This window comes from Maniola hyperantus, chromosome 21 (assembly GCF_902806685.2).
Source record: "Maniola hyperantus chromosome 21, iAphHyp1.2, whole genome shotgun sequence".
NCBI lineage: Eukaryota > Metazoa > Arthropoda > Insecta > Lepidoptera > Nymphalidae > Maniola > Maniola hyperantus.
Genome location: NC_048556.1, coordinates 2,027,457 through 2,315,814, shown reverse-complemented (window position 1 = coordinate 2,315,814; position 288,358 = coordinate 2,027,457). Strand labels below are relative to the sequence as shown.

The window sequence follows — 288,358 nt, the reverse complement described above, 5'->3', positions numbered from 1 at the left end:
CTACCATACGACTAACGACTTATACAGATAAACTAGCTTATGCTCGCGACTTCGTCCGCGTGGACTGCATAAATTTCATACCCCTAATTCACCCCCTTAGGGGTTGAATTTTCAAAAATCCTTTCTTAGCGGATGCCTACGTCGTAATAGCTATCTGCATGCCAAATTTCAGCCCGATCCGTCCAGTAGTTTGAGCTGTGCGTTAATAGATCAGTCAGTCAGTCAGTCGGTCAGTCAGTCAGTCAGTCACCTTTTCCTTTTATATATTAAGATTAAGATAAATGCTATTATTATCTATCTATATCCATTGACATAGGTACGTAACTGAATAAAATTATAGTTCTAGATATTAATTATAACGTATTAATTAATAACTGGTTTTTAAATATATAAAACTAGCTTATGCTCGCGACTACGTCCACGTGGGCTACACAAATTTCAAACCCCTATTTCACCCCCTTAGGGGTTGAATTTTCAAAAATCATTTCTTAGCGGATGCCTACGTCATAATAGCTATCTGCATGCCAAATTTCAGCCCGATCCGTCTTATTTTTACGAAAAATAACAACAATAAGTCAATAACAATGGGTTTAATAAAAAAACTGCCATACCCCTTCCAGGTTAGCCCGCTATCATCTTAGACTGCATCTTCACTTACCACCAGGTGAGATTGCAGTCAAGGGCTAACTTGTACCTGAATAAAAAATAAAAAAAACATTATAGTACCTAGGTACAAGTACAACGTAAACATAATAGTTATGTTTAGTTTCCTTTAAACTACATTATTTATGATTCATAACAGCTTTGTCTTTGGTTTTGGAGCAATTAGCATATATTATTGCGCCATTAGCTGAATGAGTTCACAATGAGATAATAGGTGAAGGTGTGGCCGTAAATTATGGACGTAACTTACCTTTATGGTATTAAAATATGTACCTAAGTGTGTTAGTTTTTTAGTTAAACTAAGTGGCTGAAAATAGCTTATTCATCATCATCATTATCAACCCATCGTCGGCCTACTACTGATCACGGCTCTCTTCTCAGACATTTATTTGTAGGGAGTCAAGAAGGCGCCCCGCGAAAATGCCAAGAGCAAGTACCGAACGGGCGCTCTCCCGCGATTCGGCCCATTTTTATTTTTATTTTATTTTATTTATTTTATATCAGTGCCACTTACACTAACTAGATGATTAATAATAAATTTAAATACAAATAAAGGTACAAGAAAAAAGACATAAAATACAAAACGATAAAAGATCAAAGAATTTTGAATATGTACGCTGAGAACATTGAATGACATATTCATGCAATGCTCTCAGCGTACTTCAGTAACTCCCGAACCAGTATTATAGACCCATATAACCGAGAGGTTGGTGGGGCCATGGGAGGTGGAGGGTTGTCCCAGTGGTCTCTTCTCAGATGCGCCGTATTACATGACCTCACAGATCCTCATCGGACACGGCTGTTTCCGGGCGCGCCTGCATGAGATGACGCTGTGCGAGAGCCCGGCGTGCGAGTGCGGCTTTGTGAGGACTTGCGGTTGCGAGGAGATGGGATCGTACGCGGGGAAGCAGGGCCGGTCGGGACACGGACCTCGTCTCATCGGCGGGGAACTACAACCGGCTACGGGAATTCACGCACCATTGGTATAAGAGGCGAAGCAGCTCGGAGCGTACAGGTGCCAGGCTGACACCACGGAGGAGTAGCAGCGGATATCTCAGCTGTGCTAGTGACGTTAGCCCCTAAGGGGGGAGAGTGAGCATAATGGACAAGGAAAAGACAAAATAATTTGTAGAGAGTCAAGAAAACGCCAAGAGCAAGTACCGAACGGGCGCCCTCCCGCGATTCAGGCCATATGACCGAGAGGTTAGTGGGACCATGGGAGGGTTGTTCCAGGGTCTCTTCTCAGAATTATATGGGCCATAGTCCGCTACGTTGACCCAGTGCGGGAACTGCCCAAGTTATTATGGAGAACTCTAAGACATGCAGGTTTCCACACGATGTTTTCCTTCACCGTTAAAGCTAAAGTTAAATGTCACCAGACAGGTAGGTATAGTTTAAACGAAATGGATTATTGCATATTGATCCAGATTCCTTTAAACCATCCTATCAATACCACTTAGGTGATTCAAAGCTAATTTCCAGGTACATGTCAACAAACTCCCATGGAACAAAGAATGGTGGTCGCTTATCGGAATATTTCTACATGTTCTACATAATTTGTATATATACCTACGTACATTAACGAGCTGGCGTCGCCATAAAGTAATAACGGACCAATACAAAGAAGTTTTTAATAAAATTTGACGGCCCGCACTCCTTATCTATGAATAGGGGCTGGCCCAAGTTCAAAAGCTCTTTTTTAAATGATACATTTTAAAAAAGCTCTTTTTGAAATGATGTATTTGACTGTGATTGATCTCACCTGATGCGGGGTGATTCGCAAAAGTCGGCTCCACACGTTGGCCCCAACACTGTTCGCCCAACGTGTTGATCGGGAAATTAGCATTGGCCCCAACACTCGTGCCTTTGGCTCTGACGGGACAGAACTGTATTAATAGCCAATATGTGGACGCCTCACGAAAATAATCGACCAACGTTGGTACGAGGGCTGGCACCATCGTCTGGAGCCGGCCTAACTCAGTGATGTACATTGAATGATAGTCACCAGGCTCATTTCATATTTATTTTTAATCCATTGTAGGTTGTCTACGAAAAAATATTTTAATATCACTTAGTGAAGCAGAGGTAGGGTCCGCAAGTACGCAACTTCGTTTGCATTTTGTTTTTTTTTTCCTTATTGTTGAGTGCCAATTAGCTACTCAATTATATTACGATCTAGCCTAATGTATGACTAATAAGTAATTTTATTTTAACCTAAACTTATAAATTATCTTATATACTAAGAAATTGTCCACTGACGCATCTTAGTCTTTCTTGATTTGAGATATGACACTTTGTTCACGTGTTCTTTCAGCACTTACACTATGTACACTATCACTAATCACTATACACTAACTCAAAAGGTTTGGTCCTTTTTAGTCTTCTCACTGTCTCCGTTACGTCAAGCAGCTTCGTTTGCATGGATTGAGGTTTTGAAAAATTTGAAAATATTGAATATTTGACATTTTGGGAAATATCAAATATCAATATTTTACATAGATTCTCTCCTTGTAACTACTCTGTAACATCGGCAACGCCGTACGAACCACCCACGTGTCTCGGCTCGGTCTTGCTCTTGAGTCTCGTGTATTTGGATTCACAGTGTAATGTCAGTACAGAACTAACATAACTTTTGGTATGAGATAAATTAAGTACCTAATACAAAATTTTGAAAAGTAGTAGAAAACAAAAGTTATTCGATCTAATGATAACAGTAATTACGTACCGAGAGCTTTCTGATATATTTTTTTTTACCCTGTATAATGACGTAATTTCTACACTAGCCTAAATCTACGCTACCGCTCTTGCTATAAGCCACACCACAGAGTTTTATCATCAGCAAACAGTTGGTATATTTCAAATCATTTGTGAACACTTCACGTCTTTCGTCATCCTACAGATAAGCTCGATCTTTTGTTTATAACAGCATGCACCTACTAGTTCAGCTCGAATTTCAAAAGCTTGTAGGTATCGTTGACTATTATTATCGGGGTTCCGTACCGTAGGGTGCCAAGGGGTCTTCGCTGTCCGTCCGTCCATCTGTTTGTCTGTCTGTCCGTCAGCGAGTTGTACTATCTCATGAACCGTATAGAGATTTAAAATTTTCACAGAATGTGTATTTCTGTTGCCGCTATAACAATCCATACTCTTCCATACTTAATATTATAAATGCGAAAGTGTGTCTTTCTGTCTGTCTGTCTGCTAGCCTCTCAGGGCCCAACCCTTCAACCGATTTTGACGAAATTTGGTACGGATATAGCTTGGATCCCGGGGAAGGGCATACCGCATAGGCTACTTTTTGTCCGCGAAAATCAAAGAGTTTTAAGAAAATCAAAGGGATTTTTAAAAGCCGAAATCCACGCGGACGAAGTCGTGGGCATCATCATCTAGTAAATAATAAAAATTTCAAAATTACCGCCATCAGTACCCTTATTATAAATGCGAAAGTGTGTTTGTTGGTTTGTTTGGTTTGTTGGGTTTTTGGATTGTCCTTCAATCACGGTGCAACGGATTGACGTGATTTTTTGCATGGGTATAGATAAAGACCTGCAGAGTGTCATAGGCTACTTTTAATCCCGGAAAGTCAAAGAGTTCCCACGAGATTTAAAAAAAACCTAATTTCACGCGGACAAAGTCGCGGGCATCATCTAGTGTAAATAAAACAAAGGTTAGAAGGCGGAAGACGCCCCGCACATCCGCGTGTCACCCACGTTATCCCGCACCGCACCCGCACCCCGATTGCTATCTCGACCTATCGCGTACTTATACGTGCATAATATTGTACGATGGTACGGAACCCTTCGTGTGCGAGTCTGACTCTAACTTGACCGGCTTTTACTCTGTGGTATCGGTCAACATACTTCGTTATGAGAAGCTCCATTTTGTGGAGGCGAATGGTGTAGGGTATTTAATTTACTTTGTTATTAGTATGTGATTACTGATGAACTATCTCTAATCTATGCCATTTACTTTGTGTAGAGTGTTCAAAGGTTTACGAAATACCTATTTCGCAGATAGACAACGATTGCTTTATTTTCTAATCTTAAATATATAAAAGGACTAGCTTATGCTCGCGACTTCGTCCGCGTGGACTACGTAAATTTCAAACCCGTATTTCACCCCCTTAGGGGTTGAATTTTCCAAAATCCTTTCTTAGCGGACGCCTACGTCATAATAGCTATCTGCATGCCAAATTTCAGCCCGATCCGTCCAGTAGTTTGAGCTGTGCGTTGATAGATCAGTCAGTCAGTCAGTCAACTTTTCCTTTTATATATATAAGAAAAGGTGGCTGACTGACTGATCTATCAATGCACAGCTGAAACTACTGGACGGATCGGGCTGAAATTTGGCATGCAGATAGCTATTATGACGTAGACATTCGCTAAGAAAGGATTTTTGAAAATTCAACCCCCAAGGAGCATTAATATTTAAAAATATAAAATAACAGTTTGAAGTAATTGCATTTTTACATCTACAGTGACAGCTATAAAATAAAAATATAATAATATGTTATATTTTTTTATGTCTATAACTCTTACTTTTTGTTTACAATGTAAAATAATAAACATTTATGATACAGAGTTACGATCTAATCGATCATTACACGCTTCGAAATGACGGTTAGGAAAACGTGACGTTCAGAATATTGCCCTATTTAACTATTTAAAGTGTCAACGCATAATAGTGTTGCCAGTTTATGGATTCGTAAATCAAAACACTCATAAATTTCCGTTTGAGTCCTCTTTTATATGTGGTTGATGGGAACACGTCAGTTTTTTTGGGTTCCGTACCCGTATTTCTATGCCTCTGCAGTCCGTCCGTCTGCTTGTCAGCGGGCTGTACCCACCTATACCATAATATCATGAACCGTAATAGGTAGAGAGTTGAAATTTTCACACTAGTGTAATTATTTCTATTTTTTTAGCTGTAATGAACTAATAATAAAAAATTCTAAATTGCCGCCGCGCAAATTAAAAATAAATAAAACTACGTAGTGGTATATCTTATGGTACGGAACCCTTCGTGTGCGAATCTGACTCGCACTTGGCCGGTTTTTTCATTACAATGTATTTTAATGGTAGGTATTTTTATGGATTTTTTGTTAATGGGCAGATGCCTATGAGTTCTAAAAAATTGTCAAAGAAATCTATTGTTAACATAACTTTACTTTGTATAGTATTTTTGATAGTTGAGAGTACCTACCTATAATATAAAGAACCTGGTAAATTACAGAAAAATCTTAAACGTTGAATCTTGACGTGAACTTTTCAAAATTCATAACATTGGTTGGTATGGTAACAGCGATCACGCACTCATCCGATACGAATCCGTGAAAATACGGATATAAAAAATATCTACGACATTTATGTCATAAGCTACCATACAATACAAAAACCGGCCAAGTGCGAGTCAGGCTCGCGCAATGAGGGTTCTGTACTACAGTCTTATTTTTTCGACATTTAGCACGATAATTCAAAAACTATGAGGCATAAAAATAAATAAAAATCTGTTTTAGAATGTACAGGGGAAGACCTTTCATATGATACCCCACTCGATATAGTCACTCACTTCGAAAGTTGAAAATACTAATTATTAGTTCATGACCACAATTTAATTTTTTTTGTGTGATTTAACCCTAAATTCACGGTTTTCAGATTTTTCCCCAAATGTCAGCTATAAGATCTACCTACCTGAAAAATTTCATGATTCTAGGTCAACGGGAAGTACCCTGTAGGTTTCTTGACAGACAGACAGACAGACAGACAGACAACAAAGTGATCCTATAAGGGTTCCGTTTTTCCTTTTGAGGTACGGAACCCTAAAAAGGCCCGTATTTTCACGGACTCTGATCGGAAGAGTGCGTAACCGCCGTAAAAGTACAGTTTTAGGTTCCTCTCATCTTTTTTGTATACTAAACTAAATTAAAATACCAAAACAAGACAACTATATTGAAAAACAAAAGTTTAATTTAAAACAAAACTAATAATAAACAAAAGGGTGTATTCTGTACAAAATCAAAATGAAATATTATGTTGTAACAAAATTAATTATTTTCTCTTTGTGGATCGAGGTCCCAAATTAGGTGTACACGGGACACGGAAAGTTTTAACCGTTTTCATGAAACCATATAATTTGGCCAATTGTCCGAAATATTTCAAATTAATTGAACGATATTACATGACTGACTGTATGAAGTTAAATTGGTAACGTTTTTGACTGAAACGTGATATTTCGTCGAAACGTGTTATTAGCCTGTTTAAACTTTTTACGGACTTTGGTTAGTATCTATGTGTTTGAACCTTTGAACATGTTTTTTTTTTTTCATTTAAAATTTTCATAAAGTTTTTCAAACGTTGAAAATTTACATTAGTGAAATGGTGTTCCGGTAATTACCTGTACTGTACGATTTCTTTCACATTATTTTTAGGGTTCCGTGCCTCAAAAGAAAAAAGAAACCCTTATACGATCACTTCGTTATCTGTCTGTCCATCTCTCCATCCCTATAGAGTACTTCCCGTTGACCTAGAATCATGAAATTTTGTAGGTAGTTAGGTCTCATAGCACAAGTAAAAATTATATCTGAAAACCGTGACTTTGTGGTTACAACACACAAAAAAATTAAAATGTGTTAATGGGCAAATAATTAGTACTTTTAATTTTCAAAGTAATATGACTATACCAAGTGGGTTAAATAAAAAGCTCTACCTACTTACTACCTACTCTACAACCCAAAAAATTAAATTGAAATCATAAATTCCTATATTGGAATTGCAACGTCCAAACTAATCAACATAGGTATGCTAAAGTTTCTAACGTCCGAATTAAATTTGTACACCGGTCATCGGTACTAATTGAAGTGTCTGAATTCGATATTCTAACGAGCGAGTTTAGAATACCTATTGCTCGAACTTCGGCAGTTTGGGACGAACCAATTAGGAGCTTACATTTTCTTTCCGGCAGGTCATGACCCATTACCGGCTCACTACTGAGCACGGATCTCCTCTCAGAATGAGAAAAGTTAAGGCAATATTCTGTCACGCTGATCCAGTGCGGATTGGCAGACTTCACCTTTGGGAACATTATGTAAAACTCTCAGGCATGCCAGAGTATTTTATGATGTTTACAACAACGTAAAATCACAGCTTAACGAAAACCACCAACGAATGATTATTATAAATTTTAGCTCATTTACACCATATTAACGAGACGCTGACAAACGACAGACGACCAATTTTTTTTTTCAAAAATAATTTACGGTATAAAAACCTTTATCACTTCTTAATAGGGTCTAAATTGGTACTAAATAAAGTATGTCACATGTAAATAAGTATTCCATCTCTATATTTAAATGGTCCTAATTATAATTTGAATCGTTTAGGAGTTAAATATTTTCGGCATCGAATAGAAAAAAAAATGTTTGAACGTTTCAAGACTCATCTTGTGTTTGGTCAACGGAGCGGAAGAATAGAGAATGGTGTAGAGTCGATATAATTTATTGCTTTTAATAATTAAAAAGATCATTATTTAATTTTTCAGCTAGCTATTTTATTATATTTGTCGAATTTCATACGAACATATTTGGCTGTACGAACCCAAGCCTTGACTAATCACGTCGCTCTCACTAGACGCAGAATATGCAAATCTAGAACGCACTAACGGAGTTTTTTGCAATCTGCACTATATATAGAAATTTCATTAACATTGTAAATTGTAAAATTAAAATTAAAAAGAGCAACCGCCGAGTTTCTTGCTGGTTCTTCTCGGTAGGAACGGCATTCCAAACCAGTGGTAAATTAAAACTACCCGACGATTCTAAAGCGCTTGTAAAAAGTCTACTTGAATAAAAACATATTCTATTCTATTCTATTCTATTCTAGACAAACCTGTCGGCCCAGCTGGCGCTACCGGGCAAAGCAACCGCTCGGTGGGAGATCTCCCTTTGATATGTCGAGCATACGTAGAACGTACATCTCTATTACAGATAAAATAAAAAGGTCTTTATTTGTGAAAATTATATTTTTTCTTCCAGAACTTGCATGCCTGAGCGTTCTCCATAATGTTCTCAAACGGGTGTGAAGTCTGCAAATCAGCGTTTGGGCTGCGCGGTGGACTATTCCCTAAACCCTTCTCATTTTGAGAGGAGACCCGTCCTCGGTAGTGATAGGTTAACATGATGACGATTTTTTAGTAATAAAAATACTAGAAAACAAACTCTATAACTTTTATATCCAATCCCTAGTTCCCAACAAGTGCATTCTATTTTTAAAACCAAGCAGACCTCCCCCAGACGGATGACATCATTCAAATAAAAAGTAAAAAGTTCTAAATTTAAAATTCTAACGTCGTCTCCACACCATCCGGCGATGAGATGAGTCACTGTGAACGGTACACAGCACGGGTAGGCACCGTTCGTGAAAAAAATAGTGTGCACGCACCTTATCTCTTGCATCAGATTACATACAGCGGGATGCTAGACTAGCTTACAAGTTATGAGTCATATGTTTTGTTGCTAGGGGCCTTTTCAGAGAGGTTTTCTAATGAAAAATAAACATTCACGTCTCGACTTTTAATTTGAAAATGAGTGTTGATAGCCTTTTGAAAATGTGTATAGTTTTCTTGAACAATAATTATGTGCACATTTTTGAGATTAATTTTTGAGAGCAGAGACAAAAAGATTTTTTTTATTTGCATTGACTTTTGCACATATTCAGGGGTTTTTACTTTTTCCTGCTGGAATACGCAAGCAAGAAATTTGAATGAGTAGCCTTTATAGCTGAGTGGTTGTAGGCTTCAGCCTCCCTATTCGTGGGGTCCAGGGCTCGATCCCGAACATGCACTTGAACTAGTTATGTACGATTTAAACAATTAAATATCACTTGTTTTAACGGCGAAGGAAAATATCATCAGAAAACTTGCATGCCTGAGAGCTCTCCATAATGTTATCAAAAGTATGTATTAGGTAAAGTCTGCCATTTTGAAATTGATCGGCGTGGAGGAGGATATGGACTAAACCCTTCTCATTTTGAGAGGAAACCCGTGCTCAGTAGTGGATCGGTGATGAAGTATCTATAGGTTTTCAATAATACGCATTTTTCTTTTTTTCTTTTAGTATCTAATAGAAGAAATACAAAATTAACAGCTAAGTTTCCTGATTACCAGGCTTATAGACAGATAAAGTCTAAAACAAAGCAGACATTTACGATTCTACACACTGAATAGAATCTTCATCTGGTACATTGTACACCAATTATCTGTAATGTTGTACACATTGTCTAGACACGTCAGTATGTCTGTGTCAACTTGTAGGGAAAACATCGTAAAATCTTACATTGGAAAAACTTGATTTAAAAAGTGTTCGATGCGTGTCAATTTTGCAAAAGTAAGAGTTTTAATTGATTTCAGTTTGTTGGTTAAAAAAATCGGTGAAGTGCGAGTGGGACTCGAGCACGAAGGGTTCCGTACCATCCTACAAGAAATAACATTTTCTATTTTTTTCCCTTGTGCTATAAGACACTGCTACCTGCCAAATTTCATTCTAGGTCAACGGTAAGTACCATATAGGTTTTGATTCCCTTGACTAGTCTTGACAGACACGACAGACAGACAGACAACAAAGTGATCCTTGAAGGGATCTTTTTCTGGAGATACAGAACCCAAAAACGGGTCTTATACTTTCTATTTTACATAGAAGAAAATTATAACAATTTGATAGAAGAAAATTAATATTCATTAATGGGCCAAAATTAAAGCATCCTTTTCATCTTATGTAAGATACATAGGTAGGTAACACAATTTCATCAGCCTGTAGGCATGCGCCTGCATGAATCATCTATCGTTAAACTCTCGCTACAAAGAGCGGAATTAAAAAATATATGAGTGTTGACCGATAGTTCAATATAGAGCGTGGTATTAAATTAAAAATAAGAAAGTTCAATCCATACTTCAATATTATTATATACGAAAGTGTGCCTGTCTGTCTGCTAGCTTTTCCCGGCCCATCTATTTAACCGTTTTTCTCGAAATTTGGTACAGAGATAACTTGCATCCGTGGAAAGAACATGGGCTACTTTTTGTCCAAAACCTAAATCCATGCGGTCAGTCATTGCATCATCTATATCCACGGAGAGAAGTTAGTGATTTGAGATTGGTTGGTGACTCGAAATGGTTAATGCCCACTGAGTTTATGTCTTTGTCATTTGTATGGGATCACTTAACAGAGAGAGCTCTATACTAACTTCTCTGCGTGGATCGAGTAGTTATAATATACTAGAACGAATACATGATAAAACGACACACAGTACGACAAGGCTCTCTTAGCACTTGAATGACATTGACAGGGAGGCGCTGTTGGAGAACAAAGGCGTAGAACAATCAAGGGAACACTTGACGGCAACGTTAGTTCGTATTTTCGCCAAGCGCTAAGATAGCCTTGTCGCACTGTAGCCAAGTCATTTAACCCTACAATTTTCACCATAAATATTGTCAATACCCATACTGTATTGACTCCACTTAAATAGTTTCCGGTTCCTTTGACAGCTCAGTTTCCACCGCAAACATATCATGGCGCTACAAATGGTCCCGACACGTAAATATTTGAACAAGTGTTGCCGACATATGTCCAGCACAATTAGCGCTTAGTAGTTAACGTAATATAGAAAAGTTGGTTGATAGAACTCAAAAATTATTTATTTTATTTCTACCACACATAAAGTGTATACGCCTAATACTATACATATACCTATATATATATATATATATATATATTCTATATATATATATATATATATATAGGTATATATAATATATATCACAAAGACTGGTCGAGGGAATCAAAACCTACAGGGCACTTAGGCAAGTCGCAGGGAGCCGCTAGATTATTATTATTATTATTATTTATTTATTATTTAATTAGAATGGCCATAAAGCCAATTACACTAATTAAACTACGAGTACAAACTAACATAAACATACTTACAAAAATTGTTAAAATTATAAATTTTAAAAAGCAAAATTATAAATTTTCACAAAAGTGCAAGATCTGACCCATGAGGTCAGCCCATTTGTCAGCAAATATGTCACAGCGAGGGGACTCCTTCAGCAGCGCGTTGAGCGCAGCCAAAGTGCGCGGTATGGGTGACCTGGAGCGCGCTACCGTGCGACTAAACGGACTTACGAAAAATTTGGAGCGGTGGCGGAGATAGCTGTAATTAGAGGGTGCATAAACGCAGCATAGATGTAGTAAAATCTCTACACGAGACCGATGTGCAGCAGTTAACGTCTAACAGATAAAAAACCGGCCAAGTGCGAGTCAGATTCGCGCAACGAGGGTTCCGTATTACAGACGTATTTTTTCGACATTTCGCACGATATAATTCAAAAACTATGACGCATAAAAATAAATAAAAATCTGTTTTAGAATATACAGGTGAAGACCTTTCATATGATACCCACTTGATATACCTAGTTATCTCACTTCGAAAGTTGAAAATACTAATTATTAGTAGATGACCAAAAATTAATTTTTTTTTGTGTGATGTAACCACAAATTCAGGGTTTTCAGATTTTTCCCCAAATGTCAGCAATAAGAACTACCTATCTGCCAAATTTCATGATTCTAGGTCAACGGGAGGTACCCTGTAGGTTTCTTGACAGACAGACAGACAGACAACAAAGTGATCCTTATAGGTTCCGTTTTTCCTTTTGAGGTACGGAACACTAAAAAGTGAAATCTTTAAAATAAATTACAATTTTCATTATATAATTTAATAAACTGAAATTAACAATTTCCGATTGCTTATTGCTAATACACCAAGCGAGATAAAATCAAAAAATGTATAAACAAGATATACCTAAATGCTTATATACATACTTTTTTTCTCGCTTGTTGTAAAATACCGTATTTTTACCAAAGATCTTCTGTACATATAAAATTCAAAGTCCTGACTGACTGACATATATATCAACGCACAGCCTAAACCGCTGGTCTTAGAGACATGAAATTTTGAGGGTGTGTTCTTTGTAAAGAGTAGGTATCCACTAAGAAAGAATTTTTCGAAATTCTACCCCTGAGCGGGTTAAATAGGGGATGAAAGTTTGTACGAAAGTACGTCATTTTTCAAGTTATTTGCTTGAAAATTGGTATTTGGGTTTTCGGTCACAAATGAAGAAATACGTGTTCCAGGATTTTTTGGAAATTCAACCCCCACCTCTATTTTCTAAATTCCACCCGAGCGAAGCCGGGGCGGGTCAGCTAGTCACGTATATAAGTGACACCGCCTCTTTTTCTCGATAGTGAATCATCAAACTTACACAATAATAGTAACCATTTATATTTCCATGAGTCATTTGACTAGGTGAGCACTTACTCAATTATCATTTTACAACTTATCGACATGGTAATTGAATTTAAAAAAGTAAATTACATAATGATCATTTGTAAATCAATCACAAGTGATATTAATGATATTATATCACTTTATTCTAATTTGCTGCCATCTTGATAGCTGTGGGATACTTACTATACTTTCAGCGAGCATTAGAGAGAAGAGCAAGAATACGGAGCATGACAGGATTTCCCCAGAAACACTCCTTCGCTAAGCTTCCAGATAAAATATTTTAATACAAAATTGATTGAGAATTAAATTAAATACAGATAGGTATATCTACACTAATCTACACTAATATTATAAAGAGGAAAACTTTGTTTGTTTGTTTGTTTGTTTGTTTGTTTGTTTGTTTGTACTGAATAGGCTCAAAAACTACTGGACCGATTTTAAAAATTCTTTCACCATTCGAAAGCTACATTATCCACGAGTAACATAGGCTATATTTTATTTTGGAAAAAAATAGGGTTCCGTAAGATATTTGGGTTTTTCGGACACAAGGTGTAAAAAATCAACCAGAAAAGTTACTTATTTTGCGTACGCTGCCTAAACTATAAAAGATAGAACCATAAAATGTTCTAATTAATTGTAGATCTTATAAATATCTACAAAAAAGTCCGCGACACACTATACCCATCTATGTCGAGTGAGGCACAGCAACCATTTTTTTATTTAAAAATCTTGAATTTTTTTTGGACTACATTTAAACGCGTTTATTTTACTCATGCTATTAATCCTTATCAAAATAAATGATTTCATCACTAAGAACAGTTTATGGAGATAATATTTGGTCTTTGAATGATTAAATTGGACGTTTGGTTTTGAAGTTATGGCGAAATTAAAATATTACGATTTCTGCTGCACGGCCCGTTGTATTATATAAAGAGGTAATGTCGTTAAGTTTGTTTGTAGGGGGTAATCTTTAGAACTACTGAACCGATTTTAAAAATTCTTTCACCAGTAGAAAGCTACATTATTCCTGAGTGACATAGGCTATACGGGATCTTGGATCTTTAAAAACCTAAATCTACGCGGGCGAAGCCGCGGGGATCAGCTAGTATTTAATACAGTAAGTAAGCGAAATTTTATCATACTCGTAGCAAAAGCTTCGATTTCGTTTAGTTGTTACTTGTTACAACACAACTCCGAAGGCTTTCACGCACAGACATGACTATTGCTTTGAAAAAAATATTAGGCGTTTTCATTCTTACTATGTAGTTTCAGCCGAATACTGAAACATCTCGTAGTAGTTAATATAAATCTATATATAAAAGGAAAAGCTGACTGACTGATCTATTAACGCACAGTTCAAAGTTGTGGGCGGATCGGGCTGAAATTTAGCATGCAGATAGTTATTATGGCGTAGACATCCGCTAAGAAAGTATTTTTGAAAATACAAGCCCTAAGGGGGTGGAATAGGGGGTTGAAATTTGTGTAGTCCATGCGAACGAAGTTGCGGGCATAATATAGAATTATATAAAAGGAAAAGCTGACTGACTGATCTATCAACGCACAGCTCAAACTAGTGGACGGATCGGGCTGAAATTTGGCACGCAGTTAGCTATTAATATGACGTAGACATCCATATAGAAAGGATTTTTTGAAAATTCAATCCCTAAGGGGTAAAATAGGGGTTTGAAATTCGTTAAGTATAATATATCCACGCGGATGAAGTCGCGAGCATAAGCTAATAAATAAATAAATAATTGTTTATTGCAGCCAAAATTTTACAAAAGTACTTACATTTTAGTCAAAAACAGCTACCTATAAGAAACACTTAGTAGGACTAAGAGACTTTTCTTCAATTCACTGCAATTTCACCTAGTGGTAAGTGACGATGCAGTCCAAGAAGGAAGCGGTCCAACCTGGAACAATTATATATTCTGAGCTTTGCCTATGTCATAGTACTATTATATCTTCTGTGCCTATGTGGAGTTTTATATTATCAAAGTCAAAGTCAAAGTCAAATTATTTATTCAGAATAGGTAACATGTTACGCGTACTGATGGTCAAAATTGTTAATTTATTAGATGACTAGCTTATGCCCGCGACTTCGTTCGCGTGGACTACACAAATTTCAAACCCCTATTTCACCCCCTTAGGGGTTGAATTTTAAAAAATCCTTTCTTAGCGGATGCCTACGTTATAATAGCTACCTGCATGCCAAATTTCAGCCCGATCCGTCCAGTAGTTTGAGCTGTGCGTTGATAGATCAGTCAGTCAGTCAGTCAGTCAGTCAGTCAGTCAGTCAGTCACCTTTTCTTTTTATATATTTAGATATATTGGTGATAATCCATTACATACTATTAGAATCAAAACCACTTTGATATACTCAGGCTATTTTGAAGGCTTTTATTCACTGTTTTTTTTTTTATTCAGATACAAGTTAGCCCTTGACTGCAATCTCACCTGGTGGTAAGTGATGATGCAGTCTAAGATGATAGCGGGCTAACCTGGAAGGGGTATGGCGGTTTTTATTAAACCCATACCCCTTTGGTTTCTACACGGCATCGTACCGGAACGCTAAATCGCTCGGCGGCACGGCTTTGCCGGTAGGGTGGTAACTAGCCACGGCCGAAGCCTCCCACCAGACCAGACCAGAAATTTAAAAATTATAAAATTCCAAACCCCTGCCAGGAATCGAACCCGGGACCTCCCACTATTAAGACCACAGCGCTCACCACTGCGCCAGGGAGGTCGTCAAAGGTCGTTCACATAGTAATTCTTATAGTTATATCAGCACAATCCCAAACTACTCTTTCTACGCGCCATTTCAGAGTGACGTTTCGCATAGATTCGCTTCTCCACAGAGCACGCCACAGATAATACAATCACCTAGTTTTTATCCGTACTTAGAATTAAACCTACGAGGGTACCAAAAGCTCCCAACTTTGAGAAGTAGGTATTTTTATTCTTTGCCACATACTGTGTGAACCAACTGTTTTAACAAATGATAATAGCAGGCAGTTTAGTCAGTGTTATCAAACGACCTTGCAATATTTATCATACTGATATCCATAAATACCGGATTGTTTGCATCTATTTGAATGCATTATACCAAGCGTTAGGTACTTAGGCGTTAGGTACTTACTTAGTTATAATTATTGCAATTAACCCTAGAAGCACAAATGTTTAATTTCTTCCTTATAGTCGTATTCCTCATTGCTGAGGGTCGTGACTCCTTCTCATTAATCACATAATGGCAGGTGTTCTCTTGGAAAATAATCCGGTGGGTTCTCAGTAGGACGGATCCTACGTTTCGTATAGTTAGGTATAGTTTTTCATCTATATAATATATAAAAGTAGAAGGTGACTGACTGACTGATCTATCAACGCACAGCTCAAACTACTGGACGGATCGGGCTGAAATTTGGCATACAGATAGCTATAATGACGTAGGCATCCGCTAAGAAACGTTTTTTGAAAATTCAACTCCTAAGGGGGTTAAATAGGGGTTTGAAATTTTGTAGTCCACGCAGACGAAGTCGCGAGCATAAGCTAGTATAATATAAAAGCTAGCTTAATTAGGCTTAGGTAGCAGAAGGTATAGGTACTGTTTGAGGATTTTCTCTACGTGATGAAATAAGAAATGAGGGTATCCGTAGAAAAACCAAAGTAACTGAAATAGCTAATCGGGTTGCGAAGCTGAAGTGACAATGGGCAGGACGCATAGGTTGAAGAAGAACCGCTAGACTTCAGGGTTCCCACTTCCCAGGTGTTCGACCTCGCATCGGAAAACGTATCGGAGCTTCAACTAGGTGGACAGACGACATCAAATCAGTCACAGAAAACTGTAGAACTTGCAAGAGAACTATATCCAGCTGTGGACGTTTATCGGTTGAGGAGACTAAAGTTCGCGACGCCCGCACACGTCACCTGGGCTCGCCCGCACCAGGATAGCGCGGGGGCTGTGCGGATGTACGGGACGTTCCCTCCCCGATTACCATCTCAATCTACGATGTCTTAAAAGACGTACCGTACAAAAGTTTTACAACTTGATGGCCAATGTCATACCACTCTCTATCGACTGATTGGTTAAAGCCCACTTTTTGTCTCTGTCATTTGTAAGGGATTACGTAACAGACAGAGAGCTATACTAACTTCTTTCCGTGGATAGAGTTTAATTATCACAAGACATAACATAGAAACAGATTTTTGAAAAAGTTAATAGCTCTTGAATAGGTAGTTATGCTACCCACAAATATTAGTAGCTTCGGTACACATAGATACTCATCCAAATTAGGATAATCAATACTTATAATAAATCTTTATATATAAAAGGAGAAGGTGACTGACTGACTGACTGACTGGCTGACTGACTGATCTATCAACGCACAGCTTAAACTACTGGACGGATCGGGCTGAAATTTGGCATGCAGATAGCTATTATGACGTAGGCATCCGCTAAGAAAGGATTTTTGAAAATTCAACCCCTAAGGGGGTAAAATAGGGGTATGAAATTTGTGTAGTCCACGCGGACGAAGTCGCGAGCGTAAGCTAGTTTCCTATAAAACTGGTAGATAAATACAACGATATCGATATTAAATGCTAGCACTAGATGATGACGTCCGTTCGAGTAATCATGGTGAAGCTGCGCCGTCAGTGGAATTAGCATCTTAAGGCAAGCACCATCATGGTAATTGCGGCCCTTGAATGATTGCCAATAAATGATACACCGTGAGAAAACCTGCATGCCCGAGAGTTCTCCATAATATTCTCAAAGGGGTGTGAAGTTGCCATCGTGGTGGACTATGGCCAAACCCATCTCGTTCTTAGAGGAGACCCGTGCTTGATAGTAAGCCGGCGATGGGTTGATAATGATGATGATGATGAATTCACTTCAATACTACACACAAACTCGCCGGCTTCAGCCGGTGTACAAAGCTGCCTGACCCTATTAGGATAATTTCCTACAAAACTGGTAGATAAATACAACCATCATCATCATGAACAACTGATATATGTCCACTGCTGGACATAGGTCTCTTGTAGGCACTTCCACACGTCACGATCTTGCGCCGCCTGAATCCAGCGGCTCGGCTGCGACTCGTCTGATGTCGTCCGTCCACCTAGTGGGGAGTCTTTCAACACTGCGCAATCCGGTGCGAGATCGCCATTTCAGCTCCTTGAGTCTCAGAGTCACTCAGCGGGAGATGGAGAGAGCTATGCTCGGAGTTTCTCTACGTGTTTTTTTTTTTTTTTTTTTTTTATTATTATCAAATAAAAATACATACAAATAAAAGCTTAAACTAAAAACACCGAAAAAACCACAGAGGTTTGTCCTCGGTGCCTATCTGCAGCGAAGATACCTATTAACTAATTACTTAAAAGAAATAATCTACAGTAGGTATATAACGCGAAGAATCACGTAAGTATGTAACATATTATTATCGTTTTGGACTAATTTGATTTAAAAAGAACACAAAAATAAAACTTCACACTAATGATAAGCTAACTCTAATAACAAAATAACAAAATAGTCTCAGAAAATGAAGCTACTAAGTAATAGACGTGCGTCGGTCGCGAGTGCGGGTAGTACAGAGAGAGCGACGTTGTCCGTGAGTGAGTTTTTATGCCTTCCACGCTACGTTCCCCTCTTCAAGCTGGCGAGAATGGCGTGATGCGCTGGCCACGCCCCCTTCTTCGTAAACTTCGGCTATTACGGCCTCTCCTGACGGCGACGCGTCCTCGCTAGCATCACCGTCAGCTGGAGCTGGATCTGCAGCAGGTGGCCCAGCGACAGCGTCACCACTCTTGTGTGAATCATCGCTAGTGTCGTCATCTGAAATATCATTGTTTGCATTAGTCACATACTCACTCAAGTTCTCAATGTTACCAAAGGTGTGTTCATGTTGACAATACTTTGAAACAGGGGCAGTGGCCTCGGCATGCCCTGGACATTGCCCTCAGGATATCCGACAAGAAAGTATGACAGAGGCCTCAGCATGTCAAAGTAAGCCTATACAGAGACAGGGACAGAGGCCTCAGCATGTCCTGGACATTGCCCTCAGGATATCCAACATGTAAATATGACAGAGGCCTCAGCATGTCAAGGTAAGACTAAACGGAGACAGGGACAGAGGCCTCAGCATGTCCTGGACATTGCCCTCAGGATATCCAGCATGTAAATATGACAGAGGCCTCAGCATGTCAAGGTAAGACTAAACGGAGACAGGGACAGAGGCCTCAGCATGTCCTGGACATTGCCCTCAGGATATCCAGCATGTAAATATGACAGAGGCCTCAGCATGTCAAGGTAAGACTAAACGGAGACAGGGACAGAGGCCTCAGCATGTCCTGGACATTGCCCTCAGGATATCCAGCATGTAAATATGACAGAGGCCTCAGCATGTCAAGGTAAGACTAAACGGAGACAGGGACAGAGGCCTCAGCATGTCCTGGACATTGCCCTCAGGATATCCAGCATGTAAATATGACAGACCACATCATGTAAATCTACCACCGAGGCAAAATACTACTACCATAAGTGACTTGACATTACTTTGGTCTTGCAATTTCGTAGGTTACTCATTATCGATTACATCGACGAATTAAGCCAGTACAGAATCATCGGTCAAATGATAGTAAATTTTTCTATCCATGAGGGTAGAAAACAAACTTTTCTAATTAAAACTGCATTTATGTTAAACTCAAGACATGCTACTTGACTAAGACTGCATTAAAACTTTGACTAACCGTTCGGTCTCCCTGACCTTAATTAGTCATCAGCATCATCATCACCATCATGATCATCATCATCATAATCATCATCATCATCATCATCATCATCATCATCATCATCAACGTCATCATTATCAAGATGTCTAACTGCAAGCGTTATCACGTATTCATAAAACGATGAATCTACCGACATGTTACACTAGTTACAAACGCACTAATATACTGCATCACTGGCTTGCATATTTTACGAGACATCTTTCCTTTAAGTCCAAGACAAGATGCGTGAAGTAGGTAACCAACTACAACATATTATCGACGTCATAGACACAAACTATGATGGAACATTCTCACCAAACAGCATGAAGAAGGCCTCGCGCTTACGCAAAGCGCCAAAGCCAGCAGCGCTCGGCATGTATGACATCGCGCCGCACTACCAGTGCGGTGTCACGTTCGCGAAGGGCGCCAAAGCTTGAAGCAGCATGCGCGGCTTGGCGCCGCAATACCAGTGAGCCGCCATGCTCACGAGAGGCACCATAGCCCGCAGCGGCGCACGCAGCGCAGTACGACCAGCGCGCCGTCACGCTCGTGGAGAGCGCCGAAGCTCGGAACAGCGTGCGTGACATGGCACAGCAGGACCAGCGAGCTGCTAGGCCTGCCAAGGGCGCAGGAGCTCGAACGGCGCGCGCGGCATCGCGCAGCAGGACCAGTGAGCTGTTAGGCCCGCCAAGGGCGCAGGAGCTCAAGCGGCGCGCACGGCATTGCGCAGCAGGACCAGCGAGCTGTTAGGCCCGGCAAGGGCGCAGGAGCACGAGCGGCGCGCGCGGCATCGCGCAGCAGGATCAGCAAGCTGTTAGGCCCAGCAAGGGCCTAGGATCACGAGCGGCGCACGCGGCATCGCGCAGCAGGACCAGCGAGCTGTTAGGCCCGCCAAGGGCGCAGGAGCTCGAGCGGCGCACGCGGCATCGCGCAGCAGGACCAGTGAGCCGTTAGACCCGCCAAGGGCGCAGGAGCTCAAGCGGCGCGCGCGGCATTGCGCAGGGGCTCGAGCGAGCTGTTAGGCCCGCCAAGGGCGCAGGAGCTCGAGCGGCGCACCTCAGGGCGCGGCGGCGCAGCAACCACCAGCGCGCCGTCTCGTTTGCCAAGAGCGCAGAAAGGCGCGGCAGCGGCGCAGCACGGCGCAGCAACACCAGTGCGCCGTCTCGCTCACCAAGAGCGCAGAAAGGCGCGGCAGCGGCGCGGCACGGCGCAGCAACACCAGCGCACGCTCGTGAAGAGCGCAGGAAGGCGTGGCAGTGTGCACAGCACGGCGCGGCAGTGTGCACAGCACGGCGCCGCAGCACCAGCCAGGCTTCACATCATGGAGAGTCAGCACAAGCGAGCGCCCGCCAAGAGCGCAGGAGCTCGAGCGGCGCTCGCGGCACCGCGCACCAGGACTAGCGAGCTATTCCACCCGCCAAGAGCGCAGGAGCTCGAGCGGCGTGCGCGGCATCGCACACCAGGACTAGCGAGCTGTTGCGCCCACGGAGAGCGCAGGAGCTTAAGCGGCGCGCGCGGCATTGCGCAGTATCGCGCCACAAGAACAGTGAGCCATGTTGCCATGGGCACCGTAGCCCGCAGCAGCGCACGCGGCGCAGCTTTGCGTCGGAGCATTCGAGAAAAAAACATAAATGTGAGCACTATGTTCGAATCATGTTCGAATATAAGTATTTCCCAGTTGGTTTAGTACATCTGTCCTTATTACGACAGGTCTACCTATTCATACAACGATCTAACACCACATGAAGATTGATTTCTAATCTTATGTCGGGAAACTCAATTTGTTATCTCGTGGCAAAAATTATTGTTCAGCAATAACTCCATCTGCCTACATTACGGTTACTCTTTTTACAAAAAGAACACTGAACTGCATCAAATTTTGGTTTCATAACAACTGACTGAGATTTGCGGGTAGTCTGAAAATTACTATTTTCGTCTACTGTACTAGATTTTCGATAAGTTTTAACTTTTTGTACAGTAGGTACACTTTGTGATCATAATTTTCACACATTAAACAGCGTGATTGGAAAGTACTATGACTAAGACTACTTTTTATAGTCTTAAACTGCGAATTTAAATTGCGGGTATCTTAGTGAGATACTTCATGACTCGTGGATGGTTTAGCGTGTTTTACATAGATGTGTTCATAACCTCAATATCAACCTTTCGTGGGCACAACGGAATAAATTCCGTTTTAAAATTGATCTAAAGTCTTATCAGTGAAGTATGATTAGTCGATCATAACAAAGCCTTTTATACGTTGGGTTGGGTTGGGTTACGAACATGATCAACCTTTTTACACCATGCATCAATGTCATTAAAAACAAGATCAAAAATAAAGACATGGTTGGATCTCACCTGGTTATCCACTAATTGCACTCACTACTTTGTCCGTCATTACCGACACCGAACAATCTGCGTTGGAAGCCTCGGAGCTCACGCGGTATAGCGAGGTCTCCCTAGACCTGCGGTGTAGCAGCGCTGCGGCGTCTGAGCTTGCTCAGACAGCGTTGTTGGCGTCTGGGCTCGCCGATGCTGAGAAAGCGGCAGCCTAGGAACAGTTCGCCACGGCGGGTCCGCCGGCGTTGGGAAGTCGGAGATTGTACGACACCGACTAGCACGTCTATGTTCATTATGCAATTTACGTGAATTACTTTTATACTTAGATCGATTACCAGATTTAGACGACGGTATTATTAATTCACAAAAAACGTAGGGTAGGCATAAATTTTTTACACTGATAAAACTTTTTTGACAAAAATTGGGACAAAAATATTTAAACTGGATACGTCCACGTGGCCAAAACATGCTTAGCCATTAAAGCCAAACACCAGCAGAACACGCAGGCGTATCAATCTGACAAGAATAGTACTTCCTTATTTAATTCAAGTTTTCGTTTACTACAACGCGATTGTGCAGACATTTAAATACAACACTAACACAAAATACACTAGAAGCACAACTTCTACGCAACTTTGAATAAAATTAAGTTGAAGCTCTTTATTTTGATTTTATTCTAATCTCGGTCAGATGAACCAGAAGCGGGTAGGCAATTAAGTTCTATCCCACTTATGATATTATCGTTTTGGACTAATTTGATTTAAAAAGAACACAAAAATAAAACTTCACACTAATGATAAGCTAACTCTAATAACAAAATAACAAAATAGTCTCAGAAAATGAAGCTACTAAGTAATAGACGTGCGTCGGTCGCGAGTGCGGGTAGTACAGAGAGAGCGACGTTGTCCGTGAGTGAGTTTTTATGCCTTCCACGCTACGTTCCCCTCTTCAAGCTGGCGAGAATGGCGTGATGCGCTGGCCACGCCCCCTTCTTCGTAAACTTCGGCTATTAATATTATAATCGTGAGTAGGTTTATTAAATTTAAGGTTTATTAGGTGAATAGGATTAGCACTAATATAAATAATTATAATATAATCTACTATACTATAATGTGATCAAATCAGAAATGAGGAGATCCGTAAGAGAATTAGAGTAACCGACAAAGCTTAATGGGTTGTGAAGCTGAAGTGGCAATAGGCAGAGCACATAGTTTGTAAAACCGATAGACGTTGGGGTCCCAAGGTGCTAGAATAACGACCTCGCACCGGGAGACATAGTGGTGGAAGACCCCCCACTAGGTGGACGGATCAGACGAGTCGCAGGGAGCCGCTGGATTCAGGCGGCAAGACTGTGGCGTGTGGAAGTCCCTACAAGAGACCTATGTCCAGCAGTGGGCGTCTATCGGTTGTTGATGATGATGATGATGATGATGATTATTATTATGAAAAACTGTCAAGAAAACAAGTGGTCTTAAGATGCTGGAATACAACCATATCGATATTCAATGAGCACTAGATTATGACGAAGCTGTTCTATCAGTGAGACCTAGCATCTAAAGACAAGCACACCCACGGTAATTGCGGCCCTTGAATGATTGCCAGTAAATGATACACCGTGATTATGAATCCTAGTTACATCTAATTCTATATTTCCTCCTTATAACGGATAACCGCTCTCGATATTATTGCCTTGCGAAATAGGTATGAAAACCACTTACAAATTACAATCCATCTTCGTTCTTCTGTAAATATATAAAAGGAAAAGGTTTACTGACTGTCTAGTATCTGATCTATCAACGCACAGCTCAAACTACTGGACGGATCGGACTGAAATTTCGCATGCAGATAACTATTATGACGTAGGCATCCGCTAAGAAAGGATTTTTTTATTTATTTTTTATTCAGATACAAGTTAGCCCTTGACTGCAATCTCACCTGGTGGTAAGTGATGATGCAGTCATAGATGATAGCGGGCTAACCTGGAAGGAGTATGGCAGTTTTTATTAAACCCATACCCCTTTGGTTTCTACACGGCATCGTACCGGAACACTAAATCGCTTGGCGGCACGGCTTCGCCGGTAGGGTGGTAACTAGTTACGGCCGAAGCCTCCCACCAGACCAGACCAGAAATTTAGAAATTATAAAATTCCAAACCCCTGCCAGGAATCGAACCCGGGACCTCCCACTATTAAGACCACAGCGCTCACCACTGCGCCAGGGAGGTCGTCAATTCGTCGTTCGAGTTGGTTCGGTCGGGAGGATATTTGAAAATTCAATCCCAACTACAGTAAATAATGTTTTTTGATTTTGGATAAATTTGATATTTTAAGTGCTCTAATAATTTTTCGACTGAAAATAAAATTTACTTACACGTTTCTCAGAAAGAAAGTTTTACAAGTACCTAGGTATGATATATTTTTATACGGAAGAAAAAGGTAAAAGCGTTTGAGCGAGCATCAATTTTTTTTCCAGGAATATACTTATACCTAACAGAACAATATCCATTTGAATAACGTAAGATCCTTTTAAAAGGACCTGATAACGACACTTATTCACGCTCATGGTCCGTAACGTGTAAATTACGAATGTCAAAACCGCACTAATAATTACAATGATTGTATGCAAGAACAAACTTATATTTACAATTGTTATGATCCTTGTGTGTTGTGGAATAGAGGTCATTTTAGAAATTTTAAGTGCAGACTTTGTGTACAAGTGACACGGTTTGTGGACCAAGGGAATGGAGACTGTTAATCGCATATCGCAAATGATGATCTGTTCTCGGAATCCATGTTTTCTCTGCTTGTTTTTGTTTTGTAGGTGTCTTATTCTGAGTAAGGTGGAGTGTTATATTTCTATTGAAAGTATATTTTAATCGAGGAACGAAAATAAGAATTTTTTAAGCACATGTATTGACCTCAATCTTAATTTTTAATTTTTAGATGTAATAAACTTTTTTATACTAAGCATTTTTAAATATGACATTGGGGCCAAATTCTTTTGTACACAATCTCTAAACCAAACTAAATTAACAGGTCTAAATCTAGTGCTAACCTTTTCCGCAAGCAACATTATGAATAAATCTGAATAAATCTGAATCTGAAATCTGAAAGGGATAGCAATTAGCAAAAGATTTAGACGTGTCATTTTATTTTAGTTTAGAGATTGTGTACAGCGGAATTAGCCACATTTCCAAACTAATAAACTAAACTAATAAACTAAACTAGTAAAGCTTTGCTATGAGTAGGTACGACAGTAGTTCATAGAGTAGGGTTCGAAGCTTGAACTTACGACCTTTTGGATTTAAGACAATACCTGACTGATTAGTCATTACGATTTCTAAATTAATTAAAACCTGTCAATAAAACCTATTTGAAAAAAGTTTAAATTGGTCTAAATTTTATGGTAATACTAGCCGATGCCCGCGACTTCGTCCGCGTGGAATTAGGTTTTTTAAAAATCCCGTGGGAACTCTTTGATTTTCCGGGATAAAAAGTAGCCTATGGCCCCGATTCTCTAGTCTCTCTCTAAACTAAATTTAGAGTATCTGCATCCTTTTCTTTTTACTAATGCTAAAAAGGGAACGGAACATGACTTTCACATTTAAAGACTCTAAATTTTAGTGCACAATACAAATTTAAACAGTAGGTTCGCGAGTGCATGCTAAAATCACGGGTTTTACCATCTAAAAATTAAATTTAGAAATGTCAAACTGCTTCTGTCCTTTTCATATTACAATAGTAAGAAGAGGGTGCGAATACTCTAAAATTAGGTTGTGCTTAGAATCGGTGCCTTATGTCACTCTCCGGGTCTTTAGCTATACCCATGCAAAAAATCACGTCAATCCGTTGCACCGTTGCGACGTGATTGAAAGACAAACCAACAAACCAACTAACAAACACACTTTCGCATTTATATAAGGGTATTGATACCTAAGATACAGAGTGGATACCGCGCAAGCGCAACGTGGGACGAGCTCCAGTTCGCTGGAAGCGGATCGCTGGTAGCGGGAAGTGGATGTGGAAGGTGCATGACCGTGTATGGTAGCACGCTCTCGAAAAGGTTAGAGCCCTCGCCCACGGCGACTTTTTGTAGCGATACAGTAGCGATGCTGTCGCGCGTCCGCATCGATACAGTCGCGAAGCGGTCGCTAGCTGTGTGCCCTCGCCCACGGTCTCAGATTCAGTCGCGATGCAAACGCGATATTGTCGCGCTTCTGTGTCGATGCAAACAAGAAAAAATGTTGCACTGATGCTCGGTTCTCTATTCACGCGCCACCCTCCCTCCGTTCTTCCCCCGATGTCATCCGACAAAGTCGCGCGTTTGCATCGATACAGTCGCGATGCAGTAGCACGTTGCAAATGCGACTAACACGCGTTAGTAGTGATGCTGGCGTGCGTTTAGTAAACGCGCGACAGCATCGCTAAATGCTGAGGGCTATAATGATAAGAAGGGAAGAGAGGGAAAAAGAAGAAAAGAGGATGATAGAAATTTAGGAGGTCAGCACGAAGTAATGCTTACGCAGTTCCGTGCTCACCTTGGTAGGCATGGGGAGGTTATTTTAGTCCGTGCGAGTCGGACACACCCTGCCGGCAGGCAGAAGTCCGTAGGGATTTTTTCCTCCCCCGAAGAAAAAAAAAAAAAAAAAAAAGCATCGCTACAAAAAGTCGCCGTGGGCGCTCGCCCTTAAGCCCAGCAGTGGACACAAACAGACTGATTGATTGATAATAATTGATTTGATAAAGCAACATTGCCCAAAATATTGATGACCTTCTCAAATTTGGAAGACACAAGTGATGAATGATGAGAAAGAAAAGTAAAATATACACTGCTACTGTGTATTGTCTTCATTAACAGGTAAAAAGGACGTGACGACATTGAAACATTTCCAATATTACCTACCAGGATTACTAATTTTCTGAGTGGGTAGAGCCAACAAAAGAATAAATTATACCGACCAGCCGATAAAATATATCACTTGCCACAACCGTGAATAAAACTCAGAATAACACCATTATGATTCATTTACTACCGAAATTACATCCAAATTAAAATGTTGACCCACTTTTATGAGGTGACTTTAGAAAGAGAAAGTCATTATTGTTTTGTCTGACTTTATTGTTTCTTTGATTTATATATGCAAATAAATAAATCACTGATGGTTATTTTTATCATCAAAACAAACATGCAACGATAACCTACAGGAAATACATCGAACTTTAGAAAGAGGTTTTGGCTTCGTAGAGCGTTGTCTCTGCCATTCATACCTATGTGACGTTTTGTTGGTCTCAATAACATAGATAACACTCTACGAAACCGCTATCTCTTTCTAAAGATCGATGTATAATATTTCCTGCGGGGCACTGTAGCTTATTTCCATTTGTTAGTTTTAATAGTAATCGATAGGGCACGGTTTTTTGCAAGGCTTGTAGCTGCCTTCAGAACAAATATAAGCTCGAACTTTCTTTGCTAAAGGACAGTCTAGTCTACCACATGGACCGTGAACGTCTCTTTTGTTAACAAACTGTCCATGTTGATACTTCCCTTTAACAGTCTCTCCGTGTATAAACTGATGTTCGCTTCCTCTATAATCCATTCTTTTAGGACAATTCATTCCTCCACAAGGACCTTTCGGAAATCCCATAGCAAGTATAGCTAGCTCGCTCTTAGTAAACGGTGCTACGAATTCTTCATACACTTTATACTCTTCAATAGGTTTGATAGGTTCTTTTATAATATCAGGAGCACCAAAAAAGTAAGCCACAGGTGGTACAGCATCTATTGTAGTACCTTCCCAATGCCTAACCACCTCAATGTCTTTTAATTTTAAGTCATCACACAAATATTTACGTCCGGGCAGTCTCTCCATTTCTGGTAACGACACAAAAAAGCTTACGATTCTATTGCCTAAGCATGATAATCGGATGAAGAATTCAATTTCACCTGACGCTTTCAAATCCTCCTCGCATTGCAAAGGTCTTGTCCATTGAACTGTATTTGTGATCATTTCCGATTTTGATGTAACTCTGTATTCCGCTTGGTCCATATTGACGGGATTTAACTCACCTGACCTTTGCAGACACTCTATGAATGATTTATGCCACTCAACAACACAGAAACCTATACAGTTCATATCCTGATCCCTATTCCAAACTGTGATATAGATAGGAGTTTTGGTCAACATTTCTTCTAGTTTTGAAGGCCTAGATAGGAACATAACTGAATTTCCAACGCCAAAATAGGGAGGTTGTGGTAAGGGTTCGGAAGGCAGTACAATTTTTCGAGGAGGAATACCTCCTTTTTTGCCTTTCTTAGGTTTTGGTGTTTTCCCCTTCTTCCCCTTCTTTCCTGGTGGTGGTGGAGGTTCAGGTGCTACAAAGTTGTCGTGGGCAACGTAAAAATCGAATAATGGTAAACAAAGCATTTGCATTGTACAGGTTTGCATGAACTTCATCTCTTCCTCGGAAGGCGGTGGTGGCTCTTTTCCCTTTTTCCCCTTTTTGCCTTTTTTTGCTTTCGGTGGTTTTTTAGCTTTTTTGCCCTTTTGTGCTGCCTGTGCAGCCGCCAGAGCCTCAGCTTCTTTTCTCCTCTCTTCTGCTTCTAACATGAGCTCATATTCATCTTTCTCTGGCGGTTCTATTTTGAGTACGACCTTTTTTACGAAAACCTCAATCATAAAAATTTGCTCCATGGTTACCTGTAAATAGAATATTTTTTTATGCCAAATTTTGAATAAAATATGCTTTATAGGATATCAAATATCACTTGATTTAACGGTGAAAAAGACATTGTAAGGATACTTGGTAAGGTCCTTGGCAAGTGCGGAATGCGGATTATCTAAAGTATTAACCCTAAACACTCTTCATTCTGAGACAGCGCCCATTCTCAGTAGTGGACCGGCGCTGGGTTGAGATGACGAAGACTCAATAAGTAGTCTTTGTAGTTATTAACCCAAATACTAAGTATGTACTTACAATCAATTAACGAGAATTGCGTTGAGTTATCTATAATTAATATGATATTGATAAATTTCTAATCCAAATCGATCCATTAAAAATGGTAACATATTTGTTCAGGTCTGTTTTGTGATACTGGAGGAACTAAAACTTATTATATAACATTGTTTTAGAGGAAATGGTACTTATTAATTTTTTTGTTATTGAATAATTGTTTTGATTCTTCAAGCCAAACTGAAATATAGGTAGGTACTTACGTCATCCTGAAATTATTACAATGACGTTTTTGTCAGTCATAAATCACAATGACTTAAAATTAAGGTAAGGTTTTACTAAAGTTTGATTTCATCATCATCATGATCAACCGATAGACGTCTAGGTAGTGTTGAATATAGAGTTTCTTGTAGGGACTTCCAAAGGCCACGATCTTGCGCCGCCACCATCCAGTTCCCTGCGACCCTTGTTTGTCCACCTAGTGGGAGGTCTTCCAACGCTGCGCTTTTCAGTGCGAGGTCGCCATTCTAGCACCTTAGGACCCCAACGAACCAAAGGTTTTCCAAACAATGTGTCCTGCCCAATGCCACTTCCGTTTCGCACCCGTTGAGCTAAGTCGGTTACTCTAGTTCTCCTGCGGATCTCCTCATTTCCGATTTGATCACGTAGAGAAACTCCAAGCATAGCTCTCTCCATCGCCCACTGAGTGACTCTGAGCTTACTAAGGACTGCTATAAGTCCCGCAAATTGCTAATGCGCGTGGCCGCCATTTTAGTGACGTCAGCACTAAACTGAAGTTTCGAGCTGATGGTAATGGTATATTTTTACTTAAATACGTCGATGTTAATGATTTTTTCGATGTTTATGAGACAAGATTCCAGCGCAATAGCAATTTGCGGGACGTATATATGGATGTTTATTTCAATTGTAGATAGGTTCTTACAATAAAGACTAAAGTCAATTTGCAAGATCTAAGCAACACTGTACCTAAGTAAAATAAAAGCAAAAGCAAAATTCAAATAAAAAAAAGTTGCATTGACATGCGAAAGGTTTTTATAATGCACAGACCAATCACGTACGGAATCACAATAAGACGAGCGCTAAATAAAATAAAAAGTCCCACTGCGTAGTTGGAACTTGAGTTCAAACTCGGGGTCGAGTTTACGCACGCGGGCAGCGTAGCGGGGCGGCGGGGGGGAGACAAGTCTGTTTGTAATGGACATAGAATTGCTGGATAAGAACTAAAACTTTAGTTAAACAAGGACCTTTCTACCACCGTACCGCAAGACACCGGGCGAGTTTCCACCCCAAATGTCGTCAACATTCCATCTACGCGTACGAAACGCTTTGCTTCACCATTCCTTATACGCATGTAGGGTTGCCAGGCGTCCGGATAAAGCCGGACATAGGTAGGCGTTTTGATTGCGTGTCCGGCCAAAATAAACGGTCTCCGGCTTGTCCGGCTTTAGTTAGGCTTTTTACATTTCGCAAACGAGTGTGACCGAGCGTAGGCGAGTCGACTGTCGGTCGCTCCCGCACGCGGCAGTGCCGCCTGACAACAAGATTTATGACAATAATAAAAAAAGCTTAATTTTACATACAATTTTTTTGTCGTACCTATTAATACTAAGACAAAATCCTCAATAATGTAGGGTGTCCGACTTTCTACCCAAATGTCCGGCCAAACTGGCAGGTCTGTTCGGCTATTAGGTTTGGTGACCTTGCAACCCTATACGCATGGCTAGAGTCTGGAATACTCTTCCGAGATCAGTGTTTCCTGCCAATTATAATCCGGGTATCTTTGAAACAAGAGTGAATAGGCACCTTCTAGGCAAACGCGTCCCATCTTAGGCCACATCATCACTTCCCATCAGGTATGATCGTGGTAAAGCGTGCACCTATAATGAATAAAAAAAGGAGTGATCAATTCAGAAATGAGGAGATCTGTAGGAGAACCAGAGTAATCGACATAGCTCAACGGGTTGCGAAGCTGAAGTGGCAATGGGTAGGGGTGAAAATCCGACAGACTAGATAGTCCCAAGGTGCGAGAATGGCAACCTCGCACTGGAAAGCGTTGGAAGACTTCCTCACGGTGGACAGACGACATCAAAGCAAGCAATATCATCACTCCACAACATCAAAAATTTTGCTGCAATTGTGTATTGTAGAATCTAATCTCCTGCTAGGTGATTCGCTAACTCAGTGTCTAACACAGAATGATAGCTACCGAGGTTGATTGGTTCTACATTACTCCTTCACTGGGTGGTAGTAAAATATTTCTTCGTAGAAAACCTTCAATGGATTAAAAAATGAGCTCTGTGGCTATCGTTCAGTGTTAGACACTGAGTTAGAGAATCACCCCACTGATGAACCTACGGTGTCAGAGTGTTGACGTCTTGAGTCCGTTGAGTATGTTTTAGAAGGTTTGTGTGGTGCTGCGTAGTGATTATTGACCAATCACGGTTACGGAGAAGTCCCACTGCGTAGTTGGAACTTGAGTTCAAACTCGGGGTCGAGTTTACGCACGCGGGTAGCGACGCAGCGCGATGACGTTGGTCCGAAAGCGGTCGACACACCCTTCGGCAATGCCTTCCGTACGGCCTCCAACAGGGAAAAGTGGTGCAATATCGTGAAGAAGGTGATATCTCGAGGGAGCCACGATCCTCAAAATTGAGGGACCGTCGCGAGAAGTATTCAAAATGAAATGTCACATTCAGTAACAACTAAATCCGTAAACGCTGCGCACGAGCACACTTTCCATCTCCCTCGCACGTTGATATTTAAATTTAGAATCGCGTGGTTCGTTATTATACGTTTTGCCGAGTAGTAGATAGGTACTAGGTATACCTAACTAGGTATCTAGTGCTAGTAAGTACTTAGGATATACTCGTATAACGATATTTGTTTAGGCCACTTTGATACGGGTAATGAATAATTCAATAATAATAACAAAATCTAGATTTATTGTTTATTGATCCAGTTTTGTCAAACAGCTGTGATAGCCTAGTGGTTGATACGTCCGCCTCCCATTCGGGAATGTCGGGAGTTCGATCCCGGGCACGCACCTCATAATTTTTGGAATTTTGTGAACTTGCTGTAACGGTGAAGAAAAACAACAACAATCTACATGCCTGAGCTCTTCATAATGTTCTCAAAGGTCTGTGAATTCTGCCAATCTGCACCCAGCCAGCGCGGTGGACTATGGCCAAACCCCTTCTCATTCTGAGAGGAGAGGAGACCCCTGTAGTGAGCTGGCAATGGGTTCATCATGATGAATAAGAAATAATTGACGTGTGATATGCACGCAGCAAGATTCGGTCGCATCGGACGTATCGAAGAAGTATAAATAAAGCAGAAATTGGCGTTAACTAAAATAAGGAACCCAATAGTCTAATTAGGGGATAAAATACTTAGTTTGAATTCATGTATTGTTTTTTATCCAGTGACTATATTATAGGTAGTTACCAGTTACGTACCTTCAATTTTTTTTAATTTTTTTTAAAGAAGAATATTAGCCATGTTAAATGACTAATATTCCCCTTTCCTCTCCAACTAAGCGTCAGGCTTGTGCTAGGAGTAGGTACAACAATAGTGCAACGGGCGGGGTTTGAACCGTTGACCTTTCGGTTTTCAGTCCACTCCTTTACCGGTTGAGCTATTGAGGCTCATAAATTGAGTATCAATACAACGTGCCTATACTGGTCCTATAACTAAACCAAATAATATAAAAAACCATAATATATAACATAATAGAATTGAACCCGAAATCATTACGTCGATCGTAATAAGAAAATGTTAGTCGATCGATGCGCGGGAGTTGTTAGCCAGAACCGGTAGCCGTGCAGCTGCGTTGTAAGGGCGCGTTCATCATTGTATACTAAAAGTTAATAAAAAGTTTCAAATATACCTCAAAAAGTTATAAAACTAATCAACAATGTATTTTAATGTGTATGTATCTTAAATATATAAAAGGAAAAGGTGACTGACTGACTGACTGATCTATCAACGCACAGCTCAAACTACTGGACGGATCGGGCTGAATTTTGGAATGCGGATAGCTATTATGACGTAGGCATCCGCTAAGAAAGGATTTTTGAAACTTCAACCCCTAAGTGGGTGAAATAGGGGTTTCAAATTTGTGTAGTCCACGCGGACAAAGTCGCGAGCATAAGCTAGTTTTTAATATAATTTAATGTAATTTGTATTATTGTATCATTGCATGCCGCAAGGTAGAATTTGGACGTACACTAATAATATCTTTAAGATCTGTAAACTAACCCAAAGAATAATTATTTATTAATAAAAAAATTGAATTGAATTGAACATGTGACGCAGGAAGAAGACGCTGATTTAGATTTAATAAAGATGGCCATAATAATATGTGTATTAATATAATGGCAGAGATACGAACCCAACCTCATGATTTTAAAATGTGTAAAAATACTCTATAATTATTTTAATGAAAAGAAAAAAGATAATTTTACTTAGATAAAATCACTTAGATATTAAAAATTTTGCTGTTAAAAAAAACAAGTTTTTAAAGTGACATTATGTTTGTTTTCTACAAGAATAAGTAGTTAGCCGTTAGAAGCATGATAAGGCAACAAAGTTAAAATTTCAAACTGTAAAGTTTACTAAACAAAACTATTGATCCAAGAAAAGTCGCGCAAAATGGAACTGTGACATGCAATCATTAAAAATGTATAAGCTCAACCACTTAATACGGGTATGACACACTTTGTGGCAGACACTTGGAATATTTATTACGCTGATTCACGACAAATCGAAACTGCGTCCTGAATAATGGGTTTATTAGCACTATTTCATGAAAAAATGCATAAAATATGACGACAGTCTTGGCCAATGAAATTCCTAGAAGTTTTTTCCTTCGGCGGTGTTCCCATTAGATGACCACATGCAGTTATTCAAGGCGGACCAATGAATTCCTGAAAGGCCGGCAACACATTGGTGGTTCCCCCGGTACTGCAAATGTTCATTGGCGGCGCTAATCACTTAACATCAGGTGACCCGCCTGCACCTTTGCTCGCTATTTTAATTTTAAAAATCCAACACAACAAAGGTCAAAACGTCTCAATAATTATTATCCAATGATTGTTGATAAATCGGCCCATATTCTGTTGAATAACCCCATGTTGATATCTAGTGGAAACACCGCCGAAGGGAGTTGGTTCCAGTTTGACAGAAATCTGTCAAAATAGTTTCCTTAGCCTAAAAAGACAAGATAGTTTAAATAATATTAAAATGAACTTTATTTTCTAAGCCTTATGAACGCGCCCTAAGGAAACCATCACAAATGTATAGTTATTACATGCCAGTATACACTTACAGCGCTCCTATAACATGGAATTACACTCCGCTACCGTAAGGTGTGGATTTTAAACTTTTTTTTATCAGATCAATTAAATACGCAAGAGTGTAATAATATTATTGTAAACTTCAAAACTTTACTTTGTACTTACCATGATTTTCTGGGATAGAAAGTAGCCTAGAGCACGTCTAGGGCACGTGGAGATATAGATATTTATTTATAGAACTCATTTACAAAATTTCAATTTTATTTACTCGTAATTTATTTATTTTTATGGGAACAAACAGTTACAATAACATGTGAATAGTTAGTCTAAATATATAAAAGGAAAAGGTGACTGACTGACTGACTGATCTATCAACGCACAACTCAAACTACTGGACGGATCGGGCTGAAATTCGGTATGCAGATAGCTATTATGACGTAGGCATCCGCTAAGAAATAGTTTTTGAAAATTCAACCCCTATGGAGGTAAAATAGGAGTTTGAAATTTGTGTAGTCCACGCTGACGAAGTAGCGGGAATAAGCTAGTTAAAATATAAAGCCGTCTTTGTATTACCTAGGTACCTACCATCTTTAACAATAAAATGCTAAAGCTCTGGCATTTTTAAATAATATAGCCGACTAGCTTATCCCCGCGACTTCGTCCGCGTGGACTACACAAATTCCAAACACCTATTTCCCCCCTTAGGGGTTGAACTTTCAAAAACTCTTTCTTAGCGGATGCCTATGTCGTATTAGCTATCTGTGTGCCAAATTTCAGCCCGATCCATCTAGTGGTTTGACCTGTGTGTTGATAGATCAGTCAGTCAGTCAGCTTTTAAGTATTTAAAATACTTAAATAAAATAGCTATGAGTGCCTATAAAAAGGCTTAAGCTGACTGCAAGCATTTTTCAATAATAAAGCCGAAAATATAGATAATAACCGTATTTTGCAATGTAATAAGATGAATATTTTCAACAATAAAAGCGCAAAATTGTATTGTAATAAGAAAACAAAGTTGCTTTATTTGAGCTTCACTCATGAAAGCTAGTAGGTAATAACAATGGTTCATTGTATTTTTATTTACTCTTTAAAAGTAATATAATATTAAATTACTATTATTAAGATATAGTAAAATTTATTTTTTACTGGATGATGCCAGCAACTTGGTTTGTCCACGTGGTTTTAAGTTTTTTTTTTAATCCCGTGGGAACTCTTTAATTTTCCGAGATAAAAAGTAGCCTATGTCCTTCCCCGGGATGTAAGTTAACTCTGCACCAAATTTCATCAAAATCGGTTGTACTGTTGGGCCGTGAAAAGCTAGCAGATAGACAGACAGACACACTTTCGCATTTATAATATTAGTATGGATTTATTCGTGCATGATTAAAACATGGCATGTAGGTACTAGGAGTACTAGAACTAGACTAAGAAATCGAATTCGGAACTTTTTGCTTCGGGTTCATTTATATTTTATACCACTGTATGTGTACCATAGATCAGTACCATAGATAGGTACCATAGATCAGTACCATAGATAGGTACCATAGATCGAACTAAGCTACCAAGTTACACGTGACTTAAATTGAAATTGATGACCCATCGTTGAAGTATAATAACTTGTTAAAAATAAACTTCTAAAAGAATGAGCGATCGTCTATTAAGTAACTATTAAGTGAAGTTTTAAACAAAATTCTAACTTAAAAATTTTGTTTTTGGGCATATAATTTTGTTACCAAAACCTGTACTTTCGTGTTTACTTTATAAAGGCATCGAATTAGGTATCTAATTTAAAAGTTTTGATTCGTGAAAATTTTATAAATATGGCATTTATTTTTCGAGTTTGGTAATAGGTGTAATGTGAAAACTTAGAGGATGAAAAATGAAAATAGAATTATTTTTTATGGAATTAACTTAATTGAAAAATAAATAAGAATATGTAACCCTAAAATAGATAAGTAGTAAAATAAACTACATAAAATAATAAATACTGTCCCATAATAATATTATTTTTAAGAAAGATTATGAGTTATAATATTTTGTGTAGCGTCAAAAGTTACGTAGGTACTTTTTTTTTAACCTTTAACACTTTAGGATGAACAACAAACATCAATCATCATCATCATCATCATCATCATGACCAACCCATCGCCGGCTCACTACAGAGCACGGGTCTCCTCTCATGGAGAAGGATTTTGGCCATAGTCTACCTCGCCGACCATGTGCGGATTGGTAGGCTTCACACACCTTTGAGAATATTATGGAGAACTCTCAGGCATGCAGGTTTCCTCACGATGTTTTCCTTCACCGTTAAAGCAAGTTATATTTACTTAAAACGCACATAACTCTAAAAAGTTAGAGGTGCGTGCCCGAGATCGTACCCCCGATTTGAAGGCGGACGTCCTAACCACTAGGCTACATAATTATTATATAACCACTAGCTTATGCTCGCGACTTTGTCCGCGTGGACTACACCAAACCCCTATTTCATTCACTTGGAGGTTGAATTTCAAAAATCCTTTCTTAGCGGATGCCTACGTCATAATAGCTATCTGCACGTCGATTTTAAGCCCGATCCGTCCAGTAGTTTGAGCTGCGATAGATCAGTCAGTCAGTTAGTCACCTTTTATATATTTAGATTAATTTGGCAAAATGGAATGGCTTGGTTTGCGGAAAGTAGCATATTTTTTGAGATTCTTTCGCTTTTTTTTACTCTTATGTTGCTAGAAATAGCTTCTGCTCCTGACATAAGCCTCTAAGTCAGGATTACACGCCAAATTTATTGGATATGATTGAAAATACTGTCGCCGCCTACATTTTATGTGTTTTCATGAATCGAATTAATGTGCGCTGATGGCAAATTATGTTTTCTATAAATCTCGGATACGACTTGAGACGTAAGTTTATTGGTAGCAGTTACAATTCCCTAAATTGGATACTGGATTTATTAGATCTATGACTGACTTTTGACTTCTCTTCAGTCTTTTTGGCTTTATGAATGAACTAGCTGATGCCCGCGACTTCGTACGCGTGGATTTTGGTTTTCAAAAATCTCGTGGGAACTCTTTGATTTTCCGGAATAAAAAGTAGCCACTCTCCCTGGTCTTAAACTATAGCTATGCAAAAAATTACGTCGGTGCGTTGCTCGGTTGCGACGTGATTGAAGGACAAACCAACAAACCAACAAACAAACACACTTTCGCATTTATAGGTATTGATATGTATTAGTATTTAGGACGCATATACTAACTGATACGTATTAGTATTTATGACGTATATATATATAAACTGTATTCTGTGATGAGATGTAGTTTTACTTATTGAAATTCTATTACAACTCCATTCAGTATTTGGTATGAAAACAGTTTTGGTCGGGCATAAACTGTATCGTTTGGATAGGACAGCAACACGACCCTTCCGTGAAGTTGGTTAATTGACAAACGAAAGCTTATTGTCCGATAGTTTTGGCGATTTGTATAAACAGAGCGGGCGATTTAAATAAACCCAGGCATTGAGGACTGTTGCGTGGAGAAGTGGAAATGAAATGAAATAGTTTATTTGTATGAATATGGGAAGACAAAGTGTTTACAATACACAGTTAAGCCAGTCAGGAAACCATGACAATATTTTTTAATGTAGGTAAGTATGTAGAACTAAATAGTTTTATTAATTTAATTTTATAAGCTTTATCATAATAATTCTAAGTTAAGTGAATTACTAATACAACAGTGAGATATTTCAACAAAATATTTACATTTTAAAATAGGTATAGCAACTTAATTTTTATTTTAAAAGTACTTGTAAAAGTTTAATTGTACATGTAAAAAAATTTTTTTACTCTACCCTATTAAATTTAGTATTTTTTCGATTAAGTAAGTACCTTAATATCTTTGTAAATACAACAATTAAAAATCAGAAAAAATGTACAGTGGAACCTACTTTGAATAAATAAAATTTGACTTGGAATAATATAAAATAGATGTGAAGTTAACTGTAGTGTATTCAATAAAAATAAAATAGTTATTTTGAAACACTTTTGACCGTGACCTTAATTATATATTATCATATATTAATTATGTATTATAATATATTAATTATATATATACTCAATTATATTACATTATATTATATTATTAAAATAGCATTCTATTTTTCTTATATAATATAAAACTTAGCCCACTTCACTAAAAAAAATTGTACTACATAAACTATGCTGAAACTAGAACAACACAATATTCTAATTAATAAAAGCACTTATGTAAGCGACTATACCATCGCTCCACCGCTTAATCAATAGGAAAAACACTCAGGTCCCTTTTGCATATGCAAACATTATGCCACTTGCATTATCTACCATCTTTCAACATTTAATTAAGATTCAACCTTATCACTAAGGCTTCTAAGTCTATATTTGTCCAGCATGTCTCAAGGGTTGTTCATGGCAGTTCAGATATGTAAATACAGAAGGCATTGTCATAATTACAAAATTACGGAAGCTAGAATTTTCATACAAGTGACGTGTAATAGGACAAAAAAGATTTTTTAACAAAAATTGTGGGTTCTATCTATTCTCAGCTGCATCCACTTTTAAAAAAATCTGCAAACTGATTCTAGTTTATTATTGAAGGAAGTTAGATTCTAAAAATATGGTATATATATATGGTATATAAGCTGGAAGAAATCTCTGTTTAGAGATAAGCATTTCCAATGTAACTTAATTTATTATTACTTTGTAACTACAATTTTGGTACATGAAAAAAAAAATTTTTGATAGGAAATCTCTATTTATTCCTATCATAAGCTCAACCGTTTGCCGGCCCACTACTGAGGATGGTCTCCTTTCAGAGTGAGAAGGGTTTAAAGCTATACCTACTTAGCCCACCACGCTGATTGGCAGAATTCGCACACTTTTGAAAACATTATGCAGAACATCAGATACACAGGCTTCCTCACGATGTTTTTCTTCAACCCTCTCATTCGGAGAAGAGAACCGGTCTCAGTAGTGGACTTGACAATGAGTTTCGATGATGATGATGATGCTTCAGGTTATTCTACGTTTATCATGAAACTTCATGATTCACATCATTTTACGACGTACACTATCTATCGTACGGAGCTAAGTAAGTACGGTGGTTTTCTCGGTTGAAATGCATGGAAAGCCGTACGTACCTATTAGTTAACTATTTGTAATCTTTTTTTTTGTCTTCATGCTTTGTTTTTTTGTTGTGTTTTTTTATTTGTTTTGTTTATGTACGTTTGTCTGGTGTTGTTGTGTTTTGTACTGTGCGCTATGGTCCCAAATAAAAGGTTATTTATTTATTTATTTATTTATTTATTTTCGCCGAATTAGTTTTTAGTTTTTTTTTTCGATTGGTTCCATTGCAGCGACTCTATTGTTTTCTTTAGTCATAATCAAAAAGATGCCTGTTCTGGTTTGCACGGAACTAATTGGTTATGCAAAATTGAAGAACCATCCAAGTCTCCGGCAGAAAGGATGAAGATCAACGCAAACATGGCGGGAAATAATTGGGTTGAGTTTTTGTCAACGACTGTACTTTCGACTAGGTAAAGGTTTTTTTAAGTTTATTTCTAGTTTGAACTACTCTATTCTTGTTTTGCTTGCCATTCTAATCTATAAAATATCTACTTACTTAATTTTGTATTCAAATACAGGACCTACGTATGTTAAAAACTAAAAAGGGTGTGAGGCTTCGGCCGTGGCTAGTTACCACCCAACTGGCAAAGCCGTGCCGTCGTGCCGCCAAGCGATTTAGCGTTCCGGTACGATGCCGTGGAGAAACCAAAGGGGCATGGGTTTATTAAAAACTGCCATACCCCTTCCAGGTTAGCCCGCTTCCATCTTAGACTGCATCATTAGTCATCACTTACCACCAGGTGAGATTGCAGTCAAGGGCTAACTTATATCTAAATAAAATAAAAATAAAAAGTATACTCATCATCATCATCTTAACCCATCGCTGGCTTACTACCGAGTATGATGGGGCTCCTCTCAGAATGATACGAACAAATTTAGGTCATAGTCCACCACGTGCCAAGTGCAAATTGGCAGACTTAACATACATTTGAGAACACTATGTAGAACTCTCAAGAAGGTTTTCCTTCACCGTTAAAACAAATGATATTTAATTAAGTACATACATAAAATTTACATAAATTCGAAAACCTAGATGTGCGTACTCGGGATCGAACCCCAGAGCCTACGAATAGAAGGCTAACCACCAGGCTATCATCACTTTTATCCTTTCTAATAAAAAATAACTTTCTAAAATAAAAGAAAAAAAATGGGTCAAATTTGTCCCAACCGAAAAAAAATCTCAGCAATATTTAAAAACGTCACAATTTACGAGACATCAATTCCGCCCATCGTCGCCGATGTCCGTCATTTCAATTTTTTTCTTCTTTTTTTTCCGTTAAAAACCCATAGAGTTATAAAAATAAATGAGGCTTCGCGAACGTTGGGGCGAACACAATAGTTGGGTCATTATACTCGGTCATTTGGACCGCTAGGGGACGAGGGATAAACAACCTGAGCATTTGAGTGTTGGACTGTAAAAGCTTTGTGATTTATATTTTTTTGGGGTTCCGTACCTCAAAAGGAAAAACGGAACCCTTATAGGATCACTTTGTTGTCTGTCTGTCTGTCTGTCAAGAAACCTACAGGGTACTTCCCCTTGACCTAGAATCATGAAATTTGGCAGGTAGGTAGATCTTATAGCTGACATTTGGGGAAAAATCTGAAAACCGTGAATTTAGGGTTAAATCACACAAAAAAAATTAAATTGTGGTCATGAACTAATAATTCTAAATATATAAAAGGAAAAGGTGACTGACTGACTGACTGACTGACTGACTGACTGACTGACAGACTGACTGACTGACTGACTGATCTATCAACGCACAGCCCAAACTACTGGACGGATCGGGCTGAAATTTAGCATGCAGATAGCTATTATGACGGAGGCATCCGCTAAGAAAGGATTTTTGAAAATTCAACCCCTAAGGGGGTGAAATAGGGGTTTGAAATTAGTGTAGCCCACGCGGATGAAGTCGCGAGCATAAGCTAGTAATTAGTATTTTCAACTTTCGAAGTGAGTGACTATATCAAGTGGGGTATCATAAGAAAGATCTTCACCTGTACATTCTAAAACAGATTTTTATTTATTTTTATGCATCATAGTTTTTTAAATTATAGTGCAAAATGTCGAAAAAATACGACTGTAGTACGGAACCCTCATTGCGCGAGCCTAACTCGCACTTGGCCGGTTTTTTTATCTGTTGCAACTTGCATTATCTATGTCGATAACATTGTGATGTAGCTTTTTAACAAAACATAAGTAGAACTTTATTTGGGGATGATAAACATAATACTTACTCTGGGTATTATGATCTGAGAGGAGATTTCTGTGCTCGTGCTCAGTAGTGAATACCTATTCCCTGCTACGAGGCATTAGGCTATCACCACACTAAAATCAGTACCCTTATTATAAATGCGAAAGTGTGTTTGTTTGTTGGTTTGTCCTTCAATCACGTCGCAACGGATTGACGTGATTTTTTGCATAGGATAAAGACCTGGAGAGTGACGTAGGCTACTTTTTATCCCGGAAAATCCAAGTGTTCCCGCGGGGTTTTTAAAAAACCTTATTCAGGCATCAGCTAGTTAATTAAATAAATAATTGAATTTTTTGATTACTAAAAATATATGTACCTTTATTAGTTTTTGTTTTGAGTTTATTTACTTAAAAATATATAAATGAAGTAGTTTTTTCTTTCTCTTTGCTACATTTATTAGCATAGCCCGTTCAAACAGATAGACAGACAGACATACAAACAGACAAAAATTTTAAAAACGTGTGATTCAATTATGGTACAGTTCAAATAACCATATTATGAGCTTATCATGAGGTAGTTATTTAATTACAGACGGACACTTCAATTTTATTTATTAGTATAGATAATCATGTAATTAAAAAAATAAAAGCCATCTTATTCTACCCACAATGGCTTGACAAACGCTCAAATAAAATATTCAAAAAATTACACCGTGTATCGTTACATTAATTTTAACGATAAAGCCTTAAGCATTTGCACTTTTACAGACAGGGGGGTTCTAAAAAGGCCTATTCGAGTGTGGTCGCCATAAAAATGTACAAAAATTTCTCATTCGACAATAAAGGGAAACAGTAATTGTAATTCTTTCGGTGGAATTGTAATTTTGCGTACAATTTGACGTTAAGATGGCTTTCGGGAAATTATTCGACGCAATATGCCTTTTCAGTGCTAAACTGGATCTGAAATATGGGTTTTTTGCTTTGACTTCTTTCTCGTAAAGGCTTTGTGGTTATTTACGGTTTTTTAGGGTTCCATCGCTCAATAGAAAAAGACGCCCTGTAGGTTAAAGGTATTTGCCTGTACGTTCTAAAACATATTTTCATTTATTTTTATGCATAATAGTTTTTGATTTATCGTGCAAAATATGACGTTCGTACGGAACCGTCAGTGCGCGAGTATGCCCGGGTTTTTTTGAGAAATTCTCTTGGAGATTATAACGAAAATAAGTGTATCGCAGGACTTTTATTAATAATAATTATTATTGGAATAAACTTTTTAGATTAGTAGAAGTTTTAAAATCTTTATGCTCTTTATGCTGATATTTTTGAAGTGAAAATTTCTTTAGGCGCGTTGGACAATTTTGAGATGGGCTAAAACTTCAACATTGCCTCACCGACATGGTCCTCAAAGTGTCAATAGATGTAAAAAGTAAACTAATATTAATGGTGTTAATTTACAAATTATTAAATTATAATTTACTAGCTTATGCTCGCGACTTCGTCCGCGTGGACTACACAAATTTCAAACCCCTATTTCACCCCCTTAGGGGTTGAATTTTCAAAAATCCTTTCTTAGCGGATGCCTACGTCATAATAGCTCTATCTGCATGCCAAATTTCAGCCCGATCCGTCCAGTTTGAGCCGTACGTTGATAGATCAGTCAGTCAGTCATTCAGTCAGTCAGTCAGTCAGTCAGTCAGTCAGTCAGTCAGTCACCTTTTCCTTTTATATATTTATATGATTACTACAACTAATCTGAAAATCCAAAAAAAATCTGTTAGCAATCTCCACTGACTGTCATTTTTTTTTATTAATAACCACGTGGGTTCAAATTGGTCTTTGGTTTTCAGTGTTTGCTTCTTATCTAAGTTTCATAAATTTTATCAAATCAAAGCATGATACCAAAAAATTTGCTTAGCTCACATATTCTGATCTTGTTTATGTAGATTGTACAGTAATGCTATATTTCTTTACATTTTATTTTGGAGACACTCAATTTCTTTCGATAAAAGCTCCTATAATTTTGTTCATGGAAGTTTAAACTATAACAGGTTATTCTACTCAGCTAACAATTTATTACAAGTCCAGTTAATCTTGCACCTTAAAATTAAATTAGATCCAATTAGTTAGAAGCGCCGTGTTCCATACATCTAATGTTAGATTATCATCAAGTAAAAAAAGTAAAATAAAACGACACGAATGTAGCGCGTGTCATGAAATTAATTCATATTGCATCAATTAACAATATAACAACATCAGAACCTGCAGTTAATGAAATAAATGATAAACCCTAAAGTAAAAGGGATAAAGACGATAATACAATAGAAGAATGTTTTATTAAAGGTAAAGTTAAAGTGGTAGATATAAGAAACGGTGTGCGCGTAAAAGCGGTTATTATTGAAAACAATGATCGTGGGAAAATTCTTGGATAACTGTATTAGGGAAAGCAAGAAATAGAATGTATGTATTGTGAATCATATAGTCCGTTGGCAAATACCTATTTAGGTAACGTGCCGCTTTCTTGGTAAAATTAATAAGGCAGAAAAACACAAGGTACCTAGTTTTTCAAATGGTAAAATTGCAAGAAAAACTGCATAAGAGTCCTCCTTAATGTTCTAGAGGTATTTGAAGTCTGATTTGCACTTTACCAGCTTGGTGGACTTATTCCCTAATCACTTCTCACTCTGAGAGGAGACTTGTGCCTACTGTGTTAGCAATGGATTTGATATTTACTCTGAGTTTAAATGCTATCCCCGCTCTATTATAAAAATATATTTGAATATAATACCAATAGATAGTTAAGTACTCAGTTTTCATAGACCACCTATAAACATCCTGTATATAACGTTTCAGAGTAATGAGATAGTAATTGATTTTTTATTATACACTTTACACCCGGAAGTTCTTTCAATTTATCGACACACAATTTCCTTTACAAACTTAGCTTAGGATTATCTGTATCTTCATCAACAGTCTCTCAATATTTTATAACGGAAGTCCAATACTTATGAACTAAGAGCCAGGGCGTGCCAGACCTTCGTCTTCTAAATATATAAAAAGAAAAAGGTGATTGACTCACTGACTGGCTGATCTATCAACGCAAAGCTCAAACTACTGGACGGATCGGGCTGAAATTTGGCATGCAGATAGCTATTATGGCGTAGGCATTCGTTAAGAAAGGATTTTTGGAAATTCAACTCCTAAAGGGGTGAAATAGAGGTTTGAAATTTGTGTAGTCCACGCAGACGAAGTCGCGAGTATAAGCTAGTTATGTTATAAAAGTTGAAAGTTTCTCTGTGTAATGTCCCCAACACAGGGAGAAAAAATCAGCGACTATGAAGTTTGGATCATGGGAGATAATTGGTAATAAAGGTATAAAAAATCTTACGTCAAAGTATGAAGTGTATTTTTTTTTCTTCGGAATAGTATTAGGAATCATGTCATGCATTGCCAGACACTTAGTATGGTGGCAATCCCCTGCCAGAAACCTAAAATATTAACGTTTAAGGGTGTCTGGCGAGGGTTCCCACGACCCTACCAGTTAACTCCCATGATCCAAACTTCATAGTCGCTAATCATTCCTCCCCGTGTTGGAGACAATACGCAGATAAACTTTCAGCTCTTATAAAATAGTGTAGGTCTGTCCCGTGCTGGCTCTCTCCCTATTAACTGTATGTTAGTGACCTATTGTTTTTAATCATTGAACCATGATATTACGAGTATACCACTAATGTTTTTTGTTTTGTTGTCATATAACTGTTCAATATAACCTAATACTTTTTGTAGAGTGAATTTAATTATTAGGAAAAAAAGGTGTACTATAGTCTACGAGGTAGGTAGTCTAGATTCATGAACATAATAATTATTAAGTAGTCTACTTTCGCATGGATGTTAGAATTCCAAAAAAAAAACCGTTATACTGTTTTTGGCTTTATTAAATTTCGCTACTATTATGATTTTAAAAATGAAGACTAACAATGCATGAGGCATTATAAATAATATCTATCCCGGCTGTACTCACGTGTCTAGTCGACGTTAGCCCGACTAGTTACCACCCTCGCAGCGGGCTCTACGGGCGGCGGCGCGCGCGGCCCGCAGTCACAGCCGCGGCGCGTGCGCGAACTGACTCCTTTGAAAAAGGACCCCGGATGGGTTCGAAACTAGTCGGGCTAACGTCGACTAGACACGTGAGTACAGCCGGGATATAATTTATAATGGAAATCACTCACGGTAGTTTAAACGCTAAAATGCATGAGGCATATGAAGCTTAATTCTCGCTTGATGTTTGAAATTTTACAAAAATACCATTTGTTCTAGGTTCTAATTAAATTACGGAAGAGATGATGCAAAAACTGAATGGTTATTGATTAAAATCTCCAGATCTAAATAGCAGCGAGACATGGAAGATCAAAACTTGGGATACGCAGAAATATCTTGAACATCTGCCAACAGAACTAAATGATATCATATTAAATTAAAATGATTGCGAATATATAATAAGATACCTACGCATATTTAATCGCCGTTAACGCAAATGACTGTCTTGAACTTCACGCTTGAATTGACTACACGTTTGAACTTGACCCAGCTACCGATAAAAAATACGTGAATACAACAGCATCTATTGTATCTGATTGTGCACAAACATAATTATGCGTTTTAACATTCTTTACTCCAATAACAATAAGAGCTGTTTTAGCTAGACCAGGTGTAATTGTAATTTGGCAAATTCATGCTTCAGATACATTATGAATTTGTGCACGCGATTCTTAACGAAGTAAAATCGTTAGCTTTTTTAGAATTTAGAACTGATTTCTGGTGTAAAATATTGTTTTTTGATATAACTGTAGAATACTGATTTTGTTGCTTCCCTTACTATGCTCCACTGTTTAAGATAAAAAATATAATTAAGAAAACAAAACAGATTAAAGCTTTAAAAAAAGGAACAATTTTTTTTTTATTCAACATAACTAATTTTAATTATGGACTACATACTTTTGCAAAAAGGTACTGTTAGAACTTATTTCGACAGCCTGCCTGAATATTGGACTCAATTGGTGTAAATTGTGTCAATGCTTAATTGGTGTAAAATGCGTTTATAATAATAATAATAATAGTTTTTTCTTATTATCAGGCATAAAACCCATAAACACATTTAAAAATTACAATAAAATAAAATTTACATTATAAAGCATACTTTAAGATACCTTACGACTAACTGAAATGGTTAAAAAACTCATTTCAGATGTCACAGGTCACAGGTATTACTTTCTGTTCTTATCCTGGTGTACAGATAGCCAATAACTAAAAATAGGGCTGGGCATCCCTTCACAAACGACCTTGAGTTTATTATTATTTTATTTTATTTTATTTCATTTCAACATTATTTTATGATATTGTGTATGTACAGTGTATAACTTGCTGGATTTTTATTTGAAAATAAAGATTATTATTATTATTATTATTAACTACAAGGGCTTCAAAAATCAGTTACATTGTTCTTTGTTCATCGATTATACTACCTACTAGTTCGATGGTTTATAAATCATTAACTCTTATACCATATTAGTATCGAGTAGTTACTCGTAATTATTAATTATACCTGCTTATATTAAATCTGTGATATCATTTTCCTTCATTTCGTGATTCGAATTCAATAATTGTTACACTTAATTAGATTGTCAAGGTTTGGACTGCCTCGGTCTTTGTCTTGTTATTATTCGAGGTTTATTCAATTCTAGGTTTTGTTCATCCCATCGTTCACTTGTATTGCAATAGTGATCAAATTATAGTTATTAGCAGACGGATAGCGAATAGTCTTCTACAGCACAGCTTGTACCTGATAAATTACCAGGTTCTGCTTATTATTCTGAACCCATCTATACCTATTAATACTAGTTGATCAACTCCGACTTCACTCGAGTGGAATTTTGAAAATCGACAAGGAGTTGAATTTTCCAAAATCCTTTCTTAGCGGATGCCTACGTCATAGTAGCTATCTGCATGCCAAATTTCAGTGATCCGTCCAGTGGTTTGAGGAGTGCGCTAAGAAAGGATTTTTGAAAATTCAACCATTAAGGGGCGGTGAAATAGGGAGTTGAAATTTGTGTCGCCCACGCGGACGAAGTTGCGAGCATAAGCTAGTCCTTATACAAAATTGATTTAATTAAAGGAAGTACAAACCTGAAGAAATAAGGCAAGAAGTTTTGTGGTACCAAACTGGAAACAATGATTTAAAAATCAAATCAAATAAGTCTCAACTCAATGGCCAATAAACAAAGCTATCACACAAACAAACATAAACTCAGAAGCCTAGACACCATAGACTATAGAGGATTAACGCCTATGGCTTCTAAATCACCATCGCCATAAACAACCAAAATTAGAATTCCTTTGTTTAAACCGAAATCTACTACATAGTAAATCGAGCGGGCTTTAAAATCAATCACTCGAGTCAAGCGTGAATACTAACATATTAATGCCTGCTTACGACCACATTAAATCTTATGGGAACTCCCATGACATTTGAACTATTCTAAGTTGCGGAATTGAAAATTTCTTTTGGTCTTCTAAGGACGATCGGTATTGTTCAAAAGCTGAACGTTTTGCAAGAGTCCATACTTGTAACAATAGGTGAATTTTCACAGAGATAACATCATTGTTGAAGCTTCAATAACTCAGTGTATCCGTTTGTAGCAGACGTTTCAGGTTTATTTGCATAGCTGTTAGGTAATGTGTCAAGCGCTTGATTTTGAAGATGGTTGATAATGTAGCTTAAGATAAAGATGTATTAACCAGGATAAATATCGCAAATTTTAAGCTCCTAATTTTATTCACTTGTTGATTAAGATCAGGTGGTACCCTATTAATCAAATCTTCTACTGAACTCAAATTTTAAATTGAACTTAATTTATAAATCACATTTCTCAAATGAATTTGATGCACAGAAAAGGATTAAACAAACAACGTGGGCAGACGTGTTCTGGAGTAGAGATCAAGTATCGGCAAGCGCAGTATGATCCACTGAACTGATGACCTCAAGAAGGTGACCGGAAGTGAGTGAATGAGACAGGTGGAGGACCATGTTGGTGATGAACTTTTGGGACGGCCTATGCTGCCAATAAGCTAATGAGGTGAGTGAACGCTGTCTAAAGTATCAGCTCGAATCAGTACCCTTATTCTAAATGTGAAAGTGTGTTGGTTTGTCCTTCAATCACGTCGCAACGGTGCAACGTATTGACGTGATTTTTGCATAGGTATAGATAAAGATCTGGAGAGTGACATAGGCTTCTTTTTATCCCGGAAAATCAATTCAATTCAATATCCCGTTATCACGGGATTTTTAAAAAACCTAATTCCACGCGGACGAAACCGCGGGCATCAGCTAGTCGTTATATAAGACGTAATAAGAAGACACCCTGGAACTCCTCGCCGTTAAAACAAAAACCTCCAAACCAAACACCGGCCATATTGTGAAAGCAGCGTAAAATATAACAGATCCCTGTCACCCTAATGATTCCACCTATTATCCTAAAGTCGGAGTCGAATAATAAACTGGCTTTAACTGCCAATAAAATATTTAATACCGTCACGTTCCTGAAGTAGCCAGATCAATGATACCCTGTGTTTTTTGATACCGCATCTACCATCTTATCTTGACCTACCACCTAACTTTGCTTACTGAACTTGTTTCCAATTTTGGAGACACCACACACTATATCTCTTTCTCTGCTTCATGGAACACTCTTATCCAGCACTTCTTTTTTATTTCCTTTCCTTTTCTTTTTTAACACGCTTGCTCCAGCAATGTGCAAGCCATAGCTTGAGTAGCATTATGGGCAATTTAAGTGGTGACAGTCTTCTGAAAATACTGGGGCTCGATCCGAGATGCACCCTCTAACTTTTTGGAGCTATGTGCATTTTAAGTATTTAAGTATCACTTTTCTTAACGGTGAAGGAAAACATCGCGACTTGCGAGCCTAAGTGTATGAAGTCTGCACATTTTTACTTGGCCAATCTTCTCATTCTTAGGGGAGAGCCAAGCTCAGTAATGGGCCGGCGATTGGTTAAGAAATATTGATGATGGACACATTGTCCCTATGAGTAGCAGCACAACACAGTAGCCTGTAATAGTGGCGGTGAGAAAGCGACAAGTGAATAAGGAAGGCTGAGGACCGGGTGTGATGACTGATGACGCTTAATGGGAAATGCCTATATTTAACAGTGGACATCCACAGCCAAATGTGATGATGATTTTCTGTCATTAGCGCATTGAGACAGATGCGATGGTCAAGCTTAATGCCATTGGGATTTGCTAGTAAATAAATTCGCTAGATAAGTCTTTGGAAAATAATATCTACTGTTTGCATTATCCTGTTGTCACACGAAGATGCAATTAAGCGTGAAATAATTAACTTTAGCTAATTCTATTTCCAATATACCTAACCGGCTCGTTGGAAAGCCTGGAGCACCGCAGAGACGTTAGCTCTCTATGCGTGTTCTATCGCCTGTATAATGGGGAGTGCTCTGAAGAGCATTTTGACCTCATTCCACCCTCTTTTTTCTACAACCGCACCGCGCGACACCGTAAGGAATTTCACCCTCACCATCTGGGTGTCTGGTGCACTTCGACCGTCCGCTGCGCCAGATCCTTCTTTCCACGCACGTGCAAACTGTGGAACCAACTCCCATCGGCGGTGTTCCCACTAGATTATAACATGGGGTTATTCAAGGGGCGGACCAACAAATTCCTAAAAGGCCGGCAACGCATCGGCGGCTCCTCTGGTGCTGCAAATGTTCATGGGCGGCGGTAATCACTTAACATCAGGTGACCCGCCTGCTCACTTGCTCGCTATATCTATTAAAAAAAAATAGATTCCATAAAATTAAAAATTAGCTGATCATAATATCAGCTGTCAAATTAAGTTTCCATTGTGGATGTACGCGCAGATTCTGTCACAGCAGTAATTTCTTGTGTGATATTAGTTTCTATTGTATACCGGAATATATTAAAGTGTGCGCAATATCTAAGCCCCGTGACAGGTCAACGTTCGTGGTGTAAAAACATTGGATGTTTTTATGATACTATTTTAAATATGGCGTCTTAAACGACGGCCCGGCTTTACAATTTATGGAGACCGTAATTCTCGTTGGCTCACGTTAAGACAATGGTTTAATTATCTTGGGTGATAACTGTATTTGCTATAAAATATTTTTAATGCTTATTTTTCGAGGCATCGTATTTTTTTAATAGGTAGTTATTCTTTAATTAGTTTTTTAGGTGACTACTTTTACAAGTAACTAGTGTAGAAATATTTATGGTATTTTGTATGTCCTTAAAAGACAAAGGTCCTAGCTATGTTCTAGGTGAGTACCATTACGACCTAAAATTAGTGTACTTTGGAGGTTAGCTACCTATAATATTTGGAACCCTCGTAACTTTAGTTTTAAGTTTACGTAATGAATTATCACGACTACATCATTGTATTGCAAATTCAGCAATTAGTGACAATCAGAAAGTGTACATAAATACAATAATACCCAATCTGAACAGATTTGAGTTTGAGTTTCAGTACGTAGAGCTCAGGCTGAGATCTATAGAGCGCACTTTGACTTTGCTCAGACTTAAGACACTGTTAGAACGAGACAGCGCTATACCGCTGGCATAAGTCTATCTCGTTTTAACTGAAACGTAAGTCTAAGCAAAGTCAAAGTGCGCTCTATAGATTTCAACCTAAGTAGTTATTACCAACTCTACGTAATTATTGTTATATAAACGCAAGCCTATTTTCAAAACTTAAGGTTCTCTTGAGGTCACTTAGTGGACCAAGTCCTAATTAAAATAAACTATGTACACAATGTAAAAGCCCACTTTCAGAATCCTTAAATACCAATCCTAAAGGTGCACTTACATGGTACCTACTACAATTTTTAAGCAATTGTTGCTCGGTAACACAATATAATGAAACAATCTGGAGCAATTATATCGCATAACATTGCTAAAATTTTCAGGTATTGCAGTAAATTGCTTCATGACGTCATAATTATTGATTAAATTGCCTGGAATTGAGAAATTTCAATTGCCCGTGTAAGCGTACATTTACAAACATTGCGTGACATACAAGATAAGCTGCGTAAATCTTAACTGCTGTTAAAACACATCAAGCTAAAAATACTGAACATACGTCAAGCTATGGCAATAAACAAAGTGTAAAGAACTAGAAATTATTGTCAGATTAAGACCTCTTAATGGTGCTTGGGCTGAATTATTGTGCTTTCTTTGAGGTCGTTTCACGCTGAAAGATAGATTGTAATGAGGAAAGATAAATAAAAAGTAATTACTTGAATTTATATTTATGGTGAAGAGTAAGGATTCTTTTTGGCATCATTGCATTACACATTAGGTCGATTTCGTAAAACATTATTACAGTCTCAATTGTTGTGATTGGCTGAATTTGTGCGATTCTGCGCGGTTGCGGGAGAATGACAGCTACATTGTCACGATCGCAATCACCTCTGATTGGTTGACACTCGTTTATTATTGGCTACAATGCATTGTTGCAACAAGAATCGCACAAATTCAGCCAATCACAACAATTGAGACTGTAATAATGATTGATGCAGGTTTTTTTATTTTTTTTTATTCAGATACAAGTTAGCCCTTGACTGCAATCTCACCTGATGGTAAGTGATGATGCAGTCTAAGATGATAGCGGGCTAACCTGGAAGGGGTATGGCAGTTTTTATTAAACCCATACCCCTTTGGTTTCTACACGGCATCGTACCGGAACGCTAAATCGCTTGGCGGCACGGCTTTGCCGGTAGGGTGGTAACTAGCCGCCACGGCCGAAGCCTCCCACCAGACCAGACCAGAAATTTAGAAATTATAAAATTCCAAACCCCTGCCAGGAATCGAACCCGGGACCTCCCACTAATAAGACCACAGCGCTCACCACTGCGCCAGGGAGGTCGAGGGTCGTCGTTTTAGGCAATAGCGGGCTGATGAATAAAAAAACTTTAATAACCTTACTTAAATAAATAAAAAATAGGGCGGTGTCCTAATGGTACCTGCATGGGAAAATCCTAAATGCTTCCACAACCAAAGCACGGGTCGTTAGATTAACGACGTCATTCTAATTGAATGTCACATGCGATCAAATTATTATTAACCACGTAGGTATCTACTTCAATAGGAAAGGAAAAAAATCCATTTTTATTACAACACGTTTTCGTTCTAGTATCAAAATTCTTAGCATGACACCTCTGAATTACGTACATAACTAGCGACCCGCCCATGCTTTGTATACACAGGTTTCCAATTGATTTTTTTAAATTCATATTTTTTGCTTACTTACAATTTTTTAGATCTCATCATCTTCTACATCATAATCAACCGATAGACGTCCACTGCTGGACATAGGTCTCTTGTAGGGACTTCCACACGCCACGGTCTTGCGCCGCCTGAATCCAGCAGCTCCCTGCGACTCGTCTGATGTCGTCCGTCCACCTAGTGGAGGTCTTCCAACACTGCATCTTCCGGTGCGAGGTTGCCATTCCAGCACCTTGGGACCCCAACGTCTATCGGTTTTACGAACTATGTGCCCTGCCCATTGCCACATCAGCTTCGCAACCCGTTGAGCTATGTCGGTCGTTAATTTGCTTTGAAGAAAAGTTTGAACAGCTGAGACATAATACTATGAACCATAAAAACCAATAAAACCGGTAACTCTACATAACATTTAAAACAATAACGACCGGATATAATTATTAGTTTATCGATAAATAGATTTTAGTTTTCATTGTTGCGGCTGATGACTCATTAGCTAAATGTGAGCTCATATCCTGTAGAGAAAGCTAAGTGAGTTCCACTGTACAATCGATTGTGTTTGTTCATTTTAGTTAATTACAGGTGAATAAAATGGTCTCTTTTGCTGCAATGTATTCCTCATTCTCGAGTGTGCGTAATCCCAGCAGAATAATGTTGAATTTCTTGATTTGAGCTTATTTGAGATTTTTGGTGCGTAAAGTTGAAAATTTTAAATTTGTGTGGCCAACCAATAAGTAGATATTCGTCAAAAACACTTTCTGCCAGGAATACGTCGTCCCAGCTACATATTTTTTTCCAATAGACGTACGAGAAAAAAATTGTTCCATTAATTAGGGTTGTATTGTAGCTCTGTTGCAGCATGATTGAAGGACAAACCAATCATGCCGAGACAATTCATCATCGTACCTAGGTATGCTATTCAGTAAAGTAATAAAGTGACTTGGGTCAACTTGCAAAAAACAACCACTTTATAGTTACCTAATACATATAAACTGTTTATAACAGGGCTTTTACTGAGCCACTAAATCGAAATCGATTTCGTTATTTCGAAACCATATACCGGAAAGTGAAAATTCGAATCAATTTCCGAGATATTATCGTGTGTTATTTTAGCGTATCGTTCTGTCGTTCGGCACGCTAAACTGAGATTAGTGAACGTACAGACAGGCTTTAGGACATAGTAATAATCGAATATGATTTTTCGACACCATCTAAATTGATATTCGGTTTCGACTTGTTTACTTTAAAGGTAATTTAAAAAGATAATCATCGGACAGACTGGTGATTTTGAATATCCAGGAATTCACTACTAGGTAGGTGTAAAGTTACACATTGCAACTGGCTTATGCTCGCGACTTCATCCGCGTGGACTACGCAAATTTCATTTTCCCTATTTCACCTCCTTAGGGGTTGAATTTTCAAAATACCTTTCTTAGCGGATGCGGATGTAGTTTGAACTGTGCGTTGGTAGATCAGTAATTCAGTCAGTCAGTCAGTCACCTTTTCCTTTTATAATATAAAGGAAAAGGTGACTGACGCTGAAATACGTTTTTCCAGATTAATCTTCTTTAATATATTATATTTAAGAAGATTAATCTGGAAAAACGTATTTAAAAAGTTAATTTTCGATTCGTTTCCCGGTTGTGATTTTTATGAATTTCATCATCATCATCAAGTCATGAATCGCCGGCTCACTACTGAGAACGGGTTTACCATCGGAATGAAAAGACTTTTGGTTATAGTCTTCCAGGCTGCGCTGGCCAAGTGCAGATTAGCAGAGTTCAGACACCTTTGAGAACATTATGGAGAACTCTAACGTATGCAGCCCCCCAATTGTGTAAGAATAACCATTTCATGGCTATCGCAATCGTCAAGAATTCTGCCCTTTGATTGGCTGTGAAAAAATGTAAACAGCGAATCAACCAATCAAAGGGCCGAAATTCTTGACGATTGCGATAGTCATGAAATGGTTATTCTTACGCAATTGGGGGGCAGGTTTCCTCACGATTTTTTTCTCCACCGGTATCACAGAAGTGATACCTATCTAATACCTGCGTGCTCGGAATCGAATCCCCGACCTCCGATTTGAAGGCGGAGGTCCTAACCAAGGTTATCACAGCTTTTCTATACCTTCCAACTACGAATGAGAACGAGAGAGATTTTACGAATGAGAATTTCGGCTCCTCTCATAATAAAAATAGACGTGGTTAAAAACATTATGTACCAATTTTAAAAGGCACCTTTGGCTGTTACTTAACACTAGAATGTGACCACCCTAAGGTTGGGTTGGGACCAACAGATTCGTTCCAACTTCCAGCATCACGACCTTTTAATGTTTACACAGCTGCCTCTGGATGGATTAGTTCTTTTTTTTGTTTTTAGGGTCCCGAACCTCAAAAGGAAAAACGGAACCCTTATAGGATCACTTTGTTGTCTGTCTGTCTGTCTGTCAGTCAAGAATGATTCTAGGTCAACGGGAAGTACCCTGTAGGTACTTCCCGTTGACCTAGAATCATGAAATTTGGCAGGTATGTGGGTCTTATAGCTGGCTTTGGCCAAGCGCGAGTCAGACTCGCGCACTGAGGGTTCCGTACTACAATCGTATTTTTTCGACATTTTGCACGATAATTAAAAAACTATGATGCATAAAAATAAATAAAAATCTGTTTTAGAATGTACAGGTGAAGACCTGTCATATGATACCCCACTTGATATAGTTATCTCACTTCGAAAGTTGAAAATACTAATTACTAGTTCATGACCACAATTTAATTTTTTGTGTGATCTAACCCTAAATTCACGGTTTTCAGATTTTTCCCCAAATGTCAGCTATAATATCTACCTACCTGCCAAATTTCATGATTCTAGGTCAACGGGAAGTACCCTGTAGGTTTCTTGACAGACAGACAGACAGACAACAAAGTGATCCTATAAGGGTTCCGTTTTTCCTTTTGAGGCACGGAACTCTAAAAAGAGAGTAAAAGTGGATAGGGATGCACTTATCTCTATGAGAGATCTTTCTCTCTAATATCTAGGTAGGTGTATGGGTTAAAAAATAAGCAGGTCCATAATCTTCTCAAATATGGCTAAAGATACCTACCAACGAAGAATAATAAAAAAAACTAAAGTAGGTATCTACCAATTGAATTCGAACGCAAACTTTTCGTACAAAAGCACTTGCCTAAGCCAAAACACATGTTGAAAATTCAATACAAAGGATTTTTGCAAAAAACCTGCTAGGTAGGTCAGGAAAAAATAGAGCAAACGATCTCTTCATTTAAAATTAGACTTTATTATAATGAAAAAGAGATCAATTTCGAGTGTAGTTTTAAGAGCAGAGGACAGCTACCTGTTGTGCAAAGGGTGGTTTAACAAAACTTTGGGTGAACTTGTTGTAAAAGTTCGTACCTACCAACAAAATAAGTTATTGTTATGTTTTACTCTGCCAATCCGCACTTGGCCAGCGTCATTCAGCGTGGTAGACTATGACCAAAACCCTTCTCATTCTGAGAGGAGACTCGTGCTCTGTAGTGAGCCGGCGTGGCAATTGGTTGATCATGATAGTGATGATGACGATGCAGTAGTATTTTTTTTATTTTTGTGATGTTACCACAAATTCACGGTTTTCAGATTTTTTTCCCTCATGTCTGCAGTAACACCTATCTACTTACCAAATTTCATGATTCTAGGTCAACGGGAATAGTAGGTAGGTTTGTTGACAGACAGACAGACAACAAATTTATCCTATATAAGGGTTCCGTTTTTCCTTTTGAGGTACGGAATCCTAAAAACAGACAGACTCTGTTTTTGTCTGCTACCACATCAACTCATAATTTCAGTTTAATCTGAACCCTAAACAAACTTTATCGCCTAAATACCTAGTGCAGACGTAAACAAACTAGAATCTAGATCGAAGAGACTGTCCAATCAACCTAGATCTAGCCCTATGAGATTCCTTTGTTTCGTCTAGCCTTAACCGGTTTATTTTACGACGAAATTGGTACTTAGTAACACATAAATCCTTTTGAAGGATATTCGAGTTGCAATCGATACAATCGTTCAATTTGTATCGATTTGTTTTGGCACGCTTTTGATGCAGTGCGATTTGAATATCTAGATAGACTAGCTTATGCCCGCGACTTCGTCCGCGTGGACTACATAAATTTCGAACACCTATTTTACACCTTTCATTTTTTTTAAACTCACAGACTTTCATACAAATTTCAAATCCCTATTTTACCCATTTAGGGGTTAATTTTGTAAAATCCTTCCTTAGCGGATGCCTACGTCATAATAGCTATCTGCGTGCCCAATTTTAGCCCGATACGTCCAGTAGTTTAAGCTGTTCGTTGATAGATCAGTCAGTCAGTCAATCTTTGAATGATGACGATGTACTAAGCTTTAAAACTAGGTAATAAGTATAAGTGTTTGTTTTTACATTTTAACCACAAATAAAGGCATTAATTACCCCTCTTGCTATCAGTATACAAAACCACCATGTTAGGAAATCCGTATATGCCACTTCTTAATAACAACAAGTTTATCTATTCTCTAATGGGACTACTCTTATCTGTTAATGGCTTCACAAACTTACTAATATTTTTTACAAAAGTTTTTTTTTTCACAAAACTGATCCTTGGCACATGTCGGTTTTTTGTTGTAAATCTATTGCGTTTTGGTGTTTGGCATAGGGTAAGACGATCTATTACCGACCTATTTTAATTTCTTTGAAAAAGGGGATCAAAAAGCAGAACTTAATGGTCTCTTTTTTAGAAGGATTTTCCGATAACAATCAGAGTCTGCTACTATTTTTAGAATATTCTTTAAAAAAAAAAACTTTTGACTCACTGATTGACTCATCAACACCCTGTCCAAACCCTTTGACTAAGCAAGCTGAAATTTTGTACAGATGTTCTCTTTATTATGTAGACAATAAATAAATGCCAAAATTTCCAAATTCTCATGGGATACAGAATAAAGAGGATTTATATTTTCGCTGATCCAAACCGTCGTTGGCTGCTAGAAATTCATAAAACATGAAGTGATTTCCTAAACGTTCAGTGAGTAAATTTAAAAAAAATATTACCTATGACCTCGATTTCTCAATAAGTGCCGTAACTCGATCATTTACCTTACTCAACTTGCGTCCATGTCTTGTCCAAGTCAGCGCTTTAAAAAAAAGATTGTTTACATTTTTTTCTTACACTCAGCTGTGTAGTATTTTTTCTGAAACGTAAAAGGCAGGAGGAAAGATTTACTATTTGGTTTTTTTATACCCTACCCGGGTGAGGGTGTATACCTATTAGGTACCTAATCTATGTACAGTTTCACCGACTTAGGATTGTTACTGAAGATTATTTTATTTTATTCAATACAAGTTAGCCCTTGACTGCAATCTCACCTGATGTAAGTGATGATGAAGTCTAAGATGAAAGCGGAATAACCTGGAAGGGGTAGGTATGGCAGTTTTTATTAAACCTTTAACCCCCTTGGTTTCTACACGGCATCGCACCTGAACGCTAAATCGCTCGGCGGCAAGGCTTTGCCGGTATAGGGTGGTAACTAGCCACGCGGAAGCCTCCCACCAGACCAGACCAAAGAAAATTTAGAATGTATAAAATTCCTCAATTTCCCTGCCGGAAATCGAACCCGGGACCTCCCACTAATAAGACCACAGCGCTTACCACTGCCACAGAGAGGTTATCAAGATTGACTACCTACCGTAACAACTTGGAATAACTTCTGTTGTACAAATTATAATTAAGGTGTGCGCACAGATGCACTCTCATAGCCCGATGGGATGGTAATACGACACTACAGGAGAAAGATAAGGTGGATTATATCACGTGGATGAAGTCGCGGGCTGAAGCTAGTAATTAATAGTACCATATCACTCACCACTCACTGTGCCAAGGAAGTCATCAAATGGTTAGTTTTCTCTTTCTAGTTCCCACAGTTTTCACTAGCAAGCCCAACCTAGTGTGACTCAATTTTGACGAAAGTGCATAAATAATAATGCATTCGGAATAACAGATGCCGTATGGAACCGGCAATCTTTTTTTTTCGCTTAGGAGGGGAAAATCCTCATGGACATAGTACCGGACTCCTACCGACTAAAAACCCCCTCCTTTCTCTAAGCAATAGGTACATTATGTAAGAAAAACCCTGACACACTCACTGACTGGTTCAACAACGCCCAGCCAAACCCTTGGACCTGGAAAGCTGAAATTTTTCACAGAGGTTCCCATTATAAGGTAGTCAAGGAATAAGGTTTCATTGTCTTCTTTTACCGTAATAAGACCAGATTTTTTTAAATTACCCCGAGAGCAGTGCCGCGGGCGGTTGCAATACGACAAGAAAATCGTCAAATGGTTAGTTTTCTCTCTCTAGTTCCCACAGTTTTCACTAGCAAGCCCAACCTACTGTGACTCAATTTTGACGAAAGTGCATATGCGCTAAATAATTATGCTTTGCAATAACAGGTGCCGTATGGAACCGGCAATCTGCCGTCATAACTAACAGGGAGTGGATTAAGTTTGGATTCACTTGAGTTGATAAACTCCCCCCAATTTTGTTGTACAAAAAAAAACTTTGACACCTAGAGGTGGTTGTACCCCAAAGCGCAGTGGTCTTCTCGGCCATACGGGGTACGGGCCTCCGAAACCAGTATGTAGTAAATTATTTAAACGATTCAAAAACACGTGTACAAAAGCCGCACCCCCGCTATCTTGCACTGGCTTAGCGCGGGGGCTGTGCGGGTGTGAGGGGCGTCTACACCCCGATTGCCATCTCGACCTGTCGCGTACTATAGATACTATTCATTTCTATAATAATTTCATACCTGTTTAACTTTAGTACAATATTTTTGATGCAAGAATCGCCAACGTCCATACCATGTTGAATACACCGGTTCTCGTCCGATCACCGAAGTTAAGCAACATCGGGCGCGGTCAGTACTTGGATGGGTGACCGCCTGGGAACACCGCGTGATGTTGGCTTTTTTATTTTTTTCTTTATTTTTAAGGTATTTTTTTGTGTTTTTTTAGAAAAAATTGTGTTAGCTGCTCTATGGATTTCTGTAGCCGTGCAATGAACTCGCGCTAGTCGCTAATCTTCCTGCAGATTGCAATTTATTAACTCCGTGCTCCGTGGACAGTGTCCGTGCACGCGACCACTCGTCTGTTTTTGGAAAACTGCACCAATTTTTTTGTTTTAAAGCTAATAAAACATATTTTATGCCCAGAAAAAAAACGAAAATACTGATGTTATCTTTAAAAATATAAAAGGAATAGATGACTGACTGACTGACTGACTGATCTGTCAATGCACAGCTCAAACTACTGGACGGATCGGGCTGAAATTTTGCATGCAGACAGCTATTATGATGTAGGCACTCGCTAGGAAAGGATTTTTGAAAATTCAACCCCAAGGGGGTGAAATAGGGGTTTAAAATTGGTGTAGTAGGTAGTGTATCATAAGCTAGTTCTAATTAGTTCTTATGAAAATATATTCATAAGCAAACCTATCAATTTACTCGAATAGTTTTCGACCTATGTAAAAAACAGAAAACAAAAATATTCAGTAGGTATGAATTGATAGCAAATTATTATCCTACCAGCCCTAGGTATATTTACATGAAGTTAATACGTAAACTAATGAAAAACTTGTCCATTTCAGGCCGATATTGGAAAGCTTTCGAATGATTGCCTCCCCCCCCCCCCCCCCCCCCGGGTTTACATATTGTCCGGTCCTCAGCTGGTTTTAATAGTTTTTAATCCTGCTCAACGCATTGTGAAAAAATAAATTTACTTTTTTTTAAATTTATTTTTGAAAAAATGAAAAATTATTTTTTACTCCGAAATTTAACTTTTGGGAGTACTTAATGTGCGTTTTAAGCAATTAATATAATAATATATCTATAATATAAAAATGAATCACGAAATGTGTTGGTCATCGCAAATCTCGAGAACAGCTGAACCGATTTCGCTAATTCTTTTTTATAATATTCCTTGAAGTAGGTACGAGGATGGTTCTTACGGAGAGAAAAATTTAAAAAAATTGATTCGATTGTTAGGCGGTACGAATTTCGCCAGGGTAGCTAGTTAATAATAATAATTTTATTTATTTATTTATTTATTTATTTATTTCACAACTTAAAACTATCCTTACAGGCTAACCTAATGCGATAGCTAAGTAAACTTAAATTATTTATATCTACTTATTACGTATTACATACTTTTTACTATTTACAACTAACTAATAATAATTATATATATAATATTATATATATAAATTATATATAATTAATAATAATTATGACTTGCTTTGAAGGTTGAAGAAAAACATCGTGAGAAAACGAGCATGAGTGACAGTTCTACAAGCTGTGCATTGTTGTGAATCAAAGAATAGAATAGAAATATTTCATTAATAAACTTTTATTTATTTATAAACTGGATTTACTGACCAGTAAGCCATCAGTGCGGTGGTAGGTACCATTCCACCAAATTAAATCTAAATCAATCAACTCCTTGTGTTGTATTTGCATTCGATATTCGTTTTACAATGTAACTGACAGGCTTTAATTTAGTCACCTGATGCCACCTGGTATAGCTGAGTAGCTAAATGCTATGTTTATTGTAAGAATTTGTGCTGACCTTATTGTTGATGTAAGCTTTTTTTAATATTGTAAATTGAATCTTTGAAAAGAACAACCGCCGAATTTCTTCTTCTTCTCCGTAGGAAAGGCATTGCGAACCATTCAATATTAGCTGGCGTATTTCCACTTGAACGTAAACATCAGGGGTAATAAACCAAACACTCATAGAGCCCATTCATTTTTAAAGGAGCCGGTTCGACCTATCTAGTTTGTACCCTTGCCCCTTTGGTTTCTACATGGCATCGTACCGGGACGCTAAATCGCTTGGCAGCACGACTTTGCCGGTAGGGTGGTAACTAGCCACGCGGAAGCCTCCCACCAGACCAGACCAATTAGAACCATTTAGAAATTATAAAATTCCGAATCCCTGCCAGGAATCGAATCCGGGACCTCCCACCAATAAGACCACAGCGCTTACCTGCACTCTCTGCGCCAGGGAGGTCGTCAAAAGAGATGGTTATTAGTACGAATTCTGAAGTTTTGATGAAAAGCGGTACAAGATTGGATAGAGAATGAACACACATATTGTGACTCTCGTGTAGGTTGTTGATAGACGCTACTTGCTGCGGAAAAAAGGTAAGTATACTGGGAAAGATGTGATATTATCAAGCAATAGATTTGTATGGGCTTAAGTAATAGAAGATTTTCTATTACAGATTAGCGCGCTTCCATCTTAACAGTACCATCATCCCTTAAAACCAGGTAATATCGCAGTTCTCATGACTACGATTATATATACCTGGTTACCTTAATAATACGTATTTAAAAAAAAAACGCTGATGAAGGTAATTAAAACGCGTTTAAACTCCGTAATAATATGTAGCTATTAATATGATAATGCCAACCCACTATATGAGCTGCACTCAATCTATTAATCCGACCCCGTCACGCGGAAAATCGGCGATACGACGGATTTATGATTATAAAAGCATTTCGAGTTTACGCACTTATAAATATTGAAATTATTGAGTGCGCTGTAAAAACATGAATTATGGGATTTTATAACTTGAGTGTATCAAGTATTAAGTGAATAAATTATGAAAAGGTATCTACTGAAATCCGTCACTTATAAAATGAAATATTTGATTATTTATTATTTCTCCTATGGGCCTCATAGGAGATCTCAGAGTCACTCAGCGGGCGATGTAGAGAGCTAAGCTTGGAGCCTCCCTACGTGATCAATATAGAAATGAGTAGATCCATAGGAGAACTAGAGTAACCGATAGAGCTTTTTATTATGCAGACGCAATCTCACCTGGTGGTAAGTGGTGATGCAGCCTAAGATGGAAGCGGGCTAACCTGGAAGGGGTATGGCAGTTTTTGTGGCATCGTACCGGAATGCTTAATTGCTTGACGGCACGGCTTTGCCGGTAAGGTGGTAACTAGCCACGGCCAAAGCTTCCCACCAGACCAGACCAGAAATTTTGAAACTATAAAATTCCAAACCTCTGCCAGAAATAGAACCTGGGACCTCTCACTAATAAGACGCTCGCTTACCACTGAGGTCGTCAAAAGCTCAACGGGTTTCGAACCTGAAGTTGCAATGTGCAGGGCACTTAGTTTGAAAAACCGATAGATGTTGGGGTCCCAACGTGCTAGAATGGAGACCTCGCACCCGAGGGTGCAGTATTGAAAGACCCTTCACTAGGCCCAAGAATGCCCGGCTGAATTTGTAGTTCTTCTCAGACCAACATGCATTTTGATTTCTCGTATTGGCTTTAGCTTTAAGTTTACGTAATTAATTAAGTATTACCATTATCTCAATTTTGACATTCAATTGACAATCATAAACTTTGACCAAGTGAAATAAAAAGCTTTGGCTTTGATTGTTTTATTTTTAGTGTTCCGTACCTCAAAAGAAAGCAAGGAACCCTTATAGGATCGCTTTGTCCGTATGTCCGTCGTGTCTGTAGTATCATGAATTTTGGTAGATTACCTATCTACCAAAACTTATAGCACAAGTAAAGGAATAAATTCGAAAACCGTGAGTGAATTTGTGGTTACATCACAAAAAAAATTAAAATGTGTTCACGAAAATTTTCGCGAACACATTTTAATTACATCGCCATCTATATGTGATTTGATTTGGGGATATTAATTTTAATTTATCAAATCACATATAAATGAAGCCTTAATTTTTTGTAATGATGTTGCAAAAGCCATTTTCGCTCGTGATGTTCGCTGAAAACTGATTTAAAAATTCCATTAAAAATATCTTATTTGACGGTGTCAATGTTTATCCGCGCTAATGAATTTATGGCCTCCATTATCATAATACTCACTCGTGTCGAGTTTCACATTACAAACTGCAGACTCCGATGGATGCAAATGACAACGCTCGTCGAATAATTAAAATTTCGTGTTAAAACTATATATGCGATGGAAAAATTGTCACGTCACAGTATTTTTTAACGATAAACTAGCTTATTTTTATTCGACTTCTAAAAAGGAGGTGGTTCTCAATTCGGCACGTTTCTTTTTTTTTATGTATCGATTTTTCGAGGTTTCTGGACCGATTTGCAAAACTTTTTTTAACTAGAAAGAATCCTTTCTGAGCGGATGTCTACTGCGGATCCTGACTGATCGAAGCTGTCAGTCAGTTAGTCAGTTTTTGGTTTTGTATATTTAAATTTTCGTTCTAAAAAAGTTAGTCTTTAAATGTCATGTTCCGTCCCGTTTTAGCATTATTAGAAACAAAAAGATGCAGACAGTAAACACTCTAAATTTAGTTAAGAGAAAGAACACAGAATCGGCTCTAATGTAAGTTTAATGGCAGATGCCAGATAACATTGAAAATCATCGACTTCAATTTTAATTATTTCCATGACAATATGGGGGGACGGCGCGTACGCAGTCCCCACTACCAAAAATTACGCGTCCGAGTTATCCACATTAGGGATAATCGCAGAGGTCAACCCAGCCGCAGTGCAATGGAAGGGCCTCGCTCTGGGGGAACCGCCTTCTTGATCACGGTGTCCCCTACGCCAGGTAAGTATGCTTTCAAAACGTTGCCGTAAGTATTTACAGGTCTGAGAATCATTCGACTACAGCGCGCCGTAGGGTACTAGTAGCGACATCTATTGGAAGCTTTTGTCAACACTAAAAGCTCGAGTCAAATTTTAAAAACAACACTTCACTCAGCTGCAGTGTTCGACTAATTTCATAGGTAAAATTTATTTCACTTGGGTATGAGATTGCATGGTGATCTTTGAGGTTTTCTCGCGATATTTTCCTTCAGCAATAAAGCAAGTAATAGGTAAGTATGTTTTAATTTGCTTGAAATGTACATAACTAGACTAGACTAGACATAACTACTTAACATAGATCACTTTAGTGATGAGGTCGCCCTATGTTTCTTTTAGTGTATCCTGTATTCTTACTCTGTGTAATTTTGTTAACAATAAAGTTGTTAAAATAAAAAATAAATAAAATAACTCTGAAAAGTTAGAGCTGCGTGTCCGGGAAATTCAGTTTCAGTAAAATGTAGTAATGTTGTGATCCTAGTGGTTCAGACGTCCGCCTTCTAATCGGAGGTCAGGTGTTAAATTCCGGGCACGCACCTCGTTATAAGTAATTAAAATATATCACTCGCTTTAACGGAGAAGGAAAACATCGTGAGGTTAACCTGCATGGCTGCAAATTCTTCTTAATGTTCTCAAAGGTGTGTGAAGTCTACCAATCAACCAGGCCAAAACCCTTCTGACTCTGAGAGGAGACCCGTGCTCTGTAGTGAGCCGGCGATGGGTTGACCATGATGATGATGATGAAAGTGTATTAATACTTAACGTGTACTTTAAAAGAGGCCAAGCCGATTCGAGTTAAGTTAAGCTGCCATGACCGCTACCAGCTACCGGTCGATTTCATGCCCGCCGATTGAACTTGATTGCCCTTTGTAAACCTATCAGGGATGGTAAGATATGGGTGTTCTGATTTTTATTCTTTTTGCAGAACTGCTCAAAAAATCGGTCCGGGCCAGTCGGACTCGCAGACGAAAAGTTCCGTAGGTGCCTACCATCGCATAAGAAATGACAATTAATTTTTATTATAATTTTTATGGTAGCCATTCTAACTTTTTTATTATTTGTTGTTATAATATATAGCGGAACGTACATACTTCAGAGATGGTCCCATTTCAATTTGGTAAAGATCTTTTTGGTAAGTTTTTCTGTATGTATATACTATATATAGTTTTTTTTTGTTGTATTAACTTTCACTTTTATTAGTTGTTTAATTAATAAATTTGGCCATATAATTTTACATAAGATCTGATGAATATCTTCGGAGAACGAGAACGGAACTCCTCAATGGGTAAGAGTAAATTGCTCGCGATCAGTATATTAGCTTAGTAAGAAACAGTAGGTTTTCAACCAGGCATGTCATATTTCACTAAAAATTGTGAAAAAAAAATTAAAAAAAACCACCGACTTCAATAACCACAAACACTAAAAAGTAAAAAATAATTTAATTTGTTACCCAATGTATTATATTGTATACAAAAGTTATTGTAGTTCTATAATAATGTTTTTTGGAGTCGGTGCCAATGAGGTGCCAATATGGAGTCACAAAACAATATGAAGAGTAGATAGACGGTTCGTGTGGCTAATTGGCACCAGCTCCACAAAAATATTATTATTATAGAAGTAACTCTTGTATACATAATATTATATTGGGTAATAATATTTTTTTTTTAATTTTGTATATTTCGGAAAATAAAGAGGATTTCATCACAGGATTTCTAAAAATCTACATCCACGTAGACGAAGTCATGGGAATCAGTTAGGTAGTGGATAATAAAACCAAAAACTATAATGCAAGCACTTTTACAGGTTGCATCATAAAAAAAGTTGCGCGAAGGCTTTGCCACTACACTACAGCTAGTGACCGATCAGGTTCGGACTTGCTTTGTTGCCAGGTAAGTGGGTCGATGAGTAATAGGTATAGAACGCGACAGGTCGAGATGGCAATCGGGGAGCGAACGCCCCGCACAACCGCACAGCCCCCGCGCTAACCGGGTGCGGGCGAGCGCGGGTGACGTGCGAGTGTGCGGGGTGTTCCCCCGCCTCATACCCCGATTGCCATCTCGACTTGTCGCGGACTATACGGTCTATCCAACGGTCAATAATGCACCCATGCGTTGGATTAAAACGTAAAAAGTAGACTTTTACTTTTAAAGCTACAGTAACGCTGAATGCACCGATATTTTACTAATAATTAGCCGTGATAGCCTAGTGGTTACGAGGTCCGCTTCGGGAGGTCGGAGGATCGATCCCGGGCACGCACATACTTTTCGGAATTATGTGCGTTTTAAGTAATTAACTCGGTAAAGAAAACATCGTAAGGAAACCTGCATGACTGAGAGTTCTCCATGACGTTGTCAAAGGTGTGTGAAGTCTGCCAATTCGCACTTGGCCAGCATGGTGGACTATGGCCAAACCCTTCTCATATTCGAGGAGACCCGTGCTCTGTAGTGAGCCAGCTATGGGTTGATGATGATGATGATGATGATAAGTACAGTACGCTGCAGAAAGTAATGTACCTACATCGGCTATTAGCGTGACTTCAGCTACCAGTCGCAAAGCCTCAAATTTATAGCGTGCACTAAAATTTAGAGTCTAGTAAAGTTCAAGTTCCGTCTTTTTTTAGCAATACTAAAAGAAAAAGGATGCAAGTACCAACTCTAAAGGAGATGGACAAAAATTGTATGGAGGCGTGCCCCAGAATGTACAGAGATGATATTATATCTACCATTTAATAGTAAAAAAATTCTTTTTTTTTAGAAAAAAAAGTCGCATGTTGTTTTGCAGTCGTGGCATTAAGTTCATGATAGGCATAGTTTAGCCAGGGGCAAATTTTGTCCATCTCGTTTAGTTTAGAGATTGACAAAAGAATCGGCGCCATGGCGTCAATTCTGATGTTTTTCTCTAAACTAAATTTAGAGTAGCCGCTTTTTCTTTTTAATATTGCTAAAAAGGACGTAGAACTGAATTTTTAATTTAAATACTCTAAGTTTTAGTGAGCAAAGTTAAACAATGGGGCCCGATTCTCTTGTACACAATCTCTAAACTAAACTAAATTAACAGGTCTAAATCTAGTGCTATCCTTTTCCACAAGCAACACTATAAAAGGGATAGCAATAGATTTAGACGTGCCATTTTAGTTTAGTTAAGAGATTGTGTACAACGGAATTAGCCACAACAGGCTCCCGACTATCACCTGAAGTTATGAGGTTTGACAGTTCTGAATTAAATTAAGTTGGTCTGTCCTTTTCTTATTACATTGGTATTCTCAGTACCAATGGTAGCCTACTGATTTTGATCGCAACAAAATTTTATTATTATCTGTTCCACATAGACACTCCCGCAGTTTTATATCCCCAAAAATCTTCCATATACCTTTCACCAAATCTCATCTAGGAAATCAAGCCCTAATTATGCGTATATGTGCAAAATTTAACGAAATATCAAAAAAGATACCTGGCATCGACATATTTCATGACTCAGCTACTGCATTAAAAAAAGCTCTTATCATTTTACGGTGGGTTCATCGCCTAAGTAACTTAATTATTAATTGTTTAGTTAAGTAGTTAGTTAAGTTCTTTTTATTTGTCTAGATATTTTGCAAATGCTGTGTACACATTTTATAGATACATTTATCAGCCTGTGTTTGTCTATAAGTGTCGTAGTAGTTGTATTGTATTAAATTAATGTATTGTGTGTGTTCCTAATAAATAAAATAAAATAAAATTTTAGAGTATCCGCATCTTTTTCTTACCAATGATTAAAGAAAAGATCAAAAAGTGTCAAATCTCGTTACTTTAGGTCCCAGCTAACTGCCGTGAGCCTATTGTTTAAATTTGTAGAGAGTACCAAAATTAAGATTTTAGCAATATTTAAAAGAAAAAGTTGCAGATACTCTAAATTAAATTCAGGTTAGAGAAAAACATCGATGTCATTTCTGTTTCCTTTTTTTCTAGGTTGCCTAGAAGAATAATAATTAATTAATCGCCTACTGTTTGTACAGCATAATTTGATAGTTTTGTAAGTAGGTATACCTACTTAATTGTAAACAATAATATTAATTATAATTATAATTAATATTATATAGGTATGAATAATGTAAACAATAAAGTGATTTTTCAGTTTTATTTCAAGTGAAAGCTTCAGAATTTCAATAGAAAAAATATTTTTCACTTTGCAGATATTCTGCAAATTAATAATGATAAAATTTAACCTTAAATAAAATCTTAAGTTTGTTCATTATTTATTTTGAGCACCTAATTAATAAATCGTAATAAGGCGGTAGAGTGAAAGGCTGAAAAACATTCATGAAATCAAGTGTTATTTTCATTCGTTGCGATTTGCGTGACAGTGAAGGTATTTCAATTTCAATAAATGATGATAAATTTCTTGATTTAACGTTATTAAAATTAGAGATTTAATGAGTTTGAAATTTACACTGACTTATTGAAATTTACTGACTTATTTGAATTGAAAATTTACGATTAATTTTAGATAGCAAACAAAAATATTATAGGTAGATCGTATATTTTTTCACTTTACATTCAAACTTTTCAAAACACTTGAATGACACTAACTTTGAAATAAAACGTTTGACACAATTTCGAAATCACGTCTATTTTTATTATGAAAACTTTAACGTCTAAAAGGCAGTTATCAATTTTATTACCCGTATTGAGTCAGTCTAAACAAAGGTTTCCACTCGGCCCTAAACGCCTATAAACCCAAAAACACCTTCGCACAAACCGAACGATGGCAAAACCGCGCCGTAAAACTGTTTATACGCGAACGCTCCAACTACAAACATTACCAAATTACTACGAATAAAACACACGCGTAATCTCCCGCTATCGTATCGTATCCTAAATCGCATTAAAACCAGCTTTACGTGCGAGAACAAAGAGCCGTTAAAACATTACCGGTGTCACGCAAATCGTATAGTCACAGGCACAAGCTCATAGCCGAGTGAACGCTTTTCGTTTAACAACCCCGTGGACTCGAATCCTGCAACCTTACGTCATCTCACCCCATACCGAAACAGCCACCCCATTGGCTAGTTCACTTTGGCGCGCTTTCTCATTGCCAAAATGAAAACCCACACCCTTACCGCCATCCCTCTCGTCAAAGAAGCCGACCCCAACAACAGACCGAGAAAGCACATTTCCACCGATGTTGTCGCCACAATGATGTAACCAGTTTGAAATGAGACGCGTAATTTTGTGACCTGTAAGTGGAAAAGAGTTGGCGATAGCGGTGTCGCAGTTCATTGTAGTGGTAGAGTGCGAAGGGAACGTGCTACCGTGCGTTCAACTATTTATAATCAAATAGGGTGCGCCTGTGTGAGCGTATGGTTACATTATGCACCGCGCACACAAACGCGCTCCGAGGCGAGCGAGGCAATGATGTGCACGAAGTATTATCCCTTATTACACGATCCGCTTCCGCGCCGGCCGCACGTACAATAGTTGTCACCCGACCTCTTTTGTCGAATGCAGAGCGAAGTGTTAGCTTGTTTACATCGAAATGCTGGAACGATGCATAGAGCGTTAGTTAGCGCGATTGTGTCATCGACCGAGCGTCGATTATCTCTAAATTGCGAGTGATTCACGGACAATGTACGCGACTGTGTTTTTGCTGAAACTTTTTGTGAACTTGTGAACTTTACGATCCGTCAAGTGATCTCGTTAGCGAAATTGAACTGTGAAATAATTCTACTCTTCAGACTCAGTGTGCCATTTTCGAGTGTCAAAGTGAACTCTTACGGAGAAAACTTAGAAATAGGCTTTTGAGATTTTTTATTGGACTTGGAAAAATTTTTGGAGAAGAGAAATTTTACGTAGTAAATTTTCTAAATCAAGTACATGTAATATAAAGTACTAATAAAATACTACAGAAGAATTGAAGTAAAACAAAATTGACGGAAACGAAAAAAAATTTTGAACTTCACAAAGATAAAAAAAGTTGCGGGAGACGAAACCCAAACGCGCGCGAGCATTTATGCATACAAAACAAACCGCAATCTGTCCACGCTTCTTCCGTAGAAAAAGGCGTTGTGAGAGACAAAGATGGCTATAGCATTCAACTTGCCGAGCGAAAGAGAGGCAGCAGAGGAGAACTTTTCACGATTGAACCGGCTCCTCGCCGAGTTGTACGAGGTTTTATGCCACATCTTGGTATCACGACAGCCTGGCCAAGAAGCCCAGGACAGCCGCCGAGGTGAGTGCCCTCGAGAGCCTTACATACCACCTTACCACTTAAGATGCAATTCGACCTACATCGTGAATTTGGTGATGGTTGTGGCCATCCTTAAAGTGTCTCTCGCCTCGTCCCTCTTCAATACGGTCAGATAAAAGAAGATTGTTTTAGATAAGTATTGTTAACGGTGATACTGCAAAGCAGATCTGGACTGTTGTTACGTATTTTTAAGTCCATCCCTTTTTTTGTAATCTTATTTTTTTTCTCGAGATGTTGTGTCAAACTGCACTTAAATTGTAAATGGTGGTTTCAATCGAACTAAAAATGAAGGAAATCACTCCTTCATTTTTGATTCGGTTTCGCAAATTCTTAACACTTTTCGCGCTTTTGATGAATTTTGCTTTTCCGAGATTTGAGTGAAGTTCGACAAAACTCCTCTAGTATTGTTTAATAATGGATGATGTGCTAGTATTCGAGTAATTAAGTTATAATAACAATGCATTTATTGGTTAATTTTAATCAATCTTTAAAAATGTGTTCAACATTTTTTATTTTGAAATCAATGTTTAATTCAACAAGGATTTATTGAAATAGAAATTTGGCGATTTCTAAAAAATGTAATTTTATCATTTAAAATAATATTTCTACATGAATAAAATGTAGACATACACTTATCCTATTTAAATAAGTAATTGCAATTTATGTTAAAAAAAATCAAAATTGAAATCACAACGAATATTGACATTGACCATTTAGTTCTGTTAAGTTTTGTATTTAGTTACATTTCCATTTGATCTCTTATTTTGTTTTATCAATTTTAATTAGCTTAATTACAATTAGCTTAATTTATTACATTTTAGTTAGATTTAAAAAAGACAACTAGCATTTAGTTGAAAACTTTTTCTATGGAAAATAGCATCAATGGATCTCAAATTTTATTTTAGTTCCAAAGTTTAGTTTCGATAGTCATACTTAGTTTCTTTATGTGGATAATTAAAATTTCGATTTGACTAGACGCCAAATATTAGCTAAATGTACGAAAAATTTATCCAAAAAATACATTCGTAAATGGCGATAAAATCAGATCGCATTAGGAGTAAAAATTATAATTTTACCAAAATGTAAATATTAAATGAAGTACATTATATTCTAATTTTTGTTACTTGAAATTTGTTCGATAGATCTTGTTCTGTTTCAATAACGAAAAAAAATATGTAAAAAAATGGTTTCATACATTGTATAAAATGATTTTTATGACGTAGATTTAATAACATTTATCTTGTACATATTGCATTTAAATTTTGTGATGTTTCTTGTAAGCGACTTATTATTTACTGCCCATGTAGTTAAGCGCCGTATGTAATCGATTATGCATTAAACTGGATTGTGTTAACTATGCTATGTCCCCAACACTATTGCGGGAAATTTTGAAATAAATTTATTATTTTTAAACACAATGAGCTTTTTCATTGTTTCTCCATTTTTCTTCCTCGTTCCATTTTTTTCGAATACATAGTTTATTCAAAATTCCGCATCACAATTTTTTTTTTTAAATTCATTATAGACAAAAGCTTGACCGCAATCACACCTGATGGAAAGTGATGATGCGGCCTAAGATGGGACGCGTTTACCTAGAAGATGCCTATTCACTCTTGTTTTAAAGATACCCGGGTTGTAGTTAGTAGGAAACACATATCGTGGAAGATATCGTGGACAATAAAAAAAAAACAATAATATGGATGCAATTTTGCTATAAACTCCAAAAAATATGAAACGCCAGTCAACAAGCAGTGGCTTTACCTTGAAAAAAATTCAACTACTAAGAAAAAATACTTTCTAAACAGAAAATTATATTAATAAAATTATCTATAAGCAGCAGAAAAACTGCTCAAGCAAAAAATAATATAAAGAAAGGAAGTGCAATAAGCAAAAGAAGCATTTTTAATAATTACAATAAACTTAAATTTGTTGATCTAACACCTATAAAGAAATATGTAATTAAAATCTAACGTAACTAGTATCTGAAATCTAGAATATGTCATGTTTATACAAATTAATAAAAATATATCGAGTAAAGTTATTTTAGAAGTCTTATTGAGCAAGAAATTAAAATACCTGTTTCCGGGTGCGGTTTCTTAAAATGGGCCAAATGACAACATCTCCGAAATGTAAATGTAGAGAATAAATTCTACCTAAAATGGTGACTAGGTTCGAGAAATTGCAACTATCGGTGATTGAAAACTTACAATAATTTTAAGGTAAGCAAAATTAATATCAAAGAAATTTAAGCTCAAATAATAACACAAAAATAAGAAATAATAAGGTCGTTACGAACACTTTTTTTTAGGTGAAAATTAATATTTTTTACATAGTAAGTAGGTAGGTACAGTTAGGTGCTGGGTAACAATTTTCTCTAGTTCAAATTCAAAATTCAAATCATTTATTCAAAATAGGTAATAAATAACTCTTTTTGATAGTCGGTTGCTGTATGTGTAAGATATAGTGAGAAACACAAAAGACAAAATAAAGATATTCTAGAAATAAGAATTAAAAAGTAACACAAAATAACTTTACTCTTTAATTCTAGAATATAGAATTAAAAAGTAAGACAAGAGAACAGAGCCAAAGCAATAATAAGGTAGGTAGGTATATTTTAACAACACTGCGTTTATTAGTAGCACAAGCCTACGTACAGAAATGGTTGTAACTCATAAACAGTGTCAGGCGTCGGTTCGTCAATCAAGACAAAAATAGCCTCGTGTTTACGTGCACTAATGTCCATAAGGCTGAACTTGTTCAAACACGTTCGGTACAGAACAATAGGACGGAAAAAGAATTGGCTCGGCTCAATATGTTTTACGCGGCGAAACTAGTTATAAATACGATAGAAATCAAGTAAAAAGCGTTATGGACATATTTTTATATAATACTAGATGATGCTCGCGACTTCGTCCGCGTAGATTTTAGTTTTTAAAAATCCCAAGTTCTTTGATTTTCCGGTATAAAAGTAGCCTATGTCCTTTCCCGGGATTCTTACCTTTGTACCAAACCATGAAAAGCTAGCAGACAGACAGACAGACAGACTGACAGACATACTTTCGTATTTATAATATTAGTATGGATACCTGCTAGATAACCACTAAATATTATTAAGTGGATTTATTGTGTGCAATAAACCAACGCATGCAAATAATATAAAATGAAATAATAAGAATTAGTTAACTAGTATAATTTTGGACATCAAACGTTCATTGCTCTTTTAAACAATTGCAAAACTGTAATTATGTCCTTGTTCTATTATATGAGCGGTATTACAAAAGTAAAAAAAAAGTTTACAATAACTTTTTTTTAATAAGGACATAATAAAAGGGATATCTTTAAAAGATTTTTACATTAGGTGTTTAATTCGAAAAGTCTTAAACCGTAGAAGTAACAAATTTTACTTTTTTCTCTGTAATCATTTACTTTCTGAACTAGTGGTAAATTCACTTGACGATTCAAAAGCACTTTGTAAAAGTTCATTTTAATAACAAGCATTTCTAGTTGTTTCGGCAAAGATAAGAAGTAATTAGGTAGGTATACAAATATATTCCACTTATTAAAACGAATATTAACCAGCCAATCGATAAACCGGTTTTCATAAACATCAAGTTTGCACTAATGAGTTAAAGGAGACAATACAAAATAAAACCAAACAGAAAGGTTGGCGTACAAAATTGAACAAGAATAGAGCCTTAGAAAGGGACAAACGACGTAAACTAGTTCAAACTCGAAACGAGATACTAAACTTGCTCTGATTCGTGCAGTCACCAACTATGGATAGTTCGGTCCAAGTTCAATACGAAAGCGATTAGGTACAAAATTCACCCGAAAATGAACAAATAAAATGCCAAAATATGTCTATATATTATGTTTGTTTTCTAGTATGGCATAACATCTGAACAAATCTTGATGAAATTTGCTACTCATTGTTCAGAAAATATACTTAAATCTCACAGGAAAATAATAAATGTGAAAAATAACTGGATTTCACACGGATGAAATGGGTTGGCTAGCAGTAGCTAATTTTAAAATAATAAATAATTAAAGTACAAAGTTACAGACACCTACTTTTGAGTGATGACAATAAATAACTAGTAAGAGAATAAGATTTAGAAAAACAATTTACCTTATAAATTTAAACAAATAGTTAATATCATAAAAATTGTATTTTACGGAATCCGTGATTACACGGATGACTACACAAACGCCCAAAGAATAAAAATCATAGCAATAAACAAATAAGTAGGTATAACAAACTCACAAAAGCATAGTAAAAATTATACAAAACCATAAATTACATCATGTTATTGTGTAAAAGTGGACAATCATATTTTTCTGCCAAAAAGGAAAAAAAAACTTTATTGTACCAAATCTAAATAGCTCACAACTTTAAACTAAACAAGAAAAAAAACTGTTAAATAGGCAGCTTATCGCTAAGGAAAGATTAAGAAAAAATATAAATTATTTTATTGAAAAGTAAAAATCTTCTTACTTATAGCAAATCTTAGCATTGGCAATGGACTCAGAACGAGTCGACATTCGAAAGGAAAATCGATCGCGATCCAGTATCGTGAACGAAGAAATCGAAAACTGCAGTGAATTTCTCTCTACAACATTATTCTATTTATGTAAAATCTAAAGGTCATGTACGATTGTGATACTTTGTAACAAGATCTAAACTCGATGTTCCTAGATAGAAAAAAAAAACATTGCTCACATGTTTTGCTCACTTAATAATTAATTGTTTGAAAAAAAATCGTATTTTACTGTTATTATTATTGTTTATAATATTATAACAGTGGGTAAAATATGAAAGATTTGTGGTAATTTTTTAGCCAACGCGGAAGGAATACCTATTACCTACTCCTTTTTTAAATACCTAAAAATTTTGATATAACGAAATTAATATTATCGAGTAAGTAAAGAAATTAAAATAATCTTATTAGACAAAAATCTTGTAAGATGAATCTTCCACAACATTTTATATTCGTAATGCGATTTCGTCCGCATTTCGTAATAACTAGTTAGGGCTTATTGAAATTATTCTCATCCTAGTTTTGTCCTGATATCTTAAAATAGGATTAATAATATTATTTATCGAAATTGCAATTTAGAATTAATTGAAATTGAAATGCATTTACATCAATTTCAAGTTGAATAAACAGCTAATGCTATATCACAAATTGAGAAATGTTGAACTTCACTCTTTTCCAGAGAATTAAAAGCAAAGTTCATCTTTGGACTGTGTGGTCCTTTCAATTGTTGAAACTCAACAACAAAAATCGATTAACATTTGCCGCTTTCAAACAAAAAGGCAAAGAATTCTCCGCTTTACTGCTTTCTAAATAAGGAATGGTGTACGGATAATGAAAGGTAAGTATAACATTGTAATAAGTTGGAGGTAAGTCACGGTTTAGTACTGACGAAGTCAGCATAGTCCTAGTCATAGAGTTGAAGTTACTAGAGGCAGTGATGTCTTGTAAAATCGCCTCTACCTGGTTGGTGACGTAAAAAGGACTGGGTCGTGTTCAATCAGTAGAAATTATGCACTAGGCTAGGCCTCACGTACGTCAGTTGAATGACGTCTAAGACGTACAACTATAAATTAAATTACTAAAAATATCACACAACATTTATCTCAGATACATACATAGTTTGAACTAGAGTTAAAAAGTCGTATAGAGAGTACATATTATGTACTTCGATTTTTCGGAGACGTATAAAAATCAAAGTACATACATAAACTATAAATCACGCACATATGTACCTACGTAGGTATAATATGCTGTATAGATCTTAAACTAAGTGCAGAAGCAGTAAGAAAGGAAAGTGCCAGGGCTTTTACTCCGATTTTTAACAATAATATCACTATAATAACTTTTTACGGTAATGTAACATTATTTAAAAAAAAAGATAGTTATTTGTATAGTTGAAAATTTCTAATAGTTTCAGGCTTATGAATATAAAGATATACATTAGATGGGGACTCTGATGCCTGATTATTTTAAATTCGATTACAATATTACAAGTTAGCACTTTTACTTTAGTTTAATATTCTTTATTGTACACCAAAAAGAAAAGACACAAAAAGAAACATGTAAAAGAAGAACATACAATCAGCGGCCTTATCGCTGTGAAGCGATCTCTACCAGGCAACTAGGTTGAAGAGGATTTAAGGGCTAGTGAAAACTGGGTTTAAGGTGTACGTAAGTTGTTAGGGAACATAAAGATAATAATTATAATATAAGTAATAATATGTATATTAATAGGCACAGAAATGCCTTAATAATAACATATAGATAAAGATATACACAGGTACATATATAATACATAATATATATACATATATTAATATATAATATAGTGATAGATGAATAATAAATATACAACAATAATATTATGAGTAATATTGATGTTTTAATTGTAGGATAATATATTTAATAATGTGTAATTACATAGAAGGGTTCTTGACTTGACTGTGATCTCGCCTTGTGAGTAGGTAACGACGCAATCTAAGATGGAAGCGGGCTAACATACGCTTGGCAATTGAAATTAAATTCTTATTTCCAAACAGTTTCAACGTGACAATGTAAAAAGCACACCTTTCTGATTTCTCGACCGAATGGTAAACAAGAGATAAAAGTAATTTTAAATTTTCAAATTTCCTCTGTGATTGAACTAAGGATCTTCCACTAATAAGTCACAGCGGAAAGGTGGTCAAATGACGATGCATGAGATTTTCTTCTCTAAGATCGCTAACTCAATGGTTCGATTACAATAATTATTGGAGTGGAAATAGGACGCTTCGTCGGGTCCAAAGATCATAATAATATTTTTTGTCGAAGAATCGATTTTAAAGCACTTTTGAAGTATTGTTAGTCATCGTGTGACATTTGATTCCCTTGGATTCAAAGAAGCGCTTACAGAAAAACAAGAGAAAAACAGCTGTAATTAATCAGTAAACGAGATTGACGACAAATTAGATTTAAGATTCGTTGAGAAGAGATAATTGAGGAGATTTAGTTTTTCTTTTTAATTTTACTTTCTAAAGTCAAACTACTAACTTTAGAATATCAAATGTTTCATTTTAGTTAATACTAGCTTATGCTCGCGAGATCGTCCGCGTGGACTACACAAATTTTAAACCCCTATTTCACCCCCTTACGCCCCCTAATTTGCATTTTCAAAAGTCCCTTTGTCAGCGGATGGTCTACGTCATAACAGCTATCTGCATGCCAAATTTCAGCCCGATCCGTCCAGTAGTTTGAGCTGGATCAGTCAGTCAGTCAGTCAATCAGATCAGCAAGTCACCTTTTCGTTTTATATATTTAGACTTAGGTACATGGAAAAAATATATTTAAAAAAATGTATGTCCAAGAAAACGTAGAAAATGTCTTGTACATGTCAATATTAACCTTTAATAAAAAAATATAATAAGTTGTACTTAATTCATGTAATCTCGAACTTAAAAGCCTTCTGAGTTGGTATTCTGCATTTAAACATTTAACCAACTTCATATCTTATCCCTGTAAATTCAATTATAACCTTTGAACTAGCAATTAAATTTTCCCGCCAATTATAACATGAAAACGCACAAGGATAAACTAACAAGTGTACCCATTGACAAAGTGTTAATTTTGCTCGTAAATAACTACAGATTTCCATACTGGTTAACTTGTACTAACAAATCCAGAATTAACAAAATATTCACACTCACTCTTATGTTCTAATACATAAGGACTAAAATTAAACTAAAATTAGTGATTAGTGCAATTGATTGTTGTTTCTTTATTGCGTGGAAACGAAATGCATTAGGGCTAGGTTAATTATTGTATTCTATTCTTATAATTGCGGTAAATTAAACAGGTATTTTGCTAGTTTATATTCTTTATTCGAATAAAAGGGAACTTGAAAATGCAAGTTTTTAATATTCTCAAGGGCTCTAATTTTTTTGGGGGCTTTTCTTTAAAAAAACCGGCCAAGTGCGAGTCAGGTTCGCGCAACGAGGGTTGCGTACTACAGTCGTATTTTTTCGACATTTTGCACGGTAAATCAAAGACTATTATGCATAAAACTAATTAAAAATCTGTTTTAGGATGTACAAGTAAGGCCCTTTCATATGATAGGTACCCCACTTGGTATAGTAATCTTACTTGAAAATTGAAAATACTAATATTTATTCACGAACACATTTTAATTTTTTTTTCGTGATGTAACCACAAATACATGGTTTTCAGATTTTTTCCCTAACGTCTGCTATAAGACCTACCTGCCTACCTACTTGCATTTCATGATTCTGGGTCAACAGGAAATACCCTGTAGGTGTCTTGACAGACCGACAAACAGACAGACAACAAAGTGATCCTATAAGGGTTCCATTTTTCCTTTTAAGGTACGGAACCTTAAAAATAATGCCAACCCCATCGTTTTTTCTCAAGGGGTGCTGTTGACTTTACTTACATTATGATAACAGATCAGAGTAACAGAGTAACCGACATAACGCAGCGGGTTGCGAAGCTGAAGTAGCAATGGGCAAGGGCACATACTTCGAAAAACCGATAGACATTGAAGTTCCAAAAATTCTAAAATGGTGGCTTCACACTGTAAAGTGCAGCGTTGGACTAGGTGAATAGACGCCATCAATCAAACGAGTCGCAGGGAGCCGCTGGATTCAGGCGACGCAAGACCGTGGCGTGATACCTAGCAGTGGTCGTCTACTGACTATCACGACGACGATGATGATGATGATGATGACCACAGTTATTGACGAATAAAGCAAAGCTAAAATAACTGTTTTCAGACTAACTTTATTCCAACTAGAATTTTTCCCTGGAGTTATTTTAACAGAATTTAAAATGTTTTACTACCTAATAAGAATTTAAAGTTTAATTATTATTTTATTTAGGAACGGGAAATGATTATTATTATCTATAGTTAATATTAGGTAGGTATATATTATTATAAATGCAAAAGTGTGTATGTCTGTATGTCTGCTAGCTTTTCACGGCTCTTCCTTTCAACCGATTTTGACGAAATTTGGTACAGGGAGAGCTGGAGATCTCTTGAAAAGACAAAGACTACTTTTTATCCCCGAAAATCGAAGAGTTCCCACGGGATTTTTAAAAACCTAAATCCACGCGGACGAAGTCGCGGGCATCATCTAGTAAAAAAATAAGCAGGTTGCGGAGACCAGATGGCAATCTTCCCGTTAATAAACAACGCAAAAATGAGTCCAGAATAATAAGTAGATCCGGGTAAATAACGGGATAATCATAAGAGGTAAAACAATAGGTAGGTACTAAAAAACTAATTTAGAACCCCCTTTTTTCGTCTTGAGATTGATATCTGTGCGACCTGTATAAAAAAAGATATAACGATATATTTTAGAAAAACTAAAGTAATTTTAAATTCATTTTTTAAACCTTTAAATAAGTAAATTTATACAGATAGATCAAAAGATAGATACATTATTTATAGCCACACAAAACATTTCATCCTTTTTTTTAAATTTAGGTACAAGTTAGCCCTTGACTGCAATCTCACCTGGTGGTAAGTGATAATGCAGTCTAAGATGGGAGCGGGCTAACCTGGAGGGGGTATGGCAGTTTTTTTTTATTAAACCTACACCCCCAAATTCAACCCCTAAGGGGGTGAAATAAAGGTTTGATGTTTGTGTAGTCCACGCGGACGAAGTATAAAACAAAGAATATATGAAAGAAAGTATATTTCCGAAAAATATTGCCACATAGATAAACTTATATGTACAAAAAAACCCTAAAGATATAGATTCGTGTATAATTGTATAATTCGTAAGCCTAGCCATCCTTTCTCCTTCACCATTCTACTATCGTACCGCAAGGCATCGCCAAGGTCTGCACCCATATGTAGTCGAAATTTCACGGATACGTACGAAGCGATTTGCCTCCTCATTTCTAATCTGAACCGCTAAGCTGGGTACCTTCAAGTCGAGAGTGAATAGGCATCTTCTAGGCAAACGCGCTCCATCATATCATCTTAGATTGCAGCCAAGCGCTAATCTATAAATTAAAAAAAAAAACTCTACCGACCACCGTTATATAAACTTTTTGTTCTAAACTACAAAGGAATAAAGCATCCAAGGTCCACGATCGTAAGCGAGGGGGATAAAAATAAATGCCACAGGTGGTGCTCTAAACAGGTGCTCATATTTTATCCTCTCGTTTAGGGTACTGGGGCAAGTTGGGACAAAAAGTTGCACTTGTTTTGCTTTCGTTAAAGGCGATATGCGTCCCAAAAGCGGTGTTGTCACATTTTGGATGATCAAAGAATCAAGTTTTGGCCACAAAAACTACAAAAATTGTTTATTAATTTTCTAATATGATAAAAATTTAAGATATTCTTTAGTGAATTACGAGAGCCAAAACACGATTGGCACAATTTGGCTCGATACAAAAAAATTGCGTAGTTTCCCCAAAATACGCATTTTTTACACGACCATTAGGAGACAAACCAGTTTTATTCGATTGATATAAAACCTATTTCAATAAAATTTCGTATTTACGTTCAACGTTTAATACACTAAGGGATGACGGTATTATATTTTAATGATAACAGAGCACGTAGAATTTTAAATATAAATATTTAAGCTTGCAACGCGTTCGCCCGCAACGCGTCTAAGGTTGAGATCTATACAGCGCGCTTTGACTTTTTGAGTTAAATCGAGACAGATTTAAGAGTGAGAGATATAGCTCTGTCTCGTTTCAACTCTGTCTTAAGTCTAAGCTAAGTCAGAGTGCGCTCTATCACCCGTAGAGAGCACCCGTGTACAACTTCAATCCCATTTCGCCTTAAAACTCTATTGTTCTGCTTATTTTTAGCCTATTATTAAGCCACGATTAGGATTAGATTACGTAATTAATTTACAACTGACTTGCACTTGGCCAGTTTTTTTAACAACTAGCACGCCTACGAAATTCTACTTTACGTTTTTTCTGACATTCACTTGAACAGGTAATTTTTTTCCTTAATTCGATGACAAAGTGAGCCCTTGCCTGCGATAAGTGATAGTGAAGATAAGTTACAATGAAGCGTGTTGACCAGTTTTTTACCCCATACCCTTAATGGGTTTCGTACCGGAACGCTTAAATCATTTGCGGAGGCTTCACCGGCACAGACTTAGACAAGTCTGGACATGTTCAAAAAACCGGCCAAGTGCGAGTCAGGCTCACGCACCGAGGGTTCCGTACTACAGTAGTTTTTTTCGACATTTTGCACGATAAATCAAAAACTATTATGTATAAAAATAACGAGGCAGAAACAAGTGTACATCGGCTTTTAGAATGACATTTCGGCTTTGTAGAGCGTTGTCTCTGTCACTCATACCTATATGACGTTTTGTTGGTCTCATCGACAGAGACAATATCCATTCTACAAATCCGCTACCTCCTTCTAAAATTCGATGTACAGTGCGACAAGGTTATCTTGGCGCGTGGCGAAAATCAGAACTAACGTTGCCGTCAAGTGTCCCCTTTGTTCTTGTTTGAATATTCTAAGCCTTTGTTCTCCAACAGCACCCCCCTGTCAATGTCATTTAAGTGCCAAGAGAGCCTTGTCGCACTGTACATTATTTTCTGCCACGTACTTTAATAATTACATTTCAGTAGTAAAATAGCCATCAAAATTCAATAAGTCGTGCCTAGTGGGTCGTATAATAGTCGGGAGTGGGTTAAATGTTAAAGTGTCAAGGCCCAGCCGTGTCATGACCTTTCGTATGTCAGTGTGTCAAGACTTGAGTCCCTATCGCTTTATTTTGTTTGGGAATATCCTATATTTCTGAAAACTTAAATTAGGTACATGAAAATTGTAAGCGCTTATATTATTGTGGAAGGATCTGGGTATGGCGGTTTTCATTACACCCATACCCCTTATCAGTTTCTACACTGCATCGTACCTGAGCGCTAAATCGCTTGGCGGCGCGGCTTCGCCTGTAGGGTGGTCACTAACTGCGGCCGTAGCCTCCCACCAGACCAGACCAGAGACAATTTCATCATCATCATGATCAACCCATCGCCGGCTCACTACAGAGAACGGGTCTCCTCTCAGAGTGAGAAGGGTTTTGGCCACAGTCTACCACGCTGGCCATGTGCGGATTCGTGCGACCCCGGACATCTCTAACTTTTCGAAGTTATGTTAGTTTTAAGTAATTAAAAATTCACTTGCTTTGACGGTGAAGGAAAACATCATGAGGAAACCTGCCTCACCTGCATGCCTGAGAGTTCTCCATAATGTTCTCAAAGGTGTGTGAAGGTCTCTTCTCACTTCGAGAGGAGACCCGTGCTCTGTAGTGAGCCGGCGATGGGTTGATCATGATGATGATACCCAAGTAAACAAAGTAAGTATAAGCGTGTCATATTTCACACAACCAAATCCTAAACCAGTATTCAAGTTGAGCACTAACTCCTAGCGAACCTGTGTCTAGGCTTAGTACGAGATTTTATGTCTCACCAACGTTGATAGTATTCTAGTGTCGAAAACCTTACGCATTATAGTAAACTGGATCTTAACAGCCTTGTTTTAAAGCTCAAGTTTGTCTACACATCTACAGCCAGCGCTCCAAGGAAACGTTGCGTAAATTAAAATCAGTGGCATTGAATTTTTGACTTCAATTCAAGGCGCTTTAGGTCGCATTTCACTTTGACTGTATTGTGTTTCGACTCTCGAATTCTAGCAACGTTTGGTGAGACGTAAAATCTTATACTAAGCGTAAAAAACCTGTTTCTAACAAGCCTCGCTAACTATCCTCAGAGCATATTTCGTAATCCCGTTACTTGCTGTCGCACTTTATTATAAGGGCTTAAGGGAATACCTTTGTATCTACCTACTAGATTCTTGGTACATGATGTTTACTTTTGACCGACTTCAAAAAACAAAGGTTTCTATCTTTCATTTTAAGAAAGAAAAAAAAAACTACTGGACGGATCGGACTGAAATTTGGCAAGCTATTATGACGTAGACATCCGCTAAGAAATAATTAGGTATTTGAAAATACAACCCCTAAGGGGATAAAATAGCGCGTGCATAAGCTAGTAGGTTAGAAATTAGAAACTAATTGAGGAGCTGAAGAACAAAACAGTGTAATGACACTTCTTCTTTTTAGGGTTCCGTAACTCAAAAGGAAAAAAGAAACCCCGTCCGTCTGTCGCGTCTATCAAGAAAATACCCATATTAAAATTGGAGGAGAAAACTGATGCGAGAACGGTGTTTCATATCCTAGTGGATTAAATTAGAAACGAGGAGGCAAGTCACTCAGCGGGCGATGGAGAGAGCTATGCTTGGAGTTTCTCTACGTGATCAAATTAGAAATGGGGAGATCCGTAGGAGAATTAGAGTAACCGACATAGCTCAACAGGTTGCGAAGCTGAAGTGGCAATGGGCAGGGCACATAGTTTGTACAACCGATGTACGTTGGGGTCCCAAGGTGCTGGAATGGGGACCTCGCACTGGAAGACGCAGCGTTGGAAGACCCCCCACTAGGTGGACGGACGACATCAGACGAGTCGCAGGGAGCCGCTGGATTCAGGTGGCGCAAGACCGTGGCGTGTGGAAGTCCCTATCTCCAGCAGTGGACGTCTATCGGTTGATGATGATGATGATGATGATGATGATGATGATGATGATGATGATGATGATGATGATGATGTGTTGGATTTTAATGTAAGCCGACGACTATCTGATGAATGCAGACCCGTTGATGTCTAATTAGGAGTATTAATTAAAATAATTATCACCTCGAGACGTTAAAGATAACTATCCGATGAGGTGATAACAGCAGCCTGATGAGTTGCTTGGCGTGATAAATTTGCATCTCTTTTGGCATCAATCACAGATATCTTGAATTCTGAGTTTAGTGTGCCGCGTACACTTACAAGAGGTTCCCTTAGCATTTTTAGGGTCCCTTACCCAAACTTTTCGAGAAATAGGTCAGCCGCCGATTCCAACTCGGTTGGGCAGCATTCAGGAAGCTTCAAGATGTCTTCTTGTCCAAAACTCCTCAGTGCTTGAAGGCCAAAGTCTTCGAACAGTGCGTGTTGCCAGTGATGACATTGGAATCCGAGACATGGTCGCTAACTATGGGCCTCATAAGAAAGTTCAGAGTCACTCAGCGGTCGATGGAGAGAGCTATGCTTGGAGTTTATCTACGTGATCAAATCAAAAATGAGGAGATCCGTAGGAGAACTAGAATCAGCTAGTGAAAAAATAATTTAGTTTATCCAAGACTACCGCAACACATTGCAAGTTAACCAAAATAAACATACCATAAATTAACGATCAGCGTTAAATAAATCGTAAAAATCGCGAATCTGTTTGATTGATTTAGTACCCCACTATATTTTAGAACCATCTGGTAATAAAATATTTTTTATGTAAACAAGTAGATATCTGTTACAAAATTATACCCAATTTTCCAATATTTTGTTTTAGCATGCCAGATCTTAATTATATTATGGGTCATTCTTAGTGACCAATGAAAATCACGGAGAACTATTTTAATATCTTGCACTATAATTTCGTAAACAATAGCTCAATTCCACACATTTATTAAAGCATAACGTTTAGTAGCCATTTCACTAGTTACTCCGGTGTAATACAATTATAATCGTTCATTTTATAACATTAAACAATGATACTACGAAATTGTCCGACGTGGGAAAATCTGATGCGCCTCATTGCCTGAGAAAAGTAATGAAGCATTTTAAAGACTTGAAAAATTACTCCATAATATTCAAGCTTTGTTTTATTGACAATTAAACCAAATTTCATAATGCCAGTGTTCTTGTAAGTGGCCACTACTTAACTGTTATTATCATCACTTAAAATTAAAATAATATTATTGTTTAATGCGCTGTGGTTAGGTACCGAAGTTTCCTTCTCTCTCGCACATTCAAGTTTCTAACATTTTCAATGATTGTGAAAGTATTACCTACTAGTAGAAACTGAAGTGGCAATGGGCAGAGCACGTAGTTCATAAAACCGATAGACGTGGGGGTCCCAAGGTGCTGGAATGGCGACCTCACACCGGAAGATGCAGCGTTTTGGAAGACCCCCATTTGGTGGACGCACGACATCAGACGAGTCGCAGGGAGCCGCTGGATTCGGGTGGCGCAAGACCGTGGCGTGTGGAAGTCCCTATAAGAGACCTATGTCCAGCAGTGGAGGTCTATCGGTTGATGATGATGATTACTAGTAGTTCTTTATGTTTTGACTGATTTGACTAACAAAGAATTGTATCAACTACTGTCTGCAACATCAAAAAGGTAATTTGGAATGTTTAATGCTTTTGTTTACATTTTAAACGCATCTTCATTAAAAAGTTCATCTTTCAGACCATCTCTAAGTGCATCTTTTTCATTTAAAGCGAAAGTCGTGACATGTACGGCGTTATAAAATTTCGATGGGTTTGGATAAAGGAAGGTTAAACCACTCATCAAGTGAGCTTAAGATTTTGGGAGCAATCAAAAACCAGTTCTTTAGAGCAATAAATTCGTGTTATACTCAAAAGTTTTTGTTGTGGATGGATAATTTGGGTGTTGTACCACTTTTTGAGGTCATTTGAGGAGTTCTAAATAAAGTTTTATTATTTTAATACAGCTTTATTTTGTGTGTCCGTTGAACAAATTAAGAGATAACTTTTGTGAAACTTAGTCTAAGCTCAAGGTTATTTACTCTATACATATTACTATTTTATTTTAGGAAAAAATATGAGGTTTACGAAACTATTGTGGAGCGGGCGATACTAATCTAAATATTATATAAAAGGAAAAGGTATCCGCTATGAAAGGATTTTTGAAAATTCAACCCCTAAGGGGGTTAAATATGGGTTTCAAATTAGTGTAGTCCACGCGGATGAAGTCGCGAGCATAAGCTAGTCTATATATAAAAGGAAAAGGTGACTTACTGACTGACTGACTGATTGATCTATCAACGCACAGCTCAAACTACTGGATAAATCGGGCTGAAATTTGGCATGCGGATAGCTATTATGACGTAGGCATCCGCTTAGAAAGGATTTTTGAAAATGCAATCCCCAAGGAGTTGCAATAGGGGCTTGAAATTTGTGTAGTCCATGCGGACGAAGTCGCGAGCATAAGCTAGTAAAATCTAAGTGCGTTTCAAGCAATGAAATATTTCATCATGTTTTAATGGTGAAGGAAAACATGGTAAGGAAACCTGCATACCTGAGAGTTCTCCATAATGTTCTCAAAGTTCCATGGTGTGTGAAGACCGACAATTCGCACTTGGCCAGCGTGGTGGACTATGGCCTAACTCTTCTCATTGTGAGACGAGACCCGTCCTTAGTAGTGAGCCGGTGATTGGTTGTTGATGATGATGTGATGATGCAACATCAAAAAATCATCATTGATGTTCTTTTTACAAGTCAAAAACTATCTTTAAACGAACAGAAAAAACGTCGTACCTAGAACCATACTTAATATTAGAAATGAGCTAAAAAGTCAAAAAACTATATTCACATATCAACGAGAAAAATAATTAATTTGATTTCTAAAAATTATGACCAATATTTCCGAAAAAGCATATGCCTATTATTATTCACGATGCATAATGTTAAAGGCTGAGGACCGGGTGTGGTGGCGCTCTTTAGGGAAGGCCTATGTCCAACAGTGGATGTCCACAGGCTTATGATGATGATGATGATGATGATGATGATGATGATGATGATGATGCATAATATTTCCTAGATGTACCTACCTAATCAAAGAAAGCCACAAACAATTTTTCTAAATTGATTTCTTAGACTTTAAGCTCGTCCCACATTGAGTTCATAGTAAAACCTGTTCCGAGGTATACTTACTAATATTATATTATTATTATTTTCTTAGAAAGAGACAAGCTGGATTATTTTCCTCTCGTCCTTCCAAGAAACGATGAGTGTTTTCTCGGAATCCCTTGTAATTTGTGGTCCATTTGGCATCCTTAATTTTGAGCGCAAATTCATTTAGAAAATTATCTTTTTTACGGTTCATAATAATATAAGTTGAGTGTTATTGAATAATTAATTGTAATTTTGAAACAAACATGACTGTTAACATTTGAAATGCGCCTCTATTCATTTTATTGAGCCATAAAGTTTTTAGAGTCTCTATTACACCTAATACATAGGCATTATTCTTGCCCATTTTCGCAATTGATGTTAAAAAGTGATTTAGTTTTCAAATAAACTTTTGCAATTCGAAAATTACTCCAGGTATTCTAGTGTTTATGTAGTGTGCCCTTTTATTATTACTAATTAAGTTATAATTATTTTGATTTCAGGTAAGAGCACTTTGATATCACCATCTATTTCCACTCAAGATAATCGAAATGGTAAGTAAGATTCTTCTTATATAGTTTCAAAATGATTCAATAGAAGTCTAATAGGATCTCTAGAACATGTTTTATAGCACGTAAGTACATATATGATATTTTTAGTGTTCCGTACCTCAAAAGGAAAAACGGAACCCTTATAGGATCACTTTGTTGTCTGTCTGTCTGCATGTCTGTCTGTCTGTCGGTCTTTCAAGAAACCTACAGGGTACTTCCCGTTGACCCAGAATCATGAAATTTGGTAGGTAGGTAGATCTTATAGCAGACATTCGGGAAAAATCTGAAAACCGTGAATTTGTGATTACATCACACAAAAACAATTAAATTGTGGTCATGAACTAATAATTAGTAATTTCAATTTTCGAAGTAGGATAACTATATCAAGTGGGGTATCATATGAAAGGGCTTTACCTGTGCATTCTTAAACAGATTTTTATTTATTTTTATGCATCATAGTTTTTGAATTATCGTGCAAAATGTCGAAAAAATACGACTGTAGTAGGTACGGAACCCTCGTTGCGCGAGCATGACTCGCACTTGGCAGGTTTTATTTTTAAACAATCAAATATCTACTCCGAAACAGAATCATAAACTCGTTCCATTAAATCAAGTCAACCATAAAGTTCAATCACTTTCCTAATCCTGAATCTATTGTAACCTTATAACAAAAAAATTGACACCGTACAATACAAACTGATATACCGATCAAATAAAACCAAATTATGAACTTGATCTATAACTCAAGGAAGATAGAGATGAAAATTGAATGATAGTAGAGATTGATAAGCAAAAAGTAACGTTGTAAGATATACCGATCCATCAAAGAAAGTTTATTAAACGTCGGATTAACTTTCTTGGTGAGCAAGAGGCGTCATATGACACGAACAACGGACACATGTTACCGGTGTGGATCTTGTGGTCTATTGCGTAACTAATAATGTAATGAACCAGGCCATTTCAATAATAAAAAATTGGTGACCTGAGAATCGAATAATAGTGAAATCAAGCATTTAGTAGTAGGTAGTAACAACTCTATAACAATAGTTTAATTTTAATTAGCAGCCGTTTCCAATTTAATTTCATTATTAACCGATAGACGTCCACTGCTGGACATAGGTCTCTTGTAGGGACTTCCACACGCCACGGTCTTGCACCGCCCGAATCCAGCGGCTCCCTGCGATTAAAAATTAATTTGATGCTTTGGCAAATTCTGATACTGATTATCTCAGTCTCCCCCTTATACTCTGTTGTATGGACTCTTGAAGACTTCAAACACTTTAGAACTATTAACTTAGAACATTTTAGTATTATTAGCCCAAGACTTGACATTACTTCCTATAATCTCCTAGCAAAGGTATTAAAGTTGACTGTAACAATAAATTATAACGACTCACAACAATGTTGTTTAACGACATCAATCTACAAGAAGCGTATCACAAAAGTGCCGATTTATCAGCACTGTAGCTATCAGAACAACCATTACCATGAACTCCTGGGCCATGACCCAGGAGCATTAGCAATTTCATGTACGTGACTAAAAAAGCACTTCAGAAATTTATATTTTGTCATGCCAGGGATCTGACATGGTTGCAAAACGCTTGTAACTTAGAGTATGTTTTTAAAAAGCCATGGCTCTAAGGGTCTGAAATAAAGTCCTAGATAATTCCAAAGTAAAAACCTACGTGGCGGATTGTACGTAACTACATAAGATGAATTCGATATACTTTTGCTAAATGAAGCGTTGCATCCATAAGGTTTTGTGTATCAGAGCAAACGCCTTTTGCTGTTCTTATTTCTATCATCCATTACAATCTTTTTGTTGCTACTGGTTTTAATAAAGCTTTTGAAATTGAACCTTAAGGTATAGTTATAAAATCGATTTTTGTTGAAGGTGAAATTTTAATGGATTTTGTAACTTTGTCAAATGTATTATCAGATATTGTCTGCTGGCACTCTGTGTCGAAGTTTACAAATGATTTATGTTTTCGTTCCGATCCGTTTCAAGTTTTATTGTGTAACTCTTAGTACATTTACTTTGATAAGCTACTTGATACTAGAAGCTATAATCATAGTTATGGGAATAAGCTTTTTACTCGGAGCAAAAAAGTTGTTCAGTGAGTATTAATTCAGCTCAAGTTCAGCCGCCATTTGATTTGTAGCAAACACAGAAAAACTAATTTGAATTTTTTGAAACAATGCTGGCGCTGATTCTGTTGTTTTTCGCTAAACTAAATTTGGAGTATCTGCATCCTCTTCTTTTTAATGTTGCTAAAAAAAGACGGAACATGGATTTTACATTTAAAGACTATAAATTAGTGCACGCTACTTGCAAACGATACGCTCGCGACTGGCAGCTGAAGTCACGAGGTTTGAACACGAAAAATATACAAGCTAAGCTAAGCATTTAATTTTTAGGATATGTGGATATATCAAAATTGTTTAAGATAACATGAAATCGTAATAAAGTACCTACCTAATGAAGAACACCGGAAATAATTCAATCGATAAATTTAGAACAATTCGTTTAAAACCATCCTCACGATTGAAATATTGAATATGTCGTTAAATCACGAAATAAGCTTAAAATCATTAATGTACATGAAATATCAGAATTTCAGTTTAGAAGTGCAGTAAGTTTAGCAAAATAATAATGTCAAACATGATGACCGAACATTGTGGACAGTTTTAAACATAAAATCCATTATCAAAGCTAATGGAGGCACGTTTGCAAATAGTCACGAGGTGATCACGAGCCACAAAGGTTTCAGTGGCGCGGAGGTGGCCAGCGGTGGCCATTATCTCGCTTATGACGGGATGCACCCAATGGACTAAGAGCCCGTGATGGCAAGGCCTTCGTTAATTTATAAAAGCTGAAAGAAGAGATCCGTGTAGAAACCAAAGGGGCAAGGGCTTGATAAAAACTGACATATCCCTTCTAGCCCGCTTCCATCTTAGACTACATCATCACTAACCACCAGGTGGGTTTGCATCTGAATAAATAAAAAATAAGTAAAGTTTCTCTGAGCATTGTGGACACAGGGATCACCCCTTCCAGGTTAGCCCGCTTCCATCTTTAATCATCACTAACCACCAGGTGAGATCTGAATAAATGAAAAATAAAAATGTTTCTCTGAGCATTGTCCCCAATACAGGGGGGAACGATCAGCGACTATGAAATTTGAATCATGGTGGCTATGGCACATATTAACACGTAACAAAGACGCATAAAATCTTTCGTCAAAGTATATAGTTTATTTTTTAATATTTTCTTTAGAAGAGAACTGCTAACTTATGCCCGCGACTTCGTTATATATTCAAAATCATGCATTACCAGACACTTAGGGTGAGATATCTGGTAAGGGATCTTAGACTTAAGACAGAGTTAAAACGAGACAGTGCTATATCACTCACATAATCTGTCTCGTTTTAATTCTATCTTAAGTCTGAGCAAAGTCAAAGTGCGCTCTATAGATTTCAGTCTTAGTATCGTAGCAACTCCCTGCCAGACACCCAAGACATATTAAAGTTTATGGATAAAAAATTAAAGGGATAAAAATAGATTTTATATTTTGACGAAAGATTTTATACGTATTTGTTACCTGTTATCTGCCAAAACCACCATAATCATAGTCGCTGATCATTCCTCCCTGTATTAGGAACGATTTATATAAAAACTTTCAGCTTTTGAAAATAACGAAGGTCTGACTCTCACGGGCTCTTAGTCCATTATCTCGCTTATGACAGGATGCACCCAATGTTTGACTTGTGCTTTTACGCACTAATGTTGCACTATCACGATTTCGTTTGATATGTGGACAAACATAATCATTTTTGTTTGACAAGCAGATAATTATGTGCAGTGCGTTGAGTAGGTACCAGTTTGATTTTATTGAAATGTTAGAGCAATATTTTATAGTCATCATCATCGTCATTATCAACCGATAGACGTCCACTGCTGCACAAAAGTCTCTTCTAGGGAATCCAGCGGCTCTCTGCTACTCCAACGCGCAGACTGCGTCTGTCCACCGTCGTGGACCTGAGGTCGTCATTCTAGCACCTTGGGACCCCAAGGTGCTAGAATGACGTCTATCGTTTTTAGGGTTCCGTACCTCAAAAGGAAAAACGGAACCCTTATAGGATCACTTTGTTCTCTGTCTGTCTGTCTGTCTGTCGGTCTGTCAAGAAACCTACAGGGTACTTCCCGTTGACCTAGAATCATGAAATTTGGCAGATAGGTAGATCTTATAGCTGGCTTTAGGGAAAAAATTTGAAAACTGTGAATTTGTGGTCACATCATACATAAAAAATTAAATTGTGGTCATAAACTAATAAACAGTATTTTCAATTTTAGAACTAAGATAACTATATCAAGTGGGGTATCATATAAAAGGTATTCACCTGTGCATTCTAAAATAGAATTTATTTATTTTTATGCATTACAGTTTTTGAATTATGTTGCAAAATGTCGAAAAAATACGACTGTAGTACGGAACCCTCGTTGCGCGAGCATGACGTATGTATGTCGGCCACTTCGAAGAATAACGGATACGAACCGAATGCGGTATGAGTGCACAAATGCCCTAAAGAGGTAAAATAGAGGTTTGAAATTTGTGTAGTCCACACGTACGAAGTTGTAGGCATTAGCTAGTTCTAATACAAAACCAGAAGCAAGATAGTAAGATAACTATAATAGTGCGCACTAAAAACAGAACAACACCGGGATAAACCATGGCACACCATAATGCGATGCCATTAAGCCCACCATGTTATTATGGCGCTATTACCACTGACATTATGGCGTAATAAGTAACGTTCCATCGTTTGTAAATCATCCATGGTTAAAAAGCTCACTATATCTGAATCTTATCCGAACCATAAAACTATTGACACGTGTACCTATATACTTTTTAAGTAATGGTCATACTGTGATGTCTGTCTTCGATCTTATTATTTTAGTTACCACTTAATATTTAAGTATGATGTTATATTGATAGATATCTGTTCAAGTAAAATATATATAGTTTTTGAGTCGCTCTAGTTATATGCGGCACTGCAATATGATATAATAATATTATTGTGAATAAATTACACAAAAAAAACTTATTTAACTAACATAGTTAGCCTTATCTAATTACTATATAAATCATGACCGCGTGGAATGGTGCCAAGAATACTGGCTGCATTTCCGCGCTGGACAGCCAGGCTGATCCATTGCGCAAAAATGTGCCAGCCCTTCTGTCACCAGATGAGGCTATTAATCGCGGTGAAATGTCTCTGTGTTTTTGAGGTAAACTTAAGCGCACCTTCGTGGGAATGAGTGTAATGTTTTGTTGTAAAATTCTACCGTCAATTTTGGACTTGCCTTTACACAAGTTTAAAAATCTATGAAATCAGCTTTTCTCATTACTAGCTGATGCCCGCGACTTCATCCGCGTGGAATTTGGTTTTTTATTAATCCTATGGAAACTCTTTGATTTTCCGGATAAAAAGTAGCCTATGTGTTATCACGCAAAAACGGCTGAACTGATTTTGATGAGACTTGGTACACAGTTTGCTTACATCCCGGGGTAGGACATGGCCACTTTTTATCCCGGAAAATCAAAGAGTTCCTTCGGGGTTCTTAAAGGCCCATCCGTTTAACCAATTTATATGAAATTTTATATAGATACCTCTATGCGCATGCGTTCTGGAAATTGACATAGGGAACTTTTTATCCCGGAAAAGCAAAGACTTTTATTTTAAAAACCTATATCAAATAAAATAAAGTAAAGTTACTATGAATATAAAAGTTTTTATCTATCCACGAACGATCCCTAATAACACACGCGACGTTGCGCCTGCGCATCGTCATCGTGACATCCCATAATGGCAGCGATGGCACTTGATAGCTGATTGTAGTAGAAATCATTTTTATATCCAGTTAATGGATGACTCTATGGATGACACATTGACCACGGATTTGTAGGATAATTAGCCACTTATAGACATAGTGGATAGTGTTGTTTATTTCTTAATGCACTTGACCTGTTAGGTAATATTTAATCTATATAATCGGGGAACATACATAAAAAATTAAAAAAATAAAAAAAGATTCCGACGAATTGAGAACCTCCTCCTTTTTTTGAAGTCGGTTAAAAATATAATACTACTCTATGCCCACGACTTCGTCCACGTGCTACACAAATCAGACCCCTATTTTACCCCCTTGGGGGTTGAATTTTCAAAAATTCTTTCTTAGCGGATGTCTACGTTATAATAGCTATCTGCATGAAAAATTTCAGCTCGATCCGTCTAGTACTTAAGCTACTAAGTAAAGCTGTCGTAGCCTAGTGGTTAGGACGTCCACCTTCTAATCGGAAGTCGGTAGTTCAATCCCGGGCACGCACCTCTAACGTTTGGGAGTTATGTGCGTTTTAATTAATTAAAAATTAATTAAACATCACTTGCTTTAACGGTGAAGGATAACATCGTGAGAAAACCTGCATGCCTGGGAGTTCTCCATAATAATCTCAAAGGTGTGTGAAGTCTACCAATCCGCACAGAGCCAGTGTGGTAGACTATGTCCAAAGTCCTTCTCACTCCGAGAGGAGACCCGTGCTCTGTAAACCAAGGCTTTTCCTGCGACTTTGTTCGCGTGGATTTACTTGTATAAAGATTCTTGTCTTTGATCAGGTGTTTTGCTTTTACTATTCTACATTATTATAGTACGTAAGTAATAAAATAATGATAATATTATGTTTTATCTAAATTTATAAAAGGAAAAGGTGACTGACTGACTGACTGACTGACTGACTGATCTATCATCGCACAGCTCAAACTACTGGACGGATCAGGCTGAAATTTGGCATGCAGATAGCTATTATGACGTAGGCATCCGCTAAGAAAGGATTTTTGAAAATTCAACCCCTAAGAGTCCACGCAGATTTTTTTTTATTCAAGTTAGCCCTTGACTGCAATCTCACCTGGTGGTAAGTGATGATGCAGTCTAAGATGATAGCGGGCTAACCTGGAAGGGGTAGGTATGGCAGTTTTTAGTAAACCCATACCCCTTTGGTTTCTACACGGCATCGTACCGGAACGCTAAATCGCTTGGCGGCACGGCTTTGCCGGTAGGGTGGTAACTAGCCACGGCCGAAGCCTCCCACCAGACCAGACCAGAAATTTAGAAATTATAAAATTCCAAACCCCTGCCAGGAATCGAACCCGGGACCTCCCACTAATAAGACCACAGCGCTCACCACTGCGCCAGGGACGTCGTCAGGGATGAAGTCGCGAGCATAAGCTAGTTTTAATATAATTACGCAGAACTCTGTTAGTGTATTGAACTTTATGACTGTGCATAGTGAGTTGCTAACTGCGTATACGCATCTATGTTTTTCCATTGCTCGTAATAGCTAGTCCATTCACTGACAACGATATTTTCAATCGTATTTCCTTTGAAATAGGGTGTGTTTTAGTGTGTACTGTTGTTAAGTCGATCACGTCCTACGATTCCCTTTAATGATTAGTAATAATCTCGGCTTAATTCGTCCTAATAGCTGGGTTAAGTGCTAATTCTGTGCAATATTATCACTTTAGCGCAGTTGGAATACTTTGAAAACAACATTGAATATACCTTCGCGGCGACGACGGCCTCTTTAACTCGGCGAATTCCTGTCTGGAAACCAAGAAATCTTGGGCTCGATTCCTAGATAGGTAAAATTCTATCTATTTATCTATACATAATTTTAGAGTAAAGTAAACACAAAATTAAACGTAGATCAGTTAAAGCCTAAAAGGACGTCCAAATAAATCATAAGTCTAAAGTTAGACAGGGGCTAAATCGAGGCATTACCTAGCGCAAGTAAAATGAGCTTAACTCGGATAAACTGCGTCGTAAAGCCAGTGCCTACGTAGTTGTTCCAAGTTGCATTTACACCGTAGCGTATCGTTTACTTGAAAGCTGCTATGCTACTGCTAACCACAGATTTACATGTCATATACAGATGTATTACGCCAAATACGATAAATAAGTTATGCCATGCAAAATGACAGTTATTTTTTGGGCCGATTCAAAGCGCTCGTGCCCCACTGAGTCTAATTCATAATTAAAATTAACACTTTGTGCCAAATAGTCTTCTATTGAGAGGATGTTTACAGATGCCTCATCACTAACGTTTAGTTTCAAGTACGCTCACATGACGCTCACTGCTGCTTTCAGCGTCAAAATGATGAAAATCTAGTTGCTTCACAAACAGTTTGCTAGGCAATACTTATACTTGGCAAATCCAGCGTACGATAAAGCCAAATTTAAATCATAAGTTCAAAGTAATATGTTGTTTGGAGATAAGTCGAAAGCAAAATTAAATTTATTTTGTACCTATTTTTAAAAATATTTACCGTTTCAGATTAAAACTAAAAAACCTCGAAATTTAAGAACCTCGGAATTTAGATTAAAGATCCAAAAAGTAAATGTCCCGTTTGTGATGAACTTTATGCGTGTTTGACACGCACTTACCAGTTTTTTTACCTTAGAAAAAGAAGCGTTACGGCCATAAATTACGATCACTCTATCTAAAAGTAAAAACGCCATGTTACACTTCGGTGTACACGGCGGCCGCTAAATGGGCACATAGTGCACTTCATCTAACGAATAACCCGGCGTTTAAGTTTTGATTTATTAACCTATTGCGTATCTCGGACAACGGTAATTAATGTAGTGTCCGAGCATCGCCAGATTGCACGCGTTTTACGCGCGTTTTTAAAAACGCTCATTTACCACAAGTGTATTTATTATGTTTGACTAACATTTCATGTGTGAATGTGTGTGTGCTTTACATTTCCAAAAATTAAAATCTAATAGTTTCTTTAATAGAAAAATAACAATAGATTTTGCAAATTATAATTCTAACGCATTAGGTAGATGCAAAACTAATAATTGGTATAGTACGCGGCTGAAAGTAATGTACATCGACCTTTAGAAGGAGATAGCTGATTTGTAGAGCGTCGTCCCTGTCGTTGAGACCGACAAAACGTCATATAGGTATGAGTGACAGAGACAACGCTCTACAAAGCTGAAATGTCATTCTAAAGGCCGATACATATTACTTTCGGCCGCGTACGTACATTGTGTTGGTACAAAATGCCTCAAAACAAGAGATGAAAAAGATGAAGACAAACAACTAGCATAGGGCTACAATCCATACTAATATTATAAATGCGAAAGTGTGTCTGTCTGCTAGCTTTTCACGGCCCAACTATATCCCGGGGAAGGCCGGAGGACATAGGCTACTTTTTATCCCGGAAAATTAAAGAGTTCCTACGGGATTTCTAAAAACCTAAATCCACGCAAACGAAGTCGCGGGCATCATCTAGTACTACCTAAATAATTACGTTTCAAAATATTTTAAAGTATAGGTCTTTAAATTAAAGTAAAATTAAAAAAGTACCTACTTATTCGTTCCGGTTCGTTGACGCCTAAAACGCAAAAGATAATTTGGAAAATTTCTGGTAACCTCCCATAATTAACACGGTCTTATCTTACATCACAATACATCATCATCAATATTATGTCAAGGCCAAGAGAATAAAATTTTCTGACTTTTTTTTATACTTAGGTACCTACTTAATTACGTTTTCGTGTTTCTTCACGAAATTCGGCTACGGTAACGATATCAGTACCCTTATTATAAATGCGAAAGTGTGTTTGTTTGTTGGTTTGTCCTTCAATCACGTCGCAACGGTGCAACGGATTGACGTGATTTTTTGCATAGGTATAGATAAAGACCTGGAGAGTGACATAGGCTACCTTTTATCCCAGAAAATCAACGAGTTCCTACGGGATTTTTAAAAACCTAAATTCACGTGAACGAAATCGCGAGCATCAGGTAGTCAGCTAGTGTATAATAAACGCTGTAAATGTTAAAGAACCTTTAGTTACACAGATCATTTTATAAAAACAACTAATATATGGAAATATGCAATACGTGATTTCAAATTGCCTTAATAACAATATAAAGTAAGTAATATAGAAACATATGTAATAAAACCGGCCAAGTGCGAGTCAGGCTCGCGCAATGAGGGTTCCGTACTACAGTCGTATTTGTTCGACATTTTGCACGATAATTAAAAAACTATGATGCATAAAATAAATAAAAATCTGTTTTAGAACGTACAGGTGAAGACCTTTCATGTGTTACCCCACTTGATATAGTCACTCACTTGGAAAGTTGAAAATACTAATTATTAGTTCATGATCACAATTTAATTTTTTTTGTGTGATCTAATTCTAAATTCGCGGTTTTCAGATTTTTCCCCAAATGTCAGCTATAAGATCTACCTACCTGCCAAATTTCATGATTCTAGGTCAACGGGAAGTACCCTGTAGGTTTCTTGACAGACAGACGGACAGACAGACAGACAGACAACAAAGTGATCCTATAAGGGTTCCGTTTTTCCTTTTGAGGTACGGAACCCTAATAACGCGGAAGCTGACAGTAAACCACATTTAAAAGTTAATAGGTACCTACTGATGATAATATGTAGCCATATTTTATTCATACTTAATTCTTGTGTAGATTAATGTATGGCTATGAATCCTATGACCACAAAAATGTTAGCGTGCACTAACGGTATGAGACTTTTGGGGTCGTTGTTGTTATGGGTTGCTTGTTCTTGGGGCTCCTTAGGGGTCCCAACGGGACCCTATTACTAAGCCTCCACTTCCGTCCGTCCGTTCGTCTGTCTGTCTATGTAAAACGAAAAAGTAACTGTACCCGTAGTACAAGATTTTACGTCTCACCAAACCAAACCAAATTCGAGAGTCGAAATACTTCCGCGTTACAGTAAACTGGATCTTAAATGCCTTGTTTTAAAGCTCAAGTTTGTCTACACTTCTACAGCCAGCGCTCCAAGCGGAAACATTGCGAAATTAAAATCAGTGGCATTGAATATTTGACTTCAATTCAAGGCTGTTTAGGTCCATTTTACTGTAACGCGGAAGTATTTCGACTCTCGAATTTGGTTTGGCTTGGTGAGACGTAAAATCTTGTACTACGGGTACTGACTGATCTATCAACGCACAGCTCAAACCACTGGACGGATCGGGCTGAAATTTGGCATGCAGACAGATACTATGACGTAGACATCCGCTAAGAAAGGATTTTTGAAAATTCAACCCCTAAAGGGAGTTCCACGCGGACGAAGTCGCGGGAATAAGCTAGTCTCCAATATGTCTTCTGGGAGTTTATTGTACAAAGTACCACCACAATTTCCTGTAAATGAATTATTAAGTTTACTTAGCCAAAAGTTATACCTACTCCTAAGAAAAGAAAGAAAGAAAGAAAAGACGTTTATTTACATAACTGTGCTACACATCACATCTTAAAACTAAGAGCTGGTTATTCCGGCGCTTCTTCCACCTGAGAACAAGCAAAAGAAGCGCCGGAACAAACTGTCATATTGTGTGGCACAACCCGAAAAAAGGGTCCCAGCTCAGCATTATGCTGTATGCCTTGTTGCACAAGAACATACAGCGCTGATTTTCTGCTGGTACCCTGAACCGGGTGACGCCACGGAATCATAAACTAATGATAACTAAACATAACTAATAAAATACACGGAAACATAAAAAAATCACTAACTAACAACTTTACTTAGTTATTTAGCACCATACATATTTCAATGTCTAATAGTAAAACAAAGACTAAGCACACCTACATAATTATATTATAGGTATATAAATATGAACTAAATATCCCAAAGCTTTTTAAAGTATATTATAGGCAGGTACATGGCAGTTTCATAAACTCTATTTGTTATCATCTTACACAATAAAAAATAATACCCATAATAGAAATTGGAAACCGAAGCGTAATCATCGTAATTGAAACCATTTATTGTTTGGTGCCGCTACTGTTCTTGAATTACCTAAGAAATGATACGCGATAGATACAAAAATATAAAGCTATTTCAATATTAGATTAACTTTCAACGCCCGATCGGGTTACTACGTCTGTCTGTTACCGCATAATATTATGTTCTACGCACGCCGCAAGACCGTTTGTTGGGACAACTCGAAGTTTAGTGATGTAATGCAGTCATATCGATAAAGCATTGTTTCGATAACCAAACTTTGGAACTATGCTGTGTTTAAAAAAAATAAAAACGCGATTGCTCTGCCATATTATTTGTTTCAAAAATATTATAGCCAATGTTATTTAGGAATATGTAAGGATTCTAACGATACCCCATACATCCAAATCTGTTCAGGCATTTAGAAGTTATGGGGTATAAAGAAACTCACGTACGGGGGGTCTGAGGTCACACTTTGGGACCCCAACGTCTATCGGTTTTTGGACCATGTGCCCTGCCCATTGCTTCTTCAGCTTCGCCACTCGCTGAACTATGTCGGTTACTCTGGTTCTCTTACGGATATCCTCATTGCTGATTTAATCACGTAGAGGATTAATCAATGTGGCCCTAGATTTGTTTAACATAGACTCAAACAATATCTTTAATCGCTACATAGGGTCCTTATGAAAGTTATCATATTATTTTTTGTGAGTCATCCTCAAAAGAAGTCGATAGGTACCCTTATTATAAATGCGAAAGTGTGTTTGTTTGTTGGTTTGTTGGTTTGTCCTTCAATCACATCGCAACGGAGCAACGGGTAGACGTGATTTTTTGCATAGGTATAGTTGAAGACCTGGAAAGTGACATAAGCTACTTTTTATCCTGGAAAGTCAAAGAGTTCCCACGGGATTTTTAAAAACCAATTCCTCGCGAACGAAGTCGCGGGCATCAGCTAGTAATCGATAACTTTTCTTCGCCCATCACTTTCGATAAATAATAAGAGACTGGATTTGATCGTCGCACGCGCCAATGCGGTAACACTAGTCGTAATTCAATATTATTGTATTTATTGCCTTACCTACGGGCTAGATCGCGACTAGAGATTCATCTAGAATACCTGATACCTACGATATATAAGTACCTAGTAATTTTAAACTAGATACTGGCATATGTAGCTGCGGATCGTAAGATCATTAAATACCTATACCTAAAGACATTGTCTAAAGAATGTGCTACTTTGATACACAATAGGAAGTACTTCACTCGATCAAATAAAATCTTGAAACAAGCCGAAATAAAAGTCTAAAACGAATTATTTAATACTAAAATTTCTGACTTGGGAAATAATTTTTATATGGAAATATTTGTCTTTAAGTACTACAGAGAACCTGCTAAATTTTGGTTCTCAACAGGACTTCTATAATTTATTAAATTCAAATTTAACGTTTGAAACACAGAATTTGAACGTTGCCAAGCGATTTACTTCAAAGCCGCGCTACCCGCCTCGGTAACTCGCCTTAAGGTATGATTCCGAACCACGCTGCACGCAGCAGCGCTGTCGCGGCACTACTGGTCCCCATACAATCTCTATTAGCTTATAAATAAACTAGCTTATGCTCGCGACTTCGTCCGCGTGGACTACAAAATTTCAAAACCCTATTTCACCCCCTTAGGAGTTGAATTTTCAAAAATCCTTTCTTAGCGGATGCCTACGTCATAATAGCTATCTGCATGCCAAATTTCAGCCCGATCCGTCCAGTAGTTTGAGCTGTGCGTTGATAGATCAGTCAGTCAGTCAGTCAGTCATTCAGTCAGTCAGTCAGTCAGTCAGTCACCTTTTCCTTTTATATATATAGATAGATAAATAAATAAATAAACGTTTATTCGCTGGAATGTGGGTACATGTAGGTGTTACATCAGTTGAGTTGCCTGACACATTCTACCAGATCCTGGTGTGCAAATGGTTAAAGAATATTACAATTACATTAAAATTATTCTAGTTCATTACATTTACGAAATCATAAATTGACATTGAAATCATAAATATGACATTACATTCCGAGCGAGGCAGCAATGTCGCCGCAGCAATGTAGCGGAACATTGCTGCCTAGCTCGGATTAATAAGTTTATATTATGAGGTCCCCATGGACCAGTAGTGCAGCGACAGGACTGTGACAGCTGGTGACAGCACTGTCCCGGCAGCACTGCTGCGTGCAGCGTAATTCGGAATCATACCTTTACTTAAGCGCATTTCTTAACTAAGCGCAATCCAGGGTCTTAAATAGGTACCACTTATGTCAACCCTTCCAATAAATTATTTTATTAAAAATTTTCAATTATTGTATTATGGGAAGGCTTGATAATATTTCCGATGGCAACACTTGAAACACTAATAAATTGCCCTATCTCTGTCCAATGCCCTCGTATAGAATGTCTATGGTGCTATCGGGTACGCCTTTGTTTGGTTTCCTCTGATAACGTGTGTTCAATTTACATTTTGTTTGTATTTAATTTTAAATTTAAGGCCCTGTACTTGCATAAATATCATCCACCTCCCGAAATAAGTTTATCTCCTTTTTAGGGTTCCGTACCTCAAAAGTAAAAACGGAACCCTTATAGAATCATTTTGTTGTCTGTCTGTCTGTCTGTCTGTCAAGAAACCTACAGGGTACTTCCCGTTGATCTAGCATCATGAAATTTGGTAGATAGGTAGATCGTATAGCTGACATTTGAGGAAAAATCTGAAAACCGTAAATTTAGGGTTAGATCACACAAAAAAAATTAAATTGTGGTCATGAACTAATAATTAGTATTTTCAACTTTCGAAGTTAGTGACTATATCAAGTGGGGTATCATAATATGAAAGGTCTTCACTTGTACATTCTAAAACAGATTTTTATTTATTTTTATGCATCATAGTTTTTGAATTATCGTGCAAAATGTCGAAAAAATACGACTGTAGTACGGAACCCTCGTTGTGCGAGCCTGACTCGCACTTGGCCAGTTTTTTATACATGTTGTGACTCAATCTATCTTGATTCATCATGATCAACCCATCGCTGGCTCATTACAAAGCACGGGTCTCCTCTCAGAATGAGAAGGGTTTTGGCCATAGTCTACCACGCTGGACTTCACACGCCTTTCTTGTTCCTGATGTTTTCCTTCGCCGTTAAACCAACTGATAATTACTCACTTAAAACATACCAACATTACTCGGAAAATTAGAGGTGCGGAAAACTGCCCGGGATCGAACCCGGGAAGTTTTTTAACGGCCTTCGATTAAGAGGTGGCCGTTAAAATACTCTGAAAACTTAGTTATATTATAAAGAAAATTTTAATTATGATTCTGAAAATGATAAACAAACTACAGGCGCTGGGCCTTAACGGCACCACAGAATATATAATAGTAGTAACGACGGCACGCAATAAAACGCAATATACTATGCACTTATCAGAGAATACTACGTACCTACTCGGTTGTAAAATTATCTCTTTGAATATTGTATTTATTTTCAATGTTCACGTTTACGCACATTACAGTTATCAATTTTAATATAATGTTGCAATAAGACTTATTATTAACAATAATAGTCTATAATGTACTTATATTATAATACTAGCGACCCGCCCCGGCTTCGCATGGGTGCAATGTAGATACTAATGTGGTGTCATTGCCTCGGAAACTCTGAAATGAGAGGATTTTTTTCCGATCAATTTTTTTTTTTTTTAATTCATTATAGGTATACGCTTGACCACAATCACACCTGATAGGAAGTGATGATGTGGCCTAAGATGTGACGCGTTTACCTAGAAGATGCCTATTCACTTTTGTTTTAAAGATACCCGGGTTTTCGTGTGGCTCTAGGTCTCAGATTGGGAACACCACTGTGCCATCAGCACAGATGTCCGTGTGGAAAAGAGGTTGATAAATTTGGAATCCACGGACTCTCTTGCCAAAGGAGCTCCGGTAGGCTGTTTAGGCATGGCTCTCTTAACGATACAATTAAAAGAGCTCTTGCCACCATAAATATTCCTGCGCTCATTGAGCCGGCAGGGATTAGTCGGGATGATGGCAAGAGACCTGATGGATTGACGCTGGTTCCCTGGGAACGGGGACGGGCGCTAATGTGGGACGCAACTTGCGTTGACACATTGGCCCCGTGTCATATCAGGAAGACAGCATCAAGACCGGGAGCCGCAGCAGAAACAGCTGAAAACGGCAAGCGGCGCAAGTATGCCTCTCTTATAGAGAGTTACATTTTTGTGCCGTTTGCCGTGGAGACCCTGGGGCCATGGAGTCTTAGTGCTAAAAATTTTTTACGAGACATTTCACCGCGATTAATAGCCTCAACTGGTGACAGAAGGGCTGGCTCATTTTTTGCGCAGCGGATCAGCCTGGCTGTCCAGCGCGGAAATGCAGCCAGTATTCTTGGCACCATTCCACGCGGTCATGATTTATATAGTAATTAGATAAGGCTAGCTTTAAGTTTTATTGTATTAAAAAAATAATGTGCTAATAGTAGAGAAATAATTAAAAAAATAATTAAAAAAACCCGGGTTGTAATTGGTAGGAAACACATATCGCGGAAGAGTATTCCAAACGTTTGAGGAATGATACGCAAAACGACATCACAATTCACATTATTCACATTATTTCAATTTCTGTAGGGATCTCTAATTTTTTGAGAATTAAACTATAGCTATAAACTTTCCTCTTGAATTACTCTATCTATTAGTGAAAACCGCATTAAAATCCGTGGCGTAGTTCAAAAGATCTACGCGTTCATACATACATACAGACGTGGGAAGCGACTTTATTTTATACTATGTAGAGATTATGTTCTATAATGTTAGATTACTAAATATCTAGGTATGTCTGCTTATTTCGCACTAGCTGATGCTCGCGACTTCGTCCGCGTGGATTTACGGACTCTTTGATTTTCCGGGATAAAAAGTAGCCTATATGAATCTCCAGGTCATAATCCCCTATCTTGACTATGAATTTCAGTGTTAATTATGTACCTACCTACTCGTTTCGACATTACATTAAAAAGACGGCCAAAACCGTCTATATAGATATACTAGCTTATGCTCGCGACTTCCTCCGCGTGGACCACACAAATTTCAAACCACTATTTAGGGGTTGAATTTTCAAAAGTCCTTTCTTAACGGATGCCTACGTTACAATTATAGCTATCTGCATGTCAAATTTTAGACCGATCCGTCCAGTAGTTTGAGCTGTGTGTTGATATATCAGTCAGTCAGTCAGTTACCATTTTCTTTTATACTTATAAGTATTTAGATGTATTAAAGTAGGTAATTGTGATGAATAATTATAAATTAAATCGCAATTAACTTATTTTGCGAAGTTGAGATTTATTTGTTTTGTTTTCCTGTTCGAGATTACTGAATTACTATAATTATTCACTGTTATATTTCTTTTGTGCCTAGAATATGTATGTTAGGTATGTGCCCGCTATACGCTATCTTTACTACATGAACCGACTAGGTAAAGTGAGCGACAGGTCGAGATGGCAATCGGGGCACAATCGGGGTATGACCCGCACGTAGATATTAAAAATTATGCTCACGACTTCTTCCGCGTGGATTTAGTTTTTTAGAATCCTGTTAGAACTCTTTAATTTTCTGAGACAAAATGTAGTTTAAATGTGCTTCTCCGGGAGCTGCCTCTGTACCAAATTTTTGCCGGTAAAAATTAGAAGACATGATAAAAATCTTTAAATTACTACTCTGCTACTTAATCATTTATCCCATATTATAAATGCGAAAGTGTGTTTGTAATAAACCAACAAGGTTTATTGGTTTGTTGGTCTGTTGGTCTGTTGGTTTGTCCTTCAATCACGTAGCAACGGAGCTACGACAGATCGACGTGATTTTTAGGGTTCCGTAGGTACCTCAAAAGGAAAAACGGAACCCTTATAGGATCACTTTGTTGTCTGTCTGTCTGTCTGTCTGTCTGTCTGTCTGTCAAGAAACCTACAGGGTACTTCCCGTTGACCTAGAATCATGAAATTTGGCAGGTAGGTAGATCTTATAGCTGACATTTGGGGAAAAATCTGAAAACTGTGAATTTAGGGTTAGATCACACAAAAAAAATGAAATTGTGGTTATGAACTAATAATTAGTATTTTCAACTTTCGAAGTGAGTGACTATATCAAATGGGGTATCATATGAAAGGTCTTCACCTGCACATTCTAAAAAAGATTTTTATTTATTTTTATGCATCATAGTTTTTGAATTATCGTGCAAAATGTCGAAAAAATAAGACTGTAGTACGGAACCCTCATTGCGCGAGCCTGACTCGCACTTGGCCGGTTTTTTTTGTATGGTAATAGTTAAAGGTCTGGAGAGTGACATAGGCAACTTTTTATTCCGGAAAAAGAGTTCCCACGGGAATTTTAAAACGCTAAATCCACGCGAACGAAGTCACGGGCATCAGCTCGTAGTAGATGAAGTATCTTGGAGTATCTTGATACTCCAAGTATCATGTAAGATGTCTTGATGGTATGATTCCATACAACCAAAAAGTTGGCAGGTCAAAACGGAAAAATTAAAATCAAATCTTTTAAAAAATAAAAAATAAAATAATAGTTTTGCTTTCCTATATTACTTTTTTGATCTACTTAATTTTAATTTCAGAATTTAAACTCGCCTATTGCTAGACTTATCTATTTGTCAGGAAAAATTATAGCATAACCCAGGCATAGAAAAGTTATCAAGTAAATGCTATGTCAAGTGTATTTGCGATTTAATATTTGCGATACAAACAACACTGTTGATTCTTCTATCAGAACCAACAGTGGGTGGGGTACGGGTGTTTATTTAGGAAATATTCTCATAATGTAAAATCATGGTACCCACAACTAGTGGTTCGTCTCGAACTACAGCTGAGATCTATACCTAGAGCGCACTTTGACTTTTCTCACACTTAAGTTTTTTTTTTTTTTTAAGAATAAGAATAATTTCTTTTGAATTTAGAATTAAGACACAAGAAACGAGTTTCCTACCCTCTGCACTAGGAAAACCCTTGATTGAGTTAAAACGAGACAGATTTATGTTAGAGATGTAGCTCTGTCTCGTTTTAACTCTATCTTAAGTCTAAGCTGAGTCAGAGTGCGCTTTATAGATCTCACCCTAAGACCTAGCGGTACCCAATAATTCCCATAAGATTAAACTTTTCACAGCCTAACAGTTTAACCAATTTTGACGAAATTTGGTACAGAATTAGATTACATCACGAGGAATGACATAGGCTAATTTTTATCCCGGAAAATTGAAGAGTTCGTACGGGATTTTTTAAAAACTGGCAAAAACGAAGACAGGTTAGTACTGATGATTACTTATATGATACCACAAAAAACGCGAAAAAAAACTATTAAAAATCCTATAATTTTGTAAAAGTTTACGATATATTGCAAATAAAACATCTGACTGACGCTAGAGGTTAACAAACGTTGCGTAAGTAGGCCACTCGGAGTCAATGCCGCGTCGTAGGCGGGGCATTGACCCGAGTTTTGCACGCTATACATTGTGGGTTTGAAAAATACTAAATCACTAAAACTGCAAAATGAGGCAAATGGTTATTGGTATTTGATTGTGTTTAGGTAGTAGGTACATATATATATGTATGTATAACGGTAAGTTTTGTTAGCGTTCTGGTAACACCCTGTATAGAAGTATAAAACGACTGCAGTTCACTTTTACGAGTAGATAGATACTACATTTTTACAGTCATCCCTATTGTGGCTAAAATATACAAGTGGCTGTATTTTTATTCGTAAAAAGGATTCCGAATAGAATGATACTCGTATATTGCGCCTCTAAAAACCTGAGTTACGTTGAACTTAGCAGAAATAAACATAATACCAAGCCACCAGGAAACTTAAGAAATGTCTAGCTTCGGGGGAACAGCTACTGTCCTTCGAGATACCACAATTCATGAGCTTACGCGATTTCAAAACTTAGTCTGTGGCCCAGGTGAGAGCGAGTGCGTCCTTTTTTTTAATCAGATACTAGCCCTTGACTGCAATCTCACCTGGTGGTAAGTGATGATGCAATCTAAGATGGATGCGGGCTAACCTGGAAGGTGTATGGCAGTTTTATTAAACCCATACCCCCTTGATTTTTGCACGGCATCGTACTGGAACGCTAAATCGCTTGGTGGCACGGCTTTGCGCTTGGGTGGGAATTAGCTCCGGCCGAAGCCTCCCACCAGACCAAGCCAGAAATTTAGAAATTGTAAAATTCCAAACCCCTGTCGGGAATCGAATCCAGGACCTCCCACTAACTAGACTACAGCGCGTACCACTGCGCCAGGGAGGTCTTCAAGCGGGGCGGGCAACGGGCGCGATGCCATACTCTCCATGCCGCTCATCATCCGCTTTCAAGTAGGACACGTCCACAGGTCTTCCCTTCAATTTCTTGTAAATATTAAAAGTTTGTTCTACACGCTGGCCGCACCCGCTCCCACCTGGGCCGCCCACTACAGTCAGTGTCAATAAAAAAAATATAATTCGTAAAGCATTTCCAAACCTCTGATGTGCCATATAAAGTGACAAATAATCATCATCATGATCAACTAGTCGACCCACAACTCAGCACAGGTGTCAGGTTTTCTCTCAGAATGCGGATTGGCAGAAGTCACACACATTTGCATTTGAATGTACTCAAATGTAATGTGTCATTTGCATTTTGCATATCTCGTGCGAGATGCTCGTTCATATACGCGTGAGTCATTTCTTCGTTGGGTTCTATATTGCTACTGACTGACCCATGCACTGGTTTGAGCAAACACGTCAGAATGAACGCGTACACACCTTTTCAATTTATTGAATTACAAAATGTAGCGTGCTTCCTTCGGCCATCGTTCCGGTACGATACCGTGTAGAAACCAAAGAGGCATGGGGTTAATAAAACTGCCATACCCGCTTTCAGGTTAGCCCGCTTGCATCTTAAACTGCATCATTACTTACCACCAGGTCAGATTGCAGTCAAGGGCTAACTTGTATGAATAAATAAATAAAAAACGTCATACCAAAACGAGCGTAATACGCGCATATAAAACGCTAGTTTGAAACCGCCTTTTAAATCGAATAGCTGTTGTAACCGCTTCTTTCTTGTAACTTACACCACACATTAACTATAGTATTACACTACAATATACCATGGACCATAGTATAATCATATGAACTTTTGCAGGGAAGAGCAGGGGCGAACCTAAACCGGTTTGAATCGCTCTCTTAAAGCACCGATAGACATGCCAACTTGCGACTCCCAACTTGATTGGCAGCAGACTTTTCACTAGGCTATACCACTACTTTTTAATTATTTTTAATTATTTTTTGATTGAAGCACAAACTGATAAACAAAGACACTGTCGCATCACTACCCATAATATTATAAATGTGAAAGTGTGTTTGTTTTTTGGTTTGTCCTCCAATCACGCGCAACGGATCAAAACGGATCGACGTAATTATTTGCATGGGCATAGTTAAAGACCTGATATATGCTACTTTTTATCCCGAAAAATCAAAGAGTTCCCACGGTATTTTTAAAAACCCAAATCCACGCGGCCGAAGTCAAGTCGCGGATAACAAATAGTTAATAATAATATCGGTACTAAAAAAATCACTGATTTAGGTGTTTGAATGAATTATTGTGCACGTCTATAGTTTGGTTGGCTTGTTGGCCCGACTCAACATCCGACTAGGTTGGAAAGTCTCCGCAGCCGACTTGTCAGCACATCTGTTCACCTACTGTGTCTGAAACAAAGTTGCCCGCATAGATAGTTATTGGTCATTTAGTATTCAATGTAGGCAAATTATAGTTTTAAAGATACCATGGAAAAGTTATTGTGTGATTGTTATGGGTTTTTGCTTTTGTATGGGGCTTTTAAGTTTGCCATAAGATAGGGCTGGGTTGAGATATTAATTTTGTCTTTGAAACTTAGCTGTATTTTGCATTGTAAGCACGGGTTTCACATTGATTCTTTACATCCAGTTATCTTTAAAGTACCTACATAACCGTTTTAAATGTAAAGACCATTGGCATACTTGAAATTTCAAATCTTTATTGTTGTGCTTATATTTTTATGTTGTAGGTACGTCGTACGAAGAAAAAACTTTTAGGCGGATTGAGGATATAATTAATATCTACCAATGAATGTTTGGTACTATAATTAATTTGAAATCCAAAAAAAGAAAGATAAACTCAGGCACCTATCTCTCTTTTTAAGCAAATCATCATCAGTAAGTACCTAAATAAAAACCGGCCAAGTGCGAGTCAGGCTCGCGCAATGAGGGTTCCGTACTACAGTCGTATTTTTTCGACATTTTGCAGGATAATTCAAAAACTATGATACATAAAAATAAATAAAAATCTGTTTTAGAATGCACAGGTGAAGTGAATGCACCTTTCATATGATACCCCACTTGATATAGTTATCTTACATTGAAAATTGAAAATACTAATTATTAGTTCATGACCACAATTTAATTTTTTTGTGTGATCTAACCCTAAATTCACGTATTTCAGTTTTTCCCCAAATATCAGCTATAAGATCTACCTACCTGCCAAATTTCATGATTCTAGGTCAACGGGAAGTGCGTTACCTGTACGTTTCTTGACAGACAGACGGACAGACAGATAACAAAGTGCTCCTATAAGAGTTCTTTTTTCCTTTTGAGGTACGGAACCTTAAAAATGATTGTTGTCATAAAAAGGAACAAAGAAATAGGTAATTTAAATGCGTAGTTGCGTTCTTTTGATGATGCCTACGTCTAGAATCTATGAAGCGTCTTTATTACCCCTCCTACAGATTCTATCGCTAGAACCTCGCCATACACCGAGCAACATTCAGTTAATACTTATATCACTCTAGCCTTTAAAACTGTTGTAGCAGAGTTTAAATTAATATGATTCAAGAATTAAATACCTTATGTGCGTCTCCGTACAATCTCGTACGACGGTATTTTATATCTACTTTGTTCCCTAGTTTAAGTAAAATCCAGTTCTTTATCGGTCAAATTACATTTTGCATTTCATTTTCAAGGATCTGCTTTCAAGACCTTTAATGCATTTATCTTGTACATGCAGTAAATTTTTTTGTAGCTTCTACCTACTTACGACTTCATTCGTGTCGATTTAGGTTTTTAAAATCCCGTAGAAACCGTTTGTTATTCATAATCTATATAAATAATATCCATACTAATATTATAAATGCGAAAATTAGTCTCTATCTGTTTGCTTTTCACCTACGGCCTATCTGCTTAACCGAGTTTAGTGAAATTTGGTAACTACTACCTACCGAGATAGCTTGCATCCTAGGGAGGGACATATAGGCTACTTTTATCCCAGAACATCAAACAGTTCCCACGCGAGTCTAAAAAACCTAAATTAACGTGGATGAAGACCCGAGCATCATCTATTTGCTGCAGAAGACGAATCTCGAATATCGAAGACGACGAAAAAGCATTGATTTTCCGGGATAAAAAGCAGCAGTGTCGCTTATTGTCCCGGAAAATGAAAAAATTCCCACGAGTACCTAAATCCACGTGGACACCATCGTCGTGAGCATCATCCATACTGATATTATAAATGCGAAAGTGTGTCTGTCTGTCCGTCTGCTAGCTTTTCACGGTCCAACAGTGCAATCGATCTTGATGAAATTTGGTACTGATTTTGCTTACATTCCAGGGATGGACATCGAAAAGTTAAAGAGTTCCCACGGGATTTTTAAAAGCCTAAAACCACGCATACGAAGTCGCGGGCCTCAGCTAGTCTAGGATGATGAATGATGATAATTGATAAATTGGTAACATAATCCCAATCACAAGAACAAAGACAACCATGTAACTATAATACGCGACTGGTCGAGCTGGCAATCTGGGTAGAGCCGCCCCGCACAACGGCACAGCCCCCGCGCTAACTCGGTGCGGGCGAGCGCGGGTAACGTGCGGGTGTTCAGGGCATCCTCCCGCCTCATACCCCGATTGCCACCTCAACCTGTACTTGTAAACTCCGCAAGCACGTGTGACGTGACACAGCTCGCCACGCCCTCTCTTGTCTCACAATAGGCCATTAAAGGCCAATGGTTCATTCTACTGGTATTGTTTTATCACTATTATTTCGAGCCATTTGTTTAAAGCGATCTGTTCCAAGTATAATACTACACTATTGACTGGTGTTTATATCGCCTTTCTATAATATTTCTCATTTTATAAGGGCTACTTCAGAAAAGGCAGATATAAACCGCGCGGTTTAAGCGTTCGTTGTTTAGGATTCCGTACTGTACCCGAACTCTATTACAGCCTGCGCTGTCCGCTCGTCTGACAGTCGTCTGTCAGTCAGCAGGCTGTATCTTATAACCGTAATAGGTAGAGAGGGACTATTGAAATAGACATTTGAATTATTAATAACTTTGACGTGATGACATATCAATATTTTAAGACGGTGAAACGACGCTGGGTAAATTAATTTTGCACGCCATGCTTGGCAGGATATGTGACTGATTACCTAATTTTTAAGATCCCATGTATATAATATACATGTCTGATACCATATCTGAGCAAAATAAGTAAATGATTATGATTATGATTGCTATTGCCGCTATAGCAATTAACAACAAATGAACAAATAATGAAAAATCGAGATGGTAGGTGCCTAGAGCGACACAGGTTCAAATCCTGCCGGTTCCGCAATTTTTGATAAGTAGGTAAGTATTTAAAAATTGTTTAGAAATATTATTAATTCAAAGGTAAACTCTTCGTAAAGTTTTTAGGTTTATATAGATATTCCACAAGCTGAGCGAAACAATTCGTGCGTTTACAATACAAACGCACGAATCACGTCTGAAGTGGTCCTCAGAAAAACGACAGCAATGATGAATCAGTATTACAGAATTCCATCTAGGAAACATCGATGAGAAATATAGAACCATGTAAAAGTGAGTAATCGAAGGCCCCAAGCTGTTGCAGGAGATATAGAAACCAATCCTTCAATGACTGTATTGATTGCAATCATTTTGCAAAATATATCGAATAGTCAATGATAAATAAGTAGGAGGCAAATAGGTTATTATGAGTTTTGCAATCGTCTACACCGTAGTTAGATTGGGCTTTTCAAACATGTAATTGTTTAAATAAAACAAAGAACCCAGTATCGTACAGTCCGTCTATCTGTGTGTCATAGCCTTTTTTAAAATAAAAGAGTTTTCACCGTGCGACTTTATACGCATTCTCTTGTACACAATCTCTAAACTAAACTAAATTAACAGGTCTAAATCTAGTGCTATCCTTTTCCGCAAGCAACATTATGAAAGGGATAGCAATAGATTTAGGCGTGACATTTTAGTTTAGTTTAGAGATTGTGTACAATGGAATTAGCCACATTGAGGTAGTTTCAGGGTAACGTTCGATAAAATTTTCATAGATGGCGCTAAATAACCCCACCACTTAAGATGAAAAATAATACCTATATCTGTATGATCTATGCTTTAATTTTTTAAATTTAAATCGGATGCGACATTATTAATTACTTCTATTATAGTTCACACATTTTGTGGGGAAGAAACGTAAGGAAAATTGCAGTGCACGCTAGCTCGTACTCTTCATCTATGTCAATGATTGACACGAGCTAAACATTAAAGCATTTTTTTTCTATTTTTGTGTTCACAGAATACATCTACTTACCAAGTTTCAACAGTAGGTATAGCTCTTATAGTTTCGGAAAAAAGTGTCCGTGACATACATCCAGACAGACAGACAGACATGACGAATCTATAAGGGTTCCGTTTTTTGCCATTTGGCTACGGAACCCTAAAAATGATTTTCCGAGTTTTTTTTTAGGGTTCCGTACCTCAAAGAAAAAACGGAACCCTTATAGGATCACTTTGTTGTCTGTCTGTCTGTCTGTCTGTCCGTCTGTCTGTCAAGAAACCTACAGGGTACTTCCCGTTGACCTAGAATCATGAAATTTGGCAGGTAGGTAGATCTTATAGCTGACATTTTGGGAAAAGCGTGAGTTAAGGGTCAGATCACACAAAAAAAATTAAATTGTGGTCATGAACTAATAATTAGTATTTTCAACTTTCGAAGTGAGTGACTATATCAAGTGGGGTATCATATGAAAGGTCTTCACCTGTATATTCTAAAACAGATTTTTATTTATTTTTATGCATCATAGTTTTTGAATTACCGTGCAAAATGTCGAAAAAATACGACTGTAGTACGGAACCCGCGAGCCTGACTCGCACTTGACCGGTTTTTAAAGTATATTAGCCATGTTAAATGACTAATATTCCCCTTTCCTCTCCAACTAGGCGTCAGGCTTGTACTAGGAGTAGGTACCCAAAGGTAACCTACTCCTAGCACAGGTAGGTAGGAGATTTTTTTTTTTTTTTAAAGAATATTAGCCATTTTAAATGACTAATATTCCCTTTTCCTCTCCAACTAAGCGTCAGGCTTGTGCTAGGAGTAGGTACGACAATAGTGCAAAGATTGCACCCAAATGTAGTCGGGGTGTGTTAACTAGTGCTCAATAATGATAATACTTAGTTATAATCGTTAGCGAATGGTTACCCAAGATGCATTAAGGTGACGCAGTACGCCCAAACGAACCTGTTTGCTTTTCACTTGACATTGTATGAGAAAGGTGAGAGGCACGATGATTTTCACCGAAATCAAGGGTTTAGGAAAAGTATTTTTAAGAAAAAACTACTAAGTTTATGTTTGCAAAGTAATTTCTTTAGAATTTTCAAACCCCTAATCTTATTTTTTTACGCCCAAAGTTGTCATAGATTTAGTGTTAAAATAGGAATCTTTTGAGCCTCGTAACTTTAAAATCAATATTTTTTTCAATGTTTCATTTATCAATAAACCTAGATAATGACGAGATTAATCGATATAATACTTAGTTTTGAGCGTTCAGTATCAAGTAATGTAGTAAGTACCCTCCTACGTTTGTATGAAGAAAGCACTGTCCTGAGCCCTCTTAAGATAATTATCATAGATTTTCTATAGGTGCAACTGCTAAACTCAAATTAACTGCAGCTTACTAACCAAAGGCGATAGATTGTATCGATAAATAAATTATTTGTTTATCGAAACGATTTTATTTTATTAATGGCTCTTTTACAGCTAGAATTTATTAGTCTGACGTTATTATGTCAGTTGAGTATTAGCCATTGATATACTAAACATAATAATAAAAAAAACCAGCCAAGTGCGAGTCAGGCTCGCGCAATGAGGGTTCCGTACTACAGTCGTATTTTTTTGACATTTTGCACGATAATTCAAAACTATGATGCATAAAAATAAACAAAAATCTGTTTTAAAATGCACAGGTAAAGAAAGCCCTTTCATATCATACACCACTTGATATAGTTATCTTACTTCGAATATTGAAAATACTAATTATTAATTCATGACCACAATTTAATTTTTTTTGTGTGATCTAACCCTAAATTCACGGTTTTCAGATTTTTCCCCAAATGTCAGCTATAAGATCTACCTACCTGCCAAATTTCATGATTCTAGGTCAACGGGAAGTACCCTGTAGGTTTCTTGACAAACAGATAGACAGACAGACAGACAACAAAGTGATCCTATAAGGGTTCCGTTTTTCCTTTTGAGGTACGGAACCCTAAATATAGTTAAAAAAACGACTTCCAAAACCACTACACGTGTATGTTTGCTGAGGTCGGGCGAGCTTCACGCTTTGATTTCTAGTTGCTTTTATTATGCTCGCCCGACTTCATACATATTGGATTGAGGAGTTGGATCCAGAAATTTTTATGGGACCACCACGGAAACATCCTCTGTTGATAAAAAAAAATTGCAAATCGGTCCGCAAAACCTCGAAGAAATCGGTGTACGTACATAAAAAACGGGCCGAATTGAGAACCACCTCCTTTTTGGAAGTCGTTTAAAAATGGGCTTCCACCCGAATTTATAGATACCAATCAATCCCCATAGAGATTAGCCAACTGCGCGGAAGACATTATAGTGCACAAGTCTATTCGCAAACATAGGTGCAATCTCTATTTCTTCACTCTCATAGTCCGATGGGACGGAAATTCCATACGACCAGGGAGAGATCACGTGTAGCATCGACGGCTTTACGTGCTCTCTGAGGCAAGGGGGTGAAAAACCGCGGTTTTTCACCACTGTTCGAAGGCCTCGTCTTTAAGCACTGAGTTTGTTCGAGAAAACATCTCGAAGCATTCCGAACGCTTCAGAGTTTCAATCTATTTTATTCTTATACCCATATTCGACTATATCTATCTTGGATATCTCTTTTTTTATATCATTGTTTTACTATCAACATCAAAACTGACAAACCCGATTACGATCGCCTTATCTCGATCTTAAATACACACGAAACCAGTAAGTAATCAGTAAAAACCAACATCTTTCGACACAACGTTCAAACATTATAGTTTTAATCCCTCACCCATAAATTATAGGCAAGTCGTTAAATATCAGCTCCGAAGCCATTGCATTGACACAAAGCTGTTCTGAGCTTACCAATTTGCTGACACCTTTAATTATTTTAAATACACCTTTAGGGACATGTAAATAAGTGTCATTTTCATTGTAAACGACTGTAATGTTAAGTTTGTCACGTTTGTCTCTGGCTTGCGCAATGGCAGCACGAGCCGTTTGATGTACTATTTTGTATTTTGCGTCTAGCGTTTTGTTATTGAAATACAGTATACCTACTATTAAGTGAGCTATGGTGGTTGCATTTGCGTGCATTATGTATTCGACCTTGATCTGGCGTTTATTTGTTAGTTTATGGAGTATTTAGTCCGTAACTACTCCGTAGCTTCGAGACTATGTTTAAATTATCTAGAAAAGACATCAAGGCCTGAATGATGGTACGCCTTTGCAATTATATTAAATTAAAAAAAAAAGTAAATTGTTAAGTCACCATCTTAAGTTGCTCCAGCGCTAGTGCAGTACTGCGCGCAGGAAATATTGTACCTCGACCTTTAGAAAGAGATTGTGGCTTCGTAGAGCGTTGTCTCTGACACTCATACCTATGTGACGTTTTGCCGGTCTCCACGACAGAGACAACGCTCTGCGAAAGCGCTATCTGTTTCTAAAGGTCGATGTACAATATTTCCTGCCAGGAATTTTTTATTTGATGGCCTTGCTCGTGACGACAATCAGACTAATAAAAAAAAATGTTGAGGTCTAGCTTTAAGCGAGCTTGCCTAGAAGATGCCTAATTCACTCTAGCCTTGAAGGTGTCTATACGTGGCAGGAAACTTTTTTGTTTTTAATCGAAAGCTTAAATACCAATCATTTTCATCAATATAACTTCAAAAATGACGGACTTTCATACAAACTTCCATCCCCCATTTAACACGCTTGGGGGTGGAATTTCGCAAAATCCTTTCTTAGTGGATACCTACTCTTTACAGAGTACACACCCTCCTAATTTCATGTCTCTAGGACCAGCGGTTTGGGCTGTGCGTTGATATATCAGTCAGTCAGTCAGGACTTCTAATTTTATAAACGAAACTATATTTCATTTTTAATGGTTTATCACTTAACATAATTTCACAATAATGTTGACAGATAGCTTTATTCATATAAATAAAATAATCTAAATATATAAAAGCAAAAGGTGACTGACTGACTGACTGACTGACCTATCAACGCACAGCTCAAACTACTGGACGGATCGGGCTGAAATTTGGCATGCAGGTAGCTATTGTGACGTAGGCATCCGCTAAGAAAGGATTTTTGAAAATTCAACCGCTAAGGGGATGAAATAGGGGTTTGAAATTTGTGTAGTCCACGCGGATGAAATCGCGAGCATAAGCTAGTCACTAAATAGAACTATCGGGAGTCATGGTATACCGCGAGGTCTTAGTTCGGAGGGAACCACTCGTAATCAATTCATTATTCTGAACTGCATGTAAGTATGATAAAATTAGTATCACTTTATGATCTACAAAACGCAATACAAATTTAAATCCCGCGTTCTGAACCAGCCGAAAAAGGCATTGCTATGATTTATGCTCGAATTATGCGATCATTGTAATAAATGCTAAATCTAAGCTAAATCAAATCAGTCCTACGCATGCGCGTTGTGATTATAATTTGCGAAATAGCAACACCTGTTGGCTCTTAGTACTTAGTAGTTATAGCCGTGACCTGCTTCAGAAGTAGATGACAGTTCAAAGTTTTTTTTTAAATAGATATAGCGAGCAAATGAGCAGGCAGGTCACCTGATGTTAAGTGATTACCGCCGCCCATGAACTTTTGCAGCACCAGAGGAACCGCCGATGCGTTGCCGGCCTTTTAGGCCGGTTGGTCCACCCCTTGAATAACCCCATGTTATAATCTAGTGGGAACACCGCCGACGGGAGTTGGTTCCACAGTTTGCACGTGCGTGGGAAGAAAGGATCTGTGGTCTTATTAGTGGGAGATCCCTGGGTCCCGTTGACCTAGAGTCATGAAATTTGGCACGTAGGTAGGTCTTATAGCAGACATTCGGGGAAAAATCTTAAAACCGTGAATCACACAAAAAAAAATTGTGGTCATGAACTAGTAAATTGGTATTTTCAATTTTCGATGTAGTATAACTATATCAAATGGGATATCATTATATGCCTTCACCTTTACATTCTAAAATTTTTATTTATTTTTATGCATCATAGTTTATGAATTATCGTGCATAATGTCGAAAAAATACGACTGTAGTACGGAACGATCGTTGCGCGAGCCTGCCTCGCACTTGGCCGGTTTTTTATTCTGACAGGACACCCATGCCCAATAGTGGATTGGAATTGGGTTGATCATGATGATGATAATATAGAAGGATTTAGACCGTAGTCCACCACGCTACGCAAGTGCAGAGTAGCAGACTTCACACATCTCTGAAAAAATTATCTCTAAGCAGCTGCCTAATAACAGAGCAACACCCACAGTGACAAGTGGGTGGACACAGACAGGTTGCGGTTCGGTGCTCGGTCGATGAATAATAATTTACGAGTAATTACTATCGCTGAATATTAAGTGAGCCCTTGTTTACATTCGTATTAATTTCGACATGCTATATTAATATTTGGTTTAGGTCAAAGAGTTATGAATAAAATAATAGAAGTGCCCTTTGTGAAGGAAAACATCGTAAGGTAAGCATGCCTGAGAGTTCGCATAATGTCCTCAAAAGTATGTGAAGTCTACCAATCCGCATTGGGCCAACGTGGCAGACTATGGCCTAAACCTATCTCATTCTAAGAGGAGACCCGTGCTCAGTAGTGGACCGACAATGGATTGATTATGATGATGATGATGATGACTAAGAAGGCAAAATTTCATTTTTAGGGTTCTGTACCTCAAAAGGAAAAGCGGAACCCTTTTTATCACTTTGTTGTCTGTCTGTCTGCCCGTCTGTCTGTCTGTCTGTCAAGAAAACTACGGGGTACTTCCCGTTGACCTAGCTAGAATCATGTGGCAGGAAGGTAGGTCTTATAGCAGACATGAGGGGAAAAATCTAAAAACCGTGAATTTGTGGTCACATCACAAGAAAAAAATTAAAATATGTTCATGAACAAATATCGGTATTTCAACTTTCAAAGTAAGATACCAAGTGGGGTATCATAAATGAAAGGGCGTTACTATTGCACATTCTAAAACAGATTTTTATTTATTTTTTTGATTTATCGTGCAAATTGACGACCTCCCTGGCGCAGTGGTGAGCTCTGTGGTCTTATTAGTGGGAGGTCCCGGGTTCGATTCCTGGCAGGGGTTTGGAATTTTATAATTTCAAAATTTCTGGTCTGGTCTGGTTGGAGGCTTCGGCCGTGGCTAGTTACCACCCTACCGGCAAAGCCGTGCCGCCAAGCGATTAAGCGTTCCGGTACGATGCCGTATAGAAACCAAAGGGGTAGGGGGTTTAATAAAAACTGCCATACCCCTTCCAGGTTAGCCCGCTATCATCTTAGACTGCATCATCACTTACTATCAGGTGAGATTGCAGTCAAGGGCTAACTTGTATCTGAATAAAAAAAAAATAAAAAAAAATACGATTGTAGTACGGAACCTACAGTGCGCGAGTATGACTCGTACTCGCCTATAAATTGAACATAAACACAGAAATTAAGTTAAGCATATATTACTTCCTTGCTTGCGTAAAAATAATAGTGAACATTGCAGAAAATTATTCGTAAGCCGTTCGTGCTTGACCCAAATGTGGGATTGCACGCAAAAAATGTAGACCAAGTGTTTGATTGCCGTATAGACTTTATTGCTTGATAATAGAGTTTAAATTACAAAGAGGATTTTTCCTTTAGAGTCGCGCAAAGGGTTGGCCAAGTCGTGGGGAAATTTTTCTGGAACAAAAGTTCCGCATAGTATAACAGTACTAGCTGATGCCCGCGACTTCGTCCGCGTGGATTTAGGTTTTTAAAAATCCCGTGGGAACACTTTGGTTTTCCGGGATCAAAAGTAGCCTATGTCCTTCCCCGGGATGCAAGCTATCTCTGTACCAAATTTCATCGCAAAATCGGTTAAACAGGTAGGCCGTGAAAAGCTAGCAGACAGACAGACAGACACACTTTCGCATTTATAATATACGCATTTCGATAATAGCTGGAATGTCTGGTGGGAAACTTCGGCCGTAGCTAGTTACCACCCTACCGGAAAAACCGTACCGCCAAGCGATTTAGCGTTCCGGTACGATGCCGTGTAGAAACCAAAGGGGCATGGGTTTAGTAAAAACTGCCATACCCCTTCCAGGTTAGCCCACTTCCATCTCAGATTGCATTATCACTTAACACCAGGTGAGATTGCAGTCGAGGGCTAACTTGTGTCTGAATGTGTGTACTTTTTTCTATTTCGCTGAAATTTGGAATAGAGATAGTTTACCTATATCCATCATACAAATACGTACTCATTCGATTCGTATTTTGACGGATCCGTTAAATCACGGATGAGTGCACATAAACGCACTTATTTTCAAAAATCCTTCCTAAGCGGATGTAGACTACGTCATGCAGATAGCTATTAGCGATTAGCTATCTGCATGCCAAATTTCAGTCCGATATGTCCAATAGTTTGTGCTGAGCGTTGACAGATCAGTCAGTCAGTTACCTTTTCCTTTTATATGTTTAGATAGAGTAATCGAAATTGGGATGAGTCCGGGATTCGCGAAAGATATGGCCGTCGTACCGCAGTTAGTCCGGTTTTACCCGTTTTCAGTCGAATCTCTGTCGTTACTTCCTATATGGAAACGGCAAGGCAATTATTGCCCCAGGTCTTGGTTTCAGGGCCTTGGATAAGTTTCGTTTGTTGAGGGTTAACCTGCAATGAATTTTCAGCCTTATTTCATTGAATTAAGATTTAAATCAAGAGTTAAGGCATACACGAAACCTGTTCCTTTTGATAGGGAAAATGAGTATTTTCGAATTCGTAGTATCTTTTTGAGTGTATCTTCAATCTTTGCTGTAGGAAAAGGAAAGCTACTTGTTTTTTTTGTGAAAGTACTTTCAGATTCTCTTCGTATTGTTGTATGAGGTTAGTTTTGTGAATCGTCGAAACGAAATCGCTACGAAATCCTAACATAATTGTATGTTATATGTTCTGGCATGTACAGTCAGCAACAAAGCTAGGTTTGCTTCTTCCAGTACAAGCGACTATGGACGGGTGCAAACCTAACCTAGCTTTGTTGCTGACTGCACCTCTCAGCTATAAGTTAGCTCAACTTATTTGGCAGTCATCAGACAACATTATAAAACTGGTTCAGTATACATTACCATTTTAATAGGCACATTATTATAGCCCTAATATAGGCCAGCTAATTCCCACAGCTCGTGACTTAATCAGCGATTCCTGTAATACGTACCCCAGACACGTCTGCGCCTAGGCCGTGTTTTAGGGCTAGGATCTAGGTAGAACATTGAATAGCAATGCGTACCGTTACGCGTCGTGACGTTGCGATCGCGATGTTTAACTGTTCATTTGTTTGTACCTACCTCTTTAAGTACTTGTGGTGTTTACTGATGACTTAACTATTTGATCAGCCAGGGCGCCAACTCAGTGTCTGATACTTGATATACTTAGCCACCGAGCTCATTTGACTTTGGTTGTTTCTACATTGCTGCTTCACTGAGTGATATTAAAATATATTTTTTCATAGAAAACCTTCAATGGGTTAAAAATAAATGGCAAATGAGCTCGGCGGCTGTCGTTGCTAGACACTGGTGTTAGCGATTTTTATTTTTATAGAGGTTTTGAAAGCAAGAAGAAAGAAAGAAAAGACGTTTATTTGCAAAACTGTGCCACACATCACATCTTACAACTAAGAGCTGGTTATTCGGACGCCTCTTCCACCTGAGCATAAGCCCAACGCGCTTCAAGCAAAAGAGGCGCCGGAACAAACTGTCATGTGTGGCACAACCCGAAAAAGGGTCCCAGATCAGCATTATGCTGTATGCCTTGTTTTTAGCAACGCGTGGCTTATTTGCAACCGTGTAGTTATATCACTCGATAATCTAGCTTTTAGGAGGCCAACGTTTTATTTAAAGGAGATCGCCCGTGAACGGGCCCTCTTTTGTGGCGTCGTGTCTAAACTTAAATTAAATTTAACAAAATGTGTTATTTTTTACGATTATATGTTTTATTACGACATTTCTTTCACTCTATTATTGCAAATATCCACAATTACATTAAGAATCATAAACATCCATTTATTTTGAGGAAGTATTAATTAAATATAACCTCAATATCAGCAGCATAAAAAATAAGATTTCTTTATAACCAGGGTGAATAAATGGATATCGTTTGCAGAATATGAAGAGGTAATTATTTGTCTACAAAACTAAATTAAAATCATGGTGACATAACAATTATATTAGGGGGGGCCCAAAGCTCCTAAGAAAATGGGCAATCTCCTTTAAGTGTAGACTAGCGCTTGGCTGCAATCAGACTTGCTGGCGAGTCAAGACGGATGATTCAGCCAAAGATGGAGCGCGCTTGCCAAGAAGATAGATACCTATTCACTTTCGACTTGAAGGTACCCTTGTTATAACTGATACTGGAAGGGTGATGCTCCAAATCTTAGCAGTTCAGATTAGAAATGAGAGGGCAAGTCTGAACGTATCCGTAGGAGGGGAAAACTGATACCGGAAGGGCGTTTCATATCCTAGCAGTTCGAATTAGGAACGAGGAGGCAAATTGCTTCGTACCTACATATCCCTGGAATTTCGACGTGCGGGTACAGACCTTGGCGATGCCTTGCGGTACGACAGTAGAAAGGTGAAGGAGGTACCAGGACAAAAAGTTTTTTGTCACACCCTCCGAAACATATCCTGTAGAATACTGATAGACGGATAAACGTTTCAGCTACTAGACTATGTTTAAGTTCGAATAGTTAGGTAACAAATAAATACGACGACCTCCCTGGCGCAGTGGTGAGCGTTGTGGTCTTAATAGTGGGAGGTCCCGGGTTCGATTCCTGGCAGGGGTTTGGAATTTTATAATTTCTAAATTTCTGTTATGGTCTGGTGGGAGGCTTCGGCCGTGGCTAGTTACCACCCTACCGGCAAAGCCGTGCCGCCAAGCGATTTTGCCTTCCGGTACGATGCCGTGTAGAAACCAAAGGGGTATGGGTTTAATAAAAACTGCCATACCCCTTCCAGGTTAGCCCGCTATCATCTTCGACTGCATCATCACTTACCACCAGGTGAGATTGCAGTCAAGGGCTAACTTGTATCTGTTAGGATCTTAATTTAATTAGCTTCAAAATTGCATTATATTTTATTTTTACATTGGCAACTTTATTTTTAAATAGACTATCAGTTGTCATTCTGGAGTTTTTGACGCTGGTTGGCGTAAAACGGCGGAAACCAATCTGATTCTTAATTGTCACGTTGGCAACTCTAATTTTCAAATACTATTCTGTCATTGGTTGACGCCGGTTGGCGCAGAGCGGTGGGACCAATGAGGTTGGGTTTCTCCCACCCTGACGGTTGGAAGCTTGACGAGAGGGTTCGTTGGTTTTAGGGGACACTCTCGAGAGAGATCCTGTGTTGTTTATAAGTGCAAGCTGTGAGAATAGTGTTGTTAGCACTTATTATAGTAAAACTAAGAGAATGATTAAAGTGATATTTATGATGGCCTCAGCATTGAGCACATACTCTATGCCAGTGATGAAGTTTATCGGGTCTTGTCCATTATATTCAAGTTATGCTTAAAGCACAGTTATTTACCACAGGGCCTTATGAAAACGGTAGTAGCCCCCATCGTAAAAAATAGAACCGGCGATCTGTCTAACCTTACCAACTATAGACCCATATCGTTAGGTACTGTGGTCGGAAAAATCTTGGAAAGGCTCTTACAACCCGAACTGACCAGGAATTTTAATATTGACGATGCTCAGTTTGGTTTTCGTGCCGGACTCTCCACAGATTCGGCTATTTTAAGTCTCAAATATACTGTAAACTATTATGTTAATAGAGATACTTCAGTATATGCATGTTTTCTAGATCTAAGCCGGGCATTTGACCTCGTTAATTACAAAATACTATGGCGTAAACTTGATAGACACGTACCAAAAGAATTAATGAATCTGTGGAGATTTTGGTACGAGAACCAAACTAACTACGTAAAATGGGGCGATGCACTCTCTAGTGAATACAGACTAGAGTGTGGCGTTCGTCAAGGAGGGCTAACGTCTCCGGACCTATTTAACCTTTATATGAATGACCTTATCGGGAGGCTGAGAAGTACCAAAGTCGGTTGCCATATTGGTAACATCTGTGTTAACAATTTGAGCTACGCTGATGACATGGTGCTCCTCAGCCCCTCAATAAATGGACTTAGGAAACTGCTCAATATTTGTGAGCAGTTTGCTACAGAACATGCTCTCAAATATAATGTAGCAAAAACTGAAATGCTCGTCTTCAAAGCGGGCAAGGGTCCGGAGACCGTTCCGCCGGTATATCTGAATGGGTCGTCGGTTCGGGTTGTCAAGAGCTTTAAATATTTGGGCCATATTTTATCAGAAGACATAAAAGATGACAGAGATATGGAGAGGGAGCGCAGGGCTCTTTCGGTACGGGCTAACATGATAGCGCGCAGATTCGCTCGTTGCTCCGATGATGTGAAGGTGACGTTATTTAAAGCTTTTTGTCAATGTTTCTACACATGTCAGCTGTGGACAAAGTTTACCAAGCGCAGCTATAATGCACTTAGGGTACAATATAACAACGCCTTCCGCATCCCAATGAAGCACCCGCGTTTCTGCAGTGCTAAAGCTATGTTTGCTGCTGCAAGAGTCCCTGACTTCTTCGCCATACTCCGAGCAAGGACGGCATCCTTCTGGAAAAGACTGACACACAGTACAAACGCTATCTTGTGTGCTGTTGTAGAGGACCTTAGTAATCCTTTTACAAAGCATTGGTCCAACCTGCATCGGTGCGACAATAACACCTTTACTTAGATTTTTTTTTTTTTAAATTGTTAGCGCCATTTTTTTTTACATTTATATTATATTCTAATCAATTCTAATATTAATTTAATCCGCTTCATACTGTGTATATTGTTATGGGTTGTATTTTCATTGCCTGAAATAAAAAAAATTATTATTATTATTATTATTATTATGAGTAACATGGTAGCATCATTTCCGAGAGCCTTCATCGCAATCCTACGTAGGGTGAAGTTTATATATCTGAATAAAATAAAAAAACACAGTTAAATTACAAACAATTCCAAGACAATATTATCTTGACCACGTGTTCCATGGAACAATAATATAATATTTAAGTGTACTATGATTTTAAAAACGATAATAATTGCAGTCATTACCCAGGGCAGCGGTAAGTGGTACCATCATTATCGGAATTGATAAATAATTGTGCATGTACGAACGAATATTATGGGAGTCACGATACGATGCATACTGAGACGGATTATTGTAATAGGTAAATAATATATTGAGTTAGCGTTCAATATGTGATTTGGATAGCTGTGGTAGCCTAGTGGTTAGGACGTGCGTCTCCCAATCGGAGGTCGGGGGGTTCGATCCCGGGCACGCACCTCTTACTTTTCGGAGTTATGTGCGTTTTTAAGTAATTAAAATATCACTTGCTTTAACGGTGAAGGAAAACATCGTGAGGAAACCTGCATGCCTGAGAGTTCTCCATAATGTTCTCAAAGGTGTGTGAAGTCTGCCAATCCGCACATGGCCAGCGTGGTAGACTATGGCCAAAACCCTTCTCACTCTGAGAGGAGACCCGTGCTCTGTAGTGAGCGGCGATGGGTTGATCATGATGATGATGATGATGTGATTTGGATACTAATTATTTTTATGATTTTAGGCATCACTACGTCCTATACAGGGTGTAACCAAAACTTAGCGTTATTGGGGCCGATTCTCTTGTGCACAATCTCTAAACTAAACTAAATTAACAGGTCTAAATCTAGTGCCATCCTTTTCCGCAAGCAACATTATGAAAGGGATAGCAATAGATTTAGGTGTGACATTTTAGTTTAGTTTAGAGATTGTGTACAATGGAATTAGCCACATTGTTATACTAACTAAACACAATCCAATACCAAGTACCATTTGCCTCATTTTGTAGTTTTAGTGATTTATTATTTTTCAAACCCGCAAAGAATAGCGTGTAAAACTCAGGTCAATGCCCCACCTACGACGTGGCATTGTGGCTAATTCTGTTGTATACAATATTTAAAGTAAACTAAAATGGCACGTCCAAATCTATTGCTATCCCTTTCATAATGCTGCTTGCGGAAAAGGATAGCACTAGGTTTAGATCTGTTAATTTAGTTTAGTTAGAGATTGTGTACAAGAGAATCGGTTCCATTGACTCCGAATGGCCTATCTACGCGACTTTCGTTGACCTCTAGCGTCAGTCAGATGTTTTATTTGCAATATATCGTGAACTTTTACAAAATATAGATTTCTTTATATTTTTTCGCGTTTTTCTTTTGGTGTTATCAATATCAGTAGGTAGTAAATTATCAGTAGTCCTGTCTTCCTTACCTGTCTTCATTTTGCTAGCGTTCTGGTTACAGTGATATCTTGGCGCGTGGCGAAAATTGGAACTAACGTTGCCGTCAAGTGTCCCCTTTGTTCTTGTTTGAATATTCTAAGCCTTTGTTCTCCAACAGCGCCCTCCTGTCAATGTCATTCAAGTGCCAAGAGAGCCTTGTCGCACTGTACATCCTGTATTGAGAGTTGCCTATTCTGCGTTTTCCGATGTACATCGCCGTTTTAGTATATTACAAAACCAACTAAGTTATAATACTAGGTTGGTTTTGCCTACTAAAAGGGACTGATTTATTATACTCTTATTTTATATTATTATTTTATAGACATTATTACTGTTAATGCACTTGTAGCACTTTTTTGTACCGTAGTCTATCGATATCTTGCCCATGACTTATAAGCATGCTTCACAAAACTCCCTTTTCTTTGGTTTTTATCTTTTTAAGTCCCATTGTCCGTTACTTGTTTAAAAAATCGAGAAGCCATGATTAGATAATGATGCCTTTGTCATTAGACATCGGAGGCAAAAAGTGTTAGATGCGGGCGTTAGGGTTGACGATGATGAAACACTTCATATCCAAACTTTCTTACTAACATTGTTACTAATAATGTATCATAAAGTGTGTTTGTTTGTGGGTATGTCCTTCTATCACGCCACAGCGCAGCAACTGGTCAGAGTGGTTAATCTACTTTTTATTTCGGAAAATTAAAGAATTCACAGCAGATTTTCTAAAAACTTAAATCCACACGGACGTGGTTATTGAGTTAATTTGTGAAAAGTAATTTATTTAAAGCGAAGCAGATACCAGCTTATAATATTTTAAGCGTAAGTCAGAAAAGTAGGTTAAATTTAACTAATTTTATAAGTTATTAAAATGTTCCCTCATATAAAGCTTGCACGTGGATATAGATCACAACGCGTAGAGGCTTATCGAGAGATTTAATCTTTATAATACCCTAACTGCAATATTAACTTGATTAGGGCACAATTGCTATTGTAACCACTTAATCAGAATATCGACCTAAACACAAAAGTATTTAATAGTCGATATTCTGATTAAGTGGTTACAATAGCAATTGTGCCCTAATCAAGTTAATATTGCAGTTAGGGTATTATAAAGATTAAATCTCTCGATAAGCCTCTACGCGTTGTGATCTATATCCACGTGCAAGCTTTATATGAGGGAACATTTTAATAACTTATAAAATTAGTTAAATTTAACCTACTTTTCTGACTTACGCTTAAAGTTCAGAAGCGGCATCTAACTTACGTTGCCTTGATTTTGCTTTGCCATCTACACAGTTGTATTTTTGAAAACGCGAGTAATTTAAAGTAACTAAAATTAAAAATATACCCGCAGATATTTTTTTATAAAGTACCCGCAAATTTTTTGTTAATTTTGAACAGTTAGACGCCACCGAGTTTCTTGCTGGTTCTTCTCGCTAGGTAGTGGCAATCCGAACCAGTGGTAGAATCGCTTTAGAATCAAGTAATTTAGTACAGTAGATGATGCAGATTTTGTGTACATCGAATGAGAGGTCAAACGTTTAGATTTATTGTTGTGTGATTAAAGCTGACAGCGGGCAGTTCAAGGAATGTTTTCATGTTTTGATTGCTAATGGGCGAATACCCTCTGTTTTATTTGTTGTGAACATTACGGGGTCACGCAACAAAACAGTTTAGTTGTTGTGAACATGAAGGGGTCACACAACGGGTAGTCGGTTATTTCACGAGACGTGAAGACGATCAGGAAAGGCCGACGCTAACAATATACTAGCGACCTGCCCCGGCTTCGCACGGGTAGCTTTTTACAATTTTCGTAGGGATCTTGGTGAAATACACACTTTTCTTTTACTGTCTAGTATTTATAAAAAAAATACCTACGTACATAAAAAACCAATAAATGACCTGAATTCAAAAATAAATCAATGGAAAAAGGGTTTGACTTAGGTACATTTCCTATTCAAGACCTAAGTATAATTGTTTTCTAGGTAGCTATGTTTAATACCAATAAATATAATTTAATAATAAATAAGGACCGCTGGTAGTGGCAACCCTAATTGGCAGCTACCGTGCGGTTGTAAAGCAAGTCACGATTGAAGATATAGTTGATAGTGAACGTGTAGCTTAAATTATTGCTATGCATCGCCTCCGGCTTGCCTTCGAGGCGGTTTCCTAAGGGCGGCCGCACACGGGCAGTTTGAGCAGTTAAGCGCGTCCCTGACATTTCTTCTTCTTATTCTTCATTCCTGGGTTTATTGTCCGTACTTAGATGTCGTTGTCCGTTATTGAAACCGCTAGTGCAGCTTCCCGCCGGATAACTCCACTCCAGAATCTAAGCGAGCCATCCAGGTCAGGGAGTACTTCAAGGGGTGTTACTGGGGAGCTAATATAACCTTTGCGTTGGGCGAATATTCCGCTGTATTTGCGTTTCGGTGTCTTGTCACTTTCCATGCATGTGCTGCGTAGAGGGCTATCGGTGATACCTAGAAAGAAAAGTGTCTTGTTATCGTACCCTTCCTGTCCTTTCAAGACACATCTGGGAAATGATTTATTTTATTTATTTTTATTTTTCATGTACCGAAATTGTAGTTACATAGTAGTAATAAATTAAGTTACATTGGAAATGCTTATGTTTAAACAGAGATTTCTTCCAGCTTCCCATTCAAGGTTCCATATGATTCCATGAAATTATGCGTGGTAAAGCGCTATGCTTTGGTCGACGCACAACTTACACGTATATGGACTGCTTGAGCAGTCGTTTTCCACCATTGACTCCAGTTGCGATTTCACCATACTGCTGAGCTGACTGTTCAAAGTGGTCGCGACTGTTGAAGCGGTCTCGTCTATGACAATCAAAGCGTATGTACTTCGCTATGCAGTCACAGCTTGAAGCGGTCAGTCATGAGTTATGACTGCTTCGTGTACGGTCACTCTATTTGATTTTAAATTGGATTTGACTATAAATAATTTCGTTGAGCTAAACCACTGAAATATGGATAAGTGTCACTCACTTTATTCAAAGTTTAGTAAGCAATATCAGTAACTGTCAGAATCGATCATAATTCGTATAATTGAGTTAAGAATTTTCTTATATATTGCATAGGTTTTAGGTAGCTTAGATAACACAAACTATCCTTAAAAACTTAACGAACTTTAACCTATTGTCTATAATTACCATTAGCAATAGGTCCAGTCCAGGCCATATTATTGTTACTACCTATTACATCATTATCATTATCATCATCATCATCTCTACCCAATCGCTGGCACACTACTCAGCATGGGTCTCCTCTCAAGAATAATAAATAATACCTAATAATAATAAATAATTTATTTGTTTAGGAAGAATTATATATATATATTTTACAACAAGTTAGTTGTTTCGCATAAGTTTTTCTTGTCCTTGAAGAACATAGTCCATATTTCACAACGCTCGCTAAGTATGGGTTGCCACATTTCATATAAGTATATGTAGTTCTAAGAACATTATGGAGAACAATACCCGTGACAATACTCTCAGTAATAACATATTACAAAAGTAGTACTAGTTGATGCCCGTGATTTCGTCCGCGTGGATTTAAGTCTTTAAAAATCCCGTGAGAACTTTTGATTTCCCGGAATAAAAAGTAGCCAGGTCTTGAAGTATTCCCATGCAAAAAATCACGTCGGTCTGTTGCTTCATATGCGTTGCGACGTGATTGAAGGACAAACCGACAAACCAATAAACCAACAAACAAACACACAAATGGAAAGTGATTTCAAATGATATGAAAAAAAGTTTGGAAAACAGGTAAAAATGGGTAAGTACATCTTCGATTTTTAGTTTTTCAGTAAGATGAACAATTCAACTCGGCTGAAAAGAAGTGATGAATTAAAAATCAACATTAAAAAAATGCTCATATTCGTTGAGACTGAAATAACAATACATGTGTAATGTATAGCTGCGTACAGACAGACAATTATAAAACAAATTCTATTTCAATACACCAGTTATACGTCTCGTGTTACAGATAACATCAACAGAGAACAACCTGGGGTTTCTTCGTCGGGTAATTAGGGACAAATTGAACGTTTACAGCCAACTCTGTTAGGGGTGGGATTTAAGCCATAAACTTTCTTCCACTTTGAATTATTGTTAGAATCTAACAAAAGGTAAAGGTGACTGACACCAACGTAGAGCTCAAACTACTGGACGGACCGGGATAAAAGGAGACCGACCAGCCCCCCAATTGTGTAACAACAAATTCTGCCCTTTGATTGCCTATGAAAAAATGTAAACAGCGAATCAACCAATCAAAGGGCAGAATTTTTTGACGATTACGCGTATTTTACAGTAACCATATAAAATTATTTCGTGCCTTACAGATATGTCCAGAAGGGTCCTTCCCCAAAGACGTTTAAATAAATGGGGACCTTTCACCCTTGTTACGATGCAATAAAGTGCAATTACACACAGAGCTTCTTCCTAAATTTAATAAACGCCTCTCTTCTATTGCATAAACTCTTATCTCTATTTCCTAAGATGTGAGAGCCTTCGATGGGACCTTCTACAACGTATTAGTTTTAGTATACGCAAAACCTAAAAGAACTTTGTTTAGAATCAGTAACAGAATCGATTACAATCATTTTTACAACGTGTTATAGTTTGACCAAAAAATACTTTAAAATCCTGCAAGTTTGAAGACTCTCGTCTCGTTCGCTCTCAGCTTCATGTTTTTGCGATCACAACGACTCAACACAACCGACTTATAACTTCGTAAATTATCATTAAATATTTTTGAAATTTTGTATATAATAATATATTTTTATGTAAAAATATTCGACACGGTCACATGACCAAGTGAGCCCAGATTAGTTAATCAGCAGAAAATTAAATCACAGTCGTCAGCTCTTATAACTTGTACCGAACTAATGTTGCTGTTAAAACAGACGGCCTCTTTGATACGACCCCTGGAATTTGACACCGCTTAGCGAATGCCTGGACTCGTAAAGTGAAATGATAAAACAGACTTTAGGCACGCACGGTAATTATGTGATGAAACGGTATTGGGCATATTTCCAGTAGCGATATATAAAATAACTAGTTTTTTCTCGTGACTTACGCCAAACCCCTATTTTACCCCCTTGGTGGTTGAATTTCCAAAAATCCTTTCTGCTAAGAAAGGACTTTATGCCTACATCAAAATAGCTATCTGCATGCCATATTTCAGCCTGATCCATCCTGTAATTTCTGTTGTGCGTTCATAGATCAGTCACTCAGCCAGTCAGTCAATTAGTCAGTCAGTTAGCTTTTCCTTTTATGTATTTAGACTAGCTTATTCCCGCGACTTTGTCCGCGTGGACTACACAAATGTTTACCCCTTAGGAGTTGAATTTTCAAAATTCCTTTCTTAGCGGATGTCTACGTTATTAAATAGCTAACTGCATGCCATATTTCAGCCCGATCTATCCAGTAGTTTGAGCTGTGCGTTGATAGATCAATCAGTCAGTCAGTCAGTTTTTTCCTTTTATATATTTAGATGAAACACTATTAGGTAAGTAATAAGTATGTAAATCATCTTATACAAGTTGAGTAGATATATTAAACAACCTTAATAACGGGTCGCCATTTTTTGAATTGCTTAATGATTTCTACCTCAAGTCCTATTGTGAGGACAAAAAAAACTTTTTTAGTAAGTAATTTCGAAAATGATAAACAAGTGAACATCAAACGATTACCCCACACGAAGCAGCCGCCTGGCACCTATAGGTATTTATATTTATATGTATACAGGGTGTAACCAGAACGCTAGCAAAAACGAAGACAGGTGATAGTACTGATGATTACTGATATGATACCACAAAAAAACACGAAAAAAAATTCCTATATTTTGTAAAAGTTCACGATATATTGCAAATAAAACATCTGACTGATGCTAGAGGTCAACGAACGTTGCGGAAGTAGGCCATTCGGAGTCAATGCCACGTCGTAGGTGGGGCATTGACCCCAGTTTTGTACGCTACACATTGCGGGTTTGAAAAATACTAAATCACTAAAACTACAAAATGAGGCAAATCACAAATGGTTATTGGTATTGGATTGTGTTTAGATAGTAGGTATAACAATAACGCTAAGTTTTTTCTAGTGTTCTGGTTACACCCTGTATTTGTTATAGTATACCAAACCCCCAAGTTAAGGGTGTGTTTAGACTAGCGCGAGCGAGTCGTGTAAAACGCCATAATTATTTATTTACATTGAGAAATAATGCACGTTTCGGGGGCACGTGTTCGAGTGTCATAAAAATGTTGGAATTTGTGCGCATCTGGTACTGTGGGCGCTAAGCTTTATATAGCTTATATTTATTTTTAGTGTAAATAATTATTGAACTAAGAGCTAACGCGTGCCAGACTTTCGTCTAAGTATTATATATAAAAGGAAAAAGTGACTGACTGACTGATCTATCAACGCACAGGTCAAAATACTCGGGATCGGGTATACGGGTCGGGCTGAAATTTGGCACGCATTCGCTAAGAAAGGATTCTTGAAAATTCAACCCCTAAGGGGGTAAAATAGGGGTTTGAAATTTGTGTAGTCCACGCGGACGAAGTCGCAGGAATATGCTAGTAATAGGTATATAGAAGGAAAAGGTGACTGACTGACTGACTGATCTATCAACGCACAGCTCAAACTACTGGACGGATAGGGCTGCAATATGGCATGCAGATAGCTATTGTGACGTAGACATTCAACCCTTAAGGGGGTAAAATAGGGGTTGAAATTTTTATAGTCCACGCGGACGAAGTCGCGGCAATAAGCTAGTTATTTTATACAAGCTGAAAGTTTATCTGCGTTTTGTCCCTAACACAGGGACATTAGCGACTATGAAGTTTGAATCATGGTGGCTTTGGGAGATAATAGTAATAAAGGTCTACAAAATCTTACGTCAAATTATAAATAAAGTCTAATTGTTTTATATTTTCCGGGTTCCGTATGACCTGCTCACAAGGTGACGATGCAGCCTAAGATGAAGCATTCTTGCCTAGACGATACCTACTCACTTTTGACTTAAAGGACCTTGACGATGCCTTGCGGTACGATAGTAGAAAGGTGAAGGAGGAACGTTTACGTTGAATGATGTTGGGATTGGACTACTAATGCGCGAGATCCTTTACTTTCAACTCGCTACAAAGTAACATAGCCTAAAGGCTCTGGCTGCATTACAAATTGACCAGGAAAACATAACAATAGGGGTATTAGACTCAGCAAATAGCTAAGCCTGGCTACGCAGCTTCATTATAGAAGTCGGTCGCACAGGTGTGCAGTCAATTATTGTCTGTACACAGAGCTGGACATGTCAAGGGCTTAAGTCCTGGTCCACACGAACGCTTTTTAATGCGCGTTAAAAAGCTCCCTACCAAATTCGATTTGAAAATATGAAAAAAGGTGAGGATTGAAAAGATTTTGTTGTATTTCTACTAACTTTTGGAGTAAGTGAATCTTTTCATTTTCAATATCGTTAAAAAAGACGGAAAGCGAATTGAAGTCGGTCGCACAGGTGTGCAGTCAATTACTGGCTGTGCACAGAGCTGGACATGTCAAGGGCTTAAGTTCTGGTCCACACGAACGCTTTTAAAACGCACATTAATAAAATTCGAATAAAAGCCAAATTCGATTCAACGCCAAAGATTGAAAAGATTCTGATATCTTTCGCCTAACTTACTTAAAAAAAAATACGGAAAACTTATATTAAATTAACTATATATAAGTCTAGCACTAGACTGAAGTTTCGAGCTGATGGTAGATTTATATTTCGGCTGACGTCATGAGACATGGTCCCAGCGCAATAGCAATTTGCGGGACTTATACTTGTTAATGCTTTATTAGACTTGAATTCGGCATTACGAATTGATCAGGAAAACATAACAATAGGGGTATTAGACTCAGCAAATAGCTAAGCCTGGCTACGCAGCTTCATTATAGAAGTCGGTCGCACAGGTGTGCAGTCAATTATTGTCTGTACACAGAGCTGGGCACGTCAAGGGCTTAAGTTCTTGTCCACACGAACGCTTTTAAAACGCCCATTAATAAAATTCGAATAAAAGCCAAATTCGATTCAACGCCAAAGATTGAAAAGATTCTGATATATCTTTTGCCTAATTTTTGAAGTAACTGAGAAAAGCGCAGCGTTGGACGACCTCCCACTAGGTGGACAGACGACATCAAACGAGTCGCAGAGAGCCGCTGGATTCAGGCGGCGCGCGCGGCGCAAGACCGTGGTGTGTGGAAGTCGCTATAAGACACCTATATGTCCAGCTGTGGACGTCTATCAGTGGATGATGATGATCTACTATGAACCGAACCCTCCTTTGTAAAATCATAGTGGAAGGTCAAAAAAAAAGTTAGAAAAGTAGCTATTACCTCTCATTTTTAGGGTTCCGTACCCGAACGGTGCTGACGTCAGTCTGTGCGTACGTCTGTCAGTTGGCTGTATCTCGTGTATAACAGGTACCTAGTGGTAGAGATCTGAAATTCTCACAGAATATGGATTTCTATTGCCGCTGTAACAACAAAAGTAATGTACCTACATCGGCCTTTAGAATGACATTTCGGCTTTGTAGAGCGTTGTCTCTGTCACTCATACCTATATGACGCTTTGTCGGTCTCAACGACAGAGACAACGCTCTGCAAATCTGCTATATATCTTTCTAAAGGTCGATGTACACTGTACATTACAATGAAAATTTCAAAATTACCGTCATGAAAATTAAAAAACATTAAAAAGTGATATTTCTTGTACGGTGGTAGCGAACCCTTCCTGTGCGAGTCCGACTCGCACCTGACTGACTTTTGAGTTTGAAATGGAAAAAATAATAAATCTAATGTCGTTAGAGTCACAAATCACAATACTAATCACGGCAAACTCTTTGTTAAATCGTGACATAGATTGAATAACAACGCAATGATAATGGAATGGTTCTCAAAGTTTTATAATTACTTAACTTACAATAAAAAGAGATATTTTAAATATACTAATGTATAACATTATAAATGTGAAAGTGCGGATATTTGGATATTTGTTACTCTTACTAATTTGGAATGGAGATAGATTATACCCTAGATTAACACAAAAGCTACTTTTTATCCCGGAAAATCAAAGAGTTCCCGCGGGATTTTGAAAAAGGTAAATCCAGGCGGACGAAGTCGCGGGCTAGTTGTTCTATAAACATTGAAACTTGAATTTTACGTCGAAAAGTAGTGAATCATTTCTACAACTTCCGAAATACACTATCTAATCAATAGGTATATTAAGTAATATTAGTTTTTAAAGTAACTTATTCAAAATATTTAGTGGTCTTCATTTATAAAATTCTAATTCTAATACCGAAATAATCAACTATGTATTAAGAAACTTTATTGCACTTATATTCCCGAATTTGTATTTTTATTTAAAGTATTCACGTGAACTGTGTGCGTGTGTTTCATTTTTATTTGCATTTGTTAAAGTCAAAGACTCAATTCAAAGTTGGTATATGGTTGGTATGGTACACTTTTTGACTGTCAATTATCATCGTTGAACTTAACAACTAATTGCAGTTAGCATAATATTATTATTTTGTGTACAGTAGTAATAAGATAAAGGATAAGTAGAGTTATTTAAGTAGTAAAACAAGATAAATATTGGTACTGCAAAATAACTATTTGGTGTAAAAACAGTAATATGTATATAAGTATAGTTTACAGTTCAGCAAAGATTCATACAACTTTCTAGATTACATTAATCAAGTAAAATAAATAATGTCAACACTTTGACAAGCACTGATAAGCGCATTGTCCGCTAATCGCCTTATAATTCACTGTAACCTTGGAAATTGTGACGACCGTCGATTGCATTCAAAGCTATTACGTACCTACTGTACAATATAAACTGAATATTGTTAGGATCTTAATTTAATTAGCTTCAAAATTGCATTATATTTTTATTTTTACATTGGCAACTTTATTTTTAAATAGACTATCAGTTGTCATTCTGGAGTTTTGACGCTAGTTGGCGTAAAACGGCGGAAACCAATCAGATTCTTAATTGTCACGTTGGCAATTCTAATTTTCAAATACTATTTTGTCATTGGTTGACGCCGGTTGGCGCAGAGCGGTGGGACCAATGAGGTTGGGTTTCTCCCACCCTGACGGTTGGAAGCTGGACGAGAGGGTTTTTTGGTTTTAGCGGACATTCTCGAGAGAGATCCTGTGTTGTTTATAAGTGCAAGCTGTGAGAATAGTGTTGTTAGCAGTTATTATAGTAAAACTAAGAGAATGATTAAAGTGATTATTTATGAGTAACATGGTAGCATCATTTCCGAGAGCCTTCATCGCAATCCTACGTAGGGTCAAGCTTATAATATACACCGTGTTTAGACACAGTGTGATTGATTTTCAATGTGAGGTATTGTCACACGAGTAGATATCCCTACAGAGAGGAAGCTCCCCAATACCGTTCAAAATTTTATACCTATTCTTATAGGGTTGTCACCAAGTGAAAAATTTAAAGAAAAAAAATACTAATAGGTATGTCCCGCAAATTGCGCGCGGCCGCCAAAGCGGAGTTTTCGAGATATCAGCCAAAAACTTTTCCTCAAGATTGCGATCGAAGCTCCATCTGGATCTGTCAGCATTTTGTGATTTTATGATCAGTAAGTGACCCTTAACCTAAACAATAAATAAAATTGGATCGGAAATTTAATGCGAGGTTAAATGCTCTATTTACTGGACTATATGTCGACAACATGATATGATAATAAACTCTGTTTGACAAGACTCAGATATTTCAGACAAATTGATTCTAGTCCCAACTATTGTTTCGGTATATTAATTGAGCTGTCCGAAACTAAATTTATGCGATCTGATTTAGTACTGAGCAGTTTAGGTATAAGAAACATTGTACTAAATCCTAGAGCTCCTAAAAAGGGGTCCGTAATTTTGATTGTGATTATAATTTACTGGGCAATTATGTTGCAAAGGTCTTAAATTCTATGTATGAATAGGCTATTCATTGTTAACTATTGTGAAATTATCAGATTTGTCTTGATATACTATAAGGAACTTAACGGGTTGCAATGCTGAAGTGGCAATAGGCAGAGCACATAGCCACATAGTTCAGAAAACCGATAGATGTTGGGGGTCCTAAGGTGCTAGAATGGCGACCTCGCACCAGAAGACATAGTGTTGGCAGAGCCCCACTAGGTAGACAGCGGACATCAAACGAGTCGCAGGAAGCCGCTGGATTCAGGCGGCGCAAGTACACGGCATGTGAAAGTCCCTGTGTCCATTAGTGGACGTCTTTTGGTTGACAATGATAATGAATAATGATAGAAACAATCACTTTGTAGTACTACCACAAAACGAGTCATCCCGAACAAAAGTTTTTCGCACATGGCCAGCGTGGTAGACTAGGCCAAACCCTTCTCACTCTGAGAGGAGACCCGTGCTCTGCAGTGAGCCAGCGAATCATTAGTAGATGACGGAGGTAAAAGTTAACTAATTATCATATCAAACTCTAGTTATATTATATCTGCCTATTAGCAGTTAGTATGTCATAAAGGCATATTTATATACAAAGTTAATGACATTCGAGGCCACTGCAATTAAAATAATTATCTCAATAATTATACAGGAGCATTCGCGTAAATAGGTGCTTATGTATGTTATGTAATTTCAAATACATAGTAATTAATAATAGTGCTCTGTCTACGCAACGAGAGAAATCAGATTTCGCTAGAAAAAAACCGGCCAAGTGCGAGTCATGCTCGCTCACTAAGGGTTCCGTACTACAGTCGTATTTTTTCGACACTTTGCACGATAACTCAAAAACTATGATGTATAAAAATAAATAAAAATCTGTTTTAGAATGTACAGGTGAAAACCTCTCATATGATAACCCCACTTGATATAGTTATCTCACTTCGAAAGTTGAAAATACTAATTATTAGTTCATGACCACAATTTAATTTATTTTGTGTGAATTAACCCTAAATTCACGGTTTTCAGATTTTTCCCCAAATGCCAGCCTGCCAAACATGACTCTAGGTCAATGGGAAGTACCTACCCTGTAGGTTTCCTGAAAGACCGATAGACAGACAAACAGACAACAAAGTGATCCTCTAAGGGTACCGTTTCTCCTTTTGAGGTACGGAACCCTAAAAAAGGTAACAACGTACTATAACTATCTAACTCTACTACTCTCTATCTACTAGCCTTTAAAACAAATATGATTTACTATCAAAAACTTTCCCACCGTGTAAAAATAAATCGGCTTAACTAATAATTACACTACCGAAATTAATATACAATCGATAACTCAAGTTCAATCACTATTCACAAATCTGTTCACTATAAAACCAACCATATACACCACTTATAAAGTATAGAATCGTTTGAACCACTTGGATGGTTTAATACAATATGTTGTTACGATCTAATAATAAGATTGGAGGGTCGTCCGTCGTTACGCATTAAGTAGTCAAGACGCTATTTTCTACAATTAGATTTAGAAGTGGTCGATACAATATTAAAGTTCGAGTGCATAGAAATTTCCCATGCTCACTGAAATAGACAGGTACCTAGATTGGTAGGTGTAATGTTTCGTAGGTACTTTTTTAGGGTTTCGTATCTTTTTTTTTTTAATTTATTATAGACAAACACTTGACCTTGTGGTCAAGCGTTGATGATGATGAACATCAGATGGAAAGGTAGGTGGAGCATTGATCCGAGTTTTGCACGCTATACATTGCGGGTTTGAAAAATACTAAATGAATAAAACTACAAATTAAAAATGGTTATTGGTATTGGATTGTGTTTAGGTAGTATAACAGTAGTTCCATTGTACACAATCTCTAAACTAAACTAAAATGTCACGCCTAAATCTATTGCTATCCCTTTCATAATGTTGCTTGCGGAAAAGGATGGCACTAGATTTAGACCTGTTAATTTAGTTTAGTTTAGAGATTGTGTACAAGAGAATCGGCCCCAATGGGGCTAATTCTGAGCACAACCTAATTTTAGAGTATTCGCATGCTCTTCTTACTAATGTAATATGAAAAGGACAGACACAGTTTGACAGTTTTAAATTTAATTTTTAGATGGTAAAACCCGTGATTTTAGCACGCACTCGCGAACCTACTGTTTAAATTTGTATTGTGCACTAAAATTTAGAGTCTTTAAATGTGAAAGTCATGTTCCGTTCCTTTTTTAGCATTAGTAAAAAGAAAAGGATGCAGATACTCTAAATTTAGTTTAGAGAGAGACTAGAGAATCGGGGCCAATAACAGTAAATTTTCGCTAGCGTTCTGATTACTCCCTGTGTCTCTCTCTCCGGTCGTTCCTTTATTGCTGAAGATTGTGGTTTCGTGGATCGTGGAAGATTATCTGTTTCCACCGGCTTCTGCTGGTGGCCATTTTCACAATGTGATAAAATCCACACCTGCTGGACTCCTTTAGCTGGTCGGACCACCTAGTTGGTGAGCGGCCTCTCGTTCTTTTGCCCTCAGTGTTGCCCGTCACTATAAAGGTATGATTCCGAACCACGCTGCACGCAGCAGTGCTGCCGCAACAGTGCTGTCACCAGCTGTCACAGTCCTGTCGCGGCACTACTGGTCCCCATACAATCTCTATAAGCTTATATGACATTACATTCTGAGCTATGCAGCAATGTCGCGACAGCAACCAGCAAAGCCGTGCCGCCAAGCGATTTAGCGTTCCGGTACGATGCCGTGTAGAAACCAAAGGGGTATGGGTTTAATAAAAACTGCCATACCCCTTCCATTTAGCCCGCTATCATCTTAGACTACATCATCACTTACCATCAGGTGAGATTGCAGTCAAGGGCTAACTTGTATCTGAATAAATAAATAAAAAAAAACTGTGACAGCACTGTTGCGGCAGCGCTGCTGCATGCAGCGTGGATCGGAATCATACCTTTAGCTTTTCTAAGCCGTCGTCTCCCTGCCGTATGATGTGGCCAAAATATGAGAGCAATCGTTGGTAACATATTTAAGAGAGTCGAGCAGTGATTCCGAGTTGCGAAAGGATGGACTACGTTTTTACTCCCTGTGTAGGCCACCCACAAAAGGCGTCTCTGATGTACAACCTACACCAAAATTAGTCAACTACTTAGAAGATATTATATTCCTAATGTACTACCACTGACGCACTCTCTGTTCCCTCAAGTAAGTACATAATTTGACAGAACGCCTATCTGATACGACCGGAAAGAGATCAATCGCAAGATCAACAGCTAAAACTAAACAAAGTACCTATATAAATTATGTTAAGTGAATATCGCATGTTGCATGATAAAAAATCCCTTCCAAAGTATAGATTATCACTACGAAAATAAAATAAAAGGCATTATACTTCGTAAGCATTCATATTATTTGACACTGAATCATAAAACTGTCTACTAAAATCCTCTCCGTACCTACATAAAATTGTCGATAAATAAATGTTAGCGCTTAACCACTGTCCATTGCCCATAACTACCTTGGGATAAACAAAGTAAGTCATAAGTTAAGAAATATTGAGCTATTCACCTTAAGCTGTGTACACAATCACGACGTAGACGCGGCGTTCATGAAACTACTAAGTCAGAAATTCATATTCGTAAGCTCTATGCAAAATACGTTTGAAAAACACGATACTTATTTACTTTGAAATTTTTAAAATACATGCAATTTATCTTAAAGAACAGCTGATTATAAACACGTTTTAATTCCAGGGAGTAAAATGTAATCAAAACATGCCATAGTACAGCTTCTACATTTTCTCCACAATTAGGAATTGTTGTAAAAGAAAAGTTTTGAGAAATTCTAACGCAATCACTAAAAGATCTAAAAGTCATAAACCTACGGGGATGAAGTTGCTGAAATCAGAAAATGCGGGTAAATAAAATTGCGACTTTTTTATTGACCTACTTAGAAATTTTAGCAACTAGTCTCTAGGCTAGACTAGGCTTTGGCCCCTTTTTAGATAAATATTTAAGGGGGCTCCCATACAACAAACGTGATTTTTTTGCTAGGTATGGAACCCATCGTGTGTGAGTCCAACTCGCCCTTGGCCAGTTTTTAAGTACAGTATTAAGTCATCAAGAAAAGAGTAAAGCCAGTAGTAAATTTTTATTAAAAATCAAATCCAGCGTCATTTCCCTAGCATCTGCACGTAGCCTAACTGCAATCATTACTTTTTATGTAACGATGGCCATTCAAGTAAATTGACATCAATATGAGCTAAGTTTGCTCCACAGTAGCTCAGAAAAGCCACTGAAGCTCCGATAGACTCCAAACTTCTTTTTAAACACCATTAATTCCTAAAATCGCCTTTTGGTTTGAACGGTTAATGCTTCTGCATGCCGGTTACGAGCGTTTTAGAGGAGCGAGTTGAATTTTTAATGCAATTAATTCTATCCGATGCGGTAATTTTGACTATTAAAACCACGCTGCTATTAGATATATTATTTGGTTCGTATCGGAAGCTTGTGATTATCTAGAGCACAAAATAAAAATGAATCTACGCTTGAAAAATCTTCAATAACAAAATCTGATTTGAAATTTTCCTACGTAAAAATATAACTTGATACATTATAATCTTCTTTTGAATCATATGAACGGTGAATCTAAATAATCAAAATATACAAAAGGAAAAGGTGACTGACTGACTGACTGAACTATCAAGGCACAGCTCAAACCACAAGACGGATCGGGCTGAAATTTGCATGCAGATAGCTATTATTACATAAGCATCCGCTAAGAAAGGATTTTTGAAAATTCAACGCCTAAGGGGGTGATATAGGGGTTTGAAATTTGTGTAGTCGACGCGGACGAAGTTGCGAGCATAAGCTAGTTGACTAAGTAAAAAGAAAAGTCCTGACTCATCAACTGACTTTTGGTTTTAGAAAGCTGAAATTTTACAAACAGGTTTATTTTATAGTGTAGACAAGGAACGGGATTTTTTTTAAATGCTGACAGGAGCAAAGCCGCGGGTGATCTCTAGTAAAACATAAATACTATATGAGCTGATAATACTTTAAAAAAAAATATCATCCAAAATAGCTTTTATAGTTTACTGATAGCTATTACTTGACTATTAGAACCTGATTCGTAGAGAATCTAGTAAAAAAAAATCAAATCGTTAGATTAAATGTGTCCATCATATAGATGTTACTAATATTATAAAATTAAATGTGAAAGTGTGAATGTTTGTTACTCAACATGCAAAAACGGCTGAACGGATTTGGATGAAATTTGGAATGGAGATAGATTATACCTTGGCACCTTATACACATAGATTACTTTTTATCCCGGAAAATCAAAGAGTTCTCGCGGGATTTTGAAAAATGTAAATCCACGCGGACAAAGTCACGGGCATCAGCTAGTCATTAATAATCCAAATTACTAAAACAGATCATTAGCAACTGATTGTTTTTCAAATTAATCCTCACCGCTTGTACCGTCTTAACTCAAATTACCTTTCAACAAATTCCCTTTAAGTATAATTACACCCAAATTTATTGACTGTCTCTGTAGCTTCCCAAAAAACTCAAGTCAAAAAAAGACCTATTAATCCTGACGCGTCGACTTCAGCAGTAGCATTTTGTCTTGTGACTTAGAGCGCTAACACACTGGGACGCCATGGTGACGTGACCGGCCACTTTTTACGTTTTTATTATGCGTTCTGTCGGTGGGTTATGAGCAGATTGGTTGGAGGATAGACTGATTGGCGTGATTGGAGACAATTTCCTCAGCGGCAAAATTCCATGAGTCTCAGCTACATATCCAGTATATTATGCTTTCTCTTTAGTCAACGGATTGCCTCCGGCATTGTCAACTGCACTGCCTGGCGATTTGAATGGTTAGTAAGTATTGTTTTGTGGATGTAACTTCCTTAATTTCTTCCTTTCTTGTATTGACATTTAAGTTCTCATGGATTCCGATATCTGCAAAAACTATGGCACATCGGTTACCGGCTACGTATCCAAACAATTTGTATTAAAATGTATGACAGTTAACTCACTTGGCTACGGTCTGGCGACGTCGGCAATTTGGTGACGCGTAGCCAAGTTGTCACTATTTTGTATACAAGTAAGTTACGTCTCCCTCACTCAGTGACCAACTGATTGGCAGGAAGAACGCCCGCGTGTTTCTGTTCGCTACTATTGTGTTGCTGTGCTACTTATTTGGCTACAGTAGGTCGCCAGAAGTGGCTGTGAATATGTAGCCAGCAACGTTGTATAGAAGCAGGCGTTACTTAGCTGAAGTCCATGATAATACCTTACAATGGACAATTATTGCAATTGTGTATTGCAAAGTCTACATCTTCTGAGGATGCTCCGGTGTCGGGGTGAAACGTGCGTCGCACTTTTTCTGCATATTTAGCAGTGGGAGGGCGGGCGGTGCATAACGCATGCTGCATGGTGCACCGTACAGATTTGGCTATTTCAGCGGATTATAGCAAATAAGCTTTTGGTTCCTTATGTAGCCAGCAACGTCGCCATGGCGTCACCGTGTGCTAAGGCTCTTATTCGACTACCCTAAATTGGGGTTCTTTTTGTCCCCACTTTATTAATATTCATTTAAGTTGAGAAGATTTTTAGTTGAGATTAAGTTGAGCCATTGTACTATTTTTGGGGACACTCGAAAGCCATTCGTCATAGAAACATTTTGTTTTGTCGAGTGTGTTTGAAATATTGTTGTTATTAATTACTGTTGCATAATGGGGTCCGTCTAAATTATTTTGATCACTCGACAGCTTTTCATTTTTTTGATGTTAACAAGCTCTCATATTGTCACAATGGTAATATTTATTTTCTATTCTTGTTCTGCGATGTTTTTGTTTATTTTTATTGCAACTACTTGAGAAAATTGTTTTAACTTTAAACGTACTAATACATATAGGTAACTTTAAACGTAGTTACTAGGTAAAGGTAATAAGTATATCTTTTCAAAATCTTATCTCAGATCCTTAGATTACTCAAGGAATAAAATTTCTTGGTCCTCTGGATAAGGCCGTACGTTTTCTATCAATAGGCAGTTACTTTCATCATCATCATCATCATCCACAGCTGCTGGACATGTATCTCTTTTAGGAACTGCCACATGCCCCGGTCCTGTGCTACCTGAAGCTAGCGGCTCCCTACGAATCTTTGATGTCGTCTGTCCACCTTGTGGGGGATCTTCCATCGTTACGCTTTCCAGTGCGAGGTCACCATTTCCATTTCCATCTATAGGTTTTTCGAACTATGTGCTCTGTTCATTGCCACTTCAGCTTCATAACCTGTTGAGTGATGTCATCAGCTAATCTTCAAAATATATAAGGAAACGGTGACTGACTGACTGACTGACTGAGTGACTGACTGACTGATTGATCTATCAACGCACAGCTCAAAGTACTGGACGGATCGGGCTGAAATTTGGCTTGCAGATAGCTATTATGGCGTAGGCATCGGCTAAGAAAGGATTTTTGAAAATTCAACCATAAGGGGGTGAAATAGGGGTTTGAAATTTGTGTAGTTCACGTGGACGAAGTCGCGAGCATAAGCTAGTGTACTAAAAAAATTAATTAGTTTAGTACATTTTATCAAATAAGGAGGAAAAATAATCTCATAATAATTAACAGTGAATCAATCAATGAACAGAAAAATAATTCTCTTTGCTTTACAAAATATCCAGTAGATTACCAATTAATTAACTTCTTGTATGGATAAATCTATAATTTCTGCAATACACCTGTGGAATTAATTCTAGATATATTGTTGACGAGTTTCCAGTCACGTAGACCTAAGTTCAATAGCATCATTATAAACTACATCTAGGCAAGCTGCAATTAATTATAAATACGCACTTCACAAAACAATTTTATTCTGTGTTGAGCTCAAGGAAACAAATTGAGTTAATTTTTAGGGTTCCGTACCTCAAAAGGAAAAACGGAACCCTTATAGGATCACTTTGTTGTCTGTCTGTCTGTCGGTCTGTCAAGAAACCTACAGGGTACTTCCCGTTGACCTAGAATCATGAAATTTGGCAGGTAGGTAGATCTTATAGTTGACATTTGGGGAAAAATCTGAAAACCGTGAATTTAGGGTTAGATTAGAGGGTTAGAACAAAGTGATCCTATAAGGGTTCCGTTTTTCCTTTTGAGGTACGGAAACCTAAAAACAATCGTAAGTTATTTATTGGACCTGCAAATATTTAAATTTAAATTTGATTTAATCGAATCTAAATCATAATTGTTGTTAACTGTCTTCCGTAAGCGCTCTATGTAAGGCTAGTATGTAAGAATTTGATTTCGTTATATTAATCCACAAATTATAGATAAACCAACTTATTATCTCTCAGAATAAGAAGGGTTTGAGCCGTAGCCCACAACACTGGTCAATGACGGATTTTATTGTAAGTTTCTTCACGATAATAACCAACGAAATGAAATAAACCAACTACTTTAATAAAATTCAAAATTAGAAACCGATTCAGCTACAAGCACGCAAAGAGCTGTCAATACCCAAACTATTTAGGGAAACAGTAGATTCCCCCAAAACGTCAAGAACGAAAAAATGTCCAATGCCAACATGATGCATAGCCAGTTCCTTATACCAAAGTGACAGGGACATTGATTTTCGACATCTTAATTTCAGGTCAAGAGTTCCCCTAAACTAAAAGGCAAGTAAAAGCAGAAAAGTATTTCTGTTTTTGGGAATTTCGAAATTGCTCTTGTCGTGTTACATTGAAATGCGAGGAATTTGTCAGGAGATAAACTGTCAGTGGAGGAAATTTTAATTTGGTCGTAGGTTAATGGATTCCCACTTTGAGTTTACGGTTTTAAATGCTTAAGCTATTTTTGGTATGTTGCTTTTTTATGCATATGGTAAAATTCATTTTTACATACAAAAAACTGGTCAAGGGCGAGTCAGATTCATATATATGTGACGAGTTGGTTCCGTACCATCGTACAAGATGACTCCGCATTTCTAATATTGGTGGCTCTTCTCAGACACATTTGCGAGTAGTTGCGAGAATAGCGTCTGTGACTGTGACACACAACAAGTCACAAGTCACAAGTACATGTCACAAGACGACAACGTAGTATAGTCGTAGTCTGATAGTAATCGTGTCGTAGTCTTATCGTAGTCGTGTCGTTGTCTTGTCATAGTCTTGTGGTAATCGTGTCGTTTTCTTGTAGTTGTCTTGTCGTAGTCTTGTCGTAGTCGTGTCGTAGTCTTGTCGTAGTCGTGTCGTAGTCTTGTCGTAGTCGTGTCGTAGTCTTGTCGTAGTCGTGTCGTAGTCTTGTCATAGTCGTGCCGTTGTCTTGTCGTAGTCGTCTCGTAGTCTGGTCGTAATCATGCCGTGGTCTTGTCGTAGTCGTGTCGTTGTCTTATCGTTGTCTTGGCGTAGTCGTGTCGTAGTCTTGCCATTGTCTAGTCTTAGTCTTGTCGTTGTCTATTGCAGTCCTTCTCTCACGCTCGAATTGTAGCGACCTTAATATGCGCAATAGGTCTTTCAAGTTTTAGCTGCATCGCATAAACACAACCGAATAGAGGTCATTGACAAAAGGTCATTAACCGCGTTTTATCTTGTCACAGTAACCTTTCCCGTTCGCAACTACCCTACCTACTGTTCGCTCGATTGCTAATATTTAATTAGCGAGGCAAAAACTGTACTTATCAGCTAATATCTGTATAGTTAATACTTTAGTAGCTACTTGTCAAGCGTATTTATTACATGAGTAAAACTTACGAAATAAACTTGTGAATTGAGGAAAATAACGGCTAATCTCTTTGATCATATTGTTTACTATCTATGCTAGCGACTTCGTCCACATGGATTGGAATTACAAACCCCAATTTTACCTCCTTAGTGGTTGAATTTTCACAAATCATTTCTTAGCGTATGTTTGCGTCATATAACTGCCTCATCCGTTTAGTAATTTAAGCTGTGTGATCATAGCTCTGTCAGTCAGTCACCTAGTTTAGCTAGCTAACTTAAATTATTATCAGCGTCATTATCGTCAATCGACAGACGCTTACTGTTGGATATAGGCTTCTTTTGTCCGTATATCATCACTGGCAAAAGGTATAAGTACTCTTAACTCTATGGTAATATACGTTTAAATTTTGAATGCAGTCACGAGCCAAAGCGAAACACTTAAAACGGCTACTTTCTTACACATCGCAGACAGCCTGGTGCCTGTAACCAGACCCTTTGTTTGGTACAAAAGCACGCACAGACGGACAAAGCTTTGTCCTCAAGGACTAAACTTGGCCTTTGCAAATATTGTATTGGGTACCGGCGTGAAATATGCGTCCTTTCTTTTGTAATGCTAAATTGATGTATGAGACTTTTGTTGCTCGCTTTTTCATGGGGTAGCTCGAAAAAAATCGCGGACCTTACTTTTTTTTTTCAAACAGATGTAGGTAATGTAAAAAATTTCTCTGCCAAAAACCGGACTGGGTGCAAAATTATAAAAAACCGGCCAAGTGCGAGTCAGACTCGCGCACTGAGGGTTCCGTAGTACAATCGTATTTTATCGACATTTTGCACGATAAATCAAAAACTACTTACTAAATTTCGTTCAAACCAATTTTCGGTGGAAGTTTGCACGGTAATGCATATCACATATTTTTTTTAGTTTTATCATTCTCTTATTTTAGAAGTTACAGGGGGGAACGACGACACACATTTTACCACTTTGGAAGTGTCTCTCGCGCAAACTATTCAGTTTAGAAAAAAAACGTATTTGAAACCTCAATATCATTTTTGAAGACCTATCCATAGATACCCCACTCGTATGGGTTTAATAAAAAAAAGATTTTTGAGTTTCAGTTTTAAGTATGGGGAACCACAAATTTTATTGTTTTTTTTCTATTTTTGTGTAAAAATCTTAATGCGGTTCACAGAATACATCTACTTACCAAATTTTAACAGTATAGCTCTTATAGTTTCGGAAAAAACTGGCTGTGACATACATCCAGACAGACAGACAGACAGACATGACGAATCTATAAGGGTTCCGTTTTTTGCCATTCGGCTACGGAACCCTAATCGTAGCATCGTAGGTGGCATTGAAATCTATACATTGTTTATTTGTTGGTTTATTGGTTTGTTCTGTAATCACGTGTAACGAAGCAACGGATCGACGCGACGTGATCTTTTGCACGGATATTATAGTAAAAACCCGGAGAGTGGTAAAGACTGCTTTTTATCCCGCAAAATCAAAGAGTTCAGACAATGTAGAGTGTACACTGCACTGTACAAACACGTTATTATATTTTATAAGTATATTGATTGTATCTAAATTAATTATACTTCAACAAGACCTTTAACTAATACGCAGTTGCATATTGAAGGTACCAAATTATGAGATAAATTGAAAAACAAAAAGTTTAATGACGAATAATGCATTATTGATGATATTTTTTTTATAGAAATGTAAACAAAACGTTGACATTCAACTCGGAGACTTGAAGACCTTGATTACTATAGTCCTACTGATGATTTGACTCCACAACGTCATACGCAACCGAGTTAGTAATGTTAAACTTGACCTTATTTTCTGAGTACTAAAGTTCATTATACTTCAACGTGCATAAAACAGTAAATACTATACATAGTAATGGAATTACAAAAGTCCTACGCATGATAGTTTATCTTAGCACCAGTATTTCCACAGGTCTTTTAACTGAAATATGACTTTATGGACTTTAACACAAAGATCAGTTTCCAATGTAAGGTGTAGGAGTTATAAGACCTTATGGATTAGTAAAGCCCGGTACACATGTGGTGCTTGCGCGTATCAAAACGTGTTTTTGCTGAAAATGGAAACTGGAAAATAGCTTAGCTCAATGTCCTTGGCATTACTTGATACAAGTTATATGCATCGAGAAATTAATATACGTTTGTGAGTACACCTTGTGCTTTGTCTTTGTTATTGTCTGTTTTTAGGGTTCCGTACCTCAAAAGGAAAATGGAAACCTTATAGGATCACTTTGTTGTCTGTCGGTCAAGAAACCTATAGGGTACTTCTCGTTGACCTAGAATCATGAAATTTGGCAGGAAGGTAGGTCTTATAGCAGACATGTGGGGTAAAATCTGAAAACCGCGACATCACAAGAAAAAAAATTAAAATGGTTCATGAACAAATATTACTATTTTCAACTCTCAAAAATTACTATACCAAGTGGGGTATCATTTGAAAGGGACATGTGCATTCTAATACAGATTCTAATTTATTTTTAGGCATAATAGTTTTTGATTTATCGTCAAAATATGATTGCAGTACGGAACCCTTAGTGCGCGAGTCTGACTCGCACTTAGCCGGTCATTTTTTTCTTGCTTTAATTTACTAACTAACATTTTGACATTTGTTTTAGTGACCACTTTTAGTTTCATTAGAACATAATCGTTCACGTCATCTATTTCTTCTGCTTGTTTTTATACTTGTATTGTTTTGTCTTTTCTGTAAGTACTATGTACTTAGTCGAAAAATGATTTAGTCTTACGCTCTTCAATAATTATTCATATTGATAACAAAATGCTTAAGTTTTAGTTTTGAGTTTCTACTACTCGTATTGAAAGGATTGATAAGGTGTGCGTTTAAACGATTTCATGCTAAATCAAAAGATTTCACAATATTGCGTCACTAAAAAAACTTAAGAAGATACCTTTTTTAAGAATATCTCTATGTGACATGATATTTATTTTATTTTTATTGTTTACTTATATCTACTATCAGTAGGTACCTTTATTATAAATGCGAAAGTGTGTTTGTTTGTTGGTTTGTTGGTTTGTCCTTCAATCACGTCGCAACGGTGCAACGGATTAACGTGATTTTTTGCATGGATATAGATAAAGACGAGAGTGACATAGGCTACTTTTTATTGCGAAAAATCAAAGAGTTCCCACGGGATTTTTAATAAACCTAATTCAAAGGTTAATAAACCTAGTACAAAGATAAAAGTTATCATTAAGACTAAGGGCTAGACCTATGTTTGCACAACTGCAACCTATAATACCTAGAATTACTCACAGCACGGCCTTTACATGTAACATTTACATTATATTATTACACTCCGTAACCAATATCATCATGTACACAATCACCTTTAATATCATACATATATACTCATACATACACATAGATACCGATTCTGATGTTGTTCTCTAAACCTAAATTTAGAGCATCTGCATCTTTTTCTTTTAAGCATTGCTAGAAAAGGATGGAAAATTATATTTAAATTAAAGACTTTTTTTAGTGCTGCTCTATTGTAAACAATAGGCTCACGACTGGCACCTAAAGTCACGATATTTGACAGTTCTAAATTAAATTCAGTTTGTCTATCCTTTTCTTAACTGACGAAGACGAAAGTCTTTACCCAATGTGTTCTTCCCGTCCTCACGTATGGTGCTGAAACGTGGACACTAACAAACGGCCTTGTTCACAAATTCAAAGTCGCTAAGCGAGCTATAGAGAGGGCTATGTTAGGAGTATCCCTGAGAGAAAAGATCCGAAATGAGGAGATCCGCAGGAGAAAGGTCACTGATATAGCCCAAACTATTAGCAAGCTGAAGTGGCAGTGGGCAGGTCATGCCTGTCATAGAGGCGATGGCCGTTGGAGCCGGAAAGTCCTTGAGTGGAGACCGCGTATAAACAAGCGTAGTGTGGGACGCCCTCCAGCACGATGGACCGACGATATAAAGAGGCTGGATGAGGAAGGCTGTAGGGAAGGCCTATGTCCAACAGTGGACGTCCACAGGCTAATGATGATGATGATGATGATCCTTTTCTTAAAAGGCATAGTCAAGGCAGAAAAGGCATACCTACTCTAAAATTTAGTTGCGATCACAGTCAATACCAGTATCACCTTTAACTTAATATACAGAGCTTTGTGCAATACACGAACACATGGTATCAGGATTCATTCCCTGTAATTGCTAACTAACATTTGATATTGCTAGTACATTCGATGGCTCCATTTACGGACCCATCGAATTGACTGACCCGAGTTGAATCGTAATGTTGATACTAAAATTAACGGGACCTCCGACGGACTGCGCAGGCGATGGACTCGGCCTAAGTCATGAGAGAATGACAATTAAGGGTAAGATTTAAAGAGCGCAACTGCCATTTATTTTATTCTGATTCTTCTTTTATTTTAGTGCCTTTAATTATATTATAATTGCTATTTTAATTTTCTCTATTAAATTATTGACGACATCATTACATTACACACATTCATACTAAATCAAAATACAATTGAATCAATACCCTTATTATAAATGCGAAAGTGTGTTTGTTTGTTGGTTTGTCCTTCAATCACGTCGCAACGGTGCAATTTGATTGACGTAATTTTGTATGGGTATAGATAAAGACCTGGAGAGTGACATAGGCTACTTTTTATCCCGGAAAATCAAAGAGTTCCCACGGGATTTTTAAAAAACCTAATTCCACGCGTACCTATGTACCTTTTGCATATTATAATGTACATTAGTATGATATCATACTAATTAATTAGTGTCTAGTTGTATCACAATCCAATTTGGGGACCCTGAAATACAGGTTTTGCAAACTTACTTCAGGGTCCCTGGCACAATTTTAAAAAGACCTTTTAAAACAAATAAATCATTTCATTCATAATAAATCATTTCATTCACAATCCAACAAAACTAGCAGTTCATTCAACCCCGCCACCAGAATTGAAAAAACATTGTTTTGAAACTGTCTCAAAGGCATCTATGCTCAAAAGGCATCGCTTTTAACTTAACCCCTTAGGTATATCAAACAGGCTTTCGATGCTTGCAGGCTTTACGATTTGTTTACGTTTTATTTTAAGCATAATTTTACTGAATTATTGTTTTAGTAACCATTATAATGCTTACTATTTATAATAACTGAGAGCTTTCCATATATATTGTAAGTAGGTTCCTATTATTAGCTGTCTTACATGCTTGTTGAGCTGGATAACTCAGTGGGTATATGTATTGACAATTATGTTGAGGTAATAAAATGTATCTAGATAACTACGCCATGAAACTGTATAGTTAATGTCTAATTCAAGTTAAATGCTTGCTTAAATACTTATCGTTATTTTAATCATCACGATAATAACCATCATAAGAACCACCAACCATCGTGTTTATTTACTTTTTATTACATTTTTACTTGTGACCTCTTTCTTATGTCTGATAAATATATTTCCTCGAATATCTGTATTATTTTCGGTTCGATTCGCTGTTTACCTTTTTTCACAGCCAATCAAAGGGTAGAATTTGTTGACGATTACGATAACAATGAATACGTTTTTCTTACACAATTGGGTTTAGAGCCTCAATAGCTCAACCGGTATAGGAGTGGACTGAAAACCGAAAGGTCGACGGTTCAAACCCCGCCCGTTGCACTATTGTCGTACCTACTCCTAGCACAAGCTTGACGCTTAATTGGAGAAGAAAGGGGAATATTAGTCATTTAAAAAATGGCTAATATTCTTTAAAAAAAAAAAAATGGGGTGGCTGTTCAGGCATTTGGAAGTTATGGTGGAGTAAAGAAAATCCCACAGTGAAAATATTAGACGTTTTTTTGGGAAGTCGTTTAATAAGTCTTCCATACACTTGTACATAAGTCAGAGGTTCATACATAGAGTTATAGATTTCGTTCACGTATATCAATCGGTCGATCGCCCTGCCCATAGATGGCAGAGCGGGCCCCCGCATACAAAGGAGCGGCTATGAGAAACTGTGTGTTTGTTTTGATCAAAATATCAGAATGCTAAGTGTGGTAATGTACGTGCTAATAAATTTTTAATATCTACCAATTTTGAATGCTCTAAATTGATGATGAGAGCAACATGTTTTGGGTACATACCTACCTACCTATTAAGTTGGTATGGATTTTTATTTAATTTAATAAACTACCGCTTTTCGAACTAGGTATGTGCTACTATCGGATTATACGGATTTCCACGGATACGTAGGAAGCGATTTGCCTCCTCGTTTCTAATTCAAACCACTATAGAATATGGAACGCCTTTCAAGCATCCGTTTTGCCCTCCAATTTTAATATCGGTACCTTCAAGTCAAGAGTGAAGTAAAAGGTATCTTCTAAGCAAGCGCGCTCCATCTTAGGCTGCATCATCACTTACCATCAGGTCTGATTGTAGTCAAGCCAAGATAATCATGATGATATGCAAACATTCATCATCATCACGATCAACCCATCGTTGGCCCACTACTGAGTACGAGTCGCCTCTCACAATAAGACTTGTTTAGGCAATAAGTCTGCCTGCGCTGGTCCATCGCGGATTGGCAGACTTCAGTGACTTCAGACACCTTTGAGAATATTATGGAGAACTCTCAGGCATGCAGGTTTTTAACCGACTTCAAAAAAAGGAGGAGGTTCTCAATTCGTCGGAATCTTTTTTTTTTTTTTTATGTATGTTCCCCGATTACTCGAAAACGCCTGGGCCGATTTTGAAAATTCTTTTTTTGTTTGAAAGGGTATACTTCAAAGTTGCTCCCATTTCAATTTGGTGAAGATCTGGTGAACATCTTCGAAGATAGATACTGGAACTCCTCAACGGATAAGAGTAAATTGCTCGCGATCAGTGTAATAGCTTAGTAAACAGTAGATTTTTAACCAGTCATAGCATAATTCCATGGGGCCACTAAAAATTTTGAAATAAAATTTTTTTACAAAAAAAATAAAAACCGACTTCGTTACACAAACACTAAAAATTGAAAAATAATTTAATTTATTACCGAATATATTATGTATACAAGAGTTAATGTAGTTCCATAATAATATTTTTTGGGGTCGGTGCCAATGAGGTGCCATTGTGGAGTCCCATAAAAATATGAAGTCTAGACGATTCGCGCAGCTAAAGCTAATTGGCACCGGCACCAAAAAGTATTATTATGGAACTATATTAACTCTTGTATACATAATAATATATTCGGTAATAAATTAAATTATTTTTAAATTTTTAGTGTTTGTGTAACGAAGTCGGTTTTTATTTTTTTTGTAAAATTTTTTCTTCATCGTTAAAACAAGTGATATTCAAAAACTTTACGTTATAAAATTATCAACAATACACTCTATAATAAGGATGATTAACAAAGCAGACAGGAATGGCAAAAAAAGTTCATTTTGACCAAATAATCATTGATGTTAAACGTGTTAATGTGGACGCAAATCGTGATACTGAAGACCTACTTCGCATGTTCGTTTAACATTTTGATATTGGCTCGAAATCTTGAATGAGGTCAGATTTGTATGGCGCGGTTGTGTCATGTTTTTTTCTTGGCAAGCTTTGGGCATTATCATAATTCATATTTTTATAGTGTTTTTACCTTCAAGGAAATTTCTAAATAATTTCAAATACCTGCATATCAAAAGTTGATCACATAGAGAACGTTTCTCTACGTGATCAAATCAGAAATGAGGAGATCCGTAGGAGAACTAGAGTAACCGACATAGCTCAACGGGTTGCGAAGCTGAAGTGGGTATGGGCAGGGCACATAGTTCGTGAAACCCATAGACGTTGGAGTCTCAAGGTGCTGGAATGGTGACCAGCTAGTCTTCGTCCGCGTGGAATTATATTTGTAAAAATCCCGTGGGAACTCTTTGATTTTCCGGGATAAAAAGTCTAGCCTATGCCACTCTCCAGGTCTTTATCTGTACCCATGCAAAAAATCCCGTCAATCCGTTGCACCGTTGCGACGTGATTGAAGGACAAACCAATAAACTAACAAACAAACACACTTTCGTATTTATAATAGCCAGTGAGGTAGTGATTTCATAGATGGCAAAGTTCAGTAACAAGTAGCAGAGCAGGCGTCGAAAACATTCGGTACAAAAAATGAACTCGTACAAAAACAGGCGCGCGCCAGATGTACCTGACCTACGCTGATACAGAGTGTTGTGGTAAAGTTGTGCACACATTAAATACAAATACAAATCATTGTCTTGCTGATTTTAGGTCGGTACATGGTTAATTGTTTTTGTTTTGAGCTATCTGCCATTACCATGACATGCAAATTTGAAATCTTAATATGTATACAAATAATATACAAAAAAACCATGTAACATGTTAAACTGAATGAAGAAAATACCAATAAAACCCGTTTTGTGGAAGCTATTGTTTGGGATCAACATCATTATCATCGTCAACCAAAGTCCAATGTAGTTAGATCTCTTGTAGAGACTCCTACGTGCTTGCACCATCTAAATCCAGTGATTCCTTGTGATTCGTTTGATGTCATATATCCACCAGTAGTGGGGGTCTGCTGATGCTGCGCTTTAAGATGCGAGATTGCTACTCCAGCACCTTGGAGTTGGATACTGTTGAAAGATAGAACAAGATGTTCATCTTTTTTTTAAATAGAGATAGCGAGCAAACGAGCAGGCGGGTCACCTGATGTTAAGTGATTACCGCCGCCCATGAACATTTGCAGCACCAGAGGAACCGCCGATGCGTTGCCGGCCTTCTAGGAATTTGTTGGTCCGCCCCTTGAATAATCCCATGTTGTAATCTAGTGGGAACACCACTGATGGGAGTTGGTTCCACAGTTTGCATGTGCGTGGAAAGAAGGATCTGGCACAGCGGACGGTCGAAGTGCACCAGACACCCGTGGTGAGGGTGAAATTGCTTACGGTGGCGCGCGGTGCGGTTGCATAACTTATGAATAATTTTTTATTAAAACGAAGCTCTACTTTCTCCACATTCAAATGTGCGCAAACCTTTAAATAAACAATTTAGCGACGTTCAAATCGTCTATTTATACGGGAAATAACAGAAATAGTAAACATTTTCTGTTTACTATTCAACATTATTGTTTTGTTCTGCTCCCAGGGCTTTGTGCTCGCCGCAAATTGAAACTTCTGTTTGTTATTTCACAGTTATTAAAGAAAGTTTGACGGCGCGGCGTACAGTACTGGACGTCTGTTGAGTAGCTTTATTGGAAAATGTACTTTAATTACTGTGGAACAAGAGTTAATGTCATACATTCTTGTTTTTGTTTTAAATGTGAAACTGGACGGCCAGGCTGATCTGTTGCGCAAAAAATGAGCCAGCCCTTCTGTTACCAGATGAGGCTACTAATCGCGGTGAAATGTAACGAAAACATTTTTTAGCACTAAGACTCCATGGCCCTGGCCTATGGCCATAACTTAACGTTATTTTGATATTGCTAAAAAATCTGCTAACTATGCATTGATTGCCTTTGGTTACCTATATTTTTTGCACACCTTTTCAAAGTTAATAAAAAAGAGATTGCTCATTTTTTTAGGAGCTTTGGGCCCCCCCTAATATAATTGTTATGTCACCATGGTTTTAACTTTATTTTGTAGACAAATAATTAACTCTTTATATTCTGCAAACGATTTCTATTTATTCACCCTGGTTATAAAGAAATCTTATTTTTTATATTGCTGATATTGAGGTTATATTTAATTAATACTTCTTCAAAATAAATGCATGTTTACGATAACTGTAATTGTGGATATTTTCAATAATAGAGTGAAATAAAGTCGTTATAAAACATAACCGTAAAAAAATAACACATTAAAAAAAAAATTAAGTTTTGACACGACGCCACAAAAGAGGGCCCGTTCACGGGCGATCTCCTTTGAATTAAGTACCTATACCTAGATATTATATCACTGCTAACCTAATCCTAAAATCATAATAACATCACCTTCATCGAAATCGCATGATATATAATAATATTATTTACTGTTTCAACATTCTTGGTTATGTCACTTTAGAAAAAGAGTGTTCTTGATTGTTTCTTGTAATTAATCCATACTAAACACTACTTACCCATATTATAAATGTTAAACTGTGTCTGTCTGTCTGCTAGCTTTTCACGGCCCATCCGTTTGACCGATTTTGATGAAATTTGATTAAGAGATAGGTAGCTTGCATCCCAGGGACGGACATGCAGGCTGATATTATAATAAACTATTATAATATGCCTATTGGGGTTAACATGGGGTTATTCAAGGGGCGGATCAACAAAGTCCTGAAAGGCTGGCCACGTATTGGTGGTTCCTTAATTACTGCAAATGTAATCACTTAACATCAGGTGACCCGCCTGCTGCTGCTAAAAAAATAAAACTCAATAACCAGTACCCAGTTAACTACAGATCTATCCCATTCCCGCATATAAGGAAGGAGAAAGTTACAGAGAGCTTCCGATTTAAAAGGTCAATGGCATTTTGAGTCCTCATGACACCTGGTACTGAGGCTGAGATCTATAGAGCGCACTTTGACTTTGCTTATAGATCTCACCCTTATAGTATTATGTAAATACATGTTACTTTGGTTCAAAATGCTCTTACTAAGACGAATAATTATTACATACTAGCTGACGCTCGCGACTTCGTCCGCGTGGACTACACAAATATATACACACACACACGCGCACACATACACACACGCACACGCACACTAGCTTATTAAGTGCTTTAAATTACTTGTGAATTCTGATTATTTAATTATTACTAATCTACTCTATTTCTATATTAATGTAAATTTGAAGAATAAATAAATTCAATTCAATTCCCAATTATTGGCTTTTAGGTGTGCCAGCTGGGCACAGAGTGTTTCGCCAGTGTCACGTTTATGGAGAAGATAAATAAATTCACGAAATTCACGAAAAAAAAAAATATATGCCAATATCATAGTAGCTATCTGCATGCCAAATTTCAGCCCGATCCGTCCAGTAGGTAGTTTGGTAGTTTGAACTTTGCGTTGATAGATCAGTCAGTCAGTCAGTCAGTCTTTTTCTTTTCCTTTTATACATATTATAAATAATAATATTATTAATATAAATAAGAAAATCAGCGTTGGGGCGTCTGGTACCTCAGATGTTTGCTCTAGAGGTTTGTGTCTGAGGGGCCCGACGTCTCAACACAAGCTGAGTGGCCTACCTGTTCGAGGTGTTGCACTGCTGTACAGGACGATATTGCCTACACCATGTACCACCTATATACCTCGAATAAACATTATTCTATTCTATTCTATTCTATTCTATTCTATTCTATTATACATATTATTTAGATTAGATTTAGATTCTTCACTTTAATATCCCGTGGGATTATATTTTCCGGAATAAAAACTAGCCTATGTCACTTTCGAGGTCTATATATTATCTATACCCATGCAAAAAATCACGTCAATCCGCTGCACCGTTGCGACGTGATTGAAGGACAAACCAACAAACAAACACACTTTCGCATTTATAATAAGGGTACTGATAATGGGTAGTAATAAATTTCCAATTAATTATCCCTGCCGGAATTCTAATCCGAAATATCCAAATTGTCCCTTCCTGGAATCGATCCCCGGGCCTTACATTTATCCCACAGCGCTCTCCATGGCACCAAGGAGATCACTCATAATATTTTATTTATTTATTTATTTTTATTTTTCATGTACCAAAATTGTAGTTACAAAGTAATAATAAATTAAGTTACATTAGAAATGCTTATCTCTAAACAGAGATGTCTTCCAGCTTCCCATTCAAGGTTGTGAGTAAGGCGTATCAAGAAGTGGAATAGGTCTACGGTACTAGAATCTAATAAACTACATAAATATCTTATAATAAATACCCAAATCAACTTATATACAATAATAATACTTATAACAAATAATTATATACATAATATATGAAAAATATAAATACATATAATATATAAAATACTCTATTGTAATGATAGGTAATACTGTTTCACTCTGTATTTGAATGAGTGTACTGAGTGGCAGTTCTCTCTGACATTTTCAAGAAGTGAGTTGCAAAGTTTATTTAAGTTATAGCCTCAATAGCTCAACCGGTATAGGAGTGGACTGAAAACCGAAAGGTCGACGGTTCAAATCCCGCCCGTTGCACTATTGTCGTACCTACTCCTAGCACAAGCCTGACGCTTAGTTGGAGAGGAAAGGGGAATATTAGTCATTTAATATGGCTAATATTCTTTAAAAAAAAAAAGTTGGGTAGCTAGTACGGTGAAAGATATTATTAGATTATTAGATAATATTATGTATACCTAGTAAAGAATCGAACCCATTAACCGCAACGTGGACAAACACTACACAATAACATAGATCCTGCTGTGCTACCGGACAGAGTTGATTGACCTCCGTCTCGCTGCGAGCTGCGCCGGCGCATCTTACTCGCTTTTTTGTATCAGTGTAGTGAGGTACTGTACCTCTACCCCGTTTTAGGTAGGTGCCTATATTGTTTTAGTAATACGTAGGTCTTTGTTTTATTCAGATACAAGTTAGCCCTTGACTGCAATCTCACCTGATGGTAAGTGACGATGGAGTCTAAGGTGGGAGCGGACTAACCTGGAAGGAGTATGGCAGTTTTTATCAAACCCATACACATTTGTTTTCTACACGGCATCGTACCGGAACGCTAAATCGCTTGGCGGCACGGCTTTGCCGGTAGGGTGGTAACTAGCCACGGCCGATGACTCCCACCAGACCAGACCAGAAATTTAGAAATTATAAAATTCCAAATCCCTGCCAGGAGTCGAACCCGGGACCTTCCACTAATAAAGACCACAGCACTTACCACTGCGCCAGGGAGGTCGTCAAACGCTGTGATAGCCTAGTCGGTAGGACGTCCGCCTTCTGATCGGAGGTCGGGGGTTCGATCCCGGGCACGCACCTCTAACTTTTCGGAGTATTATGTGCGTTTTAAATAATTAAATATCACTAGTTTAAACGGTGAAGGAAAACATCGTGAGGAAACCTGCATGCCTGAGAGTTCTCCATAATGTTCTCAAAGGTGTGTGAAGTCTACCAATCCGCACATGGCCAACGTGGTAGCCTATGGCCAAAGCCCTTCTCACTATGAGAGGAGACCCGTGCTCTGTAGTGAGCCGGTGATGGGTTGATCATGATGAATAGGTAGGTATAATGCATACGAGTTTCTTGCTGGTTCTTCTCGGTAGGAAAGGCATTCCGAACCAGTGGTAGATGCATCCGACTATTCGAAAGTACTTGTAAAAGTTTATTCGAATAAAAAAGATTTTTATTTTATTTTATTTTTATTTTTAATTTTATACATTTTACGTTCTCACTCGCCATTTTAATTGGATAAGTTGACACAGTCGATTCCGTAAAACCTGCATCAATCATTATTACAATCACAGTTGTTGTGATTGGCTGAATTTGTGGTATTCTTGTTGCAAATGAATTGTAGCCAATAGTGAGCGAGCGTCAACCAATCAGAGTTGATTGCGATCGATTTAACAGCCTGTCGTGCAACTGGACTTTAAGGGGACTCAGTTCAGTGCTTTCTTCATACAAACGTAGGAGGGAAATTACAACAATATTCGATACTAGCTGACCCGCCACGGCTTCGCTCGGGTGGAGTATTTCGGACTGGGAGTGTCATCGTGAAGCCGTTGCTTGATACCTAAAATATCAATTCACTATCAGAAATTCTAAAATCCCCACGATTTAGGACTTTAGTTCTTTGCAGCATCAGGATTGAGGAGTTAGGATCCGAAGTTCAATGATGTAGCCTATGCTTGGTACCTAAATTAAATTTGCATCATCCGCAGTTACTGAAACGTTATAGTTTAGGAGTGCTGTACCCTACATCATCAGGGTTGAGGAGTTGGGACTTGAAGTCTGAGAATAAAGCCGTTACTTGGTACCTACAATATGAATTCACTATGAACACTTCCTGAATCTTGATAACTCAGGCGGGCAGTAACCCTGCAGCATCAGGATTAAGGAGTTGAATCCAGAATATTTTATGTGACCACCACGAAAACTTTTTTTGTTGATTTAAAAAACAAAATTGCAAATCGGTCCAGAAACCTCGAAAAATCGATGTAGAAAAAAGAACCACCTCCTTTTTGACAGTCGGTTAAAAACCGATGACCTTGAAATATTTACGGAACAATCTTTAAAATATCCCCTTTCTAACAAAAAAATAATGAATGAAATCGGACTACGCGTTAATGAATTACAACTCAGTATACATTTTAACTTTCATCCCCTCTCCTACGGGAACCATGGTGAATTTCGGGATAAAAGTATCCTATATTCTTCCTCATAGTATGAACTCAAATCGTACCAAGTTTCATTGGAATCCATTCAGTAGTTTCAGCGTGATGCGCGGCCGTGATACAGACAGACAGACAGACAGACAGACAGACAGACAAAAATGAAAATAATTACAGTTTTGGGTTCAGTATCGATTATAGAGTGCCCTCGAAAAAAAAATTTCAAAATATCTTCAATGTACAGAATTTGACCTGTTACAGTTTTATTATAAGTATTGATATTGATGATATTGATATTGATTGTACTCACAAAACTAAGAATTATATCGATTAATCTCGTCATTATCTAGGTTTATTGATGTATAAAACATTGAAAATAAATATTGATTTAAAAGTTACGAGGCCCAAAAGATTCCTATTTTAACACTAAATTAATGACAACTTTGGGCGTAAATAAATAAGATTAAGGATATGAAAATTCTAAAACAATTTATCATTAGACGTAGTTTATTTATTCATTAGTTGAAATAACTTTACTTTGCAAACATAAATTCAGCAGTTTTTTCTCAAAAATACTTTACCTAAACCCTTTTCGTGCGCTTGATTTCGCAAACATGTTACCCACGTGCGCTGCCAATTTCGGTCGAGCGTCCTGCGTCACCTTAATGCAGATATCTAAATAGGTAGGTAGGTGGTTACTTACGTCTTGTTATTTATTAGCTACTTGACAGTTAAATGTAACACGACACCGCTCGTAAAATGTAAGTAGCGATCGAATATGACACTGCTCGTTGTTAGCATGATAAAATATAATCTGTAACTCATATTTTATGTTTTATACCTATAATTATTATGACCTTATAATATTAGGTGGAAAACTTAGGGGTATCATAAATTATTAGGTATATTTCGTATTATCAAGACCTCATAAGAAAGAGGTTGGCGCTGTAAATAAAATGTGGATGTACCTAACCACAAATTCACGGTTTTCGGATTTATTCCTTTACTTGTGCTATAGCCGCGAGAACTCTTTTTAAATTTATTTTAAGGATAATAGAAACGTAAGAATTTTATGTACTAAGTTAAAATAGAGAGAAGTGTAATTAGGGTATTATGGATCTGACATAGTCACACAGTGATTAAAAGATCCCAAAAAATTTAGAATTAAAAAAAATACCTAGGTACCTATCTAGTATCTACCAAATTTTATGATTCTAAGTCAACGGAAAGTAGGTACCCCATAGGTTTTCTTGACAGACACGACGGACAGACGGATAGACACACAACAAAATGATCCCCTATAAGGGTTCCTTTTAAGGTACGGAACTCTCAAATAAAAATAAAATATTGTTATTTTATTTTATTTTATTTATTTATTTTATTTTATTTATTTTATATCTAATTAGAACGGCAGTGCCACTTACACTAACTAGATGATTAATAATAAATTTAAATACAAATAAAGGTACAAGAAAAAAGACATAAAATACAAAACGATAAAAGATCAAAGAATTTTGAATATGTACGCTGAGAACATTGAATGACATATTCATGCAATGCTCTCAGCGTACTTCAGTAACTCCCGAACCAGTATTATAGACCCATCATTAAATGGGTCCCATTGAGCATTATTGTCCAAAAGCGCGTTGAATGATGCTAATGAACGGGGTATAGGTGACATAGATCTAGCAATAGTGCGATGATGTGGGACCACGAAAAGTTTATATTTTCGTGGACGAAGATTACTGTTGGATTCAGGGACACGTATGCGACACAGTTGGTTATGAAGTTCTGGAGCATTAACATCTCATAGTTATGCCGTAGTTACAGTACAATGAAGCGAGTTAAACCTAAAGTCAACAAAGTAAAGCTATTCTCTGTCGGAGAGCTCGCTAATGCGTGGATTTGACACGCAACTGAAATTGATTTATCGTTCGAGGACAGTTTGCTCGTTTTTGCTACAGCCACGAGCAATATGAGCGATGTGTTTCTCAGAATGCTCGAAATAGAGTAATTTGCGAGTAACGAGGTAAACGCGCGCTAATGATGAATAGATATGATGAATAGTACCACACATACAACACTATTTTTACAATTTTAACGACGTACACTCAATGATATTAGAAGAAAAAGAGGTAGATAGGTTACTTATATCAAATTCGATGTTTATTAATGGCACGCTGCGTCAGCGCCGAAAGACTCAACACACATAAACGCATAGATAGTATTTTAACCTCACACAACAGAGAGTAAAGGACGGTGAACTAATAACATCAGCTTCAGTTGCGCACGAAAAAGAGACGGTTATATTTTGCACTACCTCGTCCTGCACAGAAGAGTGGAAGAAGGACGGATATATGCCTAATAATGCGAGCGTAAAAGAGACGGGACGAGACGGTAAACTAGAAACTCCAAAGAAAAAAAAAACAGTAAAGTCTTTTCGGCTAATGCCGATTTATGCCTACACTGTAGTTGTATAGTAAAATAAAAACCTTATACTGTGGTATTTAATATATTACGAACTAGCTTTTTCCCGCGGTTCCGCTCGTTTTTAGGGTTCCGTGCCCAAGGGGTGCCAACGGGACCCTATTACTAAGCCTCCGCTGTCTGTACGTCCATCTGTCAGCGGGCTGTATCTCGTAAGCCGTAATAGGTAGATAGTTGAAATTTTCACAGAATGTATTTCTATTGCCGCTATAATAAAAATAATAAAAATTAAATTAAATTAAATAAAGGGGGCTCCCATAGATGGAAAAGAAGTCGAAATAAAATTACTAAATTTTACGCGGACGAAGCCGCGGGAAGGTAGGTAAAGGAATAAAATGTGAAATGAAAATATTTTTTATTTTTGAAAATATTTACTATTACACAATCTACATACCCATAGCCAAAATTCCCTCATTGTATGAAGAGACCCAGCAGTGGACCGTAAAAAGATGTTAGACCATAGTTAATTTATCCTTCCCTAAAACAGGAAATATGCACACTATTTGAATTGTCAATACTCAGAAGAGACCTATCTGTTTATTTTATATTCTTTGATCGGAAACTTTAAAATACGTACAACGATAACTTGATACGTACTTATGGCATGTGACATAAGGTACAAATTGCAATGAGTTGCATTTTACACGAACGTGCACGAGTTTGTTATTGTTAAATAAGTGAAAAATACGAATTATATAAAAGAAATAGTTTTACTTACGAATGAAATGTGATTCCTTGACTTTTGGAAACCTTGCTTGTGTAGTTTGTGCAGAATCTCATCACACACGACGGCATTTTCGGTTGTTTTGGGAGACAAAAACAAAATACACATTACTATCAACGACGTCATCGATAGCGCGACGACAGCGGGCGACTGAGCTCAGGTTTGCTAATTAGCTTAGTTTTAACGTGCCACTTGCGGTCCGCGTATAACGTATCTACCTATTTTCTTCTAATATCATTGCGTACACTGTTGTAATTATCACATACAACATTTTCAAAAATAAAACACCACGTAAAATGTTATATGAGCAAAATCTCAGAAATATGGAGAATTTTTATAAAATATTTTTCAGAATAATAAAAATTACTAAAAACTATAGCCGTATACCGAATTTCACAAAAATATATTGAAAAATGAAGTTTTTATTTCAATTTGTACGCTATTAAAACGCTCTTCTGAAAAGTTGCTTTTTTGGGGATACAACAACTTACGTGGGTGGTGTCGAAATCTCCATGCTTTAGGTACTTTGAATTAAGTCGGAGTAAAGTCGGCGTTAGTCTGAGTTATGTGCGATAACCTTAATATTGTCAAAGATTTCACCTCCTATCCAATCCCAACTATTCATATTCAAAACAGGAGCCAGGGAAGTGTGAAATTCGAAATCGTTTTACAAAATAATCAATTAGACTTAAACTCGCTGTCAACGATCTCCCGAAATGATCAAAGGAATAAATCATCGATCATCCACACTGTAATCATGATAGCAATGACGTAATGATATTCAAAAATTTTCGAAAAAAACTTCATTTTGTATTCGGTAGCCGGGGGTAAGTTTTTTGGTTTTTTGGTTCCCATAAGTAACAGGTTACTAAATTATGCAGGTTTTGTAGGGTTCCGTACCTCAAAACGAAAAAAGGAACCCTTATAGGACCACTTTGATGTCTGTCTGTCCGTCGTCGTGTCTGTCAGGAAAACCTGTAAGGTACTTCCCGTTGACTTAGAATCATGAAATTTGGTAGGTCTTCTCATAGCACAAGTGGAGGAATAAATCCGAAAACCGTGAATTTGTGGTGACATCACAGAAAAAAAAATGTGTTCGTGAACGTGAACAAATAATTAATAGGTATTTTCTATTTTCAAAGTAAGATATCTAACTATACCAAGTGGGGTATCATATGAAAGGGCTTTATTTGTACATTCTAAAACAGATTTTTATTTATTTTTATGCATATTAGTTTTTGATTTATCGTGCAAATTGGCGAAAAAATACGAGTGTAATACGGAACCCTCGGTGCGCGAGTCTGAATCGCACTTGGCCCGGTTTTTTTCTTGCCTGTTGAATAATTTAACACGTCTACTATCTACTTGTACCAACTTGCTACTGGTTACAAATATTCTCAAGCCCGTAAGGTTAGCTTGGGAATTTGTAATTTCTAGATTAGCTGCGGCCTAGAAGGCTTCGGTCGTGGCTAGTTACCAGCTGTATCGTGCCATCAAGCGATTTAGAGATTTGGTAGATAGGTAGGTAGCTACGATATTGCACGTAGAAATCGATTAGGGGTGTGGGTTTGGATAAATTGCTTTAGTCCGCTTTCATCATCAACTGCATCATCACTTACCACCAGGTGAGATCGCAGTCAAGGGCTTGTCATCAAATAAATAAATGATAAGTTTTCATGATAAGATTTTGATGCTAAGCATTCAATATAGCTTTAATTTTCATTCTTAAGTAGAACATAAGTATTTAACTTTTATTTATTTTTGTCCCATATCAGCTTAAATTACTTTTTGCGCGTTGGATTTGACGTGGAGGATATTTTAACGTAGGTAGGTACCTACTCTTTCAACACCTTCAACAAGATAAAGTTATCAAATGTAGATACCTACCTACTGAATTATTATGATTTATGTAGGTTACCTGCTCTTGAATTATCGAGCAAGAAATACAACTTATCGAGGGATCCTTATCAAAAAACATAATATAAATATACTTATAAAGTAAAATTATAAAAATTAAATTAATATGTAAATAACTACTAATTTACTAACACAAATAAACACAACTACAATCATAAATACACACGCACACATTTATACAATACGCTTATACACGCACACACATGCTCACACACACGCTCACACACCCACACACACACACACACACATCAACATATTATCACTGATTAACATACTAACAAATAGAATTAGAATAGGTATTAGAATAGATTCAGAAACTCTGTAAATAATATTAATTGATAAGGAAAATAAAGGCTTAATAATAATAAATACAACTCATTACCTACGTAATATACCTACTCTACTATACTTTTAGTAAAGTAGGTACTGTATATTCTATGACCCATGACCTATGAAATATCAAAAAGCAGAAACAGCTAACAATAAAATAACAGAAACAACAAAAATAAAATATCATGGTAACCTTATTTTTATAACAAGAAACATAAAAAGAAAAAGTAGGTAACAATTTTGCACCCAAGTAAATCGCAGGTCCTAATTTACCTCACATTTTACTTCAACAATAGGATTAGTAGGTACAGGAACAGGTGGCCCATTTTCATTATTATTACGAGACATTAGTTTACGCATAAAAGCAAAAAAAAAAACTGTGCTTTTGGAATCAAATCGGGACACGACAATGATTGCTTTACGTCGAAAAATAACGCATCTATAATTATTACTGCCACAAATAAAATTGCACTCACGACCCACAAAAATAAGACAAAAAATCAAATGAAATCCCTTAATCATATACGACGTTTTTCTCATGAGAATAATAGAGGTCGTTGGTACTTGGGGAAGCTAAAGCACAGGTGTCCAGCGATCGGCCCGAGTGAAAAGGACAGCTATAATAAAGCTCGTAGTGAAAGAGCGGGACGCAACCAAAATAAACGTTAAACTTGTTTACAGGTTTTTTTCTTTTTTCTCTCCCTAGCCTATGTTCGTGACGGTTTTTTTTTTCTTTCATTTTGTTACCTCGCCTTTTTGGATTAATCTGTTGCATTTAAACTATATTCGAGAATATTTTTTCAAATCAATTATGTACCTACCTACTTTTGTTAAAGTTTTAGAATTGACATTAAATTGTAGGTCAGGAACCTCAACCGACATTTTTTTAATCATCTCTCTTGAAAAGATCCGGCTGAGTTTCTTATGGGCTCTTCTCAGACCTGGGCGCGTTTGGAACCCTCGTAGCTTTAGTTTTTAAATTTTATTATCACCATTAGGTAGATATATCATCTTCCAATTAATGCAACAACGGACTTTCAAAAAGTGTAATTTATTACCTATTTTGAATAAATCATTTGATTTGATTTGAAATCAAGGAAGCTGTGATATTTTTAACGACTTCACTATTAAGGTTCTTATTATAATAAATCGTACATTAGAATAATAAAAAAAGAAAACCTTCACAAAAGAAAAATTAAAATTAAAATTAGAACATAGGTATTTTATTTTTGGCCAACTGTAATTGTTTTTGCTTCCTTTAATTTATTTTTGGCACTAATGCCTAAAACTTTATCGAAATAAAACCTCGAAATTTTAATTAAATTATCATGTAGGTACCGAGATTACCTTTTTTATTAATTAATTAGATTAGATAATAGTAAGGGATCAAAAAAACTTTGACGCTACCTACCTAGTTTTTTTATAGGTAGGCTTTTTTAGGTAGGTATCTTATTTTTTGCTAACGTATAGAATTAAGTAAGTTAGTATTAGATGTCGATATTTTATTTAGATAAGGATCAATCTTAGTGTAATAAAGCTCGCGCCAATTTGTCGGAGGATAAAAAGGAATTATTTGTCACCCTAATGATATTTCAGGACAAATCGTATTATTGCAGATTATTCTGTTTTTTCTACGTGTTTATTCCGCATCATGGTGTTTTTTTAGCACTCACTACGAAGGCAAAGATAATAGGTATAAAGCTCTACGAAGAATAAAATTATTGTACCTACTCAAATGCGAGTTTGTTCATCTTTACAGCAGATTTCTCAAATTGTTAAAATGAATCTAAGTTAACCTTTAGAATAGTGTAAGAATGGATTCAACAATATTTTAATTGCTATTAACATAGTTATTATTATTCAGTATATAATACAAAAACAATGGATTTTTAAAATATTATTTCACCAACTTAGAATTAACGAGGTGGTAAATGCTAAGCATAAGTATACTTACTATTTCTTAATTAATCAATTACAATTATTGTTTACTAACTTCACCAGTATGTTATAGTACGATATTAGCTTTGACCTTTTTATGGGTATTCCTTCAGTTCAACATTTTGCATAAAATATAGGAAGTTCAAAAAAGCCAAAAATAGTTTTCCCCTCTTTTATTGTCTTCACTTTTTAAAATTCAATTTCATGAGCTTTGCCTTATTGAGCTTCTTGTCCTTGGTACTGAGAAATGATTAATTTTTTTGACGACCTCCCTGGCGCAGTGGTAAGCGCTGTGGTCTTATTAGTGGGAGGTCCCGGGTTCGATTCCTGGCAGGGATTTGGAATTTTATAATTTCTAAATTTCTGGTCTGGTCTGGTGGGAGGCTTCGCCCGTGGCTACATACCACCCTACCGGCAAAGCCGTACCGCCAAGCGATTTAGCGTTCCGGTACGATGCCGTGTAGAAACTAAAGGGGCATGGGTTTATTAAAAAACTGCCACACCCCTTCCAGGTTAGCCCGCTTCCATCTTTGCATCGTCACTTACCACCAGGTGAGATTGCAGTCAAGGGCTAACTTGTATCTGAATAAAAAAAAAGGTATACTTACTGAAAAACTTTTTTAAAAAACAATAACTCGCCTTGTACCTTTACATTGTATACAGTAGTCGTAAAAAAACGGAATCTTTATGAACCACGTCGATATCTCATAGTGTAGTCGCAGCATGTGGTCTGTGTTCGCTTACATTCGTACTGCGCTCATCCCAAACCGGTTCTGTCTGCACTATTTATCGGTCTACCATTTTGTGATGACTCTTATTTAAATATTGATAAGTACCACTCACTATCGTGATAGCCTAGTGGTTAAAACGTCCACCACGTCCATACGGGAGGTCGGGGGTTCAATTCCGGGCACGCACTTCTAACTTCTAAGTCGTTTTAAGAAATTAAATAGCACTTGCTTTAACGGGGAAGGAAAACATCGTCAAATCTAAATCTAATCTAAGTATTATATAAAAGGAAAGGGTGACTGACTAACTGACTGACTGACTGACTGACTGATCTATCAACGCACAACTCAAACTACTGGACGGATCGGGCTGAAATTTGTCATGCAGATAGCTATTATGACGTAGGCATCCGCTAAAAAAGGATTTTTGAAAATTCAACCCCTAAATAGGGGTTTGAAATTTGTGTAGTGCACGCGGACGAAGTCGCGAGCACAAGCTAGTTTCATATAACATGTTCATAATGTTCTCAAAGACGTGAAAATTCTGCCAATCCGTACATGGCCAGCGTGGTGGACTATGGCCAAAACCTTCACATTCAGAGAAGAGACCCGTGCTCAGGGTTAGCACGGAGGCTGTACGGGTGGGCGGGGCGTCACCACCCCGACTGCCATCTTGACCTGTCGCATGCCATACTCAGTACCCGGTTTCTATGGCAAAGACAAAACACACACAGAGACACAGTGATGTAGATACGTGACTGTCTACACACACAGGGGCAGCGCGTAAGACCAGCAGTCGACCAGTTTATACGTAACCGAACGGTAATAATCGTGGCATTGTTGTGTACAGACAGCAAAAAAGTGTGTCTGGAACAAAAAAGTATTACAAAAAAAAAACTTAAAAGGTAACGCGAGATTGGAGAAATAATGAAGAAAAAATTGTGTGTGTTTGTTTTTTTTACCTCAAATGTTAATCAAATTGGTCATCCGTTTCGCGAATTTGCCACTGATGTGCTCTGGTATCTGTCTGTTTGACAGCATTGATCTCAAGAAGTTCTTCAGAATTACATAATTTCTCTCACTGCGCAGGTATGATGAAACTCTTATTTAAACCACCCATGAAGAGACGAGGTTAGTAACTCTAATTTAAAAGCACTTACGATTTTATTTGTTTACTATTATTAATAACACAAAGTTTAATACAAAGGTTGCCTAATAAAGATTGCTACAAGCAAGAAGGCATATGCATACAAATCTGTTAATTATTTAATTTCTTGTGTTTTTAGGGTTCCGTATCTCAAAAGGAAAAACGGAACCCTAACCCTAACGGATCACTTTGTTGTCTGTCTATCTGTCTGTCTGTTTCTGGTTTGTGTGCAGAAAGACTTTCTATTTATCTATATATCTATTAACATCGCAAGTGAAGTTACAACGTATTACACATCTCAAATGATTCCTAAGTACTTAAATATCTCTATTCGGTTGCAGCAACCTATTGTTGACTCACTACAGAGCACGGGTCTACTCTAAGAATGAGAAGGGTTTTGGCCACAGTCTACCATGCTGGCGAAGTGCGGTTTGGCAGACTGCACACAGCTTTGAGAGCATTATGGAAAACTCTCAGGCATGCAGGTTTCCTCACGATGTTTTCCTTCACCGTTAAAGCAAGATATAATTACTTAAAACGCACATAACTTTGAATAGTTAGATGTGCGTGCCAGGGATCGAACCCCCAACCTCCGATTAGGAGGCGGACGTCCTAACCACTAGGTTATCACAGCTTAACTACTTACATTATTATTCTCAGTGCAAAATGATTTTCCTGACGCTACGAAATATGATCCTCTTGGATCCTTGATAAAGCTTAAAATTACTGAGCAGTTCATCGAAGGTTATACTTTACCTGATAAAAATCCTTGACTTTTTGTCTGACCCTACCGACTCGCCAACTCGCGCTTGCATCTCAAACACGTGGTACAAGAAAGAGAGAAAATATAAACCCTTTAATTTATGCCACGATAGTACTTGTATCTCGAAAATAAAATATCGTCTTATTCTTTTTCGGGTCACTGGCCGTGAGGGATGCCCGTTTGATACGTTGTCGATGATTTTTATGGACTATTTTTAATTGAATTCTACTTGTTTGGATTAACGGACTTTATTCGTAACTAAATCATGGCCGCGACTTCGTCCGCGTGGAATAAGGTTTTTAAAAAATCCCGTAGGAACTCTTTGATTTTCCGGTATTGAAAGTAACCTATGTCACTCTCCAGGTCTCTATCTATACACCCATGCAAAAAATCACGTCAATATGCACCGTTATTGAAGGAAAAACCAACAAACCAACAAACAAACACACTGTTGCATTTATTATGAGGGTACATTTATAACGCACTAGCTTATGTTCGCGACTTCGTCCGGGTGGACTACACAAATTTCAAATCCCTATTTCACCCCCTTAGGGGTTGAATTTTCAAAAATCCTTTCTTAGCGGATGCCTACGTCATAATAGCTATCTGCATGCAAAATTTCAGCCCGATCCGTACGTAGTTTGAGCTGTGCGTTGATAGATCAGTCAGTCAGTCAGTCAGTCACCTTTTCCTTTTATATATTTAGACTAGACGATACCCGCGACGTGGTCAACGTGGATTTAGGTTTTTCCTTTAAATCCCGTGGGAATTCTTTGATTTCCGGGATAAAAAGTAGCCTATGTCCTTCTTCCCTGGGATATAAGCTGAGTCTGTACCAAATTTCATCAAAATCGGTTAAACTGTTGGGCCGTGAAAAGCTTGCAGACAGACAGACAGACAGAGACACTTTCGCATTTATAATATTAGTATGGATAGTATGGATGAAAACTTTTTATTCATTGATAAGTTTGCGTCTACACATGGCGGATTTTTTTTGGAATAGAAAAACAGGTTAATAAATTGAATTAAATTTCATTCTTTAAATGAATTTATCTCAGCTAGAATATGTGGAAATTTCAATATATTTTATCACACTTTTTCAGTGCCGGTTTGTATTTAAGGTTACAAAATTTTGCGTATCCCAAACTACGTTTTCTCTTGACTTTTCATAAGTGGCAAAAAAAATTAATTACATAATTTCATTTTTTGAGCTCTTTTTAAGGAAATTTCGAAAAGGGTTATCGAGTCAACCGGGGACCTGAGAGCTGGCAGACCTTGGTCAAAGAATTGCCTGTCCGTGTCCGCCATTTTAGCATTTTACGTTGTTTACCTAAGAATGCACAGTGGTTTAGCACATAAAGTAAGTTTAGCATTTTACGTTGTTTACCTAAGAACGCACAGTGGCTTAGCACATAAAGTAAGTTTAGCATTTTACGTTGTTTACCTAAGAACGCTCAGTGGTTTAGCACATAAAGTAAGTTTAGCATTTTACATTGTTTACCTAAGAACGCACAGTGGTTTAGCACATAAAGTAAGTTTAGCATTTTACGTTGTTTACCTAAAAACGCACAGTGGTTTAGCACATAAAGTAAGTTTAGCATTTTACATTGTTTACCAAATACCACACAGTGGTTTGTTGGTCAGCCACCAAATTAAAAGCTAAAGCAGACAACTCACAACCGGAACCCTCAAAATGAAAGTTGTAAAGTTCAGGCGCAAAGAACATTTTCAAAAACGCGGCAGCGGCGGAGTGCCGACCAGTGGCTGATTCACAAGATCAAGTTTACAGTCTAGTAAACAACAAAAAAATTTGGACTCCATAACGTTTTCGTATCCAGGCATGCATGTACATATGCCGCGAGTCATACTCGAACGGTTAGACATAACACCAACCAAAAAATATCAAAAAATTAAGAAAACAAAGAAAGAATCTACACGTGTATTAAGATCGATGCGTAGTCGAGCAAGACTACAGACACCTGACGACAACAGACCACTAGTCTGTGAATATAATTTACGGAGAAAGAATAACCCGGTATGAAACGAAAATGTACCCAGAAAAAGGAAGCGGGCACAAAAAAGGCAATAAGGTTCAATTGCAGTATTTAAGAAACGCAAGTCGACAGTTGAGTCAAATAAATATACAGAACCTGTCGCGTTGAACTCAAGGGATGTGGCGGGTTCCCAGACTGAGACTGACGCTTTATTAGAAGACGGTGAAGAAGAAGGGGAAGGTGTCCTCATACCGTCTTCGAGTACGCCCAGGTTTTACTTGGAACCAGTATCAGATGACTACTGCGAAGACTGGAGCATTGGGACACCTACAATAGACGATGTGGGACGAGCTGATCTTTCGTCGTGGCAAGGTCCTGCACAAGAACACCTTGCACGGCCGCTAGTCATTGCGTATGGTTCATTAACAAAAACGGAAGACATCCAAGAACCTAGTCCAAACTCTACGGAACAGGAAGGTTCCTTTGGGGATGATTATATGGATACCATATTCAATGATATTGACACCTTACCTGAGGATGATGACCCCCCCAATCATTGGTGAAAATCCAATTAAGGACAAACTTTTGAAAGGCAATAGCTGGACCAATGTTATTCAAGTCGCCTTGAGACTGAAAGAAGAACCCAATCGACAAGTTATAAGCCCCAATCTGGTTATAAACTCCAACCTACAAGTGCCACTAAACGGCACCCAAAGCAATCGGACAGAATCGGACGATGCAGCCGGATCATCATCCTCTGCGCCTGCGGGATGTACAATAGCTCCTACATGCTAACCAACAGAGAATGAAAAATATTACAAAAAATTGCTACAGAGGCTGCACAATACGGCCTCTGTAAAGTGGTGGCCCCACCAAACATAAGGCCACATAGTGCTACCACAGGCTTGGACAGAGTGGTTGCTGGGGTCCAGTACCCAGCCCGCTTTTTCAAGCGCTGGGGGAGGGGACGCGGGCCCTGTGCGCATAAGGACCTACCTCGCCTTCCAAAGCGTATATTTTGATAGGCTACTCTTGGTGGACGGGCTGGAAGGGAATCTTCCAAAAATGTTTAAAATTGTGCAAAAACATGGAGGCTTCAAGGAAGTATCCACGAAGAAGAAGTGGACTAGGGTTGCGGAGGAAATGGCTTTCATCAAGTTAACAAATCCAGAAAATTTTCAAAAACGCGGCAGCGGCGGAGCGCCGACCAGTGGCTGATTCACAAGATCAAGTTTACAGTCTAGTAAACAACAAAAAAATTTGGACTCCTTAACGTTTTCGTATCCAGGCATGCATGTACATATGCCGCGAGTCATACTCGAACGGTTAGACATAACACCAACCAAAAAAATATCAAAAAATTAAGAAAACAAAAAGAATCTACACGTGTATTAAGATCGATGCGTAGTCAAGCAAGACTACAGACACCTGACGACAACAGACCACTAGTCTGTGAATATAATTTACGGAGAAAGAATAACCCGGTATGAAACGAAAATGTACCCAGAAAAAGGAAGCGGGCACAAAATAGGCAATAATGTTCAATTGCAGTATTTAAGAAACGCAAGTTGGCAGTTGAGTCAAATAAATATACAGAACCTGTCGCGTTGAACTCAAGGGATGTGGCGGGTTCCCAGACTGAGACTGACGCTTTATTAGAAGACGGTGAAGAAGAAGGGGAAGGTGTCCTCATACCGTCTTCGAGTACGCCCAGGTTTTACTTGGAACCAGTATCAGATGACTACTGCGAAGACTGGAGCATTGGGACACCTACAATAGACGATGTGGGACGAGCTGATCTTTCGTCGTGGCAAGTGCCTGCACAAGAACACCTTGCAGGGCCGCTAGTCATTGCGTATGGTTCATTAACAAAAACGGAAGACATCCAAGAACCTAGTCCAAACTCAACGGAACAGGAAGGTTCCTTTGGGGATGATTATATTGATACCATATTCAATGATATTGACACCTTACCTGAGGATGATGACCCCCCAATCATTGGTGAAAATCCAATTAAGGACAAACTTTTGAAAGGCAATAGCTGGACCAATGTTATTCAAGTCGCCTTGAGACTGAAAGAAGAACCCAATCGACAAGTTATAAGCCCCAATCTGGTTATAAACTCCAACCTACAAGTGCCACTAAACGGCACCCAAAGCAATCGGACAGAATCGGACGATGCAGCCGGATCATCATCCTCTGCGCCTGCGGGATGTACAATAGCTCCTACATGCTAACCAACAGAGAATGAAAAATATTACAAAAAAATTGCTACAGAGGCTGCACAATACGGCCTCTGTAAAGTGGTGGCCCCACCAAACATAAGGCCACATAGTGCTACCACAGGCTTGGACAGAGTGGTTGCTGGGGTCCAGTACCCAGCCCGCTTTTTCAAGCGCTGGGGGGAGGGGACGCGGGCCCTGTGCGCAATAAGGACCTACCTCGCCTTCCAAAGCGTATATTTTGATAGGCTACTCTTGGTGGACGGGCTGGAAGGGAATCTTCCAAAAATGTTTAAAATTGTGCAAAAACATGGAGGCTTCAAGGAAGTATCCACGAAGAAGAAGTGGACTAGGGTTGCGGAGGAAATGGCTTTCATCAAGTTAACAAATCCAGAAAATTTTCAAAAACGCGGCAGCGGCGGAGCGCCGACCAGTGGCTGATTCACAAGATCAAGTTTACAGTCTAGTAAACAACAAAAAAATTTGGACTCCTTAACGTTTTCGTATCCAGGCATGCATGTACATATGCCGCGAGTCATACTCGAACGGTTAGACATAACACCAACCAAAAAATATCAAAAAATTAAGAAAACAAAAAGAATCTACACGTGTATTAAGATCGATGCGTAGTCAAGCAAGACTACAGACACCTGACGACAACAGACCACTAGTCTGTGAATATAATTTACGGAGAAAGAATAACCCGGTATGAAACGAAAATGTACCCAGAAAAAGGAAGCGGGCACAAAATAGGCAATAATCTTCAATAGGCTACTTGACAATTTTTTTAAGTTGGTCTTAAATGGTTAATATTTGTCCTATTATATCAAAAAAATTAACAGTATATTTTTTTGCGCCCTAAAAACCGTAAAACTTTAATTTAAAAAAATATTTTTTGGTTATACTGTTGTTTACAAATGCATGACGTCAGAGCACAGATAATCTATCGGCCAAACATGGCCGACAGTGTTTTCACCTGTCTAAGAAAAATATTTTTTTAAATTAAAGTTTTACGGTTTTTAGGGCGCAAAAAAATATAGTGTTAATTTTTTTGATATAATAGGACAAATATTAACCATTTAAGACCAACTTAAAAAAATTGTCAAGTAGCCTATTGCAGTATTTAAGAAACGCAAGTCGGCAGTTGAGTCAAATAAATATACAGGACCTGTCGCGTTGAACTCAAGGGATGTGGCGGGTTCCCAGACTGAGACTGACGCTTTATTAGAAGACGGTGAAGAAGAAGGGGAAGGTGTCCTCATACCGTCTTCGAGTACGCCCAGGTTTTACTTGGAACCAGTATCAGATGACTACTGCGAAGACTGGAGCATTGGGACACCTACAATAGACGATGTGGGACGAGCTGATCTTTCGTCGTGGCAAGTGCCTGCACAAGAACACCTTGCAGGGCCGCTAGTCATTGCGTATGGTTCATTAACAAAAACGGAAGACATCCAAGAACCTAGTCCAAACTCTACGGAACAGGAAGGTTCCTTTGGGGATGATTATATTGATACCATATTCAATGATATTGACACCTTACCTGAGGATGATGACCCCCCCAATCATTGGTGAAAATCCAATTAAGGACAAACTTTTGAAAGGCAATAGCTGGACCAATGTTATTCAAGTCGCCTTGAGACTGAAAGAAGAACCCAATCGACAAGTTATAAGCCCCAATCTGGTTATAAACTCCAACCTACAAGTGCCACTAAACGGCACCCAAAGCAATCGGACAGAATCGGACGATGCAGCCGGATCATCATCCTCTGCGCCTGCGGGATGTACAATAGCTCCTACATGCTAACCAACAGAGAATGAAAAATATTACAAAAAAATTGCTACAGAGGCTGCACAATACGGCCTCTGTAAAGTGGTGGCCCCACCAAACATAAGGCCACATAGTGCTACCACAGGCTTGGACAGAGTGGTTGCTGGGGTCCAGTACCCAGCTCCCTTTTTCAAGCGCTGGGGGGAGGGGACGCGGGCCCTGTGCGCAATAAGGACCTACCTCGCCTTCCAAAGCGTATATTTTGATAGGCTACTCTTGGTGGACGGGCTGGAAGGGAATCTTCCAAAAATGTTTAAAATTGTGCAAAAACATGGAGGCTTCAAGGAAGTATCCACGAAGAAGAAGTGGACTAGGGTTGCGGAGGAAATGGCTTTCATCAAGTTAACAAATCCAGAAAATTTTCAAAAACGCGGCAGCGGCGGAGCGCCGACCAGTGGCTGATTCACAAGATCAAGTTTACAGTCTAGTAAACAACAAAAAATTTTGGACTCCATAACGTTTTCGTATCCAGGCATGCATGTACATATGCCGCGAGTCATACTCGAACGGTTAGACATAACACCAACCAAAAAATATCAAAAAATTAAGAAAACAAAGAAAGAATCTACACGTGTATTAAGATCGATGCGTAGTCAAGCAAGACTACAGACACCTGACGACAACAGACCACTAGTCTGTGAATATAATTTACGGAGAAAGAATAACCCGGTATGAAACGAAAATGTACCCAGAAAAAGGAAGCGGGCACAAAAAAGGCAATAATGTTCAATTGCAGTATTTAAGAAACGCAAGTCGGCAGTTGAGTCAAATAAATATACAGAACCTGTCGCGTTGAACTCAAGGGATGTGGCGGGTTCCCAGACTGAGACTGACGCTTTATTAGAAGACGGTGAAGAAGAAGGGGAAGGTGTCCTCATACCGTCTTCGAGTACGCCCAGGTTTTACTTGGAACCAGTATCAGATGACTACTGCGAAGACTGGAGCATTGGGACACCTACAATAGACGATGTGGGACGAGCTGATCTTTCGTCGTGGCAAGTGCCTGCACAAGAACACCTTGCAGGGCCGCTAGTCATTGCGTATGGTTCATTAACAAAAACGGAAGACATCCAAGAACCTAGTCCAAACTCTACGGAACAGGAAGGTTCCTTTGGGGATGATTATATTGATACCATATTCAATGATATTGACACCTTACCTGAGGATGATGACCCCCCCAATCATTGGTGAAAATCCAATTAAGGACAAACTTTTGAAAGGCAATAGCTGGACCAATGTTATTCAAGTCGCCTTGAGACTGAAAGAAGAACCCAATCGACAAGTTATAAGCCCCAATCTGGTTATAAACTCCAACCTACAAGTGCCACTAAACGGCACCCAAAGCAATCGGACAGAATCGGACGATGCAGCCGGATCATCATCCTCTGCGCCTGCGGGATGTACAATAGCTCCTACATGCTAACCAACAGAGAATGAAAAATATTACAAAAAAATTGCTACAGAGGCTGCACAATACGGCCTCTGTAAAGTGGTGGCCCCACCAAACATAAGGCCATAATGTGCTACCACAGGCTTGGACAGAGTGGTTGCTGGGGTCCAGTACCCAGCCCGCTTTTTCAAGCGCTGGGGGGAGGGGACGCGGGCCCTGTGAGCAATAAGGACCTACCTCGCCTTCCAAAGCGTATATTTTGATAGGCTACTCTTGGTGGACAGGCTGGAAGATAATCTTCCAAAAATGTTTAAAATTGTGCAAAAACATGGAGGCTTCAAGGAAGTATCCATGAAGAAGAAGTGGACTAGGGTTGCGGAGGAAATGGCTTTCATCAAGTTAACAAATCCAGAAAAAAGATTGGATCAAATATAGGTTAAATATCTTTTGCCCTGTGATATACTACCCGACGAGGAGCGCAACAGTCTCAATACGAAAGTGGAGTCCAGGTGGCATACCAAGCACCAACAGCTGCAAAAGCGTGCAGACAATCCGCTGCACACCAGCGTATATTTTGATAGGCCACCCTTGGTGGACGGGCTGGAAGATAATCTTCCAAACATGTTTAAAATTGTGCAAAAACATGGAGGCTTCAAGGAAGTATCCATGAAGAAGTGGACTAGGGTTGCGGAGGAAATGGCTTTCATCAAGTTAACAAATCCAGAAAAAAGATTGGATCAAATATAAGTTAAATATCTTTTGCCCTATGATAAACTAACCGACGAGGAGCGCAACAGTCTCAATGCAAAAGAGGAGTCCAGTTGGCATACCAAGCACCAACAGCTGCAAAAGCGTGCAGAGAATCCGCTGCACACCAGCGTATATTTTGATAGGTCACCCTTGGTGGACGGGCTGGAAGATAATCTTCCAAACATGTTTAAAATTGTGCAAAAACATGGAGGCTTCAAGGAAGTATCCATGAAGAAGAAGTGGACTAGGGTTACGGAGGAAATGGCTTTCATCAAGTTAACAAATCCAGAAAAGAGATTGGATCAAATACACTTTAAATATCTTTTGCCTTATGATATACTAACCGACGAGGAGCGCAAGTCTCAATACGAAAGTGGAGTCCAGGTGGCATACCAAGCACCAACAGCTGCAAAAGCGTGCAGACAATCCGCTGCACACCAGAAAGGTGTTCTTGGACGAGTCGGAGGAGTCCTCGGATGAGGGCGAGCTTAGCGAAGAGGAGATTAACGTACGCAAAGCCATCCTCGACGTCAAGGAGTGCGTCAATCCTGGCCGCCGCCAGACATAAGTTCCACACCAACTGCCGCGGCAAACGCAGCATAAGCTAGTTTCGTACTTTTAAAAAATCGTTAAAAATAAACAAATATGTGTAAAATAAAATTGCATAGGTAAGTGGCACAAATAATAAAATTAATTTCATTTAATTTTATCGATATCGATAAAATGCATCCCTATCGCACGGTAGCCGCTCCGCCCACGATATGACACTCGTCACAAATCACAACATAGACTATAGACTAGTATATATACACTATAGAGGCTCGCTTTGTGTTTCATGGTCGCAGTAACTGCTTTACCCGTAGAGCCTCAATAGCTCAACGGGTAAAGCAGTGGACTGAAAACCGAAAGGTCGACGGTTCAAACCCCGCCCGTTGCACTATTGTCGTGCCTACTCCTAGCATAAGCTTGACGCTTAGTTGGAGAGGAAAGGGGAATATTAGTCATTTAAAATGGCTAATATTCTTTAAAAAAAAAAAAAAAAAACTCCGGGACCGGACCGGACCGCACCAATAACTATTAATATTATCTGTTTGAAAATCTGTAAAACTATCCCCAACGTTATTTTCTTTTTGATTGTTAAAGATTGATAATATGGAAAAGTTGTTTTGAAATATTTACTACGCCGTAAACTCCTTTGATGACATACGGATCCGAAACTTGGTCGCTAACGGCGGTTACGCACCCATCCGATCCGAGTCCGTGAAAATACGGTCCAAAGTTCTCATAGAACTATTTAACTAGGTAGATATTTTTTTTATCCGTATTTTCACGGATTCGTATCGGATGAGTGTGTGACCACTCTTACTAGCAGGTCTCATAATAAAGCTCAGCATGGGCACTAATTTTATAAATACAAAACTGTGTACTTGTTTGTTGGTTTCAATCACGTCCCGGAGAGTGACTTATGCTACTTTTTATCCCGGAAAATCAAAGTATTCCCACGGGATTTTAAAAACCTAATTCCACGCGAACGAAGTCGCCGGAATCAGCTAGTACCCTTTAAAATGAAGCAAGCAGTAAGCAGATGCAAAGCACCGCAATGACATACTTTAAAGTGGATGCTAAATATCTGCGGTCGAAACCCACGGCTACCGGAATTGATTATCCCATACGGGCCAAAAATATTTTAGTGCCAATAAAATGGCGGAATTTCGAGTGCCGACTTTGTGGCAATCTTTAGGGATACGGGCTTTGAGAATTTGGCATATTGCACACGCATGTTTTCGTACGATATTTTTTGTATTTTTTCATGCGTTTTTTTTTCAAATTTATAGACTAGCGCTGGGCTGCGAACAGACCGGTTGCAAGTGATGATGCAGCCTAAGATGGAGCGCGCTTGCCTAGAAGATGCCTATTCACTCTTATCTTGAAGGTACCCATATTATAATTGGAGGGGAAAACTGATGCTGGAAGGGTGTTCCAAATCTTAGCGGTTCGAATTAGAAATGAGGAGGCAAATTGAAATCGCTTCGTGCGTGTCCGTGGAATTTCGACTACGTACGGGTGCAGACCTTGGCGATGCCTTGCGGTACGATAGTAGAAAGGTGAAGGAGGAACTAGGTTGAAAAGTTCTTCGGCACACTCTCCGAAATATGTACCGATAGACAGGCAACAAATATCGAGGAATTTAAGTACAGCAAATAAAATACTCTAACTACGAGAGTCCAAGCTAATAAAAAAGTCTCTACCCAAAAAAATTATACTTATGGATTGTAATTCAAATGAAATGGCTGTGATATACAGACGGAGAGACCGAGACTGGACTCTCGTCATCATCATCAACCGATAGACGTCCACTGCTGGACATAGGTCTCTTGTAGGGACTTCCACATGGCACGGCCTTGCGCCGCCTGAATCCAGCGGCTTCCTGCGATTCGCTTGATGTTGTTTGTCCGCAAAGTGGAGAAGTCTACCAGCACCATAAATTGATGATTATTAATAAAAAAAATTATCTTGTGTTAATTTTTGTGAAAAAAAATTTGATTGTGAATGGATGATTTGAAAATTTATATATACCTAAATCTAAGAACTTTAAGTTAGAATAAATAATTAAAAAAAGAATCCCACATGAAGTCCTTAGCGAATGCAGGTCACGAGGATGGAAACAAATATAACAATCAAGAAGAAAAAACTAAACTTATCGCTTCGCCAAACAAAAACCCCTTTATAATAGGAGCACGTGGTGTTCGTCCACAAAAAAGTGAAAAACATCTCCTTTAGAAACAAACCCAAAGACTAAAACAAAAAGATACGTAGCAGACGGAACCTCATAATAATAATTATGAAGCCAACACGTAGAAGCCGGTTGAGAAAATTAAATCGCTAGTTGTGTCGTAGGTACCTTTAAATGTAAACGAAAATAAATAACACTAAATCGCAAGGAGAAACTTATTTTCTCGATGACAAGATAATGTTATGACAAAACGTCAACGCTTTATTATTTATTATTAACCATTCTCGAAAATTCTTTCTTTATAGAGAAAATCTGAAGTTTCTAGATTTTGCTAAGCTGCTTTTAGCTGCAAGTTGATATTTTAGCCCGTAATTTTTGTAGATAGCGTTATTTTGAGTCTAACATACTGTATATACTACTACACTACCCATATTATAAATGCGAAAGTGTTTGTTGGTTTGGCCCTCAATCACGTCGTAACGGAGCAATAGATCAACTTTTTTACATGGCAATTATAAAATTCGGTATTTGACTACAAAAATTAATTATTTCTCAGTGATTATTAAATATTAGGGTCTTCCAAAATACGTGAAATCCACGTCCTTTGTTAGTTTTAAGTGTAATAACCATTTCAAGTTATCGACTAAACTAAAAAAGTACGTCATTATGTCACGTCACATTTCAGTTTTTCATGGAATATCAACTAAGCGCGTTTTGACGTTTGATAAAAGTTACTGATTTGACTAGTTGTCAAATACCGTATTAAAGACCTGAACAGTGACAAAGGCTACTTTTTATCCCGGAAAATAAAAGAGTTCCGACGGGATTATGACACACCTAAATCCACGCGCGGTGATCAGCTATTATAATATTATATCGATAATTGCTAACTACCGATTCTGTATGTTTGGTTTTACTTTTATAAACGCCATTTTTTCTAGAATGATCCGTCTATCTTTTTCATGAAATCTGTGCTAAAAGTAAAGAAACTCATGCAGACAATGAGCCGAGTGTTGCTGTCACGTCAGCCGTAATGGTTTTTGAGGCAATTATCATTTAAAAGGGTACGAGCGTAGTACGGTAGCGGAACGACTTTTGTTTTGATTTACCGTTACTCTACTACTCACATTATTTTGGCAAAATAAAAAGATTTCATTTCATTTCCACAATATGGTTTTTGCTTGCTCATTTTCAGTTATTTTCGCTTTTCATAGTCATTACTTTTTCATTATCCCAATGGGAACTGATTTTCTGGATAAAAAGTAGGATGTCCTTCTTGAGGATGATAATAATATCTTTGTATCTTTCGTCAAAATGGGTTAAACGGATGGGCCGTAAAAAGTTAAAAAACAGCCAGATGCACTTTTGCAATTGTTATTATGGATTAGTAGTACTTAGTTCTTTTTTAGGGTTTTTTACATGTACGTGAAGTTCTATTATTATAATTATACGAAGTGCTATGTCCGAAAAAATATTCATGTTGCCTAATAATAATCTATAATATAAAAATGAATCACTAAATGTGTTGGTCATCGCAAATCTCGAGAACAGCTGAACCGATTTCACTAATTCTTTTTTTATAATATTCCTTGAAGTACGAGGATGGTTCTTAAGGAGAGAAAGATTTAAAAAATTTGAATCGACTGTTAGGCGGAACGAAGTTCGCCAGGGCAGCTAGTAATAGATAAAGATAACGATTCCGAAGAGATTCGTTCCTTAAAAGGTATGAAGGGACAGGAGATGGACGAAAACGTCTTCAATCATTCAGTGGCTCTCTGAATGACATAAGTAATTATTGTTAGTGATTTCTAAGTTCATTTCGAAACCCGGTCGCGTGCGGCCGCCGCATTGTATGCAAATACTCAGACCAAACTTGTGGACTAAGAGCCAGCGCGTGCCAGACCTTCGTTATTTTATAAAAGCTGAAAGTTTCTTTGCGTATTGCCCCCAAAAGATCCGTCTTTTACGACCGATCACTGAATTAATGTTAAGGAATGTCTGGCAGGGGATGACGTGATTTCTAATAATATTATTCCGAAGAAAATATAAAAAAATTAGATTTTATACTTTGACGTAAGATTTTTTACACCTTTATTACCCGTTATCTCCCAAAGCCACCATGATCCAAACCTTTTAGTCGCTGATCGTTCCTCCCTGTGCTCGGGACAATACGCAGAGAACCTTTCAGCTTTTATAAAATAACAAAGGTCTGGCACGCGCTGGCTCTTAGTCCGTCAGAACAAACTTATTAATTATTATTGTAGTTGCACACTACATTGAATAATAATTTGCTAGACGCCAGCACATACGCCAGCCTACAAACAATGCAAGTGTTGAAAATTAAATGTAGGTATTTGGAATTGTAATATTTGTAATATTACAATTCCAAATTACAATTATTTGGTATTGTAATATTTGAAATATTGTAATATATTGAATTATTGTAATATTGATATTATTGTAAAGCTCATCTATCTATACTTTTATATTAGGTATAAAAGAAAAACTGACTGACTGACCGATCTTTCAACGCGCAGCTCAAACTACTGGACGGATCGGGCTAAAATTTGACATGCAGAGAACTATTCAGGGAGGGTACACAGGTTAAGGAGTTATATCTGTTTTTCGAGGTTAATTGTGACTGCGGAACCCTACACTGCGCGTGACCCGCCACGCACTTGGCCGGTTTTTAACTTGTTCTTGTAAATCGATTAGACTTTCAAAGCTTACAATCGTCGCTCGTGCGGTGAATTACCTCCAATCACTATGATCCCTATTGCATAAGGCTTAAGGTCTACTCCAGGTCTATTAGCGATCTTCGAATCAGCTACTATATTTCTATTTATAAGACCAATCGAGACCAGTTGCCCGGTCGTCAACTTAATTGTTGTTAAATACTTAATCTCATCTTGTCCGCCCGTATAACTGTTCAAACCAGTTCTGGCTGCACAAATAATTATTGTGATTTAAAAACCCTTGCTTGCTCCTTCGCTTTGATGTTGAAATTTGCGCTTTAAATTACTTGATAAGAAATTTTATTGGCTTTCAGTGTGTTTATGGTGTATTATCATACTCGATCTTTTTTACTATTCATTATTAGGTACTATGCATCATTCGAAGCTATTTAATTTTCATTAATTCGGTCGAATCTTCGAAATAAAATTTTCCACGAGAACAAGTTGTCGGATAAATTCTACTACATTCATAGAGTTATGATTCACTGACTTACTTATTTAATTGTTCAGTTCAGGACTATAAGAATTTAAAGAATAATAGTCAGTCTAAATACAATATTTGAAGAGACTTGGGAGAGATAGATGTGTAGGAGAGATCTAAGTTCATACTTACATAATAAAAATTAACCATGTAACACTTGTTACGTAGGGGAAGGGCTGCTGCGGCCAAAGAAACGCTGCGAGTACGGTAATAGCGTATATTTACTAATCACTATTACATTACATGATCCCCGACAACCAGCAGTAGGGTACCGAAGAGTGCCCGGTGCCGCCTCGTCGGCTGCAACTTGTTACTTGCGGACGAAGGACACAGAACATTGTACAGCTTTAAGATATATGGGGCCCAACAGCGGTGGGTGATCGCGCGTTATATTCACCTAGTGGCGCCATCTGTTATCGCCGTTGGAACTACTTCTATGTTACAACCTTTAATTAAAGAGTTAAATTAGAAAAGTAAATCTGTAATCTGTAAACCAAAGTCCAAGATATTTTTGAATAACGGATGATTTATGAAGTAGCAATTTAATTTATTCACTCCTAGATTATAATCGAAACTGAATACAAAATTCGAAAATCATCCGTTGACCTACCTAACTATGCCTTAGAAACTGAACTGGTTGGTTGGTACTTATTTCAATTATCCACTTCAAGTATTTTTTGTGGACTCATCGAATTGCTCTCTCGGAATGAGTTTAAGGGATTGACGAAATTATTGAATTGACAAATCATTCTGTGATTAATCCTATTCAAGTCCAGTCAAGTTAGTTAGAACGTGATCTGTGGGAATTTCTGTTGTTTTTTCTGGACTGTCCAGTTTTGGGTATTATTCAGTTTTGATGGTTTGAACTTATTATTTTCCGTTTCTTGAATAAATTATTTTATACTATTATTTGTAGTCATTTTCAGTATTATCTTTGTCAACTATTCTATTTACAGTCTTATATTGGTACTGATTCTGTGCGCACCTAAATTTTAGAGTATTCGCATCCTCTTATTACTAATGCATTTAGAAAAGGCCAGATACACTTTGACAGTTTTAAATTGAATTTAGAGGTGTCAAATAGAGGTGTCAAATACAGGTTCATGTGTGTATCACAATATTATCACGTGTTACAGACAAATATTTAATAATTATTAACGTTACATTATTTTGTTACAAAAAAATATTGCTTGAACCGTGAGGCGCAAGCAGAAAAATGGGTGCAAGCGATTTTCGACCTTATTGGCATACGTCAGAAAACAGCATTTTAGCAATCTATGAATTATACTGAGCAAGAATATGACAAAAAACAACTTTCTCATAACCGTCAATAAGGTCGAGATTTGCTTGCACCGATTTCACCATGAGGCGCAAGCAGATAAATGGGTGCAAGCGATTTCCGACCTTATTGACATAAGGAACAACATTTTAACAATCTATGAATGATACCTACTGAAATAGAATATGACAAAAAACAACTTTCTCATAACCGTCAATAAGGTCGAGAACTAGGGTATAGCTTGTATTTAACTCGATTGATTTAAATTTTAAATTTTACTCTTAATAGGTACCCAATCCATACCTTCGCGACAGGTCGAAATGGCAATCGGGGAGGGAATGCCCCGCACACCCGCACGGCCCCTGTGCTAACCCAGTGCGGGCGAGCGAGGGTGACGTGCGGGTGTGCGGGGTGTCACCCCCGCCTCATACCCCGATTGCCATCTCAACCTGTCGCGGACTACAGTACCTAGTACCTACCTATGTATGTAAAAATAAAAACAAGTAGAACGATAAAGCAATGTCAAGTAGATACCTACAATACAATAGGTAGGTAAGTTTACCTAGTTACCTATAAAAAAATCTTTTTAGTAGGTAACTACTATATTTATTATCATACATTTCTACATATTTATTATCATACGAATTATAAAATGATGATGATGATTTCTAAAAAGAACAATACCACTTCACGTACCTAACCTATTACCTATAATACTGAAATGTATGATAATACCTACACTTTGAAAAACATTTTCTCATACGATTTATAAAATGACGCAAGTATTTCCAAAAAGAACAAATCTACTATAATAGATATTATTAACGCGCGACACAAATCTATCACAACACAAAAATGTACCTAATCTACATTATTTTGCCTAATCTACATTACAATTATTCGCATTAAATATTTATCGACACTCAAGTTCACAAATAAATAAATCTGCATTCAAAATGTATTACGAAACAAACAAAATGATAAAAATACTAGCCGCATACTCGTATCATCACAGTCAACATGTAACAGGCCAATACGAAAATTCGATGTAATAATTATTCACCGTCGAGTCGCGACGATATTTGTATTCAGCTGTACCTAATATATTTTATTCTAATATCGTCGCTCGGTCGCGCCGCGCGCGTATCAAAGATTGAACGCCTGAGTTATTTTTTAGGAAGGATTTTCTCAAATTTTCACTACTTATTATATATTGTATTCAATTTTGTTTTAATCTAAAAACGAATATCTTGAATACATTTATATATTTAATAAATTTATTAGGTACATTATTTTTTGACACCTCTAGTATATACTATCATAGAGTTTGTTAAGATAAGACACGTTTAGTTTAATGTGGCAATTAGTGTTAGGGCAGGTCTTTTTTTATTATTTGCTTGAGTGAATAGTTTTGTTAGGCTTTTTCGAGTGGGTACCTATAATACGCGACAGGTCGAGATGGCAATCGGGGTGGGAACGCCCCGCACCTGATTCTCTTGTTTTTCTCTAAACTAAATTTAGACTATCCGCATCTTTTTGTTAAAAAGGGACGGAACATAAATTTTAAATTTCAAGACTCTAAATTTTAGTGCACACTCCAAATTTATACAATAGGCTCGCGACTGGCAGCTAAAGTTACGAAGTTTGACACTAGAGGTGTCAAAAAATAATGTACCTAATAAATTTATTAAATATATAAATGTATTCAAGATATTCGTTTTTAGATTAAAACAAAATTGAATACAATATATAATAAGTAGTGAAAATTTGAGAAAATCCTTCCTAAAAAATAACTCAGGCGTTCAATCTTTGATACGCGCGCGGCGCGACCGAGCGACGATATTAGAATAAAATATATTAGGTACAGCTGAATACAAATATCGTCGCGACTCGACGGTGAATAATTATTACATCGAATTTTCGTATTGGCCTGTTACATGTTGACTGTGATGATACGAGTATGCGGCTAGTATTTTTATCATTTTGTTTGTTTCGTAATACATTTTGAATGCAGATTTATTTATTTGTGAACTTGAGTGTCGATAAATATTTAATGCGAATAATTGTAATGTAGATTAGGCAAAATAATGTAGATTAGGTACATTTTTGTGTTGTGATAGATTTGTGTCGCGCGTTAATAATATCTATTATAGTAGATTTGTTCTTTTTGGAAATACTTGCGTCATTTTATAAATCGTATGAGAAAATGTTTTTCAAAGTGTAGGTATTATCATACATTTAAGTATTATAGGTAATAGGTTAGGTACGTGAAGTGGTATTGTTCTTTTTAGAAATCATCATCATCATTTTATAATTCGTATGATAATAAATATGTAGAAATGTATGATAATAAATATAGTAGTTACCTACTAAAAAGATTTTTTTATAGGTAACTAGGTAAACTTACCTACCTATTGTATTGTAGGTATCTACTTGACATTGCTTTATCGTTCTACTTGTTTTTATTTTTACATACATAGGTAGGTACTAGGTACTGTAGTCCGCGACAGGTTGAGATGGCAATCGGGGTATGAGGCGGGGGTGACACCCCGCACACCCGCACGTCACCCTCGCTCGCCCGCACTGGGTTAGCACAGGGGCCGTGCGGGTGTGCGGGGCATTCCCTCCCCGATTGCCATTTCGACCTGTCGCGAAGGTATGGATTGGGTACCTATTAAGAGTAAAATTTAAAATTTAAATCAATCGAGTTAAATACAAGCTATACCCTAGTTCTCGACCTTATTGACGGTTATGAGAAAGTTGTTTTTTGTCATATTCTATTTCAGTAGGTATCATTCATAGATTGTTAAAATGTTGTTCCTTATGTCAATAAGGTCGGAAATCGCTTGCACCCATTTATCTGCTTGCGCCTCATGGTGAAATCGGTGCAAGCAAATCTCGACCTTATTGACGGTTATGAGAAAGTTGTTTTTTGTCATATTCTTGCTCAGTATAATTCATAGATTGCTAAAATGCTGTTTTCTGACGTATGCCAATAAGGTCGAAAATCGCTTGCACCCATTTTTCTGCTTGCGCCTCACGGTTCAAGCAATATTTTTTTGTAACAAAATAATGTAACGTTAATAATTATTAAATATTTGTCTGTAACACGTGATAATATTGTGATACACACATGAACCTGTATTTGACACCTCTAGTATATACCTACTAGAGATGGACTATTTCACAGATAGCATGTGAAAATCCTTTTCATATATCTAAGCACTAGCTAGCTGAGCCTGTGAAAAATCACGAAGCAAAATATCACAATATTTCAATATTATGTTCTACATTTATTCCCGCTTTATTTTTTTAATTTCACGCCTGCAAAGTCATTGGTCCCGCCCGAGCTAAGAAGAGTATCCGAGTGAAAATAATAGAAAGAGAAAACATAGAAAATGTAGAAAACGTTTTCACACTTACAATAAAGTGAGAAAATTTATTTTCCGTGAAAAACTGTCTGTGAAATATTTTTAGCGTTATTGATCGTGATCATAAATTCCTATTTAAATTAACGTAGCAAACGAAGTGCGAGAATTAAAAAAATCACTTTCCGTAAAAATTACCTGTGAGGTGAAATCCCTGTGAGGAAAAAATAATTTCCCCAAATGAAAATGATTTCAAAGTAACAATGATCTCTATCTCTGGACTACAGAGTATATACACCATAGTTGACGCAGCTTATCTCCCATCGATGCTTGATTTATGGGGGTCATAAACTGACCGTTTTATAGTGGCCAAGTGTTTAATGCCATAGCCTTGTTTATATTGAAACCAAGTGTCTATTGAAGTTTAGAGCTTTTATTTTATTGGATTCTTTTACTAAGGTTAGTGATGAAAGTTTGTTTATGTAATTTCGGATTGATCTTAGCGATTTGCCATTTATTGTTTCTTCATTTTTATTTTATTCATTTATTTGTAATCAACAGCGTTACAGATAATATAATTTTACATAAAATAAGGCCAAATGAATCCAGCGGCTCCCTGCGACTCGTCTGATGTCGTCCGTCCACCTTGTGGGGTCTTCCAACTCTGCGTCTTTCGGTGCGAGGTCGCCATTCCGGCACCTTGGGACCCCAACGTTTTAAAGAAATGTTTTTCTTACGAGAGAAGTTGTTCAAAATCATTTTCTATATTATTTTTTTGTAACCAATCACATAGGTATTGTTTTTTGTAACCAATTACATAAGTATTATTTTTTTGTAACCAATCACATAAGTACCTATTATTTTTTTGTAACTAATCACATAAGTATTATTTATTTGTAACCAATCACATAAGTATTATTTTTTTGTAACCAATCACATAAGTATTATTTTTTTGTAACCAATCACATAAGTAGGTACAGCCGTAGACCGTAGTACATTCGTCTCGCAATGAAACGCTAAGAAATTACATACATAGGTCCTTTAGACCCCTCATTATCTTATCCTAAGCCCTAACCCGTTCATTATTAGAATTACACACGTATTAGCAAATCAAAGTACCGCAAGCGATGTCAGGTGGTGAAATAGGATTAGTTATTTTCCGTGATCCTTAATTATAAGTATTCATTTATCAGATACTACCTACGTGTGCTACTATGCTAAAAAAACTCTGAAGTCATCTTCGGAAAATCAAAGAGTTCCCACGGGACGTAGAAGTCCACGCGGACGAAGTCGCGGTCATCAATTAATAATAATAATTAATAGTTAATTAGACCGTAAGCAGTAGAATACAAAGCAATAAAGTTGCCGGTATTAATAAACAATAATAATTAATCACTTAGTTACTTATACTTAATACCTACTAGCTAGCTAGGTACTAAATACCTTCTAGGCAGTAGGTACATAGTAATAAAACCAGTAGGTATTCTATACTGCAACAAGTAATCACGCAAAGAAAAATCCATACCACAATAAAGACTGCAAATGATAGTTGAAAATATAAATAATAATAATAGTGTGTATAGTAGTAACGTAGGATCTAGAAACACCTGTGTTACGCATCGAATAAAAAACTTCTGGCCTGCGCACTGAGACAGAATTGTGTGGACCTACTTTAGCTACAGCCTAAGAGCGTGTCCACACGGCGCGTTGCGTTGCGTTGCGTCGTCGCAACGCAAATATTTTGACGCATAGCCGGCCACACGGGCGCTGCAGCGTTACTATGACGCAGTCAACGTTCCGTCGGCGCAGCGGCGACGCACAGTTGCGGCAAGTATTTTGAAAAAAATTCGCAGTCAGTCTATAGCAAATCATGGATCGGAAAAGACGTCTAGCATTGCTCCTATTACTACGTCACCGCCGAAATCGACGCAAGATCACAAGACGGTACTGGATCAGTCCTTTCATTTCATTAAGAAATCGTGATGGACAGTTTTTTTTTTTAGAATATCGGGAGTTGCTATTAGACGAAAAGAAGTTTTATAATTTTTTTAGAATGAGTGTATCCAGCTTCGAATGTTTATTGAAGTCCTTAGAACCACACATACGAAAAAACTATACTAATATGAGGAATCCAGTGGAACCAGTAGAAATGCTGGGAATCACTTTAAGGTAACTATATAAATATATTTAAGTAATAAAAATATAACAGTTTTTTTGGTTTGTTTAATTAGTAATCAACTCACAAATAATCAGCAATTGTCATAATTTTAAATTTAGACATTATTTAAGAGAGTAATCAACTCACAAATAATCAGCAATTGTCATAATTTTAAATTTAGACATTATTTAAGAGAGATATCATCCAGTAATTACAAATTAGAAAAATCGTATTCAGTTTCTTCACTTGCTTGAGATGTTTCTGGAGATGTAATTGAATTATTAAAATCAGAAATGTATGTACTTTGAAAATTTGCTGTTTGATACCCATATGGTGGTTGGTGAGACGTTGATGGGCCACTCACATATGATGATGTTTGTCCATACCGCATTTCATCTATAATTTGTATAACTTTACTTTGGAAACGGAGAGTTTCTCGGTCGGAAAATTCTTGAATAGATGGCAATATAGCTCTGAAAAAGGACATATGGCGATTTTCCGGCTCCTTGAGAAGTTTTAGTCCTTCTCTTTCAAACTCATCCATTTGCATTGCCCTTTTGCGCGCGACTGGAACATAGCGCGGAGTGTTGTCTGTGGTAATGTCATCATTTGTAGACGTAGATTCATTGTTGATTTCTCTAGGCGAGTCTAAGCTAGATTCGGTGGCATTTTGTTCCACTTTTCTCAAAAAAAGGAGTTGATTGTATAAATGATACTTCTTCAGTTTCGTAGCGCCCGAGCCCGATTTTGATGCTTCTTTTAATTTTTTTGAATATCTGAAGTAATTATCTTTTACACTTCTCCATTTTTTTATTAAATCATTACCTGCAAAACCAATAGTAAACATGATTTAATAATTTATACATAGTGAATTTCTCGATAAAATTTAATGACATATTCAGATATCGTTAACAAACACTATGTGACCGACTCTGGAATCGTGAAAATATAACAGCTGTTACATACAAAAAGCAATACCTACTGAATCAAAATGTATGCAACAGCTGCTATTTTTTTCGCGATTCCAGAATTAATTGGTTACATAGAGAAAGTTATTTGCTATCGATGTCTGAATATGTCAGTATTTTTTTTCGGGTATCTATCTATCTCATAAATGCATATTATAATAATTATTTTCTTTTCAGATACCTAGGAAGTGGAAATTCAATAACTGATTTACATTTCAAATTCAAACGGGGAAAATCTACTATTGCATATATAATACAAAGAGTTTGTCGTGCTATATGGACCAATCTTCTTCGAGACAACATCCCTGAACTGACAACTGAAAGTTTCCAAACAATAGCGAGGGGTTTTGATGTAAAGGCAAATTTTCCTCAATGTGTTGGTGCCATCGACGGCAAACATATCCGCGTGTGTAATCCTGCAAATAGTGGCTCACTTTTTTTTAATTATAAAGCCTTTTTTTCGATTGTGTTGCTAGCTATTGTGGATTCAAATTACAAATTCGTATTTGTCGACATCGGTGCATACGGAAAAGAATGCGATTCAACCATATTACAAAATTCTAAACTGTACGAGCTAATGATTAACAACAACTTACCACTACCTCAACCCCAGCCACTCTCTGGTAGCAATATACCAACCCCGTATGTATTTGTGGGTGACGAAGCTTTTGGACTGAGCAAACATATTATGCGTCCATATGGCGGTCAAAATCTCGACTTACAACAAAAGGTTTTCAATTACCGTCTAAGCAGAGCCAGAAGATATGTCGAATGCGCTTTTGGGATTATGGCTAACAAATGGCGCATTTTTCACAGACCGATAGACGTGTCCTATGACTTCGCTACTGACATTATAAAAGCATGTTGTGTATTACACAATTTTGTCGCTGATCGAGATGGTTTTAGACAAAGAGATAAATTTGCTATAAGTGTTGATGAATTTCTCCCAATACAACCCGTACATGAAGAACAGACAGCACCGAATGTCATAAGACAGCAATATGCGACCTATTTTATGACTAGAGGAACTCTGCCTTGGCAGCTAAATAAGGTATAATTGTATTATGAGGGTTTTCAAGATTTTCTTGCACCGCCAATTCCGCGATCAGTAAAAAAATAATATTTTATACCTACTCAGCGTAGTCTAGGTTAGTTTTGAGCTAAGTAATAAAATAGTACTCACGCTAATCTAAATTCCCTAAGTTTTAAAATTTTAGAGTGTCGAGATATTAATTTTGTACTGATCGCGGAATTGGCGGTGCAAGAAAATCTTGAAAGCCCTCTTAAATAAAAAAAACATAAATATCTGTACTGTGAACTCACCAACTTTATTTTTTCGTTCAGCTGTGAAATTCTCGTAATCAGGAAATAAAACTTTTGATATGTCTTCCCAGGCTTTTGTTTTTAAATTTTTATTTTTAAAATCTACGTTTGACTTGTCCCATATAATTTCCCTTTCCTGTATCAATGTAATCAAGTAATCTATGTCAATTTCTTCAATGGTATTCATTTTACCCTGCAAATAAAACTAATTACCCTGCAAATAAAACTAAATACAAAAACGTAAACGTAAAACGAAATGAGCTTCCGTGTATCCTCTCTGTCAACGCACAAGCAACTGAGCGCTGACGCTCCGACGTCGCACGAGTACACCCCCTCCCGCTTCGTCTCGGGGGCTGCTGTCCGTCATGTGTGCGTTGCGACGACGCAGCGCGCCGTGTGAACACCTTGGTTATTTGTATGTAAAACAACGCAGTGGTAGCGCTGCGTCGACGCAACGCTGACGCAACGCGCCGTGTGGACTGGCTCTAACACGATGCGTTGCGGCGCCGCACCGCAAAGATTTCACCGTATCAGCGAGCACACGAGCGGTGCGGCGCCGCAACGTTGTTATGTCGCAGCGGTGCCGTAGCAGCGTTGCACAGTATGTTAATAAAAACAACAGCGGTGCCGCTCCGACGCGACGTCGCAACGCATTCGTCCCTCCCCGCCTCGTCTCGGTGGTTGCAAGTCCGGTGCGGCGCCGGAGCGCATCGTGTGACATGCCACAGATATTTCTATGTAAGACGACGCAGCGACACCGCTCCGACGCCGCAACGCCGCCGCAACGCATCGTGTGCCCCCGCTCTAAGTCTGAGACCACAGCACTGCGATGCGGCGCCAGGTTGTAAAAATCGACAATCGCACAATGCACTCTGCAAATTTCCGATGCGGTGCCGCACCGTACAAATTTCCGATGCGACGACGTATTCTCGGTCAGTAGGTGTCCACACCTCTCTGTGTGTTATTCTGTGCTGTGTGTGTTTTTCTTGATGCGTCTTAACGCAATTAGAAGTAGGATACGTGTAGTGCGGTCCATGGCTCACTAGAAATTGATGCTCAGAGTTTTCTCGTACAATGCCGTAAGCGATGAAATTTTTGCGTCAACGCATCGAATTGCGATGCGATGTCGTATCGCCATGCGATCCGATAAGCTAGTATTAGAAAATACCCATTAATTATAAATCACGAGATGATCCAATAATAGCAATACATATTGTATCACGTGTGATTACAATAGTAAACAATACTTATGTAACGCGAAACGCAAGTGTGCGGTTACTCAACGAACCGTATCCACCATAGGATAGTCATTGCACTTTAGAGCGGGACAGCTGGTGTCCTGTCTCGTTCGCACAGCGGCCGGTCCTGCACGTGTGTCAAGACTAGGGTTGCCATCCTGCCGGGTTTCCCCGGATTTGTCCTAGTTTGGATAGCGTCTGGGAAGCATCCGGGAGGGGGTTTCCTACTATCACAGAAATCAGAATACTTCACAGTACCTATAGCCGTTGGTAGTTTGAGATGATCATCAGGGTATGAGGCGGGGGGACACCCCGCACTCTCTCGGTTTGATTACGTATCTCGCGACAGGCTTGCGACAGGCGTAAATCTCGCAATCATTGCTGTCAAACGTCCGGCTAGAGAGAGACAGCAATAGTCACAAAGCAAAATAAGAAGAAGAGGAAGAGAGACAGCAAATGAACTGTCGGATTGCTACTGTTGTTGCTGTCGCTACTGCAATGTTTTACGTAATCACCCCGCCGCACGTCGCCGCCGCGGGTTATCGCAAGGGCTGTGAGGGTGTGCAGGCATTCCCTTCCCGATAGCCATCTCGACCTGTCGCGTACTATAGTTTGAAAAACGTCACATTCGTATAAGTAACAGAAACAACGCTCTACGAAGCCGATACCTCTTTCTAAAGGTCGATGTACAATATTTTCTGCCAGCTACTGTATTTGTGTTACTTTTTAAGTATAATAATATGTACGCTTTTATTTAATTTTAAGTAAAAAAAAGAAAATACAGCTATTTCCGGCTTTTAATAATGCTTGAAAGTCCGGAGTTTTCGAGCTTAGATTGTCAAGATGGCAACCCTAGTCAAGAGTCATGACAAAACGGGTTTCGTCTGAGGACGGCACAAGGTTTCATTAATTTGTGTTTCTCATTCTGGACCTTCTGGATATTATGGACTATTCTAGATATTTCTACCTTTTTTTTAATAGAAAGAGCGAGCAAACGAGCACGCGGGTCACCTGATGTTAAGTGATTACCGCCGCCCCTGAACATTTCAAGCACCAGCGGAACTGCTGTCCGTCTTTCCTTTCGAGGTACGGAACCCAAAAAAAAAGGAGAAAAGGGTTTTTATACGTTCATAAATAGATCAATAAATACACTAAGTAATTCATTGACTGAGTAGGAGACTGATTTTCATTAAGAATCAAAATATAATAAAAAAAATAGGAAAAGAAAAGAACTTTAAAAAAAAAAAAACTCTTTGACCATAAAACTTCATATTGTATTCACAATTTTTTCAAATACCCAAAATGGATGGCTATCCATAAATCCAAAAAAAAATCCTGACTTATTTTCCTCTAAATCTACCCAGATAGGTATTAAAGAGTAACATTTACTTTCACTCAATAATGACCTCTACAGTTATTCGTTTACAAACTAATTTCCTTCCACACTATTATCCTTTCGCCGGCCGTACAATCGCCAGAAGCAAAATGCTACCGTAGACCATTTTTTAATCAACATAATCGATTCTTGGATAGCTATTAAACATTTTGCTTTTATTTACTGTACGTTAGTATAAGATTTTATGTATTACCAGCGATAGTATTCGAGTGTCGAAAACCTTCCGCATTATAGTAAACTGGATCTTAACCACCTTGTTTTAAAGCTCAAGTTTGTCTACACATCTACAGCTAGCGCTCCAAGCGGAAACGTTGCGAAATTAAAATCAGTGGCATTGAATTTTTGACTTCAATTCAAGGCTCTTTAGGTTCATTTTACTTTAACGGTATTGTGTTTCGACTATCGAATTCTAGCAACGTGAGACGTAAAATCCTACCTACTGCTAGTATTTAGTTTAAGGGAACAGGTTTTTGGAATTGCTTCGAGCTTAGTTTTTAAACTGTTTTAAAGATTTTGTTTTGATATTATGAATACCTACTATATACCCATTACGTATGTGTTTTTTTTCCTGTTCTCTTTCTTAACTAAGTTGTAGTTTATGAATGTTAGCTGTAATGGAAGAACTATGTTAAAATTTAATTTAATTTCCGCTTGAATCATTATTTGTGAACATATTATATGAAAAGACTAGCTTTTCTTACCTCAACTAGGTCGGTATATTTGCGACGATGACGTATAGATTTTATATAAATCACATCCCAAAATCCTGCCTTGGCTATGGTGTTTAATAGTTTTAACTTAATAGGTTTTCTGTGGTTATGGTTTATGTGTGTTATCTATACATAGGTATTTACCTATTATACAAAGACTTGTCCTGACTGACTGACTGACCGATCTATCAACGGACAGTTAAACCGATGGGTTAGAAACTTCAAATTTTGAGACCAAATTCCTTTTATTACATTTATAGGCGCTCACTAAAACAGTTTTTCCGGAAATTCCCTAGGGAAGTTAATAATAGGGAATAAAAGTTTGTATGAAAGTCTAATATTTCAAGTTATATCTTTGAATGTAGATAATGATGGTGATTTTTTTTGTTATTAGATTCAATATCAAAATCAAATTATTTATATAAAGTAGGTATACTTCACGACAGGTCGACATAGCAATCGAGGTATGAGGAGGGGGGCGAACTATGGGTTTTATTATACACTTTCTGACTGTCAATTATTGTTGCAAGATGATGTACAATGGTGATAATTAATTACGCAAACTTAAAACTAAAGCTACGAGGGTATCAAACGCGCCCAGGTCTGAGAAGAGCCCACAACAAACTAAAATGTTTTTTTAAGATGATGATAATTGATGAAAGATTTATAATGATAAATCCAATCCAATCCAATCCATTTTCCAATACAAAACATTAAACAACCAATTTAATTAAAAACATTTGTTCACAGATCGGCCCTATTCGGAGTCAGATATAGAAAGAGCACCACCCCCCCTCCAGCAATGCCGGCGCTCAGCATCATCACCCCCCTTGACCTTGACCTTCGACAGTGACCTGGAGGACGACGTCTTCCTCCCAAGATCAGACCCTGGCAACGACAGGTTCTCAACAACCAACCTGGAGATATTTAGATATGGGAGAACACCAGCTGGAGTGTTATTAAGTCCAAGAAGGGAAAGGTCGTTTAACTTTTCGGTGACCAGTGAGAAGCATTGGAGGGATAAGGGGGGGACGGATGTGGCAGATGGGGTCATAGATGCTGATGTTGTAAGTACAGATTTATTTATTTAGTTTTTTATCGTTGACTAGTTTATGCTCGCGACTTCATCCGCGTGAACTACACAAATTTTAAACCCGTATTTCACCCCCTTAGGGTTTGAGTTTTCAAAAATCCTTTCTTAGCGGATGCCTACGTCATAGAAGCTATCTGCATGCCAAATTTTAGCCAGATCCGTCCAGTAGTTTGAGCTGTGCGTTGATAGATCAGTCAGTCAGTTACCTTTTTCTTTTATATACATACTAGTAAAATATAAATGGGTAGTCACAGATTTTTATAAAACAAATAGGTAGGGATTTCATTTGAAGAAACTAAACGTTTTTATGTGCATAATAAATATTGCTTAAGTATTATATTCTACTAGCTGGTGCCCGAGACTTCGTCCGCGTGAATTTAGGTTTTAAATATCCCTTGGGAACTCTTTGATTTTCCGGGATAAAAGTAGCCTATGTCACTCTCCTGTTCTTTAACTATACCCATGCAAAAATCACGTAGATCCGTTGTACCGTTGCGTTGCGACGTGATTGAAGGGCAGACCAACAAATCAACAAACAAACTTACGCATTTAGAATATGGGTAGCAAGACCAATAACAAATCCCATTTCCGTATTAAAACTAAAATCTAAATAAATGTATTAAATAAATTAGCAAAACAATATTATCTGACCGCAATAGTTACGCAATACGTGCGAAAAGTAAATATTTTAAACGAGGCTTTTCTAAAAACTCGCACGTGCTTATCCTTTGTTCGCGAGAATTATGAATCATTGTTGAGTCGATGAACCGTGTATCATGCGTTGAGATACTTGTACTAGGTACTATAAGTACGTGACAGGTTGAGATGGCAATGGGGGTATGAGGCGGAGAATTTAAAATGAAGTAAGAAATATAAAATCGGCCAAGTGAGAGTCCGACAAAGGGTTCCGTACCTACCATCGTAGAAAGAAATAGGGCTTTTTAATTATTTTCATGGTGGAAATTTTGAAGTTTTTATTAAGTACTGTACCTATATTTGTTGTTATAGCGGCAATAGAAATACACATTCTGTGAATTTTTTACTTTCTGCCTGTTACGGACGTTACGGTTCACGAGATACCGTCCGCTGGCAGACAGACGGACGGACGGACGGACGGACGTACGGACAGCGGAGGCTTAGTAATAGAATCCCGTTGGCACCCTTCGGGTAAAAAGTATTTTTTCATCCCTTTAGAAAGAAAAGAAAGAAAAATTATTTTAAAACTTGTGCCACACATTACCTGTTACTGTTAGACCCAGTTAGGTCATCCCGGCGCCTCTAATACTTGAGTAGTAAAGTCGAAAGACCTCAAGCAGAAGAAGCGCCGGAATAGACTACGTAATGTGTGGCACAACCCGAAAAAAAAGGTCCCGACTCAGCATAAATGCCATTATGTGTTTGCACACGTACTAAAACATACAGCGCTGGTTTTCAGTGGGAACCCCGATTCAAGTGGCGCCACGGAATTCATTTTTAACTGTACTTATCTATGCTATTTCTATTCTATCTACCTTATTACTAACAAATATAAACGTATTTACACTTTTACAAAAATAAAACGCTATAAATTATACTAGCAATTTGAAAAAAAGCAATATTACTCCAACAAACAATTGCCATTCGGAATGATCAGGCGTTAAGACATTAATCCTCGTGCAATAGTCAATACATTGATAGGATAGGGCAGTGCAATAATATAATTCCTTTAATGCCGTAATAAAATAAAAAGCGCTGACTGAAGCGGAAATTAAATCTTTCCAATACTCACCGGTTTACGTTCGAATAAAGTTTACTATGAGTGTTTTTGTTGTTATTATTACAAACATAGAGAAGGCTCTTTTCTCCAATCAGTATCTATCTACTTTTTAGTTTTTAGTTTTACACCTCCGTACTACTGATTAATTTGTGAGTAGCTCACGTCAAACTCATTATCATCATCATCAATACTTATAATAAAACTGTAACAGGTCAAATTCTGTACATTGCAGATATTTTGAAAATTTTTTTTCGAGGGCACTCTATAATCGATACTGAACCCAAAACTGTAATTTTTTTCATTTTTGTCTGTCTGTCTGTCTGTCTATCTGTCTGTCTGTCTGTCTGTATCACGGCCGCGCATCACGCTGAAACTACTGAATGGATTCCAATGAAACTTGGTACGATTTGAGGTCATACTATGAGGAAGAATATAGGATACTTTTTATTCCGAAATTCAGCATAGTTCCCGTAGGAGAGGGGATGAAAGTTAAAATGTATACTGAGTTGTAATTCATTAACGCGTAGTCGGATTTCATTCATTCTTTTTTTGTTAGAAAGGGGATATTTTAAAAATTGTTCCGTAAATATTTCAAGGTCATCAGTTTTTAACCGACTGTCAAAAAGGAGGTGGTTCTTTTTTCTACATCGATTTTTTCGAGGTTTCTGGACCGATTTGCAAAATTTTTTTTTAAATCAACAAAAAAGTTTTCGTGGTAATCACATAAAAAATTCTGGATTCAACTCCTTAATCCTGATGCTGCAGGGTTACTGCCCGCCTGAGTTATCAAGATTCAGGAAGTGTGCATAGTGAATTCATATTGTAGGTACCAAGCAACGACTTTATTCTCAGACTTCAAGTCTCAACTCCTCAACCCTGATGATGTAGGGTACAGCACTCCTAAACTATAATGTTTCAGGAACTGCGGATAATGCAAAATTATTGCGACTGTTAGGCGGAACGAAGTTCGCCAGGTCAGCTAGTTTTGAATAATTTCTTAAACTATACACTTTCAAGTAAAGATTTTTATATAAGCCTGTGAAGATGATACTGCTAGGGACTAGGGGCTCAATTTGAATGCCATAAGCCTACTTTGTCGTATTAGTTTACAAATTGCGAGAACCAAATTAAATTTGAATTTCGCGGGCAGACCGTGTCTTCCACCTTAAATAAAAGTTTATAATAATAATTATTATTAAAATAAACTCTTTCTTGATTTGCATTTTGCATACTAAAATATCTATTGAACGCGGAAGTGTATTTCAATTGTCACCGTTCCACTTATCATTCTCGCATCGTGTAATAGTGAAATTTATTTGCCCACAGATGCGCGTACGCATCTTGGCACGCCGCCATTTAAGTGTTTATTTCTGATCATAATATTCCAACTAGGACTCTGTGTCAGTGATGAAGACTCTGATATTTACAATTAAATGTACTATCGAAAGGTTATAAGTATTTATCTCAATTTTATAGACTTCCCAAATATGTATGATCTACAGTACGCCGTTGAAAGTAATGTACATCGGCCCAGATGAGTGTAGTTACTCTTATCTGTGTACATCGGCCTTTAGAATGACATTTGATTTTCGGCTTTGTAGAGCGTTGTCTCTGTCACTCATACCTATATGACGTTTTGTCGGTCTCAACGACCGAGACAGTGCTCTACAAATCTGCTGTCTCCTTCTAAAGGTCGATGTACATTACTTTCGGCCGCGTACCTACTGTAAGTATGTAAGTTTCTTCATTCCATCATCACTACCCACAATATTATAAATACGAAAGTGTATTTATTTGTTGTTTTATTGGTTTGTCCTTCAATCATGTCGCAAGGTAACAACGGATCAACGTGATGTTTGCTTGAGATGAAAAGTAGCCTATGTCGCTACTTTTTTCCTGGAAAAACAAAGTTCCCACAGAATTTCTGAAATCCTAAATCCACGTGGACGAAGTCGCGGGCATCATCTAGTAATAAAAACATAAACTATTGCGCAATTCATAAGTCGTAGACGTATTTCACCGTTGAAGAGGATTAATTGGTTTTGTTTTGATGCAATTAGGTCATGGTGATTATGAACTATGTCAGTTACATACAGTTTAATGCACTTACTTAATTGGCGTTTTGATATTAGTAATTGATAAGAAAGAAAATATATTTATCATTATTTTTTAAATTAAATTATCTTAAATATTTTAATGCGTTATGATTCGATCATCTCATCGAAAAATTCCACAACAAAAAACTATTTAGAATATTATTATATTCGTCCGCGTGGAATTAAGTTTTTAAAAAATCCTGTGGGAACATTTTCCGGGATAAAAGTAGCCTATGTCACTCTCCAGGTCTTTATCTATACCCATGCAAAAATCAAATCAATCCGTGGCACCGTTGCGACGTGATTGAAGGACAAACCAATAAACCAACAAACAAACACACTTTTGCATTTATAATAAGGGTAGGTAGTAGGTACTGATTAGGCTTTATACTTTGACGTAAGAGTTTTTACACCTTTATTACCTGTTATCTCCCAAAGCCGCCATGATCCTAACAAACGTTCCTCCCAATATTGGGGACAATACTCAGAGAAACTTTCAGCTTTTATAAAATAACGAAGGTCTGGCACGCTCTGGCTCTTAGTCCAATATGAAAATAATAACACATAGAATTTAAAAATCTCTTCATTTTCTGAAGTCGGTCGGTTAAAAATAAAACCACTATTTATTGAAGCCATCTCCACACTCACCAACCGTCTTCGAAAGATGACTTTCACTCTCACTTTACGTTTAGAGTGAAATAAACTTATTTTAGTATTTAGTGCGGAATTAATTGCCCCACAAAACATCAGCTGGGGGGATTTACGTATTGGACGGATTTGATGGAAGCCGGGGTGGGGTAATATTGACTCATTCCGTTGTAATGCTTAATAAAATGTTACAGTATAATGAATTGCATTGCTTTTTTATATTTTGTAATGAATGAAATAGGTAGTAGGTTATAATATTATTATTCTTGTGATATCACATACATATTTTTTTTAATATACATAGTCTACCACGCTGGCCATGTGCGGATTGGTAGACTTCACACACCTGAGAACTCTCAGGCATCCAGGTTTCCTCACGGTGTTTTCCTTCACCGTTAAAGCAAGTGATATTTAATTACTTAAAACGCACATAACTACGAAAAGTTAGAGGTGCGTGCCCGAGTTCGAACCCCCGACCTCCGGTTAGAAGGCGGACGTCCTAACCACTAGGCTATCACAGCTTAAATTTTGAATGTCAAGTTATGTATTTTAACGTGATTTTAACGGTTTTTTTAGATAAATCATCGCGATGTTTCTTCGTGTCCCAAAGATCTATAATTGTGCAAATGGACACACTGACTTAAAATTACCACCATCATATTATTATAATTTAGCACTATAAATGACTAATTTGAACAGCTAACAACCTAATGTGTATCTCAATTTTAAAAACTTTATAGGATGAATAAACAACTTGTTTATACTTCATCTAAATTCTAAATAGAGATTTTATATGCCTACCAATGTAACTGAAACTTTCCTAGCTAAGATCCTAGTATATCTACGTACTTTTTCAAATTTTTGTTTCAAGATAAGTAGATGCCATGCACTACGACACTGCGGAGTAGGTACGAAATAGTAATCCTCAAAAATTTGAGGTATATTGCCAGTTCACATTTCACTGTGCTGTGACTATAGCGTATGTTTGTATGTTTGTGCAGCAATAAAAGAGTAAGGCCCAATACATGGCCAGCTGTCATAACATCATTACTGCTAACGTTAATGACCGGGGCATAGCCAGACTGAGGAGAAATGGCCGTTTAAAGGTGGATTTATCTTAGGACAGGGCATCATCATCATCATCAACCAATAGACGACACAGAGACATAGGTCTCTTGTAGGGACTTCCACACGCCACGGTCTTGCGCCGCCTGAATCCAGCGGCTCCTTGCGACTCGTCTGATGTTGCCCGTCCACCTAGTGGGGGTCTTCCAACGCTGCGTCTTCCGGTGCGAGGTCGCCATTCCAGCACCTTGGGACCCCAACGTCTATCGGTTGTACGAACTATATGCCCTGCCCATTGCCACTTCAGCTTCGCAACCCGTTGAGCTATGTCGATTACTGTGTGTGTAGTGTGTGTGTGTGTTACTCTATTTCTCCTACGGATCTCCTCATTTCTGATTTGATCACGCAGAGAATCTCCAAGCATAGCTCTCTCCATCGCCCACTGAGTGACTCTGAGCTTTCTTATGAGGCCCATAGTTAGCGATCGGGCATAGATTTATTAAATTGTTGCACAGCATAATATTATGATGTAGCATGGCAGTCATAAACTATACGTGGCCGAAAGTAATGTACGTCGACCTTTAACGATAGTTTAAACGCTATTATGTCTACTTTCTACTTACTCAAAAACACAAAACTCAGAAAAAAGTAACACAATACAATTCATTTTAATATTATCACAAAAAATCCTCGCTGATTTTTATCTTTGTGTCCAACACCTCAATATTCAAATACAATATTTTGCAATTTACACAAATTAATATGCGCCGTCCATACAAGTGCTTTTGTATTGTCTCATCCAAGGTTACAATGGCCCGAAGACCGAGACTCGTCGGTCTAACTTTAATGTATAAATATACCTTATTATTGTTACAACGCACAAAGACTACGATGGATGTATACGACGAGACAGCTCAAAAGAGCCTCTAAAGCCGAACCAGCCGAACCAATTTCGCTAATTATTATTATAATAATAATTTTTTTATAATATTCCTTGAAGTACGAGGATGGTTCTTACGGAGAGAAAAAATTAAAAAATTGTAAGTTAGTAAAAAAATAAAGAAACGACTGTTAGGCGGTACGAAGTTCGCCGGGTCAGCTAGTATGTACAATAGATATAGCTTGGTAGTGGAAAAACCATCTACACGCCTAAGCGTTTTCTATAAGTTTTCAAAGTTAAAATAATATGATTGAAACAAACTAGCTAATATAAACAACAAATAATACACATACACACATACACACACGCACCCACACAAACACACACACACACACACACACTCGCATACATGCACACCACTATCACTTGTAATAGACACCGGTATAACATGTCCGACCTTAGCGCACCAAATTGTAATAACATTTATTCAAGTTTTTAGAAATGGAGAAGGCAACCCACTGTAATACAGTGTTTACTAGTGCAGGGGTTGCCCATTCATACGTCTACTAGACCTAGGTCTACTTAATTATTACTTGTTTTTTATCTGTATTATAAGTTTTTTTTTGTGTTCCTTATATGTAATTTAATATGTAATAATATCCAAAAAATATAATTTAAAGGTATGTGAAGTCGGCCAATTCACACTTAGCAGAGTGGTGGACTATGGTCTAAAACTCTAAGCTTTTCTCACTCTGAAAGGGAGACTTGTCTCAGTAGTGTGATTTATACAACATCTAGATACAAAACTACAACAATGCGACGCATAGGTAACGAACACAAAATATCTTAACCCATACTAATATTATTAAGGGGTAAGTGTGTCTGTACAGTACGCGGCAGAAAGTAATGTAGGTACATTGGCCTTAAGAATAACATTTCGGCTTTGTAGAGCTTTGTCTCTGTCACTCATACCTATATGACGTTTTGTCGGTCTCAACGACAGGGACAACGCTCTACAAATCTGCGATCTCCTTCTAAAAGTCGATGTACATTACTTTCGGCCGCGTACTGTATGTCTGTTACTTACCTTTATACGATCGTTTATCCGATTTTGACAAAATTTGGTAAGTACATAAATAGCTTGCATTCTAGGAAAATTAAAAAAATCCACGGGAATTTTGAGAAGCCTTAATTCACGCTGAATTCGCACCATCTCGCTATGTGCTCAACTGGCTTCACTTATTCACACGGTGTGGTCTGCATCCGTCTATCTTTTCCTTAAGTCTGTGACACGCACTATTCTTGTCTCTACTGATTCACAGTGGGAGTCCATATAAATACAAGTAAACATAATTTCTGCACTGAAACGCAATAGTCATTTGCAACCTTGTCTAATTGAAACCCTCATCCTCCTCCTTGAAGTTCACGTAATGCGATCTCTGAATGTTGCCAGCGATAAAGTTCTACGTTTCATTAGTAATTTTATTGTATGCATTTAAAGTTTAGAGTTGTGTTGTTATGTGATACGTTTGAGTTTATAGCTAACTATATGCTTGTTATGGAGGATTGCTATTAACTGTTGTTGTTTAGATAATAACTTCAGTTACTGGATACGGTAGTTGCGCTTTTCATTGATTTTCTTATCGTTATCTTTATTGTACAATGCTTTGTCTCTATACCTTGATCAGGGATTCGACCATTCGAGGTGAACAAATCTCTATCCATGGATATAAATAGTATAGGGCTCTCTCTGCTGTTACTCAACGCAATACAAATGATAAAAGCACAGTTAGCGTTAACCATTTTGAGTGACCAACCAATCACACACGAACCTATGGTTTTAATGTTTTTAACCTATGTATTTAAATGTTTTTAAGGGAAAACTTAATAAGTTACTTTTAGAAAAATGCTACTACGACGTCAAAGAATATTTAATGTAATAAGTGAATTTTAATTGTATTGTATTCTTCTAATATGCTCTGACATTTTACTGATTGCATGCTGTATAAGACTAATAATATCATTTGATAATGTTTAATAACTTAATTTTGATCTTAAATTATATCTCTTAAAATATTTGCACACTATTAATTTAGTCGACTGTTAAGGGCTCTTTATATTGTATTCTTTCATCTTCTTTGTACCATCGTTCTTGCAAATAAATGATTATTTATTTATTTTATTTATTTATGTTTTCTGTACTCTATTAGAGAACCTATGTTACCAAAAAAAACTTAAATTATTGCTAGCTTATACCTCTTCCTTAACCCGTACGGTATCAAGATGAAATAAACTTTAACACCAAGGGGTGGAATTTTCAAATTACCATTTAAATTAGTGGCTACATTATTAAAAGGAATCTACCCGCAAATTTTATCGATCATGATAATGTATTTATATAGATTAGATAGATTATAATCTATCTAATCTATATTAGATCTATTGCAATGGATTGAGATTTGGGACACATCTAATGAAGAACAACTTCAAAGTACCTATAATAACTAGACAAGTCTTTATTAAGTACTTTTAAGAGAACATACTTATATAAGTGCTCCAACGCGGTTCCAATATTGTTATTATATAGGTAATAAAAATAATATTTGTTTAATGACTTATGTAATTAATATTGGAATGTATTGAATAAATAAATGATAAATGATAATCTTTATCAAAAATCCAGCAAAGTTTTTTTTTGTAGCTATAAACTTTGCTTTGCTTTTTAACTTTCGTAAAAGCAATTTGCTTTGGTTTGTACAGACATTTTAAAGGTAAGCAAGCAGTACCAGCAATTCGTCAAAATCCATGGACATTTTCGGACAAAAGGATATACATTAAAATTATACATCCCAAGGACACTCTCAGATATTAAAAGCGAATCGTGCAAGAGTTTTTCCACTTTTCTGTTTTGTCATCCGCCAAAATGTATTTCGCGTTTCAAGGATCACTGAAGGGTCTTTTTGTTAACCGTGTTCTCCGAGCCCCCCGTATCCGTTTCTTGCTTTAATATTCATAAGTAAATTGGTGGGATGATCCGCCATGGGTCCTTGGGGATCCTTTTTATTTTTAATACTGATTTTAATACCTTTGGATACCTATTCGTGACTTTTTTGACGACGTTTTGTCCGCCGTCGCCTTTCGTTGCGCCTTTTGAATCTCATTTTATAATATCATGATTATTTTGATTTGTAGGACCGTGTTATCTACTGTTCCACTAATAATTTAATTCTTTTAAAACGAAGTCTTAATTATGTAGGTAATAAATATCTGAAGAATAATATAAATTAAACGTTTAGACCGTTCATCTCGTAGGAATTATTTATTCCTCGATTTCGAACTTGGATATAGGTAGGATAGCGTTTTTAAAATCATCAGACAGGTGGGTTATGTACTACTCGTTTTCGTGTACTTCACCATTCATTGCTGTATATTTTTTTTAAGTTAGGTAGGTACCTAATATTTGTACATAAAAATATTACGTACCTACCAGTGGCGAAGGGTGAAAATCTGAAAAAGGGAAGCCGGAAACGTACCTACTTACCTAAAAGAATATCAGCTGTTCCCCATCGATTTTTGTTTTCAAAACTTAATTTAGAAAAATTACTATCGTTACCTACGTAACAAGAAATCTGTTAAACAACAATCTACGTGAATTAAGGCCATTTCTGATTTTGACTTACCAAACTGAATCAAAATTACCGTGAACTTACACTTATTAGTTATTAATCACTATCCCCAATTTATTATATCAAAATAAAACACCACTAACAACTTTAAAAACAAACAAGCATGGCCGCTTCACAAAAATAAATAATATCAAATCACCCTTCAAAATACAAAATACTCAAAATAGTAGCATGTACCTGTTAAAATAATACTATTAATATAATTTTTAATTTGGCGGTATAATACGGTAACTCGGATTCTAGCGGCTTACTTACGTCAAATTTGTCTGACCTGTCAGAGTTCCAAATTCGTATTCGCTACTGGGCCTGCTCTTTCTTGGCGAACCGTAGAGCGAGACAGACCTAGTTCGCTCCTTTCGCTTTCGCTAGGGAAATGAAAGAGATAAATACTAAGCAAAAATCTAACTAGGGAATCCGATATTTTACGGCTTACGGTGTAGGACTGTAGGTGTATGTTACTTACCTACATTAGCTGTTAATTAGTAATAACAAAAAAAAATTGCATTTGTGACGATCAAACCTTTGTATTTACGAACGTATTACCGAATTTATGTGAATAGGTACTATTTACGCTATATTATGCCAATTCTTAAAGGGAAGCCGATAGGAATCGTGTTATATTGACTCATCGCCGCTGGTACCTACTTATTTGTACCTAAATATATTTTTTTACGACTGGGCTCAAGTTATACATTTTTACAGACTTTATAAATGTTGACTGACAAGTCTGAAAATTCAATGGTCTCATATTTTTGCGAAGGGAATTCACTCCGAATTCCTTTTTCAATACCGACCTCCTATTTGATTGGTGATACAATAGAATAATAATTTTTGTGGCCCTTTTATAGTCATAACATTTTATAACAACTACTTTTTCTCAAGATCTGATAGGTATCAACTCTTGAGAATTCAGAACACAGCGGTCTAGTCTGTAGGAAATAATGAAACAAATGAATACCTACGACCTCCTATTTCATAGGTACTACACTAGAATGGTATTTTTTGTGGTCCTTCAGTCACAACATTTTATGACTTCTTTTTCTCAAGATCTGATAGGTATCAACTCTCGAGCACACAGCGGTCTAGTCTGAAGGAAACAATGAAACAAATGAATACGTAACAGAATTCCAGATTTTGATACAACCGTCTCAAGACAGGTAAGCTGACTCATTTAAATATCGCCCTCGCCACCTCCGAGATAAGGGATTAAAAAGAGCACAGCATCCAACGAGACGACCACTTGAACGCGACGGAGCAATCATCCGAGACGCTCGCAAAAAATGAAAACAAGTCGCGAAAGGAAAAATATAAAAAAGCACGCTCAAGAAGGGTGGAAAAGCAAATGGAGAATGATCTTGTAAAATATTAGATGGCTGAAGAGCTTGGGGTTTGGGTACTGATAGGTATTGTGGTGTGTTAGATTTTGGGTTTGTTGATACTGTTACTCGTAGGTTGTTCACTATTCATCCCCCTCAAACTGTATATAGATACAGTTTGAGGTTACACACTATGGGGTAGACGAAAAAAAAAACATCCCCACTTTACATGTAGGGGAGCCAGCCTAAAAAAAATATTTATCACAATTTTATTTCACCACTTTGTCGGCGTGATTAATATTTATACCCATGCCAAATTACAGATTACTAGCACTAATAGTCTCTGAGATTAACCAAGGACGGACGGATGGACGGACGGATATGGCGATACTATAAGGGTTCCTTGTTTACTACGGAAACCTTAAATGGAAAAGGTGACTGACTAACTGACTGACTGATCTATCAACGCACAACTCAGACTACTTGACGGATCGGGCTGAAATTTGTCATGTAGATAGCTATGTACGTAGCGTAGGCATAAGCTAAGAAAGGATTTTTGAAAAGTCAACCGCTAAGGGGGTGAAATAATGGTTTGAAATGTAGTCCACGCGGACGAAGTCGCGAGCATAAGCTAGTGATATTAGAAAGGTGAAAGTTTGTATAGTACTATATTTGTTATGGGGCTTCCGAGAGGATCAAGCGGCTGCTTTTTATCCCGTAAAAATCCATGGTTCCCGCAGGATTTTATGAACATGTTATGACGAAGTCGCGTGCATCATCTAGTAAACTAAAAAGGATTTTTCATTTTATTTAGAAAGGACAATTTTATCTAATTCTATCCAATTAATTAATATAAAAACTCTTACATTCTACAATTACTTCACCATACGTCTCGATTCTTATCTTATTTATAACAACGTCAGTCTGTCTGTCCGCTTGTAACTTGAGAACTGCCCAGTGTAGCTCTCTTAGGTACTGTTATATGAAATGAATGTGCACTCCACCTCAGTTTATTTATACCAACAGTGTGATGAAAATTTCTACATAATTCTGTTTGGTGTAGAGATGGGCGTGATTGCTATTTTGAAATGATTTTCATTTGGTGAAATTATTTTTTTGTCACCACAGTGACTTCACAGGCGACACATGAATAATATTGTGCACTCCACCTCAGTTTATTTATACTAACAGTGTGATGAGCATCACTACCTACCCCTATTGTAAATATGAAAATACCTATATTTGTTTTTTGGTTTGTTGGTTTGTCCTTCAATCACGTCGCAACGAAGCAACTGATCGACGTGATTTTTCGCACGGGTATAGTTTAAGACCTGGAGAGGGACATAGGCTACTTTTTATCCCGGAAAATCAAAGAGTTCCCACGGGATTTTTTAAAACCTAAATCCACGCGTACGACGTTGTGGGCATCAGCTAGTTTCTATATAATTCTCTTTGGTGTAGACATGGACATAATTGCTATTTTGGAATGATTTTCATTTGGTAAAATTATTTTTTGTCATAACAGTGATTTCACAGGCGACACATGAATATTGTGCACTCTATCTCAGTTTATTTATACTAACAGTGTGATGAGCATTTCTACATAATTCTCTTTGGTGTAGAAATGGGCCTAATTGCTATTTTTGAAATAATTTTCATTTGATGAAATTATTTTTAGTCGTTACAGTGATTTCACAGGCAACACATGAATATTGTGCACTATACTTCAGTTTATTGCTACTTACAGTGTATAAGCATTTCCACATAATTCTCTTTGCTGTAGTGATGGGCTTTTTATTATTACTACTTTTAAGTAATTTTCATTTCAAGACATTTTTTTCTGCACAGTGATTTCAACTTGAAAAGTGATATTTTAACTTTAGGATTTACAATCTATTGCTACATTAATCAAACTAACTGCATATGTTTTTCTTTTTCTAACATGAAGCGATGTGAGTGTTCTCGCTAGCACATTCTAGCTTGGGTCGATAAACATGCGTGTGCGAATTTTAAGAAATTATTTAATTGGGTATTTGCCTACTTTTGAATTTGATAAATATTATTACTTTATTATAAACTAGGGTAAAAATAATGACGTACACTGAAAAAAATATTAAAATCCAACGAAGATTTACAAAGTTACAGGCATTTTAATTTTGGAGTGGGAGGGTCTTCTATCCCTTTTTCGCAAAACGAAAATTTGTATGAAACCGCACGAAGCTACTATGGCATTAGTAGGTGTGACGTCAAACTGCTGTATCGCTGTCTCTGTCTAATCAGAAATATTTAAATGCTTATAACTTTTTTGTTATTTGATCGATTTAATTAGTTTTTCAGTTTACGTACTTTTATTCTAGTTTATAATAAAGTAATAAAACAATTGGAGTCAAATACCCAATTTTCAAACTCTGTAAGATTTTGCTTCGTGGTTTTTCACTGGCTACTAAGGTAGCAGGGTGTTACATATGAAAAAGCTTTTCACGTGATTTATAACATGCTAGCTGTGAAATGGTACATCCCTACTTTGGTGTTATGCAATTTTACTTTGCTTACGCGTTGACATATTTCCCTCGTCAACTAGTTTTATATTGTGAAATCTAGATTTAAGTTTTGTACAAGAATCATATAAGTTACTAGCTTATGAACGCGACTTCGTCCTCGTGGACTATACAAATTCCTAATTTCTATTTTACCCCCTTAGGGATTGAATTTTTAAAAATATTTTCTTAGCGGATGTCTACGTCATAAAAGTTGTCTGCATGCTAAATTTCAGCCCGATCCGAATCCGTCCAGTTTAAGCTGTGCTTTGATAGATCAGTCAGTCAGTCATTCAGGTAGTCCGTCACCTTTTCCTTCTATATATTTAGGCTAATTCGTTATTGGTTTACTATTCGAAAACTTCTTATCGTTCTAAGGATCACTACATATTATACTAAACGTTGCCCGTGACTTTGTCCGCGTAAGTTTCGGTTTTTATAAATCCCATGGGAGCTCTTTGATTTTCCGGGAAAAGTCTATGTCCTCCTCCGGGATGCAACCTAGGTATCTCTGTACAAAATAAATGATGCCTAACACTTCTTCGGTGTGGATTTAAGTATTTAAAAATTATATGGGAGCTTTTTGATTTTTCGAGGTATGGGAGATTGCTGGGTACGGTTGTGCCAAATTTCATTTGATCGCCTCTATCCGATCGATTGATTTTTTTTTAATATGACATTTTGTAAGGTGCTTTTTTACAGTTCGATTGATTTGATTATGATTGTCGTCAAACGCAAGCCTATCCTGCAATTAAAAAAAGGAATGAAAATCAGTTTCCCAATGCACCTAAAACTATATCTCCATAAAATCTCCACATAAGTAGGAGTAATGAGCGTCTCATGCAGCATCGAAAACAATGCCTTGCACATAGCTTTTATACATACGTTTGTGGATTCGCGAGCTTTGTGTTTGACTTTAAAAACCTCTTATGGAGAAGGCTAAAAAACAAATAACGGTACAAAGTCCTTAGAGTCGATAGCAAGACCATAAGAATCAGACTAGACGGCTGACGGTTTTAGCTAGAGGAAAAACGGATCGAAAATAAAGTAAAAATCGAGACATCCCAAGAAGAGGTCTCAAGCGAACCTTGAAGTTTTCGGTGGGATCGTGTTACACCGAAGCGATACATTTGCTGTTCTTTGCTGGAATACATGATAATTGAGTATTAGATTTTATGTTTACTAAAACGATTTTGCTATTTTCATTTCTCTACCATGTTTAGATATGTTAGAGTGGACGAAGTTTTTGTAGTGCAATTTCGTAAAAACCTTTATGTTCGATGCTTCTTAACGCATGCAATTAAAAAATATTCTTTGTGTTTCTTCGAACATTTTATTCACCATAAATTGCCATAGAAATAAATTATTATTGATATTTTTTTACACGCTAACTCCTTTGAGATTTTTGTTACCATCGTAGGAAATAGTAAAAAATATTATGTGATAATATGCACATATATTTTTTTCTAAAGTGACCAGCCAGCTAGGCGTTAAAGTTATGCATCAAGAAATTCGCATATCCTTTAAAAGCAGAACCTACAGTTGAGGTGTGATTTTCAATTCAGCTGTATTGTAAAGTACTTCGCTTTGTTGTAAAACAATTGTGTTTGAGTGAAGATCTCATTTTGCGGTACAAAGAGTACATATTCATTATCCACGGCAATATCTTCTGCTCTGCACACCGCCTTTACTTAAGCTTAACTTTTACTTAGAAAAGGAAAAATCTGACTTGTGAATTTTCTCACCGGCAGTTTTACCAGTCTCAGCCGTTCGCCACGGTGTAACAGACGGCCGAACCTTTGTTTTACGTCTCTCGCCATACCGTATCATTAACTCGAAGTGGATGGAGTTTTTTCGACTTTTTAACGTTAATCCTTTTTTTTATTTATGAAAAAGCCGGTGTCACTGCTTCTTTGAGTTTTGGAGGGTTCGCGCGAACGCTTAATATCCGCTGATTGCGGATGGCATTAATTAGAATTTTGAGAACATTTCTGTACAAGCATTTCGAGTATGTTTTGACGCCATGATTTTTTTGGCGAAATTTTTATTTGGCTCATGATCTTTTATAAAGGTTTCTGAATTTATGTGAAACGTAAAAAAAACGTGTAAGCGTTTCGCTTTTATGACTTAATACGTGAATTTTGAATATTTTTAATGATTTCCGGATATTTTAAAAGCGCCCAAATTATCAGTTGGTATTAAAAAATTCTAAACTCACTTTGGTACCTAATGGCCACAGAACTACTTAGAAAATACCTACATATTACCTATTACCTATATTATAAGTAGGCAATGGGGCCGATTCTCTTGTACACAATCTCTAAACGATACTAAATTAACATGTCTAAATCTAGTGCTATCCTTTTCCGCAAGCAACATTAGCAAAGGGATAGCAATAGATTTAGACGTGCCATTTGAGTTTAGTTTAGAAATTATGTATAATGGAATTAGCCACATTATATGGATTTAAGTAGGTAAATGACTCACTATACATCGACTTTGCCTTTGAATTTTGAATTATGAACCTATTTTTCAATGAAGTTAAAACATTATCTAAATTTCGAGCTTATGACTGAATTTGGTTGCCTGGAAGAGATTGCTAGTTAGCGTTATTAATAGCCGTCAAATTGTGCCTGTCTAACTTTTATTTTGTTTTTATGTGTTTTTCTGTACTTTTGTGGCGTACGATAAACCTATATTCATTCATTTTTAACTGCAAATGTTTTGCTACAATTACTTCTTACTCATTTTTATGTGATATGCGCAGAGCCAAAGATGATATTTCTTAAATATATAAAAGGAAAAGGTGACTGACTGACTGATCTATCAACGCACAGCTCAAACTATTGGACGGATCGGGCTGAAATTTGGCGTGCAGATAGCTATTATGACTTAGGCATCCGCTAAGAAAGGATTTTTGAAAATTCAACCCCTAAGGGGGTGAAATAGGGGTTTCAAATTTGTGTAGTCCACGCGTACGAAGTCGCGAGCAAGCTAGTTCTATTCTAGAATAAGATCCTTGATATTGCTACGGTTAAGTTATCCCATAGATCTAACCCTTCACTATCGCTATTGTGTTTGCGCATTCCCATGACTACAGGTGGCAACAAAGGGTTGGATACGCACCTTAAGAATTAATTTACTTCTGTTTCAATGAGGTTATTATTGTTTATTAATGATTTATGGGCCTCAGAAGAAAGCTTAGAGTCACTCAGCGGGCGATGGAGAGAGCTAGTTGGAGTTTCTCTACGTGACCAAATCAGAAATGAAGAGATTCGTAGGAGAACTAGAGTAACCGACATAGCTCAACGGGTTGCGAAGCTGAAGTGGCAGTGGGCAGGGCACATAGTTCGTATAACCGATAGACGTTGGGGTCCCAAGGTGCTGGAACGGCGACCTCGCACCGGAAGGCGCAGCGTTGGAAGATCCCCCCACTAGGTGGACGGACGACATTAGACGAGTCGCAAAGGAGCCGCTGGATTCAGGCGGCGCAAGACCGTGGCGTGTGGAAGTCCCTATAAGAGACGTTTGTCCAGCTGTGAAGGTCTATCGGTTGATGATAATGATGATGAATGATTTATAATGTTATAAACATTTAATACGGTATTACATTAATTTGTGTTTTAGAGTTTAGAACTTTCTGTTCCTTGTGAATTCCTTCGTACCTAATGAATCAGCTTCGTGAGTCAAGCACCGAATTTCCACAGAACTATTTCCATTGACTCGATTTTTTTTGAATCTGTATATATTTTTTTAAAGAACATAGTTAATAAGCCGTGAATCATGACTAATATTCCCCTTTTCCCTCCAAATAAACTAGGAGTGGATACGAGCATAGTGCAACGGGCGGGTTTTGAACCGCCGACCTTTCGGGTTTCAGTCCGCTCCTTTAACCATTGAGCTATTGAGAGTTTTTGTTGTTATACCTGAATGTAATATTATTAATGCTTTCATTCATCTCAGCATTTTCATTTGCGAAGATCGCATTACTGAAATCTGATAAATTTTAATATCAAGACGCAAGACGCCAGACTCTCATAAAAACCGGTATGAATGACAAAAACTCTAATTTTTCCTTCCGATTTCATTACGATATGTTTAAAATATTGCAGAGGGTTTGAAGGTACATCTTCACAGATACAAAAGCCGGTCAAGTGCGAATCGAACTCTTACACGAAAGATTCCGTAGGTACCATCTTACAAAGTACAGTAGGTATACGCGGTAAAAAATGATGTACATTAGAAGGAGATAGCAGATTTGAAGAGCATTGTATCTGTCGTTGAGATCGACAAACCGTCATATAGATATGAGTGACAGAGACAACGCTCTACAAAGCCCAAATCTAAATATATTATGTACCTACTTTTTGCTTTCAAATTCGCTATCTTGGTTTTTTATTATTTGTTGTTATAGCGGCAATAAAAATACACATTCTGTGAAAATTTCTACTCTACCTAGTATGGTTTATGAGATACAGCCCGCTGACAGGCAGTCGGACAGATAGCGTAAACTTAAAATTAGGACCCCATTGGCCCCGATTCTCTAGTCTCTCTCTAAACTAAATTTAAAGTATCTGCATCCTTTTCTTTTTACTAATGCTAAAAAAGGAACGGAACATGACTTTCACATTTAAAGACTCTAAATTTTAGTGCACAATACAAATTTAAACAGTAGGTTCGCGAGTGCGTGCTAAAATCATGGGTCTTACCATCTAAAAATTAAACTTAGAAATGTCAAACTGCTTCTGTCCTTTTCATATTACAATAGTAAGAAGAGGGTGCGAATACTCTAAAATTAGGTTGTGCTTAGAATCGGTGCCATGGCTCCCTTCGGGTACGGAACCCTAAAAAGCAAGGTATATTTGTGGATACAAGCACTCTTTGTGGGATTTTCACTTTTTATTAAAACTGTGATTTGCTTTGATGATATTTGATTTGAGATATGAAGCGAGTGATGTCTTTATTAAATTTTTATAAGGGCACATGCAGCCCTAGAATGAATGAATGAATGAATATTTATTTATAACCAAAAAAAACTAGGAGATCCCGTATCTTAGGGTAGGTAATAATACTTTTCATTTTCATAGAATTCTAAATCCATACTAATATTATAAATGTGTAAGTGTGTCTGTCTGTCTGTCTGCTAGCCTTTCACGGCCCATCAGTTCAACCGATTTTGACGAAATTTAGTACAGAGATAGCAATACTACTTTTTATTCCGGAAAATCGAAGAGTTTCCACGGGCTTTTTAAAAACTGAAACTTACGCGGACGAAGTCTCGGGCATCACCTAGTATGTTATAAATGTACCTAATATGCACCCATGCAAACTGTGGAACCAACTCCCATCGGCGGTGTTCCCACTAGATTATAACATGGGGTTATTCAAGGGGCGGACCAACAAATTCCTAAAAGGCCGGCAACGCATCGGCGGTTCCTCTGGGATATCTACTCGTGTGCTCTGGTGCTGCAAATGTTCAGGGGCGGCGGTAATGACCTGCTTGCTCGTTTGCTCGCTATTTTTTTTTTTTTAATTAGCAAACTCATTAATTAAGGTATGAAAACATCCACCCCCTTACCACCTGGGTGTCTGGTGCACTTCGACCGTCCGCTGTGCCAGATCCTTCTTTCCACGCACATGCAAACTGTGGAACCAACTCCCATCGGCGGTGTTCCCACTAGATTACAACATGGGGTTATTCAAGGGACGGACCAAAAAATTCCTAAAAGGCCGGCAACGCATTGGCGGTCCCTCTGGGATATCTACTCGTGTGCTCTGGTGCTGAAAATGTTCAGGGGCGGCGGTAATGACCTGCTTGCTCGTTTGCTCGCTATTTTTTTTTTTTAAATTAGCAAACTCATTAATTAAGGTATGAAAACATCCACCCCCTTACCACCTGGGTGTCTGGTGCACTTCGACCGTCCGCTGTGCCAGATCCTTCTTTCCACGCACATGCAAACTGTGGAACCAACTCCCATCGGCGGTGTTCCCACTAGATTACAACATGGGGTTATTCAAGGGACGGACCAAAAAATTCCTAAAAGGCCGGCAACGCATTGGCGGTCCCTCTGGGATATCTACTCGTGTGCTCTGGTGCTGAAAATGTTCAGGGGCGGCGGTAATGACCTGCTTGCTCGTTTGCTCGCTATTTTTTTTTTTTAAATTAGCAAACTCATTAATTAAGGTATGAAAACATCCACCCCCTTACCACCTGGGTGTCTGGTGCACTTCGACCGTCCGCTGTGCCAGATCCTTCTTTCCACGCACATGCAAACTGTGGAACCAACTCCCATCGGCGGTGTTCCCACTAGATTACAACATGGGGTTATTCAAGGGGCGGACCAACAAATTCCTAAAAGGACGGCAACGCATCGGCGGTTCCTCTGGTGCTGCAAATATTCATGGGCGGCGGTAATCACTTAACATCAAGGGACCCGCCTGCATGTTTGCTCGCTATCTCTATTTAAAAAAAACCGGACAAGTGCGAGTCGGACTTATCGGGTTCCGTATCATTGTACAAGACATAACACCATGTAAAAAAATGGTACTATATCTGCTTACTTTATGCAAAATATCCGCCATAATTTTCAAAGTAATATTTGCGTACCTAATCCTGAGATGTGAATTTGGTGAGACGTCATAATTCGTAAGAAAAAGGAAAGATAAACCGTCACCGGTGTATTTCCCTCGCGGATACGATTTTTTATTTACATTTTGTTACTTATGCGTTTCTCATCAGATAAGAGCGGGGTGGCAAATTGTATGATTCTGAATTACATGTAATTATGTACCCCCATCTTACAGCTACCTGAATCTTGATATTTCTTTTTATAAATGACCAGGTTATGCCGGCGACTTTGTCCGCGTAGACTACACAAATTTCAAATACCTGTTTTACCCCTTTAGGAATTGAATTTTCAAAAATCCTTTCTTATCGGATGTCTACGTTATAATAGCTATCTGCATTCCAAATTTCAGCTTTATACGTCCATGAGGTGTGCTTGATCTTGTGCTTGATAGATGAGTCAGTCAGTCAGCTTTTCCTTTTGTATATCTAGACTAGCTTATGCTCGACGACTTCTTCTGCATGGACTACTCAAATTTCAGACCCATATTTTACTCATTTTTTGAAAAAAAAAAATTGAAATAAATCCTTTTTTCGTGGATGCCTACGTCATAATAGCTATCTGAATGCCAAATTTCAGCCCGATCCGTCCAGTAGTTTGAGCTGTGCGTTGATAGATCAGTCAGTCAGTCAGTCAGCCACCTTTTCCTTTTATATATTTAAAGATTAGTAGTAAGTAACATAATGTAACATATACGCAACAAATTGCCACATTTAACAGCACAAGTGTTAAAAACCTCGTTTTACGATTGAACGCGTGCTGATAACCAACGCGCCGCATGCGAGTTATTGTTAATAACAACTTTATGTGCTCACCATTTGTTATGGAAATCTATGGAGGCGCTACCTTAAACGTTTTATATGGGAATAAAAAGTTACATGTTACTTTTTCGATGGTGTATCATGTATGTCACCATCAAAAACGTCTCAGTGTTTAAAAACCGAAGTTTGCGAACAGTGCATGTCATCATCATCATAAACCGATAGATATCCACACGCCACGGTCTTGCGCCGCCTGAATCCAGCGGCTCCATGCGACTCGTCTGATGTCGTCCGTCCACCTAGTGGGGGGGTCTTCTAACACTGCGTCTTCCGGTGCGAGGTCCCAAGGTGCTGGAATGGCGACCTCGCAATGGTGTATGTCACCATCAAAAACGTCTCAGTGTTTAAAAACCGAAGTCTTGGAACAGTGCATGTTGCCAGTAGGTAATGACTGATGACATATTATATAGATAGGTTGATCATGATAATGATTACTTAGTTATCTTAGTTCTTATATTCATAAATACGTGCACTAATTTTTTTTTAAAGAATACCCATCAGCTCGAAACTTTAGTCTAGTGCTGACGTCACCAAAATGGCGGCCACGCGCAATTTGCGGGACTTATACTACAACATATTCTTCTGCGAGTAGTTCACCTTTACATACACACATAGTACTACGTACGTAGGTACCTACTTAAATCCTGCATAATGTATTTTTTTATTATTTTCCGCTGTTTATCTAATAAAATGTATTTTATATCCGGGAACCTGCTTATTTTTAAAGTCCCCACACACGTAAAAATAAAGCTCCCCACACACTCCCCGGTTATTGTAATCCTAGCAATAAAAAGGATATTAAATTTAAGACTTTTCTTTTTTATAACGGATAGAAAATGCGTTTCATATCAGTTGTTAAAGTAAACGATGGATTTTGGAGTTTGGTGAAATAATGGGGGTTCTAACCGACATTGAAGAAGAGAGAAAGAATATGGTGGCTGACTCAAAATGTTTAACGTCCAATGAGATTTTGGTCTCTGTCATTTGTATGGGATTGCGTAACAAAGAGAGCCCGCTACCAACTTCTTTCCGTGGATAGATTATAGTACAGTACGCGTCAGAAAATAATGTACAATGAGATAGCGGATTTGTAGAGCATTGTCTCTGTCGTTGAGACCGACAAAACGTCACATACGTATGAGTGGCAGAGACAACGCTCTACAAAACCGAAATGTCATTCTAAAGGCCGATGTACATTATTTTCTGCCGCGTACCTACTGTACCTAATTTATTAGAGAATTTATCAAAATACCTATTTTTACACGGGTAAAGTAACTAAAATTATAATAAAAAAAATAGGATCACACTTGTAAAACGCCACATCAATCTATTCGAGTAAAACATTTACATAATTATTTTTCCCATACTCGATAATTACTAGATTAAGTAAATAATATCCTATGAAGTTTAAAATCGGGTTATAAAATATATTGTAGGACATTGTACGCTCTAGAAAAAGATATCTCTCTGATTTCACCCTATTCTATTGTTACAGTTTTTATTTTTTTTACAGATACAAACATAATAAGAACAGATAAAAGATTTGCTATAAAAATTAAAATCATAAGAAAATTCCCCTTATCTACGCGAAACAAAAGTGTAGACGTTATAATTTTTATTATTGTTTTAGAGAGGCTCGTGAATCCGCCATTTTGTTTTAGCGTTCGAATTTTAAAAAGCACGAAATAAAACGCGCGTAAAAACGTTTGAAAGTTTTTTTATTGTCAAAAAGACGAGGAATCGGGATCGTCTGCGTTACAATAAATTTTAGATAGCAAATGCCGTTTTTATTATGAAATGTCATTAATTTTTTTATGCGAGGTAATCGCTGTATCTTAAAGCTGCTAATAAAAAATTAATAAGATTTTTTTATTTGCTTCTCCATTGTATTTTTTTGTTCTGTTCTATTTTAAAGATTTATTAAGCTTTATTTTTTTATTTTTCGGGTTTCACCTTGGATTGGAGACCGAAGTCTTAAGCACGAGGCTATCACAGCTACAGTAAAGTCAAGTTAACACAACCCATTGCCGGCTCACTACAGAGCACGGGTCTCCTCTCAAAGTGAAGGGTTTTGGCCATAGTCTACCACGCTGGACATGAGCGGATTGGTAGACTTCACACACCTTTGAGAACATTATGGAGAACTCTCAGGCATGTAGGTTTCCTCACGATGTTTTCGTTCACCGTAAAAGCAAGTAATTAGAGGTGCGTGCCCGGGCTCGAACCCCCGACCTCCGATTAGAAGGCGGACGTCCTAACCACTAGACTATCACAGCTTTGTAGCAAGTAGGTATGTGTTCTTACAATAATATAATTCCTCCCAACTTAATTACATAAACGCATCACAAGTACCGAAACAAATCCGAAATTTACGAACACCAATAAAAGTAACTCGTTAACGAAATTATTATTCGACCTCATCAAGGCACATTACAAACTTTAATTGTCAATAAACACTTTAAATGAGATGAGACGGTTTTAAATGGAACCATTGATCTGGTTGTTTTGCCCTTTATTTTTTGGTTCCTTATGTTTAAGGTGACGCAGTACGCTCGACCGAAATTGGGTAGTCGACTCCAATGTTTTTATTACTTTATTATAAACTATGATAAAAATAATGACGTAAACTGAAAAAACTAATTAAATCGATCAAATATCGAAAAAGTTATAAGCATTTAAATATTTCTGATTAGACAGAGATAGCGATATATAATTATGACGTCATTTTGACTAATGCCGTAGTAGCTTCGTGCGGTTTCAAACAAATTTTCGTTTTGCGAGAAAGGGATAGAAGACCCTCCCACTCCAAAATTAAAATGCCTGTAACTTATACGTAAATAAAATAATAATATTTATCAAATTCAAAAGTAGTAAAATACCCAATTGGCAGCGCACGTGGCGTGGGTAACTTGTTTGCTTTTCACTTGACTTTGTATGAGAAAGGTGAGAGGCACGATGATTTTCACCGAAATCAAGCACGCGGTTTAGGAAAAGTATTATTGAGAAAAAACTACAGAATTTATGTTTGCAAAGTATAGTTATTTCTAAAATTTCTTTCTTTTAGTTCTAGGGAACCCTAAAACTGTGCGATATCATAAAAATCCCTTCACCACGTCGCGCCGTCGTCGTCACTATGAAAAATCAGATTTTATATCGCTTTTACTTTCGAGACGCGTGCGCATGTTAGTGACGTCATATTTTATGGAAAGTACCTATTAAGATATTATAACCATTTTATGATGGTCATAAAGGACGATGCAGCTATTGTGATATTACAAGGGTATTTAGTGCTAATTGTTCTTTATATTGGCACTAGATATTGCCCGCGACTTCATCCGCTTGGATTTGGGTTTTTTAAAAGTTCTGAATGAGCTTTTTGATTTTCCGTGATAAAAGTTGTAGCTATGTACATCTCCGAGATGTACCCTATCTCTGTAATAAATTCCGTCAAAATCGGTTAACCGGATGGGTCTTTTTCTTCGGGATAAAAGTTAAGCTTCGTCCGTCTCCAGGATCCCGGGATCCAAGGTATCTCTGTATCAAATACTTATAGTCAAAATCTTGAAATGGTAACTGACAGACAGATATTTTCGCATTTTTATTATTAGTATGGATTCGTATGAATCGTATATCTATACTTAATAAAAAGTTCCTCCCAGTGTTGGGAACAATACGCATAGAAACTTTCAGCTTTTATAAAATAAGAAAGGTGTGGCACGCGCTGGCTCTTAGGCCATAATATGTGTTGCAGATAATAATAGAGCTTGAGAACATGAAGTTCAACCAAAAAAGCAACTGTTATAGCCAAAGATAGCATTGCTCGTTGCATTCTCATAATAAAATTGATCATAACACGGAATATATTCCTATATATAAACAGTTTATGACAACGCCGCGATGCATTTACGATGAACGGGATCACAGTTTATTACGAGCAAGCGATTAGCCAAAATACGACTTGACCATAAATAATGTGTAAAAACATGTATATTGTCTGCGCAAAACACACTGACCTCTATCAGAGTGAACTAGAGTGAGGGGGAAACTCTCGGTTTGATCCTGAATCGATTATATCAAATATTTAGGCTATGGGTGACGTGAAATCACGGTGAAATGAAAGAAAAATAGGCGTTTTATAGGCTACCTAGCGTCAAATGTAGGTAAATAAGGAAATTTGGCATGCAGGTACTCGTATTATGACTAAAGGCAGCCGCTGTGAAATGATTTTTAATTATTGAACCCCTAATGGACCTATCTACCAAAGCCTCTATGATCCAAACTTCATAGTCGCTGATCGTTCCTCCCTGTGTTGGGGACAATGTACAGAGACACTTTCAGCATTTATAAAATAACATAGGTCTGGCACGCGCTGGCTCCTTCTCTATAAGGGCGTAAAATAAGGGTTTGAAAGTGTAGTCCACGCGGACGAAGTCCCGGGTACAAGCTAGTAAGTCCATATTTTAGTGGCAAAAAATGAAAAAAAAAAAAAGAATAACTCAACTTTTTATTGTGACGCGTTTATGCGTCCAACATTTTTATTCATTTTTATTTATAGTGATGCGACACGCGTCGATACGGCTCGATATTTTTTACGATCGTATTTAATTTATTTGTGCGCTCGTAAACGTCACTGTAGAGCATCAATGCTCGTTGGCTTTTGAGATTATTATTTGTTGCCCGCGCGGTTTTTAACGACGTTGTTACAAGATTGCTGGTCCGCCATTCCTTGTGATGACGGCACTTTACAGTTAAAGTCATAGGTTATTGCTGGCTCGTCCTAAACGCACTCGTATTCGTATGTATTTGTTCAGATAACGCTGACAAAACATTGGTTTGTTGATTTACAAATTCATCCATTGTTTTGATTTTCATACATGATACTTTTGTTTAGTCTATTCCTACTAATGTTACTAAATAGTGTGTTTTAGAGCACCGGTACTCGTTGGCTTGGAGATTATTATTTAGTTTGTTAATTTACAATAATTTCATCGATTATTCTGCTTTTTCATACGTTTCTTTTGTTAATTTATCCCCATTTAATATAATAAATGTGAAATAATAAATTGACTAACTATATTATTATCAACATACAGCTCAAGCCGATGGATCTTAAAACTAGGGATTTTGCATACAGATTCTTTCTATAACATAGACGTTCACTAAGAAACTGACTTTTTCAGAAAATTGACCTAAAAACTCTGGCATTTTTGTTTGGGAAACTAATAAATACAAGATAAAAATGCTAAGTTAGAAATATAAAAGACGAACAAAATGTAGAATTTGGGTATCTATTCAAAGTAACTGTTTTATATCGCAAACTTCCCAAAATATTTCAAACTTTTACTACTTGACCAATCAACCAAAATGTTTAAGATCTTCAGTGTAACATACCCCATACCATTGATATGACCAGCCAGTTTACTAAGTTAGCCATAAAGCTATCTATGAAACGTATTTCCCGTTTCACCGATTCATATAGAATTCATAGTTTAACGGTAAAACTTCAGAATGGTTCAGATAAAATCTTCAAGTCGTCAGATCTTTTATTGTGAAATCAAACATCAATGTAACGTTTAACCGGGAAGAAAACAGAAACTTTGTTGGCTTATAAACCAGAAAAGATAAATGGCATAGTTTTTAAAGCAGCTGATAATATAACTTTTGACGAGATTTTCACCTTGAGTTAATTATTTTCATCGATATCTTTTATACCGTCACTAATATAATATTAAGTAAAAGTATTTGTAGATTGATTATAATATAAAAGGGGGGGGGTTTTGGGACTCTTTGAGGCACGGAGGAAACAAAAAAGCCAAATTCTTTCCATTGCATAAACATTTTTTTGATTATTTTATCATATAAAATACAATAGGTAGAGCTAAGCCAAAATAATCCAAGCCTTTGATTCTAAAATAAATTAATATAACCTTTTGCCAATTTCACATCCAAATGCAAACATCAGCATTTTCCGAAGCGGAAAGAAGCATTGCGAAATTAAATATAACTCATTTCGCGACTCCTTTCATAAAACCTCTTTTCTTATAACTTACACTGTAAATAACCTAACAGATTGCTTCGATTTACGCTATTGTAAAATACACCTTAATCTAGACAGATAGGGTTTATATTCGGTTGTATGGGGAAGGTTTTTTCAAGTAGCCAGATCGGTATCGAGTGAAAATTATCCGTCGCCCCCAATCTCTTTTGAACCGATTTGTCGCGAGTCCCTTTGTTCCACTTCAAAGGTATTTTTTGCGTGCGCATTATTATTACGCTTGCTTGCCTCGGATTTGCGATGCGATTGTTGTTTACCTGTTCGAAATTAGAATATCGGGAAAGAGAATAAAATTTTCGAATTTCGAATACCTCCAATCCAATCCAATCCATCAGCCTGTTTGCGTCCACTGCTGGACATAGGCCTTTCCAAGAGCGCGCCACCAAACACGGTCCTCCGCCTTCCTCATCCAACCGCTCCCCACCACCTTCTTCAGGTCATCGGTTCAGCGGGCGGGGGGTCGTCCTACACTGCGCTTACCGGTACGCGGTCTCCACTCCAGAACACGTCTGCCCCATCGGCCATCGGTTCTGCGACAGACATGGCCTGCCCATTGCCACTTCAGCGCGCTAATCCTTTGAGCTATGTCGGTCGCTTTTGTTCTTCTGCGAATTTCCTCGTTCCGGATTTTATCCCTGAGAGTGATACCCAACATAGCTCGCTCCATAGCACGCTGAGCGACTTTTAGTTTGTGGACGAGACCAACAGTCAGTGTCCACGTTTCCGCTCCATACGTCATCACAGGTAGGACACACTCGTTGAAGACCTTAGTCTTAAGGCTTTGCGGTATCGACGATTCGAAGACCTGTCGTAGCTTTGAAAATGCTGCCCAGCCCAGCTGAATTCTTCTGTCAGCTTCCTTGTCGAAGTTGTTTCTACCGAGTTGTATGATCTGGCCGAGGTAGTTATATTCTTGAACAACTTCGATGCTGACATTCCCGACGGTGACGGGTCTTGAGATAACGTGTTCGTTAAACATGACTTTTGTTTCATGATGTTTGTTCGAATACCTACTAAATATTATTTATTTATACTTTTTTATTTATTTTACAAATATTTAATTGTTTTTTATTTAGTTTATTTATAGCAAAGGAAGAAACATGCTGAAAAATATTTGTTTAAATAGCAATAATTACAGACTCTTTTTAATTTGTGTAAAATATTGTAAATGATGGTTTTCAAATAAACTTAATATACCTACATAATATTCTGATTATGACAAAAATCTTGTCAGTTATAAATTATCTCGTTTAGAATAATTTAGCGTTATGAGAAATTAAAGTAAAACAGGTTGATTTGCCGTAAAAAATGCCGTATCACAATTCTCAACCAATTTTTGCAAACATGGCAAGTATCTTTCTTTTATATCAAGTCTCTTTCTTATTTACCTAAACGTCTTCTTATCGAAGAAAAACAAATTGCAATTTATACAGTACAATAGCCAATTCCAAGCGATAGTGAAGCATCCCTTAAAGTTATCTCTCGTTGAAATATGCATTTTATCTACATCGAGATTGGTTTTAAAATTGCTCGTCGTTAAACAGAAATCTCCTATCCCAGAATTCTAATTTAGCTTTTTTATTTACTCCTAAAATGTATGCAAATCATTGCGATTGATGATCAAATACAACCGTACTCTTCTTACCTTGATACTTTCATACATTTCTGTCCCTTTCTCCCTATCGCGAAAAGTAATTTATTGTGTGTATTCAATTTGGTTAAAGAAATTAGGTATAATAAAATTATACAGATCACCGTATCGCAAAGAATGATATTGTGTAAGAGGATTTTATTTTTTCTAATTTTCGTCAACTCGAAGGGCGTGCTTTGTACCTGCGGTTTGTAATCCCCTTTAAATTGGGTGCTCTGATAAACCTTTGAGTTAGATTTTATTAACATCTGTCGATATAACAATATTATTTGGACACAAGGATATTATTATAATTGGATAAAGACTTCATGAAATATTATTTAATATGTTTTTTTATAGTTTTTAATTTTCTGTTTTCCATTAGGTACGTTAAGAAATTATGTTTTGCCGGTCAATGCCGGGTACACAATTAAATATAATTTGTTTTAACGGTGATGTAAAACATAGTAATGCTTGAGAGTTCTCCATAACGTTGGCAAAGTTGTATGACTGTCAATCCGTACGTTCCGTAGCGTGGTGGACAATGGCCTAAACCTTTTTATTTGGAAAAAAAACATGTATCCAGAATGTTAGCAATGAAATTATGAAGCAAGCAAGGATACCTGCAATATGGAGCTCCAGAGAGAAGATAATCTTACTCATTATTGCAAAATCCATTCACTTTGTTACTTATTACTATTACAATATGCAAAATTAAATTGCTTATATGCTTTAATTTTACTATCTAAGACTCGTAAAATCCGACTATTCACTGACTAAGTTTATTCTAAATTCCGACCAGAATTCTATTTGTTTTTACACAACCTAGTGTAAACAGTATAAATTACAGGAGCATTACAATCCACAAAGTGCTTTTACAGCGGGATAAAGCAATGGATAGTGAATAACACCTTTTATTAAAGGACCCGATAGTTTATGGTGATTTTACAGTCGGTTTAACAATCGAGATTTAGATCGGGGTCTTACAATATATTTGCTTGCCAACGCATACAGGTTCGTTGTAGAAATTACAACGCGCTACCAGTGCGGATATATATACTTACTATCCCCTATTGCATAATACATTTGCAAATATTATTATGAAACAAATGATTTGAGGCTTATTTCGTGTTTTTTTAAATTTATTAACGACATATTTTTATGTAGATAACGGGTAGGTACATACCACGTCTCGTCGTGACCACGACCCGTGCAATTGGGTTGAAATATCGACAACTAAAAACACCAAATTAATCGTAGTATGTACCCGTTATCTACATTAAAATGTTATGAAACAAAGTCTGTGAAAATATTTAATTTGTAACTGATGCCTGCCACTTCATCCGCGTGGATGATAGATGTTTAAAAATCCCGTGGAAACTCTGATTTTTTGGGATAAAAAGTAGGTTATGACACTATATCCATTTAGTTGCTCCGTTGCGGCACAATTAAAGAGCAAACCAATATGATAACTTTCGCATTTAAAAAACGAGTAGTGATGCGCAATTGTTTTTGTTTGTTGCTTCAGGGTAAAATGGGTATAAATCCCGCAAATTGCTATTGCGCCGGAACCATGTCTCATTAACATCGAAATGACGTCATTTTGACGTCAGCCGACATAAAAATATACCTTCATCTCGAAACTTCAGTCTAGTGCTGACGTCACTATAAAGGCGGCCACGCGTTTTAGAAATTTGTGGGAATTATACCTACCTATTATACAAAAGCGTATAAAGAAAGCAATAAAGTATCGACTAGAAATCGAATCTGGCTCCAAATACGATCGTAACACATGCGTCGTTTCCACCCCTGCATAATAAAAACGCAATTCAAATTATCTTTACAATAAAACAGTAAAGTGTATCACTCACTTGAATTACCTCTCAAATCTTACCAAGTAACGATTTTATACCATACGACAACGATAAATCGTATAATAAGTACTAAACTTTACCACTACTCTAAATGCAAAAATGTGTTTCAGGTTTGTCTTTCAATCACGCTGCAACAAAAGAACGGATTGATGTAAATTTTGCATGGATATAAAAGACCTGGAAAGTGACATAGGCTACTTTTATCCTGGATAATCAAAGCGTTCCTAAAGATTTTTATAATAGCTAATAAACGCACGAGGATGAAGTCTCGGGCATCATCTAGATTCAAGAAGCTTAAAAATATGAATATGGTCAATATTAATTTTCTTTTTAGTTATTCGTGATGAAATCGCAGTCGTATCGTCAGCAATAAAAGTCATCCACTGAAACTCACGTACTAAACTTTATGAGGGCATTGTTTTATTAATATCTATAAAAAGTGCTTCCAAGTAAAGCGTTTTAGCTAGAATTTCTCTTATAGCTTTCAGTGTTTACAGTCTTTATGGACTTGCTAAGTTTATTATTCTTATAACTAGTTGGAGTTTACTCTATGCAATTCAATTGGATTATAGTTTTGTTTTTTGTTTAAGAGTTAATTATTACTAGCTTATGCCCGCGACTTCGTCCGCGTGGACTACACAAATTTTAAACCCCTATTTTACACCCTTAGGTTTGATCTTTAACTATGAGATTTTAACATGAGCTTAATAAAATATGTCATACTGCTAATTGCAAAAATATTAACTACAAAACTTCTTTATAGACACTTCAAAACTGACAGACTTTCATACAAACTTCAAACCCCTATTTTACCCCTTTAGGGGTTGCATTTTGAAGAATCCTTTCTTAGCGGACGCCTACGTTATAATAGCTATCTGCATGCCGAATTTCAGCATGATCCGTCCAGTAGTTTGAGCTGTGCGTTGATAGATCAGTCAGTCAGTCAGTCAGTCAGTCAGTCAGTCAGTCAGTCAGTCACCTTTTCCTTTTATATATATAGATTATTAAACGTTACTGTTAGAATTCCATTACAAAATTTTGCTTAAAACTCAGTGTTATACCATACTTCTACGAAATTATCTCAAAATTTGATTTTTAGAATAAAAAATTATGTTTATTACAATTACAAAATTAGGTGTAAATTTCGTAAAAAAGATATTCAAACCTCTATATTTATATTGTAAAAATTAAAATTTTGAAGGCTGAACTGTATTTTGTCTTTTTCAGACCGATGCGGCTTCTCCAGAATTGGTGTTTGATGAAAAAGATTCGTCAGAAAGCTCCATCTTCTCTTCAATTCTACCGGATAAGCTATCTGGTTCGATTTGCACTGCAGTTCTTTGCTTGGTCGGTTGGAAGCTTCTTTGCAATAAACGGTGAACTAAATTATAAGTATTTGCTTGGTTATTCTGACCGTTACAATGCGTGTAAGGATATTAATCAACGTATTTTATTGTACGTTTTTTGTAAATTTTATAAACGTTATAATCAAATACCCATCTTATACATAAAATATAGACAATTCTTAGTACGATGTATTGTACTTTTAGAATCTGTCACAAACGAAAATGTTCTCATAAGAAATATTTTCATCTTACTAAACAAAATTGTTTGTATAATAAATACTTTTGTAGAATTTGTATGCAAAATTATATAGGTACTAATGTTACCGGGCACTATAATTTTGGATGTGAAATTTTCTTTTAAGCCAAAACTTTAATAAATTTATTTAATGTAAAATGAAGAAAAAAAAAATTTGGTGAGTTGATAAAATAGGGTAAAGTGAAAATGTTGGTAACTATCTATGAAGATGAGTTTTGTATCGATAAAGTATTGTACGTATTTGAAAAATATGTAAATAGTACCTATTTTGTGTAGATATATTTTTACAATTATTATATAAAAAAATACAAAAATCCATCACGGTCATCAAAAGCAGCAATAATCAGCGAATTATCAAAAATGTGGTATTTCAATTGTTAAATAACTTTAGCGAATACTATACTACATACTATTGAATTAACTTATAAAATACATGAGATGAACACATGATAAGAAATGAAGTGTTTCACTATAAAGGAACTTTTATCTTTAAAATAAAATAGGCATGTTTTAAGATGTAGTGTTTTTCTATGAAAAATCAATTTAAATGACGCACAAATTGTATTCATGCAAAATTAGTAGAACACCTTAATATCAATATCGATTAAAATAATTATAACCATGATATTTTTTAATATCTTGAAAATTTACATTCCGCTTTCGATGTTTGATAAAAATATAGCCAAGAAAAACAAACAAAATTGCTTGTATCTTGTTAAAGGTTTGTAGTAGTAAAAAAAATGTTTACACGTTGATTATACAGTGGTTGATAAAGCTTATACTTATTGTAATATAATTATTCTTTAGAATGGACCAGGTAAAGACGTTTATATAGTAACAAAAATAGACCTTTAAATAAATCAGAATAACGTCTTTCACCCCATAAATTGTTCCAAAGAAGAGCAGCCTAAAATTTTGTCATTGTTTGATCTCATTATATTATTTTTGTAATATAAAATGTTTTATTTTGTAATATTTTAGTGTAAGAGATAGACCGTTTTTGATAAGCGTTAGTGCCAAGTTTCAAATGTTGGAAATGGTCTCATATATACCTAAATTTAAAATAAAGTTTGTAGTAAATAAAGACGGTTAGAAGTGATTTATTTGTCAATTTTGTTAAATAAAGTTTATTCTATTTATTACACAGCATTTTTACAATAAAAAGCAAATAATTTCTATAAAATATGTCGTCGAATGAATCAAATTACGCTATCGTCAGTTTATAAAACAATCAAATGTTTTATGTTTATAAATAAGAATGAGCAGACGTGTATGCTCGTTACCGGTAAGTAAATGGCTTTTTTAGTTTAAATTATTGTAAAAATTTGTGCTAGTTTACAGTTTTTAAGTTATACGAGGCTTTTTGTCTTTGAAATATTATAGAGGAACAAGATTATTATTGATTTCTTTATTTGAGTCGTAATAATTTGATACGCTAATACAAATTATATTTAGAACGATTTATCCATCCATAAATAATTAAAACATAAATTGTATTTTGGTTTTACTTTAAAAATAATATTCACAAAGTGTAATAATTATTACTTTACCACTTAATGGGAACAAAATATTTCGGGAGCAAAAATGTTAAGTTGTCATATTATAGTAGTTTTATTTTTAGATTTTATGTTAAGGTGAAACAAAATATACAGAAGGATGTGTTCAAATGTGATATGTATTTATTTAAGGAGTCGATTAAAATAGAAAAAGAAAGAAGTTTTCCTAATGATCTCTTGGAAACTCTTGTGTGCTATACGTATTTGTTAACCATGTACTAGTGAATAAAATTAAATATTAAATTTATAATCCAAAATAAATCAATTTACTTGTGATTGCCACAATTTTTATGAGTTATACAAAACATTTACAAAATATTCTGATTATTACAGAAAAAGGTTTAAGAATTATTACAGTTTGTAAGAAATATTAACTATAGTCACTTGTATGTGGTAACATAACTATAAGAAAAGCACAGTAAGAGTTTTGTAAATAAATTAAAATTGGTATGCTTACTCTCTTTTATAAGAATTGTAGAAAAAATCTAAATTTCGATAATAACGCTTTTTATAATGTACTTTTGGGAGAATATGCAAAAATGCAACAGAAAACTTCAATTTAAAAAAAATTACATTTGTAAAATCTATAAAGTATAAATATAAAATACCTTAATAATATTTTGTATACAAAATTATTATACCTTTCATGATAAAAAATATAATATAGTGAATTTATGTTAAGTTCATCTCTTAAAAATATATATATTTTAATAGTTATTGTGCGCATGTTTTCGTAAAGTATGTAAATTAGTTTTGTAAAATCTTGCATCTTCTCCAAAAAGTGCAATAAAAATTATGCTTACGCTGATGAAACTATGTACCCTAAATATTGTAATAACTCCTAATCATTCAAAACTAAGCAATATAATTGTAATTACTAGTGAGTAGCGTATTAAGAATCTCACTATCAAATCTTATTTTAATTAAAATTTTGTAACTTTAATTTTCATAAAAACAAATTTGAGCTTATATAATTTTCTTGCTGCTTCCTTTTGAATAATTTTACTTAATGAATGTGTTACTTACTTATGTTGCTTAGTATAATTTACGACTACATGAAAAGGCCTGTAAATTGTAGAATTATTTTAGTTCATAGTAAATTGTGTAAATTAGTTTATGATTATTACAATAATATTATTATCCCATACCAATTGATTTTTACATTTTGTGTATTCAATTAGATTTATGTTTTTTTGAGATTAACTGCCATTATTACGTCTGTTTTATATTCTTTATTTAAAAATAATATAATTTTTTAAATAAAATACCGAGTTTTATTGGATTTTCCTTGTGAGTTTGATGACCTGTCACTTTGTCTTAAATCTTAGCTACCTACATAACCTAACCTAACTGTATTCCTATCTGGTGAATAAGTTATTAAGGAGCTTAAGATGGATACGACTTGGCAGGAAGCATCTGGAAGAAATAAAAATATAGGTTTATTTTAGCGTTTAAACTCAAAACCGCGGCGCGTGCGCGGACGGACTCCCTTGAAAAAGGACCCCGGATGGGTTTGAAACTAGTCGGGCTAACGTCGACTACACACGTGAGTAAGCCGGGACAGATATTATTTATAATATAGGTTTAGTTCAGGGACAAAACTAGCAGAATACCGCCCGCTAAAAATCCTCGAATGTTTCGTATGAAAATATGGGCGGAAAAAACGCCGAAAAGAGTTTGAGTGATTATCCCTAGCCTTAGGTCAAGTCAAGTGTCCATTGGCAATAAAACTTGCAGATGTGAAATTGCAGAACACTAAGTAGGCTGAACCATGACTAATGACATGATGCCAATGAATGACTTCATCCACTGTATATTTAGACTAGCTGATCCCCGCGGCTTCGCCCGCGTAGATTTAGGTTTTTAAAGATCCCGTATAGCCTATGTCACTCAGGAATAATGTAGCTTTCTACTGGTGCAAGAATTTTTAAAATCGGTTCAGTAGTTCTAAAGATTACCCCCTACAAACAAACTTAACGACATTACCTCTTTATATAATACTAGCTGATCCCCGCGGCTTCGCCCGCGTAGATTTAGGTTTTTAAAGATCCCGTATAGCCTATGTCACTCAGGAATAATGTAGCTTTCTACTGGTGAAAGAATTTTTAAAATCGGTTCAGTAGTTCTAAAGATTACCCCCTACAAACAAACTTAACGACATTACCTCTTTATATAATACAACGGGCCGTGCAGCAGAAATCGTAATATTTTAATTTCGCCATAACTTCAAAACCAAACGTCCAATTTTAATCATTCAAAGACCAAATATTATCTCCATAAACTGTTCTTAGTGATGAAATCATTTATTTTGATAAGGATTAATAGCATGAGTAAAATAAACGCGTTTAAATGTAGTCCAAAAAAAATTCAAGATTTTTAAATAAAAAAATGGTTGCTGTGCCTCACTCGACATAGATGGGTATAGTGTGTCGCGGACTTTTTTGTAGATATTTATAAGGTCTACAATTAATTAGAACATTTTATGGTTCTATCTTTTATAGTTTAGGCAGCGTACGCAAAATAAGTAACTTTTCTGGTTGATTTTTTACACCTTGTGTCCGAAAAACCCAAATATCTTACGGAACCCTATTTTTTTCCAAAATAAAATATAGCCTATGTTACTCGTGGATAATGTAGCTTTCGAATGGTGAAAGAATTTTTAAAATCGGTCCAGTAGTTTTTGAGCCTATTCAGTACAAACAAACAAACAAACAAACAAACAAACAAAGTTTTCCTCTTTATAATATTAGTGTAGACAACGGGCCGTGCAGCAGAAATCGTAATATTTTAATTTCGCCATAACTTCAAAACCAAACGTCCAATTTTAATCATTCAAAGACCAAATATTATCTCCATAAACTGTTCTTAGTGATGAAATCATTTATTTTGATAAGGATTAATAGCATGAGTAAAATAAACGCGTTTAAATGTAGTCCAAAAAAAATTCAAGATTTTTAAATAAAAAAATGGTTGCTGTGCCTCACTCGACATAGATGGGTATAGTGTGTCGCGGACTTTTTTGTAGATATTTATAAGGTCTACAATTAATTAGAACATTTTATGGTTCTATCTTTTATAGTTTAGGCAGCGTACGCAAAATAAGTAACTTTTCTGGTTGATTTTTTACACCTTGTGTCCGAAAAACCCAAATATCTTACGGAACCCTATTTTTTTCCAAAATAAAATATAGCCTATGTTACTCGTGGATAATGTAGCTTTCGAATGGTGAAAGAATTTTTAAAATCGGTCCAGTAGTTTTTGAGCCTATTCAGTACAAACAAACAAACAAACAAACAAACAAACAAACAAACAAACAAAGTTTTCCTCTTTATAATATTAGTGTAGATTAGTGTAGACAACGGGCCGTGCAGCAGAAATCGTAATATTTTAATTTCGCCATAACTTCAAAACCAAACGTCCAATTTTAATCATTCAAAGACCAAATATTATCTCCATAAACTGTTCTTAGTGATGAAATCATTTATTTTGATAAGGATTAATAGCATGAGTAAAATAAACGCGTTTAAATGTAGTCCAAAAAAAATTCAAGATTTTTAAATAAAAAAATGGTTGCTGTGCCTCACTCGACATAGATGGGTATAGTGTGTCGCGGACTTTTTTGTAGATATTTATAAGATCTACAATTAATTAGAACATTTTATGGTTCTATCTTTTATAGTTTAGGCAGCGTACGCAAAATAAGTAACTTTTCTGGTTGATTTTTTACACCTTGTGTCCGAAAAACCCAAATATCTTACGGAACCCTATTTTTTTCCAAAATAAAATATAGCCTATGTTACTCGTGGATAATGTAGCTTTCGAATGGTGAAAGAATTTTTAAAATCGGTCCAGTAGTTTTTGAGCCTATTCAGTACAAACAAACAAACAAACAAACAAACAAACAAACAAACAAACAAAGTTTTCCTCTTTATAATATTAGTGTAGACAACGGGCCGTGCAGCAGAAATCGTAATATTTTAATTTCGCCATAACTTCAAAACCAAACGTCCAATTTTAATCATTCAAAGACCAAATATTATCTCCATAAACTGTTCTTAGTGATGAAATCATTTATTTTGATAAGGATTAATAGCATGAGTAAAATAAACGCGTTTAAATGTAGTCCAAAAAAAATTCAAGATTTTTAAATAAAAAAATGGTTGCTGTGCCTCACTCGACATAGATGGGTATAGTGTGTCGCGGACTTTTTTGTAGATATTTATAAGATCTACAATTAATTAGAACATTTTATGGTTCTATCTTTTATAGTTTAGGCAGCGTACGCAAAATAAGTAACTTTTCTGGTTGATTTTTTACACCTTGTGTCCGAAAAAACCCAAATATCTTACGGAACCCTATTTTTTTCCAAAATAAAATATAGCCTATGTTACTCGTGGATAATGTAGCTTTCGAATGGTGAAAGAATTTTTAAAATCGATCCAGTAGTTTTTGAGCCTATTCAGTACAAACAAACAAACAAACAAACAAACAAACAAACAAACAAACAAACAAACAAACAAAGTTTTCCTCTTTATAATATTAGTGTAGATTTAATATTTTCCGGGATAAAAAGTAGGCTATGTCTCTCCAGATCTTTAACTATGGCCATGTAAAAATCACGTCTATCTGTTGCCCCGTTGCATTGCGGCGAGATTAAAGGATAAACCAACAAACAAACACACTTTCGCATTTTATAATATCACTATAGATTCGACGAGGATATAGTCGCGGATAATTGCTAGTTATCATACTATTATTTTTGTTGAATGTACTTTTGTTTGTTGGTTTGGCCTTCAATCATGCCGCAAGGGAACAAACGGACCGACATAATGTTTTGGAAGGATATAATAGCGTAGTCAAAGACCTGGAAAGTGACATCCTATACTTATAGGCTACTTTTTATCTCGGAAAATCAAAGAATTTCCATGGGATTTTTAAAAATCAAGTCGATATATCTACTACTGTTATGAATTATCATCTAGTCGATATATCTATGAAGAGTAAAGCTTTGTTTGGTTGTTTGTTTGATAAACTCCGAAACTACTGAACCGATTTTAGTAAAGTTGTAGTTTCACCATTAGAAAGCTAATTTTCCAGAAGTAACAGATGCTATAATATGTTTGTATAACATACAGGGTGTAACGAGAACGCTAGCAAAAACTTAGCGTTATTGTTATACTTACTACCTAAACACAATCCAATACCAGTAACCATTTGCCTCATTTTGTACTTTTAGTGATTTAGTATTTATCAAATTCGCAATGAGCATGCAAAACTCGGGTCGATGGCCCACCTACGCGACATTGACTAGCATCAGTCAAACGTTTTATTTGCAATATACCTATTTACAAAATGGATAGGATTTTTTTTTCGTGTTTTTGGTGGTATCATATCAGTAATCATCAGTACTATCACCTGTCTTCGTTTTAGCTAGCGTTCTGGTTACACCCTGTATAGGTAGGTATGTACCGAGTAACTTAACCGAGTGAAGTCGGGCAGATCAGCTTGTAATAAATAAAATATGAATGTCATATTTTATTTATTACTACCTACGATATAAAAGTGAGGTAAGTACAAATTTTAAATCTTTCCATCAAAACTTTTAACCATTCGCCATTTTTAGAACATTAAACTAAAGTTGTAGAACTCATGTGTAGTAAGTACTAACCATCTAAGTTAGATCGTCTTTGTAATAGAAAACATTATCTGCAAAAGTTCTGCTTAATGTGGTCAGTGAGTGATCTATTTCACTTTAACGGGAGTTAGATAGTTTTATACTTCGGATCGAAAGTTGTAGAATTATGCACTGTGAAGAATTGGATAGGTATAACACGCAATAGGTTGAGATGGCAATCGGGGAGGGAATGCCCCGCACAGTCCCCGCGCTAAACCCGTGCGAGCGAACGCGGGTGACGTATGGGTGTGCGGGGCGTCCTCCCGGCTCATACCCCGATTGCCATCTCAACGACGGACGCACAGACAGACAGACGGACGGCCGGACGGACAGACAACGAAGTGAGCAAAATAAACTACACCATCAAATTACCCGAAAAAATAAACTAGCAAAAAGTCTATGAACGCGCACTATCGTTAATCGAACAGTATCGTTAGTAAACAGAAATAACAAAAATTTCGACTATTGTACCTATTATTTATGTATCAAATCAAAGCATCAACAAAAATAACAACATACTTACCTAATTATTTAACTTATTAACACTTTGTAGGTATTCGATGGGAACAACAAAATCATTTGATATGTTAAATTTATCATCATATCGATGTGGTGCTATTTAACATTAGTTGACTTGTTATTTTTAACCATATTCAATGTATCGGTGTTTTTAGCGCGTGACGTAATCGGTCGCAATCGGTGCGCGCGTTTTGCACCGCGCGCCCGCTTCGAAATTTAATTTCCTGGAATCTTCGCGCTACCTATTTAAGTACCTACTGCAGGTACTTAGAACGTAGGTATAGGTCCTAACTATAATAATATGTATTTTTTGATTTAATAATATTTTTTTATTTAAAATTGTTAAGTTTTAGTATTGCAGTTAATCAACAAACTTTAATATGTGTTAAATTAACAGGTGAATAAATAAATTGGTCACCTCTAATTAGCATGTACGATTTTCGATTTTCACTAAGTATAGTCCGCGACAGGTCGAGATGGCCATCGGGGTATAAGGCGAGGGGACGCCCCGTACACCCGCACGTCACCCGCGCTCGTCCGCATCGGGTTAGTGCCGGGGCTCTGCGGGTGTGCACGCGCTCCAATTTCCATCTCGACATGTCGTGATAGCCCAAAGTTAGGAAGTTGGTGACGTTCCACCCCCGTGCCTAGGAGAGCACGTAAAGCCGTCGGTGCTGCACCTGATCTCTCTCCCACATTCTAACATATTTGAGAACATTATGGAGAACTCTCTGGCAAGTGGCGTGCCGGTTTCCTCACGATGTTTTTCTTCACATTTAATTACTTAAAGCGCACATAACTCCGAAAAGTTGGAGGTGCGTGCCCGGGATCGAACCCCCGACCTCCAATTAGAAAGCTGACGTCCTAACCACTAGGCTATTACAGCTGTCACACAGGTTGATTCCACAAAATTTATGCGTCTTCCATAATCCGCGTAGGAAAATAGATGGTATTGAAATTACATATGATCGATGATCAGGCGAGTTTATATGCAAATTGTCCCCTACGTTCCCACAAATTTGACTTTCAAATGAAACATATTTGTGTTTTTTCCACCTAATAACTCTTACAGTATTGGGAATGGTTTGTATGCAAAAATGCTATTTGTTGGGTTGTCTCGCTTTGGTTATCGGCTCAATTTATACCGTTGAATTGGATTTTTGTTGGGTGTCAATATTTTTGACATGCACGAAGACTGATGACGTAAAATCTAATAAAAGTAATAATAGTAGGTATAAGTCCCGCAAATTGTTATTGCAATGGAACCATGTATCATTATCATTAACATCGAAATGACGTCATTTTGACGTCAGCCGAAATAAAAATATACCATCAGCTCGAAACTTCAGTCTAACCTTATTAGCGTAGCGATTTGCGGGACTTTTACGAAAATAATTAATTAAAACTTTAAAGACTCTCCGGCGCAGTTTCATTCAGCAAACCGTGCCGGGCTCGATTTCCGGTTTGAGTTAGTTTGGGATTCTATTCTATTCTATTCTATTCTATTCTATTCTATTCTATTCTATTCTATTCTATTCTATTCTATTCTATTCTATTCTATTCTATTCTATTCTATTCTATTCTATTCTATTCTATTCTATTCTATTCTATTCTATTCTATTCTATTCTATTCTATTCTATTCTATTCTATTCTATTCTATTCTATTCTATTCTATTCTATTCTATTCTATTCTATTCTATTCTATTCTATTCTATTCTATTCTATTCTATTCTATTCTATTCTATTCTATTCTATTCTATTCTATTCTATTCTATTCTATTCTATTCTATTCTATTCTATTCTATTCTATTCTATTCTATTCTATTCTATTCTATTCTATTCTATTCTATTCTATTCTATTCTATTCTATTCTATTCTATTCTATTCTATTCTATTCTATTCTATTCTATTCTATTCTATTCTATTCTATTCTATTCTATTCTATTCTATTCTATTCTATTCTATTCTATTCTATTCTATTCTATTCTATTCTATTCTATTCTATTCTATTCTATTCTATTCTATTCTATTCTATTCTATTCTATTCTATTCTATTCTATTCTATTCTATTCTATTCTATTCTATTCTATTCTATTCTATTCTATTCTATTCTATTCTATTCTATTCTATTCTATTCTATTCTATTCTATTCTATTCTATTCTATTCTATTCTATTCTATTCTATTCTATTCTATTCTATTCTATTCTATTCTATTCTATTCTATTCTATTCTATTCTATTCTATTCTATTCTATTCTATTCTATTCTATTCTATTCTATTCTATTCTATTCTATTCTATTCTATTCTATTCTATTCTATTCTATTCTATTCTATTCTATTCTATTCTATTCTATTCTATTCTATTCTATTCTATTCTATTCTATTCTATTCTATTCTATTCTATTCTATTCTATTCTATTCTATTCTATTCTATTCTATTCTATTCTATTCTATTCTATTCTATTCTATTCTATTCTATTCTATTCTATTCTATTCTATTCTATTCTATTCTATTCTATTCTATTCTATTCTATTCTATTCTATTCTATTCTATTCTATTCTATTCTATTCTATTCTATTCTATTCTATTCTATTCTATTCTATTCTATTCTATTCTATTCTATTCTATTCTATTCTATTCTATTCTATTCTATTCTATTCTATTCTATTCTATTCTATTCTATTCTATTCTATTACATACACACATAGCTTTTAAAAGTTAGAGGTGCGTGCTCGGCGAGAGAAGGCGAGGGAAGAGAGGGATGAGAAGAGAAGGCGGAAGTCACCACTAAGCTATTCATAGAAAGCCTATTGCATAATGTCATCATACCTAAGTATTTACGATTCTATTTTGATTGGACATCGCGAATCAATTTGTAACGCCGGTCATAAGGGGACGCATCTGCGGCCTGGAAGTCAATGAGACACTTGTATGCTCCGATTTTTTTGTGACGAAAAATCCAATGGAGACAAATCAAAATAAAAATTACTTATTTTTATGTCGACGGTGGCGGTGACGGATGGGGGACGGACGACATCAGACGAGTCCCTACAAGAGACCTACGTACAGCAGTGCACGTTTATCGGTTGATGATGATGATGATGATTTTTATGTCCCCAGGAATTAGTTGAATTTCCACACTTTTTAAAACAAAGTGCCAATACCATAAACGAAATCCATCCAAGTCTTATCCGAGTCTTATTTAGATCTGGTAATGGTTCACCCTAAGGGATGACTTATACTAACACGTGGCAGGCACGAGCCGTATCACGTACGAGGCGCGGACGAGGCACGGATTCATAACATCACGAACATTTTATATGAAGCAGTTTATGCTTCACCGTGTGGCGTCCGTGATGCGTTCATGTTTCAACACCGACGCCGGGGCCGTAGTTCGTACGTGGCACGGCTCATGCCTGCCACGTGTTAGCATAAATCATCCCTAAAACTCTAAAAATAATAAGTATTCATCCACAGAATAACTACAGAAAGAACAATACTAATGAGAATAGGGAGCATAGAAAGGGTAAAGAAATTTTAAAAAGGAAATCACAAAACCGCTCGTTTTTCGTCGTAAAAATATCAAGTTAACCAAAACAGGAACAGAAAATCCTTAGTAAACGCAATAAAAGCAAAGAATTGCAAATCCGGAGCGGTTTTTAACGAATTTTGCGACAATATCAAACCTATGCGGCGAAGAAATCCTCTTTTCATATCCACCTTCCGCACCCATAAAGTTAAAAAAAGTGTGTATTCACGAATCATAAAAATCAGTCAAGTATGAGTCGAACTCGCACAGGAAGGATTCCGTACCATCGTACAAGAAATAATACTTTTTAATTTTTTTCAATTTTCATAATATAAATTTTTTATTACTTATTTGCTGTTATAGCGGCAATAGAAATATATATTCTGTGAAAATTTCTGTAGGTCGATTTCGTAAAACTTGCATCAATCATTATTACAATCTCAACTGTTGCGATTGGCTGAATTAGTGCGATTCTTGTTGTAACAATGCATTGTAGCCAATAGTGAGCGAGCGTCAACCAATCAGAGGTGATTACGTTCGTGACATTGTAGCTGTCATTTTACCGCAGTCGAGCAGCGGGTCTCTGCCTACATGTGTGGTTCACGAAATACAGCCCGCTGACAGTCAGACAGACGGACGGACGGACAGCGGGGTCTTAGGGTGAAATCTATAGAGCAAACTCTGACTTTGCTTAGACTTAAGACCAGAGTTAAAACGAGACAGATGTATATTTCTCACATAAATCTGTCTTGTTTTAACTCAATCTTAAGTCTGAGCAAAGTCAAAGTGCGCTCTTTAGATTTCAGCCTTAGGGTCCCGTAGGCACACTTCGGGTACGGAACCCTAAAAGTGTGTATTCACGAATCATAAAAACCACAATACAACGGTTTTATTTGGTCTCGTCACGCGGTGACGGCCCTCTGTATGCAAAATTGGTACGAAATTGAAAAACAAATTTGTTACATATTGCTTTTTTGATTCGGGGCGCGTTATTCGGATCGGGTTGAACATGGGTTATTCCACAAACGCAAATAATATTATTTTACTAGCTGACCTTCGCTCGGGTGGAATTTAGAAAATCGGCGTGGGGGTAGAGATTTCAAAAACCTTGATATAAGTACCGAAAGTAATGTACGCCGACCTTTAGAAGGAGAAAGGAGTTTCGTAGAGCGTTGAGACCGACAAGACGTCACATAGGTATGAGTGACAGAGCCAAGCTCTACAAAGCCGAAATGTCATTCTAAAGGCCGATGTACATTACTTTCGGCCGCGTACCTACTGTACGTATTTTTTTTGTAACCGAAAACCCAAATATCAATACTTGATACACTACTTGAGCAGGGATTTTAGCTAAAAAATCGGTGAAAAGTTCCAAATGTGACAAAATCGGTTGATCGGAATAACCTCGAAAACCTAGCAGACAGACGGACCGATAGACAGACACACTTTCGCATTTTTGTAGTTTTATTATTTTGATTTTATTTTTAAACTTGGGATCTTTGCTATTTTGCTGTTTGTACTAAGGGTAGGTAGGTTATGTAGGTAGGTACTTATGTATTATTTTTTAATAAACAAAAATGGGTAGAATAACCCGCATTTTCAGTGAAAGGGGTTGTCATGCACCGACGCGTTCTGTTACTTCATTATAACGCCGAATGTTACAATGGGCATCATTTTCTTGTTTTACGACTCATTTTTTTTTTGGCGGTGGATTTTCGTGATCATAATATTTTATACTGAACTAGCTTATGCTCGCGACTTCGTCCGCGTGGACTACACACATTTCAAACCGCTATTTCATCTCCTTAGGGGTTGAATTTTAAAAAATCCTTTCTTAGCTGATGCCTACGTCGTAAAAGCTCTCTGTATTTGGAGAAGTACTCACAAACGAAATGCTATAAATTCACTGACTTGCATATCTGAGTGATAATAATATGAAAAATTAACAATGAAACTCCAAATTTTTTATCTTGCTATCCTGCAGTTCATATTGACTTTTTATTGCCATTTAAGTTAAAAACGGCTTATAGCTGAATAGGTACCTTCTGAAACTGCATTTACTTAGTTAAGAGTTACTTTTTATTTTCACATATTAAGTAGGTATTTTGTTATTTTGATAAAATAAGTTATTTTAAAATTGCTTAAAACACACCTAACTCCGAAATCCCGATCGAACCCCGACCTCCCGAATCGGTGGTTGCTCTTTGAAAAGAGCAATGGCCTAGTTTCTTGCTGGTTTTTCTCGGTAGGAAAAGTATTCCGAACCAGTGGTAGAACAGTTTAATTTAATAAAAAATATTTTTATTTATTTATATCACTGCTCAAGATCTTAAATTCAGCCAAGCTTTTCCTAAATTGCCAAATTGAAAAGTGAAAACATCACTGTAACTGTCAAATCATAGGTCTACTAAATTCCTACACATGGTCTAGCTACTAGACATGTGTCCGCTATAGCTTAACTTAACTGAAAACCGCCGCGTGCCTATAGCGTACCATAGCGTTATTGTCGTAGCTAACAACGGTTATCAGCTAACATCTATGACGAACCACCTGACAACGCAACGCTGCCAACTGGCAACTGATAATGCATTGTTTGGTTTTTTGGTAACTAAAAACGCAATAATTATGCCTTCTCTTTCTTTCTTTCACTGAAAGCTGAGAAGCTACCGGCTTAGTAACTAAGAACTTGATAAACCAAAGCCGACCTTATCTCTATTACGCTAAGGCTTAACTGTACAAGTACTTGTCCATTACACTTTGATCTATCAATTTTATTACAGTTAGCCTTAGAGTAATAGAGATAAGGTCCTCTTTGGTTTTTCAATCGTCGTGAAATGTTTTTGATTAACTGGACTGTGGCAAACTATCCGTGCAGGCGTCCACTATAGTTTGACCTATGTCAATGATCATTATAATTAAACTTTGCTGCTATGAACTTAAGGTTGTGATTAGGTACTTCACGATATTCATGAAAGTAAAATTGGTTTTATTTTAGTGAATATGCGCGCGCTAGCTATACAGACGGTATTGATACGGCAGCTAGCTTAGTTACTACTACGGAAACCGCTGCGCTTTGCGCATATTAAATTCGTTGAAACACAACTCTGATACCGATATTCGGCAACGGTTATCAATATTGGTATTGAAACTAAATAACTATTGATTAACCGTTGCCAGAAATAGCCAATAACGCCCATCTTTACTAGCTACACGTATTCTAGCACTTCAACTATGCACTAATCCATTACCTAACGGCTAACACTAATTCACTCCGTCAACGCAGCGTAGGCCCGAAATTGCCGAAATCAATCATGACGCACTATGTTCGCTTCTAATATCACTTAAACACGCTACCCCGCTCCAAATGGGAAGCCTTAATAATATTCCTGTTCGGTCAAAGAGTATGCGATTACATGATAATAATTATAGATGGGACAAACGCAATAATATATAACCCGGTAAAGCTAAGTTTGCAACTCGCGTCGATTAAAAATTTAAAAAAAATTAAAAACTCAACAAGTGGCAGACAAAAATTCGTAGTAAGTACGTATTATAAAAATATAAAATATAAAAATACGTATACGAATTTTAATCTGCCACTTGTTGAGTTTTTAATTTTTTTTAATTTTTTAATCGAGTTGCAATCGAGCTTTACCGGGTAGTACCTACCTTGAAAGGGAAAACCCCAATGATGTACAAAGAGCAGTCTATCTATGTGCTGCCTAATGCCTATAGACAATAATATGATCTACTGTTATAAATTAGCTAGCTTATGCTCGGGACTTCGTCCGCGTGGACTACATATGTTTCAAACCTCCATTTAACCCACTTAGGAGGAGAATTTCGAAAAATCCTTTTCGAAATTCTCCAGACAGACAGACGGACGGACGGACGGACAGACAGACAGACAGAACGAATCTATAAGGGTTCCGTTTTTTGCTATTTGGCTACAATATAATGTGCAAAGAAGCTCAGTAATGTAATCGAAGTTTGCTGCCCATGTTTTGAAATGGCCGAACTTTATTACCCACCTGGTTAGTTTGAGTAAAGAGTAAACTGTCTTCGCTGTATCTAATCTATGAGATGTAAACTCATCGTCTGATTGTAGTACAGTAGGCGCTGGACATTCAATATCGATGCAAATGTCTCGTGAGGGCACGTTTTACATTTGGTTATTAATGCGTGTCATTTTATATCACGTATGTAGGTACGTACAAAATAATTAAACACACAAGTACTATAATAAAGGTACGAATATTTTATAAGTTAATCAATAAGTCAGAACATTATGTCTGTTAGTTTAAAAAAACATAAAATGAGAGAGAGGCAGGTGAAAGTTACAAGAATTCTGGATTTCCAACATGTGTAGATTAAAAAAAGTTGTCTATGCAGCAAAAACTTGTGGACTAAGAGCCAGCGCGTGCCAGACCTTCGTTATCTAAATATATAAAAGGAAAAGGTGACTGACTGACTGACTGATCTATCAACGCACAGCTCAAACCACTGGACGGATCGGGCTGAAATTTGGCATGCAGATAGCTATTATGACGTAGGCATCCGCTAAGAAAGGATTTTTGAAAATTGAACCCCTAAGGGGGTGAAAAAGGGGTTTGAAATTTGTGTAGTCCACGCGGACGAAGTCGCGAGCATAAGCTAGTTTTATATAAGCTGAAAGTTTGTCTGCGTATTGTCCCCTACACTGAGAGGAACGTTTGTTTGGATCATGGTGACTTTGGCAGATAACAGGTAATAAAGGTGTACAAATTACAAAATCTTAAGTCAAAGTACCTACCTATAAAGTATATTTTTTTATATTTTACAAATAAAATACAAATACAAATCGTTTATTTGCCGATTGTGGGTAGGTATGTTAATTACAATTGTTTTTCTTCGGAATAGTATTAGAAATCACGTCATGCATTGCCAGAGACTTGGTATCATGACAACCCACCCTTAAACTTCTACAATACGCAGAGAAACTTTCAGCTTTTATAAAATAACGGTCTGGCACGCGCCGGCTCTCTCTCTCTCTCTCTCTCTCTCTCTATTAGTGTACCTATAACATGTCATTAAAATGTTTTCTTTTATACTGATCGGAAAACTAGTAGCAGTAATAATCTAATATTATATGGATTTCATTAAGTATTGAAAATTCGTTAAAAAAATTACGGTAACACAAGGGACTTTATCATTTTTTTATTGAATTGCCCATCAAATTAACAGTAGATACCCGTGATAAATTCCCTTTCATTCGAAATGCAAAAAACTTAAATCCTATTAAAAATTAATTTGGCCGCAAAATATTAATATTAATAAACTTTTCCCGTGAACGTCGGTTCAAGGTGCGCGCCACGTTCGACCTGCGATTTATCAAAAGGCTAATAATTATTTGACACGTGTCATGAACACGGTGGTTTTTTGACTAGTCATCCCTTGTGGGAATCTTGTAATGAGCTTTTTAAGTAGAAACCTATTCTTCACAAGGTTTTGCATAATATTATGTATATGTAATGACAAGACCTAATACTAATTACAATTTAAAGCTTCTCTAACAGTAATATGTGATATTTTAAATATATACCTACTTACTTGAATTTTTGTAATTGTTAACATATAATAAGTTTGAAATATTACATATTAATTATTGTATGCTATACTTTCCAATCTTGAACTGAAATTGTAACTTTAAATAACTATGTATCGAAGTTAAGAATGACACAATATTATGATTTATATATAACTAGCTGATACCCGCGACTTCGTACGCGTGAAGTTAGGTTTTCAGAAATCCTGTGAGAACTCTTTGATTTTCCGGGATCAAAAGTAGCCTATGTCCTTCCCCGGGTTGAATTTTCAAAAATCCTTTCTAAGCGGATGCCTACGTCATAATAGCTATCTGCATGCCAAATTTCAGCCCGATCCGTCCAGTAGTTTGAGCTGTGCGTTGATAGATCAGTCAGTCAGTCAGTCACCTTTTCATTTTATATATTTAGATGTAAGATGTACAAATGTTATATTTTGCAATGCCCTGACGGGGCTTCATGTTGTTATGTTGTAATATTGTAATATTATATAAATAAAAATAAAATAAAAAAATAAAATCATTTTATTTCAGGTCTGAGACCCATATAAAAACATGTTGATAATAATTAAAAATTAATATAGTAAGACATGAATGCAAATAAAGAATAAAGAAAGAATATTATTTAACTATAAAAAAGAGACATGCTAAATAATTGTACTACATAATATTGATCTACAAATTTTGATACCCAGTTCTTAAATAATCATGAGTGTAAAAGTTACCAGAGTTACCGTTCTTGAAAAATATGTAGACAGTTATTGGAAATTCAACATGAACTGATAGTCTACAAATTTATATTTTATTGACATTTACTTAGTTTGTGTCATAAAAATTCTGTTGGTGATGATTCTGCTGTTCTTTTATATCTAAATAAAATTATAAAAATTAATTCGTAATAACATAAAATAACATTTCGTTTTAACAATACTTACAAAACAAACCTTAGTGGTTAATTTTTTTTTAGTTATCATTTGTGGGTTCATAGAAGCAATTATTTATAGGATAGTAAATACCAGCTCATTAAAAACAAGTTTCCCTGTCATGCCCCTATCTATTACAAATCCAATCGGAACAAATAATGCACAAAAACTATACGTAATCATATCCTAATAACCATATTTAAGAATTTATTCCGAACCAACGCTTTTGATTTTTTCACTACCGCCACGTGACTTGCACGCGCCGTGCGCTGAAGACGCCATCTTGGAAAAGCGTAACCAATGTAAAATGAGACCTGTTTTAATAAGGTTTCGTATTCAGATGGGTGTTTATATAAATTAGTCGTATTAACGGTCATTATTTCAAACGTTTGAATTTTGAATTCAGTCGTACGTGGACGACAACTTTTTTACTACAATCGTTCATGTTTAAAATAAGTTCTAAAGCCACACAAATAAGATCGTTAGTGATAGTAAAATTGGGATCTAAGTAATTTGATGTACGAAAGAAAATAAAGATTGGTTTGCACCAAACAATAGGGAAATTTGTTTAGAATGTGGTTATAGGAAGGATCGTAATTTCTTGTATTGTGAATGTTTGAAGGCGTATATATTTCGGTTGTTTAGGGAGTTGATGACAAAGGCGTCTTTACTTGAATAAATAGAGGGTGTCCATGCAAGCTGTTATAAGCTATGATTACCCTCTAATTATTTCACCATCCAAAATACATATTATTACACAACGCTACTGATTTTTGAGTTTTATTATTATTTCTTCATAGATATATCTTGTTTCACAATTTACAACTTTATGATTTCATGAGGTTTCCAGTATTATAATTATTATTTTCACGTAAGTTTGCCTATTTACTAAACTGATTTATATAACATAGCATCTATAGAGGAAAAAACTGACATGACAACGTACAGTTGAAGCTGCTGAGTAGTTTGATAATTTACAATATAAAAGGAAGAAGAAAGGATTTTCAAAAATATTACCTGAGCAAAGCCGGGACAGTTTAGCTCGTAATGATAAAATTCAACTTTTTAAAATTAAACTGACAGCTTAACCTTGTTAGATGGATTTGCTTTGTAAAGGCTCATTTAGTTTCAATTACGTTCACAATAAAAAGTAAATATCTTAGCAAAAAAAATATTGTTTAAAAAATTGACAAGACGAGAAATTTTATTAGGTAAGTACCTAAGTATTCTTAGAAAAAGTTAGCGATGTAAAATTAGTATTAGTGGTGTAACATAGAGTAACTCTACAAATTAATTATTGCTAAAACACGGATCCCCGTTCGAAAAGAATTAAAAAAACACCCCCTGTACATGTGACACCCTGTCATCAAATATCAATTCTACCCGCATTAATTTCGGTCCGCAAAAATCATAATCAGCATAACACCAACCAGACATGTCAAAAAAATAAAAAAAAAACAATGACAAGATGGGTATTGACTTGACCAACATCGCTTGGTCCCTGGACATAAAGCAGCTACGTCTTTCTTTTCAATCAGGGAAATAAGGCATAGTCACATGAAGCAAGTAAGAGTGTGACTTAGTTAGGTCAGTGTCCCGCGTGCGTGGATCTTAGAATAGCAGCACAGGCAAGTGACAGTGTGGACGCCCAAAATTTGTTAGCCTGTATGGTGTTAAGCGAGGATGAGTGGTACAGATATACAGTCAGATGCTGAGACCATAATGATGAGAAGGGAGGACAGAGAAAAGCAAAACAAAGGAGAGAGAGCAACCAGATGGTCAGCACGAAGTAATGTAATACGGTTCCGTGCTGATCTCGCAGAGGGAGAGGTTCTTTTAGTCCGTGCGAGTCGGATACGCCCTTCCTCCTTCTAGGAAAAAAAAAATTACATCGAAAAGCCAGCTCTTTGAGTGATACCTGCCCTCACCAGTTGAACCATTGCTGGCTCACTACTGAGCACGGGTCACCTATCAGATTGACAAGGGTTTGGCTATAGCTCAACTCACTGGCCAAGTGCGGATTGGCAGAATTTACACGCCTTATGGAGAACTCTCTGGCTGAACTGGCTTGAGGTGATGATGAGACTTTGCTGTAAAATAGGTTTCTAGGTGCACTCCTACAATTGGGTATTTGACTTCATTAAAAATAAATTATTTCACAGGATTTATTAAATAATGGTCTCCAAAATACGTAAAATCCACGTCATTTGTTAGTTCTAAGTGTAATAAGTACTTAATAACCATTTTAAATTATTATTAACTAGCTTATGCTCGCGACTTCGTCCGCGTGGACTACACAAATTTCAAACCCCTATTTCACCCCCTTAGGGGTTGAATTTTCAATAATCCTTTCTTAGCGGATGCCTACGTCGTAATAGCTATCTGCATGCCAAATTTCAGCCCGATCCGTCCAATAGTTTGAGCTGTGCGTTGATAGATCACTCAGTCAGTCAGTCAGTCACCTTGTCTTTTTATATATTTAGATTAAACTAAAAAGTACGTCATTATGATGTGACGTCACATTCCAGTATTTTATACAATATCGCATACTAAGAGCGCGTTTTGACATTTGATAAAAAGTTACTGATTTGATTAGTTGTCAAATACCGTATTACTGAGTACAAAATATTCTGTTATCTAAGTATGTCTACATAGTCTTCGCGCTCTTGGCTATGCTCTATGAGTGGTATAACCACGGTATAACTGTGCTTATGAAAAGAATAGAACAGGATAGAATAGAACAGAATAGAATAGAATTTATTTTATTCATGTAGACTTATTACAAGTGCTTTTGCATCGTTAACTAGTTTAATTTACCTTATGATCAACCTTAGCAACTTGCTTGCCAACTCGCTTCGTATGCCCTTAGCCTAAGCCCTAAAGGTACCACGTTATTATGGTGACTGATTAATGGTTCGGGAGCGAGCGCAAAATTTAATCTTTCACACAAAAAGTATTGAATGGAGCGGGACAAAAAGAGTCGAGTGATAAATGGACCAGTCGGGTCATCTTGGGTGCCTAGCTGCCTAGGTCCTTGATTCTTAACAGACACGCTAATAAAACCTAAAAGATCTAAGTTCGCGACATATACTTACTTTGTACTTATTATAAATGCGACAGTGTGTCTGTCTGTCTGCTAGCTTTTCACGGACCAACAGCTTGAAATGAAATTTGGTACAGAGTTAGCTTACATCCCGGGGAAGGACATTTATGTTACTTTTTATCCCGGAAAATTAAAGAATTCCCACGGGATTTTAAAAAAAAACCTAAATCCACGCGAATGAATTCTCGGGTATCATTTAGTTTTAGTATAATATGCTGGTCCCTCTGGCGCAGTGGTAAGCGCTGTGGTCTTATAAGCCGGGGGCCCGTGGCTAGTTAACACCCTACCGGCAAAGGATTTATCGTTCCAGTACGATGCCGAAACCAAAGAGGTGTGGGTTTAATAAAAACTGCCATACCCCATCCAGGTTAGCCCGCTTCTAGCTTAGACTGCATCGTCACTTACCACTCGAAGTCGTTCGCAGTCAAAGGCTACCTTGTAATCGAATAAAAATAAAAATAAAATTGGGTTGCCTGTGGACGTGGTACATTTTATCATATATACCTAAGTCGGTAAGTAGATGCATATTGCATATTATTATCGTGTACTATAACACTTTTTTAGGGTTCCGTAACTCAAAAAGAAATAAAGAACCCTTATAGAATCACTCTGTTGTCTGTCTGTCCGTATGTTCATCGTGTCTGTCAAGACAACCTATATAGGGTACTTCCCGTTGACCTAGAATCATGAAATTTGGTAGATTTAGGTAGATAGGTCCTATAGCACAAGTAAAGGAATAAATCCAAAAACCGTGAATTTATGGTTGTAACCATAAATTCACGGTTTTTGGATTGTATAAAAAATATTTTCATATGTTCCTGAACAAATATATTAAGTACCTACGATTATAGAGTGCCCTCGAAAAAAAAATTTCAAAATATCTTCAATGTACAGAATTTGACCTGTTACAGTTTTATTATAAGTATGATTTTCAATTTTCAAAGTTAGATAACTATACCAAGTATAATATAGTAAGAGAAAATAGCCTATACTCAGTGGCGTGCAGCTCATAGAGGCATAAACGCACTGCTTACCCTCATAGTAATAAGTCAATGCTTATTTTTCATTTTAACCTGCCGTAAAATAAGTTCATACCTAAATGCATACCCTGCCTTGAACTGCTGTGCACGCCACTGCCTATACTATATAGGTTTTGATTCCCTTGACGGGTCTTGACTCTTGACAGGCATAAGTACAGGTCAGCCAACAGGCAGACAAAAAAGTGATCCGATAAGTGTTCCTTCTTTCACGTGAGATACGGAACCCTAAAAAGGTACAAAACTCAGAATGATAAACTATGAGGTTGTCAATACAGTCTGGATTAAACCTAGCTAATGTGCTCTGCCAAGTGAAAACCCTTTGATGTGAACGTTCATTGATTGACGACCGTCTTGTATAAGTCCCGCAAATTGCTATTGCGCTGGAACCATGTCTCATCAACATCGAAATGACGTTATTTTGACGTCAGTCGAAGACTATGTAAATAATAAGATAGCTTGGATTTGACTCGCTCCAGCAATGCCCGTGCATCTGCCACGCTGGTCATGTGCGGATTGGCAGACTTCATACACCTTTGAGAACATTATGTAGAACTTTCGCTGTTAAAACAAGTGATTGATATTTTAATTGGTTAACTTGCATAACTCCGAAAAGTTAGAGCCGAGAGGTGCGTACCCGGGATCGAACCCTCGACCTCTTGAATAGGATGCGGGCGTGTTAACCACTCGCCTAAGTAAGAGTGAAAAGGGTTTTGGCCATAGTCTACCACGCCTGGCCAAGTGCGGATTGGCAGACTTCACACACCTTTGAGAACATTATGGACAACTCTCAGGCATTCAGGTTTCCTCACGTTTTCCTTTAATTACTTAAAACGCACATAACTCCGACAAGTTAGAGATGCGTGCTCGGGATCGAACCCCCGACCTCCGATTAGAAGGCTAACGTCCTAACCACTAGGCTATCACAGCTTACAAAGACATTAATGGGTAATTCATTGACTGCAATTTTCGCTCCGGTACCAACATCAATTTCATACGAGCCCATCCGACTTCCAGGCTATAATTTGACCAGAACATCCAACAAAAGACACGTGGCCAAAAAACTTGTGGTAAATAACCCTCTTACTGGCTGTAATTACTGTATAATACACAACTTGTGATGGATGGCTGCACGCCTATCCGTTTTGTAAGGTAATCGGAGTTTAGGGTTAGCCACCCTTTGGGAACTTCTTCGGAGCTGATTTGATTTTGTGATAAAATAAATATGTATAGCCGCATCGGTCATTCGTGACGGGGATATTGAAGATTATGACCTCTTTTAATATTCTTTATTCATAGATTTGATTCAAAACATGAAGTAAGTTTCTTGTCTTTGTACGTTCTTGTCCAAAATTGAAGCTAATGTAATAATATTAGGATAGAATAGAATAGAATGGAATATAATGGAATGGAATGGAATAGAATATATTTTTATTTAGGTAAACTTTTACAAGTGCTTTTGAATCGTCAACTAGTTTAATTTACCACTGGTTCGGAATGCCGTTTTATACCGAGTAGAACCAGCAAGAAACTCGGCGGTTGCTCTTTTCAAGTGATCAATTTACAATATTATTGTACCATACTGTACCAATTTCGAGAAAGAGGTCAGCCGCCGAATTCAACTCGGCTGGGCAGCGTTCAGGAAGCTTCGAGATGTCTTCTTGTCCAAAATTCCTCAGTGCTTGAAGACCAAAGTCTTCGAACAGTGCGTGTTGCCAGTGATGACATATGGATCCGAGACATGGTTGCTAACTATGGGCCTCATAAGAAGGCTCAAAGTGACAGCGGGCGAGTGACATTAACCGATATAGCTCAACGGGTTGCGACTTGCGAAGCTGAAATGGCAATGGGCAGGGCACATAGTTCATAAAACCGATAGACATTGGGGTCCCAGGGTGCTGGAATGGCGACCTCGCACCGGAAGACGCAGCGTCGGAAGACTGACGTCCGCGTGGACTACACAAATTTCAAACCCCTATTTAACCCCTTTATGGGTTGAATTTTCAAAAACCTGTTTCTTAGCGGATGCCTACGTCATAAATAGCTGCATCTGCAATCTGCATGCCAAATTTCAGCCCGATCCGTCCAGTAAGTATTTGAGCTGTGCGTTGATAAATCAGTCAGTCAGTCACCCTTTCCTTTTAGATTTTGAAAACAAACTTACAGAGAACTCTCAGGTATACAGGTTTCCTCACTATATTTTCCTTCACCGTAAAAGCGTTAGTAGGTACTATGATTTATTCTGTGTTTTTTTTAAGAATATTAGCCATGTTAAATGACTAATATTCCCCTTTCCTCTCCAACTAAGCGTCAAGCTTGTGCTAGGAGTAGGTACGACAATAGTGCAACGGGCGGGGTTTGAACCGGCGACCTTTCGGTTTTCAGTCCACTCCTTTACCGGTTGAGCTATTGAGGCTCAAAGCAAAGCAGGGTTAAAGCAAGTGATGTTCAATTTTAGCGTTTAAACTATTGTGAGTGATTTCCATTATATAACCCATTATATATTATATTATTATAAATATGATCTCTTAACAGCTATAGTCTCGTTTTTAGTTGACGTTAGTCCGACTAGTTTCGAACCCATCCGGGGGGAGTCAGTTCGCGCACTCGTCGCGGTTAAGACTGTCTTAAGGTGACGCAGGACGGTCGACCGAAATTGGCAGCGCACGTGGGTAATATGTTTGCTTTTCACTTGACATTGTATGAGAAAGTTGAGAGGCACGATGATTTTCACTGAAATCAAGCGCGCGAAAATGGTTTAGGAAAAGTATTTTTGAGAAAAAACTGCTGAATTTTTGTTTGCAAAGTAAAGTTATTTTAATTAATGAATAAATAAACAACGTCTAATGATAAATTGTTTTAGAATTTTCATATCCCTAATCTTATTTATTTACGCCCAAAGTTGTCATTAATTTAGTGTTAAAATAGGAATCTTTTGAGCCTCGTAACTTTTAAATTAATATTTTTTTCAATATTTTATATATCAATAAACCTAGATAATGACGAGATAAATCGATATAATTCTTAGTTTTGTGCGTACAATATCGAATATTGTTGTATTTTCCCTCCTACGTTTGTATGGAGAAAGCACCGAACTGAGCTACCTTAAGCGCGACGCGTGCGCGACTAAATACCTACGTGAGTATAGCTGTTGAGAGATATTTTATATGATCTTTAATTAGTTAAAACGCACATTACTCCGAAAAGTTACTGCATTACGTATCTTCCTCTTATTAATAATTTGCTCTGTATTACACAATTATAATTACACCCCGACTTATTTATTGGACACCCCGCGGTTACAGATCAAAGCGTCCAAAACACCCAATAACCAAATCCTTATCCCTTATCATTGTCTCCATTAAAGCATTTATTACTCACACAATAAAGTTGAAAATCCTATGACGCGATCGTCGGACGACTAAGTTGGTAGCGATGTGTGGTTTTAAATTAATATCTGTCGGATTTTCGCTACTTATGAGCATTTGACGCCGAAAGTGTGGTTAAGGCCTTTGAGGATTAAGTACTAACTGTACAGGGTGTTATATTTCCTATAATCTCTACCAAGTTGCATTAAATAACAGTTATATACATGACATATTATGGCATCCTTTTGCGCAGTAGTGAGGTACCGTGTTCGATTTCCGGCCTGGGAAACTCCAGGTGATAATGCTATGCAATATGTTACTCTGGCGTAAATTAAGCTTTAAAACATGTGACTGACGCTAAAGGTCAACGAACGTTGCGTAAGTAGGCCACTCGGAGTCTATGCCGCGTCGTAGGTGGCGCATCCCTAGTTTCGCACGCTATCCATAATGTGGATTTGAAAAATACTAAATCACTAAAACTACAAAATGAGGCAAATTAATGGTTACTGGTATTGGATTGTGTTTACATAGTAGCAGTGGCGTGCACAGACTTTTAAGCCAGGGTAGGCATTAGTTAGGTAGGAACCTGTTTACTGGCAGGTCATAATGCAAAATATGCATTGAGCTATTACAACTGAGGTACGCAGTGTATTTATGCCTCTATGACCTGCACGCCAGTGCGTAGTAGGTATAACAGTAACGCTAAGTTTCTGCTAGCGTTAACGGTGCGCGATTGCCGTAGAATAACAGCTACAATGTCACCGATTCTAAGCACAACCTAATTTTAGAGTATTCGCACCCTCTTCTTACTATTGCAATATGAAAAGGACAGAAGCAGTTTGACATTTCTAAATTTAATTTTTAGATGGTAAACCCCGTGATTTTAGCACGCACTCGCGAACCTACTGTTTAAATTTGTATTGTGCACTAAAATTTAGAGTCTTTAAATGTGAAAGTCATGTTCCGTTCCTTTTTTAGCATTAGTAAAAAGAAAAGGATGCAGATACTCTAAATTTAGTTTAGAGAGAGACTAGAGAATCGGGGCCAGTCACGATCGCAATCACCTCTGATTGGTTGTCGCTCCCTTACTATTGGCTACAATGCATTGTTGCAACAAGAGTACCATAAATTCAGCCAATCACAACAATTGCGATTGAAATAATGATTGATGCAGTTTTCTCGCAATCGAGTAGCTGTAGGGCGATTGTCTAAAACCTGCATCAATCATTATTACAATCTCAATTGTTCTGATTGGCTGAATTTGTACGATACTTGTTGAAACAGTGCATTGTAGCCAATAGTGATCGAGCGTTAACCAATCAGATATGATTGCATTCTCCCGCAATCGCGCAGCTGGTTACACCATGTTTATCTCGTTGCAATCAAAAGCAAGACGAAACAAACTCATAATTTATTTACATACAAAAAAAAACACACAGTAGATATTTATACGTCCAAATTACACCTGTCTTCTTCCGTCACGTCCCATAGAACTCGGCTTCTGGTGTTGGTTTCCTCGACTCCATCAGTTTCACCAAAATCTAATGGTTCATCATCATCATCGAGCAATGACGTCATGGAGAGGAGAGTGGAGGCTGTGTAGCTGGTTAGATCGCCTGCGTCACCACTTTCTGGCTGATTTCGCGCTGCTCCTAGAGTCTGGAAACCAGTAATAATATTAGGATAGAAAAGAATAGAATGGAATATAATGGAATGGAATGGAAAAGAATATATTTTTATTTAGGTAAACTTTTACAAGTGCTTTTGAATCGTCAACTAGTTTAATTTACCACTGGTTCGGAATGCCGTTTTATACCGACTAGAACCAGCAAGAAACTCGGCGGTTGCTCTTTTCAAGTGATCAATTTACAGTATTATTGTACCATACTGTACCAATTTCGAGAAAGAGGTCAGCCGCCGAATTCAACTCGGCTGGGCAGCGTTCAGGAAGCTTCGAGATGTCTTCTTGTCCAAAATTCCTCAGTGCTTGAAGACCAAAGTCTTCAAAGAGTGCGTGTTGCCAGTGATGACATATGGATCCGAGACATGGTCGCTAACTACTTATATGAGCCTCATAAGAAAGCTCAGAGTCACTCAGCGGGCGATGGAGAGAGCTATGCTTGGGATTTCTCTACGTGATCAAATCAGAAATGAGGAGATCCGTGGGAGAACTAGAGTAACCGACTCGAAGCTTCTTGAACGCTGCCCAACCGAGTTGTGAAGTAATGAACTGGATGGATTGGGCTGCAGTTATTATGACGTAGACATCCGCTAAGAAAGGGTTTTGTAAAGTTTTTGTTAAGGGGGTAAATTAGGGGTTTGAAATTTGTGTAGTCCATGCGGACGAAGTTGCGGGCTAAGCTAAAGAAGCCTAAGAATAAAACAAGGATGCTTACGTCTATAATAGCCATGTGTAGAATCGGCACCTCCAACTTGTAAGGCTTGATCTCCTGCGGCTCCTCATCTAAATACGAGTATTCGTCCGACAAGTGCATGTTCAACTGAAAATAATAATTTATTGCTTAATAGATGACGCCGACGACTTAGATTTTCCGGAATAAAAAGTAGCCTATGTCCTTCCCCGGGATGCAAACTATATTATCTGTACCAAATTTCGCCAAAATCGGTTGAACGGATGGATTTAAAAACCCGTGGGTACTTTTGACAGGACAAAAAGTAGCCTCTCCTTAGTAGCCCGTCCCCGGGATGCAAGCTATCTCTACCAAATTGCGTGTAAACCTTTAAAAGTGCTTTACAAATCCCGTGGGATCACCACGATTTAAGAATGCAATTTCTCACAGCATCAGGGCTGAGGAGTTAGTTCCTAGAGTTCAATCCAATTTTTTTATGGGACAATGTCGATTTAGTTATGGTACAGTTCAAATAACCATAAAATGAGCTTAATTTGGGATAGTTATTTCGAAATTACAGACAGACACTTCATTTTTATTTATTAGTATAGAATATTGATTTGTATGGTGGACAGTTGGAAATTTTCACTATTTGTTGTAATAGCGGCAATAGATATACCTACTCTGTGAAAATTTCAATCCATGAGATACAATCGCTGAAATACAGCAAGACGGACGGGCAGACGAACGAACGGCCAACGAAGGCGTAATAGGGTCCCTTCGGGTACAGAAGGAACTTTAATAAGCTTATTAGGGTTCCTTCCGTAGAAAAGCTTTTCTACATTGTATAAAAGTTTGTACCCGTCTCAGCCGCCATTTGTCAAGGAACTCGTTGGTCTGCCGCAACGCCTCCCGACTGTCCTTCAGCAGCTCATCTATCCTGTCCTTGGAACGAAGGTGCTTGTATTTATTTAAAAACTGAAAAATATAAAATAATAGCTGATGCCCGCGACTTCGTCCGCGATCTCTTTGACTTTCCGGGATAAAAAGTAGCTTATGTCACTCTCCAGGTCTCTATCTATACCCATGCAAAAAATCACGTCAGTCCGTTTCACCGTTGCGACGTGATTGAAGGACAAACCAACAAACCAACAAACCAATAAACCAACAAACAGACACACATTCGCATTTATAGGTAATAGTATAAAATAAAATATTTTATCATCATCATCATCATCATCATCATCATCATCATCATCATCATCATTGCCGGCCCAATACAAATCAAGCACCTCTTTTCAGAATGAGACGAGGTTCGTGATTAGTGAGGACGAAGAGTGACTCCTGCATATTTAGTAGTGGGGGGAGGGGGGGGGGGGGGGGGGGGGTGGTGAATATCGCATGCTGCTTGTTGTACCTGGTTGTAACATATCTACAGATGTCTGTTTTAGATTACGGCGAATTAAGCTTTTTGTCCAAAGCTTTCAAAGACCTCTCCTGAGAAGTTTTTCAAATCATCATCATTATCTACTGATAGACGTCCACGGCTGGACAAAGGTCTCTTGTAGGGACTTTCACATGCCACGGTCTTGCGCCGCCGCTATCCAGCGGCTCCCTGCGACTCATTTGATGTCCTCTGCCCACCTAGTGGGGGGTCTTCCGACGCTGCATTTTTCGGTGCGAGGCCGCCATTCTAACACCTTGGGACCCCAACGTCAAACTGTTTTTCAAACTGTGTGCCCTGGTCCCTGCCCATTGCCACTAAAGCTACGCAACCCGCTGAATTATGTTCTCAGCTTCTTAAGAAAGCTCAAAGTCACTCAGCGGGAGATGGAGAGAAGATCCGTAGGAGAACCAGAGTAAACTTACCATTACCGTTAAACCAAGAAATATGATTTCAGTGACCAAAACCGACAAGTTGACAGTATCCTCTGATGCCTGGGCTTGTTTTTCCTCTTCCCATATAGATCTTTGAATAAAATTAATCAATTGATCCATAAGCTTTTGGAAGAAATCCACAAAACCGTTACCCAAGAAGTAATCGATGACGACCAGAGCCAAGAAGGTAAAACAATACATGGTGGTGCTGAGGAAATTACTTATCATTTTGATCCTTCGAACCAAGTGTTAAAATATGTACGCTCTTCAGTCGGGCATGGTCATTTTGGTCTATTTTCTTTTAAAGGTACCCACACAAAATTTTGAAATAGAATTTTTTCCGAAACAGACAGTTGAGATTGCAATGTAATGACATTTGCGAAAACCAAAGACAACATCTTACCTGACACCTGACCCACCTTACAGTCCGTTCACTATAACTTTTCCCCTGCCGTCAATGTTGGCACCATTGCTTTGTTTGCTTTATTCCTTTGATCATCTTAGGGTTTATTACTGTGTAATTTGCAATGGTGCCAACATAACGTCAGGGGAAAAGTTATGGTGAACGGACTGTTCATGCACCCGACTCATACCCGACCATACCCATAGAGATAGCCAAAACCCTAAACCACAACAGTCCAAAACCGTTAACTAAAAAAGGAATATAAAGCCTGACCAGTAAAATAAAAGCCTTCGACGTTAGTGAAATCAATCGGTAAGAAGCTAAAAACTATTTAATCGATTAAAGGTACAAGTCTACCAATCCGCACATGGCCAGCGTGGTAGACTATGGCCAAAACCTTTGAGAGGAGACCCGTGCTCTGTAGTGAGCCGGCGTTGATTATGATGATGATGAATCGATTAAATAGTTTTTAGCTTCTTATCGATTATTTTTTTATCTTTCAGTTATCTTCGTTATCAGCAGTTGTCAATGAAATAATTCCATAAACAATAGCGATTACTATGGTTACTAAAAGTCAAGTGTCCTTTTCTTAGCAACGCTTGTTTATTTTGGTAATATTGTTGGCGCTTCATTTAATTTTGTTGGTTTTGATTTACAGAAAATTATAATTAGTGTACAAGGAAGTAATAAACCTTAGCCCAAAATGGTAAGTTATTGAATTTACAGTTTCTCAAATAATCGCCTAGATATCTACATACAATTATTGTCATACGAATTTATTTTGTGGGTACCGAATATCGATGTAATGTGGGCATTTGTGGGTGATTTTCATTTCAGTGTTTAGTACGTGACAGGTCGACATGGCAATCGGGTTGGGGACTGGTACTGGTTAGTCCGCTCGCCCCCGAGACCGTGGTGTGAGCCCACGTCCGGGTGATGTTAGAAATCGGGGACCTCGTCTGTAAAAAGCTGTAAAAAGGTTGACTTGTGTAGCCCTACGAGATAGGGTGCATTGTCGGTCATGATTTGGTCGTTAGTTTGGTTGGTAAGGACATGCTTAGGGCGCCTTTTATCGTGGGGGGGGGGGGAAGGTTATCTGCAACATCTCTGCTTCTTATTCCTTATTGCTGAGAGTCGTGGCATAGTTAGCGACAGGTCAAGATGGCTATCGAGGTAGGCATGAGGCGAGGGGACGCCTTTACCTTTTTTTGATAAGTAAATCATTTATAAAACCACATGCAAAACCATACCTACCAAATGCCTACCAAATAATCTTTGTTAACATTTCAGCCACCAAAAGGAGGAAAAGGTGGTGGCAAAAAGGCTGCTGGTAAGTTATCTTGATAATAGAATCCTTTCGGATTAATTCATTTATCAATCAAGAACGGATCGATTTGAATGACCGTGTACAAAAATTAAAAAAATATATATCAACCCATCGCCGGCCCACTACTGAGAGCGGGTCTTCTTTCAGATTAAGAAGGACTTAGGCCATAGTCATGTGTAGGCCACTAAGTCCGGATTGGCAGACTTCTCACTTCACACACCTCTGAGAACATTATGGAGAACTTTCAGGAATACAGGTTCCCTCATGATGGTTTCCTTCACCGTTAAAGGCTAAAGAAAATAATATTTAAGTAATTGCTGAAACGTACATAGCTCCGAAAGATTAGAGGTGTGTGCCTGACCTCCCGAAAAGGAGGCGAACATCTTAACCACTAGCAGGTACCTACGTAGTATTTTTAAATATAGTCTATGCTACCAAGCTATCATGGTACCTAGTATTGGCTTGCATTGTACAATATTTGGATTCAAGCATTGAAATATCATAGGTGCCAGGTAAATTCAGGTTTTATCTCATTCAATGTTTCATAAAATTTTCAGCCATCATCATAGATGGGGTAGATACATCAGAAATGAACCGGGAGAAGCTGGAACAATTCACGTTAAAAGTCAAAGAAGAACTGGACAAGGAGAGAGAAGAGAGAAACTACTTCCAATTAGAAAGGGACAAGATACGCACATTCTGGGAAATAACTCGGCAACAATTAGAGGAAGCTAAAGCGGAGTTGAGGAATAGAGAAAGAGCCACAGAAGAAGCTCAAGAAGAGAACGAGGCTCTGTTGGAAACGGAGAAGCAGAAAATCAAGCATTTGAAGTATGAGCAGCAGGCTGCTTGCGCTGCTTTAAGGGCGGAGAACTTGGTAGCATTGAAAGCAGCGAAAGAAGAACACACAGGTATTTTATATTCTTTATCCCGATTCGCTAACCCGTCCCGGCGGCGTTCAACTGTAATTTTTGAAAATCTATGACATTCTAAGTATCCTGAAAAAGTTACTTTACGATTTTTGACCGAAAGCCCAAATACTAATTTATATGGATACAACTTTTTTTTTAATGATTTTCTAGTTTAGTGATGATGCAGTCTAAGGAGGAACTCGCTTACCTATAAGATACCGATTCAGTCTTGGCTTGAAGGTAACATATTAAAGTTGGACGGGAAATCTGGTGCCGGAAGGACCTTCCATATCATAGCGGTTCGAATTAGAAATAGGAGGCAAATCGTTTCGAGCCTACGTATCCGTGGTATTTCGACTACATATTATTACAAATATTGTACGGGTGCAGACTGCAGACCTTTACGATGCCTTGCGGTACGATCAATAGTGGAAAGGTGAAAGAGGAATCGGGTCAAAAAGTAAATTGCGAGTACCTTGGAGGGATATAATAACTTCAAAAAATTATGTAAATGAACAAAACAAACTAAGTATAGGAAATACACAACTGATTTATGCCACAGAACAAGAATTGGAACTTCTAAATGACAAGAGAGCTCTACGTCAAGAAATGAGAGAGAAGACATTGGCAGCCCAAGATGAGCTGAGAAGAGCAAAGTTGATCCATGCGGAGGAACTATCAAAAACTAGGTCTGTAAAAAAAATTATTGTAGATTGTAAGCATACCTTATTCAAGGTAATTTCTATTTTGACCGATGACGATGGTTTTTCAAAGAACCTCATTCCTGAACTGATCTCGTAGAAATTCTCAGAGTAACTCTACGTGATCAATTTAATAGAAAGCTTTGTCCATCACCCGCTGAGTGTCTAAGATTTTTTATTAAACCCATAATTAAACTAATGAAACAATAATTTAAACTTTAATCTATTACAGGTCTGTATTCGAAGAGAAAGCCCGTCAAATCGAAGATAAAGCGGAGAAGAAATTACAGGAGACCAAAATAGAGTTAACGGTGAAGCATAGAACAGAAATAAGCGAAGTAGAGGAGAGGAAGAACAAGCAGCTTTCTGAACTGATCGCGCATCACGAGCGAGCCTTCTCGGATCTGAAGAATTATTACAACGACATCACTTTGAATAACTTGGGTATGAACGAGTATCTTTAGTATCATAGTCATCATCAATATTTATCATGATGACGTAACAATATTTTAAGACGGTAAAATGAGATGCTGGGTTCAATTAATTTTGCACGCCATGCTTGGCAGGATATGTGACTGATTACCTAATTTTTAAGACCCCATGTAAATAATATACATGTACCTACAATATCTGAGCAAAACAAACAAATGATTATGATTATTATCAATCCATCGCCGGCTCACTACAGAGCTCCGGTCTCCTATTAGAGAGATAAGGGCTTTGGCCATAGTCTACCACGCTGGCCAAGTACGGATTGGCAGACTTCACACACCTTTGAGAACATTATGTTAACACGCAAGTTTCCTGACGATGTTTTCCTTTAACGTTATACAAATGATATTTGATTACATAACTCCGAAAATTTTCAGATTTTCCCCCTTACGTGTGCTATAAGACCTACTTACCTGCCCACTAGGTTTCTTGAGGTCACAATATTATCACATGAATTTGTATTTTCAAGGTCTTATAAGCAGTTTGAAACAGCAAATGGAGGACATGCAGAAAGTAAAAGAACGAGCCGAGAAGGTAGCCAAGGACGCTGTGGCTGAATCGAAGAGTTTGAGAGAACCTCTAGAAGCTGCCATCGTTGATAATAAAGAACTGAAGAGGCAGATGTCCAACTATGATAGGAATAAGGCAGCTTTAGCGGTAAGATTCTTCTTTATACTTAATTTCAGGGGTGGATCTACGTATATAAGGGCTTTTTAGGCTGCAGGTCAGGGCCCCGTATAAAGGGCCCCCAGCCCCATTGAAGACAAAATGAACAGTATTATTGGCACTGATTTGGGTGGCAACTAAATTTTATACCTCTACAAATCGGGCTTGGCGATATGTAAGACAGGAGATACAAAACACATGAGAGTAGAAGAGTATACAAATATGACTAAGCATTACTTTAAATCAGAAAGAAGTCATCCTTTCTCCAGCAAACTTTGCATTTAATGAATATAATTTTCAGGCGAAAACAAAGCAACTGGCATCATTGGAGCAGCAATTTGAAGTGCTGAAATGGGAATATGAGGTGCTGCAAGTTAGATTCGATCGCATCCTGAAGGAAAGAGATGAACTCAAATTGAGGTTAGTTTATGTCCTCTCATCCCCCCTCTCTCTCTCCATCTCTCTCTCTCACAATATCTCTCTCTCTCAATCCCTCTCTCGCTCTCTCTCTCTCTCTCCCTCTCTCTCACGGCGAAAACAAAGCAACTGGCGTCTTTGGAGCAGCAGTGCGAAGTGCTCAAGTGGGAGGACGAGGTGCTGAAAGTTACATTCAAGTGTTGAGGACAATACGCAGAGAAACTTTCAGCTTTTATAAAATAACACTCTGGCACGCGCTGGCTCTTAATCCATATAGCATGCCAGCCACGACACGAATTTTACTTGTGGCTCTGTGATTGGCATAACGCGTCGTGGTCGTTTTCATAAGAATCATTAACACGATATTATGGGCGTCGTGACTTATTTGCGTTATTGCCAACGCCTTGTGAGCTGTTTTTTCGCTTAATGAGCGTTTTCGGTCTTTGAGCATAACATTAGATATAATATTAAATAATAGTATATTCATTCTGTTTGTAGGTTCTCTAGAGCAGTACTAGAAGTACAACAAAGGGCGTCCCTGAAAACCGCGCTCCTTGAAGCGAAGCTGAAAAGTTTTCAAGGTCGCGACTTAAACCCCAGGGAAATTCATGTGAGTTAATTTATAGGATTTCGTACCTCAAAAGGAAAAAAAGGATCCCTTTTAGGATCACTTCGTTGTCTCTCTATCTGTCTGTCCGTCTGTTGTGTCTGTATTGAAAACCTATGGGGTACCTACATACTTCCCGTTGACCTAGAATCATGAGGTAGGTAAGTCTTATAGCACAAGTTAAGGGAAAAATCCGAAAACCGTGAATTTTTTCTTTGTGATATAACCACAAATTTGTGGTTATATCCCAAAGAAAAAATTTCAAAGTAAGATAACTATACTTATACCAAGCAAGGAATCATAATATGAAAGGGGCTTTACAGCATAACAGTTTTTGTTTTATCGTACAAAATGTTGAAAAAATACCTGAGTACGGAACCCTCAGTGCCCGAGTCTGAGTCCAGGTTAGCCCGCTTCCATCTTAGACTGCATCATCACTTACTACCAGGTGAGATTGCAGTCAAGAGCTAACTTGTACCTATCTGAATAAAAATAAAAATAAAAAAACACTATGCTCAAGACTGGCACCTAAAGTCACGATGTTTGACAGTTTTAAATGCAACTATTTTATGCCCGTAGAACCCCTATTTTACCCCCTTAGGGGTTGAGTTTTCAAAAATCCTTTCTTAGCGGATGTCTACGTCATAATAGAAGTTATCTGTCCGGTAGTTTGAGCTGTGCGCTGATAGATCAGTCAGTCAGTCACCTTTTCGTTTTATATACCTATTTAGATTAAGTTTGTCTGTCCTTTTCTTATTACATTGGTAAGAAAAAAATGCGAATAGGTAGGTACCTAGGTACTCAGTTGCCATCGGAATTAGTACCAAATAATTAAATTATTTTCCTCATACTTTTCAGGAGCTGTTAAAAATGAAAGACAACCAAGTAGAGGATTTGCGATACGAAGCTGCCCGTCTGAGGAAAGCTCATGATGACCTTCTCGCCACGTACGAAGCCAAGTTGACCAAACTGGGTGTCCCACTCGAAGAACTGGGATTCAAGTACGAACTTTTTATTTTTCATCAGCATCATCATCAACCGATAGACGTCCACGCTGGATATAGATCTCTTGTAGGGACTTCCACACGCCACTGTCTTCAGAATCCAGCGGCTCTCTGTGAGTCGCTTGATGACGTCCGTCCATCTAGTGGAGGTCTTTCAACGCTGCGCCTTCTGGTGCGAGGTCGCCAAGTCAGCATCTTAGGACCTCAATTATCGGTTTTTTGAACTATGTGCCCTGCCCATTGACACTTCCCTGCCCATTGACACTTCAGCTCTGCAGCTTTTTATTTCAGCTCTACCTATTAGTAACACGTGGAACTATTTTAAAATAGCTTTTAAACAGCGCCATCTATTCGAAACTGATTAAACTGAAACGCTTAATAGAGAGGCGGCACCTATGAGTGATTGCTCGAATTACAATGCAAAGATTTAAAAGGTAGTACATGAGCCTTTCAATAGATGGCGTTTACATTATACTAAACCTGAAGCGAATTCTCGAAAGATGCAAAGATTAGCTAAAATGCAAAGATTCACGAGGTAGTACAAAAGATTTTTCACTAGATGGCGTCTTTTTATAATTTTAAGTAAACCTACACTCAAGACGTATTACCATAGAGCAGAAACAAAGAGGAGATGTTGTATTAAGATTTCCCTATGAAATATCGAGTGACATTTTGCGGGGTGAGGGGTTGTGGAACGCCGCCCACTTCTCAATTTTCCATCTGCGGGTTAGTAGCAAAACTACTCGCTTAGCGACCTAACATCGATATATTGATGTCACTACATAGTTCAGCTATCTCACACTAGATGTCAATAATCTAGAACTATTTTAATAATTACGTATAAAATTACTTACAAATGAAATGTGATACCATTCATAGCATCAGAACGTCTGTCTGAATAACTTTGACACGATAAAACACAACACTTCATCCTTTTGTTCTTAAAAACGCGAAAACACACCGATAATACGAGTCTCAATATATGTGAACCTGACGAACGCAGACAGCATACTAACTAAGGCCCCGCCCACAGTGATGACGTCAGGACCTAGTTGAAAATCACAGTGCACAGTTGCTTAGGCCAACTCCTCTTTGTTTCTGCTCTATGCGTATTACATTCTATTTTTTCAGGCCACTAAAAGCCGTCGCCGTGGCAGGTCTGTCTCCAGTGGTTGGCCAGGGTCCGGCTGGATTGGTTGCAAAGGATCAGATTTAGGCACAACGCACACCGGCTAAATGAAGTGAAGACGATACCGCAGCTTCTTTTTAGGGTTCCGTACCTCGAAAGGAAATCGGAACCCTTATAGGATCACTTTGTTGTGCAGAGCAAAGCAAAGAGCTTTACCTGTGCATTCTAAAACAGATTTTTATTTATTTTTGTGCATCATAGTTTTTGACTTTTCGTGCAAAATATCAAAAACATACGACTGTAGTACGGAACCCTCGGTGCGCGAGCCTGACTCGCACTTGGCCAGTTTTTTTATAACAATTCTATACTGCAGAGCAGACGGGTTGGTATTTAACAAAGTTGCAAATCATCGGCTTTTATCTTATTTATCATTATTATCTTATTCCTTACAATATACATTATTATATAAATATTCTATAGGCAAATTATTATGAAAAATAAAGAATTTATTATGAATTTTCAGGTACTTTGTTTTAATATTCTCAAAAAAATAGATAAGTACTTACCTAGAAAAACAAAACTTGTTTCGCACAGTGCTTATCCATGACTTCATTATCATGAATCCTTCGCCCGCTTACTAATGAGCACGGGTCTCCTCTTAGAATGAGAAGGGTCTGGCCCATAGTCTACCACGCTGACTAAGGCTGAGATCTATAGAGCGCACTTTGACTTTGCTCAGGATAAAAACTTAAAAGAGACAGATTTATGTGAGAGATAATATTATACCTCTGTCTCGTTTTAACTCTGTCTTAAGTCTAAGCTAATAAGCTAAATTCGCGCTATAGATTTCACCCTAAGTGCGGATTGGGGCAGACTTCACACACCTTTGAGAACATTATGGAGAACTCTCGGCAATTAAATACTTGTTTTAACAGCGAAGGAAAACATCATGAAGAAACCTGCATGCCTGAGAGTTCTCCATAATGTTCTCGAAGGTGTGTGAAGTCTGCCAATCCGCACTGGGCGAGTGGCGTGGCTGACCATATCGCTGTTTATACACTGTAGTCTAAAGCCTACTAGAGAAATATCCTCCGTGGCCTAAACCCTTCTCATTTGGAGAGGACACTGTGCTCAGTAGTTCTTAGCCGACAATTGGTTGATCATTATCATCATGATCAACCTATTGTCGACTAAGAACTACTATGAACTACACCGAAAATATCTTTACTTTTTCAACACACATGCTTGCATAAAGTGGCTCTAATTTCACCGCAATTAGGCACATAATGACACCTATAATCAAACTGTGACTTTTTCATTGCTGTTATTCACAAGTGAGTTATAGAGTTTTTTATTTAATTTTATTGATTGAGTTGCTTTGTCCTTAGTTTCGAAACAAAAAAGATCGTGTTCAATAGTACAAATAAATTTTTAGTATTATTTTCTTCACAAGTGTGTTGAAAAACGTCGTATGCTGGATACACGTGTGTATTGATGATTACACAATTGTACCATAATGTAATATTAAGTTCGGGTTCGGGTCACGCAGTGCTATAAATAATTTGAAACAATCGATATCAATTAAAGATTTCTATCCAAATCGGTCTCTATTATTAAATTTAGAAGGCGGGCACGTGAAAAGGTCATCCATTAATAAATGAAACACAATTTCGAAGCCAATAAATGTAATATTTACTACTAACCTTCATTTATACTTTTATATACAAAACGGTCATAAGGCAACAGTTCCAAATGAATAAAAATGTGAGTATATATTATAATACATAATATTACGATGAACAATTACATTACACAAACGTATAGAAGTTTCGCTTTTAAGCGGAAACACTCACTTTGCATACGTGCATAAGTGAAAATCATGTTAATTATAATTTAATTTAATTAAAATAATAATATTAAAATATAGTATTATCATCGTACCTACTAGAGTAATAAAAATTAAATAAAAGTTAAAATTCATATTTCAATAAAATACCTAATATAGCACAGCACTAGATTCATAATAATAATAATAATATTATAATTTATATTATATAATTTGAAATTTTATACATTTTTTATGTTTTTAAACAAATTGAACTTTTATTACATTTAAAATATTTTTACTATTATAATGGTTGGTGGTGGGCATTAAAGTAATATAATATAATAATTAATTTTATTTTATTATTTATAAAATCGCACGTGTCAATATAATTTAAATATTTATTATACTCGATTCTGTTTTTACGCATAATAATTATTAACTCAAACGAATAATTCGTTGAAGTAGCTAATACTTTTTTAATAAATTAATATCTGATTAACAAAAAATGTAAAGTATTTAAATGTATCCGTAAGAAATAAATAAGTATTATCTAATTGTCACGTAGATTTTTTGTACAAGTGAAATAAAATATTAAAATAAAAATGTAGTGCGTTAAAATAAAAATTAATCCTTTTTAAGCATACTATACTTACATAAACTATAGTTTAAACACTATTAAGTGTAAGAAAAAAAAATTATTAATTATTGACGGACACTTTTAATGTTAAAATATATAAATAAACGTAACTCGGAATCATTTCATTCCTAAAATTATATATTTTGTGCCCTTCACCTTTTATTTACAATAATATTATATTAGCTACGGAATTGGTGTTATTACTAAAATAAAATCTAAAAGCTAGGTATATTATAATAAATTTAACAAATAAATAATAAAATATTTTGGGAGAATCCACTTTTAACTTGATTCACATTTAGTTTTTCACTAACGTAAATAAAAATTAAGTAAGTTAAATTATTTTTATACTCAAAAATATTTTTTTTATAAATAGCAAGAAATATAATAAATTCTAATAATAATTGTAAGTAAACTTTTGCAGCTAACAAATTATGATGTAATTTGTTAAATTTTATTGAAATATAAATTATTTCAGTTAGGTAGGTACATATATTTCAATTACAATAAGTCTAACTCATAGTCTTGCAATAAGCGTATTTTTGTAGATGCAGGTGTAAAGCGGACAGCAATAATGTTTATACAAGAAACATAGATAATAATGTTAAGCTTATGATTACGAAAGTATAAGTAAAAGTGATTTTAGAAAACCACTGGACAGATTTTTAGAGAAAAAAGTGTAAAGAGTGAATAGTGACCACAATTTTTGGCAGTGATGTGTCTCTAATTTAAATTTTCAAATAAAAATATTATTTCATACAATAATTGAATAGCTGTACAAGTGTGCTAAAATAAGACATACATTTGATAATTCTTTACGATTTTTGTAAATTGTATTTTAAGCTTTCGCAATTAATCAAAAAATATAATGAAACAAATATAAATTATAAAATATAGACAAAAATATATATAATAATTTACATATCTTAATGTGAATGTTATCTACATATTTGTCTGCCAAAGATAATTTAATTGAAATTAAAATAATTAAAAAATCCTATTATTATGTTTGTTTTGATGTAATATGTATTTTTTTTAACCGGAATGGATTTATCAGTCATTCTATTGTTTAAGTTTTGCGTTTTGCATTTTTTTGATTTTGTGGATACAGGTGCTATTTACTCTTTCACTCTATACATTTTATCACATTACATTCATAGCATTGAACAAAACATTAAAAAAAACATTTAATATATAAAAATAATAATTGAAAATATAATATTGTATATACATTTTACTAACGACATATACATTATACATACATAAATATTTTTTTAAATTTTATAATATTAATATTGCATTCTTATAAAACATATTAGTTAATCTAAGTAATATAATAAAACATTGTCTGAAAAAAAACCCATTGATTTCATTTTCATTTTTATCAAGCCTATTATTAGCAGGCTAACCATTTTCTTTATTTATTAATTTTCTTTTTTTTCATAAATAAATAATAATATCAACACACAAAAATTATCTTGTGTCACATACAAAAGTGTGGCGTATAAATTAATATTAAATTCTAAAGAAGTATTTAATTTGACTTAATTTCAGAATGATATAATATATAAATTGCTTTTCGATCACTAATTCTATTAAAAGCGGTACTTAACACAATTTAGGTACATTTACAATGTTATAAAGTGTGTCAACACGTATGAACTAAATTGTATAAAAATTTATAACATTATTTTGCACGATTGCGTTATTTAGTATATTATTCTCTCTGAGACATTTGATTAAATTATCATCTTTCCATGATTGTATAAATTATATAAAATAATTGTAGGGCGTGTAAAAATACTTTTTTAATTCGTCAGCTTATAACAGTTGGTGAATGAAATAGTTAGGTATTTACAGATTACTAACGTTTATGATTAAAATATGTTTAAGTTAAATAACTCATAATAAACAAATTATAAAAATAAATTTCGTATTGTAAGAAATCTTAGTATTTATGGAATTTACTATTTAAATGAATATAATATTAACATGAAATAATTTACGATCTTATGTCATTAATTTTAACTACGTTAATGTGTGCGTGGGTATTTTTGCAATAATCTAACTAATCTTAATATCTTTCCACAGTCTAAGCTTTTTTATTATTTTAGTATTAATTTACTTTATTCTTTAAAACACTAGAAATTTTTAATATAAAGAATCGAAGCTAAAAAAAATTGCAAAATTTTTAACAAAATACTTAAACGCTTTGTTTTATACAATCATAGCATTTTATAGGTAGGTTTAATCTTAAAATTAATGTTTTATGTTAAGTAAATATTAATACAAACTTTTCTTTAAACATAACATATTAATATTACTTAAAAGCATAGTAGCAAAGCTTTAGAAGTTTGACAAGAAAATAATATTTATTTATTTCGCAATGCCCTTAACCTAGTATAATGCAATATTCACAAGCCTTTTTATTATACATACATTAATTTATAAAAGATTCTTTTTCTAAAGTGTTCATAATATACAATCATACAAGCGATTGAAAAAACATTCCATCACACTTTGAAACTAATAAAAAATTGACATTTTTTAATGAATACTTGAATTCTTAACAAAATATGTAATTAAAATTAAGTAGGTACAAGTATTTATTAGGATGACAAAAATAAGCTAACAATAAAATTTCTAGTTTGTTTATTGCAGGGTATTTTGGAAATATCCGCATTCTCTCATTAATGAATTTATTTAAAAGGTAAACTATGTTATCAAATAATTAATGAATTTTAATTAATATTTAAGGTAAACTATGTTATCAAATAATTAATGATTTTTAATTAATATTTATGCAATTGGGTAATTTGTATATTATTATCCACTAATAAAAAACAGGTATTTTAAAATTTATCAGAATAAAATAAAATGTATTTTTTACATCGTTAGTGGTTAAAATAATATGATACACGCAACTATAAAATGCTTTGAAAGCAATAAATAAAATTATCAGCAGCTTTAAATATTGATTACTTTAAAATCTGTTCATAAATGCTTAAATATTTTGTGCTTTTTATAATATTATGGTTGAGCTTTGTAATCGACTTTCTTTTATTCATGGCTTTAAATATTGTTTCGTATCAATCACGATTGGTATAGTTACAAAATAAATAATCAAGGTAATTTTGAAAATTCAATAAGAACATTTTTCTATTTTAGTCTTTAATAAAGGTGACGGTCGGATGGCTATGGACATTATGTATCGATGAATTTTTAAAAAGTTTAGGCACGGGACGGAAGAATCGATACTGTCTACTGTTCGGCAGGGACGATAATAATTGTTCGAATTCCAACGACTTATTTTTAAATTAAAAATACCTAACCTTAACTATATAATATGATTTTCATATAACAACCGGAGGCAGTCGATATCAAAACATGCTCATTATTATTTTCAATTTGACAGATATTATTTAATAAAATGTTAAATAAAAAATTTAAAAATATTCTATTAAATTCCTAAAATTAATTTATAATTCCAAAATTAAAGTGAAAAAAGTAAATTGAATTAATCATAATATTATTTTGTGATTGGTTAAATCACAAGCAATTATTTTCTTTTTTAATATTATAATTTATACAAAACTCCGATCAATGTGTTTTCTAATTTTAACATACTATCACATAATATATTCAATAATAATATATACTTTTATATTATTAATGCATAATAAAAATATGAAGAATACTGAAAATATATAGAACCTGAGCAAAATAAATTAAGGCATTGTATTGAATCAGCTATACATATTCTATTTGCCTACTAACTTAAATGAATAAATGAAACTAATCTAAATATAATATCATGTTTGTTTTCAATATTAGTGATACATTTATTTTTCTTCATTCAATACATTTTGTCTATCACCTTTACATTCAATTCTTTGAAATAAAAACAGCAGGACTTGCAGTTTTTTGTTTAAAAATATACTTTCACATAATTTATTGATTATTGTAATATTATATTACTTTATCAGAACGCGTGCATATACAATATTAGCATGCGAGCGTTAGTCTTATGTTTACATTTATAGGAGATAAAATTCTTTTTTATATCTAATAATAATAATATATATCTAGATTTTCGTGACAACTTCTTTCTTGCAAAAATTTACATTTTTGAGCAATAATTCACCAAAGGGATTACAGCTTCATCGAAACATACAAATAACATGATGTATTATAATCTTATTAATTCAATCTTTACAAAATATGTAACCTTCCACAATACCTACATCTCAGTTATAAGAGTGGACGAATTCAATTTAGAATTTCAAAGGTAACAATTTTATCCACTATTTATAATATTTAATCATTTATCAAATTATTAAAACTTAAGCATACATTTACACAGATACTTTAATTTTGTAATGTTTGTTTAATACATATTATTATAAGTATAACATTTGCACTTTAAAAAAATGAAATATGTACACATAATATATTTTTAGTATATAGCGTGAATATAAAGTTGCTTATTATGACAGAACTTTTTGTAAAGGTTTAGGCACAAATACTAACAAATTAATCATGACAGGAAAAGCTTTGTTTCTAAGTAATTATATAGGCAATATTTAATAATCACAATATTAAGATAGCAAAGACACATCTTTTATAGCAATATAAATTTCATTCATCATCCAATTTATGAAATTATACAATCATAATATTTAAATATTTATTGTTGTCACGAAAATTCTATTAATATAATTTTTTTTCACAACGCTTTATAAAAATCTTTTTTTTTCGTAATTATCTTTTCTAAGTAATTTTTCACGACCATTTTGAAAGCAAAAAGCTTTTGTGACATCGAGCGAAACTTCTCAGAATTAATGTTCATTTTATTCACCTCATTTCGTGGTGCACTTTGTATCCAATGCCTCTTCAGGAGCCCTGTCATCTGAAATTAAATTTAAATTAATTACTATGTATTAAAAGGTAGGTTTCTTCTAAAAGAAATTACACGTCTCAATATTTTATTTTAAGAAATTAGTCACTATAAGTGGTCTTAAGTTCAAAAAATTAAATTTTGTATTTTTAGTGCAATTTAAGTTGATATGAACAAAATATACGTATATTATTTTAAGCAAAGCATTGAAAATTAAAATTCATTTTACTTCTTACTCAAACACAACATTACAACACTACAAGGCATGCTGTAAAATACTACAATATAAATTATATTACTATAAACATTATTACAGTAATACCTAATCACAATAATATGAAACTATAGTGAGTAAGCTATATCAATATTTTACATAATATATATTATTATAATATCATATTTACGAAGTTTATATTTAGTGTAGTCTTAAAAGGTGCAACATTCTGTGTACGTGTAAACATTTTGCTATGCAATAATGAACTCTTTGGTCATAGAGATAAAGCCATAGATTTCACACGTACCTCTGTGTATGACTTTTTCATTAGGCGTTCACGAAAGATGACTTGGTCCTGTCGAGTTGGAAAATTGTTATTTTAATTTTTTTTTAATATTATTATCAAAATGGTTATTTGATTTTTTATGTTAATTGTTCCCATATAGATAGAATGTGTAAATAATTGTAATAATGAAAACATGATAGGTACATTTATTATTTTATGTAATAAGAAATGTACGTTTTTAATTTATATGCCCACTTTTAGGATGAGACATTTTTGAAATTCTTGTAACTCAATAGGTTGTACAAAATTCGATAGACAAGAGGGGAATTTCAATTTCGTTGAAGTCTGAGTAACCTTGTGTTAAATACCTACTCAACATGCAAATTACACTAATAGACCTATATGAGAATACATTACTATTTAGAATCAAGATTGACAACAAATTAATCGAAAATCTAATAAAAACAAAATGGCTAATGCATAGATGTATATAATCACTTATGAACATAATATTGTAATTGAAAGTACGATTCAAGATTTGTAAACACAGTCGTTAGAAGTAGATGATGAATTTATAATAATAGATTAAATCACACAATTTTAGGATATATACTATCTTAAAGTAAATAAGGTATCTAGTTAAGAAACATACATCATACATGAATAAACAATCAAACCAAACCACGCAACAGAAAAAAAAGGTGCCTTACCCAGATAACGAGGCAGAGTTTGAAATTGCAGGGCTATTAGATTCAAAGCCTTCTTTAGGCTTCTCGTTGGCCAACTGCATTTTCAGTTGGTGACCGAAACACGCCAAATCTTCTCTGAATGTGTCCGACCCAGGGGTTGTCGGCTTGCCGTCGTCCCCTGTTGCCATCGCCTCTGCATCGCTCTGCAACGGAGCCTGCTCAGATTCCTCCTCCTGGTTATAAATCTTAAAATATGCGAATGTCAAATATATCACCGAAATAAAGAACGACGGTATCGGAATCGCCATCGCGTAAACTAAATTCAGCGTGTTCTGCCACATATCTAATTCTGTGATGACTAAACCGGGGTCTACTCGGCTGTAATAGCAGCTATAATTATTGCCGATGGGCTTGTATTTTCCGTAGAAAATTGTGCAATTAAGTATAGGTGGGTAACCGCACCCTTTTACGTTGGGGAATAATCTAGCACCAGTGAAATACCACTCTGAGTCATTCCCCTGCAATCCTGTAGGAATCGGCTCCGGCAGTTCTTGTTCCTCCATCTCTGGATAGTTCTTTTCTAGCGGCGATTCGTAGTTTTCGTAATCGTAGTTCCTCAAGGATCTTTCAGCTCTGATGAGCGTCTCGTATTCCGTAGCAGATATATTAGCTGCGTAGCCCAGCTTGTAGTTGACTCTTATTTGGGTGCACTCAAACAAATCCTTTGTACACCCTTCTCTGCAAGAGGCCCATGAGCAGTTACTGACTCCGAGTAGATGTTTGACTTGTGCTGTGACGCATAACGCTGCGACAGGATCGAATTGCATGAATATTGTGGTGAAGGCAGGCTCGATCACGAAGGGCACTAAGAAGAGGAACGCGAACAGACTGAAGGTAGCGAGAAGTACGAAGGTGGCTGTTGTGTAGAAGAGTAGTTTCTCGAGAAAAGTTGGGGGTATCGGCAGTTTTTCCTCGTCGGCCATGTTGGCGTGAGCTCGTTAGAAGCGACCATAGCGCTTGTTTCAGCTCGGCTGGGTCATTTCAAGCTGCGTCAGTCTTTGTGCACTAAGTGTTTAGTATTAAACATAGATTTGTCTTATTGTAGCTACTTATTTACATCTCTAAACTGTTTGTGGTTTCTTTGTAGAGGCTGGTTCTATGTATTCATAATTATTTTAATGAAGATCAAGGTAATGCATATTATACCTACCTACGTCGCAAACCTATAAAAATTTTAACTATTTAGTGCTAGCTGATTCGCCCCGGCTTCGATCGAGTGGAATCAGTAAAAATCGATGAGGGTGTGGCATTTCCAAAAATCACGCCATAAAGACCTACTTACAGTCCCAAGTATCTATAACCCCAGCAGTGGTTGTGAGTTGACAGATCACTCAGTCAGGACAAGACTATTTATATATACCTATCGCTTTAGTATAGGCAAAGAATTTGCAAGTACTACTACGAGTTTCGTGCTCTAATCTAATCTATAGATTTAGTAATGTGTCAATCTACAAATCCTTTAAAGCCTTTAAATTTAAAAAGAATTCATGTAGATGTGTTGTGCCAATAAACAAACGAAAACTTGGTAATTCAGAACAAAATCTGTCTGAACAAACGTCTGAACTCTGGACTGGACTGAAATGATTCAATGGTTTGTATTTTATCATCGAGGAAAGGAATATAAAATCAACACAATTTGACCTTACCATTTAAAAATACCTACTTATGCGGTAAGTAAAGAATAAAATTTACTAAACCCAATTATCTTACCGCCTAATTGTCGCTAGATTTAAATTTTCGCCTTTCTTGTAGCACTTTTCGTGTTTGGAAAGAAACGTAATTTTCCGTAAACTTTTACACAATGAAAAACTTACATCGCAGTTTGTTGCGGACTGATGCCTCTAACATAAAAGGAAGCCTGTGAAGATTTACTTTAACAACTAGCTGTTACGCGCGGCTTCGCCCGCGTTGATTTAGGTTTTTAAAAATCCCGTGGCAAGTTTTAATTTTCCAGGACAAAATTTTATTTTATTCGTTTATTTGTAATCAACAGCGTTACAGATAATATAATTTTACATAATGTTAGACTTAAAATAAGGCCAAACAGGATTACAATTTTGTTTAACAGATTACTTAAAAATAGTTATTAATTATTATAACAGTAGGTAGGTACGTTTGAAGAAACCAAATAATTTAAGCAAGCTTTACAATATAATAATATGAAATCAATATCAATTAACTAGTAAAAATACCTAGTAGGTGATTCACAACATATGCATGTGTGTGTGTATGTGTGAGTGCGTGTGTGTGTGTGTGTGTGTGTGTGTGGCTACAAAATGTAGCCTATCCATAGTAGCCCGGAGATGCAAGGATGACTTCATCACCTATCAAATTTCGTAAAAACATGATTTTTTAAAATCCCGTGGGATCACCACGAGTTAGGAATGCAATTCCGTACAGCATCAGGGCTGAGGAGTTGGGTCATCGAGTACAAAAAGTTTTTACTTGGTAAGTACCTCCAATATCAATTTTAAGCTTCTAAATCCCTTCCCCTCTAAGTCCCTAGGATTGAGGAGTTGGAATCCAATTTTTTTATGGAACAATGTCGCAAAGTTTACTTACCAATTTAAAAAAAAATACTCAAATCGGTTCAGAAATCCCGGAGATTTCGGTGTACTTATATGTATAAGTAGAAAAACAACTCATTTTTTGAAAGTCGGTTAAAAAAGTAGCCTATGTTACTCCCTGATTAATCCTCTACTTGTCTGTGAAAGTCCCGTCCCGTCCAATCGTTCCGAAGATATGTTTGAACGGGCTAACCGTTTAAACATACAGACACTTTTATTTATTAGTATAGATAGCAACAACCATACAACAAACAAAAATAACAACTCAAACTCATTAACTTTGTGACTTTGGCTGTTACTCAAATTGAAAATTTTCATTAGGGTATCATTTTACTAGATAGGTGTGTCAAAAGTGAGTTTTTTAGGGTTCCGTACCTCAAAAAGAAAAAAGGAACCCTCATAGGATCTCTCTGTCTGTCTGTCGTGTCTGTCAATAAAACCTATAGGATTACTTTCCGCTGACCTAGAATCATGAAATTCGGCAGATAGGTACAAGTACCTATAAGAAAAAATCCGAAAACCGTGTATTTGTGACTAAACACCAATTTTCAATATTTCTAACTTCATAACATAAACATACAAACTTCCCTACAACTTTCATCCCCTATCTTAGGGGCATGAATTTTCAAAAGTCGTTTCTAATAATTACCTACTGAACAAATTCGGGTGGTTCTCGAGATGTTGCCAATAGGAAATCCCAACGGGCATACGGCTACTATTTGCTTTGATATACAGGGTGTAACCAGAATGCTAGCAAAAACTTAGCGTTATTATTACACTACCTAAACACAATCCAATAACAATAACCATTTGCCTCATTTTGTACTTACTTTTAGTGATTTTTTGCAAAACTCGGGTCAAAGCCCCGCCTACGATGCCGCATTGACTCGCTTACTTACGCAAAGTTCGTTGACCTCTAGCGTCAGTCAGATGTTTTATTTGCAAGATATCGTAAACTTTTACAAAATATAGGATTTTTAGGGTTCCGTACCTCAAAAGGAAAAACGGAATCCTTATAGGATCACTTTGTTGTCTGTCTGTCTGTCTGTCTGTCGGTCTGTCGGTCTGTCAAGAAACCTACAGTGTACTTCCCATTGACCTAGAATCATGAAATTTGGCAGGTAGGTAGGTCTTATAGCTGACATTCGGGGAAAAATCTGAAAATCAGGAATTTGTGATTACATCACACAAAAAAAATTAAATTGTGGTCATGAACTAATAACTAGTATTTTCAATTTTCGAAGTAAGATAACTATATCAAGGGGGGTATCATATGAACGGTCTTCGCGTGTGCATTCTAAAACAGATTTTTATATATTTTTATGCATCAAATTTATTATCGTGCAAAATGTCGAAAAAATACGACTGTAGTACGGACCCTCTTTGCGCGAGCCTGACTCGCACTTGGCCGGTTTTTTGGTGGTAGGTATCATATTGCTAATCATATGTTCTATCACATGTCTTCGTTTATGCCAGCGTTCTGGTTACACCCTGTATTCTGTGATTCGCTGCTCTAGGTATGATAAACTATTAACTATGCATTAAGCAGGCCGCTACAATACCATGCCAGCATGCCGTCGCCGGTCTGTCTGCGTGAGAGAGGTATTCACGCTATTGATTCACTCGGAGACTTCCCTGGCGAGTGTTTCTGAACGCTTGGCATGCCATCATGCTACGGCCATCACATGCCAAGCGTTTAAAATATAGGTAAATAGGCATAGGTATCTACTCGTAATCCATACCTTTTTTTTTTTTAATATTACTAATATTCCCCTTTCCTCTCCAACTAAGCGTCAGGCTTGTGCTAGGAGTAGGTACGACAATAGTGCAACGGGCGGGGTTTGAACCGACGACCTTTCGGTTTTCAGTCCACTCCTTTACCGGTTGAGCTATTGAGGCTGCGAAAGTGTGTCTGTCTGTCTGTCTGGGATAAAAAGTAGTCAACCCCGCGATGTAATTGTATACCAAATTTAATCAAAATCGGTTAAACTGTTGAGTCGTGAAAAGCTAGCAGACAGACAGACAATGTAGTTAATCTATAAGGGTTCCTTTTTTCCTTTCGAGGTACGGAATCCTAAAAAACTAATTAAACGCTCAAAATACAAGAAGTCGCCGTTTACAACAATGATGCATACCTAAAACCACGCAACAAAAATTACGCGATTCCTAATGCCTACACCGGATAATCCGGTAATTTAGTTATTAGTACAATGAGTGTCAAGTGGCGGAATAGTGGTATGAAAACTTATAATGGCATAAGTACCTACAATAATAATAATAATAATGTTCTTTATTTCAGGCAAAATGTACCCATATTATTACAAAAGTCAATAAAATTATAAATAAAATAAAAATAATTAAAATCTACAATAAAAGTAATAACAAAAATAAGTACAATAATGTATTATTGTATAGTATTTCTATCATTATTTTCGATTCGCACTGCGATGCTGCGTCAACCAATACCGGTAGATGGCGACATCCAAGTGCTCACACATCGTCCGGAGAATCTCATTATTAGAGTGCCGTAGTCGCTCCCAAAAGGAAGCTATTTAGTTATTTTATCAGGAAATAAGCAGTACCTTGAAAAAAACATTTTGCGTCATCATTCCTCATACGCATGGATGGCTAAGGTTTGGAATACTCTTCCACGATAATATGTGTTTCCTACCAATTATAACCCGGGTATCTTTAAAACAAGAGTGAATAGGCATCTTCTATGTAAACGCGTCCCATCTTAGGCCACATCAGGTGTGATTGTGGTCAAGCGTTAGCCTATAATGAATTTAAAAAAATACCTAATGTAAAAAATTAAAATCACGACTGCTTTGTCAACAGTAGGGCGATTGTCTAAAACCTGCATCAATCATTATTACAATCTCAATTGTTCTGATTGGCTGAATTTGTGTGATTCTTGTTGCAACAATGCATTGTAGCCAATAGTGAGCGAGCATTAACCAATCAGAGATGATTGCGATCGTGACATTGTAGCTGTCAAACAACCGCGGTAGGGCCACGGGAAATAAGCAGTACCTTGAAAAAAACATTTTGCGTCATCATTCCTCATACGCATGGCTAAGGTTTGGAATACTCTTCCACGATATGTGTTTCCTACCAATTATAACCCGGGTTAAAACAAGAGTGAATAGGCATCTTCTAGGTAAACGCGTCCCATCTTAGGCCACATCAGGTGTGATTGTGGTCAAGCGTTTGCCTATAATGAATTTAAAAAAATACCTAATGTAAAAATTAAAATCACGACTGCTTTGTCAACAGTAAATGGTACTGACAAGACATTTGTCAACAACAAAGGCATTCCGAACCAGTGGTAGATGCATCCGACTATTCGTAAGTACTTAATGTAAAAGTTTATTCGAATAAAAAAGATTTTTATTTTTATTTTTAATCACGAAAACCATTTGACACAAAGTGTCAATTTTAATTCCCGATACGCTCGGTAGGGTGCTTCAAATCGGCGCAAAAATAGGTAGCTATTATTTTGTAAGGCACACCTCTTCCAGCGTACTTGTATTGTATATGACCATTTCAGTGGTTTTTAGCTTATTAAGTATGAAAAAATGTTGAAGGTCAGTTAGCTTGGCTAAACTAAGCCAGCTTAGCTCACGATGAGGCTTGCGATTAGCGGTTAAACGCCTTAGAAATGGCCTTAGAAATGGCCATAGACCAATTTAAGTTTTAAACAGTTAATGTTGCCATTACTAACTAACATAACAATCTCTGTGTCTATTATATTTATCTAGGTACTATTTATTGAAACCATGTTAATGACTGTCTTTGAATATAATTTTTCTCTTCTATTATTATTATAAAACTAGCTTATGCTTGCGACTTCGTCCGCGTGGAACCCCTGGAACACAAATTTCAACCCCTTATTTCAGCCCCGTAGGGGTTGAATTTTCAAAAATCTTTTCTTAGCGGATGCCTACGTCGTAATAACTATCTGCGTGCCAAATTTCAGCCCGATCCGTCCAGTAGTTTGAGCTGTGCGTTGATAGATCAGTCAGTCAGTGACCTTTTCCTTTTATATATTTAGAAATATGTGAAAGTGTGTCTGTCTGTATGTTATTTTTTCACGACCCATCCATTTTGATGGGCACATATAAGACTATCTATCTATCTATCTATCTATCTATCTATCTATCTATCTATATCTATCCATCTATCTATCTATCTATCTATCCATCTATCCATCTATCCATCTATCCATCTATCCATCTATCTATCTATCTATCTATATATTATATATATATCTATTTATCTATCGATCCATCTATCTATCTATCTATCTATCTATCTATCTATCTATCTATCTATCTATCTATCTATCGTCCTGATGAGATTAGATTTTTAAAAATCTAATCTCATCAGGACGAAATCGAGGGCATCACTACTTAATTAAATTAAAATCTAAATCAAATAAGAGAGTTAAAGAAACATTAAACTCAAAATGAAACTCATTATTAACAGTCATTACGTTCAACTCAGCTACCTCGAATCGCAAACTCAATTTCTATATAAAAAGGTCTTTGCGATAACTTTCAAAGGCGCGACAGAAAGCCTAGGTTGTTGACACGTAACCTAAAAGCTCATACATTAAGGCATTACATAACATAACCTAACCTTAAAACTAAATCTACTGACATCTATGATAGTAACATATTATAAAACTAGCTTATGCCCACGACTTTGTCTGCGTGGACTACACAAATTTCAATCCACTATTTCACCCCCTTAGGGATTGAATTTTTAAAAATCCTTTCTTAGCGGATGCCTACGACATAAAAGCTATCTGCATGCCAAATTTCAGCCCGATCCGTCCGGTAGTTTGAGCTGTGCGTTGTTATCTATCATCAGTCAGTCAGTTTTTCCTTTTATATTATTAAAGACTACCAACTAAGACAGTCTTGTCCTACCTTGTAGTGATTTCGCCTTCAATGAAGGAAAGCATAAACTACACCCAATTTGACAGAGAATGGATTCCATTATCTATAGGTAAAAGCGAAATACCACTCACACACTGACTGGCTGACTGACTGACTAATCACGAAATCTCAGGAACTATAAAGCCTTTAAACTTGAAATTCGCAAGGTAGGTTTCTTCTAGGACGTAGGTGTCAGCTAAGAAACGGTTTTGAAAAATTCCCCCCTAAGGGGACAGGAGGGGTCAAAGGTTGTGTGAAAATCCTATGTTTTTGAAGTTAGAGACGTGAAAATCGACATTTAGGTTACTAGTAATATTATAACGTAACATTGGTTAAAACTCCTTGACTGACGTCAGAACACCTGACACTTATCCTTATAATATTATATACGACGTTTATTTCGATTATCCTTAAAATACACCACGTTTTTTCAGGTACGTATGTGTAAAACTATGATTTTGATCACTAAACAGTACGACCTGTGTTATAATATCATTAATAGGACATTCTGTTATAAATAAAGGAATTATTATATTCAAAAGCTACGCAAAAACAATATAATCGTCGCCTCACGCGATTCGACATAATGCAGTCATGACCTAACAATTTCCCCATCTTCTCCAATTATTTACTATGTTAAAGTGTAGTGCACGTAAAACAAAGATTTGAAGTGACATACGGTGGGTAAAAATGGGACATACAAATGCTAGTGTATGTCGTAGACCAGAAATAGCTCGTAGGAACCAGCCTTCACAAAGCAATCCAGGTGAAACGTATTTCTGCCAACCACGCTGAAAGGAAATATTTCTTTGTTTGAACACTACAGTTGTTTAAACACTAGATCATTGTGTCCTTTAAAATCGTATTAATTGTCCCCTTTTTCGACCATCTGTTTTAGTACAGACGTCAGCGCGAAACCACGATTCGGTAACAACTGGGCGCAGGCTATATCGTAACCCTACTCTTTTGGCTCTTCAAAAATTTAATAAAACATTCCTTAAAAAAACATAATAATTAATTTATTTATTTTACATTCATTTAATAAATTAAACATGCCATTGCATTAAAAAATAAAATCGAATATCTATGAAATAAAATTCGAAACCAAAATCATTCCGTTCGAATTTTAAATTTGAAATCGCTTCGAATGTACAGAGGACGCTTGGCTTGAGGTATCGAATTTCAATTTCGGAATTCTTTCGAATTATTCGAACAATTACTTTAATTAAATCTTATTTATTAGGAAATTCCTATAAAAACATTCTCGGATTTGAATGCGCGCGTCGCTTCGCCGGGTCGATAGAGCCATGTCATGTACGCCGTTGTATGGCGGCAGACAGTCTTTCTTGTTTTACAAATTCTAAGACTAAAGTATTGTTGGATTAGTTCGCTACGCATATCAAAGAGAAATCGCTGCTGGGACAACACATTCCTTGAAAACGCCTCGAACGTTCGCAGATAATCAATTACATTATAATTAAGATTTTCGCAATAAAAAAATATTGCTGTTCGAAATTCGAAATGATTGATTCGACATGCTATTAAAATTAATAGACTTGTCAACAAGGAGGACACGTACCTACAGAATATTATGATGAAATTTGTATTGTTAAAAACGTTTTTTTTAAACGGATTTCATTTTTAATTCGTTGATAAGTTAGTCTTTGGCTCTGACTTGGTGGTAGGAGACAATCATGATGCAGTCAAAGATAGAAGCGGGCTAATCTGGAAGGAGTATGGCAGTTTTCTTATAACCGTATACCTAATCGGTTGCATCGTACCAGAATCCTATTAAATCTTAATAAATAGGGTGGTAATTGGGCCGAAGCCGCCCATACTGGATCAAAGCAAGCTTTAGAAATCATCAAAATTACCCTAACTAGTAATTAAACCCAGAGCTTATAAGATCGCTTACTACTCCCATACAAACGGTAGAGGCAAAAATATCAGTGGGCGGAAACCATTTTGAGGCACCAACCCCGCCAATCACAAACGAAACTATATTTTCTAATTGAATTTCGGGTGTTTTAAGACATTTTCGAACTGAATTTAAATGTTTTTTGAAAATATGTTTGTGATATTATGTTGGTGCATCAAAATGGCAACTCCACCTGAGATTTTGTGTCGGATTTTATTTTAGGCCTAGTAATAGGATCCCGTTTGCTTTGCACCCTTCGGGTACGGAACATAATGTACTAGAATATGGATTTTTAATCACATTACTGGGTAAAAAAACAGAACTGTTGTCAATTTTTATGAATTATATAGTTTAAGGCGACTTTTTGTATAAAGCATAACTTCAATCCAAAATTTGTATAAAAATAAACTACATAATATGTTCTTTAACAAATCAATTTCTATAGTTCTCGTAACAATCCATTTATTTGATCGAATGCGCTAATTGAAGAAGTTCAATTTGTTGGAATAGATAAAGTGTGGATTACAATTTCAATAAATCAATGCTTTGCTTTTTTATTTGGAAGCCAAAAGTACAGTTGGCGTGAAGCCAGTAATATGCATGCAACCCGAAGTTT

The 288,358-nt window shown here is 37.0% G+C and overlaps 5 protein-coding genes, 1 long non-coding RNA gene and 2 other non-coding genes across 15 annotated transcripts; 4 read left to right on the top strand and 4 right to left on the bottom strand.

Moving 5' to 3' along the window:
* Positions 1–27,477: 27,477 nt before the first annotated feature.
* Positions 27,478–29,282, bottom strand: LOC117992343 (uncharacterized). Its single transcript, XM_034980022.2, has 2 exons — positions 29,078–29,282; positions 27,478–28,800 (listed from the first exon to the last, which is right to left on the bottom strand). Exon 2 carries the CDS (start codon positions 28,792–28,794, stop codon positions 27,493–27,495), a length of 1,302 nt encoding a protein of 433 aa, XP_034835913.1. The 5' UTR covers positions 28,795–28,800; positions 29,078–29,282; the 3' UTR covers positions 27,478–27,492.
* Positions 29,283–59,919: 30,637 nt separating this feature from the next.
* LOC117992636 (5S ribosomal RNA) lies at positions 59,920–60,038 on the top strand. The gene has a single exon (XR_004675082.1). It is a non-coding gene; the product is annotated as a 5S ribosomal RNA (ribosomal RNA).
* A 4,492-nt stretch (positions 60,039–64,530) lies between these two features.
* Positions 64,531–64,692, bottom strand: LOC117992626 (U1 spliceosomal RNA). The gene has a single exon (XR_004675072.1). It is a non-coding gene; the product is annotated as a U1 spliceosomal RNA (small nuclear RNA).
* Positions 64,693–70,005: 5,313 nt separating this feature from the next.
* On the top strand, positions 70,006–235,317 carry LOC117992205 (uncharacterized). Its single transcript, XM_034979864.2, has 3 exons — positions 70,006–70,929; positions 199,590–199,906; positions 232,150–235,317. The coding sequence occupies exons 1-3, from the start codon at positions 70,779–70,781 to the stop codon at positions 232,300–232,302; spliced, it is 621 nt and encodes a 206-aa protein (XP_034835755.1). The 5' UTR covers positions 70,006–70,778; the 3' UTR covers positions 232,303–235,317.
* Positions 193,074–195,567, top strand: LOC117992203 (uncharacterized). Its single transcript, XR_011237953.1, has 2 exons — positions 193,074–193,215; positions 194,350–195,567. It is a non-coding gene; the product is annotated as an uncharacterized lncRNA (long non-coding RNA).
* A 12,667-nt stretch (positions 235,318–247,984) lies between the features above and the next one.
* Gas8 (Growth arrest specific protein 8) lies at positions 247,985–269,854 on the top strand. 2 transcript variants are annotated; one of them, XM_069505909.1, is made up of 10 exons: positions 247,985–248,004; positions 263,740–263,779; positions 264,334–264,687; positions 265,250–265,376; positions 265,621–265,832; positions 266,350–266,537; positions 266,848–266,966; positions 267,462–267,573; positions 268,429–268,571; positions 269,706–269,854. In XM_069505909.1, exons 3-10 carry the CDS (start codon positions 264,366–264,368, stop codon positions 269,788–269,790), a joined length of 1,308 nt encoding a protein of 435 aa, XP_069362010.1. In that variant the 5' UTR covers positions 247,985–248,004; positions 263,740–263,779; positions 264,334–264,365; the 3' UTR covers positions 269,791–269,854. The 2 variants fall into 2 exon arrangements, with proteins under 2 accessions (XP_069362010.1, XP_034835930.1); XM_034980039.2 differs by lacking the exon at positions 247,985–248,004 and adding an exon at positions 263,031–263,155.
* LOC117992265 (uncharacterized) lies at positions 259,264–262,358 on the bottom strand. Its single transcript, XM_034979927.2, has 4 exons — positions 262,038–262,358; positions 261,030–261,146; positions 260,214–260,318; positions 259,264–259,476 (listed from the first exon to the last, which is right to left on the bottom strand). The coding sequence occupies exons 1-4, from the start codon at positions 262,272–262,274 to the stop codon at positions 259,264–259,266; spliced, it is 672 nt and encodes a 223-aa protein (XP_034835818.1). The 5' UTR covers positions 262,275–262,358.
* A 1,517-nt stretch (positions 269,855–271,371) lies between the features above and the next one.
* tipE (temperature-induced paralytic E) lies at positions 271,372–286,745 on the bottom strand. Of its 7 annotated transcripts, none has more exons than XM_069505914.1 (4): positions 286,504–286,745; positions 278,276–279,410; positions 277,587–277,634; positions 271,372–277,077 (listed from the first exon to the last, which is right to left on the bottom strand). In XM_069505914.1, the coding sequence occupies exons 2-3, from the start codon at positions 279,235–279,237 to the stop codon at positions 277,607–277,609; spliced, it is 990 nt and encodes a 329-aa protein (XP_069362015.1). In that variant the 5' UTR covers positions 279,238–279,410; positions 286,504–286,745; the 3' UTR covers positions 271,372–277,077; positions 277,587–277,606. The 7 variants fall into 7 exon arrangements, with proteins under 7 accessions (XP_069362015.1, XP_069362017.1, XP_034835793.1 ...); XM_069505916.1 differs by having other exon boundaries at positions 278,276–279,380; XM_034979902.2 differs by having other exon boundaries at positions 286,526–286,745.
* Between the last annotated feature and the right edge of the window lie 1,613 nt (positions 286,746–288,358).

What these genes read in the sequence shown, in the direction of transcription:
- LOC117992343 (XM_034980022.2), bottom strand. Translation starts at nt 28,794, where the DNA reads ATGGAGCAAATTTTTATGATTGAGGTTTTCGTAAAAAAGGTCGTACTC.
- LOC117992205 (XM_034979864.2), top strand. Translation starts at nt 70,779, where the DNA reads ATGGCTATAGCATTCAACTTGCCGAGCGAAAGAGAGGCAGCAGAGGAG. An exon ending in AGCCCAGGACAGCCGCCGAG is followed by an intron (nt 70,930 to 199,589) that starts GTGAGTGCCCTC and finishes ATTTGTTCACAG; the next exon opens with ATCGGCCCTATTCGGAGTCA. An exon ending in GGGTCATAGATGCTGATGTT is followed by an intron (nt 199,907 to 232,149) that starts GTAAGTACAGAT and finishes TGTCTTTTTCAG; the next exon opens with ACCGATGCGGCTTCTCCAGA.
- LOC117992265 (XM_034979927.2), bottom strand. Translation starts at nt 262,274, where the DNA reads ATGATAAGTAATTTCCTCAGCACCACCATGTATTGTTTTACCTTCTTG. An exon ending in ACAAATGGCGGCTGAGACGG is followed by an intron (nt 260,319 to 261,029) that starts GTACAAACTTTT and finishes TATTATTTTCAG; the next exon opens with TTGAACATGCACTTGTCGGA. An exon ending in TACACATGGCTATTATAGAC is followed by an intron (nt 259,477 to 260,213) that starts GTAAGCATCCTT and finishes ACTGGTTTCCAG; the next exon opens with ACTCTAGGAGCAGCGCGAAA.
- Gas8 (XM_034980039.2), top strand. An exon ending in TGGTGGCAAAAAGGCTGCTG is followed by an intron (nt 263,780 to 264,333) that starts GTAAGTTATCTT and finishes TAAAATTTTCAG; the next exon opens with CCATCATCATAGATGGGGTA. An exon ending in CATCACTTTGAATAACTTGG is followed by an intron (nt 265,833 to 266,349) that starts GTATGAACGAGT and finishes TGTATTTTCAAG; the next exon opens with GTCTTATAAGCAGTTTGAAA.
- tipE (XM_069505914.1), bottom strand. Translation starts at nt 279,237, where the DNA reads ATGGCCGACGAGGAAAAACTGCCGATACCCCCAACTTTTCTCGAGAAA. An exon ending in AACTCTGCCTCGTTATCTGG is followed by an intron (nt 277,635 to 278,275) that starts GTAAGGCACCTT and finishes CCAACTCGACAG; the next exon opens with GACCAAGTCATCTTTCGTGA.